This window comes from Lynx rufus, unplaced genomic scaffold, assembly GCF_022079265.1.
Source record: "Lynx rufus isolate CCGP_SWC_20201006 ecotype Redwood Valley unplaced genomic scaffold, mLynRuf1.p SCAF_5, whole genome shotgun sequence".
Lineage (NCBI taxonomy): Eukaryota > Metazoa > Chordata > Mammalia > Carnivora > Felidae > Lynx > Lynx rufus.
The window spans coordinates 44,062,340-44,305,947 of record NW_025814867.1 but is presented as its reverse complement, the minus strand read 5'-3'; the positions used below and the strand labels follow the sequence as shown (position 1 = coordinate 44,305,947).

The 243,608-nt window shown below is 41.8% G+C and overlaps 2 protein-coding genes and 1 pseudogene across 2 annotated transcripts; 1 reads left to right on the top strand and 2 right to left on the bottom strand.

Moving 5' to 3' along the window:
• The first annotated feature begins 56,132 nt into the window (after positions 1–56,132).
• Positions 56,133–192,911, top strand: WWTR1 (WW domain containing transcription regulator 1). The gene is made up of 7 exons (XM_047099983.1): positions 56,133–56,389; positions 56,816–57,249; positions 137,125–137,261; positions 166,938–167,140; positions 181,667–181,800; positions 182,974–183,086; positions 189,482–192,911. The coding sequence occupies exons 2-7, from the start codon at positions 56,819–56,821 to the stop codon at positions 189,664–189,666; spliced, it is 1,203 nt and encodes a 400-aa protein (XP_046955939.1). The 5' UTR covers positions 56,133–56,389; positions 56,816–56,818; the 3' UTR covers positions 189,667–192,911.
• An 18,716-nt stretch (positions 192,912–211,627) lies between these two features.
• Positions 211,628–238,521, bottom strand: TM4SF4 (transmembrane 4 L six family member 4). Its single transcript, XM_047099817.1, has 5 exons — positions 238,348–238,521; positions 236,805–236,894; positions 225,234–225,370; positions 215,708–215,897; positions 211,628–211,645 (listed from the first exon to the last, which is right to left on the bottom strand). Exons 1-5 carry the CDS (start codon positions 238,519–238,521, stop codon positions 211,628–211,630), a joined length of 609 nt encoding a protein of 202 aa, XP_046955773.1.
• Positions 238,522–240,379: 1,858 nt separating this feature from the next.
• On the bottom strand, positions 240,380–240,648 carry LOC124526691 (60S ribosomal protein L37a-like; annotated as a pseudogene).
• Positions 240,649–243,608: the final 2,960 nt, after the last annotated feature.

The window sequence follows — 243,608 nt, the reverse complement described above, 5'->3', positions numbered from 1 at the left end:
GTCTGATTAGTGAGACCAGATTCAAAAGAGTCTTTACTAGCGTTTTCCTTTTAACATTCTGTTATTCCTTTTATTTGCTTTCTGTATCTTCTTTATTGTGTCTATAACCCGTTTCCTTAGAATTTAGAAAATCCGGTGGTTTCACTGTAATCTTTTAGTTAGTATATCACAGTTTGTATAAATAAGATGAAAACATAAAATAGTAATTATCAAATGGAACAATGCCTAGACTAGCTCCTGGCACATAATAAAGAAATTAATGAGCAAATCAATGAGTAAATAAGAGTGATGAATGAACAGTATATACAGTATACCCTGTGGAACTTCAGCATAGAGAAAAAGCACTTCAGCTTGGAGTGGTCAGAAAAGTGTTTCTGAGTTGAGAGAAGGGCAGAAGTTGAGCAGATAGACGAGCAAGGTGAGCATTCTATGCCGATGAACAAGAACAAAGGCACGCAAGTGGAAAACCAGAAGCTGCACTTTTGTAAGCCAGAGCTGTGGTGTGCGTGGTGGCTGCTGCTTTTGTGGGCCCCTGTGCAGGATGAACTGTCACTGCAACCTTAGATCAGGTCCTCCCCTCACGATCCCATTTCCCTTTCAGCATGTTTTTGTTTTGTTTTGAGAAAGAGGGAGAGGGCACAAGTGAGTGAGGGGCAGGGAGAGAGAGAGAGAATCCCACGAGGGACAGAGAGAGAAGGTGAGAGAGAAAGAGAAACCCATGAGGAGGGGCACCTGGGTGGCTCAGTCAGTTAAGTGTCTGACTTTGGCTCAGGTCATGATCAAACGGTTTGTGAGTTCAAGCCCTGCATCAGGCTCCTTGCTGACAGAGCCTGGAGACTGCTTCAGATTCTGTGTCTCCCTCTCTCTCTCTGCCCCTCCCCTGCTCATGCTCTGTCTCTCTCTCAAAAATAAACAAACACTAAAAAATAACCTTTTTTTAAAAAAAGAGAAACTCACAAGAGGCAGAGAGGGAGAGAGAGAAGTGGGGCTCAAGCACACCCAAAGTAGAACTCGAACTCACAAACAGTAAGATCATGACCTGAGCTGAAATCAGATGCTTACCTGACTATAGCCACCCAGACGTAATCTCTTTTGCTTTTTCTAGTGGAGGTTGGTATTCTCTGGAGCCTTGGATATTTTAGGAAATGGGAGGAGTGTCTGTCATTTATTCACTGTGTCTTTATTATTTTTTAATTTTTTTAATGTTTATTTATTATTGAGAGAGAGAGACAGAGCATGAGCATGGGAGGGGCCAAGAAACGGGGAGACACAGAACCTGAAGCAGGCTCCAGGCTCTGAGCTGTCAGCACAGAGCCTGACACAGGACTTGAACTCACAAACCAAGAGATTATGACCTGAGCCAAAGTCAGACACCCAACCAACTGAGCCACCCAGGTGCCCCAATTCACTGTGTCTTTAAAACCTTCCCCATTCCTCCTTGTTTCAAAGCCCTAGCTCATTAGCATTTATGCTGTTCAGCTCTGTTCCATTTACCATTAATAGCTGCCTTTCATGCATTTCCTGGATTCTTCCTCTTTTCTACCCATTCATCCATCTGTCCATCCATCTAACAAGTATTTATTGAGCACCTACTATGTTCCTGCTCTGTTTTAGGTGCTTGGAATACAGTGGGGACAAGGGAGTATGACTGTTCTCATTGAGCTTACATCCTAGTAGGATGATTGATTGAAAAAAAAAAGTGAACCATAATTTCAGGTTGTGCTAATTGCTCTAAAAAAAAAATAAAAATAGGAGCACCTGAGTGGCTCAGTCGGTTAAGTGTCTGACTCTTGGTTTTGCCCAGGTCATAATCTCACAGCTTCATGGGTTGGAGCTCCATATTGGGCTCTGTGCTGGCAGTGCAGAGCCTGCTTGGGATTCTCTCTCTCTCTCCCTCTCTCTCTCTCTCTGCCCCTCTCCCATTTGTACTGCCTCTCTCAAAATAAGCCTTAAAAAAATAAAAATAAAAAAGCAGATTGAGGGTCAGAGCGAGGAGTTGAGAACTGCTATTTTAGGTAGACTGGTCGGAAAAAGCTCTGAAGAGGTCACATTGGAGCAGAAACCTGAATGAAGTGAAGAAGCGAGCAATGGAAGGTTTGGAAGAAGAGCATTCGAGGCAGCAGGTAAAGTATATGTAAACACCCCAGGGTGAGTATGATGTTAGTATGCTTAAGGGAGTGCACAGAGGTTGTCATGGCTGGAGGTAAGTGAGGACAGAAGTGACCAGAGGAGTGGGCAGCAGCAGCAACACATGGGGCCTTTAGCTCCCAAGTTTTCTTCTCCCCCAAGTCCTTCCATCAAACTGGGTGTGTGGATGATCCATCTAATATCTCGGCTTCTCCTTTCTTTGATCTCATTTCCCAAGGCCTCCCCTGTTTCTTTCAGCCACTTGGCTTCCCCTGCTCCACTCTGGACCTCATCCTCTACACTCCAGACCTTGTCCCTACCTGAACTGTTCTGTTTCTGAAATCACAGTTTCGGACATTCTGTCCTCTGAAATTGATCCCACTCATTGGGCAATAACTTCCAGCATCCAAGTTCTTCAGTTCTCTTGCCCTGCCTTCTCACTGGTTAAACCCCTCTGCTTGGGCCACCTCGGTGGTTCAGTCGGTTGAGCGTCTGACTTTGGCTCAGGTCATGGTCTCACAGTTCGTGAGTTTAAGCCCCACATCGGGTTCGCTCCTGTCAGCCTATCCACGCAGAGCCTGCTTCAGATCCGCTGTCCCCCTCTCTCTGCCCCTCCCCTGCTGCGCTCTCCCAAAAAATAAATATTTTTTTAAAAAGCCTCTTCCTTTCTATATTTCCCTCCTTATCCAGGTCGGATTCACAACCCATCACTTCACACAACCCATCACTGCCAATATTCTAAATCCTCTCTGTCGTACTTTGCACTGCACCTGTCTTGTCTACCATATATGAATCCAACTGTCCCTCTTTTTTCTTGCCAGTTCAAGGGCTGCTGAGACCTACAGGAGAAAATATGCAGAAACCACTCAGATGATCGAGCTTTTATATTAATGGTCATGACTCTCAAGTCTTTAACACTGCCTGACTAGCCCACAGTTTCCCTAGTCAGCTCTCTCTCATTTTCAACAACCATTTCAAACTTTCTCTGCTCCCCTTAAGCCTCTGATCCACTCACCACTGCTTCTCATTCTCCATCAATAACTGCCTCCTTCTTCACAGAACAAATAGAAATGATCAGATAGGAATTTTCTCCACTTCTGACCAACAAACTTTTAAAACCCTCACTGTTTTCTGCACTGATACTCCTCCTTCTCTCCTATTCCAGTAGAAGAGGCATCCCTTATGTTTCTTGATCCTGTTCTTCTCAGCATCTTGACACTTTTGTATTTTCTACTTATCCATCTTCCTGATTTCTTCACATAAAAAAAAATCCCTATCTTAATATCCCTTGACCCACATCCCTCTCCAGTTACCACACACTCTCTTCTCCATTTCAGTACTTCTGAAAAAGTTCACCTTCCCTTCCCGAGCCACCCTTGGTAACATTTCCAGGACCCTCCATGTTGCTAAACCCAATGGACATTTTCCAGTCCTCATCTTACTAGATGTTACAGCAGCATTTGACATGGTCAGTTACTCTCTCTTTCTAAAAAATATACTTTTTGGGCTGTGCCTGGGTGGCTCAGTGGTTGAGTGTCCAACTTCAGCTCCGGTCATGATCTCACAGCTCATGGGTTCAATCCCCGCATTGGGCTCTGTGCTGGCAGCTCAGAGCCTGGAGTCTGCTTCGGATTCTGTGTCTCTTTCTCTGCCGCGCCCCTGCTTGCACTTTGTCTGTCTCTCTCAAAAATAAACATTAAGAAAAAATTTTTTTAAATATCCTTTTTTTGAGAGGAGAGTATCAAACACTCTTCTATTTGGCCCTCTACATCTCTAACAATGTGTCCTCAATCTTTGCAAGACTGTTCATTTTCCCCAGAGCTTTGTACATTTTCCCCAGAGCTTTGTCCTTCGCCATTCCTCTCTACAGACATATGCCAGGTAATTTGGCTCATTTCTTTGGCTTTAATTACCACCAGTTTGCTGATGGCTGTCCATTTTGGATCTCCAGCTCTTATTGCCCTCCTGAATTTGAGACACATGTAACTACTACCATCTGTGTGTGCTTAGACGTCTAACAGGTACTTCAAACTCAAGATGAACAAAATTGAACTTTCACAAACTTGCTCTTCTTCCAGTGTTCTTTATTCAAGAAATAACATTGCTGTCCACCCAGTTGCTCAAATTGGAGACATGTGTGTCACTCTTGGCTTTTTTTTCCTCTCCCTTTCACTCACCACAAATGGTCCCTTACCAAATACTACCAATTCCACCTTCGTAATATCACTCAGATTAGTCTACTTCTCTCCATCCCCATGGCCTCCCTGTTCTTGCCTAGGCTGTGATATCTGCCTTCAGTTAACTCCCTGACTCCCTCTTATTATGCTCCCCATTCTCATTCCCACGCATTCCCTACACAGCAGGCAGAATTGTCTTCCAAAATGGAAATCACAACCTTTGATTGTTTAAACCCCCTCAGTTGGTTTGCATTGCCTTTGGGATAAAGCCTTGGCTCCTGCCTTTATTCCAGTCTCATTTCTCTCACATTCTTCTCTTCCCATACTATGTTCTTTCATTTCCTTCACATTCACTGTCTGGATCCTCTTCTGTCATCTACCAAGGTAACTCATACGCATTCCTCTGGTTTTAGCTTAACATCATTTCCTCCAAGAGGTTAGGAGAGCTGTTCTGTTTACACACTACCCTGTGCTGCCCTTATCACAGATTTAACAAATTTTAGTGTAATTACTAGGTAATTACCCCTTTTTTTCTGGATTGTAAGAACTGTGTTTTTCTTGTTTTTCTCTATATCCCTGGTGTCTGCCACTATGACTCATACATGGTAAGCTCCTATTAAATGTTGAAGGGGGGGGGAGGGAGGGAGAGACAGAGAGAGAGAGAGGAAGGAGAGGGAAAGAAATGTAAAAGGGAGTACAGAGCAAAATCTACATACATTTTAAAGGTACAACAGGCTCCAAACAAATTTTGCTTTTCTGTCACACAAATATGGTTTGCATTAACCTCACAATACAAGTTATATATCAGCCTTTCTTTTTTTCCTTTAGTGGGAAGACATATTTAGAACATTTAGTTGGCAGATTCTATTGAATGGACAAAACTAGGTTTTTACTTAGACCAGTGGTTTTCAGCCTAGGCTGCCCTTTGGAATCACTTGGGGAGTTTGAAAACTCTGCTCCCTGAGTTCCAGCCTCATAGATTATCATTTAACTAGTCTGAGATTTGTAAAAACTCTCCACATGATTCTGATCTACAACAGGAGTTAAGATCATGACATGACAGGTACTAGACTTTTTTTCTTTGTGACATGCTTCACTGACTGACATTGGAGTTTGCTGGAAAAAAAGAAATTCAAACTATCCAGATTCAGCAGTGCCCTGATCCACCCACTAGTGCCCTCAAGTGCAGTTAAAAATGGCTGAAACAGTCAAAAGAATTTGTTGGGACGAGTAACTGTCAAGTGCACAGAAAGTGTTTGTTTCAGGCAAACTTGATCCAGTGGCCCAGTGATGGCCCCAGGGACTCACATGTCTTTCTGTTTTTCTTACTTTCTGTTTTTCAAAGTGTTGGCTTTCTCCTAACTTAGTCCCTCCTCATGGCTAAAGATGGCTGCTAAAGGCACCTGGAAAGTAAGCCCATCTTTGACCCGGCATCATTATTGGAAAAAGGTTTTAGGTTCACTCTGATTGGATTAGGTTACAAACCAATTGCTGTGTTTACTGGGTTGGAATATGCTAGAACAAGAGTGGAGTTTTCTTCCCAGGAATCATAACAATCCCCCAAATGAATACAAGGTCTTTTGAGAAGGAGGAGAGAGAAAAATCAATGCTGAGACCACCAAATAAATGCCTAACTACACAGTGGTTTGGCCTAGCAGCAGAATTTGGTCACAAAACTGTAGTTGTATTTAATAGTATTATACTGTATACTATAAAGTATATAGTATAAGTAACATAGATACATTTCCACAGCTAGTGACTATTAATAAACCAAATATGATTATATTCAATACAAAGCCATTTAGTGAGAAAGAACTTAAGGACAGAAAGTTTTATTTGGATCCAGCAAATATAAGTTGCCTCATGTATGGTTTTTGCTTAATGCCTCAGTGAACAATGTCTTCTCGTCTCATTTTAAAAAACAAAAAAAATCTTAGACCCTCCAGAGTGTCTGATTTGTGGATTCCCACCCTCTAAGCTGAGTGTTACCAGCCAAAAAGGTTCTGTTGAGCTTTGCTTTTTATAATTTTCATTATGAAAGCATTAGGGTTTAAATTTCTCCCCAAAATATATTATTGAATTATAATATTGGGCTTGCCATTCCTAATGACATATGTGAAAAAGGAAAATAACACCACACACACACAAACTCCCTTAAAAGCCCCCCTCCCTCTGCCTATCCCCCAGGGCATGCTAACTCTCCCTAGTTGGAAACTCACTGTTCTAAAGTACTCTCACCAAATATCCTTCTAATTATAATGTGGCTTTGCATAAAAAGTTTCCCATAGACAGAAAATGTGCTAACCAGCAAACATGGATTTGGGGTCTGCTTATAGTTATGTTTCCCATCGCAAGTTAATTCACTGGTGCTCAGCAAGCCTTAGAGTCCCACTGTGTCTACGTGTGCTAACATTTCAGTTTCTGAGTTTATAAAACTGAGGACCACAATTCCAGAACAAAGCCCGTGCCAAAAATGTTACCAGGAGCAGAGATGTTATCCTGTCCTGGGAGCCAGACAGTCATTGTTCAAGCCACCCTCACCAGACACCTTTCTATCCGAATTGTACCAGTAAAATCCTTTTAAAAGAGAGGCATAAAACAGCACAAGTAGAGTTTCTTTTACCATTTAGAAATGCAGTGCCTGCATTCTGTCCATATACCTAGCAAGATAATGCACATTCCTAGATACGGTGAAAGAACAAGACCCTCAGGATCATCATGAGTCTAGAAATTCCCTTGAAGAGAGCTTATGGGGAAGAAGTCGGTAGCTAGAATGTGAGCATTGAGTAAATATTGGCCATAAAATCTTTGGAATCATCACCTTTGCAGGGAGAGAAGAAGCTTATTTGCAAGAGATGGAGACCAAATTCATCTGCAGGGCTTCAAGTTGTGCTATTCTTTAAAACCCAAAGAGGGTTTTCCAGTGATGAAGCATCATGGGCAAACCCCCTGCAGAGATGCAGTTATTGTTTTTAACTATAGAAGATTTCATACATACACAAAAGTAGATGGAATAGTATAATGAACCTGCATATACCTATCACTTAGTGGCAATGAACTCCTGGCCAATTTTGTTTCATCAAAACCCCACCCACTTTGCTCTGTGTCACCCACTCCCACTCCCATGTGGTTTTGAATCAAATCTCAGACTGAGATTGAGGTTTTTAGTTGAAGAGCTAACTTGTTTTGGATGACAGTGTGAACATGGTCACCACAGCTGGAAGACTTTCATTTCTTCAGATTATGATTCCCTTATGGTAACATATCCTTGCTAAGTATGAGATTAGGCTGCATTATCCCAGTGAGATTTCACTTGTACCAGATGTGCTGTAATTTAAGGGGTCGTCCACAGGAAATCAGGAGCAAGTCTGAGGACTGTAGGAAAGGTGTGGAGGCCAGATCCTCACCCTGAGTCTTAGAGAACTGGTCTGGGTTTGGCTCAGCATGACCATAGTGGGCCACGGGAGACTCCTGCTGCCACACATGGTGTTGTTCTAACACTGAAGATTCCAGACTCTGGGGAAAATGTCTTGAGTTCTGACTACCTTTTGGGTCAAAATCACACTTTCCTGAGTGAAAAGCTAAAGGCATTCTCTGAAGGAGTATACATTCCCATCGTCACTTGGAGGTGGACAGCCACAGTGGGCTTTGAAGTTAATGCACATGCCTTTCTCTCATGGGCTGAGGGAATCTGAGGGCTTGGATTCCAGTTAGAGAAACAGGCTAGAGGGCCACCTATAAGGGGCCGCAGACTTGGCTTTTGCCTTTTTAGGTAGAGAAAGTCTAGGACCTGGCGCTAAACATTCTGATTGAGGCCACATCTGGTAAAAAGTATAGGTTGTCTTCCTGTGTTGTATTTTCCTTCTATTATCTCTGAACCTTCAACAGAGTCATATTAAAAGTTGTGTTCTGGTTTCACCAGTCTGGTGTGAACTTAAGTAAAGAGGTTGGGTACACACAAGACAAATCAGTACAAGAGACAACAGTAAAAGCAAGCTGCCATGAGAGACCAGTCCTGACTTTGCAGGAGGGCATTTGCACAGAGGTCCACCCCCCTCTACCCCTCAAAGCCAAATGCAATGACCATGATGGTCCTATGGGACAGCAGAATATTCCTAAGATTCTTAGGGTTATTTGGAAGGGGAACCTGGTGAAGACTGGGCTTCCTATTACCCCATGGGTAGGATGGAGGTACAGAAAACATGACCTGTGAGTCCTGAGCCTACCAGAGATAAAGAAATGTTAACATATGTCATACATGATTGATGTGGATATCAAATATGTAAATTTGTAGGTCACATTAAGAAAGTGTTAACAGGATTTCCTTTGGGATTTCACTTTGTATTCTTCTATACACTAAAAAAAAGTTTACAAAATATATTTATTACTTTTATAATATAAATTAACTAAAATAAGATAGAAAGGTATGTTTAAAAATATATATTACCTAGGGGTGTCTGGGTGGCTCATCAGTTAAGTGTCCAACTCTTGGCTTTGGCTATAGTCATGATCTCACGGATCGTGGGTTCGAGCCCCACATCAGGCTCTGCACTGACAGTGCAGGGCCTGCTTAAGATTCTCTCCTCTTTCTGCCCCTCCCCTGCTCTTGCTTTCTCTCAAAATAAATAAACTTTAAAAATATACATATATAGGGACGCCTGGGCGGCTCAGTGAGTTGGGTGTCCGACTTCGGCTCAGGTCAGGATCTCACGGTTTGGTTCGTGGGTTTGAGCCCCGCATCAGGCTCTGTGGGGCTCTGTGCTGACAGCTCAGAGCCTGGAGCCTGCTTCGGATTCTGTGTCTCCCTCTCTCTCTGCCCCTCCCCTGCTCGCACTCTGTTTCTCTCTCTCTCTCTCTCTCTCTCTCTCAAATAAACGTTAAAAAAAATGTTTTTTAAATACACATCTATGTAACCTAAAAACATTCCCCAGCTGAGCCAAGAAATGTATGCTACATTAGGAATTAAATAATGGAGGAAAATAGCATATTATAAATATTACCCCAGGATAGTTTACATTTGCCAGGTTCCTTCTAAATTTTCCTTCTGAGATTTTGTCCCTTTTTTTTAAGCAGAAGAAGACAAAATATATCTCTTATTGAACTACAAGCTGTGGAACAATTATAGCATTCCTTCAGGCTTACATTAGAAATGACGTTAATCCCTTGCCATAGCCTTAGATCAGGGTTCTCATCTCTGAATACACACATACAGCCTGGCCCCAAGTTGAGTAAACCTGGAGTAAGCTCATGTGAGCCCACCTCTTTTCTTAATTTTCAAAATTCTACAGGTGATTCTGATGTACGGCTACGGTTGAAGTCCTGCATTAGAACTGGGGAGAATGTTACAGGGAATACACCCAGGGGACTCAACCCAAACTTCTAGGCAATGTGACTAGGCAGTAGTTGACTGGTCCATCCTGAAGATTCCCCACAGATGAGAAAATAGCAGAGCCAAACATAAATTGAACCTTAACAAAGAAGCATGGACACCCTTGTAATTAAAATATATTTGTTAAAAAGTTATTTTGAATTGATTTTTCAATTAATCTGTTCTGGCTTTTGAATCTGTTAGTAGTTTTTTTCCTTGTATTTCATGAAAATGCAATATAGGTGAATAAAGAGAAAGGAGAAGAGAGAATAACGCTGTGCTAAAAAAGATAGTTTTAGAGTGGACTTTAGGACTATTTTGGAGTTGTTATTCACTTCAAAGGGGCAGAAAAATATTCAAACAGAGGTAGCATAAGGTTAGTGTGAAAAATGTTGGTGGAGCCTCTAGTTTGGTTGCTCACTCTCCAGGATTTGGAGCCAATATATTAGTTCCATATATCTAGTTGCCTCAGTAGCACATTCAAAAAGAGGTGGAACTGAATGTTTCCCAGCCTTATAGTTCTGTGTGTCTGTGAAAGAGAAGCGCGAAAGAAGGGGCAGGTAAGGCCTAGGAAGGGGGATATACCTTAGAGAGTAAACTAAGCTGGGATTCTTAACCTGCGATCTTTGGAGAGCTTCAAGGTATCCATGAACCTCCTGAAATTACATACAAAATTATGTATGTGCCCTTTGTTTCTGGAGTAATGGCCCATGACTTTTATCAGATTCTCAAACCATTGGAAAGGATTAAATACTGCTTTCTTTTTCCAATTTATTGATTTGTTTGTTTATTTTAAAAAGAGTCTGGGGCGCAGGGACGGAAGGTATAAATACTATTCAAGTTAGGATAGAAAAGAGGACTTATTGATTTAGTCAGCTATCTGGAGGGGTCCCATTGGTTCTTGAAGCTGGAGCAGAATGCTGGTAATCACTTTGTTTGAAGCCTGTCATGGGGAGAAAGACAGAGACGTGGATAGGAAACCATAGATGGAAATTCAAGGTCAGAGAACAGGTAGATAGCAATGGTTAAAACTGCATGAGGGTACGTACATAGGGATTCATGTATCATTCTCTTTACTTTAGATTAGGTTTGACATTTTCCACAATAAAACATTAAAAAAAAAAAAAAAAAAAAAAAAAAAAAGCTCCCCAGAGAGTATTCTGGGAAGATGCCAGAGTAGGAAGCACCAGAAATCTATCTTCCTATCTAGACAACAACTGCACTAACAGAATCTGTCTGAGGTAAGTACTTTAGAACTCTCAAGTCTATGGAAGGCTTGCAAATTCCAGGAGAAGGGTTGGATGGTAAATTGAGGTTAATTTTGGTCAATTTCAGCTCTAAGGAGAGTAGCAGCTACTCACCTACTACCCCTCAGGCCTTTGGCAGGCTGCCCAGCTTGTATTTCTGGAGCATCTGCACACAGTCTCTAGAAGCTGGGGTGAGAATAAAGGACCCTGTCCTCCCACTATCAGGATCCGTGCTCTGACTGTAGAGTGCTGTTTCTGATCACAGAGGTGTAGACAAAGAGGCAGGCAGCTATTGTTGTACCGACCCCCGTTGTCACAAGCCCCTACCCCTCTGGCTGAAGGGACTTTCAGGGGATATAGAGGGCTAGCACCTTCCCCCTACCCTTCAGTTTTTTCTTTTCTTCCTTTTGGGAGCCAGACATTGAAAGCTAGGACATTCAAAAGCAACTGCACATAAGGGAAATTAGAAAGTCATGGCACATGCTCAGGGGAAGGCACAGGCTCATAAAAGACCTGAGAAGTCCTTAAGCTTATACCTCAGGTGACCCTTGGCAGCGACAGCCTACAACAACAACAACAAAAAAATAACAAACAAACAAACAAAACACAAAATAGCAAATCTTGGAGATAGAGGAGAATCTGATTTTCAGAGGTAGCATATTATCAGATTCAAAGGTCCAGTTTTTTTTTTTTATTTTTTTTTCAACGTTTATTTATTTTTGGGACAGAGAGAGACAGAGCATGAACGGGGGAGGGGCAGAGAGAGAGAGGGAGACACAGAATCGGAAACAGGCTCCAGGCTCTGAGCCATCAGCCCAGAGCCTGATGCGGGGCTCGAACTCCCGGACCACGAGATCGTGACCTGGCTGAAGTCGGACGCTTAACCGACTGCGCCACTCAGGCGCCCCTCAAATGTCCAGTTTTCAACAACCACAACCACAAGGCATATAAAGAAGCAAGAAAGTATGGCCCATTCAAAGGAAAGGAAAAGAAAAAAGAAAAAAGAAAAAAGAAAAGAAAAGAAAAGAAAAGAAAAGAAAAGAAAAGAAAAGAGAAAAGAAAGCAGTAACTGTCCCCGATGGTGAATTTACTAGACAAAGACTTTGAAACAACTGTCTAAAGATGCTCAAACTAAAAGAAGATGTGGAGAAAATCAAGAAAATGATACACGAACAAAATGGAAATACAAATAAAGAGACACTTTAAAAGAAAAAAGAATGTGTAGCTGAAAAGTACAGTACCTGAAATTGAAAATTCACTAGATGGATTCAAAGGCAGATTTGCACAGGTAGAAGAGTCAGTGAACTTGAAGTGAAGACAATTGAAATTATAGCTTCTGAAGAACAAAAAGAAAAAATATAGAAACAAAACCTGTGGGACACCATCAATGGAGCAAAGTACATGTTGTAGAAGTCCCAGAAACAGAAGAGAAAAGGGGGCAGAGAGAGTATTTGAAGAAATAACGGCTGAAACTCTGTAAGAATTTTGGAAAATTCACACATTTGTGGAAACTAAAGAAGTCACACAAGAAATTAGAAAACACCAGGGGATGAATGAAAACAAAAGCACAACATACCAAAACTTATGGGACACAGTGAAAACAGTGCTGAGGGGGAAATTTTAGAGCTGTAAGTGCTTACATTAAAAAACAAGAAATATCTCAGGGCGCCTGGGTGGCACAGTCAGCTAAGCATCCGACTTCGGCTCAGGTCAGGGTCTTGCGGGTTCGCGAATTTGAGCCCCGCGTTGGGCTCTGTGCTGACAGCTCAGAGCCTGGAGCCTGCTTCGGAGTCTGTATCTCCCTCTCTCCTCTGCACTCCCCTGCTCACACTCTGTCTCTCTCTCCTTCAAAAAAAAAAGACATACACACACAGGAAATGTCTCAAGTCAACAACCTAACTTTACAACTTAAGGAACTAGAAAAAGAAGAACAAACTAAACCCAAAGCTGGGAGAAGGAAGGAAATAATAAAGATTAGAGCAGAAATAAAACAGAATAAAAAAACAATGGAAAGTAGAATGGTGGTTGCCATGGGATAGGGGCAGGGAAGAATGGGGAGCTGATTTTTAAGGGGTACAGAATTTTGGTTTTACAACATGAAAAGAGTTCAGGAGGGGGCACCTGGGTGACTCAGTCAGTTAAACTTCCAACTCTTGATTTCGGCTCAGGTCATGATCTCATGGCTTCGGGAGTTTGAGCCCCACATGGTCTCTGTGCTGATAATATAGAGCCTGCTTGAGATTCTCCCTCTTTCTCTGCCCGTCACCCTCTCAAAATAAATAAATAAAAAAAAAAAGAGTTCAGGAGAATGGGTGGTGATGATGGTTGCACAACAATATGAATGCACTTAATACCACTCAAAAATGGTTAAGATAGGGGCTCCTGGGTGGGTCAGTTGGTTAAGTGTCTGATTCCGCTCAGGTCATGAACTCACAGTTGATGGGTTCAAGCCCCACATTGGGCTCTGTGCCGACAGCTCAGAGCCTGGAGCCTGTTTCAGATTCTGTGTCTCCCTCTCTCTGCTCCTCCGTAGTTTGCACTCTGTCTCTGTCTCTCAAAAATAAGTAAAAATGTTAAAAAAATATTTAAAGAAATGGTTAAGATAATACGTTTTGTTATATTTATTTTATCACAATAAAATAAATCAGAAGAAAAATTTAAATAAAGAGTCCCAGATGAGATAGCAAGAAGACCCTGAGAAAAAGTCCTTGAGAGCCATTGAACTTGTCGTGAGAGCAGAGGTTAGTGGCCCATGTCACCCTCTTTCCCTAAAGGGAAAGCCCTTTAATTTTCTGATAATCACATAGACTTAAAAAAAAAAATCTCTGGGGTCTGGTAACTTAGTCACATTGATACAGGGGTATTGAGTAAAAGAGTAAACAATTTTATGTTTTTTTTTTCTGAATAAGCATTTTAGGGATAGAATTTTGTGTAATTCTCCCTGTTGTTCACTTACTTTTTAGTATAAATCCAGCCTTCATGATATGACAATTTCTGTTCTTTCCAAAATGAGGGTAAAAATGTTACTTGTTTTGTTAACAGTGATATAAAATTTTTGACAGGAACATAAATGCTTAGAAGATATCTGAATACTCATAAGTTACTGTAGTCTTTTTCTAAACCTCTACTTAAATCAGACCCTCCAAATGTATGAATTTTTATGTCTTTATTTTCAATTGTGAATATTTTCTTCCACTACCTCTTCCCCACACCTAATCAGGGAATTAAATAAAGTCTTTCAACTAGTTTCCCCTTTACATATTGGTTATGTGAAAACTGTCACTCTGTCCTTCACCTCTTGGGCACCAGGGGGCAGACATCTTAAATTTCACTTACCTGGGACACATCCTTTTTCCCTCCACAGCAAAGTTTTCTCTGGATTTGCTCCAGCGCCTTGAAGAAGCTTAAAGGAACCATTCAGTTTCAGGCTCTTCCGGATAATTAACGTCTTTCCCATGGCTCCTTGGTTCAACACACCCAGCAGAGACCGAAAGTAAGGATTACTCAGGAGGCAGCCCCACCACCCTTTGTCAATCGGCGCAATCAAAAGAATTGTCCTTGTAAATTGTCTTTGTGAACAATCAGTTCATAATCTTTTTCGTTGTTGTTATTCCTGTTAACTTTTAATTGTTTCTAGGCTAAAGACAATCTAAAATTCTATTCATTACTCTAGCCTTCAAAGATTATGAAGTAAGATAATGGAAGTGAAACCGCTTTCGAAGGGAAAGAGGCACCATAAAATTGCAAAGTGCAGTTACCTTTGGGAGATATGTTAACTAGACGAGGACACTTGCCTAATAAGTAATCAATAAATGGGCAACAATGATTGCCAGGGATACATTTTCAAAACAGTAAAGTTAACTTTTGGTCCTCGTAAGTACAGATCTTATAGTTTGTTTTTTCTTATGATTGTGTTGTTGCGCTTCCTTTTTTAAAAATTTTCATTTTCCAAACCTGTTAACTCTTGTGGACATATCCTAAACTTCACATTCAGAACCACGCAAATAGCCATTTGCTCACCTACAGAATATTGTGGATATCAAGAAATCTAGAAATGAATTTAAAAAATAAAGTAGGACTTTCTGTTTGTTTACTGTGAGAAACCAGGTCTCAGCCATCAATAAGCAAATAGTTCCAAGAGAAAATGTAAAAGTACAAATATGTAAAATATCTTTTTTTTTCCCCTAATGCCAAATAAGAATATTTTTATTTTCCTTTGGGCCATCCCTCAATCACAGTACATTTAGAGTAGTTTCAAATTTCTTTTTTTTTTTTTTTATTTTTATTTATTTATTTATTTATTTTTCAACGTTTATTTATTTTTGGGACAGAGAGAGACAGAGCATGAACGGGGGAGGGGCAGAGAGAGAAGGAGACACAGAATTGGAAACAGGCTCCAGGCTCTGAGCCATCAGCCCAGAGCCTGACGCGGGGCTCGAACTCACAGACCGCGAGATCGTGACCTGGCTGAAGTCGGACGCTTAACCGACTGCGCCACCCAGGCGCCCCTTTTTTTTATTTTTTTAATGTTTACTTATATTTGGGAGAGAGACAGAGTGCACAAGCAGGGGAGGGACAGAGAGAGAGAGATGAAGACAGAATCTAAAGCAGGCTCCAGGCTCTGAGCTGTAAGCACAGAGCCCGACGTGGGGCTCAAACCTGAGAGCCGTGAGTTCAGGAACTGAGCCGAAGCTGGACGCTTAACCAACTGAGCCATCCAGGCGCCCAGAGAGTAGTTTCAAATTTCTTAGGGTTGTTTTTAATCTGTCTTTTTGTTCCTTTAACCACTATGATCAGATTTATCTGAAGGGATCAAAGACTTCAGAGCACCACAATAGCAGTATCTGAATTCAACACAAATAACCCTGGCTGGATAAAAAGATTTTTTGCTCAAAGTTTTTTCAGCCATTTTCTTTGTAAGCAAACTTGGGACCATTATTCGTAGGAAGACAATGTTATAAATGTTGGTGAAGCTCCCTGCCTCACCTCCACCCAAAACAAAATAGGACATTTCTGGTTAAATATGTTGCAGTTCCCTCTGGGATCGCCACTCTTTGTTATTGTTACTTTAACTGTTTTTGTGATTACCGGGAAGAGAAATTTGTATTTGTACAGCCCTTTATTCATACATATTCGCGTTTACCCGGCTCCCAACTCTCATGTGAAAGACATCTCCACCTTATGGAGTGGACAACTGCCTTAGAGAACTTAAATAGGTTGATAGATTTAAAAATTTAAAGTACAGGGGCGCTTGGACGGCTCAGTTGGTTAAGCCTCTGACTCTTGATTTTAGCTCAGGTCATGATTTCATACATAGTTCATGAGTTGGAGCCCCCCTGTCAGGCTCTGTGCTGATACGTGGAGCCTGCTTGGGATTCTCTGTCTCCCTCTTTCTCTGCCTTGCCCCCCACCCACCCACCCACACACACACAGTGCTCTCTCTTGCTCTCTCTCAAAATATACGAATAAACATTTAAAAAATGTTCAAGATACAGAGGCGCCTGGCTGTTTCAGTCAGTAGCGAATGTAACTCTTGATCTTGGAGTTCTCCCATGTTGGGTGGGAAGACTACTTAAAAAAAAAAAATTAAAAATTCAAGATATAACATCGTTACAGGAAAATTGGTTTTTTGTTTTCTATTTTTTTAGAATAGACCATAATCCTGTATTTCTAATGGGTTAAGTGTGATAAGCTTTTTTTTTAAGTCAAATATTTGAACTTGAAATACTGAGTACCTGGGAAAATATATTCTGAACTTCAATTCTCTCAACCCAAACCTGACCCCAGATTGTGAGCTTCAGACCCCTTCTCATGCTGCAGGACAATAGCGGTGTCACCCCTCACCCCCACCAGTTTTGTTTTCTGTGGTTTCAGTTACCTGCAGTCAGCCACCATCCAGAACCAGAGGATCCTCCTTCAGAGGAATCGTCAGAATGTCAATAGCAACCTAACTCATTCACCTCTCCTCAGCTTATCCTAGGCATTTGGTCATCTCACACCATCACAAGAAGGGTGAGTACTACAACACAATAAGATGTTTTGAGAGAGAAGAGATACCATGTTCATATAACTCTTATTACAGTATATTGTCATAAGTGTTCCATTTTATTACTAGTTGTTGTCCTTAATCTCTTACTGTGCCTACGTTATAAGTTACACTTTATCATAGGTATGCGTGTGGAGGAAAAGGCATAGTATAGGTAGGGTCCGACACAGTCTGTGGTTTCAGGCATCCATTACGGTTATTGGAACAGATCCCCTGCGAATAAAGGGGGGACTATTGTATTACCTTTCCTCTCCACCCACATACCCTGCTCACCGGGTAGTCATTCACATTCACAGGATATGTCAAATCTGGATGTTTACTTGGGAGGCAGTGTGGGTGGAGGGAAAAATGTAGCCCTGGGCATCAGGCACCTCCCCTCCCTACTTATTTATAGCGTGACCTTGAGCAAATGTTGTGATTTGATTAGCCTCAGTTTCCACCTCAGCAATGACACGGTAATAATACATACCTCTTCGTTAATGAAACATCATTTGTGTCATCCTGGAGTGTAATTGGTTCTAAAATACTTCCCATCCTCTTTACTAGTAAATTCTAGTTATTGCTAGTTGTTACTATCAGAAAATTATTTTGCCATTTTAGTTATGGTTTAGAGTAGTGAGTATAGTCAGGAAACCTACGGCTGGGCTGTTACTATGTCATAGGAATTAGCTTTGGATTGACCTCACACTAATGTTTAATTTTTAAAAATTTATTTGTCATGTTTCAAGAATATAAAGGTGGAGTACACAATCCTAATTGTGTAAGGGACAGTTACTTTCCTTTTTTTTATTTTTAAAGATTTAAAAAAATTTAAGTAATCTCTACACTCAATATGGGGCTCAAACTCACAACCCTGAGATCAAGGGTCACATACTCTACCAAATGAGCCAGCCAGGCGCCCTTGCTTTTCCTCCTGATACAAGCTTTTATCAGCAACTAAAACACCCTGAATAGTCAAGAAGTGGGGTCATATCATATCATAACAGGAATTGTTGTGAATTCAGGAACAAGGGAATGTTGATTAAATGGCAGTTTGAGGATTGAACATGAAGAAAGCCATGGCTAGGAAAAAACTCTGACTTGGGGAATTGATAATTATTTGTGGTTTTGCTCACTTCTTCTCTTTCCCCTATCAAGGTTCCCAATAATTTAAAATTTAAAAGTATAAAATAAAATTCTGCCTTCCTCCCCTTCCCTTTTCTTGCCTTGCCTTCCCTTTCCTTTCTTTCCATTACTTCAGCCTCGCTGAGCATTTATTCATACTGAGACATATAAACTGAGCACCTAATAACAGACACTGTGCCAAGCACTGAGAATGTAATAAGGAACAAAACAGCCATAGTCTCTGATCTTATGAAACTCATATTGGTTAGAAAGGCAGACAATAAGTAAACAACAATAAATAAATAAATAAATAAGCAAACATAAATAATATGATGATTTGAAAGAGTGCTAAATGTTATGTGGAAAATAAAACAAACAAATATAACAGAGTAACTGGGGAGCCTCTTTAGATTGGGTGGTCAGAGAAGGCCTCTCTGTGGAATGACCTTGAACTGAGACCTGGCTAATGCATTCTGAGCCATTTGAAAATCTGAGAGAAGAGCTTTACAGGTTTCAAAGATAGCAAAGGTTGAGGCTTTGTGGTGGGAATGAACTTAGTTTGTTTTAAGGAACAGAACTGGAGGAGTGATGGGAAGAATGGTAGGAGAGGAGGCCCGAGAGGTAGGCCGAGGGGAGGGACATTTTGTGAAAGACTGTATAGACCGTGGTGGTTAGATGTTAGATTTTATTCTGGAGCTTTTTAAACAAGGAATCTGTCTAAATGATCTGCTTAATGTCTTAAAGAATTGCTCTGTACTGCTGGTGGTAATGATTAGAAGCAAGGACACCAGTTAGGTTAAGCACTCAACCATGACTCCTAAGTTTGGGACCAGAGCAACTTGGAGCATGGCAGTGCCATACTGACCTGTTGAAGAGTAAATTTGGGTTAAGGATGTATCCCAAGAGTTTGTTTTTAGCCATGTTAATTTTGAGATTCCTTCTAATACCCAAATGCAGATGAGCACAAGCCCTGCTTTGGGTGAGCCCCACTTCTCTCTCCCCTCACCTCTCTCTCTACACCTCTCTGTCTCCTTCCTAGGATTCTCTCCTTCTCTCTCTGCACCTCACTCACCTGTGCCCTCTCCTCTCTAAAAACAAAAAACACATATACTTCTGACACTCATGAGAGAGAGTAGACTTGGAGATATAATGTGACAGTTGTTAGGGTGAAGACTGAGTCATTTATTTAAAATGTATATACTGAGTACCTATTATGTATTAGTGGACATATTATATAATCACTAGAGCAGTAAGTTATATAATTACCTTAGAAGATGACAAGGGTTATAAAAAAGAACAAGTTGTGGAGGATTAGGATTGTGAGAGTAGAGCTGGTTTATGATTTTAAATAGGGAAGACAAGGAGGCCTCATTGACAAGGTGAGGAGTTATCAGTGAGGACACCTGCCTGGACACCCAGGCAGAGCCAGTACAAACTCCCTAGGATGAACACATACTTGGTATGTAAATGGTAAGAGGGCCTGGAGAGCTGTGAGCTAAGTCCTGGATGAAATCCTTGTGGGCCCCGGGGCCCATCCTCTTTAAGAGGTCAGATGGATGAAAGGGAAACAGTCAAAGAAAACTGAGAAACAGCAGCCTAAGCAGTAGTTATAAAACCAGGAAAATGTGGTACCCTAGAAGCCAAGAGAGGAAAATGTTTCAAGAGAAAGAGACAGGTCAGCCAGTGCTGCAGAGATGATAGGTGAGATGAAAGCCAGAAGTGACTGTTAGAGATGGTTTTTGGTGACCTGGGCAAAAGCAGTCAGTGGAATGATCTGGATGGAAGGACAGCTGGTGAAGGTTGAGGGGGAAAGTCGACAAAGGACAGAACTAGTGGTCAGGTTGTGTCTGCCCAGGATCTGAGGTAGATTTTCTGTATAAGATAAAATAACAAGTTCCAGTGCCCTTTCTCACAAAAAAAATGCATCTTGTAGCTCTTTTGGGTGTAACTGCGTAGCCTTTTGTGGTACTCAGTGAAACATCTGGCTGAGCTGAACCACTTCCATTCAGAATGACCACACCACCAAATTTATCCATGAGCTCATCTTCATGAAAGCCTAGAGTGTATTGCTAAGTCTCTCTGAACAAGTCACTTAATCATTTTGTGTAATTTCTCCATGCAATAAGCCGGGTTTCCAGAAAACTTATTAGCTACGTCTATGGCTTTTAGAAGCATTGCTACAAAGAAACATAAGTACAGAGCTTAAAGCTGTGATTTAGTTGTAAAATATTATTATTACACATCGTTGTCCCTTCATTTTAGGTATTTTATTTCTTATGAAAATGGTCTTCATATAAACCCCTAAGAAGAGACGGGAAAGAGAAATAACTTCATAGTGAATGTCGAATAGCTAGTGAGATGAGTGGAGTTTGGACACAATAGTGCCCCCCACTTCCCAGCACACATACACACTCATACCCTCACTCCTACTTACGCACAGGCACACAGTCTAGAAGTTGCTGATACTTGGCATCTCAAAAATAAACAGGAGGGAATCTACTTGGTTCATATCACTTCTAACAAGTCATGCTAATGATAATAGAATTATGTTATGATTTTACTACTGATCTCATACACTTTTGGCAGTATGTCAGCATTTTGGTTGTTCTTTTTTTTTTTTTTTTTTTTTTTTTTTTCTGGTATGTAGGGCTCCCTCCTCTATGCTCCCTTATTTTCCTCCCAAACTGTACCCATATAGGTGAATCAATGCATAAGCAACTTGGGTGGAGTTCATCAGTAAAAGTATCCTAGAACTGGGGAGTGAAACGACTTTGGCACAGTGGTTAAGAGAACAGACTTGGGCTGGGACCTGGGTTAATATCCTGGCTCTGCTCCTTACAAGATCTGAGAACTTGGGCGAGTTTCTTAACTTCTTTATGCCTCAAATTCTTCCTTTGTTACAAAGGGATAATTACAATGCAGGTATTAATACAATTCAGGTATTAATGCATCTAATCTTAACAAAAACCCTACAAATTAGGTGCTATAATTAAATCTATTTTACAGATGAGGAAAACAAAACATAGATGTTACATAACCAATCCTAGGTTCCAATCTATTAAAAATAGATTTACATGTAATCCGGCAATTCCACCTCTGGGTATATATCCATAAGAATTGAAAGCGGGATCTCAAAGAGATACTTGTACACCCATATTCATAGTAGCATTATTCACAGTAGCCAAAGGTAGAAGCAACCCAAGTGTCCATCGAAGATAGATGTATAAACATAAGGGGGTGTATATATATAATAGAGTATTATTTCACCTTAAAAAGGAAGGAAATCTGACACATGTTATGATATAGATTAACCTTGAAGACATTATGCTATGTAAAATAAGCTAGTCACAAAAAGACAAATACTGAATGAGGTACATAATACTATATGAGGTATTCTGAGCAGTCAAATTCATAGAGAAAGCAGAATGGTGATTGGAGGAAATAGTAGGGGCTGGAGGGAGAGCAAAACGGGGAGTTTAATGAGTACAGAGTTTCAGTTTTGCAACGTGAAAAGAGTTTTGGAGATTGGTTGTACAACAATATGAAATATACTTAATACCACTGAATTATACACTTAACAATGGCTAAGATGGTAAATTTTGTTACGTGCATTTTACCACAATTAAAACCAAAACAAACAAATAAAAATGAACCAACCAATAAAACAAAAAAATGAAAACAGATTAGGGGGAAAAAAACCCACCATAGGAGGGCTGAGAACACAATGATTCTCTGTCATTCAGAGTGACAGAGAATTTAAAAGGCTGCCGGCCTGTTGGATAAGGAAGATATGAACTCTATCATTGACAAGCTCGGGTACAGTGTTCCCAAGTGAACCCAATAGAAATGTCCCATCATCAGCTAAGGATGCAGGTCTGAAGTTGGTGATCTGTACTAATGGAGGTGCTAGGAAGATAAAGCAGTAGCCCTTTACTGCAGGGTGGATTAGATGGGGGGAGGGTGAAGATGAGGACAAAGGAGACATGGAGGATGATTGCCATAATTCTAGTTTAGGAGGATGGCGATGGTACTGGCACAACCCAGGAAGGGGAAGCTGGAACCTGAGCAGCTGGGAGAGGCGATTGTGAGCTCAGTAACTGGTATGTTAAGATCAGGATATGCAAAGCTATTCAGTTGGCAGTGAGTTTGGCATCTGAGAAGGTGATTGGGGCTGAGAAGCCATATTGCTTCTTGTCCACCATTTTCTCAGGTGGACTCAGTTCTCTGAAAAAATGGTTCCCTCTCATATTCCCGGTGCCCATGAGCATATTGGAGACCCCAACAGTGCTTTAGGAAAGAGAATTGTTTAACTTTGTTTAATCTAGTCTTTTCTAAACTCATTTGACTCCCCTTTTTTTTCTAAACTTATTTGCCCTCCCCCTTTTTTTTTTCATGAGACATCTATTAATTTACTGAGGACTACACATTGGGGAATTGTTCTCTGATCTATGCAGATATTTTTCTCTTGACAAAGTAAAGCAAAGGAGAAACTGGTTAGAGGGTATTTAGTGTATCTCTATTAAGTCACCAAAGCAGAGTGAGGAAACTTCCAGAAAATCCAGGCCTGACCTGGGAACTGAGGACACTGACCTTTGTGCGTGGGCAGTAGTGGGTGAAAGCTGCTGGGGGTTTTGATCAAAGGCAGCTTGCTGTCTTGGCTTTCTACCTACATTACATGTGCCAGTAAAGCCCTGGTCCAAACCTCCCATGGTTCTTTTTTATCCTCTACATTGGCTTCTTGTCCTTGCTTTTCCATTTGCATAACTAATGCACACAACACAGAGTTCCTGCAATTTTAAAGACAGCTGGCCAGCACATCTTGGATGCTGATGTCAGGAAACATCTGGAAGAGGGCTAAAGTTACTGCAGGCCCAACAGAGAACAATGGAAGCACATAAATGTGGAAAATTCAGTATGGGGGGGCTTGTGTACATAAAAATGGCTGCCAGGCCAACTTATAAAAGCCTTATGCAAAATGCTTTTGTAGTTTGGGCATTAATACCACTAAGCAATTGAGTGGTAGGCCAACTAAAACTGAAATATTGCTACTCTGTTTTGAACCCTTATCTTTGAGGCTTTCCTGTCCTTTTTCTTTCCTTTTTTTTTTTAATGTTTATTTATTTAATTTGAAAGAGAAAGAGAGAAAAAACATGAGTGTGGGAGGGGTAGAGAGAGAGGGAAAGACAGAATCCCAAACAGATCTGTGCTGTCTGTGCAGGGGCTCGATCTCACATGAGAGCATGACCTGAGCTGAAATCAAGAGTTCGATGCTTAACCAACTGAGCCACCCAGGAGCCCCAACACTTGCCTTTTCTTAAAAGGTTTCCTAGAGGGGCACCTGGGTGGCTCAGTCAGTTAAGTGTCCGACTTCAGCTCAGGTCATGATCTCAGGGTTTGTGAGTTCAAGCCTCGCTTCAGGCTCTTTGTTGATGGCTCAGAGCCTGGGGCCTGCTTCAGATTCTGTGTCTCCTTCTCTCTCTGCCCCTCCCTGACTTGTGTTCCTTCTCTCTCTGTCTCTCAAAAATAAATAAATGTAAAAAAAAAAAAATTAAAAAAAAAAAGTTTCCTAGAAGTCCTGCCAGCTAACCAAGATACTCCTTTGTGAAGAATCATAAACTAGCGTTTTATTTCATAATAATTTTAAGCTAATCTCCCTCTTTCCTCTTTGTTCTCTCTCAAAATATAAAGATTTAAAATACAGTTCTGGTACACATATTTTCACTATCTCTAAGAAGTCAATGTTGGCAGAAATAAATTTATAAAAATTGTGATTGAAATATTTATTTAAAAAAAATTTTTTTAATGTTTATTTTTGAGAGAGAGAGAGAGAGAGTGTGAGTGAGAGCAGGGGTGGGGCAGAGAGAGAAGGAAACAGAATCTGAAGCAGGCTTCAGACTCTTAGCTGTCAGCACAGAGCCCAACTCGAGGCTCGAACTCACAAACCATGAGATCATAGCCTGAGACAAAATCCGACGCTGAAACCAACTGAGCCACCCAGACACCCCTGAAATATTTAAATATGAACATTATTTCCCAAGGCTACATGGCATAGCGATTGATAGACTGAGTTTTAGAGTTTGGATTCTAGCTCCTCCTCTTAACCAACTATGTGTGACCTAGGGTAAGTTACTTAATTAGCATAACTTAATCTGTAAAATCGTTGTAATTATTCTGCCTATTTAGATTGTCATAAGGAGTATGTAGGCTAATGTGTGTTATAAGTGCTTAGTGACGATGAATCATGGGAATCTACTCCCAAAGCCAAGAGCGCACTGTATACACACACTGTATATTAGCTAACTTGACAATAAATAATATTTTTCAAAAAAATAATTAAAAAAAAAAGTGCTTAGTGAGATACCTGGCCCAGGTTAGCTATTAAAATTGTGATTTTGCTGATATCCAAGGATTAAGAAGAAATCCTAGCTATAATCTATTTCTCAATCCAACTCCAAACATTGAGCATTTGCTTTCAGTTTTCTGGCTTACAAACGTACATTTTCAAATCCTAATTTGAGAACAAATCCTAATTTCTCCCCCAAATGTCCCTAGAGTTATACCTACTGTTTTACTTTATTCTGCAGAAGCTAAAGTGGTATTCTATTTCTCATATGAATTAGTGATTACCATCCCATATTGTCTTCCAATATTCAGACTCCTTATTCTTTGTATGACAACTGCTTTTTCCCTTTGAAAGCGTGTGGATTTTCTTCTATCTCCTGGGTTCTGAAATTTTACAGTGACGTGCTTTGTTGATGTCTGTTTTAACCCATTGTAGCAGGTACTCGTTGGGCCCTGTCAATCTGGCAGTTTGTGTCTCTTGGTTTTGAAAAATTTCTTGAATTGTTATTTATTATGAGTTCCTCCGCAGTATTATTTTTATTCTCTCTTTCTGGAACTCCTTTTTATTAAAATATTGGGCCTTGTAGACTAATTCTTTCCTATTATCCCTTTTTTTTTTTTTTGTCTTTTGTTTTTTTTTTTTTTTCTGAGAGGTCCTCAACTTTATCACCTTAAACCTTCTGTTAAGTTTTAAATTCTTTTACAACATTTTAAATTTCCAAGAGTTCTTTTTTCTCTTTCTATAGTATTCTAGTATCTCTCTCTCTCTCTCTTTTTTTTTTAAGTTTATTTATTTATTTTTGAGAGAAAGAGAGCACAAGCAGGGGAGGGGCAAAGAGATAGGGAGACACAGAATTCAAAGCAGGCTCCAGGCTCTGAGCTGTCAGCACAGAGCCCAACGCAGGGCTTGAACCCACGAACCGTGAGATCATGACCTGAGCCGAAATCAGAAGCTTAACCAATTGAGCCACCCAGGCACTCCTGTAGTATTTTATTCCTATAATCTCTATTCTACTTCTCTGAAGATATTAATATTAGCTTTTTTTTTTTTTTGAAGATTTTATTTTGCTCCATAGCCTCTGTTTCTTCTCTAGTTTTGTCTTCTTTGTTTTTTTTTTTTTGTCTCTATATTTCCTGGTGGAGGCTTTCTTCACATGTCTGGTAATCCTTACCTTTTATCATTATTTTAGATCTGGTGAGAAGTTCTGTGCCATGGACAAAACTTGTTAAGTTTAGGGTGATCTGCTTGGGCAATTTATATGCGGTGGGGTGGCGGGAGAATGTCATTATCTTTAGGTCTTTTTTCTTGGTCTGTTTAAGTTTTCCAGGGAAGAAATGTTTATTTTCTGTCTGCAGGGGGCAGTTATACCAAGCTGCCAGTGTTCTGGAAGTGGACTGAGGATTACAACATTTCATTATATAAACTTTTATTCACATCTCTCTGCTTTCAGTATAGTATTCCCAGTCTTAATCATGCCTAGTGCCCCTAATTCTGGCTTTGAGATCTTTATTATACCCTCCACAGAAGAAAACCTCATCTTCTCGTGGGACTGGGAAGAGGCAGTCAACTAAGCTACATTTGAGAGGGGGACTTTTGGCGTGGCCTATCCTGGGAATTGGGTTGCTTCCTGGTTTCTTCTCTGCTGGTTTAGGACTTAGCTTTCTCAATTTGCTAAATCAGATAACAACTGCCCTACTTTTCAGTTTCTAAAATCATGTTGCTATCATTATTTCTTCCTCCTTTTAATTTAAAAAGAAAAGTCCCTTTTTTTAAACAATGTTTATTTATTTTGAGAGAGAGAGCAAGTACACGAGTGGGGGAGGGGTAGAGAGAGGGGAAAAGAGAGAATCCCAAGCAGGCTCCTAGCTGTCAGCACCGAGCCTGACACAGGGCTCGATGTCATGAACTGTGGGATCACGACCTGAGCCAAAATCAGGAGTTGGGGGCGCCTGGGTGGCTCAGTCGGTTAAGCGGCCGACTTCAGCTCAGGTCATGATCTCACGGTCCGTGAGTTCGAGCCCCGCGTCGGGCTCTGTGCTGACAGCTCAGAGCCTGGAGCCTGTTTCAGATTCTGTGTCTCCCCCTCTCTGACCCTCCCCGGTTCATGTTCTGTCTCTCTCTGTCTCAAAAATAAGTAAATGTTAAAAAAAAAAAATTTCAAAATCAGGAGTTGGACACTTAACTGACTGAGCCACCCAGGCAACCCCCAAATCCCTTTATTTCTATTTTCAGGGGTATTTGGGAGGAGAGAGTAAAGACATTTGTTCAATCATCCATATTTAATCACTATTTTTCATAGAAGATATTCTTAGTCTAATGATTTATTTGAAAAATTAGATTTTCTTTGCCAGAATCCCAAATCAAAGAATTTTGATGAACTCAACCAATCTATGTGAATAGTTTTGTAAATGTATTTATTAATTTCTAACCAGTTTTTAATATTTTGGCCATTATAAGTGCTGTGTGGTAAATGTTTCTCTTTGTTGGCAAAACCTTCTTGGGTTGTTCATCACCTTTTATGTGGTTATAGATGTAAACAACATGTGTGCCCCAGATGGGCTCTGAAATCCAGGCTCCCACTTTGTGACACACTCCTTAACAACACCCGAGGCTTCCAAACACAAGTCCCTAAATCTACTCATTTCAGCTTGTGTCCTGGCAACTCTCAAGGGAGAAATCTGGGATGACTAAAATCTCTATAATGAGAAAACGCCTACATTTCAATATCCGCTTTGGTGGGAAACTTTATATTCCACCTTCTTTCGACAGAGTGAGGTGTGGGTAGATTTGGACTTAAGGCATGAAGGGTGGGGAGTCACCATGTGAGTAGCAAGATGAGCGAGGATTTAGGTCCCTGGTAAACGTGAACACCTTCCACATTTTAAACCTTGATTTTATTTGCTGAAGTGAGAATTCCTACAATTGATACTCTCCTGCCAGAGCTGATTTCAGGGGTAGGGGGCAAGTCAGGCAGTAAAACAGAGTGAACAGCCCCTGCAGTCTCAGAGAGGCGATGGCCAGCCTGGTAAGTGAGAGTCAAAACTGAAGCCCTTTAAACTGGTTTTTGGCCTCCACAGTCAAAAGAAGACTGATCTTGCTTATTATTTCATTAGTCAATCAGAATGTGTCTAGTAGTTTTGTTTTGTTTTTTCGGTTTATAAGAGCAAAGTCAAGAAAATGCTGCCTTTGAAAATCAAGGAATCATAGTAATTGTTATTACTTCGTACCTGCTATTTGGTGGGTACTTTATATACGTGGTCTCATTTAGTCTTCCCAAACAATTTTGCAGTGTTATTATTACATCTATTTTGCATATGAAAAAATATGAGTCTCTGAAAAGTTGAGTAACTTACCTAAAATCACAACGTTATTGAAAATTGAAGAGCATATAAAAGGAAGACTTTTAGAATTTTTCTCAAAAGCCCAGGTTCTTTGTATTGAGCAAGCCACCAGGCTCAGACAGACAATGCATGTAAGAGTTTTAAATTGTTTGTGCAATGCTCATTTCTGAAGGTAGGGCACTTTTCAGATGTGCCAATAGGAAATGTGTTTATTATTGCTGATATATAACAAAATCAAAGATAAATTTGTCCATTTTATAATCCAAGTATACACAATTACATGACAGAGATCATCAGCCTAGCAAATCACCTTCCAATACAGGTACACAAATGACAAACACAGGACACAAAAGGGTCAGCTGAGGGTGCCACTTGCCGGAGCTGCCATTTTGTCTAGAGTTATCCCTGCCTACTAGAGAAATTGCAAAGACTTGGAGTCCTGTGTTCTAGTCCTGGCTTAATTTTTAATGGATTATCTCCATGGTTGATTGTAATTCTGCCTTGTCTGATAATTCCACCTCTCACTGCATCCACGTAGTGACAGTCAAAGCAACCTTGTTTATATAGTTAAGAGTTTTTAGCAACAGTCAATTTGTCCTGCCGTTTGCAACAACCTGGATGAAGCTGGAGGGCATTATGATAATAAGCCAGAGAAAGGTAAATACTGCATGGTATCACTTATATGTGGAATCTGAAAAACAAAATGAAAAGTTTTAATTCCTAGAGAGTAGAATGGTGGCTGCCAAGAGCTGGAGGGTGAGGGAAATAGGGACAGGTTAGTAAAATGGTACAAAATTTCATTCCTAAGATCCTCAGATCTAAAGTATATCATGATGACTATAGTTAATAATACTATTTTGTATAATTAAAATTTGCTAAGAGAGTAGAACTGAAATGTTCTCAATAACTACCACCACAAAGTACACATGTGAGGTGATGGATGTGAACTTGATGGTGGAATCCTTTTGTGATATATACAGATAACAAATCCTCACATTGTACACTTTAAATATATTATAATTTTATTTGTTAATTATACCTCAATAAAGCTGAAAAAAATGTTCAGTCACTTGGACAAGGAATTAGTTCTTGATCCAAGCTGTACCAATGAGACCTTTCATCTATGACCTTGGAATTGATCTTAAGAAACTTCTAGTTCACTCAAAGGATGGGATCACCTTCTGCCAAGTGAATAGGAAAACTGAGAGAGCTGGCCTTCAAGAGGATAATAAAACACAAAAGAAGAAAGATGAGAAAGAAAGGGGCTTTAGGGTTCCCTCCAGCACTTCAGACCCCAGATCCAGAGGGTTACCGAGGCCTAAATGCATCATTGCTCTTGCTTTTATGAATTAACCATAAACCTATGTGTTCATTCCCTGGTTTTTAAAAACTAAACTAAAAATAAATTATTTCAGTCAGAGCAGGCCAAAATTTCACAAATTTAACTTGTGTGCCATGACACAAAAGAAGGTTTGGAAGCTTAAGACTAGAGAGATGTTTAGACAGTAGCATTGCACTGGAACAGAGGGACGGTAACTGGGAGGAGGATGCACAGATTTCAGTTTTCAACCACCAGTTGGCTGTGATGGCACTTCCCAAGAGAAGGAACGTGGGGTGAAAAACAGACTGAGGGGTGAGAGTGAGATGGTTAGCTCTACTTTAGCCACATAGTGCCTGAGGTGCCTGTGGGAGCACCATGAGGAGATGTGGTATCTAGAGCTGGAAAGTGTACTATAGGACTTGTCAGCATAGGGAAGGTAGTAAAAGCCATGAACGTGGATGAGTTTGAGAAGACACCATGTAGTGAGAAGACAAGAGGGCAGGGCCAGAACTTGGACCACTAATCTCTCCAGTCCTAGGGCTGTTTGCATTACAGTGATCTCTTTTGTCAATGGTATTTGGGGGGAAAGACATTTTTAGCAAATGTAAAGTGGCTCCTGAAGTGGAGTATCCCATTGCCTTGAGACTGCGCCCTCTACATTTTAGAGTCTCAAAATCATTCCAGGTATTTGGAGACTGGATGGTGGTGAGATACGTTAGGGTTTGACGCTCTTTTGGGCTGCTCCTTTTCTGACTTTTTCATAGACTTCTTCCATTAAAAAATGTGCATACTCCAAGGCCCATTGCGCTCATGCTCTATATGCTCTGCCTTAAAAAAGTCAGTGGTGTGTGGCAAAATGGGCATGTCCTTGGCAGCAGGCAGACTTGGTTTAGAATTCTAGCTGACTGTGGCCTCGGACAAGTTAATCTCTCTGCTTTTGTGTTTTCCTCATTTGTCAATCTGACTAACGATATATTCCTGGCAGAGCTGGACTGGAAACAATATGTAAAGGCATCCTACACAAAACCTGACATACTAAAGTTGGGGCAATTATCATCAAATAGGGCATCTACTCTAATGGACTTTTGTTTTTCTTGTTTCTCTTTTCTGTGAAAATCACAAAGAGTCTAATTAAAGAATATGCTCTGATTCGATATGAATAAGACCGAATTTTCATATTGCTAAAGTGATGATAGATGATTGGAACTCCGCTTTAAAGCCAGAGGTGCTATGGGGTGCCTGGGTGGCTCATCAGTTAAGTGTCTGACTTCGGCTCAGGTCATGATCTCACAGTTTGTGCAAGCCCCACATTGGGCTCTGTGCTGACAGTTCAGAGCCTGGAACCTGCTTCCGATTCTGTCTCTCCCTCTATGTCTGCCCTCCCCCACTTGCAGTCTGCCTCTCTTTCTCAAAAATAAATATTAAAAAAAATTTTTTAAAAGAACAACCAGAGTTGCTAAAGTCCTTAAACTATCTAGAAACAGTCCCATTAAATTTTGCTGATGAACAAGCAATGCTGAAAATGTTTTTCCTTTCTTTCTTTTCTCTATGGAGAAAGAGGATTCCTGTTCTAGAATATGAAGGATAGGTTGGCAAGGGGGACACAGGGATGACTCAGTTGGTTAAGTGTCTGACTTTGGCTCAGGTCATGATTTCACAGTTCATGAGTTCAAGCCCCATTTCAGGTTCTGTGCTGACAGCTCAGATCCTGGAGTCTGCTTTGGATTGTGTCTCCCTCTTTCTCTGCCCCTTCCCCGCTCATGCTTTGTCTCTCTTAAAAAAATAAAACATTAAAAAAAAGTATAGGTTGGTAGGGGTATCTCTCTCCTTTTTCTTTAAGCAGATGGTAATTTATTATTTTTCCTCTGTTGTTAGATTCCCCTCAGAAGAATTAGGTGTGGGATATTATGTCCAATGCTCCTCCTTGCCTCTCTTCCCTTTACAGATACCAGTTTCTGCAAATAACTCCACATTGACATTTGGGACTCTGATTCACCCCTGAGCTCTATTTTCATGCCTCTGGTTAGATGCTGGTCATTTCCATCTAGAAACACCACCTCTCCTCATGTCCAATTTTTTAAAAAATGTATTTATTTATTTTTAGAGAGAAAGAACAAGCAGTGAGGGGCAGAGAGAGAGAGAGAGAGAGAGAGAGAGAGAGACAGAGACAGAGAGAGAGAGAGAGAGAATCACAAGCAGGCTTCATGCTATCAGTGCAGAGCCCAACACGGGGCTCGAGATCATGACCTGAGCTGAAATCAAGAGCCACATGCTTACCTGACTGAGCCACCCAGGTGCCCCCAACATTTACAACTCAGAGTATCATCGTCTTCCTCCAAATCCTTCGTTAGCTCTGACCTTCCTCATTTCTCTCGTCAGTGCCTTTATTTTCCTGATAATACAAGCTCAAAAATTGGGAGACTGGGTGGCTGAACAACATGACCAGGGACCTCAAATGTTCCTGTCTTTTGGTTCACTCATTTTCAGGCCTTCTGGTTACAAGACAGAAGCTAGAGATGTAGGCATCACCACCAGACATGCAATGTGCAGATGAAGAGAGAGCATCATCTCCTATATGCCTAGTAAGAATGAAGAAATCTGTCCTAGAAATCATTAGCAGACCTCTCACATCTCATTGACCAAAACTGGGCCACATGCTCATTTCTAAATCACTGGCAAGGAGTGTAGGGTTCTAATGGTTGGCTTAGGCTAATCAGAATGTACCTCTGAGCCAGGGATAGGATCATCTTCCCTGAGGTGTGGATACACAAATGAAAGTTCTACTAAAAAGAAAGGAGGAAGGAATAAAAAGAGGAAGATAACGTCATTCTGGTTTCCTCCTACCATCTTAGTCCAAGCTCTTGTGAGCTCCCTCAGGGACAAGTGTCATAGCTTCCTAACTAGTCTCCCAACATTCTTTCCCTCACAGCCCACCTTACACAATATTGTCAGATTAATCTTCCAAAAACACTGCTTTGCCACAAAGTCCTTTTGTTGAAAAAAATGTCATCAGTTTTCTCTGACCTTTAGAGAAACACAATCTTACCGTAGAGTTTTGAAGACATAGAACATAAGAGTTGGAAGACCCAGGGAGATTGGAATGTCAAAGGCTGGCACCAGGAATATTGGCTTTATTATTATTTTTTAATGTTTATTGATTTTGAGAGAGATGGAGAGCACGCAGGGGAAGAGCAGAGAGAGAGAATCCCAAGCAGTCTCCGTGCTGTCAGCGCATAGCTGGAATGGGGGCTTGATCTCATGAACCGTGAGACCATGACCTGAGCAGAAATCAGGAGTCAGATGTTTAACCGACTGAGCCACCCAGGCACCCCAGGAATATTGTCTTAAACTAGGCTAGAAAAACAGATGTGTGTGGTCTCACCTATACATTTATTTTTGTCTAACCAAAGGCTCGATCTACAGAAATCTCCCTAAAAGAGCAATTTTCAAACTGAGTTAAGCAACTTTCCAAGGTGTATGCATGTGGATTTATTATTTTTTTTATGAGAATTAGTTTCCAGATTTTCAACTTGTTCTTTCTGAAAACTAGGTAATTCTTCATTTTCAGTTTGCATTTCAAAAAACCTCCCTTCTCCTTATTCATCCTGAATCTTACCTTGGAATACTACCTCTAGGGTCTTGAGAATCTCTGGGAAATAGGGGAAAAGGAAAACAAAGGGGTGATTTGAAGTATTGATTTTGGGAAAGCCTTCTTTGATGATTAGGCAAAATCACCAGGTAGATCTTTCCGTTAAGGATGAGTTGTGGCTTTAGACGTGGAGCATTTGGGCCTGTGTTGGGAGGCTCTGGATTCAGATATGTTGTAAGAGTGTAGACGTGGAGTGACTCCATATCTCTTGTTCCCTGATTATTGTTAGAGAATGTATAGCTCTTCAAAGAGACACATGATGGCAAAGACCACTTCAAGCGCTGAAAATGGTGTCTGCTATTTGTTCTCAGTTATTCTCAAAATTCAGCCCTAGAAGGGACCATTAGTTGGAAAGAATCTGTCTATGCATAGGAGAAGCTGTGCAGGTTTCTGATGCTTATGCAGGGCTGAGTGACTTAGCTAAATGGGGCACACATCGGATTTTCATAGCGTTCCTAAGCGTCCCTCTCTTTTACCAGAATACAGTGTGTGTGCTCTCTAAACCTGTGCAACTTGGGGGGTGATATGCAATTTTTAAAAATTTAATTGAAATGTTTTCTGAGACGACTACATTCTCTACTACCCTAGATAAAAATTTCTTGTGCTTTCTTTATATTATATGGACATCACTTGAATAGAGTAATTAAAACTTACATATATGAAATGACATCGTGGAATGTCTTTCCAGTGGTAGTCAATTATCATTTATTCTTTTATTTATTTATTTTTAATTATTTATTTTGAGAGAGAGAGAGAGCGAGCACCCATGTGCAGGCGCCAGACTGTGAGCTGTCAGCACAGAGACCAAAGCAGGGACGCGGGGCTTGAACTTGCAGACTGCAAGATCATGACCCGAACTGAAGTCGGACCCTTAACTGACTCAGCCACCCAAGTGCCCCTCTCATTTATTCTTTTAAAACAGTGTATTTTGGGGGTGTCTGGGTGGCTCAGTTGGTTTTGCATGTGCCTTTGGCTCAGGTCATGATCTCGCGGTTCCTGAGTTCGAGCCCTGTGTCAGGTTCTGTGCTGACAGCTCAGGACCTGGAGCCTGCTTTGAATTCTGTTTCTCACTCTCTCCCTGCCCCTCCCCTGTTTGCGCTCTGTCTCTCTGTCTCTGTCTCTGTCTCAAAAAATAAACATTTAAAAAAAAACTTTAAAAAGCCAGTGTATTTTCTCACTCTTATTAACACAAAATAACATAGTATGCTAACTGCCAGACTACTTCTTAGCAGTTCATACTTTTTCCCTTTCATTAAACAAATAGGAAAGTAATAAGTTTTAAAACCTTAGTGGATTATTTTCTGATTTTTTGTGTGTGATTGGTATTTAATCCACCCCGCTTCTGTGCCCCCCTCCATGCCCAGGTCCATTACCTGCAGACCATGCACATTTGCCAAAGGAATATACCAAGACGTTTAACATTCTTTTTTTTTTTTTTAATGTTTATTTATTTTTGAGAGAGAGAGAGAGAGAGAGAGAGAGCGCGCGAGCATGAGCGGGGGAGGGCAGAGAGAGAGAGGGAGACACAGAATCCGAAGCAGGCTCCAGGCTCTGAGCTGTCAGCACAGAGCATGACGCGGGGCTTGAACTCAGACCGTGAGATCATGACCTGAGCTGAAATCGGACGCTCAACTAACCGAGCCACCCAGGTGCCCCAGACTTTTAACATTCTTGCTTCCTTAAAATTTCAGCTACATTTTATTGTAATTATTACAATTAAGTAATGAAAAATAATATTTTAAACTGTTTTATACATTTTTAATTTTTGTTTTAATTTTTTTAAATTAAGTAGGCTCCATGCCCAAGGTGGGGCTTGAACTCATGACCCTGACCCTACTCTACTGAGCCGACCAGGTGCCCCTAAATTGTTTTATACATTTTTAAATGGCTACATTAATTACATTAGCTCTATATCCTGATGTATGGCTTATAGTAATTTATCTTAGAAGGTGTGTTCCATCAGTTCTCAGGGGTTTCATACTATTCCTCAAATTGCGTTTTAACTTATTTGAATTGATAAATGAATGCAGATTTTTTTTCCAGCAGAATATAAATCTGATTTAGCTGATTTATACAAAAGCACTAAATAAATAATGTATTGTTGAAAGTATATTAAAATGAATATTTTTATTTTCAGAGTAAGCAAGACACCTTTAACTGAAAGAGAAAAGAGGTAGTTTTTCGATACATCTTAGTAGAAATTTTTAGCAGCCCCCCGGAAATTGCGGGCTTTTGTAACTGGGTAGTAAATCATTTTGGTCTGACCAAATCACTTGACTGCAAGTCAAGTTGTTTCTAATAAAAAACTTCCCATAAAATTAAAAGGAGTCCTTAGTTGAGTTGTTTCCTGATGATTCAAATAAGTTCAAGTAATTTAGTTAAAACTGCCTTTAAAAAAAGCTTCCATTCCTATTTTCTTATTTCAGTGCAATTTTCTTGGCAGTAACATTTATAAAAATGAAAAATAGAAATAAAATTGATGCTCTAGCTTGGGACACATGAACGAATTGAAAACAGTCTCATCCATCTAATTAAGAACTGCACCTTTAATAAAATTTTATTTTTTGTGTTTAATGTTTCTCTTAATTTGTTATATATGTGGGTTGTTTTGATAAATTGTACACTACTGGTAAGTGTAATGCTAACATTCTTTTTGATATTTTAGAGCCTGACAATGGTAGATTCTATTAGCTGCTTCCTAAAATTTGTTTTCCCCTTCTTTGGGGGCACAGCTAGCCTACATTTCCCCATCTTCCTTGCTGGAGAGTGTGGCCATGTAATTGTTCTGGCAACAGAATACGAGTGGAGGTGGTGTGGGTCACTTGCAGGACCGTCCCCGTAAAATCTCTTTCTTGCACTCTTTGCTCCTTCTACCAGCTAGATACAGCCAAGAATGAGGCTCTAGGAAAGGGATTGGCAAACTTTGATAAAAGGCCAGACAATAGCTATTTTAGGCTTTGCAAGGCCATATAAGGCCTCTGTCTCATATTCTGCTTTTTTTTTTTTTTTCATTAAATAGCCCTTTAAAAATGTAAATCTATTCTTAGCTCACCAAGCACAAAAAATAGGCCAGCAAGCTAGATCCTTGTTCAGGGGAATGGCAGAACCATGTGATAGAAGGAGATTGGGTCCCTTAATCACTGTGTGGAGGAGAGCACCTTGTTTATTTGGGCATCTCACCAGGAGTAGTATGTAAGAAAGAAATAAACTTTGTGTTGAGCCATTACATGCTTCAGTCTGCTTGTTGCTATAGCCTAGGCTAACAAAAATACAGAAAATTTAAAAACTTAATTTACAAACGTTTTTATTGCTTTAAAGTGTAATAATGAATAGGAAGACCTTTGGACACAATAATATAGATAAAAGTACATAGGAGAAGTGGTATAAGAATATAAGCTGGCTTTGTGCTGACAGCTCAGAGCCTGGAGCCTGTTTCGGATTCTGTGTCTCCCTTTCTTTCTGCCCCTCCCCCCTCACCCCACGCTCTGTCTCTCTCTCCTTAAAAAATAAATAAACATTAAAAAAAATAAAAATAAAAAAAGAATATAAGCTTAAGGACAAAAGGGAATGATGTAAAATTTCTGACTGTTAAAGAACCTGTTTATATATATATATTTTTTAAATGGATGATGATGGGCATAAAATTGCTTGGATTTTAGATTCAATTGGAGATTTTAAAAAGAGTATTACTATGGTTTCTTTTAAAATACCTCTATTGGGGCGCCTGGGTGGCGCAGTCGGTTAAGCGTCCGGCTTCAGCCAGGTCACGATCTCGCGGTCCGTGAGTTCGAGCCCCGCATCGGGCTCTGGGCTGATGGCTCAGAGCCTGGAGCCTGTTTCCGATTCTGTGTCTCCCTCTCTCTCTGCCCCTCCCCCGTTCATGCTCTGTCTCTCTCTGTCCCAAAAATAAATAAACATTGAAAAAAAAAATTAAAAAAAAAATAAAATACCTCTATTAATAATATGCTGGAAATTACAGACTTTGCAATTATTTAAACATATGAAATATTTTAGATGTCAACTAAAAATTTTGTGAAGGGATTCATGGTTTTAAAAAATTCTTTTAGGAGACATGCCAAAAATCTTTGAAGAGAATTTCAAGCACTAACTTTAAAGACTCAGAACCAAACCTCTTTTGAAAGCTTCATAGATTCACGGGCTGGAAGAATGAGCAGGGGCTTTTTTGGTCCACCTCTGCCCTTTTTGAAAGCCTTTGTCCAGGTCACCTTAGAAAGTGTTCAGAGAAATGTCTCTGCATGTCAGGAGCCCTGCCAGTGGTGCCGTTCAGCTAGGTGTAGACTCATGTCTTCTGACCTTAGATTCCTCACTGAATCATGAGGATGAGAGCTGTTTGCTTCCTTCCTTTCAAAAGTCTTCCTTTCTTGGTTGTTCTGAGGATTCCTGAGTTAAACATTTGTAGAGTACTTTGCAGTATTTGGCTGAAACTACAAAGTCGCATTTGTTATTGTTGGAGGGATAAAAAGTATTATGCAAGTGCAAAGTATAATTTTCTTTCCAGGCCATACAGCATTACCATGCTGATCCCCCAAGAAATTCTTGACCCCGTCGTCTTGCAAGGCCTCTTCATTTACATAACTGGCCACAGATTGAGCTAACAAAGGTCTCCTGGGAGAGGATTTGCACTTTCTCCTTTTCTTCAGAGAGTTTGTCCATCTAAGAGGTGTGTGATAACTTTGTCCTCAGGCGGAACTGATAGTCTTTACTTGGTCCTGCTACTCCAGGAATGTGTAATAGAGGAAGACCCTGGACAGGGAGTAACTCAAGAAGTCAGTTCTTCTTTTGATCTGTTCTTGTCCACTCACATGACCCTGGATAAGTCACTTCCTCTTTCCTTATCTATGAGTCCTTCACACTTACAATTTCCTCTTAGCATGTCAACATGCTGAAAAACACTGAAAGTTTCAGCATATTGGTATGTATCAATTGGCAACATGCAATATATACCAAGAGAAGTACAACTGAATTATACGAATGAGAGATATTATTGTCCAAATAACTTTAGGATAAAGTTCGTTATTTAATTCCAGTTTTCATAATAAATGTGTTTTGTGCTGTTAGATCTGCGTGGCTGTTGCTGGTGGTGGTAGAGGTGATGATGAGGGTGGTAATGGTAGTGGTGGGGGTAGAGGTGATGATGATGGGAGAGGTGATGGTGGTGGTGGTGAAAGTGACAAGGGTGGTCGTGGTGGTGGTGATAGAGGTGATGGTGGCGATGGTGGTGGTGGTGGTGGTGGTGAGGATGGTCGTGGTAGTGGTGGAGGTGATCCTGGTGATGGTGGTGGTGGTGAGGGTGGCAGTGGAGGTGATGAGGTGGGGGTCATGGTGGTGGTGGTGGTAGTGGAGGTGAAGGGGGCTAGTGGTAGAGACAGTGGTGTAAACTTCACAGTGACCTTGCATGAAAATACATATATTAATGCTTTCATCATGGAGTCAGTTCATCTTTATAATTCCCGTAGCACTTCAGCACACTGTCTGCACAAAGCAGGTACTCAATAAAAATTTGACGAAAGAGTGTCTGTCAGATAACTACAGATTCATCTTGCCCTAATATCTGAGGCAAAAACGAATACTCTTGTAAAGATCTCAGGTTTAATATCACTGAATATAATAGGCTTTCTAAGAAAGCTATGAAAATACTATCGCTGGAGTGCTTTTAATTGATGTTGCTCATACTAACTCTCCAGAGAAGGATGAAACCTTGTGCAGATTATAGGAGCGCTATTTCTTAATAATAGAAAACAGGCCACTGAAGTAAATCTACTCAGGAGGGATAAAAATTTCACAGAAAGAAGTCTGACTTGGACTGTATCTGGTTATTAGAACTAAAAATTGTAAAAATAATTTATCTTATAACCAAATTTGCATTATTGTAGAAACTATGGGCTAGTCCTTGAAAAACTAGACCAAGTATTGCATTTTTTTTTTTTTTTTTTTTATGAGGGCACATAATTTTTCTAACTAAAGTTAATACACTGGAGTACCTAGGTAGCTCAGTCGGTTGAGCATCTGACTTTGGCTCAGGTCATGATTTTGTGGTTTGTGAGTTCAAGCCCCGCATTGGGCTGGCTGCTGTCAGCACAGCTTCAGATCCTTTGTCCTCCTCTCTTGCTGCCCCTCCCCCACTTGCGCGCACGCGCCTGCTCGCTCGCGCGCGCGCGCGCGCGCGCGCGCTCTCTCTCTCTCTCTCTCTCTCTCTCAAAAATAAACAAACGTTTTTCACAAAAAATTAAGAACACACATAATACCCTTCACTTTAACATGTAGAAATCATCAAAGGGTTTCATTAATTTTCCCTGATGTCTTTCTTAACCTTTGGATTTTCAGATAATTCTGCTAACATATAATCATCATTGTTGATTTTTTCCCCCAGTTGTTAACTGATCTACCCATTACACAAGATTACAAATCCAGTAGTCCCTCCTTATTTGCTGTAGTGCTTTCTGAGGTTTCGCTTACCCATGGTCAACTGCAGACCAGAAGGAAATGATCCTTCTTCTGATGTATCATCAGAAGGTCAATAGTAGTCTATTGCTACGTACTATACCTACATCATTCATCTCACTTGATCCCATCACTAGGTACTTTTTTGTCATAAAAGAAGGGTAAGTATAGTATAATAATGTATTTTGAGAGAGAAGGAGACCATATTCATTTAACTTTTATTAAAGTATATTGTTACAACCGTTCTTTTATTATTAGTGTTGTTGGTAATCTCCTACTGTACCTAATTTATAAATTAAATTTTATCCTAGGTAGGTATGTATAGGAAAGGCATAGTATATATAGGATTTAGTAATATCTGTGGTTTCAGGCATCAAAGGGGGTCTTGGAACAAGGTGGGGACTACTGTATAATCTAAAAATAATTGATTTAATGAAATCTTTTATTTTTTGCAAGATTTACCTTTTCATTTTGCATTGTGTGGGTGGATATATACCACTTCCAATAATCAAAGACTCTCTCAGTGTTAAATGGAGAGAAATGAGATGCTTGAGTGTATATTAATGAATATTTTTATTATGGTGACATTTGCTATCCTATACCACAGTGTTTCAGTGGAGCTCCTGATAATTAATAGTCAGATAACAAAGAACCTTGTATTCACTCAGCATCTGTTCAACATTACTGAAAGACACTTACTGTGTCAGGTAACATTTTCCAAAGATGGCTGTACCAATATTTCTCATCCTACCTGCTCATCTTATCATGTGACCTTGTTCCTTTCTGATCAAGAGGTGGCATCTATATCCCGCCCATTAAAACCCGGATGGACTTTTGTGATCTTTCTGCCAACAGAATGTAGTGAAGTGACTCTGGGTGATTTCAGAGGCTAGATCATATGATGTTTGTAGTTGTGGTTTGTTCATGCTACATTCTACTGCTACATGGTCCCTCATTATTTATGTATTCAACATATTCTTGAAGAGTATTTGGATATTTCAAATTTGGAGTTTTCAGTGCTATGAACTATAAATATTCTAATACATACCTTTGGGTGAACATATGTAAAATTTTCTGTTTGGTTTGTACCTAGAGGTGAAAGTTCATGGCTTGAAATATTTTGGACTATTAAGATTGCTTTTTTATTTTTTTTTTTTTTTAATTTTTTTTTCAACATTTTTATTTATTTTTGGGACAGAGAGAGACAGAGCATGAACGGGGGAGGGGCAGAGAGACAGGGAGACACAGAATCGGAAACAGGCTCCAGGCTCCGAGCCATCCGCCCAGAGCCTGATGCGGGGCTCGAACTCCCGGACCGCGAGATCGTGACCTGGCTGAAGTCGGACGCTCAACCGACTGCGCCACCCAGGCGCCCCAAGATTGCTTTTTTAAATGAGCCATCTTTGACATTTAATGATAGCATTTAAAATATTACTTACCTTTCTTCACATTCTAGATATTGTCCATAACCTGAAGGGCACTGTTTTACATCTATAATCAGAATAAGGCAAGAATAAAGGAGCAGAAAGTTAAGACTGGTCACCCCAATAAAACATCACAAAACATTGCTCAGTTCCTGGATTGGAGCCAATTGTCAGTCAGGAGTCCAACTGACCAAAGAGGTGGGCCAGGTCCTCAGGAGTAGGGACCCTGGAACACCATTGCAAGTAATGCTTTAAGGATTCTCAGTCATTTCTGAAGGACTCTATGGCTATATTGACTGTATACTGGAGACAAGGAGATACTCACATTTCAAGGATTACTGGATAGAGGTTCTCAGTTGATACTGACATTTGGAGCTCTGAAGCATTGTCATGCCCCTTTGCCTACAGTTAGATATGGAGATATGGGGACCAGATAAGTAAATGGAATTCTGGCTGAAGTCTGACTTAGAGCAGATTCCCTGGGTACGCAGATCCATCTCTCTGAGTATATAATTGGGATTGACAAACTTGGCATTTGGACTGATCCCCATATTGGACCCTTGGCCTGTGGAGTGAGAACTATTGGGGGGGGGGGAGCAAGACCAAGTAGAAGCCTCTGAAATGGCACCCTGCCAAACTGCTCACTCCCAGCAAGATAGCAAATCAAAACCAATACTGCATTCTGGGGGCGGGGGAGGAAAGTGGTAGAGATTAGTGCCGCCACTAAAGTGTGCAGGGGAATGGGTGATCGCTATCTTATCTCTGTTTAATTTACCAATCTGAATGACAGGAAATGACTAGACTACTGCAAGCTCAACCAAATAGCCACGTTCTCCTTGCTAGAGCAAACTGGTAAAGTCTCAGGTACTTACTATGAGGTGGTTGATTTGGCAAATGAGTTGCTTTCTATTCCAATTAGAAAAGAGGGTCAGAAATAGCATTCATGTGGAAGGGACAACATTTATTTTTTATAATTTTTCCCCAGGGATAGGCTAACTCTCCTACCCTCTGTTATATATAGTTCATATATAGATCTGGACCATCTGAACATCCCAAAGAATATCACTCTGATGCATTGCATCAGTGACACTGTGCTGATCAGGTAGAATGAGCAAGACGTGGCTAGTATGCTGGAAGCCTTGGTAGGAGACATTCACACCAGAGGATGGGAGATAAACCTGATAAAGATTCACAAATCTGCCACTCCAGTAAAGTTTATAAGGATTCAGTACAATGGTCAGGGGTAATTTGGGACAACCTCTCCAAAGTAAAATACAGAGCACTCTATCTTGCATCTCCTACTATAAAAAAGGAAGCAAAATGCCTGGTGGGTCTCCTTATGTACTAGAGGCAACATATTCCATACCTAGGAATGTTATTGTGGCCCAAATGCTAGGATTCATGGAAGGCTCTGTCTTTGGAAGAGACCCAGAACAAGACTCTACAGCAGTACAGGTTGTGGCGCAAACAACTCTGTTACTTTACCATATTAACCTGGCAGAGCCGACAGTGTTGGAGGTAGGAAAAGATACAGTGTGGGATTTATAGTAAGCCCCGGTGGGAGAGTAACAACATAGGTCCTGGAACTTCTAGAGCAAGGCCACGTCATCTGTAGCAGAGCGTTATACATCTTTTGAGAAACAGCTCCCGGTATGTTACCAGGACCTGATGACAGAGGACTTGGACATGGGGCACTAAGTGAGAAGGCATATCCAATTGCCTATACTAAGCTGGGCTCTATTGGATCCATCAAGTCATACAATTGAACAGGTCTAAGAGTATTGGTACATCTGGGATTGAGCCTGAACAGGATCAGAGGGCGTAAGTAAACTGAATGAGCAGGTATCCCAGATCCCATGTCATTCACCATTGATGTACCAGCTGCCCTCATTCCCTGTAGGGTCCCAAGCAGGGGGAGGAAAAAGTCCAAGCTTGATTTATGGGTCATTCGGTTCAGTATGTGGATGCAAGACAAAAATGGACAGTGGCTCAGGAACTTCCCAGTGGGTAGAGCTTCGAGGATTTCAAGGTTATTTACTTTGTGTTAAAGGAGAGGTAATTGCTTGAGATGCAAATATAAACACTTTCCTGTGCAGTGACCCTGAAAGGGAAAGGACTGGAACACTGAAGACCAAGAGGTCAGAAGCAGAGGCATGTAGACGGATATATGAGAGTGGGTATGAAGTATGAAGATTTTGTGTTATGGATTAATGCTCATCAAAAGTATTCATCATTGAAGAGGCACTAAAAAACCAGGTAGAAAAAATGGATTTGGCCAGTTGATGTTAGCCAGTCTTTGCCATCAACCATCCCAGAACTGACACGATAGACAAATGAAAAGGAACAGAGACAGAAGTTATGCATGTGTCCAACAGCATGAGCTCCCACTTACCAAAGTTAATCTAGCTCCTGCTGCTTCTAAATGTTCAATGTACCAACAACAAAGACTGAGCCCCCAATATGGTACTATTCCTGGAAGAGTCCAATCAGCCAATTGGCAAGCTGACTATATAGTAGGCTCACTCCATTCAGTTTGTCTGCACAGGAATAGAGACCTATTCTGGGCATGGATTTACCCTTCCTGCTCACAGTGCCTCATTTAGCACTACTATCTGGAAACTTACAGAATGCCTGATCCATAGACATAAAATTCCACACAACATAGCATTTGATCAGGGAATTCAAAGGGGCAGAAATTACCCCTTGGCTATAGGATCCACTGAGTGTATTACATATTGCAATATTTAGAATGAGCTATACTGATAGCCAAGGCACAGCTGAAGTGCCAGCTTGTAGGCAATACTCTGCAGGGGCGAGGTGCCATCCTTCAGAATGCAGTGTTTACACCATATCAAAGTCCCTTATATATTATATCACTTAGAGGAAGAATGCATGTGTCTAAAAACAAAGAGGTGGAAGAAAAAAGTGGGCCCATTTTAACAACACTCCCAGTGGTCCATTGGGGAACTTGGTGCTTCCCATCTTCACAACTATGGAATCTATAGGGCTAGAGGTCCAGGTCCCCAAAGGGAGCACACTCTTGCTAGGGGGCATGACAATAGTACCGTTTAACTATAATCTGTGAATACCATGTATACACTTTAGACTCCTGTATCCAGGAGACAACAGCAAGAAGAGTCACCATCATTCTCTCTGGGATCAATGACCATGAGCAGCGGGAGGAATAAAGGCTGGTGTTACACAAAGCGTTAGATAGGGAGGAAATGTGCACAACTAGGTGATCCACTTGGTACATCTGGACGTTATTTTTCCCAATTATAACCATGCATGGGCATACTCAGCAGCCCCAGTGTGAGAAGGGTATGATTCCAAGGGCTTGGGTCCCCTAAAGACGAAAGTTTGAGTTGCACCACCAGGTAAGCAAGCCATCAGCACCTGTAGAGGAGACAGCATAGGCTGTGGAGACTTTAGAGTGGGTAATGGAGGAGAGAGAGAAGATAAATACCAGTTCTGGCCTCAAGACCAGCTACCACAACAGGGGCTGTGATTTGTCTCGTTAATCACCTAAGTTTCCCCTCAGGAGAGAGGTCCACGAGAATCGCTGAAGAACTGCTTCCTGAAATGGATGGGGGAGTCAGTCTTTTTGATACATCTGTAGTGAAAGTCATGTGGGTTCACTGCTTAGGGCTCCCTTCAGCAGGGAATCTGTGAGGAGAGCAGTCAGCTGACAGCACCAAGGGCCACACCTGTGGAATTACTGCACACTTCACATGGGGAAGGCTGTGCTGTCCTCAGTCTGTCAGTGATTGAGCCCAGCAGTGTGCTAAAGCTGAGTCATTCCCGTGCATTCTGGGACACCACTAATGGTCAGTCATCGACTTAGAGTTTCCCCTCAGCCTGGCTAGGACTTTCTTCAAGTTGCACTGCACTCTGAGGCACTTGTACCCAATCCTCCTTCCTTCTTTCCCCCTTTCACAGCTGTCAGACCTGCACTGCAATCCAAAGACTTTCCTGGCCTACCCTTCTTTCTCTCCTTTATTCTTCACGGCATATCCCCCAATACATCTCTTACTCATCTAATTCCATCTTGGTGTCTGCTTCCTGGTGGATCTGAATTGACCCACAAATCACTTTTGCTAGTTCTTTTCCAAGTAATCATCTCAATTAAAAAAAAATTTAATGTTGGGGCGCCTGGGTGGCTCAGTCGGTTAAGCGTCCGACTTCGGCTCAGGTCATGATCTCGTGGTTCGTGGGTTCGAGCCCCGCGTCGGGCTCTGTGCTGACAGCTCAGAGCCTGGAGCCTGCTTCAGATTCTGTGTCTCTCCCTCTGTCTCTGCCCCTCCCCTGTTCATGCTCTGTCTCTGTCTCAAAAATAAATAAACATTTAAAAAAATATTTTTAAATTTAATGTTTATTTTTGAGAGAGAGAGAGAGAGAGAGAGATAGCAGGGGAGGAGCAGAGAGTGAGAGAGAGACACAGAATCCGAAGCAGGCTCCAGGTTCTGAGCTGTCAGCAGAGAGCCCAATGCAGGGCTCAAATCCACAAGCTGTGAGACTGTGACCTGAGCCGAAGTTGGATGCTTAATCAACTGAGCCACCCAGGTGCCCCTCAATTTTTTTCTTGATGAACAGTTTGAGTACTGAAGATTAAACAGATACTTATCTTATAAATACAGGTATTTCTTCTGGCCAATATGCTCTAATTTTACTCTGCAGGGGAGTTACAGAACGTGTTAGTGTCTTCTAGAATTTAGAAGTCCATTTTTGTCTGTTTGCTGAAGGGCAGGTTCACTGTTAGTGTTTTCCTGGATTACTTTCATGGCTCCCTCCTTTCTCCTCACCCATTGGACTCCAGTGATAGGGACCTTGTTTGTCTCCTCTAGAAGATATTTGTAATTCCATAGAACTACAAATTCAAATGACATGACATTTTGAGAAGAATAGAAATTCCTGATTTAAGTGAGGTCCTTTTGACTTCAGATGGATTTATGATAAACGAAAGAAAGAGCAGTCTTGTTCCCAGGCCAGTTAGTCACTGCCACTCTAAGCTGTGGATTAATGGAACTGGCACAGGAATAAACTTGGTTGGGATTTTCTTTGGTATGATTTTGTGGCCACCAATAAGTTTCCTTTGTGAGCAAATAAGTCTGAGTGGGAAAATGCCTGTATGTGGGTTTTTTTCTTTCCTCTCCCAGAAAACCAAACCCCTTGGCAGTGGTGAAATAGAAAAGATTGACTAAGGGTAAAAATCTGGACTTGGCACAGAGGCCTTTGTGGTGATTTTAGGTAAAATAGGATGGTCTCTTTCATACCGACAGCTTGCTTTGGAGGCTGTAAAGTTTGGCCTCCAAATCTATTTGGCCAAGCCGTCCAGAAAGTCAAAGGCAGGATTCATTAGTAAGAATGAAATTTACTACCAGATCGTGTCTGTCTTTTCAGCCAAATGGACTGAAACTTGTTTCTTGGTAGTCTGTCTGTGGGATGTTGAAATGCTAACACAAAAAGTTTTGAAAGCCATGTGATGTTTTTGGTGAGTAGAGTGTCTAAGGGAGTTTATGTGGAGGAATGAATAGAGCTGTTGCTCCTGAGCTGTCAGAGAATTTATCAAAAGGGTTCCTCAGTTTTGGAGACTAGTTTTGTTCCAAGAATGGAACCCACCACTTCTAACCTAAGACCTTGTCCTGCGATGTGACATAATGAAGCACCAGTTCTTGGACACCTTAATATACCTGTCAGGGACAGAGAGAAGAGAGAGATTTCTCCCTTCAGAATATGTTTAAATCAACATCAGAACTTTGTCCTTCCTCATTGAAAAGTATGAGTTACCACATTTAAGTAGGTAAGGCAGTCTTTTAACAATTACAAGAGAAGCAGAAGACTAAAATTCTAGAGGCTTTTTTCCTTGAAAGCTATTAACCAGCTTTATTATTTTTTTTAATGTTTATTTAGAGAGAGAGAGGGAGAGAGAGAGCGAGCAAGCATGAGCCGGGGAGAGGGAGAGAGAGAATCCCAAGCAGACTCTGTGCTGTCAGCACACAGCCTGAAGTTGGGCTCGATCTTATGAGCCATGAGATTATGACCCAAGCTGAAATCGAGAGTCGGATGCTTACATAACTGAGCCACCCAGGCGCCCCAACCAGCTTTATCTTTATAGATGCAGTGCCGACTAGTCAGACTCTAAATTATTATGATCTCTAATGTTGTATTCCTGGCTGTGCAGTCTATACGAGGGAAGAGCCTTGATTGACATTTTCATAGACAGTAGTTATGGATTTTTTTAGTAAAATGGTGGCTAAATCTCAGGGGTCTTCTCATTCAGCTTTTCTTTGTCATTTTATCAAGGTGTTTTAAGTCTCTTCTCAAATTATCTTCAGATTATTTTCTCTTCTGTGAAACCCAAAATGGTGACAGGTGGGAGGAAATAAGTAGAATGAGTGTCTCTTGCCTGAAATCTTTGCTTAAAAAATGGGAGATGATGATTTAGTAGAATTACAATGTGCAGCTCTAGGTTAGTAGCCAGGTAACCTTGAAATTGTTTAGCTGTCAAGAGCATCATGCAGTTCCTCCAAGCATTTTGTCGTGATTTATTTCTAAAAGGCAAACAGCTAAAAGACTTGTGTTCATGCTAAGAAATACCAAGAATATGAACTCAGGCAGTTATTCCATCTCTGGGGGGTCTCTGCCTACACCTCTTTCTCTGGGAGCTTCCTGTCTTCCCATGAGGGAGGAGAGTTATGCTCATTGCACTTATTCTTGATCTTGCTCTTCCCCCCCCACCCCACCTTTAAAAGTGGCCCAAAGATGGACACCTGATTCAAAATAAACCAATCAGAGAACTTTCCCTGGGAATTTGGAACCGAGGCAAAAATCCATTTCTCTTTTAAGAGGAACTGCTTGTAATATGTGAAATCGTGAGGCATAGACAACCATGTGCCATGTAGATTGAAGAGCAGAAAAAGCTAGTCTGTCCAGAAACGATGAAGTAGTTATATAAAGAGAAGCAGAGAAAAGATACAGAGAGGGAGAGGGGAAAGAAGCGAGAGTGAGAGAGGTATGGACTTCCCTGGGTTCCATGCAGTATCCTTATAACTGCTTCCTTTTGCTTAAATGAACGTAACTTTTCACCTGCAGCCAAGAGGAGTCTTAGCTACTTTTCTTCTCACTTCTTGAGAATGTATGATATAGAAAATGTGAATTTGCCCAACCAGGTAGTCCTGAAGTCACAGGAAACACTTTGACCCTGCAAGAACCTTCTCTTGCTGCTACTTTATAAGGAATCTGCCCTGCTTTCTGTGCTCTCCGTCTCCCATATCAGTCCTCTAAGTGTCTAGAAAGACTCAGCCTGAGGATCAGGACACAGTAGATTTAGGACTCCCAAGGATGGCTGTGGTGCCTAGCCATCATTTGCGATGTATTTTTTTTTTCTATAACAAAACACATTCTGAATTTCGAATGACCAATTTATAAAATAACTCTAGAAATAAAACCCTTTAAAACAAGTAGGGACTGCCTGTTCATATTAATTAGTAGTGAGGATTCACATGACACAAGGTTTTCTAATACACGCAAGTACTCCATTAATCAAGGTGTGATTGCATTTTAAGTATCCTCTAACACATTTGAGTTCTCATGTATTTAATGAGAGGGAGGAGACAACTAAACTTCAATTTAAATTTTAGGAGCCTCTATACACTGAATGGCCATTAGATGACAAAGCATTTGTGAAGTGATACTGTAAGTCAGTGGAGGAAAAATAACTAAAAATATCCCCCTCTCTCTCGCTTTGAGGAATAGATAGGATTCTGTATTCTCACAAAGGAGGAAGCAATTAAGACTCTGATTTAGGTAAGAAGTTGTGAGAGAAATATAATATGAAAGCCTAGAGGCACTACAGGGTTTGAGTTTTGGCTCTCTTGTGATAAGTTGATGACCTCTGGGAAGGCACAACATTTTCTGAACCTTTGTTTTCTTCTGTATAATAGGAGGTCTAGTGAGGCTTCTCTGCCAATTCTCAGACTTACTGTGAAGTTCATGTGTGATTGTACAGGTGAAATTGTTTTGTAGCCTGTAAAATATATAAATATTATTTACTGTTACTGTGACAATTGAAATACTAGCAACTTTTAATTATTATGGCCAGGTAGAAGCGTCTATGATCAAATAGTCAAATTAGGGCAGACGCTACATGAGGATAAATTCACTCTTTAAGATTATCTGCAAATATATATTTTTAAAGAAAACTTTTGTCATTTTTAAGTATGATTTGAACTCATGTTCATCGGGTCAGCTCTCTCATGGAGCAGAATTTGAGTCCTGGGCCCTCTCTCCATTCCATGTTGGTTTGACTGCTTCTCTCCTCTTCTTGGCTCCAAAACGGATGGATCTTTTATGACCAGGCATGAAAGGTGGCCTCACTTGAGTCTGGACCATACTGAGACAGAGGGATAAGAGTAGAGCTTGTATATCCTGGGCTCCTGTCAACATGACAAATAAGACAGGAGAGGAGCAGTGGCTTGAACAGCTGGTGTAACCAGATCTGGGACTTCTTTGGGTAGAGGGAGGAGTTCAATGACATGGTCAACCAATGACTTTCCTATCAGGTGGCAGTCTCTTCCAAGTTTAGCTTGAAAGACCACTTCTGGTGTTGCACGCAGTAGGCACTCAAACAATATATATATTTCTTGAATGTATGGATAATGCTAAGAACATTGAAATTTATCCCCAAACACTGCTAATTAGTTCTTTCATCATACCCACAATGGTATTAATAATATGGTTTGGGTTTCTGAGAGTGATGATCTAAGTACATAGACAGAAACATTTATCTTTTTTATTTTAACATCTTATTTTTTAGCATTTAGGTATTTTTTAACATAGATACTGGGTTCTGATTTATTTCTTCGAAAGTAATAAAAAAAACATCTTTTTCACATTGGTATGTTGTCTTCAGAAGTACTATTTCAGATAGCTACCAAAAATTTCATTAGATATTAAGCTTTCACATATACTTAGCCAATCTCTTGTTAAATATTTAGGAAACTTCTAATTTAGATGATGCTGCAATTGGCAATATAGCTTTGCAATATATTTGTTTTAAATGTTTACTTATTTTTGAGAGAGAGAGACAGAGTGCAAGTGAGGGAGAGGCTGAGAGAGAGGGAGACACAGAATCTGAAGCAGGCTCCAGGTTCTGAGTGTCAGCATGCCCCACAGGGCTTGAACCCATGAACTGTGAAATCATGACCTGAGCCAAAGTCAGACACTTAACTGATTAAGCCACCCAGGCACCCTGCTTTGCAATATATCTTGATAGTTGATCTCTATTTTTCTTCTCTTAGAATATTGACTGATTGATTGGTCAATGTTATTTATTTATTTATTTATTTATTTATTTATTTATTTAGAGAGAGAGAGAGACAGAGCGAGTGGGGGAGGGGCAGAGAAGATGGGGTCAGAGGATCCAAAGCAGGTTCTGTGCTGACAGCAGAGAGCCCAATGAGGGGCTTGAACCCATGAACCATGAGATCATGACCTGAGCTGAAGTGGGATGCCTAACCGACTGAGCCACCCAGGCGCCCCTCGAAGAAAACATTTGTTAATTTATTTTTTTCTACTTAAAAATATCTTCCCCTGTAAAAATAAAATAGTGAAAATACTGGATGATAAACCACCTGCACACAGTACCCAAGTAAAGACTAAATCTCAGAAATTCCCCTTTCCTCTGGTCTAACTGCATTGCTGAAGCAATAGATAACATTCGGCAGAACAGAGTCCCATCCATCATCATCATTATCAAATTATCTTCCTTACGATCATGCCAGTGATGCATTTATTAGGAACACCAAAGTGAAGCCTGACAATGAGACCTGTACCTATAAAGGGTAAGTGCAAAAATGTGTAGCAGGGCTAACTCATTTTGATCTAAGTACTTGTAAACTTGCTGTATGCTGGACACTGTGCTTGACATTGGGATGCAATGAGTTATGAACACACAAGTGTCATATCTGATTTGTCAAGGAACTGGTCAACTCTTACTTATTCTCCTATTGAAATAAAGATTAATCTTAAGCAACAGTTTTCTGGACTCTTGATTATTCAAGTCCTTATCTATTCAAGGTCCTTGTCTGTTTGTTCCTTTTCAGTTGCTAATGGTGATCCTGCTCTGGGAATTTTCTATGTACTGGTTCAGCAAGCCCAGGCAGGTTCTGCCTCAAGGGCTTCTGGGCTGGAGTCCTCTAACAACTTACCCACCCCACCAAGTTTCTGACCATGCACCTTAACTGGAGTCAGTCACTCACACCAAGTCAGCAATTGAGAGGGGTAAGGCTACGAAAAGCAGTTTGTGGCTTTCCTGAGGCAAATATGGCAGATGACAAAGTCAGGACAACCATTGGGCTAGGTGACCACCTGTACAGAACACTGCTGTGTGGAGAATACCTTGTCAGGCATGGGTTAAAACAAAAAGAAAATGAAGCCCTCTTAAACTTGTTTTCTTTTTTTTTTTTTTTTTCAATGTTTATTTATTTTTGACAGAGAGAGACAGAGCATGAACGGGGGAGGGGCAGAGAGAGAGGGAGACACAGAATCGGAAACAGGCTCCAGGCTCTGAGCCATCAGCCCAGAGCCTGACGCGGGGCTCGAACTCCCGGACCGCGAGATCGTGACCTGGCTGAAGTCGGACGCTTAACTGACTGCGCCACCCAGGCGCCCCTTAAACTTGTTTTCAAACAAGTTTTCAAACAGTTCTCTGCAGGAGCTGAGTTCATATTAAGTGCCCAAACTGTAATGAATGGTAAGAGTCTACCTTATGAACTGTTTAGAGTTCACTAGCAGTGTTATATATGATTATGTGTGAAAGAAACAGACAAGGAAACAAAAAAACAATAATGCGAACTTAGGGGAGAGAGACTAATGGAGGCTTGACAATGGAGTATGGAGGGCGGTTTTGAGCAGGGTTCAGAGTGATATGTGTAGTGAAGGAACAGGCTAAATATACTTGGGTGAGAGCCTGGCTGGACTGGATGAAGATACATTTGTGTAAGAATCAAGGTCAGAAAGAAATGAAGATGGCAGTTTGTTGTGAGTCCTTGGGTGCTAGATTGACAGCTCTGACCTTTATTCTTGTGGGCAGTTGTTAAAAGCTGGTAGGCCAGGGAATGACATCATGACAACAGGAGGCCAAAAAGGAGAAACTGGAGGCAGAGAAACAGGTAGGAGGCCACCAAGCATTTTGAGATAAGGTCCTGTTGTGGGAGTAGGAAAGGAAGGACGGTTTTGAGGGACACCAGGATAAAGAATCACTTGCTATTGGTTGAATGTAGACAGGGAGCAGGGGTTGATGGGGAAGCTTTCTGTAGTAAAAGTGTTGAGGGGAAAATTAGGAAGCAGGAATCAACTTCTAGGGGAGAGTCTTTGCAAGTGGAGAAAAAAATTCCCCTACTCTCAATTGATTGATTATCTTATAAAACTGTGGAGTTTCTCTATGAAATAAGTAGGTGGGAAGAAGTACACTGATTTAAAATGACAATACCAGGGAGCAACTCCTGGCTCACACAGAATGGGAGAGTAGAAAAAGGATTGTGATCTAGAATAAGTACTGGGCTGAATATGAGCGATTTTTCATGAATTCACTGCATGTACTTGGACAACGTACTTTAAAATTCACTGGGCCAGATTCCTTATCTGTAAAATAGGGATATAAAACATGTTATCTATTCTCCAGATCTCCATGAGACTTAAATCACAGCCAGTGTTTGTTGAGTGCTTTAGTGTGTAACAGAATTTGTGTTAAAAATTTCATTTTGGGGGCGCCTGGGTGGCGCAGTCGGTTAAGCGTCCGATTTCAGCCAGGTCACGATCTCACGGTCCGTGAGTTCGAGCCCCGCGTCAGGCTCTGGGCTGATGGCTCAGAGCCTGGAGCCTGTTTCCGATTCTGTGTCTCCCTCTCTCTCTGCCCCTCCCCCGTTCATGCTCTGTCTCTCTCTGTCCCAAAAATAAATAAAGGTTGAAAAAAAAAATTAAAAAAAAAAATTTCATTTTGCATTTTCTTATTTAATCCTTTGTTCATTCTGCATTAAAAAAAAATCCAAAATTTAATGGCTTAAACCAAATATCCATTTTATTGACTCACAGATCTGCAGTCTGGGCCTGTCTGGGCTCTGTGGTTCTTTTACTCATTCTGATGGTGGTCACTAAGGTGTTTGCAGTCAGCCGGTGGGCCTGTGAGGGGCTGGGCTTAGCTCAGACTTCTCCCTCTTTCCACGTATCTCATGGTCTTTGCCTGTCCATGTGGTCCCTCCAGTGGGATAGTTGGATTTCTTACCTAATGACTTAGGTGTCCCAAAAGTACAAAAATAGAAACTTCGATACCTTCTTAGGGGTTAAGGCAGGGGATGGAGTGGGGTGCAGTGGGGGGAACTAGCACAGATTTAGTGCTGTATTATTTTGGTTAAGGCAAGTCACTGGCCTAGTCCAGATTTAAGCTGGAAGGGACTCCATAAGGGTGTGACTAACAGGACGGTGGTCCACTGAAAAGCAGCAATGTCATGGACTGCCATAATATTATCTCCAACTTGTATATGAATAATCTGTGACCTAGGAAAGCTAAATTACTTGCCCAATATTGACAGTAGAGCCAGGCACTTCAAAACTTGTGTTCCATCATGGGTCAATGGATAAAATTGGTAGTGTTTTAACCTAGAACCCTGTGAAGTGGGTTCTACTTAATTTACAAAGGAGGAAACCCAGGAATAGAAAGCTCAAGTATTTTGTTCAAGGCAACTCAGGTATTTTGCTCCAGAGATTATACACGTAGCCACTATACCATGCCCCCTCATATGGTAGTACCTGACACATACGAGGCACTTGTAAATGTTATGTCATCTGAAGCTGTGGTTTGAAGGACTGAAGCAAATGTCTTCAACTGTCCACTATACATGATATAGGATATTTGAAAACTGGGGGTTTTCCCTTTGACTTATCCTCTGGTCTGGGCAATTTCCATTTCAGGCATCTACTTCTCTGTCTTCCACTATTTCTTAAAGCTTGGCAAGGAATGGAGACCCATCCAATCTCAACTCTGATTCTCACTGGCTGATTCTCATGGCTCCCTTAGCATTTTCTTCTTCTCTGGTAGCTGCCAGGTACCCTTTACAAAGCAGGCCCTTCCTTCTTGGGTGAGAACCTTCCTGGAGTAAGGCTGGACTCAGTTTCCATCCTTAAATCATTAAGTCAGCCTTGTGGCTTCTGATTAGTAACCATTTGGTCCTAGTCACTTCCTCTAGTTCCATAATTCATTGCCCCAATTGTTATAACTGTGGTGGCTTCTGATGATGGCTTGCAAAGATACTGTTTCCCATAGAGTGACCTGTGGTAGCTTCCCCCTTCCTTCTGCTGGTCCTATGGGCAGAGAACTTAGCCACACAGGAAATCTGGGGTTCCCGAGTCTCTTGAAAGGAGCTATGCTCTGTCTGCTTATCTTTGAAGGTGACTCACATGGCTATCTTTCTCTAAGGCAGCCCTGATTTTTCCCACTCTGTGGGGAGTCTGGAATCGGAACATACCTTCAAGTGCAGATGATGGGGTAAGGGGTGCCTCATTTTGGTGGCTCTGCTCTACTGTGGGCAGTGACAGGGAGTAGCCATTCAGGGAATGCCCCCCCCCCAAATAGTATTCCCCTGTCTCCAAGGCAAAACTATGGGGTGGTCTTGTCTTTCCTGTAAACTTTTCTCCTTCAAGGCAACTCCAGATTTTGAGTTTATTTCACCCTTATAAAAATGTCGAGGTACAATACTTGCACTTAATACAATTCTATTTTATTTAACAAGCAGGTCTACAGATGGCTAGGTGCTCTTTAAAGTGTTTTACATATCTTCTTTGATTAAGGTAGGCTGAGGTCCTGATAAATCCATTGTAAATTGAAAATATCGTAAGTTGAAAATGCATTTAATAGGGAAACATCATAACTTAGCCTCACCTATCTTAAATGTGCTCAGAACACTTAACCTTAGCCTGCAGCAGGGCAAAATCATCTCACGCAAAGCCCATTGTATAATAAAGTGTGGAATGTCTCCAGTAACTTATTGACTACTGTGTGAAAGCGAATGACAGTTGTCACAGGGTTACGGAATAGCTGCAGATGTAAGTTGTTTACCCTTCTGCGGGCAGAGCGGAGCGGGAGCTGTGGCTGTTGCTGCCCAGCATCAGGAAAGGTTGGTACTGCGTATCGCTAGCCTGGGTGGGGAAAGATCAAAATTCAATATTCGAGGTAAAGTTTGAAGGTATATCCTTTTTGCACCATCCTAAAGTCTAGAAATCTTAAGTCCAACCACTGCGAAGTCCCGGTTGTATGTATATTGCCTCATTTGATTTATGTCATAAACTTCTGTTTGAATCAAATGGGGTGGGGTAGGGGCTTTGTCAAACGTGACTTACCTCGCAGCCGCTTCCTCCTCCCCCTTTCCCCACCCCGGAGAGGGGACTAGGGAACGAAGGAATTGAGCTGCTCCGAAGGCCAAGGCCGCCTCCTACTTCCCGCAGTTGTCTCGCCAGGCTAGATCTAGGGGCTGGGGGTCTCCACCCCTCTCCTAGATCCAGTCGGTAGGAGGGTGGGTGGTTTTTTCCGGGTCACTGGCGCACCCTCTCTACTCCCAGCCACCTGCTCGGGTTCCATCCCGGCTCCAGGCTCTCTGGAGGGCGTCAGGGACATTCCAATCCTCCCACAACCGCGCGGATGTCGCAGGGGAGGGGGGCGCGATTGCTCTCCCTTTCCAGCACCCAGCTTTGACCAGGTTTCTTCTTCAATTTCTAGTGACCTGAGTAACCCGTAGAGGAGACTTAGGATGGATGAATGGATTGAACGTTGTTTGTTTACAACGCACCCATTGACGAATCCGCATCTCTAGTGACAGAGGCACTTTCTGGGCACCGTCTGCGCTTTAGCAGACAACTGCAAGCCAAACAGCCAAGATGCCTCCTCGCCAGACCAAATATGGTCACAAGCGCTAAGCAGACTCCCGTGGAAAGGCTGGCCTTGTCTCCCCGCGCCAGGGCGCACCCGAGCCCGCCCTCAGGCAGAATCTCAGACCAGTGCGGCGCTCTGCGCGCTCCAGGCCTCTCCGCGGCGCAGGAAGGGAGGGCGCGGCACCCAGGACCGGCCCTTCCTCGGCCTGGGCCGCTCACTCGCGTGCCCTCCGCCGCCCCCAGCCTTAGTTTCGGTCCACAAGTCCTTGATTAAACAGGCGCAGGCCACTTTCCCTTTGATCCCGCCCTAAGTCCGTAGTAAACTCAAAGGAATGCAGGTCCAGGGCTCCGCGGGAGAGGTCCGCGCGCCCGGGAGGAGTGGGTGGGGGGCACCGGTCTCCTCTTACCCAGCAAAGTACCTAACACGCCCAGGGGTTTCTGGAGCCGGGTGGGGGAGGAGACGGTGGAGGAGAAGGAAGGGGAGGGACGAGAGGAGGCAGGCAGGCTCAGGACTTGAAGGTCATGCATAATTCAACAGCTCAACTTTCGGGCCCGCCTCTTTTCTGGGAGTGGGAGTTCGCTCCAAACTTTGTTTATGGGACAGTCCGGGAGCCGCGGCGGCCGCGCTGTCTGCTTCTCCTCCGCCTCCTTCTCGTGGGGCGCGAACGCCTGAGGCCAGTTCGGGGGATGTGAGAGCCGAAGCCCCTCGGCTGCCAGGCTCCGAGTCGGGATTTGCCAGCCGGGCCCCAGCTACATCCCTGCGAGCTCGGGACGCACCCGAGCGACTGAGGCCCGACGGCGAGTTCGGGCGGGACGGCGGCTGCCGCACGCCCAGACTCGGCTTCGCTGCGCGCCCAGGTAGAGCCCGCTGGAGCGCGCCCGCTCACCCCGCTCCACCCCGGGGTGCCTGGGCTCCTTGGGCTTCCGGCGTCGAGACATCGTGGAGCTGGTTTGGGTTTAAACTTTGGGGGGCTGCCTGCCGGGGAAAGTTGCGACCTGTCCTTTGCCACCAGCAGTGCAGCAACCTCCTGAGTGCGGTTACTCCCCCTCCCCCGCCTTTCCTTCTTCTCCTCCTCCCGGCAACTTATTTGCTTCAAGAAAGTTGCATAATTCTCCAGCCTTGGAGGGACCCCTCCCCCATCCGGCTGGCCTTACCGCTGAGTGTCTGGGATTTTGAGGCGGACACCTATCTGTTTCCACTTTTTCTTTTGTTTCTATTCTGCCCCCGAACCCCTTCCTCCGACTTTAAATGAAAGGCTGATCTGCCCTCCTTTCTCCTTGCAGAAGATGAATCCGGCCTCGGTGCCCCCTCCGCTCCCGCCACCCGGGCAGCAAGTGATCCACGTCACGCAGGACCTAGACACGGACCTCGAAGCTCTCTTCAACTCGGTCATGAACCCCAAGCCCAGCTCGTGGCGGAAGAAGATCCTGCCCGAGTCGTTCTTCAAGGAGCCTGACTCTGGCTCGCATTCGCGCCAATCGAGCACCGACTCGTCCGGCGGCCACCCTGGGCCCCGGCTAGCCAGCGGCGCCCAGCACGTCCGCTCGCACTCGTCGCCCGCGTCCCTGCAGCTGGGCACCGGCGCCGGGGCTGCAGGCAGTCCAGCGCAGCAACATGCGCACCTCCGCCAGCAGTCCTACGATGTGACCGACGAGCTGCCGCTGCCCCCGGGCTGGGAGATGACCTTCACGGCCACTGGCCAGAGGTACTTCCTCAAGTAAGTCAGCTTGAAGCCAGGGGGGCACAGAGTCTCGGTGCCCAGGGTGCGCATGCTTGTTGGTGTGCGTTGCGTTTGTGTGTGTGTGTGTGTGTGTGTGTGTGTGTGTTCTGTCTGTGTGCCCTTACACGTTTCTTTCCGAAAGATAAGGGAAACTGGAAATAGGGAGTGAGTCTCTGGGTGTTGGAATGGTAAAGGATCAGAAGTAGAGAGTCTGGAAAGGTTCTTCCGGGGTCCTGGAAGTCCCAAGAGATTGCCGACCTGGAAACTCATAGAGGTAAGAGGAGAAAAAAAAAAAAGTTTTGGAGTGATTCTCCTGAAACACATAGGTTTCCCTGAATCTGGAATATTGATATAGACTTCTGGGCACAAACCCTTACACCCTTACCTGTCCACTCCAAGTCAGATGCCCCCAAGCCTGGTCCATTGGGATGTGACACGGAAATAAATTCCAGAAAATTTCTGAGGCTTGGGAAAGAGGGGGACTCTTGGGAGTGTAGGTGGTCTGCAGTCTCTCCGTTCTTGGGAAAAGCAAGCTAAAGAAGCGAACACTGCCTGATAGGCCTTATTGCTCCCAGCTGAGTGATGTAATGACCACACAGCACAGTGATGTAATGAGCAACTCGGTGGTGAAGTAGTTGTGGGCTGGAAAATCAATTGTGTGGAAATTGGGTCAGGAGTTTTATTGTGTCGCACTTAGTAACCTAAAATACCATCGAATCAGGAGCCTGTTTTGTCATTCTTCTTTCCTTCCACATTGTTAGGGCTTTTTGATGTAATGACTTTTACATTAGATTCAAATTAGACTGTACAGGAAAATACATTCACAGACATGAAGAAGATTGTTTCAATTATGGTACCCTAAGATAATTCTATTACAGAAGAGAAATCAAGTTGGAACTTGAAATGTAACCAGTGAGGTCAAGGGTGGGGGGCGGGTCAGGCTATTGATGGTCTAGATGGAGGTTGTGCCAGCTGGTCCTCTTGATTCATGATTGCCTTGCACTGGTTGGCAGTTCTCTGCCGTGGAGGGAAACTCCTCGTCTTAGAACTTGCCTTAGCTTTTATTTATTTTATTTTATTTTATTTTATTTTATTTTAATTTTATTTTATTTTATTATTTTATTATTAATTTTTTTTAATGTTTATTCATTTTTGAGAGAGAGATTGAGCCCAGGCAGAGGAGGGACAGAGACCGCGAGGGAGACACAGACTCCAAAGCAGGCTCCAGGCTCTGAGCTGTTAGCACAGAGCTTGACGTGGGGTCTCGAACCCACAAACCGTGAGATCATGACCTGAGTCGAAGTTAGACGCTTAACCAACTGAGGCACTTAGGCACCCCCTTAGAGTTTATTTTAAAGCCCATATTTGATGGAGAAGCCTCAGTTTAAAAGTTATGCTAAGACATTATGTGCTATTTAAAAAATATATAATCAAGCCTTTCTTTGGTGTTCACATTTGATACTTTGATTGCTGTCAGTTGGCACTGATAACAAATATACAGTAGTGGATGCAGTTTAGTATAGCCGAGTCTTTGACTCATCCTGGTGACCAATTCTTCCCCATCCCAAACCTGTTGACATCTTGTGCAAGGAGGAGTTCTTAATTTTGTTTCTGGGGTTGGTGTGATGCTGAGAAGCACTTGTCCTGAAACAGACTTGATGGGCATTTTATTCCACATCTGGCCTCCTCCCAGTCTTTGAATATTAGTGTGGACCTGTACTCAATGCTTTGGCTTCTGAATGGCTGGTGGAATTCAAGCATGTGATGTAATAACATGACATTTTTCTAAATGTGATGGTATTGTTCTAAAGGATGACCTTAATTTCTATGGTACATAAAGCTCTAAAATAATATTATATTAAGTTTACTTAGGTAAATGCAGTTTTGCATATTTATTTTGACTTTTATAGAAATGGATTTAGTAATAAATACAAATAGAAAAAGGTGCGATAATTTACAGTAATTTTAGGGGGATCTTTTTTGGTCTCAAATGACTTTTAAGCTGTGTTTATAAATATGCACACCACAAATATATAATACATGATCAGTATAACTGTGGTTATTAAATATATGAAGTAAGAGCTAGGCTTGCCTAATATCTGAGGAAAGCCAGGTAAAAAAGAGCCTGCCAAAGAGCAAAAAAATTTATGCACACGTTTTGAATGATTGAAACTAGGGCAAAAATGGAAGTTAGCTTTGGGTTTAGAGAAAGTTGCCTCTGATTCATTTGTCCATCCCCCACAACTACAGCCACTTCACAGCCCAAAGCGGAACATATCTCCATTTCACTTTGGATAGTCAGTGAAGACCACAGCTGAAAAAATGTGGAGGGAATAGGTTAGCGTGATTTGATATGGCCCCTGGAAACTATTTGGCCAGGTAGCTAAGGGAATTTAAGAAATTAAGTCATCATGACTATTGTCTTTCAAGATAAGAAATCTGCCAGGAGTTCTCTGAATTTGGGGGGGGGGGGTGCTGTGTTTAACAATGGAGTACATTAAAATGTTGTATGTCATACTTTGTTATGTAGCCTCCAAAGGCAACGTATTTTGACGGATTAAATAGAAGCTTGAAAAACGGTGACAACTGACCCTGAATTTTCATAAAGTCTGTTTTGCTCCATCATCTATGAGATGGGGCTACCAATAACATCCTATTATTGATTATATCAGTTGAGAGAGAGAGCGCCTTTATAAATGAGAGATTAAAGTATTTAGATATAATAAGGGCCAGGTTTTTTTGTTTTGTTTTGTTTTTTGGCTAGAAAGTGACCATATGACTTTGGAAAAGTCATGTGGTTATTTAATGGCAGACTCTGGACTGGATCTGTTGACCTCTACTTATAGAGCAGTTTTCCATTTTCCTCACTCCCACCTTTATCCCCCATGTCACTTCCCCTGCTGAACAATGAGCTTTATGGGAAACAAAGCCTGGACTTTAAGAAGCTTTAAAAAGCTTTTTGTCATTTGCTTAGGTAAGATTGTTCCTAGGTATATGATGTAATGACTTTCTGTTATCTCTTAAAGGGGACCTTCCCTGAGCCGTCACACCTTTCCTGTGTTGTTTCTTTAGGGCCACATGTAAAAGTGGAGATGTTGATGTTAAAACACACAGCCTCTGAAAATTGCTGCACTGTTCCCACTGTCCTCTAAAGCTCATAAGTCAGGCCTGGGGAGTGTAGGTGTTGGGCTCTTAGCCACCAGGCACACTGACTTTGACCACTGATCACATTAAAAATTAAAAAAAGTTCTGGTTATAAATGGGATACATGTTTATTACACATAAACCGGAAAGTAGAGGATTACAAAGAAGAAAAAAATTTGGCTTCAGTTGAACCTTACCTTCTTACAGAAAAATTTTATTTGAATAACATTCTATAGGAAAAAATATTTTACCCTCGCTCTTAAATACAATTTCAATTATAACATTTGCCTGCCACTCCCAATTTTTAGTAATAATTTTAGTGTTTTGCCTTTTCTGAAACGTGTCATAGAAAATTATTTTTGTCAAAGTGATCTATGCACTTGGTAACAAATCCAATAGTACAGAAGGACTTTTGTTGAAAAACAATGGTTTCCTTCACCTCAAGGCTCACAGAAGGAGCCTTTTAGTTGTTTTTTTTTTAACTGTTTCTGTACTTAATTCTTAGATTGTTACCTCTTTAACCCTGATGTGCTTTTACCACAATTTTTTTGATTTATCATCAGCTTTTAACTTCGGATTGAAAATGAGAATTTAGTTTCTTAAACTATTTTTTTCCTCTCCTAAATTTGATATTTATATTGTTTTTAGTTTGTTAGATCACCTTTGTTATTTTTTGTCAATTTTTGACAGTGTTTTTTTTTTTTTAATTTTTTTTTCAACGTTTATTTATTTTTGGGACAGAGAGAGACAGAGCATGAACGGGGGAGGGGCAGAGAGAGAGGGAGATACAGAATCGGAAACAGGCTCCAGGCTCTGAGCCATCAGCCCAGAGCCTGACGCGGGGCTCGAGCTCACGGACCGTGAGATCGTGACCTGGCTGAAGTCGGACGCTTAACCGACTGCGCCACCCAGGCGCCCCTTGACAGTGTTTCTTGACTCCCCATTATGTAAGTCAAGAAGGTTTGGGGGGATACCTGTTCTACCATTCTCTTTTTGTGATCACACCTCAATAGCCCAAAACCCTGAACCCATAATCAATAAAAGTTTTGTGCTTTGCTCTTAAATTGACCTTTTTATTCGTAAATTATTATTAAAGTTGAAAATCTGGAGACATTTACATTAGTACATTTCTGTAAATATAATTAAAATGCCTTTTATATTAAGATTAAGTGTTAGACTTGTTACATTGGGTCTGGTGTCAGGATTCCTGGCCAGGAACAGGAGAACATGTGAAGCACCAAGGTCAAATGGATTCTTTTCATCAAACTCTTCATCACTTGTTTAAATTTGTATCACCTTTTAGTTTCTTCATAATTGGACCTTGACTTTCTTAAACATTTTTTCAAGTAGTTCTAATTGCCTTTTTATATATTTATATATTATTTGCCTCTCAAAATTTTTTAGGTTCTAAATCCCATCAGTTCTATCAAGTCTTGTTTCCCTAAGCTTTTATGCCCAGATTCTTTTACCTTTCTGTGCCATTCTGGATTCTGATTGTTCTCTAGGCTTACAACAGAGCTGTCATCTTGGGACTTCTCTTTTCTTCTCTCTGTGGCTGAAAGTAGTGTTTCCTTTTCTCATGTCCTCCTCTTTGTTGGTTTATGCCCTCATTTTGCTGGAGTACATGCTTGAGTAACTTACTAGGGGTGCCTGGGTGGCTCAGTCGGTTAAGCATCCAACTTGGGCTCAGGTCTGATCTCACCATTCCTGAATTCGAGCCCCGCATCAGGCACTGCGCTAACAGCTCAGAGCTTGGAGCCTGCTTCAGATTCTGTGTCTCGCTCACTTTCTGACCCTCTTCTGCTCACACTCTGAGTCTCTCTCTCTCAAAAAATTAAGTAAACATTAAAAAAAATATATATTTGTGGGAGGTAACATTTTCAAATCCTTTTTTTTTTTTTTTTTAAATATTTATTTATTTTTGAGAGAGACAGGGACAGACTGTGAGTGGGTTAGGGGCAGAGAGAGAGGGAGACACAGAATCCGAAGCAGGCTCCAGGCTCTGAGCCGTCAGCACAGAGTGTCATGCGGGGCTCGAACTCACGAGCTGTGAGATCATGACCTGAGCTGAAGTCGGAGGCTCAATCGACTGAGACCCAGGCTCCCCTCAAATCCTTTATAATCAAAAATATTTATTTAAAAATTTGTTTTAGGGGTGCCCGGGTTGCTTAGTCAGTTAAGCACCCGACTCTTGATTTTGGCTCAAGTGACCATCTCACATTTCGTGGGATCCAGTCCCGTGTCAGGCTCTGCGCTTACATTGTGATCCGTGTTTGTTATTCTCTCTCTCACCCCGCCCCCCAACATGAATAAGCAAACTTAAAAAAAACAACTTGTTTTAAATTTCTTTCTTTCTTTCTTTCTTTCTTTCTTTCTTTCTTTCTTTCTTTCTTTCTTTCTTTTAAAATTTAATTTAATTTAATTTTTGAAAGAGACAGAGCATGAGCAGGGAGGGACAGAAAGAGCGGGAGACACAGAGTCTAAAGCAGGCCCCAGGCTCTGAGCTGTCACCACAGAGCCTGATGTGGGACTCAAACTCACCAACTGTGTTTGTGCCCCTAAATTTATTTTTTTAAAGAAGAACTGACTCTGGGGGCACCTGGGTGTCTCAGTCGGTTAAGTGTCCGACTTTGGCTCAGGTCATGATCTCACAGTTTGTCTCCCTCTCTCTCTGCCCCTCGTGCTGTCTCTCTCTGTCTCTCAAAAATTGAATAAATGTTAAAAAAAAAAATTATAGGAAAAAAAAAGAACTGACTCTGGCTTGTTTTTTTCTGTTTACCTTTGGATGGCAATATAATGTAGTTGTTTTCATGAAGGGCCTTTTGTCCTTAAAAAAATATTGCCAGCTGCCTCAGTTACCTTGTGTGTTAAATACCTATTAGTAATAGTAATACCTATTTCGGGGTATTTTGAAAGACTAGATAAGATAACATATTTGAAGTGTCTGGCATCTAGCAGGCTTTCAGGACAAGTTTGTTCTTGCCTCCCATTTCCTCTCTCTCCACACACATGCACTCTCTACCTGGTCAAAATCAGATGCAGAAATTTTGGCAATAGGTTAAGCTGGTTGTGACTCTTGGTTATAGTTATGGCTGTGGACGACAACCTAGATCTGGAATTGCAAGTCAAGTTTGTAAATTTAAAATAAGACGGAGTCAGTTTTCCTGTTAAGAAACCTAAATGGGAGTGTCCACTGTGGGTACCCTTTTACTTTAGCATCTTGGGTGGAGGATACCCAGTCCCTTCTGAGGAGGGTCTACTTTTCATTTTTTTTGGAATCTGGCTCGTGGCTACCACTTGGGCCATTTTGTGTGTAAGGTGGGAGATGTGAGTGGCGGAGGGATCAAGAAGTGGAGAGAGAAGAGGAGGGGAGGTAAGTGGCATTTGATGGCCTGCTCTGTGTCAGACAAGGCAGGGAGCTGAGTCCGTGCTTTCCAGAGACACAACATCAGAATCCCCTGTGGAGCACACTCACGATGTGTGTGTAGAAACTTTTTTCTCATAATCCTAGGTGCTTTCACGTATATACTTTTTGTTAACCCTCACAGTGACCTTGTGAATAGGTACATATTACTACCTCATTTTGTTTTTGAGGAAACTGAGGCTCAGTGAAGTTGAATAAATGGCCCAGGGTCACAAATCAGGTGAGTGGTGGCAGGGATGGGATTAGAATTGTGTGATTCTAAAACCTGTATGCCCCTGCACCATGATGCCTCATGCCAATTAGGTGCCCATAATTAGACCCTATAATTAGGTGTCCTTGGTGACCAGATAACTAGAGTGGTGGATGGAGCATTAGAGTTTGTTTCTGAACTCAGTCTGGGTGGTCAAATTTGGAGTTCTTGGTACTGGAGAGAGAGGTGTTGAGAAAAACAAACCAGCAATGGATAATATAACTACAGTGCCTACTTATATTTTATTCTTATCAAGTTTTCCACCATTATTAAATGCATATCACTTTACAGGGAACAGAGATGTGACAGGGAGGGTGGGTGACCTAATTGATGTCTGGATCCAGGTACACTTGAAGGGCTTGTTAAAAGGGTTCATTAAATAATGTTAGTACAGTAGTTGCAAGGATAAAGAAAAAACCCAGGTTGCTTCTCATTGCCTTTATAATTGCAGAGATTGATGAGAGAGAAATTGCTGTAGAGGTTTGAGGCAGTACTGAGTCTTAGTTTTTGTTTGTTGACCTGTTGACTTAAGACTTGTAGGAATTACAGGGGTGCCTGGGTGGTTCAGTCGGTTAAGCGGCCAATATCTGTTCAGGTTGTGATCTCATGGTTGCTGAGTTCAAGCCCCCTGTCAGGCTCTGTGCTGACAGCTCAGAGCCTGGAGCCTGCTTCAGATTCTGCGTCTCCTCTCTTCACCTCCCCCCCCCCCCAAAACCTCCCTCCCACACTCTCTCTGTCTCTCAAAAATAAATAAACACAGGGGCGCCTGGGTGGCGCAGTCGGTTAAGCGTCCGACTTCAGCCAGGTCACGATCTCGCGGTCCGTGAGTTTGAGCCCCGCGTCGGGCTCTGGGCTGATGGCTCGGAGCCTGGAGCCTGTTTCCAATTCTGTGTCTCCCTCTCTCTCTGCCCCTCCCCCGTTCATGCTCTGTCTCTCTCTGTCCCAAAAATAAATAAAAAACGTTGAAAAAAAATAAATAAATAAACATTAAAAAAAAAAAAGACTTGTAGGAATTACAGCCTTATATATCATTTCCTCCTTTCCCTTCCTCCTTCAGTTATGTATCTAACCACAGGAAAGGGTGATAGAAGTAAAAGAATCAACCAAGCCAAGGGATGTATTTTTTTTTTTTTTTTTTGAAAGGTGGTTTGGAAGGCTGAGGACTGAAGTAATTGGCTTACTAAAGAAGGGCAGATTCTGAGAGGATAGCCCTTCCACTGGTCTGAGGGGGACTGTGCATGTTTTAGTGCATTGAAATATCAGTAGAGGAGTGTTTTCCAAAGTGTGTTCTTTGGAACCCTAGTCCATTCAGATGCTTTGTGAACATGAGATTTCCTGGACCAATAAGTTTGGGATATGTCGCATGCTCTATCCCTCTCTTGGAATTTTACAGTGTACATTAAGGACTCCAAAGTCACTTATCAGAAAAACCAGTTTGTTTTTGTTTAAGTCAGTATTTCACAAACTCATGTGATTTGAACATTTTTATTCCAAGTATCATCTACTGCCATCCACTCAGGAATGTTTTACAGACTATACTCTGGGAAACCTTTTTTGTGACTTTCATTATTTTCATAGTTGAGAGTTTCATATTTGAATCAAGTTACAGTGTTTTGTTTTCCAGTGTGCTTTGTGGACATGTATTATATTTTCATTTTTATGTCTTGATTTAATGGTTAATTATTAATGCTTGGAAATAAGTCCTAAATATCAGACAAGTGGGATATAACACAAGAAAACCAACAAATACAGTACATTGTGATAATATAATCCTGATTTTACTTTCAAAGGTATGTGTGTGTGTCCGCTAGGAGAATAGATACCAAAATGTTTATTTTACAGTGGTCCTTTCTGGAATGATGGATGATTTTTCTTGTTTACTTTCTACCTTTCTGTATGTTCTAAATGGCCTACATATTTCTTTTTAAATTGGGGAGGGGGAGTTATAAAAATGGTGGAGGAGAATGAAAGCAGAGAAGTGTGTAAAGCCAGGTGCCTGGCTAGCTTAGTGGAGCATGCAGCTCTTGATCTCAGGGTTGTGAGTTTGAGCCCCAAGTTGGATGTAGAGATTACTTAAAAATAAAATCTTTAAAGAAAAAAAAAAAAAAGATGGAGTCATAGATTTGGGTAGGTGTGGTAGGGTGTGGGGAAATCTCTTAGCCATAGCTCAGTAACTGAAGCCTGGAGCTTATGTTACTAAATGGATGCTCCTTTAGAACTGCTTGTTTTTCTTGTTTTGGGTTATATTCTTTCTTTTTGTTAAAAAATTTTTTTTTAAATGTTTATTCATTTTTGAGAGAGAGAGAGAGAGAGGGAGACAGAGCGTGAGCCAAGGGAGGGGCAGAGAGAGAGGGAGACACAGAATCCAAAGCAGGCTCCAGGCTCTGAGCTATCAGCACAGAACCCAATGTGGGGCTCGAACCCACAGACTGTGAGATAATGACCTGAGCTGAAGTTGGCCGCTTAACCCACTGAGCTGGCCAGGCGCCCCTGGGTTATTTTCTTTAGAGATGAACTGACACAGTAATTCCTAGAATCTTCACTGAGAATTCTCCATATCGCCTCAGGATAAGAAGTAGGATTATGGCAGATCCTTAGGTCACACGAAATTTCCTTCAGCTTATTCTTTATTTGCATGCACTCCTTCCTGAACTTCTAGCTTTTATTTAATGTTCCATCCTGGCACAGCAGATGATAAATACGAAAGGAAGAAATGATATTCACTTCTTGGCAGTATTGGATGAAGTGCAGTTGGGAAATATATGTAAAGTTCTTCATGCTGTGGCTGGCATAGTAAGCACGGCTGAAAGTTTATGACTGTTATTGTTCCCAGTAGAGAGGGCAGTGGGGGTGCCATCTCCAAAGACATTTCCTTCATGCCACTGAAAGGATCTTTGGCTGTTTTTCAGCATCGACAATGAAAAATCACTGAACTTCTGTTGTGTGTTAGCTCCTTGCGGTATGCTGTAAGGGGAGAAATATGTGGCACGTTTTCCGACCTCAGGCAGCTGACAGTCTAGCTGGGGAGACAAGGAGAACACAGACGAAACCAGCCTAAAGAGCTGCCTCCTGACCTATGTGGAGATAGAGCCTTGAGCAGCTGCTCTCCGTGTGGTGGAAGCTCTTGGGAGGTGTGTCATAATAGGGCAATCGTTTCTATTATGGTTACAGGTCTGAAACTTGCAGCCGTGCTGAACGTCTCCTAGTTCTCCCATTGGCTGTCCTCCCTTTGGCCGTAGGAACTTGGCATCATCTATTACCTGTGCCTGGAACATTATTTTCCTGCTTTTTGCCTGGTTGACTCCTATGCTACCTTCAGGCATCAGCTTCGATGCTACTCCTGCAGGAGGTTTTTCCCGGACTCACAGCCTTTCACGCTAGTTTATTTGTTTAAATGTTTATTTCTTTTTGACAGAGAGAGAGAGAGAGACAGAGAGAGAGAACACACACACACACACACACACACACACACACACACACACACACGTGTATGGGGATGGGGCAGAGAGAGGGAGATAGAGGTTCCAAAGTGGGCTCTGTGCTGACAGCAGAGAGCCCAATGCAGGGCTTGAACTCATGAACCGTGAGATCACGACCTAAGCCGAAGTCCAAGGCTTAACTGACTGAGCCACCCAGGTGTCCCTGCCTGCCCTCCCCAACACACTAGTTTAGATCCTCTGGCAATTGTTCTCCCATAGCCCTGTGTCTCTCTAGCCGTAAAACTACTGCCATGTTTCTATTTAATTGTTTCTCTTTCTCACTACACTGTAACCTCTGTGAGGGCAGGATTGATATTTGTCTTGCCTGTCATTGTATAACTTGAGCACAGTGCCCATCAAATAGGCGGGTGCTTGATAAGGAGGGGATCCTTTAATGCTTTCTTCTGACCATTTGCATTGCAAGCTTGTACATTAGCATTCCTCATGGGAATCTACCATGCTCAGGAGTGTAATTTCATCTTGTCCGTGCCCCTTGAACCGAAAGTTTAGAATCATAGTTCCTCGTACTATGATGCAGCGGAGAGGAAGATGAATGAAGAGAGCGTGTTCAGAGAAGGCTGTAAAGGTGGTTGGACATAAGTGGGCCTTGAAAAATGGGAAGAAAGTGGGTAGGTGAGCAAAGAGGCCTTCTAGGAAAGAGGAGGTAGGAAGAGAAGTTCAGGGGCAGAAATGCCAAGGGTGTGTTTTTAGACCAAGAAAAGTCTGGCCTGACTTGGATTAAAAGGTAAGTGATGGTTGGTGGATGACTGTACATCCCATTGAGACTTTGGAACCTCACTCAGCTAGATTGAGCACATTGACTTTTTGCTAGTAAATGTCAATTTTCTCATCCCCTAATTTTGAGATACTCGAATCCTAGCTTTATCTAAATGTAGCATAAGACCCCACCATTATCTCCTATGTTGAGATCTTCCCAGTTGTTTGAGGAACTAAGGATTTTATACTGATTTAAAAGAGTCAGTAGAGCCTTTCATTACAGTTCATCCGTTCATCTGACCATCCATAGACGTATCCATCAGGCATCTACTCAATTTAGCTTGTGCTGTGCCACAGTAGTGTGTGATCTTTGCTTTCCAAGTTAGTAGGCTATGAGGCTACCCTTGACTCAGGCCCACCCCCACTGAATCTGCCATTTCTGCTTATAATTGAATAGCTTGTGGGTCTGGCTGCTCCTGGAATACTCTCTTGTGGTTTTGGATAGTTTCTCACTTTCTCTGAGGCTGATCAAGTGGGCACAGGAAAATTGAGATTCTTGTAGCACAGTTATCCCACCGAGGCCCAGCTAGGCCCTGGTCCCCTGAGGATGTCTGGATGGAGCAGCTGGGGGCCTTCCTCTCAGGCACATCCTTCCTAAACTCTTAGTAAAGCCTACTGAGAGCCTTTTCATGCTGAGTCACTACACTGAATCATGTGTAAATGTTTTCAGATGACTTCTTTAAAACAAAAGTTTTGAAATAGGTAATAGATACATGTAAATGATAAAGAATTCAGTACCAAAAAAAAAAAAAAAAGCATTCAGTACCAAAACATATACTGTGAGAAGTCTCACTCTCCCCCAGTCCTCTGGTCCCTTCTCTAGAGCACCGGTTTCTTTTGTCTTTCCAGAGAAACTCTATGTGGGTATAAGCATGCGTGTGTGTATATATATATATATATATATATATATATATATGTCCACTTAGACTATTTTCAGTATGGTGCAAATAGTAATGTACTGTACACGCTCACCTGCACCTTTTTTCACTTGGTAGATCTTGGTATTTATTCTTCGGTACATAAATGGTTACTCTATTTTATTTCTTTAAGGACCACGTAGTATTCCATTGTACGGATGTAGTACAATTTGTTTTAACTGATACCTTATTGATGGACATTTAGATTGTTTCTGATTTTCTCTTTTTAATTTTAAAAATAATGTAGGCCCAAACACTACTGGAGGAATGAAAATGGAAAAATAAATTCTTCCGATCTTCCCCGGATCCCTGGTTTAGAGAGAACCATTGTTTATTTACACTTCATCCAGAGATACTCTTTATGCAAAGAGCGGCAGTCTGGCTCCTGTCTAATTTATGACCTACTTAGCTTGTCTGTTATCTAATTGATCTATCATCCACTATCCTAACTATTAATCATTATACCCACCTTTCTTATACAAGGAGGATACATGGTCTGGCAGATGCACTGGCCAGTTAGATGGATGCCCAACCAATCAGAATGAATGGCGTGGCAGCCTGAAGTGGCTGATCAAGTATCTGTGCTCCTCAAAGGGTGGTTGGGGAACTGACACTCGTGTGCAGATGTATGTAACTGGTCCAGGACAGGCTGGATACAGAAGTCCAGAGTGTTTAGAAACTTGTATAACAAAATGATACTGCTGTGACATCTGAGCACGTGATCAGTGGGATTGTCTAATGGAACAGCAGTAGTTTGGGTGTGCCAAGTTTGTGTGATGAGTCACGTGTGGCCCAAGCTATACACAAGGCGCTCACAATAGGACCACATACTAGTTAGTCTTGACAGATTGAAAATAGAAAAACACTGATCTTTTTCCACAGATTGTTTGAAAGGTGCTGATCCGCATCTTTTAATTTTTTCCTTTTTGTCTTCATCCATCCATCCATTTATGTACTTATCATTTTATTTTTCCATCCATCCTTAAAACGAACTACCTTTTATGTGTCAACCAAATAGTCAATTCATTATACCTCTCGTTAATTTAACAAAGATAATCAATCTACGATTGAATATCGAAGCTTTTTAAAAAAACATTTTTTTTAATGTTTATTTTTGAGAGAGAGAGACAGCACGAACGAGAGCAGAGAGAGACGGAGACACAGAATCTGAAGCAGGCTCCAGGCTCTGAGCTGTCAGCACAGAGCCTGTACCATGACATTATGACCCAATCCAAAGCCAGACACTCAATGGACTGAGCCACCCAGGTGCCCCTGAATATTGAGTCTTCATATGAAGACAAATTCTGTGGCAGAAAGGATGTATACCATCTATTTTCTAGTACATAATATATTTTATGTCTTTGTGGCCCCTATGCTCATTGTTTTAAAAATATGCTTTGGTATATACTTCAGTTCTGAACACTGTAGGTAAACCCAAATCCTGCTCTTTCTTGTGACTACTCTACCTGCAAGCGTTGTCAGCTACGGACCCAGTACAAAACGTGGTGATGAGAGGAATACATGTGCTGGATTATTTAGTAAGAATATGTATTGCTTTGTGGTGGCTTTTCTGCAAACAATAAGATACTGAATATTTGTCTTTCTCAACAGTTTGTCTATGAAAAGCATTTTGTGGCCTAGAGTTCAGGGTTTGAAGAAGCAATTGATAACCCATCAAAAAGTAGAAAATGCGAGCAAACGATAAACGTAATTAAAATGAACAGACATAATTCTTACTGACTTGATTTTTCTTTTAGGTTTATTTTTAAAAGCTGGCTTTTCCCCAAAGCAATAGTATTAAGCAGAACTGAAGGCTATAAAGTGAAAAGTAAAAGTACACCCACTGGTTTTACTCTTCAGCTATGACCACTATTCACAATTGCGTGTGCGTCTTCCGGGGATTTTATTACGCATGACACAACTTCATTTACAATGGCAGCGGTTGGTTGTTTTGGGGAAGCACAGCTTAGGTGCTTCTTGTTCCTTGTCGACCCTTATGTAACCTCGGGACTGAGTGTAGATATGGATTAAATTATGGAGAACTAGATGTAATGCCTGATGGAGAGATCTCAGGGTGAAAGGCTTGGGGTTGCTGTGGTTCAGAGCCTGAGATTTAGCTTTGTGTGGTTCTGGAAGTCGGTGTCCTTGGTGCTCCAAAACCGATCAGGTTTTCAAACGCTTTCTGCTGTGGGCCCTGCTGGGATGAAATGGGGGTAGACATTCTGACTGCAGTTTGAGAGTTCAGGAGCAGTGATATGAATAGTCTTCCACTCTAGAATGAAGGTACTCATACAAGTGATTTAGTCACTGGGAAGTTGCTCTGGTGGTTCTAGCAAAGGGAAGAAGTGGCCTCATTTGAGCCATAGTGAAATCGTGTAAGGGATATTAAGGAGGTAATTTGACAGGCTTTGGTGTTGGATTAAATAAGGGTAGTGAGGAAAAGAGGCAAGAAGGAAGATTTGCAGGTTGCTGGCTGTCCATGGCATGAACGGAGGTGCCCTTATTGTAACAAGCAGTCCGTAAGTTCGGAAGAGGCTGAGGAAAATGTTAAAATCTTGAGTTTGAGGTGAATTTAAGATATCCAAGGGAGATATATGTGTATTTTCAGACCTCTCTCTTTCTCTCTCTCTAATTATATTATGTATTATATACTTACAGTTTTTATATAATTATTCTAATCTAGGTGTGGATGAGATCCCTCCAAGAGAGGTTACAGATTGAACAGGTGAGAAGAAAAGTCCAGGTTGACTCGGTACAAAGACAGCCAGCCAGAGAGGTTGGCAGAAATGCAGAAAATAGTGCAGAAAATCCAGGGAAGAAATTATCTTTCAAGAAAAAGGAATGATTAATTCTGTGTCATGTTTCTTAGACATCTAGGAAGACGAGAACTGAAAGATGTTCAGTGAATGGTTTTTCCACCGAGGCTTCTTTCTTTCCCCAGGGTAGGGCAAGGGATGGGGCCTGGGGTACTAACTCTATAGTCTAGTTTTTGAAGAGGGAAAAATGAAGAAAACAAGCATCTCAATTAGGTAAGGGGCATCCCACAAATTCCCATAAACTCTACAGGACTCTTACAGTGTCCCTGCTAAGGAGCATGTTTCTCTCACTGTACAGATCCCGTGCTATATGGGAAGACCACACATTTGCTTATTCAAACAGCCTGTTAAAACAAGGTTAGAAATCAGTGTTACATAACTAACCGAGATAAGTTCAAAGACTTGGGTAAAAATATGACTCTAACTGATATGATAATCACTTGCCACGAGGAAAATTAGTCTTCGATCCTGACTGTGGTAAAAGCCTTTGTCGCAGTTTGTAGTGCATAGGACTGTTATTGCTGGGATGTGTCATACTTAATTGCAACCATAAAAATAGCAGATTATGTTTGGTGAGTATCAGTTAAAAATTTATGGTTCAGAATATTATGTAACTGTTGTTTCAGATAAACGTTTATCTTTCCTATCTTTATTTCTCCACTTGCGGGAATTGATTCTGATACGTGGCAAAGGGGATTCCAAATCTGATGCAGGTAAATGTCCGAGACCTGTCACAATATAAGGTAAATGGAACATGTTTGATTATATCAGACTGGTTTGAGTTGCAGTTTGGATTTGGTTATATTCTGCTGCATTTTGCTAATTTGGGAGCACCTGGTAGCCTTGTTACTGGTTTGGGATTTGTATAAACACGTAAAGTTAGTAGGTGGGATTAAGAATCATAAAAGAAGCAGTGAACTTCAGTGTTGCTTATAAAAGTACTTCTGTTTTCTGAGGACACATTCTCTAGTGCAACTGTTTCTACTTTTATGGGTCTTTATGTACTGTGTGAAATCTTAGCCTATGCAAATAGAACTCTTGGCAAATACGAATTCTTAAGTAATTATGTCATTCAACATGTACTTGTCTTTTTGTGCATTTCAACATAAAATCCAACTATAAATAGATATTGTAGAAAAACTTGAAGGAAGGAAACGCAGGAACGGAGAAAGGATGAGCTACTTAAAGGTTAAGCTGCACCCTAGTGTGTTTTACACATATAATTGCTTTTTTACTTTGGCTTTTAAAAAAGTTTAGGTATCTGTAGTATGAAAAAGTTAAACTTGAGTTTATTGATGTTGCATTTCTGTAAGTGTTAAGATAGCAAGGGCTGTGCTTTGGGCTTTGGAAAGCGGAGTTCTCGGTGAAGGTCCACAGGCCCTAACCCATATGGTAGACAGTGGATCCATTGTTCTCTGTATTTGTCTGTTGCTTACATTTTAATAACTATTGAGCAGTCAGTGATCATTAACAGATATTTAACAGTAGGATCAGATTAGTTGGTAGGGTCAATAATTATGGATAATTTGGAGTGTCAACATTCAAGAAACGATTTTAAAGGTTAGATCCAGAATTGCTGAAACGTTTGCCTGAAACTTTGTCAGGTGAGCAGCTCAGGGGATGGTCCAGCACAGCCTTTTTAAATTATTAGCCGTGGTGAAGTGAGTCATGTTTTGCCACAGTGCTTTTTTCATTTAACCTAATAGTTGGCCAGCCCTAGTTAATTATTTGAAAACCATTACAGGACACGCATTTCCCAGTTGCACATGCCTTGGAATGTCCAGCTCACCTTGTGTGTGGATAAGGGGGCCCCTGGTGTGGCTAACGAAAGTGTTTTGTCCTTATATACCGTCCTTAAAGCAAAGCATCAGTAACAAGTTTTTAATAAGCGTTCTGCAAGGTCCTTCCGGGCCCTGGTAAACATCCTGGTTGATTGGTATGTATCTCTTTGGAGTCTAGTTTCCAGAGCTGTTGAAAAAGAGTATTATAAACTTCCAAGTGAGCATGGAGGTGTAAACTGATGCCATGGGGTTGCTTCAGCTGAAGTGAAAGATCATACGTACTGACACGTATTACAAATGGGTTTTTAAAACAATGTCTGTTTTGTACAGTGAGAGTGAAGTCTGCCAAGTGTAGAACAAAAAAGTCATATTGTGGAACAAGATAAAAGGACATTGCATAATAAATATCTCATACCATTAAAATATAAGGTTTCCTTTCCAAAATGTAAGTATGCGCTTCTAAATGAATGTTTTAAAAATCTGATTTTTCTGTGATTTGTATAGTGACTTGATACATAAAGAGATTATGGGTCTGAATATGTCCAGAACTAGACTACTACAATAAATAATACACATGTGTAGCGTGCAAAAGATAAACGTCGAATGACATTGTGTTTTAGTGATAGAATCGATTTTTTTTTTTATTATAATAGGTCAAAACTAGTTCATTGGCAATAAGCAAAATGTTTTCATCTGTCGGTTTCTAAGGCTAGAATAACATATCCCACCCAAACTGTATTGGTTCTAACCTTTATTCATAGATAAAATCATTGGTCTGTGAAAATCAACAAGGAGGGGGCACCTGGGTGGCTCAGTTGAGTGATTTTTGGCTCAGGTCATGATCTCACGGTCTGTGAGTTCGAGTCCCGCGTCGGGCTCTGTGCTGACAGCTCGGAGCCTGGAGCCTGCTTTAGATTCTGTCTCCCTCTCTCTCTGCCCCTCCCCCCCGCTTGCTCTTGTTTCTTTCTCAAAAATAAACATTAAAAAAAATTTAAAAATAAAGAAAATCAACAAGGAAACATAGGCGAAGGGGTAAACTATAGAAACGTTTAATAAATCCTTTGATATGTGAGTGTGTGGATCTGATAAGTAATTCAGATTGTTTTGCTCTTGCTCTGAATGGATTTTGAACATGAGGAGAGATTGCATGGAATTAAAAATTGTTGTTTTTTAAAAACTTCTGATCCTGGTGGAGAGGCACTTATCTGAATACAAGTAGGACGACCAACAATGTTGCTTAAAGGGATTTTGTAAGAAAAGTAGGCACAATTCCTGTGCAAAGTGGGTTAGGTGAGTAAGGGAGATCCAAGGAGTCCTGTTAGTGCCTCTGTACAGTGATAAACTTTCAAAGGTGAACTTTGGGGAAATGTTTTGTTTAAGGAGGGGAAGATAATGGGATAGGTTGAACAAGTGTCCGGAAAGATAAGGGTTTATAAGAGATTTTGAGATGTTTGTAGGTGTCCTTTGCTATACTGCCTGACTCGTATATAGGGAGATGGAAGAGGTCATTTTAGTCTACTCGGAATAACAAAGAAGAATGATTTGTTCGTTTTAAAGATATTTGAAAGAGCAGCCTTTGGAGACCGCCAATGGAACTTTTTGGGATGGGCTGACTTGAAAGCAGAGAGAATGTAACCAGGTGTCCTTGGGTGGCATTGTGTGGTGGCTCTTGATAGCGGCCCAAAGATAAAGTATCTGACTTCATTTAGATACCGTGAACATGCAAGAGATGCCCAGATCTTTGTTTGAGCCAGTGCTCCGGGGTTTCTGCTCTCAAGCCTGATGGTGGAGTGGCTAGCTTTGATTTGTTTCCTGCCCGAAGCCTGCTTTGGGTGAATTTAAAAACCTGTTTGTTTCGCCCATCATCCGGCTGGGCCTTACCCATAATTCCCGCACTTTGATTATGGGGTTATTATAGGACAAGAGCTTCTTTGTACAAGAGCATGTTTAATACTCTGGGGTCTAGCGTGACTAGCGGATATAAATTGTATGGAAGCAATTAAACTCGAAGGAAATGTCATGTGGGCTGAATTTAAACGTACAGACTTGTGGCATTGATTTTTTCTTTTTTCTTTTTTTTCTTTTTAATTTACACAGAAAAGGGTGGAGAGAGAAAAATAAAGGAAGAGAAAAGAGAAATGAGCCAAGAGAGTGAGGGAAACACACACAGAGAAAAGAGAAACTCATTTTTGACATTTGTTAAAAAGCCAAAGTCCACAGCCAGTATTATGCTAATGCCATTGCCCTTCATCTGAACTCTTTAAAAATACAAATGTCAAGGAATTAGACTGCACTCTACTTGTGGCTTGTATCCCTTTCCAGGTGGTCACCTTCATCTCAGGCATATGTGTCTGTCATTGTGCAGTGATTTTTTTGGAATATGTTAATAGACGGGCCTGAAGGGAGCTTCTCTCTCCAGTTTTCTATTTTATGAAAATAGAAATAGTTTTTTATTTTAAAAATAAAATAGTTTTTTATTTTATTTCATGGCCTCTGCACATTTCATACAGAGTGGCTTGTCTTTGGACCTGCTGATGAAGAGTAGTGTGTCATTTTTCTCACCATCCTAGAATGCCTTCCCTCTCTTGCTCTGTTAACAGTCAGCCAACCCCATCTCCTCTCCAACACCCATTGGACCAAGGAGCTAGAAGGGATCACCTCCTACTCCAGATCCCCAGAGTAATTTGATCTGTATGGGTAATTTGGCAATTGATCTTTTCTACTGTCCATTAACATGTTGTGTAAGGCTTGTTGTTGAATACATGGATTTATTTGATTTCCCTAACATGTCAGCTCTTAGAACATGGACCTGGTGTTGTATTCTCCTTCATGCCCAGCACATGTTGGTACCAGGGAATGTTTGTTGAGATCAGTGCTGATGTTGAACGTGCTCTTGAAATAATCAGAATGTTACTGGGTGGTCAGAAACAGAAATGGATACTTTTGGATTAGATTTAATAGGACAAGTTTGATTTGAATTTGAGTGTTAGCAGTAATAGACAACTCTTGATCTTATGCCCCAATGGAAAGTGCTTATGCTTTATTTTCGTTCTTTATACTATAAACTCTTAAGGACAAAAACCAAATCTTACCTGGCCTGTAACTCTCCAATACCCAGGCCAATGCATGGCACACATAATATGAGTTCAGATAATATTTGTCGAAAGAAAAGAATGCTTTTTATTTCTCTATTATTTAAATCATCTAGCACTTCTTTCCAATGCAATAAACCAATTAATATTTATCGAGAACATACTGTGCTCACCATAGTGAGTACACATAAAGTATATTACACTTTGGGATGTATTTTATTCTCTGTATTTAATTGTCATTCTTACTCTAAGTTCTAAGAAATCACTTCCTCAGACTGAACAATGATGATCCAAGAGAGCAAAAGTTGCTGAGAATAATTCAGTATATTTATCTATTCCCAGATTATTTCCACATTCCACTCAATGCTGGAAGTACACCCCTCCCCCTTAAATAATGGTAAGATTGTAACCTTTCCAAACTGAGCTGGAGAGGTAGTAGATTGTTTAGTTTTCAAAGGACTTTTCAGGATGCAAAGTAAATAGGGGAATCTGAGATATCAACAAAACTGTAATTAAGCAGATTAACTGTGTCAATAGTGAATGCAGACATGTCAGAGGAGCTAGTTAGTTGCAATTATTTAAACACAGCCTCAAGTTCATTCCCAGTGGTATCGCCATCATCCACAAACAAACTTGAAAGGAAGTTTAGCCAGATAAACGCAGAAGAAATGATTCTCTTGGGAATGTCACATTCTAACTCATAGATCCATTATAAATATCTTTAAGTTTCAGCTTAGGATCTCTTATTCTTTGCATGCTCCTTAAGGTTACACAGAACCAGGATTTAATAGTATTGTCTTTTCAGATCTCTGAAGAGTGGAAAAAGAGCCCCCTTCTGACCATAATAAAGGGAAGAAGAATATAAAATTATAAACCAGGTTTACTGTATTCACAGATGATTGTATATTTACCTGCAAGAGTGTCTGTGGGTTTTTTTCCCCATTTCTTCTTTTAAAAAATCATCCAAATTATACATAAACACATTCTTGTTTTGAGAAATTCAGCCAAAGTGACAGTGTGTCTTACTCTCTACTTGCTGTCCTGCTTGATCCCCGCCCCCCCACCCCCACCCCCCAAGTGTGAGTCCCTTTCTCAGTTCATGGTCTGTCCTTCAGACATACATACCTGTGCATATACGAACCTGCAGTGCACATATTTTTTTTACTTTAACATTCATTTAAAGTACAACATTCAATGTTGTACTTTAACATTCATTTTTTTTTTCCTACTTAAAATGTTTTTCTATAACAGTGGCCACAGATCTATCCCATCATATGTGTATACTTTAGTTTATTTACCCATTCTGATAAGGGGACTCTGATGTTGTTTATACCTAATCTAAAAGATCTAGTATAAACTGAATTCTTACTTCATTTGAATTTTTTATCATTTGTGAAGGGAGATTTTTTTTTTAGTAATTCTCTAAAGATAGGAGACTCAGGTCCAGTTACTAAAAACACATCGCATTTGTATGATAGTTTAAACATCTTTCAGATATAGGCAACATATCCCCAGCTTGTGAGTGTGCACGACACGCCCACATTATCACAACCACCTGCCGTTGAGGGTGTTGCGGAGCCCTGTTCTGATTCTGAGCACCTCTTTAGTCAAGATCACAAAATGTGTTTCTCCCTCCCATGTAGAGAAGGCACGGACCCCTCCTGTCTGTAGTCTTTACGCTCTGCCCAGAGCTTTCTGGCCAGCATTGTCAATTCCAGCTATGGCCTTAGAGTCTTTCATTGAAATTGTGAGGAGACAAACATGGTGAGGAGATACTGGGGCCAGGCGCTCACCGTGGTCCACAGGGCGGGGAAGAGCCTCCTGGGTGGTTCATCAGTCTGAGGCAGCCTCGGGTGAAGGGTGAATGGCAGCCGAGCATTACCTCAGGGCACCGGCTGCTTTTTAACAGCAGAATCGCTGGCCTGCCTGCTGAACACTAGCCTGCCTGGTCCGGGGTCTTTCGCTTGCTTTTTTGGCTGCCCACCAAGTATGTTTGTTCAACCATTTATTAGGCATGCATTTTGGCAGAGGATGGTCATTGTTCTGTTTTCTGGCCTGTTTCTCCCTGGAGGCCCACCCTCAGGGGCAAGGAGCATGTTTTATTCTTCCTAGAACTTAGAACCTAGCGATGAATAAATGGGAGAAAGTGAGTGAAAATGGAAGCTTAATGGGAGATAATGAATGAGGTTTTTCCTCGTTGCTGTTGTCTTCAGAAGCTGGGTTATAGAATGCATTTACAGGTCTTTATTCACATGCATTTACATGTCTTTAATAAACCCAGACATAGCACTTACTCGGTCCCAGGCATTGCTCTAAGTACTTGTCCACATTTAATTCTCCCAACAACTGTTTGACAGAAGTAAACTATTTTTATTCCCACTTTACGCAGGAAACTGAGGCACAGAGCACTTAAGTAACTTGACCGGGCACAGCTAGAGAGGATAAACGCAGGCAGTCTGGGCCCAGAGTCAGCGTCCTGGCTGACCCTCTTTTCTCTTCCACAGGTCTTGACATGGTTGGGGTTTGTTGTTTTTCACCTTTTTGTCTCCCTTCCTTCCTCTCCGTTGCTATTACCCTTACCCTAGTGTGTGTCTTGATGCCTCATTTGCGGATTACAACACACTGGCCCTCTGACCTCAGTCCCTTGCACACCGTGGCCAGGCTTGTCTTCTGTAAAGACGGTGTTCATCCTATCACTTCAGAACGCTCCCTGCCGTCCTGTCCTGGCGAGGCTGATCTCCTGTTTATGTATCCATTTTCCTACTAGTGAGACTGTAATGTTACTCAAACCTCATCTGAAAGACTTGGTATAAGCTGAATGCTTGCTTGGCCTCTCCCGTCTCACTTTCTTGGAGTGCCTTCACATCTCTTCTCCAGCCCTCCATCCAGTTCATTCCACCCTGAAGGCTCATCTCAGGCCTTACCTCCTGCCTGACTACTCAGCGTCTGTGGTCTTCACCTCTTCTGAACGCAGTGCTGCCGATAAGCTGTTGGCTATAACTTCGTTGTTTCAGGCTTGTAAAGGCCCAACCACATTTGAGCTCTTAGGGGGCGGGGATGAAGGTCTCCCAACATCCCTGGCCTAGCACTGAACCCAGCACCTGGGGAACAGTGAATAACGGGACTGGGAAGCAGAGCACATTGGGACACTGATTTAGACCCTAATATTGTGCTCACTGCTAGGTTTCCTTGTAAAAGAGGAACTTGAAGGAGATAATAGCTAAAGACTCTCTTAATTTGCTTAACCAGTTACTCTCACTTTTCATAGCTTTGTTGAGATATGTTACATACTATACATTTCATCCATTTAGAATATACAAGTCAGTGGTTTTTAGAATATCCATGGGTTTGTGCAATCATAACCACAGTCAGTTTTAGAACATTCTCATCACCACAAAGAGAATCCCTTTATTAGCGAGATAGCTATTAGCTAACACCCCCCCACCCACACATACACACACACACGCATGTACACATGTGTGCCCTTATCCTCCCCAGCCTTAAGCAGCCGCTGATCTAGTTTATGTCTTTATAGGTTTGTCTCCTTGATATTTCATATAAATGGGATCATATATTATGTGGTCATTTGTGACTAATTTCTTTTACCTGACATAGTGTTTTCAAGGTTTATCCATGTTGTAGCATCTATCTGTACTCCATTCCTTTTTAAGGCTAATAGTTCATTGTATGTGTATACTGCATTTTGTTTATCTGTTCATCAGTTAATGAACATTTCGGTTGTTTCCACTCTGGCTGGTTACACTTATTTTTCAGGGGGAAAATGGCCTTCCCTGTAGTGGTTTCTACAGCTGCCAACTGCAGCCTTCCCCTTCTGCTTTAAAAGTAGAAATCTGGGTCTGATGGCTGTGTTTGCGCAGTACGGACGGACAGGTGGGTAGATACTTGGTCATCAGTGGCAGGGAGCTGTCATAGGAAGTACTCGTGAGCTTTGTAGTCAGACGTTCTGGCTTGAATCACTGCTCTGCCACTTAATGAGCTTGCATAATTTCAGCCAGCTCCAGTTTCCTCGTGTGTAAAATGGAAACTATCTTGCCTGCTTCCTTAGAGTCAAGGTCACGCTAGAAAGGGTGTGGAGCCTAGGGCAACTCAACCAGTACAGAGGGACATCATTATGACTATAAAAATAAGTAAGTAAATAGGTAAAAATAAAAGCTATAAAAAGTAAGTGCTTAAAGTTGCCAGTTTCAGTAAGGTGCAGTGCCTCGCGGTCTCCCTGCCAAGCACAGAGCCCAGGGCCATCACCCCAGTTGCAGTGGCCAGGATGGACCTGCTTAATCTTGTTGGAGCAATTAAGGGTCTCCCCTTGCATGTGTTAATGAGCTTTTTTGCTCCTGGGTCTAGATTTGTGCTCTGCTCACTATTTCATCAGGTCATTTGAGAAGAGTAACTAGGGGGTGAGACCTTTTTGAGAAGAAGATACAGAGGGAGTGAATTTCACTCTTGTGGGGTTAGGTAAAGAAGATGGAGTGCTTCCTTCATAGGCTTTACCTGAAGGTTGTTGTCTCAGGATGTAGCTGTGCTTATGGTTTTTAAACATCTATTGGCTCATATATTTGGAGTTTGTACGTGAAGACTGAAAACGCCTTTTTTGGTAACTGGGTGAAGAAGGGATAAAATGTTGATATGATCCAGACTTTACTTGGAGGGTGGTGTTCATAATAATATCACCGATTGGGCTAGTTGTGGTTATTAAGAATCAGGGAGTCCTATAATTCTGGATATTAGGCAAGGCCTGCCACCACACCCAGAATCACAAATATATTTTTTATTGTTTTAAATAAATAGGTTTTAGAAATACACAATTTTTAAAAAATTTTAAAAAATGTTTTTATTTTTAAGAGAGAGAGAGAGAGAGAGAGAGAGAGAGAACGAATGGGGGAGGGGCAGAAAGAGAGGGAGACAAAGAATCTGAAGCAGGCTCCAGGATCTGAGCTGTCAGCACAGAGCCTGATGCAGGGCTCGAACTCACAAACTGTGAGATCATGACCTGAGCTGAAGTCAGACACTTAACCGACTGAGCCACCCAGGCGCCCCTAGAAATATACAATTCTTACATTTGCAACAGCACGTCTCTTGAGGGAATTTGGAAAGTAAGTCCTTTTCCTCGTGCAAACTCAGCTTCTGCCCCTGTGAGTTTGGTGGGATGTAGAGAAAACTGACTGTAGGGATATCTGAATCTTCACTCCCCTCTTCTGTTCTGTCCCCAGGTGCGTGGGGACAGGTCTTGCCTGGCATCCTCTGCACTAGTCTGAACTGTGCGCAGCAACTGTGAACAGGTTGGCATTTCCAGGCTGACACGATGACCCCATTTTGTGTGGGAGATTTTGACAAAAGAATACTTGTTGCTGGGGGACTGACGCCCCTTTTTTCCATTAAGTCTGACCTTTCCATCATTAGATTGTGACTGTTTTTCGGAGTTGAGTAGAGCTTAGAAACAAGGAAGGAATGAGTAAAGAAAATTTAGAGCAAAAAGATACAAACTGTGTTATAAAAAAAAAAAAAAGAGAGAGAGAAAAAGGGACATTATTCCTGGGTGACTTCAGGGCCTGTGGACCTCGGAAAAGGAAACATCTGGGTTACTAGCTCTTTTCATTACCTGAAGCATCATGACTGTTCCCTATCCATCTTAGGGCTGCGATGCCCTGACTTACATGCAGATTCCTGCTGTTTACCAGGGTGAGGAGCTTGGGCACATGACTGGGACCTCACAGGAAGCCACAAGTCTTGGCCCTGCATTTCTGGCTCATGGCTGCCTGGACAATACAGTGAGTTGAGCTGGCTTGAGCTGGTCTAGAGGAGGTGCACGAAGAAATTCTCATCACCTGTCCCTAATCCTGTCTGTGAGATGGCCAGAAGTGAGTGTGAAGACAGTAAATGACCTCTGAAAATTTTAGATATTTGTGTTAGGTTGTGATTAGGCTATGGGTCTGAGAAAAGTTGCTGATTTTCTTTTGCCCTGTATAGAAAACCTGTTCTCTCTTTGTGTTCATTGCTAGAACTGAGGCAGAAGCAAAATTAAAGACTTGCATTTTACACAAGGTATTTTGGGACTACCTCTTACGAGTATGGCTCACTTAAGTGTTAGAATAATTACTTTTGCCAAAAGATAATGATAACTGGAAATTTTAATTTTTTAATTTTCTTATTTTTGAGAGAGAGGGTGCACGAGTTGGGGAGAGGGGCAGAGGGGGAGAGAGAAAGAGAATCTCAAAACAGGTTCTACACTCAGTGCAGAGCCTAACGCAGGGCTCGATCTCATGAATCGTGAGATCATGACCTTAGCCAAAATAAAGAGTTGGATGCTCAACTGATTAAGCCACCCAGGTGCCCCGGTAATTTTTTTAAACAAGAAAGAAAAACTTGTGGATAATCTCATCACTCTAACTTCTTGTATTTTCCTATGTGCTTGTGTATATACTTTTTGTGTTTTTATATATTCTCATAACCAAGTATTGCAGGGTAGATGAGTTAGCTGACTTGAAAAGTTTATTTTTTAAATTATTCTGATATGTGTTGTTGCCCTATTTAAAACTTATAGGAACTTTTAATGCATTATTTAAGATCAGTCTTTTGTCTAAAACAAAAGGTACCTCTCCAAGATTTTTGGGTAGGGAAAGATATCTTCTAGCTTTGTTTCAGACCTCACCAAGAGGCTGGACAACAAGTTACTGATATTTGGAAAACAGTAGAGAGACCCTATTTTCTTCAGATTCAGCAATGACCAAGCACAGAAGTGATGTTGGGGAAACCTCAGGGTGCATTGGGAAGAGGCTTTCGAGGCCATAGTCGAGTCTTGGTGGGGGTTAGCTTGGTTTTAGCAGGTTCCTAATCTAAGAAATATTAAACTTGATTTTAGATGATCTTTGAGGTCCTTCTCTGTAAGGATGTAAATGTCCTAAATACATAGGCGTGAAGTACAAATAAGTACTTTTGTGAGCCGGAGGAACTCTGCTGTACGATCAAGGACAAATATTTTAGTTTGGTTGAGAGAGGAGTGAAATCGTTTCTTATAAACAGCATGAGTTATTTAAATAGAGAGGCGAAGGCCTTCCTAAGATTTCAGACTTGAAAATGCTGTGGTAATTGGAAAGCTTTTTTTTTTTTTTTTTTTTTAAACCTTCTGCACAATTAAGGGAGAATGTTTTTCTTTTAATCTTTCCTTAAAATATTTGGTGGATATTACTGCTAGAAGAATGATCTGTGAGTATCATCAGATTAACAGTTTTCCTTGTGCTAATTGGTCTCGGTAATCATTTTTCCCAACTTCCAAAAGCTCATGTGTATTTCCTGTTGGTAGGGACACATACACTCCATCATATGGAAAAGAGACTCTCTGGTGGGGGGCGGGGTGCGGGGAGAATTAGCCTATCATACAAAGCAATGGGCAATACCAGGAATCAAAATTTGAATAAAGTGGGTGCTATTTGCTAAAATAGTGTTTCTTCATTTTAGCTTCCCTGTTACAAAGCAGAGTGTCCAAATTAGCTTAATAGTGGGAAGTTTTTGTGCCTTTAGGATTTTTTTTCAAAATAATACGTTCTTTAAAAAAAAAAAAATCCTCATGGCCTGCACTGTAGGAAGAAAGGGGAAAGACCCATCTTAGAGACTTTTGTAAATCTTTTAAAAAAAAAAATATTTATTTAGGGGTGCCTGGGTGGCTCAGTCGGTTAAGTGTCTGACTTTGGCTCGGATCCGATATCCTGGTTCATGGGTTTGAGCCCCACGCTGGGCTCTGTGCTGACAGCTCAGAGTCTGGAGCCTTCTTCAGATTCTGTTTCTCCCTCTGTCCCTGCCCTTCCCCCACTCACACTCGCTCTCTCTCTCAAAAGTACCGAGAGAGAGAGAGAGAGAGAGAGAGAGAGAGAGAGAGAGAGAAAACGTGAGTGGGGGAGGGGCAGAGACAGAATCCTACCCAGGCTCTGTGCTGTCAGTGCAAAGCCTGACCTGGGGCTCCTGGGGCTCGAACCCATGAACTGTGAGATCATGACCTGAACTGAAGTTGGACACTCAACCAACTGGGCCACCCAAGTGCCCCAAGAGCTTTGTAAATCTTATCAATGGATAACAAACTCTGTGTATGGGCCACATAGCATGGATATCTCTGGTTCATTTTGTGCAAATTTTGACCGGTTTGATTTTGGGGTCCCTGCTGTAACCATAGCTTACTCTCTTCCGCTACCCCTGTCACCACCTCTCCCTCCTTCCTCACTTCTCTGGCATTTCAAAGTGGGGGTAGGGAAGGGCTTGGTTTAAGGCAGCTGTCATGCTTTCCTTTGTTTCAAGCTTCCTCATCCCTAGGAGAATAAAGAATAGTTTTTGCCTCCAAAACTTGGCATTTCTTTGCTCATTGCATTTCATTGCTCAGCATAAATTCAGGGCTGACTACCCCACCTGACACCCTACAAGGCTGAAAATGAAGGAAGGTGTTTTCCAGGAAATTTGGATTATATTTGGAAATGAAATGGGAATAGATAATGGGTAGTCAACAACAGATGTCTCCCCTAAGTAGGATTGTCAGATGAAATACGGATATGCAGTTAAAGTTGAATTTCAGATAAACAATGGATAAGTTTTTAGTATAAGTATGTCCTAAATATTGCATGAAACATATTATACTAAACAAATTATTTGTTGTTTGTCTGAATTTCAGATTTAATTGGGCATTTTGCATTTTTATTTGCCAAATCTGGCGACCCTAAGTCCCTAAGATACTTCTCTTGTGTCATGTCATGTTTTTTGATAGCCTTTAGCTTATCTGGCCTAGATTTGCTTTGAAGAGGTACGGGGAGTGGCAAGCAGGCAGGATATTACACTAGTGTGAACTAAGAGAGGTCAGGGTAGGGCATAAATAAAGTATTGGCCAAGCAGCTGCTTGGTGGCCTCAGGACAGAGTAGGTGTTCAACTACCTGTTCACTATAGGACAAGGTTGGGCAACACCTTGTTTTTGATACTATTCTTGGATGCACCCATGTGTTCTATGTATTTCATCACCCCATCGGAACACCCATTTAGTTTGGGCAATTTTCCAACTGATGCTCTTAATGGGCAAATACCTTCAGTATCTTTTCTTGGAATTTGGAAAAAGAGTAGTAGAATTTTATCTCTAACCAATAATACTGAGTCTACTTTTGGGTTATTATTTTTTTATTTTTTAAATTTTATTGTATTTTAATTGATTTTTTTTAAAAAAATATTTTTTAAATGTTTATTTATTTTTGAGAGAGACAGAGACAGAATGCAAGTGGGTTAGGGGCAGAGAGAGAGGGAGACACAGAATCTGAGGCAGGCTCCAGGCTCTGAGCTGTCAGCACAGAGCCTGATGCAGGGCTTGAACTCATGAGCTGTGAGATCATGACCTGAGCCGAAGTCAGACGCTCAACCGACTGAGCCACCCAGGTGCCCCTATTTTTTATTTTTTTTAGAGAGAAAGCACGAGCTGGGGAGAGGGGCAGAGGGAGAAAGAGAAAATCTTAAGCAGGCTCTACGCTGTGAGCTTCATGGGCTCGATCCCACAACCCTGGGATTCTGACCTGAGCCAAAAATCAAGAATCACATGCTCAACTGACTGAGCCACCCAGGAACCCCTGCTTTGGGGTTTTTAATGTGAGTTATTTAAGTAAAATAAAAATTATTTTTATTTGTATGCTAAACATCACACTGGTTCTAGTCATTGTTTTTTTGTCTTTACACACCGTGCAAAAATGTATATTATTGTATACAAACATTCTCTTTAAACTCTGGCTCAACCAAGAAAAGTTATTAGCTTTGTTTCTTGAATAGTGACTGATTTCAACTGGAGGGATTTTAGGGGAGAAAAAAACCCATACAAAGTATGATCATGACTCATAAAGAATGCTCATCTGAGATGGTCTACCCCTGGATGTTGCACTGCTGACTGTGGGGTTTTTTGGCACCCTTTTTGGAAGCTCTGTTATTAGTTAGCAGGTTCTAGTAATGTATGTGGAGGATTGACAGGATGGGATTAATTTATTTACAATTGTTTGCCATTGAAAACCTCACATACAATTATTTCTCCAATTTAAGTCCTGTCCTTTATACCTTGGTTTGACTCGAAGCCATCTGTGATGTTTTTATTTCTTGGGCCCTACAGGAAAACTCATTTGTCATGAGTAACAATTACTTTACAGTCATCATTATGTGGTTGCAGCACATTTATTGCTAAGAATGGTTTATGAGTGTCACCTTAATCCATGAGCTCAACTGGGTGTCAGACATCTAGGGAGGGACTTGGTAGGTACTTCAATGGGCAACTAGGGTGCTGTATATATGGAGGTGTATTAGTGATTAAGGAGGTGACATTTGGTTTGAGTCAGGGCTTTTAGTGCCGTGCTTAGAACAATGTGTGTCTTCCTTATGAGAAAACACTCATTTGCATGTGGTCCTAATTTCTGCTTCATTAAAAACATAAACAGGGGCACCTGGATGGCTCAGTCAGTTAAGCGTCTGACTTCAGCTCAAGTCATGATCTCGTGGTGTGGGTTCCAGCCCTGTGTCGGGCTCTGTGCTGACAGCTCAGAGCCTGGAGCCCACTTTGAATTCAGTGTTTCCCTTTCTCTGCCCCTCCCCCACTCACACTCTGTCTCTCTGTCTCTCTCTCTCTCTCTCTCAAAAATAAACATTAAAAATAAATAAATAAACAAACCAAGTCATCATAACTCTGTCACAGGAGGCAGGGATAAAAAAGAGCAGGGTTGTCTGTTTCACCAACAACAATTTTTCCTGAGAAGAGACTTCCTATGAAAATTTGAGCGATTATGGTTTATTTTACTAATTTTCTTAAGAAACAGAATGAGCCAGTGCCTTCTCCTTAGCACAGGTGCTGGTATTTTAGAAGGATGCAGCAAACTGGATCTTGTGTGACCCACATTTCCAAGGTGATAACCCAGTTACCTGGAGGGCTTGGCAGGCACTGACTGGACCTTGTGGCCATGAACACAGCACAGAATGTAGAGCCCTGTCTGTGGCTGGTAGGAGTGCGTGTGGACCAGTCAGGATTGTCCCCGCTGAAAGCGACAAGTAGGCATCTCATACTAGCTTGTGTGCTTATCAAGTGAGACCACGGTTGACTCCAGATCCAGGGAGTATCATTTGGACTCCCAGCTGTTTCCTTAGCATCTCTCTTCCCCCTGACCACACCTCTTCTTCCGAGGTCAGGAGTGTGGTCTCAGGTAGATCTAAGCTTCCCATATCCCAGCTGGGCAACTCAAAGGGAAGAGAAGGCTGACTTCTACCCTCACTTCAGTACGCCAGTATCTGCTAATTTGCCATCCCCCAAACCCAGTGAATCAGGGCACTGGACTGGTCACTGAGAAACACATAGTTGGAATGGAAGAAGAGCGTCTTCTCAGTGGAGGTGGTCATGGTGGTTGTGGTGGTGGGGTGGGAGGTTCTAAGTCCAGAAGAGGGGAAGACAACCAGGCAGACAGTAACTATTTACATTCACTACAGTGCTCCTGAGATAAGGACCCTAGCTTTAAGCATGTAGGCTAACTGGGGAGATAACAAGCATACGTGGGCGAGAGCATGGTGTTGCCCAAATTACATAAAGGTAATGAAGAGATGCAGAGTTAAGTGTGATCTGCATGAACTGAGGTGATTCAGAGAGGGCTGAAATTTTAGCATTGTATCCCACTTCTGTCTGCCTTAAGTAGTAGCCCTCCAGGCCATCAGGGTTTTACGTCTTCTCTGTGGACTCTTAGAAGATGATTAGTCCAGAAAGCAATGATATCATTTCTATTTATACAGAACTACATCTACCTGTAGGAATTATTCTCTCCTGTTCAAGTAGGGTGTCAAAATGCAAGTTCATGAAAGTGATGTTATTCAGTGGATATAAGCTTTAATTCATAAAAAAGGAAGACAACATTTTGCAAACATAAATGCATTTGAGATGCATTTCACAACTAATGTTGTCACAGCATGACTTTTAGTGGCTGTCCAACATTCCATTTTATGCTTTTACCCTAATTTATTCACCCAGCTTCCATTGCTGATTATTCAGATTGTTTCCTGTTTTCATACTTTCAATAGCCATGTGAAAACTTACAGATTTTTAAGATGCATCTATGATTTCACCATTAGAATTAATTCTTAGAAATGCAATTATTGGGTCCAAAGCTATTATTGCTATGGATTTTAAGGGGATATTGGGGAAAGAATGATGATCAACTAAGAATCATTTTAGTTGGTTATTGAATCCAGTGCATTAATTCTTTTTTTTAATTTGAGAGAGAGAGAGCATGTGCATGAGCAGGGAAAGGGGCAGAGAGAGAGGGAGAGAATCTTAATCCCATGACCTCGGGATCATGACTCGAGCCTAAATCAACCCACTGAGCAACCCAGGAGCCCCTCAAGTGCATTAATTCTTTATTTGCTTTTGTTTTGTGGGAAAATGGAATATGGAAGTAAATACCAAAAGATTGTTATCATTACTTCCCTTATTATTCATATTTTATATTACATTATTGGTATACACTCATTATTTAATATCCCTAATAACTTTGACAATTGGTTGTATTTTCATGGTTTTTGAAAAATATCCGCCTTGATTAGAAAAGATACTAGCACTTGGGGGAACCTTAACAATAGCATCATCCCAAATTTGCTTTCATCAACCCAGCTGTAACTAATAGTTCATTGTCAGGGAAACATAAGACTGGGCTAAAATAAGCCCCTTGCTGCTTTTAAGATGAACAAGTTTATATTCATGAACAAGTAGTTGTTTCTAATCATGTCCTAAGATAGAGGGGGCACTGAGTAGTGGCAGATAGAGCAATTATTTTTACAGGCAGAGGGTGTGGGATATGGGTTCATGATTTCTCCCAAAATGTTTTTTTTAGATAAAGGTGAGTGAGTGAGAGTTGACAGAATAAAAATAAAGAAAGTTAAATGATGATGGTATTCTGACTCTTTGGGATCCAGAACAAACATCCTTAAAGCTCCAAAGAAGAATCACATACCAATTTGGAAACGGTGCCAACAACGTGTTGAAATGATAGTAGAGGAATTCAAAGAGTTGAACGTTAGGTCACTGGTCTGTCTTCCGTGTAAAACTTTTAGAGAACACCTGCAATGCGTACCATCAGACAAGAGGACAAAAGTCGTCCTTTAAAAATAGGTCTGCAATATAATTGAGCATAGGTCATACAGTGTGACTTCTGCCTTCTATTGAATTGAGGGTTTTATTGGAATGTCTTCCTCTCTTTAGTTTTTTTTCTTCTTCTTGTATTTTCTCTTTCTATCATCTTTGGCAAAAGATTGCCAGTGAAAGGAGTTGCACCTGGTTACTTTGGTCACCACATCCAGAGAGCTGGGAAACATGATCTCCAAATAGTCCTGGCCATGGTAGCATACAACAGGCTACTGTGGTCCGGCTGCCTCTTTCTCTGTGGGGCCTTATGTCTTACAGCACTTGCTACCAGCATTAGTCACTTCTGTTTGGGTACTGTGGTTTTCTGCTTCCTTCCAATAACATTACTTGAGTTAAAAAAAAAAATCACAGAAATATAGTTTCACAAAGACTTCTGTGATTAGAACTACTGTCTGGAATTTTAAAAAGTAGACAGTGAAGAAGCAAACTTAAGCTTGAGAAGTTTAAAAAACAAGGACCGCTTCTTCGTAGGAGAGGCCTAGAAGCTGTTAGTGTTTTTTGTCCTTATTAAAAATGCCATATTTAGTATACCTGAAAATAGTTCAAGCAAGGCGAAAGACAAGGTAGAAAAGCATGTCATTCTCTGACATTTTCAGGATCATAAAGTTAGAATGGCAGCACATTTGTTTTCAGGGATCTGTGGTTCATTCAGCAAAAATTCATCCCAGTTCCGGGGGTGCCTTGGATTCTTTTATGAGGCTCCAAATTTCTGGTACTTTGGACCCTCTCTACTTTGTCATTCCAAGCGAATAGAGTAGACTGAAGGCACCGCAGTCAAAAGCTTGAGATCTTTATGTAAGGGGTGATGTGTGTGGCCTCTGCAACCTGGAACTTTGGTTTGTTCCTGGATAATAACTTTTTGCAAGGGAAGTGCTGCTAGTGGAATTAGATGGGATTTGGACTGGATCGTGAGGTGTGGATAGATAGGCTGTAGATAAACATGATCTAGACATTCATTTCAGCTCCTATAGAAACCACCTCTGTTGTGTTGAGTACATAAGCTATTCTGTGTTGGAGGTGTCGGTGTGGTGCAGGAGACCATGATAAGCAGTTTCGTGAGACTCAGCTCCCCCAGAGGGTCTTCCATAAGGCACTTGGAACTGAATTTGAAGGCACTTGATCCCTGAATACTCTCTTTCATCCAGACTTGTCAATCTAGCTAAGCTCTGCATTAGACTGTCATCTCGGAAGGTGAATTCTGTTGCTTCAATGTGAGGGCTGACCAAACAGGTTCAAAGAAAATCCACTTACATCCTTGGGTTTCATACCCCTGAGGTTAGGATGTCCACGCATGACCTTGTGCCTTTATTTATATGCCACATGTTGTGCTGCCACTTGTGAGTACCTTACTTAAAACATAGAGAAACCGAGTCACCCTCAACTGCCTTTAGAGGAGTTGGTCTAGTGTAGTGGTTGACAATACACGTTCTAGAGTTAGAATGTTTGGGTTCAGTTCTTGACTCTGTGTTAGGAACAGTGTGACCCTGAGCACATCGCTTAATTTCTCTGTGTCTCAGTTTCTTCGTCTCCAAACAGAGATGGTAACAAAAGCACGTACCCAACAAGGCTGATTCCAGGATTGAGAAAAATAGTCTATGTAAAGTACTAGGTCAGTGCTCAAGAGTGCCATATGATGGAGCCCAAGACCAAAATAAATTAAAAAAAAAAAATCAAAGTGTAGGGGTGCCTGTGAGGCTCAGTTGGTTAAGCATCTGACTTCAGCTCAGGTTATGATCTTGCGGCTCGTGAGTTTGAGCCCCGAGACGGGCTCTGTGCTGACAGCTCAGAGCCTGGAGCCTGCTTCGGATTCTGTGTCTCTGCCTCTCTCTGCCCCTCCCCTGCTCACACTCTGTCTCTCTCTCTCAAAAATAAATAAATATTAAAAATAATTAAAAAAAAAAGTCAAAGTGTAGATGTTAAATGGAGCCAAGACCCTAAATGGACGCCTAAAAGGAGTTGCAATGATAGAATCCTAGATGCTTCCAAAGGACCGCCAATTGGGAAAACAAAAATTAGAAATTGAATCCCTGAGATATTGAACCAGACTATTGGTGTAACATGATCCCTGGGTTTAGCCTATTTTTAGTGTTAACCAGCAACCCAAGCAGGCCTTATTGCTAGGCCATCTCATCTTCGGGCATTAAAGGAAAATGTGGGATTCCCTTTGGCAGTCAGTTCAAGCCTAAAGTAATAAGCTTGAACGAAAGTACCTTTGAGTGCTGCAATAGAGAGTGGGAATTGAGGGAATATCTACCAGCGCTCTATATCTAATTTCTATTTTAATAATACTGCTGAAAACACTGCCTTATAGGAATTCCTGTCAATTGGTGTGAAGAGTTTGAGGGGAAGCAGTGCTTTTATTTTTCATTCTTTGAGAAATTGCAGGGGGCCCATAGGATTGCCTACAGGAGAGTCCCTGCTCTATACCACAGAGCACAACCTCAGAGAGGTGTGACTGACAGTGAATTTCATCTCTTCCTGAAAGGTGCCGTGAAAACATAGCAGGGCTATTCCTTTTGTCATTGTTTCTGTCTGTCTCTCAGCAGGATGAGGTCATGACAGAATGGCAGGTTTATCTTGGATTTCCTTGTTTGGCCAGCAGCCTAAACACCCCTGGGTTTAATATCTGTGGGTATCACACCGATATCAGTGGCTTGGGGGCCATGTTGGCTCCTCCGTTGCCCCTTTCTGGAGCCCGGTGGTACTCGGGAGGGGGAGGTGGAAAGGGGAAAGGTTTGTACTCCTCAGGTCACTGTCTTCTCACTTGGCACTTCCTCTGCCTTTGTAGGCTCCTGCTGCTTGGAGAGACAGCCTAATGCAGTGCAAAGCGCAAAGACTTTAGGTCCAGACAGAACTGGTTTCACGTCTTACCTCTGTCCTTTATAAGGTTTCTCTGCTCTACATTCCTGAATCCTCCTGTCCTTACCCTTCACTGATATTCCTCACATCTGACATGAAATACCCTTCGCTTTTTTTTTTTGGCCATTGGTCTGTGAGCTTCAGATGTGTGGGGACCACATCTTTGTATTCCATTGGCTCCGAGCACTTTCTGGAGCCTGAGTTACCTGGCTTCGAGCCCTGACTCTGCCATTTTCTGGCTATGTGACCTTGGGTAAGTTATCTAGCTTCTTGCCTGCCTTGGGTGAGGATTAGAGATAAACATGTATGGGGCCTCTGGCACCAACACTGGCACAGATGGATGCTCAGAGATGTTGGCCCACCCACTCTCAGCTTGGTTCTAGCGCCTGAGTGTCTGCTGACCCACCGGCACGCCCGGACGTATCTGTCGGCTGCATGACATTGTAGCCCCAGGCTCGTGGCCAACTTGGGCACGCAGCCTCCTGGCTCGAGGAGCCCCTCATGCCATTCTTCAGTGCCTGAAAGAACGTGTCTACAAAGGACACAGACTTCATCTTCTGAATCTCTTGTTTCAGTCCATCCCTAAGAACTTGACAGAAGCCTTTAAAAAGTAATTCTTAAAAATTATTTAAAAAATAATTTTATCGTTTTTTAAGGGGCACCAGGGTGGCTCGGTCAGTTAAGCATCTGACTTTGGCTCAGGTCATGATTTCACAGTTCGTGAGTTCAAGCCTGGCATTGGGCTCTGTGCTGACAGATCAGAGCCGGAAGCCTGCTTTGGATTCTGTGTCTCCCTCTCTCTCTGCCCCTCCCCCACTCATTCTGTGTGTCTCTCTCTCTCCCCCCCCCAAAATAAATAAACATTAAAAAAATAATTTTATAGTTCCTTATTAAATAAGAGGGAAAAATCTCCCATAGTCCACCATTTGAATATCCATTGCCCACTGGGGCATATATCCTTATAGGTTTTCTTTCTTCCTTCCTTCCTTCCTTCCTTCCTTCCTTCCTTCCTTCCTTCCTTCCTTTCTTTCTGTTTTTAAATTTATTTATTTTGAGAGAGCGAAAGAAAGAGAGTGCACACATGTGCACGTGAGCAGGGGAGGGGCAGAGGGAAAGGGAGAGAGAGAATCACAAGGGGTTCGATCTCACGACCCTGGGATCATGACCTGAGCTGAAATCAAGTGTCGGTTGCTTAACCAACTGAGCTACCCAGGGGCCCCAAACTCCTTACAGGTATTTCTATGTACATGTATTGTCATACTAGTTATTTTCTTTTATCCAATGGTGGAATATTCTACATATATTTTCGTATCCATAGGAGAGGTTTTTAGAGTTCGTGAATGATATTGATATGATTTATGGAATTTTAATGGGCTTCAGAAAAATCCTTTGTTAGATGGAGGCCAGCTGGAAATACGAAGCACCTAACCCATGGAAACCCATTCACCTCTAAGAGTTGCGAACTGGAGGAAGCACAGCGGAGTTGCATCGCGTGTGCATTGGATGTACCCGTGTGCAACCACGTGAGCCAGGGAGAGACGGGCACCAGGAGACAGTGAAGATGGCTTGCGTGGAGCTCCACTCCGACTCTAGGAGTGTGTGCCCTGGAGTGAGTGTGAAAGGAGATGTGAGTCTGCTTTTCCTTCTAGTCTTGGTTCCAAGGAGACCCTCAGAGTGTGACCGCATATGGTACCTAAGTGCAAGCCAGCTATCTTCCCCGCTGTCTGTACTAAAGCTGGAGGGAAAACTGGGTATGCTGGTTTTATTCAGAGATAGAATGTTTTTTTTTTTTTTTAATTTTTTTTTCAACGTTTTTTATTTTATTTTTGGGACAGAGAGAGACAGAGCATGAACGGGGGAGGGGCAGAGAGAGAGGGAGACACAGAATCGGAAACAGGCTCCAGGCTCTGAGCCATCAGCCCAGAGCCTGACGCGGGGCTCGAACCCATGGACCGCGAGATCGTGACCTGGCTGAAGTCGGAGGCTTAACCGACTGCGCCACCCAGGCGCCCCCAGAGATAGAATGTTTAAAAATGGCACAGCAAACCTAAATCTTGAGTTAGATTTTCAAAAGTAGTTTTTCTACATCAGTTTTGCTTGGTGACTTGAGAGCCTAACCCCCTTCTTTGACTCATTTCTGGCCTGTATATATAAAGCAACATTTCCTCCCTCCTTTTTCTTCTCTTTGCACACTGAGCTGCTGCTATATGCTGGGACTATGGAATGTAATAACAAATCAATACTTGGCTTTTGCCCTAAATAACTGACATTGAATTTTGGAGAGAAATATGAAAATGGCTTATCATGATACTTGGCAATTGAAGGAAATTTATTAAAGGAGACAACAGCCATTTTATTAGGAAAGTACAGAGGAGGAAACAGTTCCAGCCATGAAGTTACATGGGGCCACAGTGGAGGGTGCTTCTTGAGCTGTTTTTTTTTTTTTTTTAAGTTTATTAATTTATTTTTGAGAGAGAGAATCCCAAGCAGGCACCACACTGTCGGCAAGCAGCCCCACGTGGGGCTCAGACCCACAAACTGCCAGATCATGACCTGAGCCGAAGTCAGACGCTCAACCGACTGAGCCACCCAGTATCCCCCTCCCCAGCTTGGTTTTTAAGGATAGGATAGTTTTGATAAGCAGAAGAGAGAGGTGGGGGGAGGGCATTTCCATTGAAGGAAAAGTAAGAGACATTGTGTAGCAGCTTTAAAGAGCCATTTGAAGGACTAGAGTTCATGGAATGAATCTGAGATGAGATGGAAAAAGCAGTCAAACTTCCAGCTGGTGAGGGCAGGGCAGAGTAGCTTCCACTGAACGGTGTGGATGTTTATGCTTATTTGAACCCCGTTGGAATATTCCTGGTTTGTTTTATGAAGGGATGTCTCTCACTGAGGATATTGACTCAGGGACGTTTCCTTTTACAGTCAGGATGGCCTCCATCAGACCAATATTGTTCTCGGGCCTTTTTTGTTTTGTTTTGTTATCTTGGATAAACAGAGAGAGGCTGATTCATTTTTCTAGAAAAACAGGATGCACTAAAATACTGCAAGTGACAATGAAACAGACATGCTCACGTACAATAATATTTATAAAGGGAGCAAACAATATGTGTGACAGATACCTCCATGGTGTGGCTCATCTCCCTCCTCCATCTCGGTTGCCTTGAGTCCTTGGCCAAGTTGCTTGTTTCACTGGGTCTCCGTTTCTTAAGACACAAAACCAGGAGTGTACAGTGCTAGGAACAGTGTTGGGTGCATAGGGGCCACTCCAGTGAAGCTTAATAATTTTTATACCAAGTATAAAAGATGTATTCATGATAGGAGCAATATTTTTACAGTGATCTAACACAAACTTCGTGTTATGGAAATGTTCAGATGTACATCAGTTCCCACATACTGTCATCACCCTGCTTGAGCAGTAATCAGCACTCTGCTATTCTTGTTCATAGATCTGCTTTCTCTCTCTCTTTTTAAAATGTTTATTTATTTACTTATTTTGAGAGAGAGAGAGAGAGAGAATATTTCAAGCAGGCCCCACGCTGTCAGCGGGGCTCAGTCCCACGACCATGAGATCATGACCTGAGCCAGAATCGAGTCAGACGCTTGATGGACTGAGCCGCCCAGGTGCCCCTGCTTTCTCTCTTATAAATGTCTTAAGGTTTTTAATGATTAATTGCCAGCTAAATTATTTTAAAGCGATTTCCAAATAGGTTATAATTTTGTGCATAATTTTTAGGAGTCTGAGAAATCAGTGGGCCGAAGAAGAAACTTTTTAAAAATGGCAGGGGGCACCTGGGTGGCTCAGTCGGTTAAGCGTCCGACTTCGGCTCAGGTCATGATCTTGCGGTCTGTGAGTTCAAGCCCCGCGTCAGGCTCTGGGCTGACAGCTCAGAGCCTGGAGCTTGTTTCAGATTCTGTGTCTCCCTCTCTCTCTGACCCTCCCCCGTTCATGCTCTGTCTCTCCCTGTCTCAAAAATAAATAAACATTAAAAAAAAAAAAATTTAAAAATGGCAGACACCAGTATTTTGAGCCCAATGTGCACAGCTGAGTTTTAAGTGTTTCTGCATTAAATCAAAAGATGTTTGCAATTTTTTTAGGAAATATATTTTTCAGGTGGCTGGGTGGCTCAGTCAGTTAAGTGTCCGACTTCGGCTCAGGTCATGATCTCATGGTTTGTGAGTTCGAGCCCCATGTCGGGCTCTGTGCTAACAGCTCAGAGCCTGGAGCCTGCTTTGGATTCTGTGTCTCCCTCTCCCTCTGCCCCTTCTCTGCCACGTTCTGTCTCTCTCTCTCTCAAAAATAAACATTAAAAAAAAAGAAAATATATTCTTGCCTTCCATTTTTTAATGTATTCTAATAGCAAAAGAAATGATTAACCTAGAAGTCTAGAAACAAGCCAAGACTTTATGACGTCTTTGTTACTGAGGGTTTAGGTGGCTAATTATTCTGAGAAGAAAACAAGCATAGGCAGAGGAAATCAGTCATGGCAGAAAACCTGAATGGTCATAAATTTCATATCTTGGGGGCAGGTGAATCTTGGTGAGTTTGTTTGTTGTTTGTTTGTTTGTTGCTTATATGTTGAATGGTTCTGTAGGGTGTGCTGGTAATGGTAGGATTCCTAGAGTATATAAATAGAAATGGCAACAGTTGTTTTTCTTGATTCACTTTTACCCATTTTGCCACTGCCCCCTGCCCCCGTCACGCCTCCTCCCCTTTGACAACCACCAGTTTGTTCTCTTTTTTTATGAGTGTGCTTCTTTTTTGTTGTTGTTTTTAGATTCTTTGTGTAAGTGAAATCATATGGTATTTGTCTTTCTCTGTCTGACTTATTTCATTTAACACAATACCTTCTAGGTCCATCCATGTTGCCATGAATGGCAAGATCTCATTCTTTTTTGTGGCTGAGTAATATTCCACTGTATATACATACCGCATCTTTATCCATTCTTGTATTAATAGATACTTCGGTTGCTGGCAGATATTTTACTCAAGAGTTGCATTTTGAAAGTGAAAAGTTATATGTATTTCATTTAGTATATTTCACATTTGGGTGTACACATAAAACGGCATTTAAGTGCACGTGCAAAGCATTTTTTGTAATGGAAGATTTCAAACATAATGCACTACTATTAGAGTAGTATAATGAACCCCTCTGTGTCCATCACCTAAGCTGTCACTCCGATGTCTCTTTTTGAAAGATATTCATGTTGTTTGTAAAAGACTTCTAGGTCAAAATGACCTTATTAATTTGAAAAAAGGTATAGAACCAAACAGTTATACCAGATGGGAAGAAATTCTTAGTCATCAGTGCGTTGCCTTTGAGAAATATGTCAGTGATAGCTCTCAGAAGAATTGATTTTTTCCAGATGGAATGACAGTAAAATCTGATGTTTGAAAGCAGTTCAAGAAAGACCTCCCTAAAAAGACATGTAAGCAAGAACAAGTTTGGAAGACAATACTGAAACGTTAGCAGTAGGTTCTTTTGGTGGATTTTCTTATTCTTTTTTTCTTCTTTCCACCCATTCATCTTTCTCATTTCTGTTTATCTGTATTGTACAATTTTTTTCACCATGAGCCTAGATTACTTGATTGCTAAAAAGGTAAGACAAGCGTGTAAGTTAACCAAAATGAAAGGAGGCGTACAAAGAATACAGATTAGCTGTATTGAGGTGAATATGTTGGGCGAAGCCAGATACTTTTCTTAACTACTAAGTTTTTACCCTTAGCCTTACTGCCTGTACTTGGTTCCTGGCTCTTGCCTGTTTCCTTGTTACTGATGGCGGGGAGGGATGCGGGCCTTAATGACATCATCTGATTAGGCCAGGTGGGAGGACAGTTAACCATACTTCCCAGGCCAGTCCCCTAAACTGTGTTTAGGTTTCCTGCTTGATTCTGTTCTGTCCTCTGGCCTTATGCTTCCTGATTTGCCTTCTGAGGCTGGCCTCAGAGGGCATTGGGAAAGGCTAGGAGACAGTGGATGCTGGGAGACAGGACATTTAGCAGAATGACTGGGATAGGGATCTCATCAGGTATGTTCTTTATCTTATTCTGAAAGCATAAAAATGCATCTCTGCTCTGCCGCCAGCCTACCCACCTCGACTTTGAGAGAATTATTAAAATTTTCAGAATGATATCTTTTTTAAAGCTTATTTATTTTGGGGGGGGGGCAGGGAGGGGCAGAGAGAGAGAGGGAGAGAGAGAATCCCAAGCAGGCTCTGCACTGTCAGTGCAGAGCCCGATGTGCGGCTTAAACTAACGAACCATGAGATCATGACCTGAGCCAAAGTCAAGAGTCAGATGCTTAACCAACTGAGCCACCAGGTGCCCCCAAAATGATTTTCTTTATGCTTATCTATTCTGAAGTTAACCAGAAGAGAAAAATAATTAAGTTATAGAGGACCCTAGAACAGGCTTATGTAAGACAAGCAGTTAAAAAAATAAAACATCATGGAGGTGCCTGGGTGGTTCAGTCAGTTAAGCATCCGACTTCGGCTCAGGTCATGATCTCACAGTTCGTGAGTTCAAGCCCCACATCGGGCTCTGTGCTGACAGCTCAGAGCCTGGAGCCTGCTTCAGATTCTGTGTCTCCCGCTTTCTCTGCCCCTGCCCTGCTTGCATTGCACTCTGTCTCTCTCTCTCAAAAATAAAAAATAAAACATTAAAAAAAAATAAAAATAAATAAATAAAACATTAAAAATTGTCCAGGAAGAAATGTCCTAGAGGTCAGCAGAGGTGGGATGTGAGTGGAGAGACATGAGGAAGGGGTCAAGAGGAGCCATTTATGTATACAAACTCTGTGATTGTGGAACTATGACCTCTAGAATGACAAATGAGAGCAACTCCTGTTTTTCATGCTAATTTACTCATCACACTGAATATCCTGCTGGTGGAGAAATTCAGTGCTACAGCCCCATATCCTCTTCCATAGGAAATACTTAGCGACCTGAGGTATTAGAATCTGTTTTATGACACTTCCCTGAAAAGAAGATATTGCTCAATTGGCAGGCAACTAGGGTTTCTAAGGGACTTATTCAAACCCTGTTTATTGTGTACTTGCCTGTACAGAGTGACAGGGGAAATAATTATTAACACTGCTTTTCTCTTAACTAAGGTTTCCAGTGCAAGATTCAGTGATCCCACTGCCAAGGTATATATTGGTAGGTGTTTTATCTTTGTCTGTAATGGATTCAAGTTAATCTGTGTGAACATTTGCCTAGTGACTGTTGTAACAAAATAATGGGTATTGACCAGAGCTCATTGAAACACAGAATGAGTTTACTTCAAACTCTTGGTCTTTGATCTAGATTTTGAGTAGCACCAAGCTTCTAATCAGGTCCCAGTTCAGCTTTGGCAAGGATGGATCCCAGAAAAGCATTTCTCTTTGATTATTTGGTGTTTGGTTATTGAATTTCTAGTCTCGAATGTAGATTATGTGGCCACCCCTCCAATATTTCAGGTAGTATATACTAGCAGGTGATAACAGGTTTCAGCTTTGCACATTACGTGGTCTCTTTGCATCTACTCGACTCTACCATTGTAGCACGGAAGCATTTCCGGACAAAACGTAAGTGAGTGGATGTGGCCATATTCCACTAAAAGTTAATTTACAAAAACAAGCTGCCAGCTGGATTTGGCCTGTAGGCTGTAGTTAGCCACCCCTGGCACATGTCATTGTCCATTTCATAGCCTTTATTGGTCCTACACATATTTTACCTTAACCTGCGTTAGTGGTCTTCTTACGGGCAAAGTTCAGGGCTTTTTACTTTTTGTAACCCCCTGGATGTTGTATAGGTAGGATAGTGCTCAGTTGTTTTGGCAAATGAGTGAACAGTGACCGAATGGCTGCTGATTTCAGGCGTTGCCACTTTAGTTTCCTTCTGGATGGCTGAGCTCTTCCAGACTTCTGGCGTCCTCTCCCTGCCCTGCCGGAAAGGGCGAAGAGAGGCCCTTCAAGAGTTGTGTCCATCCCTTGTCTCTGTCTTTCTCAGCCAGCCTTCCACTACTTTGAGCAACTTCTATTTACAACTCAAAGAATTCTTTATTTATACAGTGTTGGAGACTGTTTACCCATGTTGAACTAACATTAGGTTTCTTTAAATGTACTGTTAAAACGAAGAGTAGCCGTTTGTAACTTTAGGAGCATAACAGCTGGGGTCATGATGTAAGAGAACATAGACACCCTTAAAGTTATTTCCAAAGGCCCTGGGATGGGATTTTCCTAGTTTATGCATTACAAGGCCGTGTTTTGTATATTAGTGGAGGAAAGTAATGTGAAACAAAATTGAACAAAAAATTCATTACATCTTAAATATAATTCGCAACACTGAACAGGTATGAATTTGGTACTTTGTTTTCATCTAGAAAACTGGTAAGTTGAAAATTTTAGTGTGTATATTGTAATTTTCACTTTTTAGGAGATGTGTAGTATATGAGGGCAGTTTTCACATTTTAATATTAGAAGAATAGCATCTCAAAGGAAGAGAAAAATGTTTTCAGTTCCAAGTGGTAAACATTCTTTTTTTTCCCTTAGTATAAATTGATTTTTGCTAACCTAGCTAGTTGTTGTTTTGTTTGTTTGTTTGTTTGTTTTTGTTTTTTGCTGCCCGAGCCCTTCCTTATAAAAAGTGAACCACTGGAGTCGAATTCAGTTGAGAAAAATGATGCAGACACACTTATGACTGAAGTATTGCTTTTAACTTCACTGGAAGTGAGGCAGATGAGGACCTTGGAAAAGGAAGGTTATTATTTCCTCTGTGGAAACTTTTATCTTTGTTTTCTGAGTAACTGGTAAAAACAATAGTTTGCTGTGGAGTTTCAGTAATCAAAGAAGAGGAAATAGCATGTGAGTGACTGCAGCTGGTTGGCGGGCTCATTTGGAAGGTGAAATTGACCAAAGTCACATGAACTATCTTCTAATGGAAGGGTCTGCAGACATTTTCTGTACAGGGCCAGATAATAAATGTATTATTCTCTGCGAGCCATATAGTCTCTATCACAACTAACCAGTTCTGCTGTTGTAGCACGAGAGCAGTCATAGACGATACACAAATGAGTGTGGCTGTGTGCTAATAAGACTTTATTTGTGGACACAGATATTTGCGTTTTTATGTGTCACTAAATAGTATTATACTTTAGTTTCTTTAAATTATTTAACAATGTAAAAACCATTCTTAGCTTGCTGACTGTACAGAAACAGATGTGGGTGGGATTGGGCTACAGGTCATGATTTGCTGACCCTTTTGCTGGTGAATTTGCATAATAATTTCTGGAAGGGGCTAGGAGGATGTAGTGGGGAATCCATTGCATAGTCATAATCTCTCAGGAGATAATCTGATTATGATTAGTTAACACAAACTTGTGAAGAAAATCCCTATTGGAGTATGGATGACTTTTTAGGAGTCTGTTCTTGTCCTTGTTCTACTAATACAAAGTCATGGGGCATTCTGGGCCTGATGCCCATCTGGTATATGATAAGGTTGGACCAGATGACTTAAAAGCCTTCACGTAAATCTTAACATTTTAGATCCAAATGATAACATTTGTACTTCAGTTATTTTTTCTGATGATAATTCTTAAATTTCCCTACCTATTTTTATTTTTGAGAGAGACAGAGTGCAAGCGGGGGAGGGACAGAGAGAGAGGGGACACAGAATCTGAAGCAGGTTCGAGGCTCTGAGCTGTCAGCACAGAGCCCAACGTGGGGCTTGAACCCACAAACCGTGAGATCATGACCTGAGTCGAAGTCAGACACTCAACCGACTGAGCCATCCAAGAGCCCCTTAATTTTTCTAATAAAATAAAGTTAAATCTGGCCTCAGACCTTTCACACATTTATTGGCCACTCCTTGGGATTCTGCTCACTCTAACCCTACCATTTACTTAATTCCATTTAGTTAGTCTCATCCTAAAAGATCCTTTCTACTGAAGCATTCCCTGACCTTCTTGGAGATAGAAGACTTCTCTTGTTTTTATGCCCTTTATCCTTCACTTCTTCAGAGCAACTGAAATCAATTATTTGCTATTATCTGACAGTAAGGTGTATGAAGGTGGAGTCTTACTGCCTGTCGCTCAGTACCCAGTAATTGTTATAAATGGACTTAGTTATGTATATCCATCGTCCCCTCTCATAGGGGGCTTTTGAGACACAGAAAGGTTAAGTAACTTGCCCAAGGTTCATCTGTATCCATGTTGGAGCTGGAATGCCAACCCAGGTTTCTATGAAACCACTACCCCTCCCCGCCCTCCCATCTTTCCTGGGTACTTCAGTTAGAGAATTATCAGTTTTAGCTACTAGTCATGTGATTTAGTGAGAAATCTTGGTATTTTCTCATCCTGTGGTTCTCTCTGTTTTTTTGTGGGTCTCAATCTTTTATGACATATGTTAAATTACAGTGTTTGCTGAGTAGATTTATTCAATTACCGTTTGAGGAGATGCCTTGGAAAAACCAGGATATATATCAGATACCTCTTTGCTTTAAAATTTTTTTTTTTTAACATTTATTTATTTTTGAGACAGAGAGAGACAGAGCATGAACGGGGGAGGGTCAGAGAGAGGGAGACACAGAATCTGAAACAGGCTCCAGGCTCTGAGCTGTCAGCACAGAGCCCGACGCGGGGCTCGAACTCACGGACCGTGAGATCATGACCTGAGCTGAAGTCGGCCGCTTAACCGACTGAGCCACCCAGGCGCCCCCCTCTTTGCTTTTAAACAAAGGTTTGGTGACACAGGAAACTACGTATGCATGAAATAATTAGTATATGACCAATGACAGTGTCCTTCTGTCTATACACTTGTCTGATCTTTCCCCCACCGGTACCTCAGGGAGTACAGTCTATTGAGTTGAAGAAAGGAGTCCACAATAGGAACTGGTAATAAGAAAGCAGCTTTATGGAGTGGCTGAGGCTTAATAGGGTCTCTAATTAAGGCGTGGCCACATGTCAGTTGAGAGAAGGTTTAGTAGCTGTATGCAGACAAGTCCCCAGTCTAAACCCCAGCTTACATCTCTCTTTTGAGCCTCAGGCCCTTCTATCCATTTGTCCATTAGACATATCCACTGGTGTGTGTGTCACAGTGACCTCAAAGGCAGCATGTCCAGAGTGAATACTCCCAAACATGCTTCTCTCCCATTGTTTTGGAGCTCATAAATGTTGCTCAAGCTGAAACCTCACCCAGCATTTCTTCCTCCCCCATCACATGCAGCCCTTCTCTAAGCCTCTTATTCCCACTGCATGAACTTTCCTGCTCATATTCCCTTGTCCAGGGCACCAATGTCTCTTGCTCAGGCTTCTGCGATACTTTTCTAACTGATCTCCCTCCTTGTGGACGGACTTAGTCTCTGATTTATTGCCATGTGATGGTCAGAGTCATTTTCTTAAAAGATAAATGTCAATATCATGCCATCTGTTTTAAAGTCCTCATTTGGCTTTAGGGGCACCTGGGTGGCTGAGTCGGTTAAGTGTCTGACTTTGGCTTAGGTCATGATCTCACGATTTGTGGGTTTGAGCCCCGCGTCGGGCCCTGTGCTGACAGCATGGAGCCTGAAGCCTGCTTCGAATTCTGTGTCTCCGTCTCTTTTGCTCCCCACCCCCCCACCCCCCCGGGCAAACCACCACTTGTGCTCTGTCTCTCTCTCACAAATAAATAAACATTGAAAAAATTTTTTTAAGGTCCTCATTTGGCTTTAGGATGAAGTCAAATGCCGTAAGTAAGCTGACGAGGCCCTCATGACCTAGCTCCGACCTCCTAGCCATATTGAACTTCTTACAATTCTTCTTACTATATTCTGTCTAGTCTCTGGATCTTTGCAGTGCTGTTCATCCCTTTAGTCAGTGATCCTTTCCTCCTCCACTGCATAGGTCTGAAAGCCCTTCTGTGAACCTGAATACCCTGAAATCTAGTGAATAAGGTGACCGTGAGCCTCAGCATCTCAAGCCTTCTTTGACTTTTCCTCATCTGTGCTTGGTGGGTGAGAATGCAGAATTTATGACCTCAGCTTCTGTGTGGGCCTTTCCCTGTGCCTGGTTTCTCCTGGCACCTGTCCTCACACCTGCCTTCTGGCCTGCCAGTGTGTCTGATCTAGGAAACCGGGGCGGGGGCGGGGGGGGGGGGCGTGGTGGTGGTGGGTGGGGGATGGGTGTGAGGGTGGGTCAGCAACCCTTCAGCAGGAAGGGCAGCACGTGGAGACCCAGGGCCTTCGGCTTGCCTGACATCTGCCCCCCAACACTCCCTACACAGAAGCACTGAGCAGCTGGTCAGCATGTGGGCTGGAAGGAATGGGGCTGGGCTAGGGACTGGGGATTAAGGCAGTCCTTGTAGCAGCAACTGTGACAGGGGGAGCACCTGGCCCTCCTGGAAGTCCCAGGGCCCTTGCTTTGACCTCCTTCCTTCACTTCCTACATTTTCTGAATTCCAGTGAAGAGATGAGGAGTTGGATCCCTAGGAGTAAACTAGGCCTCTAGCACTGATTTCCTGAGGTCAGCTTCTCTTTTTAGTGCAGGAGCTCCCTGGATGATGAGCAGAGAGCCTCGTCCACTCTGGGGCCTTTGCAAAGCCCTGTGGCAAACCCCTTCCAGGACTGCCCTGAAATTTGCACGCTGGGAGCCGAGTCGAGGGGCCTGTCCCAGGGAGCAGCCGATGACTAGCAGCAGCATGATTTTAGGAAAATTATGTAACGTCCAATCCAGTTTCTTCACCTCTAAGATGGGGATGATAATACTTCTTCCGGGTTAGAGCATGAAATGAATATTAGGAGAATCAAAAGCAAAAATGCTTTGCATGTTATGAAATGTGAAAACACCTTGTATGTGTTATTTATGGTATTGTTACTATTAGTAATGTTATTATTACTGCTTATAAAGCTTGAAAAAAATCTGCCCCTGAATATATTTCATGAACTACAGCCTCTCTAATTACCCCAGTATGTTATGGATGCAACATAAAACCCATGACTGTGGCAAAATACTATCACTGACCTTGGATGTGGGAAATGTGTTCCTTACTGAGATCTGCACTGCTTCACATGCTGTTTTTTTGTATGACATTTACGTAGCACCAGTGAAGCATTTCACCGTGACGGCATTTTTTTTTTTTTCATTGACATTATCTCATAATCCAATCATTATTAGGGGAAAATGTCAGTTGATTTTCTGCATTGCTAAGAGCATGAACAAAGAAAACTGTGTAACACAAAACTTTCTATGTGGAATAGAGAAATCGAATCACTCTCATGATTTCATCAGTGGAGCAGTTCACAGCTTTAGGGCAAGCTGATGAGCTATACCACTTCAGAGTTAACCAAAGAAAGACGAAAAGGCGGGCGTGGAGCATAATGGGGGGCGGGGAGTGTAATTAGAGGAGAGAACTTCTAGAAAGAAAAACCCTTCACCACTCAATTATTAGGATTATTATGAAGGAGCTGTCTTTTGAATTGTTTTTAAGCTAAGGAAATCATAAAACAGTATTTTTATGTGACCGTTTTTCATTGCGTTAGTGGTTTCCATGCCAAAAATTCTTCATAAATCTTCATTAAGATGTCAGAATTCCTTGTGAAGCCTGTCTTCATTTGCATTCCCTTGTACAGTTGTTAACAAAAGACCCTCTATGTCTCCACCCAGCTTGATTTCAGTCATGAACTCCATTTTCCTTTTATTATTTCATAGAATCTAGTTACTTGACTGAACTTAGTAAATCATTCTTGAGGACTTGGTGGGAAGCCAGCCAGTGGTAGTGATGAGGACAGTGTGTGAGCCCAGGGTGGGTGGGGACCTACTGGGACACTGGCTCCTCAAAGTAAGAAAAACCAAATTATTAACTCAGAGTCGCTTGTCGGATTTTAAAAATGCTTGCCCAAAGTTAATAGTTTTTTGCAGTTTGAGAATAGATCTCAACAGCTGAAGTCTGGAGTTGGATGAAGCTTGGCTGTTATTATTATTTAAAATTAGGCTTTTCTAATTTTCTAATTTATCAGCATGGTCAATTTAAGCAATAATAAAAATATGAAACTCCTATTTAAATTTTTTTTATGTTTATTTATTTGTGAGAGAGACAGAGACAGAATGTGAGTGGGTTGGGGCAGAGGGAGAGGGAGGCACAGAATTTGAAGCAGGCTCCAGGCTCTGAGCTGTCAGCACAGAGCCTGACGTGGGGCTCGAACTCACGAGCTGTGAGATCGTGACCTGAGCCGAAGTCAGATGCTCAACTAACTGAGCCACCCAGGCACCCCTGAAACTCCTATTTAAAGAGTTTAGTTATCATTGAAAAGTTGTGTCGTGGTAAATAAAGATCAACTGCTGGGGTTTAAGTTCCTGCTGAGATCTTGGGCTTTATACCTTTGAAGTCTGTGAGATTGAGTCCGGATGTCTCCATGCATTCAGGACACTGTGACTTCGGGGCTTTCAAAGTTGCTCGGGGCTCAGAGTGAAATGAGGGAAGGAAGGTTGTTGCTACCGAAAGCATCTTCCCACCTCCGGTTGCCTCAATTCATATCCTTTGCTTATTCTTTAAACCAAATCCTCAGCTCATTCCAAAATAGTTGTTAGCAAAAGCGTAAGAACAAATGCTCTTTCAAGAATATAAAAGACGGGGGCCTGGGTGGCTCAGATGGTTGAGCATCTGACTTAGGCTCAGGTCATGATCTCACAGTTTGTGAGTTTGAGCCCCACATAGGGCTCATTGCTCTCAGTGCAGAGCTCGCTTCAGATCCTCTGTCCCCATCTCTCTGCCCCTCCCTCCCCCTCTCTCTTACTTTCTCTCTCTCTCAAAAATAAATAAAACATTTAAGAAAAGAATATAAAAGATATATCCTTTTATGCTGTGACTTTGGAAATGAAAAATTCTAACTGGACTCTGCCCTGAGTTTTCCTAACATTCCTTCTGAACCTTACATAGATTTTTCTCCCATGGGAAAACTGTAAAATTTTTCCCTCATCCCCTCCTTTCTCCCCCCAGAACTATTTCAGTGCCTACGAAATGCATATTGATCGTGTTTCTAGTGGAGCCTGGTTTATGGTTGTTAGCGGTGAATGTGAAGATGAGATGTGGTCCAGGCTCAAAAGGCGTTTAAAATCTGACAGAAATAAAACCTGCCACAACCACTGGTGTAAATCTTTGTGGATAATGTAAGTGCAAGTGTAATGCACCCCATCTCTCACATTTTGCAGACACTGAGTGACCCCTGTACTGAGGCATCCACGCCGTACCATATGTTTACATGGCTGCTTACTTGCCATCCTACCTTTAGGACTGTTTGCTGGGTATTGTAAACATGCACATCTTATTTCTCAAGTCGTCTAGAGGATCCTTTAAAAGGTACACAAGGAGCAAGATCTTGTAAAAAATAAGCTTACAGAATTTTTTTTTTTTTGCATATCCTAGGTCATGCTGCTTTGTTTACGGTGACATTATAGAATGAAGAATCAGGGGCTGTATTGGTTTGGGGGTATTTGAGCTGGTTAACTAGAGAAGTATTAGGTATTAATTATGGGAAAGTTCTCAAGGAAGGATTGACTTTGCAGTTTCAAGAAAAGGAGAACCAGAGCATGGCTCTGTATTTTACTGAGATAATGTTTTTTGTTTTTTTTTTTTTTTCTTTTCTTAAAACATTAATTATTTATTTTGCTCTCAGCAGTTTGGACACAGCTTAGCAGAAACAGCTCATCTCTGCTCAGTGAGCTGACTGGGGACTAGGAGAATCATTTGCAAGGCAACTCACTCATGGCTAGTGTTGGCTGTCAGCTGGGTATGTCAGTTTCTTTCCTTTTGGTTCTGTGTTGACTGCCTGAGCTTCCTTATGGCATGGTGGCAGGGTTCTGAGAATGAGCATTATAAGAGACAGAAGGTGAAAGCTGTGAGTTTCTTAGGACGTAAGCCTAGCAACTGGCACCATATTCTATTGGTCACACAGTTTATAATGTAAATTTTAAATAGGCAGTTTCATGACTTACGGAAATACTTTATTTGAACTTCATTTAATGTATATCGAATGAGTCCTCCAGGGTGACTCCTGCCTTGAGGAAGGTGGCCTGATTCCTACCAAGGAATAAAGGAAGGAGTCAAGTCCATGAGGTATAGTTAATGCTTATTATGGGTGAGTAGAGGGCCAGGGACAGAGGATTGGGCTCCAGCTTGAGCTTCCTAGACGAGGAAGAGGGCACACTTGTATTTGGATTGAGGTAAGGAAGTTGGCAGGCTGGCTTCTCTTTTCCCTTTTAGCCCTATGACTTTATCAGCTTAGCTAATACACAGTGCTCCCATGTACCAGACATTTTATATATATTAACTCAATTATATTCCCATAGGAGACTATGTGGCAGGTTGAATCTTAATTGGAGTACTGCTGCTGATTCTTAAGAATGACATGGCTTCTGGAAGATACAATTATGAATAATCCCCTTTCCTTTTTTATTACTCTGTATAATATATACCTTGTTGCTATTTAAAGATATTCTAAAGATACTTGGGAAATTCTTGGAATTTTGATGTTTTGGAGCACATACCTAAATCCTTGCTTGTGTTATTATAGTTTCTCTTAACCCCAGAATAGATATTATCTTGGTGTATTTTACTTTTTAAGTTAAAAAAATCTGATTTGATGAGAATCCGAGTATTTTAGTTTGGGATATTACCAACATGTCAGAGTTGACAGGGTCTTCCCTTGATTAAGTCTTATTTCCACTCAACACCATTTAATAGTATTGAGATTGAGTATAATGAGCACCAGTGCGGGACTGTCCCCTCTTTTCAGCCAAGGTCAGCTGGCAGCCAGCATACACTGTTCTTTATTTTGGAAAGGTTTTGCTCGGGCAAAGACTCACTCTTTTAACCAAATCCTGCTTTTCATCTGTTTTTGATGGCAATGGACCATATTTCCCAGCCATTTGCAAACAGTGCCTGTCTGGCGGGATTTCCTGGACACAGAGCCTTGACGACCATTACTGGCCAACTTTTTTTTCCAACTTCAGTGATTAACCTGGTTATTTGTTCTGTATTTTCTGCCATGGGAACCAATAAGCTTATCCTTTTGAAACTAGCAAAAGGTCTAAGAATAATCCATTTGCTAATTAGGACCATTGTTTTTCCCACCCTATGAACTTTGTTGAATGAAATCTTCCTTCCAATATCCAGCTTTTAATATACAAGTCCATACTGTGTAGAGTGATGTTAATTTCTGAACAAGATTCCTATGGTAGACCTCAGTCATTACAGTTTTGGAATCGTTACCTTATAGAATGACATAAAGCAAACATGACAGGAACAGAACATGAGTGGAGTATGATTGAAAATTGTTTGGTCAGCTAAAGATAATTTTATAGGCAAATATCATTGAAATGCTCTTATACACAAATAATAATTCAAAAGTCTATATGTAATGAGTTATCCTCAATAATAGGGTGATCATTTTTTTCACCCTATGAAAATAAGCAAAAAATAAAACTCGTTTTCTGCCACTGGTCGACTGTTAATACTGCCAGTCCTCAAAAAAGGGGAGCAGAGCCCTCTGACAGTGGAAAACTGGAGAGATCCACTGGTCTGGCACCCAGAAAGCAAAGCTACTCATGCCTAAGTCACATTCTCTTTCTTCGGTGGGGTGGTTTGAGATGGTCTGTTACATGAATGTGATTCTGGTGCTTCTTGCTGTCTCTTGGGAATGTGGCACAATAAAGCAGATGGCAGATTAACAAGGAGGTTAGATTAGATGGTTTCTAAGGTTTTCCCATTTCTTTTTTCTTTTTAATTTTTTTTATGTTTATTTATTCATCTTGAGAGAGAGAAAGCACAGGCAGGGGAGGAGCACAGAGGAGAGACAGAATCCTAAGTAGGCCCCACACCATCAGAGCAGAGCCTGATGAAGGGCTCTAACTCACGAACTGTGAGATCATGACCTGAGCTGAGATTGAGTCTGACGTTTAACTGACTGCCACCCAGGTGCCCCAGGTTTTTCCATTTCTTTTTCTAAAGTTTTATTTAAAATTTTTTTACAAAAACATTTTCATTTATTTTTGAGAGAGAGAGAGAGCAGGGGAGAGGCAGAGAGAGAGGAGAAGAGAGAATCCCAAGCAGGCTCTGCACTGTGAGCACAGAGCCCAATGCAGGGCTTGAACTCATAAACCGCGAGATCACGATCTGAGCCGAAATCAAGAGTCAGCCGCTTAACCAACTGTGCCACCCAGGTTTTTCCATTTCTTAACATCCTAGATGTGCATGGAATGATGCATACATCTTTATCTCCTAGGATTAAGTTCTTTGATCATAATGCAAATGAAAGGAAACAAGGTACTTTGATTTTAAATGTTGTATTTGAGGGGCACCTGGATGGCTCAGTTAGTTAAGTATCCGACTCTTATTTCGGCTCAGGGCATGATCTTACTGTTGTGAGATTGAGCCCTGAGTCAGGCTCTGCTGAGTGTCAGGAATTGCGCTGTTCTCTCTGTCTCTCTCAAAAAAAATTAATTAATTAATTAGTTAATTAATTAAAAGTTGTATTTGAAAGTAGCTTTTGAGAAGCACAGCCTTTCTGATAAGTGATGAATTGCTGGATGCATATTGCTGGATACTAATGATAAAACCATTTATGTATGGAGTGAGCCTGCCCCAAAGATACCTGCAAATCTGGTCTGCTCTGTAGGCTCCCAGAGGGCTTTGGATAACACAGGCTGCTCGAGGAACAAGGGAGTTCTATTGGGAAAAAGTTACTTACAGATTGTAGTAGGCGCTCCATGATTTATGGTGGTTGTTCTAGTCAGTGACAAGACAGTTGCTGGAGATACCTGGGATGTATTTTGAGTGAATGTTAAAGAATCCCAATATTTTAATTATCAATATATTTATTCAAGTTACACAAAGCTGGATGGGAATGGGGCAGCCTGATCTGTGTTTGGAACATCTCTGCAAGACTTTTGGAAACGATAATACTGTGGTCTGCATTTGAAAGTATAACTTTGTCCTTACGTATAGGAAAGTCTGTTTAAATGTTTTTGTTTTTCCCCAAGGGCTCAAAAGTTAAATGTAAAAGTGCTAAGAGTCCTGCCTGGCTTTGATATTCATAAGTGTCACTAAAATGTGGAGAATTTATCAACGTTTTCTTCATTTTTGTGTACTTTAGTTAAAAAAGCCAAATTCTTGTATATATGAAACTATGGCGACAGTACAGGCAAAAGTGTCTTGAAGCCTTACCCCTCTCACCCCCTCACTGAGAGGGTGGACCCACCACTGCAGGTCTCAATGATTAAAAACACCATCTATATTTTCTTTTGCTAGAAAAAAAAAATTCTGAATCATTTTGCTCCCAGCAGCTTTCCTCATTCAGTTGAGTTTTCATCTTGGAGAGGTCTGGGAAGAAAGCCTGCCAATTGGGAGGTAAAAGAGAACAAAGGTGTGGAAAACATACATTTATCTAAATGCAAGCTTTAGAAATTCAGCTTTGTGGCAAAGGCAGTAGCTAAAAGTTTGGGTTACCCTTCTTGAACTGAAGCCCAACCTGAGATGCTGTGATGGCTGTCGACTGCTTTTCTCCCCGTCCCTGCTCAGCATTAGAATCACATTCCTTAGTGAGAGCGAGTGCTTCCCGCCTTTCTGTTTCGCCTCCCTCCCTCTCTCCCTCTGTGTCTTTCTCTGCCTTTCTTTTGATACCTTGTCAACCGCCCAGGTATTAGTGGCTTCAGGAGTGTTAATCTCCGAGTAATGAGTCAGCCCTGGACAGCCCGTAGGAGACCAGAGCCCGTGGTCACCACCGTGGATGACTGCTGCAAACCGACCAGGAGGCCACATGCACAGTCAGCCGAGCACAAGGGCCGGAACCCAGCCGCCTGCATTTGTTTAGAAAGTGATGTCTTGCCCTGTACAGAGCCCATGGGGGAATTCTTGGGCTCTCCTGGGCTTAATTCTTTAAAATATTTATTTTCTTTTAATTTTGGATTCAGATTCTTAAGATTCTGAGTATCTTCTTTTTTCTTCCAAGGGACACTAACAAGAAGATTAAAGAAAATTTCAGGAGTGCTTGGCTTTGGTGCCAGGCAGACCTGGGTCTAAATTCCTACCCTATTTATGAGCTCTGGGGCTTCAGGCAAGTCTCTCGTCAACTCTTTGAACCTCAGTGTCCTCATTCATAAAGTGGGGATAATAATTTCTCTTTGCAGGATTATTGTATTAAATGAGATAATGGTGCCAGTAAAATTCTTGAGATTCTATAGGAGACCAACAGCTGGGTGGTAGCTGGTACTAACTTCAAGAAGGTGCTCTTGGGTTGTATTCTTGACTTTGGCATTGTGCTGTGATTTTTGCACTGTTAGCTCCTCATCTGACATGCTACTGAGAAACAGGGATGATATGAAGCATCTGTGGGGAGAATTTGCTGTAATGGCTTTTCTGGTCCCCTGTAGATCAGGTACCAGCACCACCTGTGTTAGGCACTGTCACGTGTTCTGGGACCATCGTTCTACCCGAGATGGACCAACAGCACTCACCCGAAGGCATGTGCTCTCTTGAATACAAATGCTGATTCTTTTCAGTTACACAGGTACAGAAAAATCTGTATCTACAATAATATTGATAAGGGGGGGGTGCTTATTTCTTTAGGGAAAATAATCACTCTCCAAAAAGATTTGCGACAAGCTTGTTTTTCAGAGAGTGCTCTCTGGTGCATTTAAAATGTGATGAAAACAAATCAAGTGAAAAACGATTTCAGCATAAACTTTCTAATTTTTTTAAACATTTTTTTTAACATTTTATTTTCTGAGAGACAGAGGGACAGAGCACCAGCAGGGGAGGGGCAGAGATAGAGAGGGAGACACAGAAGCAGGCTCCAGGCTCTGAGCTGTCAGCACAGAGCCCAACCTGGGGCTTGAACCCACGAACGGTGAGATCATGACTTGAGCCAAAGTCGGACGCTCAACGGACTGAGCCACGCAGGCACCCCTCAGCATAAAGTGCATATACGCAGAGTAAAGTGCACCTGTGTCCATGTCTTCCAAGCATCTTTCTCAGGGCAGGGCTACGGTTACTCCCAGCACTTACTATTTTATAATTTCAGCTTAGCTTCAGGATAGTTAGGCTGTCGTTCATGAGTACATCTGCAAATGCTATTTTAGTTTTTCTCTGTCCTTCATGGTGGACCCTTGGGGCATGGAGAATTTTAGGAAGCAGAATGGAGTAGTAGTCATTGCTCTGAGCATGCAACAGAAGGAAAGTCATTGAGTCTTTTTTCGATCCTATTTCCCCATCAGTAAAATACGAACATTGGCATTGCTGACCTAATGGAGTTATTGGGAAACCTAATTATAATAGCAAATATTTATAAACCATTACGATGTGCAGGCACTATGCTAAGAGCCTTACCTGCCTTAATAACTTTAATTTCAAGATAACTGTGGGGCAGATGCTCTTGTCCTCATAATGATGATGGTAGCTAATGCTTACTGATGCTTTCTCCCTGCCAGGCTTTAAGGTCTTTGTATGTCATGGGTATAGGTGGGAAACTGAGCCACAAGTATTAAGTATAGGAGCTAGGACTAGAGTGCAGTCTGGCTCCAGACCTCTTTTTATTTCTAACATTAAATTTTTTTAATTAAAAATTGTTTCCGGGGCACCTGGGTGGCTCGGTTGAGTGTCTGACTTTTGATTCCGGCTCAGTTTGTGATCCCAGGGTTTTGGGATGGAGCCCTGTGTCGGGCTCCACACTTAGGATTCATTCTCTCTCTCTCTCTCTCTCTCTCTCTCTCTCTTTCTCTCTCTCTCTCCCTCTCTGTCTCTCTCCATCTCCCTTTCCCTCTCTCCCTTTTTCCCTCCTTCCCCCTCACTCTGCCCCTCTCCCCTGCTTGCACTCTCTTAGGGGGAAAAAATGTTTCCAGTTTTATCAAGCTATAATTGACATATACCACTGTAGAAGTTTAAGGAGTGCAGCATAATGATTTGATATATGTATAGCAAAATGATTCCCACACTAAGCTTGGTTAATATCTGTCACCTCACTTAGTTACACATTTCTTGTTCTGAGAACTTTTAACATCTACTCTCTTAGCAGCTTTCAAATACACAATACAGTAGTGTTAACTATAGTCACCATGCTGCATATTACATCCCCATGACTTATTTAATTTACAACCAAAAAATTTATATTTTTTGACCACCTTCACCCATTTCCCCAATCCCCTTCCAAACCTATTAGCCAGTATTGGGTATCTCCATTTTAAGATAAAGAGACCAAGAAATAGAGGCTGAGTAACTTGACCATGGCCAGCTAGTAAGTGGCAGAGCTGGCCTTAAAACCAGGTTCTGTCTGGCCTGCTGCCCACGCTGTTGCCTGCTGTGTAGTAGAGCCCAGAGTCTGAGGCTATGGGAGTAGGTACTGCCCTGAGGGCTTTTTGCCCTCTGTTGTCCTAACTGCAGAGACAATGCATAAGAGGGACAAGTCCCCCTCGACAGCCTATTTGCACTAGTTGTTGCCTTATGTATTAAGTTTTTTTTAATGTTTATGTAGTTTTGAGAGAGAGACGGAGAGGGAGAGAGAGTGGGGGAGGGGTAGAGAGAAGAGGGAGACACAGAATCCGAAGCGGGCTCCAGGCTCTGAGCTGTCAGCACAGAGCCCGATGTGGGGCTCGAATCCACAAACCGTGAGATCATGACCCTAGCCGAAGTCAGAAGCTTAACCAACTGAGCCACCCGGACGCCCCTGCCTTGCGTATGAAAATCTGTAATTGCTTGGTTCTGGGGTTGGAGAGTCACAGAGACATAGGCTCTCCTTTTGAAGGTAATCTGTGCGCTGTCCTGACAGCAGGTGACAGAGTGATTTTCCTGGGAGTTCTGTGGTTCTAGGTTCTGAGGGTTTCAGCAAAGGCATTAGAAGTACTGGAGAGAATTCCCCAATGGAGAATGATCCAGAAGGAAAAAATGAATTCCTGAAGACTGCTGTGTTATGAATGGCGGCATCTGAGACAGCAGGGAATGTGATGGCTTGTCTTTGGAAAACGTCCAAAGAACTTTCAGGTTCAGAACAGACGTGACTATTTCCTTTAGGACACTAACCATCACTTCCCCTAATTAACTGCCATAACTGGAGTTGAGAGGGAAGTGTGCTATTTGACTTTGTTTACAAAGAATGAGAATTCTAGGTCCACTGAACTAATGGTGTTTCCCCAGTCTCTACCAATTTATGGAAACCTTTGAAAACTAATTGGGGAAGAAGTCTATTGAAATTTATTATGATAACTTGAGACCAAAAGGATTTAATTATTTTTAAAGAGAGAAGAAATATCACAAAACTTGCTATTTTTGACATTTGAGTATACAAAATTTCAAACATGCAAGCAGAAAAAACAGTATTAAAGACTCATATATATATATATATATCTAGAATTATCTAGATATATATCTAGAATTAAGAATTATCTAGAATTAAGAATGATTAACATTTGCCATATTTGTTTCATATATTTTTAGTGAAAGTATTTTCAAGCAAATAACAGATATGTTTTAATCTTGGATACTTCAATAAGTATCTCTAAAATATAAAGACATTTTCCTACATAACAGAATTAGCATTTTATACCTAACAAAGTTAACCATGATTTTTTCCTTTCTTTTCATTTTGAACATTTTTAAACCTGAACTAATGTTTAAAAGGTAATTCTTCCTTCATCTAGATTCAGTAATTCTTTCTTTCTTTCTTTCTTTCTTTCTTTCTTTCTTTCTTTCTTTCTTTCTTTCGATCCATTTAAAAGCAGGTTACAGGTAACATGAGATTTCACCCTAAGTGATTCAGCATTCATCTCCTAAGAATAAGGACATCCTTTTAGACAACAACAAATAGCATGTTTACACTCAAGAAAATTAACCTTAGTTAAATATTATAGCCTAATATGCAGCCCTTATTCAAATTCTACTTGCATGTGCACATGCTGGGGCCCAGTCCAGGATCCATTCGGGGTTCACATACTGCTTTTAGTTGTTATATCCCTCTTTTTTTTTCTTTAATTTTTTTTAATGTTTATTTTTGAGAGATGCAGAGAGACCGAGCATGAGTGGGGGAAAGGCAGAAAGGGAGACACAGAATCTGAAGCAGGCTCCAGGCTCTGAGCTCTTAGCACAGAGCCTGACGTGGGGTTTGAACTCATGAACCGTGAGATTATGACCTGAGCCAAAGTCGGATGCTTAACTGACTGAGCCACCCAGGTGCCCCATCCTCTTTTTTTAATGTTTCTTTATTTTTGAGAGAGAGTGTGCAAGCCAGGAGGGGCAGAGAGAGAGAGAGAGGGAGACAGAGGATCTGAAGTGGGGTTTGCACCAACAACAGAGGACCCACTGTGGGGCTTGAACCCACAAACTGCCAGATCATGACCTGAGCCGAAGTCAGATGCTCAACCAACTGAGCCACCCAGGTGCCCTGTTATATCCCTCTTTTGATTTAGAACACTGCCCTTCTCCCCCTTACCATTTTGTTTCTTTTTCAACAGCATTAACTTTTTATTTTAAGACTTTAGACCAGTAACGCGTATGCGCGGGCGCACACACACACACACACACACACACACAGAAAAGACTAGACCAATAACCCACATGGGTTCCTTATGATTAAATTAGGTTAAAAATTTTGACAGTACTATAACATAAACAATTTTGTGAATTTCTTATTGCATCACATCAAGATACATATAGTAATTTCTTCATATCATCTAATACCCAGTACATACTCAAACTTTTTCAATTTTCCCAGGTGTGTTTTTTTTTAAACATTGGTTTGTTCAAACCAAATATTGTGCACTATTTTTATTTTTTTTTAAGTTTTTAAAATTTATTTCGAGGGAGACAGAGAACATGGGAGGGGCAGAAAGAGAGAGAATCCCAAGCAGGCTCCGTGCAAGGCTCGAGCTCACCAACCGTGAGATTGTGACCTGAGCCGAAATCCAGAGTCAGACGCTTGACCAACTGAGCCACTCAGGTGCCCTCGGTGTACTACTTAAAAAACAAAGCAAAAAATGGAGCTACGCTCTTAATTCTATGCCTTATAAACACCTTCAGTTAACTCTTAATGCTTCTGCTAGGTGGCAACTATATCCCCCCCCCTTTTTTAAAAATAGAAGTTACTTTTAAAATCAAGTAATTTCTCTTAGTTACTTTTAAAAATGAAGTGTAATTTTTGTAGAAAAGTATACAAATCGTAAATGTACTGCTTGATGAATTTTCACAAATTGAACATGCACCAGCAGCTTTCAAGAAGCAGGACATTTCCAGACCCTTGTTCTCTTGCAGACCCTTGTGCCACCTCCAAAGGTGCCACTGTCCTGACGCCAAGTGTCATGGTTTGTCTTTGTTTGCCTGTTGAAAATCACCGCTATTTCCCTGAAAAATGGAGCATGAGTTAGAGAAGCCATAAAAGATAGTATATTTTAGTTAGGAATTGTGAAAGCCCACCTGCCATCAAAGACATTTTAAATGATAATACTGTATATATTTTCACACAAAATAATTCCCACAACAATGTTTTACATAATGGTTTCATTCAGTGGCTCCCTCTGCTTCCCGAGAAATGGGATTTCATCCAAAACCCTAAAGGTTAAGTTATCAATAGAACTCAAAGGGCATTTTGTTTCCATTTGTATAAGTGGTTTAATGTTTTTTAAGTCCACGCATATGTTAACAATGGAGGCAGTCAATTACAGGGGAGCTTAGCAAGGCATTCTTAGAGTTCTCCTCCGTGGTGAGCAGCGTCAAGGCAAATTCAGGAAAAGAGCAACTCTCTTCACTGAAGGAAATTATTTTAATTAGTAACTCTCAAAGGATAATAAACAGTCAGATAATTCTGAAATCTGGCTTTGGGATAAGTAATCACAATGAGCACGCAGTTAAAAAAAAAGAAAGAAAACTAGAACGAGGGCATGTATAATCAATTAAATGCAAGTAATTACATTATGAGGGCTTCATGACAATTTTATGCTACATTAACAGGGTGGAAAAGTATGCATCCTGCATTCTAGTAAGAAAGCCAACAGATGGTACAGTGTGTGTGCCAGTCTCCTGACCGGAGGTTGGTTTTCATGGTCTTCCAGACTCTAGGCTGTTGGGCCCTGCAGCCGCTAATAGGTAACTTTCCAGTGGGTTGGAACTGGGGGGAGACGGAGGTCTGCTGGTTTGTGGTGTCTAGTGATGTTTTCTTAGATCACTGGCCTGCCCCATGTAAATCAGGTCGTGTGGGTCCTGCATTCTGCATCTGGGCGAGATACTGCTGTAAGCATCTGAGTGTGACTTTGCTCTGTGTGCCTGGAGTTTTTTTTGGGGGGGGGTGGGAATGTACCTTCACTGGTGTGATTTTCAGTGTGGCATGCCCTAGTGACATGAGTGGGGAAGTGACTTGCTAAAGTTAGAAAGTGAAATTGAACAGCTGGGTTGATGGCCCAGCGCTGGGTTCCCACCAGTTGTTTCAAGGGGATTGGTGGGAGCCACCCTGAGGGCTTTGCTGCAGCTGTGACCCTGAACCAAGGGAAGCTGCATTTTGAAAGCACACTAAGAATAGACACCCACAGGCTCCCGATTTTAAAGTAAGGAGGAAGGTTAAAAGCTTCTGGGTGCAAACAGCTGAGTTCACTTTTTAAAAACAAGTTTAGTTTTAAGCTTTCACGTATGGGAATGCATATATACGTGTATATATGTATATATTTCCATGTATGAAAAGCTTGGAATCAAACTTGTGTTCAGCGCGCGCGCGTACACACACACACACACACACACACACACACACACAGTCTGTATATGTGCCAATAAATGCCTCTATCTCTAATCTCTGTAACTCTCATATGGATAAACTCTGTCATTAGGATGCTTCGGAATCAGGGCTTCATAGCAACCAACATACTAACATTTGCCCAGTGACTCTCTTTAGGAACTGCCTGTAGTTTCTCACTTTTGTCCAGTTGGGTATAAAAATATTGCTGTAACGTCTGAAGCATATTGTATGTTCAGACTGTGCTGCTGAACTAAATCTGAAGCTATGCCTGCCATAGATACCACAGATGGTATATTCCAAATCCTAAAACGGATTCTACAGCATATTAATAAAGTGAAAAAAAAAAAAAAAGATTGCAGCTAGAAATAAATTAGAGAAATACTGGGTTAAGCTGATTTAAATCCAGGGCCTTTTGTAATGCTACATATATATTTTATGAATTTTAAGAGGGAAATATAACATCCAATGTTTCCCAAACTGATTTGATAACAAAACTCTTTTGAGTGTGGGTATGAGTGACGAAGATCTTCTAGGACTAAACTTCTGTAGAACACACTTGAGGATACCCTGCCCATAACCCTATTTCCTCGCAGCCAGTGTTACTGAGCCTGAAAGCTTTTGCTCCCTGAGAAGTAGATTTTAGGTAGAAATTCCAGATGAGGTCCTTCCATGTAGTGATGATACTGGCAGATTAAGGAGGGTCTCCCCCTAATTACCTCATAGTGACTTAGTATCAACTACCCCCTGCCATGTCCCCAATTTAGCACACACTTTCATCTTTTAGTCAAAGTAATTGTTATATTATGTTCGTATTATCAGAATTCATATTAAAAGAAACATTTCATTTGGAGTTAGGATTTACATTCATTTGAAATGACTTTTTAAATGAACTAACTGTATTTTCTTAGTTTGCTCCAGAATGTTCCTTGAACGTTAGGTTTTTTTTCAACATTAGTTTTTTTTTTCCCCCAACTTTTCTACAAAAGGAGGCTAAGATAAGCCAGGCAATTGAGCTTTAGTCTGAAAAATTCCGATAAGATTACTGTACGTGTTGAATTCTAGTTATAGTCAATTGTAAAGGCTAGTGACATAACATTAGAGAATGAACACAGTTATTTTATGGAACATCAGCCCTACTCAAATATTTTTCATAGTAATCAACGTTAATAAAAATTAAGGCCAAGTCAGGCTGAAGCTGTTATTGTCAGAGGCTGGTTTCTGAAGGGACAGACTTTCCAGGAGGCAGGACCTTTAAAATCAGACCCCCAGCTCTGGCTCAGCTTTCCAACATTGCTCATGGCAGGTGCATTCAGTTGCTACCTTTGCATCTCCAAGTCCATCTTCAGAGTCCATTTACCTCTTCCTTGTAAGTCCTAGCAGAGAGTTTGGCTTCTGCTTTGTGTTTGGTTCATATTTATGAAGTAGTATTTGTATTTCTTCCTCGCCTTTCTCCCTAGCATCAACTACAGGATCACATAAAGCTAATTTGTTTTACTGTTACTAGAGTCCCTTTTCTTGACAGGATGGGCCTGATTAAAAGCAGGCAGTTAAAAGGTCAACTTGGCAGGCAAGTTTGCACGTGACAGTACGTGACTTAAGGGCTGCAGGAGGGATGAGGAGGATGGTGGTGCGTTCTTGAAGCAAGAGGGGGATGAATCTATCTTGTGGGGCCTTTTCCTCTGAAGGACCGAGTCTACAAGAGATGTTGTTCCAAGACAGAGTCAGGCTCGCAGCAGCACTGACTGTCCTTACTCTCTTTTCCTTGTTTCTTAATGGTCTGAGTTATTCACGTCAGCCTCTTGGGGTTCACAGGGCATGTTGTGGAAGAAGCCCCAGACCCAACTATGAGAATAAGATTGGACTCTGATGTGCCTTATAGAACCTTGAGGAATCTGTTAAATCATTTAACTTCTCCCAACTCAGTTTCTAGATCTTAAAAATGGAGATTAAGGGGCGCCTGGGTGGCTCGGTCGGTTAAGCATCCGACTTCGGCTCAGGTCATGATCTCATGGTCTGTGAGTTCGAGCCCCGCGTCGGGCTCTGTGCTGACCTCTCAGAGCCTGGAGCCTGTTTCAGATTCTGTGTCTCCCTCTCTCTGCCCCTCCCCTGTTCATGCTCTGTCTCTCTCTGTCTCAAAAATAAATAAACTTAAAATTAAAAAAAAAAAAAGGAGATTAATAGATCTGTTATGGGAGGATGAAATTAAGACAATTTTTCAAGACAGTAAATGCTATATAAATGTCAGTTGTTAACTCTCAGACATTATTATTACCATCATTGTTGTGAACATTAGGATGTATGACTAAGATGAATTATTATCATGACTATCATTATTAATGGATATTAATACCAGTTTGTTCATTCATTCATTCCACACACATTTTTTGAGTGTCTTCTGTATGCCAGAGGTGGGGTCCTTTAGGACCATCTTTTCTAGAAGATGTTGCAGCATTCTCTGTCCTTTTGGGAGCAAGTAAAGAACAAATTATCCTGGATGAGCTTTTTTTTTTTTAATTTGAGAGAGAGAGAGAGAGAGAGAGAGAGAATGTGAGCAGGCAAGAGGGGCAGAGGGAGAGAGAGAAAGAGAGAGAATCTCTCTTAGCTTGGAGCCTGACACGGGGCTCGATCCCACAACCCTGGGATCCTGACCTGAGCTGAAATCAAGAGCCAGGACGCTCAACTGACTGTGCCAACCAGGCACCCCCTGGATGAGCTTTTTGAGTATTTTGTAGATAAAGATATGTAAGAGATGCCTAAGATTCATTTGATACAGACACTGAGAAGTAAAACGATTTGCTAAAGGAAACCCATTAAATATATTCCTTCATTACTTTCTTTTTTTAAGTCATTTATTCCATAAGTAGTTTTTGAACTACCTGCTGTGTTGTCAGACCTTCTACACTCGTCCATAAGGGGAACTACTGAGAAGTTGAAAGCATATTTAAAGTGTCCATCAACTTCAACACCACTTTAAAAAGGCTCATGGAAAGGAAAAATCTAAATGCATCCTGTAAAGAAAATTCCATTTCCTCTGACAATACTGTGATCTGTATCCTGCTTCATTCCTTGTGGAGTTCCTCTCCAAGTCAATGGCAATTGCGTAAACGGTCTGAAGGCAGGAAGTACCTTGCAATGGGATGAGAAAGAGGCTTGTGGTTGGTCATCAAACTAAATTTAAACCATTATTTGGAGCGAGTGTATAATTAACATGGGGCTTAAAGATGAAAAATACAGCTGCAAGGGTAGGTTTCTTCCTTTAAAAGAAAAAAATTCAGGAGCGACAAGAAGAAAACAGTTTCATGGGTTATGCATTCTCTTTCGTAAGAATAATCAAAGATCGTTTCATCCTAACCTTTCTAGGTACAATAAATGCCTCTCTCCTCTGGATTAGGTAGATGACAGCAATAACAGCACCGCAGCCGGGAGTCTCCAGAACTGACAGGTGCTGGATATAAGATGCCTCAGATTGTCCTGTGAAGTGTAGACAGCGTTCAGGATGATAGGCCCCGCTTGATCTGCCCACAGAGAGAGCTGCTCCTGTCTGTTGTCACCTCGTTCAACTTCTCCCCCTCACTCGAACACCTGCCAGAGGCAGCCCTAAAATATTGCTTAATTATAGAATGTCCGTTGATCCTCTTTATCCTTTCCTTCAACCGCTTTCCCCGCCTTTCGTGCCCGTCCCTGGTTCAGAGCTCCCTTAGGCTAAGCACTCACGGGAGCATTATGATGGCGCCTTTTCCAACTCACAGTTAAGGGACTGACAAGAGTTTCTACCCTGTGCTCTAGCTGTGGAATTATTCTCTGAAGCTGTAATTAGCAGTTATAGGTTCAAATGTGGAATGCAACATTAGTCTTTTAAATAGGAGGTGAGTTCATTTGGGCAGGGTGGGGGAGGAGGATAGCTTTTCTCAATCTCTTTTCTTTTCTTCTGATTGAAAAAAATGATGCTTATTGTATAAAACGTTTTGAAAATACAGAGAAATCTAAAGATATGAATAAAGCCTACTTTCCCCTCGTTCATATGTATATATTTTAACTGAAATGGGATTATGTTCACTTAGCAATATATTGCTAAGATATGTGAACATCTTTCCATTTAAACAAATACAGATAGATCTATGTCATTTTGTAATGTCTGTTCAGTCTTCTATTATCTGACTGAACCATAATTTATTCAACCACTCAACACATTTAAGATATAAACAGAACTACAATTGGACATCTCTACTCATACATTTTGCATACTTTTTGTATTGATTTGGAGTTATGTTTGTGATTAACAGGGACACGAAATTAGATTGCTTATTTATCCCTAACATTAAAGAAACCTGAAGGAAGTCAGTCAAGTGCTGATTTGATGGTGCACATGCATTTATCATTTTTCTACTTTTTTGTTCTTACTCAGTGGCTTTTTCATTCACATGATTCAAGAGGGCTGCTACAGCTCTAGCCATCATGTTCACATTCCAGGCTGAAGCAAAGAACGAGGTGTAAAGCAGAAAAGTCTGTATCTCTTCCATTTAAAAAACTTCCCCAGAATCCCACATAGTACTTCTGTTTATTGTCTAGAACTTAGTCTCATGGCCATACCTAGCACCAAGAAGAAGGGGGAAGCAGATATTCAGAAACAGCCAGCCATCTCTGCCACATCTATCACATTGTTTCCTTGGCGTGCGCCTTGTGGAAGTGGAGTTGCTGGATCAAAGCTCTTCCCAGGATTTTGTTAAGTGCTGACAAACTGCCTTCCAGAAAGATGGTACCAGTTTAAGTCCAGTGATGTGCACGGGTGACCTTTAGTGAGGTTGTGGTTCTTTTGTGAACATTTTATGGGTATTGTAAAAGATATTTTCCTGGGGCGCCTGGGTGGCTCCATCAATTAAGGAGCCAGCTTTGGCTCAGGTCATGATCTCGCAGTCCATGAGTTCGAGCCCCGCATGGGGCTCTGTGCTGACAGCCTGGAGCCTGCTTCAGATTCTGCATGCCCTCTCTCTCTGCCCCTTCCCCACTCACTCTCTCTCTCTGTCTCTCTCTCAAAAATAAACGCTAAAAAAAAAAAAGATATTTTCCTGAAGCTGTATTTTTTCTTTTGTTTAAATCACACATTCTGCAGAGGGTGATATGCGGATTTTTGATATATTTACGATTTTTTTCTTCAAAACTTCTATCTGTATAAGTAGAACATCTATTCCAAATATTGGAAGGACATTTGCCTGAGAATTTAAATGTTTTTCACATGTATTTTCTCAACTTTTAAGAAAACTTACTTGTCGGTTGACTTAATAAACTGGCTCTCTCCTGGTTTGAAAACTCTCCTGGCCAATTTAAGTAAAAAGCACAGTGGAAAAGCTAGCTGCTCTTCCCAAGTCAGTGTTTAAACATAAATGTTTGATCTCTAACTCTACTATACTATACTGTGGTGTGGCCATCAGCAGCTCCGAAAATAAAGGAATCCTCTGCCTGTGGTTTTCTCCTCTCACATGGGGTCTATTTTCTCCTCCAATGAAAGGATATTAAGGGTCACCATTATTGCCACATTTTTAATGCTTTTGTTCAGATGCTATTAAGTCTGGTGTTACTTTGTTTCTTGACTTGGTTATTCAGATTGGCTATCTTAGCCTTTTTTCTGTCTTTATTTATCTTGCATACGTTACAGAATAAAATTCACTTCAGAGTTTGAAAAATGATCTGCCAAAATTACTGTCACTACGGGATCGTATAAAAACAGTTGATTATTCTAGTGCTACTTTCCAGTCAGAACTTTCAACAAAAAATGACAGTTGGTGAATCAGTAGGTGGAAATACCTTACACATTCTTGCATGTTTCCTGTAAGTTTAAGATCGTATCCAAATTAAAGACTGCACACACATAAATAGACATTTATTTTATGTGAGAATTAATGCCGGCTACTTTAGCAAAGAATGGGGTTTGGATAGGGAAATAAATCATAAAAAATGGGAACAGATACATATTTCTGTCCTTTGTTAAGTAAAGATTAAAGCAATAGTGTATTTTTTTTTTATTATTAAACCTGCATCTGTAGGCACCCAGTTAACTCTATTTGGAGTTTGTACAAATGTGTTTTTTTGTATAAAACTTTAGTACTTTTTAGCCTAAATGTGTTTCTCTATTTGTGGACTTTCAGAAGCTTCAGGTCTTCCTGCATTTCTGTAACTGGTCTGTACCTACATTTTAGGCTGCACTGTGGGGGTGAACAATTGTCACCTTGTAAATGATTGCAAAACTAAATTATTCTAAAATTTCCTGAGCATTCCTAACAGAAATCTGTTAGGAAAAATGGAAAGCCATTAGATACTCTTTTTCTAGTGTTCAATCTTATCTTCAAACTAAAATCCCTTTCTACTTTCCCTGTGGGCAGAAGGTCTCATGCTGACAGGGGATGTTCCTCACCACCAGAAGCTCCTCCCTGACAACACAAAGCAGCTTCGGCCTTTTCTTACCCTGGATCTGAGAGTTGATATTATTACAATGCAAAACAGACAGACAAACAAAAAAACCCAAGGCAAAACAAAAGGAGGTGCAGGAACCACCTGAGGGGCTGGTGGTCACCTAGTTCATTTGTGGTTTGAGAATGTTTCTTCTCTAAATTAGTTGTTACTAAGCCGACTCTGTGGGAAATCAAGTATATCTGCAGTTTTTGCAGTGGATTGATACCCACCATTACTGCCGTCATTTTCTTGGGTTCATTGTACCATCGTGTGTTTGCTGGGTTTGAATTTGAATTCCTCAGATCCCTTTAAACCATTGGGATAGATTGACACAGGGATAAAGGAGGAATTAACATTCACAGTGTCACATGTATGTCTGGCACTGTACAGGTACTTTGCTTTTGTTATTTGGTGACATACTCAAAACAACCTCATGAAAAGGATGTTTTTATGCCCATTTTACAGTGGAGGACACTGAGGCCTGGACATGCTAGGTGAAGTTACAGTGTTCTCTTAAATGGTTCATAGCAGAGGCAAAGTTCAAAAACACACCGGGGGAACACCCTTGCTCACTTGGGTGATATTTTCAACCAAAGATGCCAAAAAATACATGTAAAAAGATATGTGGGCTGGGTTTAAAACACGAAACATAAGCAGTGTTGCCTGGTGATTATCTAGGTCCCCAGTAGTCCTCTCCCCTCCCCGCCTCCAGTGTTTCACTCAATCCCTGTTAATGCCTCAGTTTTTTTTTTTCAGTTTTTTTTTAACGTTTATTTATTTTTTACAGAGAGAGAGCATGAGTGGGGGAGGGGTAGAGAGAGAGAGAGACACACAGAATCTAAAGCAGGCTCCAGGCTCTGAGCTGTCAGCACAGAGCCCGGCACAGGGCTTGAACTCACAAACCATGAGATCATGACCTGAGCTGAAGTCGGACGCTCAACCGACGGAGCCACCCAGGCTCCCTAATGCCTCCGTTTTTGTCTTCGATCGTCCAGATCATTTCTTGCAAAATGGGACGCTGGCTCTGAAAAACACCTGTAGTCATTCTCCAGACGAGTGTTGGGGTTCTTGTCAGTCTCATTGCTAGTGCCAGCTGGGTCATGTCTTTCAATCATGTGCAGAAAGTGGCTCCGGTGACCAGAGCCCCGTGTGGCTCGTCCTCTTCTCATAATTGGGGAAAACAAAGCCAATGAAAAGGAATGGAATCTCTTCACATGAATGGAAGTGAAGCCAGAAGAATCCAGAAGAATTTTTGGTTTTTAGGGAGGCTTTGCCCTCTTCTTTGGGGCAAGTGACATTTAATTCAGTTGGCCCCCTTGGAAGGCAGAGAAAGGAGGGCATATCCTGAGTTTAGTTGGGCTGGTTTATGTTCGGAGAGGGTTCAGAGCGGGTAAGCTGTGTGTCAATGAAGAAGACACACCGGAAGAACAACTGGAAAAACAACATGTTGAAACGTGTTGGGCACAGAGAGTCTGGAAAAACAATTTTCAAAAGTATTTTAGAATTTAAAGTAGTTCCATGGCTTAAAAACAAACTTCTTTTAAAAAATGATGGTGAGGGTAAAAGCTGCTTCCCAGATGTCAGACACAGTTGATAAGGGGAGCAGACCTAACACATAGCTACCAAGCTAGAGTGTCGGGCTCTGGACCATTTAGAATTACAACAAAAATAAGACTTGTGCTCTGTTAGCCTCCACGCCATTCATTATTTCTTTGCCGCTACCTCCCCGCCATTTTGATTGCCAGCTCCGAAGGCTCACTCTGGGTCATCTTCTGATACGTCCTTCTTGGAGCAAAAGACAACACAGGTACTTAGGACTGTATGCCTGTTCAGGTGGCATGAATTCAACACTACACACCTAGCACATCCCAGCATAAGTATTTGGGGACAGCATCACTTCATCTAGAGCTTGGCGGTAGAAACAGTAACTAATCTGTCTTAACACTAGAAGGGACTGGCTGCCTTGGGCTTACTGATCGACAGTCTAACGTACAGAACGCCTAGTAGACTGTACGTTATAGGCCCTTAAAGCATTTGCAGTTGTAATTTTCACTACACCCCACATTTCCCAAAACTGATTTTGGGACTGAGTCCTCATGGAAGATACAGCCCCTTTGTAAATGATCGTCAAACGGATAAATGGGTGAATGCATTCCTCACGGCCTGTTGATAATTCTAGAATTCACCATTCATAAAGAACCTCATCTTTTCTCCACTTCTCCTCATTCCCATCCCGTGTTTTTGTTTGTGAAGAAGGAGAAAGTGGGAAAATATGTACAAGTACATATTTTATACTTGATATCTGGAAATTATAAAACAGTGAAATAAACTCTTACGTTGTTGTTTGGTTTCAACGGAAGAAATTTAATGTGATTTATGAATCTCTTAATAGCACTATCGATCCTGCATGAGAAGAGGAAAAAATGCTAAGTGTTAATAATAAAATTGCATTACAGCCAAAAGTTCTTTAGTAGCGATCTTGGCCTACAGAAAACAAACAAACAAAAACCCAGTCCTTCTGTTCCTTCTGCTTTTTTAGGGAATAGGGAAAATAAGGCTAAGCAAGAGTTTGGCTCAGTTTGCAGGGGGGGGGGGGAGTTAGGTCTGCCCATGTTGGGTGATGTTGGGGACCTCAGTGGCGATGTCGGGTGCCTGTAACACAATGGCTCACTGTCTGAAGTGAGGTGGTCAGTGAATCACACCTTGGGGTTGTGTTGGTGAGTCACTGGCTTCCCGAAGTGGTTTCCTCCACATTCACAGTGTCCCCTCCTTTCCCACCCCAGCAACAACACACTGGGTAAGTAGAGCCCTGTAGGAACCACGGGTATTACAGCCTCGGGTGGGCTCACACTGTGCCTCGGGGCTGGCAGCAGCTGGCCTCGACTCAGCCTCTGCCCTGACGGAGCAGGTTCGGGAATGAGTCTGCGGAAAAGTCTGTGGTGCTCGGGGAAAAGGATTTGAGTAGATAGATCACCACAGCTGGCTGTGGCGGAAGTGCCAGGAGACCTTCCACGCTGCTGCGGCTACTACTGCTGCTAATTTAAACAAGGGGAGGCTTCTTGGCATGGCTGTGATGGAAGTCGAGGATTAGAGCCTGGTAGTTAAAAATACAATCGCTGCCATTCATTCAGAATTCCAGGGGACTCTGAAATGTTTGGCAAGTGAATGGTAGAGACCGGAAACAGGCACCAAAATAATGCTGCTGGTCTTGTATCATCTTTTATTAGAGGATCCTAAAAAATCCCCCATTTATGTATGAATTATCATTCCTATGTCATAGACTATACAGCTATGTTTGATGAGCTGCCTAAGTGGAAATCTGACCAGAACCTTTCAAGTATAAATTCCTTGTGGTTTCAAAGAAGGATGAGCTTTCTCATTAAGCACACTTCTATTATGTGAACAGTCACTTTTATTGTATGACATGAGGCAGTTTTCATGGCTTTGGGATTTAATCTGTGAATGGTACGAATGCTTTGCTAATGGATGTGTCAGCCATGTACCTTTGCAGCCTGACTTTCACCTCTTTGTATCTTTTATTCTAATGTAATGCATCAGACTAGCGAGAGGGTACCGCTTAGGATTCGGGCAGAACAGAAAAAGAATTGTAGCCAAGTATAGTGTTGTGAAAGCTGCTTTGGGACAAAGAATCATCGGTTAGGGTGACGATAGGAAGGATGAAAATGTGGGAAGGAGGTTGATGGCTTTGGAAATAAAGGAAAACATCTATTCAACCAGGTAAAGAGCCAACACTTTATTTCTGATTGTCCATGTATTGTAGTTCAAAAGCCTACTCTCCATTATCCAGCTGGACTGATAGGGTTAAGCAGATGGGAACAGTTTACTGAATGGCTATTAATCAGGTTGGGTTGCCGATTTAGACGTGGGCTGTGAGCACAACTATGGGAGCTCCCCTTGCTGTGGGGCTACCCCTGCTATGAGGCTCCCCCCCCCCACTTTGGGGTTCATACTGTGATCAGTTTCCTCTATGTTCTGGTTTTAGGGGACAGCAGAGGAAGTACTGGGGAGAGTGTACGTCTGGGCCTGGGAGAATTAGGGTGTGTGTATGCCAGCTGTCTTTGTTCTTGTGGTTAAGACCCACCTCTGATGTCAGTTGGAAGAACTAAGTACCACTGGCAAAAAACAAAACAAAACAAAAGGCGCCACTCAAAGAAATGCAAGATATGAGTAAGATATGATGTGTCATTTCCTAGGTCTGGAAATTTAAATAAGAACACACTGCCAGCATGTTTAATGTAATTGAAACGCAGGCAGCATTTATCCCTGAAATACAACAAAAAAAGTAAACCGCTTTTGCATATTTGTATTTTAATTCTAACTGGGGAACATTTCAGAACTTTAATGTGAGTCTCGGACAAGTCTTGCCATCTGGTACAGGATTAAGCATTGGCATAGCATTTGTTGTCTGCTGACAATGGGTCAAACTTACTTGCCAAGCTCTGTCTGGGAAATTATCAACCTCACGCAAATCTGTTTCAATTTTCATTTTTAACAAGGGTGGGTTTAATTGAACTGGTTCACAACAAGCAAGTTGCAAAGTTCATTTAGCACTTTTTAAGCACTTAATCTTCAGTGTATGTACATTTGCTATAACGTTAACAGGGTGGTAAACTGATCTCTTAAATTAAAAAAATATATATATATAGTGTCTGATTTAAAAATATAAGACAATTTACTTATGCCCTAAATTGGGCTTGTGAATATTATGGGGGTTGCAAGGGAATTGTTTTGCAGATGCTTACTATGTGCAGAGAGAGTACTTTGCTATGCCCCATAGGGTCATTTCTGTCATCAAAAGAGCTTATGTTCCATTGGAAAAGAAATATTGGCACCCCCCAAGAAGAGAGAGTCAAGAGAGAAGTTGAAGAGAGCCTGGGATTGTCAGGGGACTGGATCCAAGTGGCACTGAGTGTGAACTGAGTTTTGAACCAGTCAGCCTTGGTTTAATGACCCCAGGCTGCCTTTAAATTCGCATTTCATTGGTGTGGTTCCCTTTAACTGCCTAGCTAGTTTGTGGTGGAAAAGAAGAGGCAGGTTGGAGGCTACTTCTAAGTCCTGTCCTAACAGGTCTGTTGATTGCAGGGAGCCCTGAGTAATGTGTGACACTAATGTGAAACTCTAACATATTAAAGCCTTGACGGTGGAGACGAGGGGGAGTAAAACGGCAAAGCACTTAGATTTAAAGATGAAAACTTTGCCCATAGAAATAGGCAAGCGGCTTATGTTGCGAAGAACTCTAAATTCTTTCAAAATCAAGCACTCAGGATCCTTTCTATTTTTATATCTTTGTATGCTTCCAGCAATACAAAATGTATTACATAGACCTTCTCTATTTCAGAAAGTCTTTGTTGTGTGGCTTCCTTCCATAAAGTTAATGTAATAGGTCATGGACTGGAGGATAAATTCATCTAAAAGCACCAGGCCTTGTCCTGGGCTGTAAGAAGCCGGTGGGTTCTATTTTTACAGATAAGATTTTATCATTGCCTTTAATGGTTCTGCTGCTAGTCAGGGTTTTATATTTACAAAATGCCTTTTATTTTTATACCTTCCTAGTGCATAGTTAGTGCACAATAGGTGTACGATCTAAGCTTGTTGAGTAAACTTGAACCTATGTTGTGAGCTTTGTGCTTGAGGCCAGAGCTACTACCTTCCGTGCATTCACTGCTAAGGAGGTGAGCTTGGAAAGCCCAGTGAACTGGCCGTGGAATCTGCAGGTGACTTTGGCTGTCATTAGTTTCCCTGAACAGACCTATTTCACCCTGCAACAAGGAACCGGTGTGTTTGTTAACTTCTTTTACTCCCGTCTCCTGGCTCTGGGTGCTGAGACCAGGATGAGTGAAGTGGCTTGTCCAACTAGATCACACAGATCAGAGTAGCCTTAAAACTCAGATATGTGAAGGGCGCCTGGGGGGTTCATTCGGTTGAGCATCCGACTTCGCCTCAGGTCATGATCTTGCGGTTTATGGATTCGAGTCCCGCATCTGGCTCTCTTCTATCAGGGCAGACCGCCTTCGGATCCTCTGTCCCTCCTCCCCTCCACCCCCCTCCGCCCCAAGTCTCCCCCCAAAATAAATATTAAAAAAAACCCCAACAAACTCAGATATGTGTGATGCCAAGACTTTGATCTTTCCAGAACAGTGTCACACCAGTAGGTCTTCTTTCTGGAAGATGCCTACACGAGTAGTACTTTTATTTCACAGGCAGTGAGACTAAGAAGTGACTTGGATCCCAGCTGTCCTGGAGATAGGAGTCTAGAGGTGGGATGGAGAGTGGATTATCTGATTGAGAGGGTGGGGGAAGGGATGAAGGGCAGAGGAAAACCAGAAAGACGAGGAAGGGAAGCCTGGAGGCCCTTGTGCTCATCAAGGTGAAAGGTCATGCAGGAGCCTGGAAGGAGGAAATAGGAGCTAAGTTAAAAGATCCCCTGCAGGCCGATGGGAGGGACCAGGCGGTGAGTGGAGGGACATTGGGAGGTGAAGCTGCCTCTTCTGCTCATTTCAGTGACATTTCAACCTCAAACACAGAATTTCCGTAATAAATAAAATGGCTTTCTGAACTTGCATCTCTGTTGAGCAACATATTAATTCAAGAAGGAAAAATTATTTCACAAAACATAGCTTTCCATAAACTACTGTTTCCAGCCAAACGTCTTCTCAGAGAAGCGCTGACCTTCTTGCCCCTGAACACAAACTGCAGTCCCCAACACCGAAGCTCTTTTTGGACCTGGATGCTTCTCTAAGGAGAGACTCCTGATGTGGTTGGAGGTGAGAAGTTGGTTTGGTCTTCCCGAGACTGTGAAAGACTGGGAAGTGAAGGCCACTCCTCTTATCTTTGTTATAGCCCCGCCCCCGGGGGCCAGGGTCTTTTGTGAATTACAGGGTTTTTTGTTTTTTAGTGTTTTTTTTTTTTTTTTTTTTTTTTGCCCAGGAAAAAGACCTTATGGTGTCGGGAAAAGTTTTCCTTATCCTTAGGAACTGGCATTTTTTTTCTTGATAAACAACATGGGGCCAGGTGATTAATTCCATTTCCCTCATTCTTCCTTTGGCCACCCAACAATTACGAGCCAAATCTACAGTTTATCTTTAATAACATTTTAGTACCCTGTGACCTGCATGCCCATGCGTCATTTTCCTTTTTGTCATGTTGTGCCTTCATGATTATTTTTGTTTTTGCTGCTTACGAAAACAATGCATGGCCACTGTTAAAAACCTGGAAAGTACAGGAGAGTTTGGTAAGGAAAAAAAGCACCCGTGGGCCTATAACTTGTATGTATACCCGTAAATAGTTTGATACCTTTTTTCCTTTTTTGTTCCATTTTTTAAAATATGAGAACTGTACAGAATATGTATTCATTGGACACACATATATAAGCAGATTGAATATATATGTAAATTTTCAGGAGAAATTGGGCTTTTAAAAACAGCAGAGACATTTGGTTGAATAGGACTGGGCAGCAAGGGAGGAATGAAATCAGGAAAGAGGTGGGAGTAGCAGGGAAGTCGGGATTAATCCTAAACTGTGGGTCCTGGCAGACAGTAAGGTTACACTGAGAAATTCGAGAAAGGAAATGAGTCAGTAACTCAGAGGGAGCGGAGATGAGACAGCAGTGTGAAAGAGCCAGTGGCTTAGCCTGCGTTCGGGAACGGGGTGACAGGAGCTAAACGTTTCGAACAATAGCAGAATTTAGCTTTCAAATCAAATCATCAGCAATGTATTAAGTTCTTGTGAGCAATGCTCTTGCTTTTGGCATTCAGACTGGGAGCCACCCTGGACTTCATAGAAGCCGAGCCTTAAAGCAAAGCTGACGTCGGGTCGACTGGTGGGTCTGCAGAGGCTGGGAATTCGAGTGGCTTTCTTCTCAGAGTGGTTTCTGAGCAATGAGAACTGCTCACTTAAGAAAGACTCCCTCTTGTACTCTAGTCTTTGGGGAATACTGTGAGTGACACTTTTAATTAACAAATCTGCTGGGAACAAAACTCCTTTAAAAGCGTTGGCTGGGTATGGGGTTGGAAGGGTGGGCTGAGGAGGCTCCCACGGCCCTGGGGGAGTTCTCGGACTTGAAGCCACGTTTGAGTTGTGCCTCATTGGCGTCAGACCTCTCTGGGATGGGGCCAGAGTGCCCTCCCAGAAAGCCCCAGCCCTCTGCCTGTTGTGGTGGCAGTCCTTCGGCAAGCTGGGCTCGTTTTTACCACTTAGCTGTGGGCCTTTCTGCTCTCCCCAGTTTTGGGGGCCACAGCCCACTGGTTCAGGATGGGGAAGGAGAGTGGGGACCAGCCTTTGGGAATGCATCGTTCCGGCTCCTGTGTCATTCCTACCACTATCCCCAGCAGTGTCCTTAAGTGTCTTCCACTGCGTCACTCTGTCTCACCGTGGCCGTGCTCATGCTGCTTCTGGCACAGCACCAGGACCCATGGTCTCAGGGGATCTGAGAAGGGCTCATGAGAGAGAGAAGAATTCCTTTCCTTCTGGTGCCATTGTGGAAAGTATGCAGGGCATACCTACCTTGGAAAACATGTTTTAATAGTGTGGGTCCTGAAGGGATGGTTAGTCAAAGGGTTTCTTCGCTCTAATTACTTGGCTAAAGGGAGTTTACTCAACTCTGACATCCTCATCAATTGGTTCCTCACTCTGAAACGACTATGACAAATCCCCTGAGGCTGGTTATGAGTTTCCACTTGACCAAAAGTTGACAAAAGGATTTTATGAAAGCTTTCACAGAATTACAATTCTTAAACTGAAGGTATAAATGAGACCATTGTTTCTTTCCTTTATCGTCTCTTTGCGCTGGAGTAAGTGATTCTCATTTCTTTATTTAGGTCCTACCCCTCCCCCCCCACTTGTGTTCTTCTTAACAAGACAGTCTTGGTTTTAAAATTTTTATTCCTCCTAGCTCATTTAAAAACAATTTTTTTTTAAACGTTTATTTATTTTTGAGACAGAGAGAGACAGAGCATGAACAGGGGAGGGTCGGAGAGAGGGAGACACAGAATCTGAAACAGACTCCGGGCTCCGAGCTGTCAGCACAGAGCCTGTCACGGGGCTCGAACTCACGGACCGTGAGATCATGACCTGGGCTGAAGTTGGACGCTCAACCGACTGAGCCACCCAGGCGCCCCACATTTTTTATTATATTTTTGAAAACTGTCGATGGCTTTTACAGTATGGAAACTCAACAGTTAAACTTAATTTTGCTTCCTTTATATCAAGCCTGACTTTTATTTTTTTTTAAATCACACTCACTTAAAGGCCTTCTTGGGAAAACATCCAAGCTTTCACTCAGGCAGTGGATGAGTTCCCCATGGCAATAACTTGCTGTCTAGGATAAAGAAGTCTGAAGAGGAATTTTAGCAGCATTCATTTAGCAGCATTCAGATGTGAGGAAACACGCCAGAGAAGAGACAAATAAAACTCCAGGGCCAGGAATTACAGTGATTTGGGATTAAATTGAATGATAGTAATAGTGGTTTGCGTTGCTAAAGATTCAAAGGAGGCCATTGTCATTCAAAATTAAGGTGTGTTTAATGAAAGGACAATCATGCTTCTTTTCAGGTGGATCTGGGAAGGTCCCTAGTGTGTGGGGGTTGGCCTAGACAAATAGTTTGGGAGAGGTAAACCTAGTTGCAAGGCATAGAACAAAAGGCTGACGTTTGGTTTTTGCGGTCAGCTTTTGTGGTCTTTGATCAATATATAAAAAGCACTCTGATACAATTCATAAAACAAAGTTACAGCGCGAGATGAGTATGCTCATCTTTAAAAGAAAAATATAATGAAATCTCAGAAAAGTTTTTGGGGGCACCAGGGTGGCTTAGTTGGTTCAGCATCTGACTCTTGATTTTGGCTTAGGTTATATTCTTATAATTCCGTGAGTTCGAGCCCCGCATCAGGCTCTGCACTGACAATGTGGAGCCTGCTTGGGATTCTCTCTCTCCCTCGCCCCCTCCCCTGCTTATGTGTGCATTCTCTCTCTCTCTCTCTCTCTCTCTCTCAAAATAAATAAACTTCAGGGGAAAAAAAAGAGATGATGGTGATGGTGTGCGGTAGGGCACATAAGTTACCAAGAATGACTTACGTTGTGGTTTGGGAGGAGGCAGACAAAGCTGGAGGTCTTGTCCCTCTTTCTAAGAACATATGGAAACTTTAGGCAGCAGCTTATGTTGTACCAGTTTCTCTGAGATTAAATCACAATATAAATACTGGAAGTTGTGTATGACCAGAAGTCTAATCGTGTCTTTTCCCTCAGAAACCTTCATGCTTTGACATTTGGGCTTCTCCATAATCTGGCACTTGCTGGTCTTCCTACATTTAATTCCTGCTACCCTGTCCTCCAGCTAAACAGTTGTTAACCTTGCTTAGTAGAACATAAGCTTCTTGGGGGTTTTATGTATCACCTGCTTAGACCTCACAGTGCTTTCCTTGCTCTTAATAAGAGCTCAGTAGTGTCATATTTACGAGGTTGGTTTCAAGAGTTCTGTCTTTGGCTGGTACTGACAGAGGTGTCCTCATTATGTCAATTACATGAGCCGGGGAACGTGGGAGGCTTGGCGGGGCGGGAGGGCCCGGTCTTGCTTTGGGAGAGGAGTTCACACCATGGCATCCCCGTGATTGAATGGCGGGGAAGCACCTGAGGAGCTGAGGACCGAAGGATCCTTGGCTGGGACAGGATACACTGGTGAGGCAGAAAGCCTTTACAAGGGTTTTTGCATGTAGGGGCAGCTAGGACAGCTAAGTCACGGGCTCGTATTCAGAGAGTTCCCTGCAAGATCCCCAATGGGGCCCTTGGATGGAGGGGTATGTGGGCACGCGTGACCTTGGATGAAAACAAACACAATGTGTCAGCCATCTGTAAGCAGATCCTAAGGGAAGAAGAGCCGGCGTCATTTAACTCTTGTGCTGTTGTTGGTGATGGTGATAATGATGATCGTGCTGACAATTAAAAACATCATTGTTTTCCTTCTTTTAGTCACATAGAAAAAATCACCACGTGGCAAGACCCCAGGAAGGCGATGAATCAGTCCCTGAATCCGATGAACCTCCACCCTGCTGCCACTCCCACCCCAGCACCCCAGAGGTCCATGGCCGTGTCTCAGCCAAATCTCGGTAAGCCTAAAGCTTTCACCTGGAGGTGAATGAACAAGTGTTTAACCAAGGGGCTCTGGAGCTCAGAAGCAGCTCTGGTTGTCTCAGTGCCTCCTCATGCACCCCAGATAGCTCTTGGGTGCATTACACTGCCACCACCTTTGACTGCCTTCCTGGCCCCTTTTCTACCACCTCGCACTCATGCTACCTAGGTTTATGCTAAGGTTACGGCATCTCTTTCAATTGTCTTTACTGGAGTTTTTTGAAGAATTACTTAGGCCTCCTCTCATTCATCCAAGTCGGGTACATACCCCCATTCTGTGAATTTGGTCCCTGAAGACTGCCAAAGGTACAATTCTGGCCTCCAATCCCTTTCCTTCCTTCTTTTATTATAATTATTTTGCATAACATGTGATTGACACCAGGCTTGGTGCTTTCATGCCTTATCACGTTAAACTCACAACAACCCTACAAGGAGTGGTGACATTCCCATTTTATGGATAAGGAAACTTTCCCAAGGTCATACAGCTCGTGGATGGCAGGGTCTGGAGTTTCAACTGAGGCTGCTCTGACTTTAGAGTGCATTTAGCCTTTATGTGATTTGCAGGTGGCTTCTCAAGACACCTGCCCCAGGACAATGCAGCTCACCCTTGACTTCATTTAGAATGCTTAAATGTAGTGGCGCCTGGGTGGCTCACTTGAGTGTCTGACTCTTTGATTTCAGCTCAAGTCTTGATCCCAGGGTCGTGCATTGGGCCCTGTGCTGAGCGTGGAGCCTGCTTAAGATTCATTCCCTTTCTCTCTTTCTCTCTCTCTGTCTGTCTCTCTTGGCACCTGGGTGGCTCAGTTAAGCATCTGACTTCAGCCCAAGTCATGATCTCACAGTTCGTGGGTTTGAGCCCTGCATTGGGCTCTCTGCTGCTAGCACAGATCCACTGTTCCCCTTCCCTGCCCCTCCCCTCCCTCTCAAAAATAAAATAAACATTAAACAAAATAATAATGCATTAAAAAAGCTTCTCTCTCCAGGCACCTGGGTGGCTCAGGTCAGTTGAACGTCCGACTTTGGCTCAGGTCATGATCTCGCGGTTTGTGGGTTCGAGCCCCACGTCAGGCTCTGTGCTGACCGCTTGGAGCCTAGAGCCTGCTTCAGATTCTGTGTCTCCCTCTCTCTTTTCCCTGCCCCTGCTCTCTCTCTCTCTCTCTCTCAAAAATAAACTTTAAAAAAAATTAAAAAAAAAAAAAAAGATTCCCTCTCTCTCTCAAAATAAATAAATAAACGTTAAAAAAAAGTCTCTCTTTCTCTCCCTCTCTGTCCCTTCCCTGCTTGTGTGAGAGCTCTGTCTCTCTCTCTTTAAAAAAAAAATGCTTAAGTATGATTTTAGAATTGAGAAAAGATTATTTTCTGCTAATTGCCTTTACCTTAGAACTAAAATTCTTCCCACTAGAGATAATCAGATGTGAATGAATACACAGCAGCAACATAACTAATTAGCTTCTGTGGTAGGCATTTTTCCTGCTTCCAAAGGCTAAAAATAAGAGGATACTTTTAAAGTCTTATAAAAGATGATGCCATTTTCAGATAACTTTTCCATTTAAGATCAGATATCCAGATACTGCTTTGTACACAGGATAGTTAATTTTAGCGTGAAAAGAGTCTCTTGTTGGATTTTTTAGGAATGAACAGGATAAAAAAGGGAGCATTATTCCCCGACACCTTCCTTCGTACTGTGACTTAGCCAAAGTGAGTATGAACTCAAGTAAACCCGAGTTAGCTTCAAGTAAATATATTGTGTGTTCTGCCAGGAAGTCTGGATCTACCATTTTAAAGCTTGCAGATGTAAAATATATCCAAAAAGCAAATGACTTGGAATAACTTCTGTTGTGTCCCGTATCTAAAGGGCAGATCAAGGAAAATGGTACAAATGCTTCTACCAACAGTGGTAAACCAAAACTTCCCATGAGTCATTTGTCCCCAATATATAAGAGCTCAAATAGAAAGCAGTTGCAAGTATAGTAAAGAAACCACAAATTAGGTAGCATTAGACTAGTTTCAGTCTTTCTTTTAGCCATCTAGCTTTCATGAAAAATTCTAAAGACTGATTATTAAAGTATTAACTTTAATTTTGTAATGTATTATAATTGGAAAAAGTCTTTCATGGACTTGGTTAAAAAAATTCAAACACTTTTTCAAAGCACTGTTCACAAAGTAAACTTTTCTCAGGTCCCCATTCCTTTTTTTTTTTTTTTAAGTTTATTTATTTTGAGAGAGAGTGCACGTGCGTGAGCAGGGGAGGGGCAGAGAGATGGTGGGAGAGAGAGAATCCAAAGCAGACCCTGCACTGTCACCACAAAGCCCGATGCGGGGCTTGAACTCATGAACCATGAGATCATGACCTGAGTCGAAATCCAGAGCCAGATGTTTAACTGACTGAGTCACTCCGATGCCCCCTGAATCCCCATTCCTTAGTCCTGGAGTCTTCTAGTGCTTCCAGTCATGGGTATGTGTTTCTTCACACGAATGCTAGTGTATTATACCTACTGTTCTTCACCTTGCCTTTTCTGCTTCTATATCTGTACATACAGAGTTGCCTTCTTTTAAAAGATTTCCTAGGGGCGCCTGGGTGGCGCAGTCGGTTAAGCGTCCGACTTCAGCCAGGTCACGATCTCGCGGTCCATGAGTTCGAGCCCCGCGTCAGGCTCTGGGCTGATGGCTCAGAGCCTGGAGCCTGTTTCTGATTCTGTGTCTCCCTCTCTCTCTGCCCCTCCCCCGTTCATGCTCTGTCTCTCTCTGTCCCCAAAATAAATAAACGTTGGAAAAAAAAATTTTTTTTTAAAAATAAAAGATTTCCTAGTAGTCCCACATATTGATACACCTGGCACCCCCATCTGATGGATATTTAGGTTGTCACTATTGTGTGTTGCACAATACTGGAATGAATATCCCTGTTTATGTGGTACTTGTCTTCATTTTTAAAAATTGTGCAACACGTAGAAAGTGGACTAATTAAAAGGAACTTGAATGCTTGAAACTGTTTAACAACGAAGGCACATGTGGGTCAACCTGTGCACCTGAGCCACCCCTTTCCTCACAGAAGCACAATTGACTAGTAAAGTATATCTAAACAAATTGTAATCTGAATGTCGGAAACATGTTTACCTATTCCTGAGTTAAAATACCTTAGTTTCCAGATTTCTAAAAAATCGAAGCAGTAAATTTCTCAAGACACACATTCTGGGTTTTTTTCCTAATAATATTTAAATATTTGTCCATTACACAGTGTGTTGCTAGCCCACACCGAATCACAGACACGTCCTAAGGATAGAAATATAACAGGGGGGCGCCTGGGTGGTTCAGTCGGTTAAGCATCCGACTTCGGCTCAGGTCATGATCTCACAGTTCGTGGGTTCGAGCCCCTTGTCGGGCTCTGTGCTGACAGCTCGGAGCCTGGAGCCTGCTTCAGATTCTGTGTGTGTCTCTCTCTCTGCCCCTCCCGTGCTCACTCTCTGTCTCTCTCTGTCTCTCAAAAATAAATAAATGTAAAAAAAAAAAAAAAAAAAAGAAATATAACAGGGAATGCCAAGTGAGCACCAAAGACTGGGGATAATTTACAGAGTCATAATGTGGTCTTAATAATAAGTGATTTACTCAGAATATGTTATTTCAAGCTATAGCTCTATCCGTAGTTCATACTCTTCATTATCAGTGCTTAAAAAATATAAAGAGCAAATCCTTCTACTTTTTGAATCTAGAATTTTAGTCTTTTCAATATAATGTAACTAACAGCTAAGTGAACTTAATGGGTGTGTCTCCTTTATAGGGAGGTATTTATGTATGTATGAAAATGTGAAAATATAATTAATATTATTATGAGATGATAAAATTAGTACCTTTTATAAGATAATTTTATGCATTTCTAGAACTGTGATATAATCTTTGATATTGCTTAATACATTAAGAAATAAATCTCCTTTTTTTTAAAATTTTTTTAACGTTTATTTATTTATTTATTTTTATTTTTTTTTTAATTTTTTTTTTCAACGTTTTTTTATTTATTTTTGGGACAGAGTGAGACAGAGCATGAACGGGGGAGGGGCAGAGAGAGAGGGAGACACAGAATCGGAAACAGGCTCCAGGCTCTGGGCCATCAGCCCAGAGCCCGACGCGGGGCTCGAACCCACGGACCGTGAGATCATGACCTGGCTGAAGTCGGACGCTTAACCGACTGCGCCACCCAGGCGCCCCACGTTTATTTATTTTTGAGACAGAGAGAGACAGAGAGAGACAGAGCATGAACAGGGGAGGGGCAGAGAGAGAGGGAGACACAGAATCTGAAACAGGCTCCAGGCTCTGAGCTGTCAGCACAGAGCCCAACGCGGGGCTCGAACCCTCGGACTGTGAGATCATGACCTGAGCCGAAGTCGGACGCTTAACCGACCGAGCCACCCAGGCGCCCCAATAAATCTCCTTTTATTGGGATTCTATTTTACTGTAGTTTAGGTATATGGATTTGGGAATCAGACTGTTAGAATTTGATACATGGCTCCGCCCATTACTAGCTTCATGACCCTATGAAATTACTTAATTTTGCCTCAGTTTCCTTATATGTAAAATGAGGATTATTATCACAGTATGAAGAGATTATATGAGTTTATGTGTGTAAAGTGCTTAGATGTGGTGCCTGGGACATAACAAGCTCTAATTATTTTATTCTTATTACTAACATTATTCTTTGTGGAAGGAAAACTTTTATTTTCTACTTTATTCAATTTTAGGATGTTAGATTTGAAGATAATTTCATTGTTCATCATAAAAGCTCACGAGAAACAAAAGATTTATTTTGGGCGAGTTAGAGTATAAAGTGCTTTAAATTAGGAACACTGTTTGTTCATTACTTTCAGTGAGGATAGCACCCTCTAGTGGAAATATTTTAGCACCCCGCCCCCCCCCCCCAAGCTTATCCATGGATATCTTATTTTTTTAGTACATCTATTCCTGAAATGTAATTTGCAAGTCCAATCATATTTTAATTGGTAGAGAAGAAACCTGCCACTTAAAGGCATTGAGTGACTTTGTAAAAATGGAGCAAACTTTTGTCAGGCTGCATCAGTATCCAGTGAAAAAGCATCTATGGAGGATGGCAGATTTGTTACGTATCTAAACTCACTGACTTTTCAAATGCCTAAGTAAAATGAAATTGACTCTGCAGGAGAGAAATGAAAAAGACAATTTTCTTTTTCTTTTTCTTTTTCTTTTTCTTTTTCTTTTTCTTTTTCTTTTTCTTTTTCTTTTTCTTCTTTTGCATTTTATTTCAAATAGCCATCTCTGGCTTGGTCTAGTTTTTAACTCAGATTTTTGTTTTTGTATCTGCCAAATCAGGTTTCCTGTCAGGTTTTGTCCTATTTCATTCTGTCTGAGCACCTTGGTGACCTTTGCATCTCAGTCCCCAGAGATGCCTACTGAATGGAAGAAGAAAGGAAGACCTTGGAGAACTTCAAAGAGTAAAGAGGAGAGATTACCTCTGGGTGGAAGCCATATCGTTTGGGGGCCCACAACTTGTTTAGAATCACAGCTTTTATGTAACAGTGAAGGCAGAAAATGATTATACATATGAGAGTTGATTATATTTTTTTTTCATAACACAAACCAGGCAGGACCTTGCATCTTTTAAATGGGTTGTTCTTCTCATTAATCACTATTAAAACCTACTAAATTTTTTGGAAGGGGGGGAAAAATGAAACAGGAAAAAAAGGACTCTCCCTTTCTATTCTAACATATAGGACAATGGGCTTGGGGGAAAATGGGGCCTGCTAAGGAAATCTGGTTAGGGTGTTAGGGTGGTGGTAGGGGTAGAGTGGAGGCAGGAGACCTTTCTGTATAGTGGTTGATGGGAGGAACGTGGAGTCCCAACTGAGTCTCTCTTGGGTTAGACATTTACTAGTTTCGTTTATCAGCCTCTCTGAGTCTGAGTTTTCCTTATCTGTGAAGTGGTGATAATGAGAGCAGACATCCCTAGCTACTGTGATCCCTACCTCATCCAAGTCGTCTTGAGTACCTCAGTACTCAACGTACAGAAAGGCCCCAAAGAAGTATGTTGTTGTAACTGTTATTGGTAGCCGGTAGCCTGATTTTCCCTCACTTTTCTGGCCCGTGTGCACTCTGAGGAAGAGGCTGTGGTGTGCATTGTTACAAAGCCATCCTGTTCCTCCCTCAGGAAAACCCAACCACGATTCCCACAACTTGGATCGTTTGGGCACTTTTGCTCACATGTTGCAAAGATAGTTTTGTTGACCCCAGACAGCAGTTGGGGGAACATGAGGAGGCGTATGTGCTCGTGACCTGTCCCTTTCTCCGTCATATTGTTAACAGGGAGTTTGTGAAGAGCAGGCACACTCAAGTTCCGTGCAAAGGACATTTCCCCCTCGACAAGTGTGCCAGCATCAAGGTTTTCCCGTTTCTCAGCACACAAATAGTTGAATCATGAGGCAACTTAAAATATCCCCGTATTTTAAAATATTACTGCCAAGAGAAAGTGAATTTTGCCCTTTTGGTGATAATCCTAGCGATCATAAACCATGGTGCGCTGGGCTCCTGTCACACATTAACAGACCTCTTTGTTGGAGTGAGGCCCCGACCTGGGGTGCCAGTATCCTCCCAGACAGAACAGGAAAAATAAAGACTGTATAACAACTTCACCAGACTGCCAGCCCTAGCCGGTTCAGAAACTTTTGGTAAAGTGCAGCCAGAGGGTATTTTTAATGCTATAGGAATTTTTAAAATCACACACACACACACACACACACACACACACACACACACACACTCACACACTCACTCACTCACTCTCTCACTCACTCACTCACTCACTCACTCACTCACTCTCTCTTTGAAGATGTGCTGTTCACCAGGCCAGAGTCTAAGTCCTCCCGGTCTGTCTTGATTTGTACTTCAAATTATAAACACATGTGTGTGTTTTTCTTTTTTGCAGGGCATGCTTTTCAAGACAAGATGGAAAATCTTGTCTGTGCTCAGTTTGGTAAATTGGCTTATTCTTCCCTCTAGGAAGTGTATAAAAGCACTTAAAAACATTTTATCAGCAAATAAAATAGCTAAGGGACACTGAAGTCTAGTGTTGTTTAAACCACATAGAAAGGTATGCTAAGGTTTGCTCAAAGTGAGATTTATATGTAGGCTATCTTTTTTTTTTGTTCTTTTTCCAATTTGTTTTTCTTCTTTTCTAGTCTAATTTATGTGGTAAGTTCGTGGCAGACACATCTGGCTACTGTGATTTTTCCAGCTCTGATATTCCCTCTACTTTTTGAACTTTGTGGTCTCTGCAGCATAAATTAGCCCAGTGTGCACAAGCACATACACACAAACCCAAAGACAAACTGAAAAACCTTCACACTTTATGGGAGGGGGTAGAGTGATAAGGCATTGGTAGGAATGTGGTGATAGAAAGTGGGCACGTATGGCGGAGAAGGAAGATTGGTGGGCACGGGGAAAAAGGGAAGGGGTTCTGGTTAAAAAGGCTTTTTTTCTTGATTAGAAAAAAGAAGGAGCGGTTTTTTAAATATCTAAATACCGTAGAAATCATTATTTTTGTCTTAGATTTGGAGGAAGCCATCAATTGTCAAAATTCACTCTGTCTAATCAGCCTTATTGAAGACTTCTCTTCTTTGGAGTTTCCAAAAAGAGATTCATTACAGTTTTTTTTTTTTTTTTCTTTTAGGCTTTTTAAAGATATGTGAAATGAGGGCTAAAACATTACTATTTTTTTTTTTAATTTTTAAAAAATGTTTATTTTTGAGACAGAGAGAGGGAGACAGAGAGTGAGTGGGGGAGGGGCAGGGAGAGAGAGGGAGACACAGAATCCAAAGCAGGCTCCAGGCTCTGAGCTGTCAGCAAGAGCCCAATGCGAGCTCGAAGTCACAAACTGCGAGATCATGACCTGAGCCGAAGTTGGATGCTTAACCACCTGAGCCACCCAGGCACCCTTAAAAACATTATTAAATTGACTAATTCAGTTCCTCTTATGCAATAAAGTGAGATGTAATAGTGTATAAGGAAATGTGTTTCCTTATGTAAATGTGTTTCCATATGTATATTCCATTTATCTTAATACGGATGAATCTCTTTTTTAGATCAGTATGGTTGACCCTTGAACAACGTGGGGTGGGAGACCCAAATTCCACATGTAACTTTGGTTCCCCCAAAACTTAACTACTAATAGCTTACTATTGACCCAAAGCCTTAACTGCTAATGTAAACAGTCAACTAACACATATTTTGTATGTTATATGTATTATATACTGTATTCTTACAGTAAAGTAAGCTAGAGAAAAGGAAATGTTAGGAAAATCACAAGAGAAAATACATTTATAGTACTTTATTGTAAAAAAATCAGCATGTAAGTGGACCTATGTAGTTCAAACCCGTATTGTTCATGGATGAATAAATATTAGGTGATAAACACTTGTAGATTTTATTATGTGAAATTTAGAAATTTAGATAGAAAATCTCCTCTTTGATAAGAAGTGTCAAGAGCCATGAAAAATGTTTGATGCTACACTTTTCCTAAGAAAATATTCTCTAAGATAAAATTCCTATGTAGTATGCTTAGATGAACACTTTGGAAAATTGTGTACACAAAGAAGGGTTATTTATAATAGCGCCACCCCCAAGTACTTGCCTGTAATACAAAAATAAATGTATTTGTAACCATTAAAATAATAGTTATAAGGATTCTGTGGCACATGGAGAACTTTATTATCTTACTCTAATTTTATAAAGCAGAAAAAATTGTTTATTGTGAACTATAATTTTGTTTTTTAAAAAAAAAAAGACTGTTTAGTTTCTCCTTTCCTACAGACTTTGCTCTCCATCTGTGTATTTCTAGCCCCTAGCCAAGTGCATTATGCATCACAGGTGCACCACTTTGTAGAGTTAATGTATTAGGTAAATCAATTATGTATTTTTGAATGTTAGTAGTGATTATAGTAAGCCTTTTTGATTGGGGGTGATTCCTTTATTTTCTCTGTAATGTGTTTATATTACCTTTATAATAGCCTAAAGGAAACAACAAAAAAAGAGAGAACCATTTGATGCCTTGAGCTTTTTTTATAGAGGGAGAGGAGGATGGGGTTTTGGGAAGAAGGCTCTAGGACCCATGTACAATCCAGACAAAACCATGAATCCTCAAGGTTCTACAATTGACAGAGTCAGTCATTAGCAAACGAGTAATTCCCTAGTCTCTAAGATCAGTGTTTCTCCCAGTGGGGATCCAGATCTAGCACTAGGAAGATCCCTTGGGGGCATTTGTTAAACAGGAGTCTTCAGAATCCAGTCATCTGATTGCTCCTTAAAAAGCAGTCATGGGCTGCTGCTGGAATAATGCCTGCCCCCCCCCCCACCTCTGGGAAATCCTGTTTCAGATGATGTAGATTGGGGTCTGGGAATGGGTGCTGTTTTCAGGTGCCCAGATGACCCTGGTCATAAGCCAGGTATGGGTATGGGGCATACCTGGTCATCAGCCAGGTATGGGTATGGGGAGCTACAAGAGAATTGTGTGTTTTAGCATAGTGATCGGAGAATGCCATAATAATAAATGGCAGAAACCCACTCCAGTGATCCATTCTTTACCTTGAGTTATCTGAAACAAATGCTGAATATGCTCACCAACTTTTTGACTGGGTTCTTTGTCCAAAATAGACATTTATTATGGCATTGGCATCTGTCATTTTGGCACTTGTTGGTGTCAGCATATACATGAGCATTGGATACGGGAATGCTGAAGCCACCTTCCAGAGAGTTTTGACCCCAATCACACCAAGTAAACTTTAAAAACAAGGGAATACATTGTACTTTGGGATCCAGTTTATTGAACTGTATTGTCTAAATTCACTCAGTAAGTGTGTAAGCTCCCCTCAAACTTTGCTTGCTGAGAGTTGACCAGAAAATCAGACCTCTGTAGGGCTAAACTGAAAAATTCCAGACAGGCAGGCACTTCCTACCCCAAAGGAACGTAGAACCTCTTAGGAAGGGGGTAAAGGCCAGGGAAAACTTTTTTGAGGTCTCTTCTTTGTGTGTACTACCTCCATTATTTACTTATTTTTAGTGAGTCTAATTTTTTCACCAAGATGTGGGTCTTTGTTGAGAGTTTAAAAAATAATTTTGACAGTTTTTGTAGTATATGCTGGCTGGCTTCCAGTCTTTTGCCCTCAGGAACTTCCTTGTTGTGGGGAATTTCACCCAGTTAAAGTTTGAGGCGAAGGGATTCCGGGATGGTTTGTCCTTTGGCCACTTGTTCCAAATTAATAAGTGCTGAGTGACATTTGGGCATTCTTTGATCTCCTCTTTGGGGTGCCTGGTGATGTCCCTGCCTGTGTGTGATCATCACCTCCCCCACCCCACATCAACTGGAAGATTGATTTCTTCTTCCTTTCTGGAAGTCTAAATTTATTCCTTGGGTGTTTTGCAGTTGCTGGTGGTCAGGGACAGCTGTTCCACCATGCTTGACTCCGAATAATTCTCTGTGATGAAGTCAGCAAAATACTGTAAGAAGCCAAGAAAACAAAAGTCCTTCATGGTCTTTTCTCATTAAGTGCTGAAGAGAGGAAGATCACCCCCCTCTCCCTTGTTTAAAAAAAAAAAAAAAAACAGGAAAAGATGAGATCCTAAACATATTTGAGGCAACAAGATTCAACAGTGTTCTTTCCCCCATATTATATAATTACTCTTTGGTCATTGTAGAACAGCTGATCAGCAAAAACTGAAAGAATAAAAAAACATTGTAATCTGACCATTCAAAATCACACAATGTTTTCTCATGTAGCATTCTTTTTTTTTTTTTTTCAATATAAGTGTGAACAAAAAAGGTTGGAAAGTCTTTTATATTCTTTTTGTAGCCCAGTTTTCATTGAACATATCATGAACATCTTTCCATTTCAATTAATATTTTTCTACAGTATTTTTTGATTAGCTGTTTTAATTAGAAAAGTAACACGAAAAATTCAAACAGTTCCAAAGAGTATTCATGAGAAGTAAGTCTCCTTCACACCAGGACCCCCAGTCCTTCTCTCTTCATCGAAAACATTGCTACCAGCCTCCTGTGTGTTCTACAAATACTCTACATACATATGTATGCTTGGGTGTATATGTCTTTTTTAAACTTAACGTATCCTAGAGAGCTTTCTAAATTCATATGTATAGATGTAGTCCTTCTTTGCCAGGAATATATAATATTCTACTATTGATGTACCTAATTTATTTAAACAGTCCCCTATGCTGGATATTTAGATTCTTTTCTAATTGTTCACTGTTACTAAACAGTGCTTCAGTGCTGAACATAATTAACATAATTCCTTTATAATTATGCTGTTTATGAATACGATAATTTTGCAGAGGTGGGCTTCCTAAATCAAAAATTATGTGCATTTGAAGTTTTAATAGGTGTTCTACTTCCCTCCAAAAAGGTTACACCCATTTACACCCTACCAACAGAGTATCAAAATGCTCCTTTCCCTCTATTCTGGCCAATAATGTCCATTATCAGACTTTTTAGTCTTTATAATTCTGATAGGTACAAACTGGATTCTCATTGTTTAATTCATATATATAGTAAAACCTTGGTTTGTGAGTATAATTCATTCCAGAAACATGCTTGTAATCCAAAACACTGGTATATCAAGGTGAATTTCAAGAACCATTGACTCAGTTGTGATCCTGTGACATTTGGTATCACATTACTACTTGTATTGCAAGACATTGCTCATTTATCAAGTTAAAAATCATTAGAAATGTTTGCTCATCTTATGGAATACTGACAGAACAAGTACTCACAAGCCAAGGTTTTACCATATATATATGAATGGACCTGGGCATATTTCTGTTTATAAACCATTACATCATGTTAATGTCTATACAATATTCTATAAGATGACTATGCTATATTTAACCAGTTCTTCTGCTGAAAGACATACAGGTTGATTCTATTTTTTTTTTTTACCATTATAAATGATGTTGCAGTAAATACTCCTGTATATAAATTTTTGTGCCTCCCTTTAATTTTCTCATTTTTTCCAGTTTCTTTGGGATGTTTGTTAGTAAAGTATAGGAATTCCTTAAAAAATACAATGTTGAAATGGTTTGCTTTTATCAAACTAAATAAGTAAATGGCTGCAGATTCACCTTGTGTGTTGAGGTGACGGTGAGGGGTTTGATTGGGGCGCTACTTTCTTGTGCAATAAATGATTTAAGGTTGTCAGTTCCCAAAAAGCGTATTTTTCACCAGGCACTTATCCTCCCACAAGCTCTGTTTTTCAGCTTGCATATCCATATGTTTTTGACTAAGCCATAAATGGAAGCTATATTTGAAGTTATTTTGCTTCCCAGTACATGTCATACATTTCATTCCATATTATTTTAGTCCTTTTCCTTTCCAGTATTCTACTTCTCAGACACCAGTGAAGAGTGAGTTGTGAGTTTTCCGTTTTGCCAAGAGTTACATATTTGCAGAGCTGGAAGAAAGTAAAGTAAAAAATATTTTTTAATGTGGGTGATTTAGTCCTGGCTCACAAGACTTTGATTTAGCTACTTCAAAGCGTCCACTTTAAATATCAAGAAAAATATTCCATTTCCATCCCCTATCAACTGCTATAATGCCTGAATGAATTAGAATGGAACTCTAATCTCTCCCCAAGTGGAACTGGATCATCCCATCTTAATAAAATGAGCACTCCGCGCAGCTGCAAATGGGAAGGCTCCTGGCCTCCTGGCCTCCTGGCCTCCATCACTGATGTTTTTCTACTGCTACTGCCTGAGACCCTGCAATTGAGGGATGTTCTGTTGGAGACCCCACTTCTCTAATCTACAACACATCTCAGTCATTTGTTTGTGTATCATCTTCTCTGTCTCTGCCCTGGTTTTAAATACAGAACTTTTTCCCCTGTAATTTGAGGGAGTCCCAGCGCCCAAACCATATTACAATTGAAGGCTTTGGCCTGACAGGTTTCTGCCTGAAACATACTTCCATGTGTTTACATTCTCTGGTGCCTTTCCCCAGACCCAACTCTGGCCTTCCAGCTTGTCCATTCTTTCTTCTGTCAAGAAGGCCAACGTGGAACGGTTTCTTCAGCTCTGACTCTGGGAAGGGGGGGGGGGGCGCCTTTCACTGAAAGACCTTGAGCTTTACAGTCAATTAACTCTTGGAGCTCAGATTCTGCCTAAGAAAACTTGTAATTCTTTAGTCCAGTGTCTTGTTGTCAGGCAGTTATCCAGAACTGTTTCTTCTAAAAGACTGCTCCAGGGGGCGCCTGGGTGGCTCAGTTGGTTAAGCGTCCGACTTCAACTCAGGTCACAATCTCGATCTCGCGGTCCGATGGTTTGAGCCCCGCGTCGGGCTCTGGGCTGATGGCTCAGAGCCTGGAGCCTGCTTTGGATTCTGTGTCTCCCTCTCTCTCTGCCCCTCCCCCATTCATGCTCTGTCTCTCTCTGTCTCCAACCAGTCCCATAGGGCAATTCCTTCCTGTCTTCCTGGCTCTCTATTTTTTTGAATATGAGATTGTCTTCCTTTTTAAAAAAATGGAGATATATTTGACATAACGTTGTAATAGTTTGTTGTACAACATAATGATTTGATATATGTACATATTGCAGTGTGTACGTATTGTAACATATGTACATATGTTACGGAAATGATCACCACAATAAATCTAGTTAACATCTATCACCACACATAGTTACAAAGTTCTCTTTCTTGTGATGGGAATGTTCAAGATCTACTCTTAGCAACATTCAATTATACAATACAGTATTGCTAACTATAGTCACCGTGCTTTATATTACATCCCATGACTAATTTATTTTATAACCGGAAGTCAGTACCTTCTGACAAACTTCACCCAGAATTATTTCCAAATAACAGTTGGGGTTGGGTGTGGAGGCGGGGAGGGTGGGAGGAACAGTGAGTATGAGGTATCAGAATCCTTAGCACATATTGCAACTGGGGTTCTTTCCCCTTCAAACCCTGGTCAGTTCTCAAAACCATTGTTTAGTGGGGGTTTCCTCAAAGATAAAAATGTTACAATACAATGGCGCGTATATGACGCAGTTTCTCTGGGCCCTGCCAGACTGAGAATTTTCAGGCTCCAGGGAGTTTTGGGTGTGTATTGAGAAGTTTTTCTTTCTTGGTATTATTTTTTTTTAATATGTCACCTTTTATTTTGAAACAATCTTAAACTTACAGAAGAGTTTCTAGTATAAGGAACTCCCAGATTTGCCTTTGTTAATTGTTTATGTTTTGCTACATTTGCTTATCTTACTTTCTCTGTATGTATATATACATTTTTTTTCCTTTTTTTCCTGAACCTTTTGAGATTAAGTTGGAGACCTCATGCTCGTTTACCCCTAAATACTTCAGGTTGTATTTTCTAAAAGAATATGTTCTTACATAAGCACAGTATAGGGATCCAAGTCAGGAAATTTATTTTTTTATTTTTTTATTTTTTTTTTCAACGTTTATTTATTTTTGGGACAGAGAGAGACAGAGCATGAACGGGGGAGGGGCAGAGAGAGAGGGAGACACAGAATCGGAAACAGGCTCCAGGCTCTGAGCCATCAGCCCAGAGCCCGACGCGGGGCTCGAACTCACGGACCGCGAGATCGTGACCTGGCTGAAGTCGGACGCTTAACCGACTGCGCCAGCCAGGCGCCCCCCAAGTCAGGAAATTTAACATTGGTATAGAATATTGCTTTCTAATCCATATCCGTGTATGAAATTTCTTCATTTGCCACAACAATGTCCTTTCTGGCTATTTTGGTTTCTGGTCCAGGATCTGTTAAGGTTCATGTACTGCGTTTAGTTGTCCTGTCTATGTAATCTCTTTTTACCTGGAATGATTCCTGGGCCCTTGTGTTTTTGGATCATGATATCTTTAAAGAGTATAGGCCAGTTATTTTGTAGATTGTTTTTTAATTTGGATTTGTCTGGTGTTTCCTCAAAGTTTAGATTTCGGTTACACATTTTTGGCAGGAATGCCACATCATCACGAGTGATGATGTGTTCTTCTCATCACGTCCTATCAAGAGGCACGTGATGTCAGTTCATCATAGTATGTGTGATGTTGGCTTTGATCCCTTGGCTAAGGTAGTGTCTGTGGAAGAACGGGGGGAGGAGCTTCGTTTGCTTGGGTCAGCTGGCTCCTCTAATGAGTATATTCCATAAAGACAGTGCAGTATGATGGGCTGCTTTTTGGTCCACCACAGGTATGGCCTTAGGTCTGTGAACTCGTTTCCTTGGGATGATGAGCAAACACCATTTCCAGCATGCTAGGTTAAACTTCTCAGAACATTATGTAATTAACCATTAACATATCTGTGTACATATACACACAGAGATAGAGTTTTAAACTGAAACTGATGCTTCCATTCATTTATTCCCTATTCTTGCTTCTTACAAAATACACAATCAGAAAGGGCATATATAAATAATTGAGTCAAGTTGTGGTAAAGGGAGACTAAGGCTGAGGAAATAGTAAAGCCAGGGAGAAAAATGTATACCACAGGCCCTAAGCTAGAGATGTATGCACATTTAGCTTTGAGACTTGGGGGCTCTTGCAAAGAGGAAGGTATGTTCAGTTACAGGAGTCAAAGAGTTTATGAGGTAAAGGCTCGCCTGGTGTTGAGGAGAGACGCAGTTTTTTTAATATATATATATAGATGCCAAAGAGGGAGTTCTCCCTTCAGTTTCTCATAAATGATCTAGACATTGCTCTAGGTGACAATCCTCAAAAAAATCTCACAACAGTGAGAACACCAAGAGTTTTAGAAGGAAGTTTTCTGTGACCTTCCTAAACACTGGGCTATGGCCGGATCTCAGAGCACCAGCCAGGAATGTCTGAAGACCAAAACAAGACCACATACTCTGTTTGATTCAAGGATAAACTTTGGAAAATCCAGAGTTGGAGCTTTATTTGTTGTGTGTATTTTACTTACTTTTGGTTTTAAGAACAAAACCCCCTTGGCACAGCCTCCCAAATAAAACTTAGAGGTATAGGTTTTTGTTTTGTTTTCCTTGGGACCAGAATCTCCTCTGGTAAGTTTTTAAAAGTGGAGCTGCTCTGGTTTCTAGCTCCCCTTATCTCCACTCCAAAGCTTACTTATTCCTTTCTTCTCAAAGATGGCCCGGAACACTTCACAGGGCTGAGAGACAATAGCCCAGAGACGCTAATCCCGAGGTGTGTACTCCCAGAACTTTTCCATCCTGGATTTCTTCAGAATTTTTAACTTACATAATGTATGAAACACTCTGGTGGTTTCCCATGTGGTCTGAGCAGTGAGCGGAAAGGAGATTTCTATCACTCTGGAGTAGAGGTCAACTGCAGTGCTGGCCACAGCCGTGAGGCCCCAGGGGCCCTGCTCCTTGCCCCTCCCACTCCGCTCTTCGGCCACGTGGGCCTCCCTGTTTTGCACAAGTACTCCAAACTGACAGGTTCGCACCTTCCAACCCTAGGACCTCGCACTTACAGTGCCTCAGCCTAGTATGGCCCCCACCCTGATTTTGTGCACTTTATTCACATTTCTTAGATCACACATCACCTCCTCACAGAGGCCTTCCTTAACTTCTGTGCCTAATATGCTTCCACATTTATTTGTATAAAGCCCTTTGCTCAAGAATGACATTATATATTTGCTGTTGTCTGTCTCCCTACTAGACTATAATCTCTCAAAGGGCCAGGACTCCTGTTCATTGGTCTCTCTAGCACCTGGAAGCAGTGCCTTGTACTTGGCTGGGGTTCAGCAGATAATTGGTGAATGGATAATTAAATGAACTGTAGAACGCTGGAAAGAAAAAGTCAACTATAGTCCTAACATCCAAACACCACCATTATTAATACTTGGATATTTTTTCATTTCAGAGGTAAATGACTTTTTGGGATCACTAGAAATCCTATAAGAACTAGAGATACATGCACACGTTCCCAAAACTTGAATATAGTTTTACCGGATTTCCTAATCCTGCTACCCCTGGTAAAATTCTTTTTTTTTTTTTTTTTGTCCCCTGAGCAGTGCTATCCTGATGCAAAGCACCCACCTGCATCATGTCATTATCTTTGCTAATCTGATTGCCAAACAGTGGCTCGCTCTTACTTCACATTTTTGTGATTCTTGGTGAGGCTGATAATTTTTCTGTGTTTGAATACTAATAGCTTGTTCTATTTCATAAGTTGTTCAAGTTCTTTGACTATTTCTTGGATGTCTGTTGTACGAGCTCTTTAAATAATCAAGATGTTTACTAAAATGATACCTTGTGGAAAGAAAACAGATTAAACATTAGCATTCCACGCTGACAACTTTTTCTCCTCCCCTCTCGTGGGACACAGCTATAGATTCATTTTCTGTTACTTTGCTTGGGTTGCCATGCTTTCCACCTGGAGTAGTTTTAGAATCATTCAGGAAAGCGAACCAATAAAAAGCTGCAATAAACTCTCTCCTGACTAATGAAAATAAATGCATGAATCAGAGTTTCCATTTCCTGCTGGGATAAAAGTGTACCTATTGTCTGAAGATAATAAAATAGTGTTGGTTTTACTATTGCCAGGCCATCGAATTAAATTCAAAGACACAAAGATAACTTTGTGGAGCAGCACGGCAAAGCGCCCAATTTCCTCTTTTTCCAACTTAGGTCATTATTTGCCTAAGTTCGCCAGCTTCATAGATGTGCTTCCTGTCACGGGCCACTTTTGATAAATCTTGTGAGGTCCCATAAATCAGATGGAATCTGAGTAGCACATGCTGGTACTGCTTTAGGTGGAAGAAATATGATTTCTTTACAGCAAAAGGATCCAGAAGAAACCAGCACGCCAACTTGTTCTGGATACATTACATCTAGCTTGTTCTGGATATGTTACAATGATGAAAACTGATGGCTGAATCTTTTAAATGCCGAAATATATGCATTTTAGGTCATGCACTTGCTAGGAACACATAAAAACCAGTGTTACAGGCATTTCGATCATGTACACCTCCGAGAGCACAGTTACCTGGATACTTGCACACTGGTCTGTCAACTATACTGCTGTGTAGACAGGTAGACAGGATAGCAAGTGGGAGAGTCATCTTCTGGTACCAATAATTCAGAGTCTCCTGTGAAGCATCGGCCGCTCACAAGTCTGAAACTAGAAGAGCTGGGGGTATCTGGAAGACCTAAGGTCCACCTGTCCAATTTGGGGCACCTGGAAGTGGTTTTAAGTCTTGAAACAGTGAGGCCAGGAACGTAGGCATCTGGAGCTCTGTGCCTTATCAACCAAGCCGGCTGAGAAATTGCCTTGTGGTTATTCTCACCCAGAATCAGAATAAAGGGCTCAGTGTGAAGTTGGGATAGTACAGCTTCTTGGTTTAATACTTTACAGATTTTTGGAACCAAATGGACCCTGAAGTGAAAAGTTGCCTTTTTTTTTTTTTTTTTTTTTTTTTTTTTTTGCTGACCTTGTTGGACGGCTAATACTGTTTCTGGGAAATAAGAGAAACAAACGGCTCATTGTTGGCAGGAGCTGAGAGAGACACAAGAAGGGCGCGAGACGTGTCTGCAGCCCTTTTTTCCTCTTCATTGTATCGTGACTGAGTCAAGGCTGGACTGTGGCTGGATTTGTCTTTCTACCTCTATAGACATGTGTTTTCCATCAGACAGGGCTGCGTGACACCTGACATTGGCCAGTTCACATGAGTTAAGCCATGTACGGCCCATAAACAGGGAGGAAAAGACCCACAGCTGCACTCAGACACCCTTGACGCTGAAATATTTTTGAAGCTTGATGTGGCTGGGGCTGCACATATGTCAGAAACGATTTACACCTGTATGTTTTGGCTTCTTCCTGTTGCATATCATTACTTTCCAAAATCTGCTGTGGCCAGAAGGTCTAGTGTTACCTGATGGCAGCACCTTTTCTTGTTTAAACCTTCCCGAATTATGAAATGTAACTTTTCAAAGTTATCTGGTTTGTAATTTTTTTTTTTAAATACTGAAGAAGCGGGGCTCCTGGGTGGCTCAGTCGGTTAAGCGTCTGACTTCAGCTCAGGTCATTATCTCGTGGTCTGTGGGTTGGAGTCCCGTGTTGGGCTCTGTGCTGACAGTTCGGAGCCTGGAGCCTGCCTCGGATTATGTGTCTCCCTCTCTCTCTGCTCCTCCCCTTCTCATGCTCTTTTTCTTTTTCTCAAAGATAAATAAATATTAAAAAAAAAAAAAAAAGACTGAGGAAGAAAGCCCTATATCACTTTCTGTAAAACCAGATCATGCAAACATGTGATTCATATTGATTTCATCATTTTGTAGTAGTAAATAAATTACATTAGTCTACATTAGGCTTTTTCATGAAATCGGGAAAAGATAGGAAAAAGGAAACACATCCTTGTCACTGAATTTATTTTTGTTTTAATGTTCTATTTATTTTTGAGAGAGAGAGAGAGAGAGAGAGAGAGAGACAGAGTGTGAGTAGGGGAGGGGCAGAGAGATAGAGGGAGACGCAGAATCCGAGGCAGGCTCCAGGCTCTGAGCTGTCAGCACAGAGCCCGACGTTGGGCTCGAACTCACAAACCTTGAGATCATGACCTGAGCCGAAGTTGGAAGCTTACCCGACAGAGCCCCCCAGGCACCCCTCCTTGTCACTGAATTTAAATCGGTACGTACTTTTTGATTATTGAAGGTGAGCAGCACAGGCCGGCGAATGGTGATCAGTGCAACTGATGCCAGCCATGGCATTCTAGCATATTCTGTGGGCTGCTTAGGTTTGTCACAGTCTATGCCTATGATTTGTGCGGAGTCATTTATCCTTCCAAGGATCATCTCTAAAATGAGTGAATTGGCCTACGCCAATGGTTTTAAATTGTGTCCCAAGGTCCCATGCCAGGATTTTAGGGGGATGTGAGTGAGCAGAAGTTAAGCTTTGTTAGTATCTGGACTCCAAAAGCTGTGTCTGTTCAACAGATTTTTAAAATTGGTTTGATATTGTCGTACGAGAGCTGAGAAGTGCCTGTAGGAAAAGCAGAGTGAAAGCAAGATCAAGATGATTTAGAGAAGATAGTCAAAAGCGCTGCCATTTAAGTGCTCCTTTACCCACTGGTACCAGCTCAGGATCTAGGCTTGCTTTGAATTGAACCCCTGCACATGAGGGTTGCCTCTGCTTCATGTCATACATTGGCTCTGGGGAAGGATCTTATTGCTAAAGAAACATTTGAGAACCTGGTCTACATGAACTCAGGTCCCTTCAGCTTGAACTTCTTTAAAAAAAAATTTTTTTTTTTAATGCTTATTCATTTTTGAGAGACAGAGAGAGACAGAGTGCAAGCAGGAGAGGAGCAGAGAGAGAGGGAGACACAGAATCTGAAACAGGCTCCAGGCTCTGAGCTGTCAGCACAGAGCCTGATGCAGGGCTCAAACCCACAAACCACGAGATCATGACCTGAGCCAAAGTCAGTTGCTTAACCGACTGAGCCACCCAGGCACCCCCCTTCATCTTGAACTTCTATGGTGATGGTACAAAATAGGGTGAATACATGGCCCCACCAGTAATGAGCATTGTGGAAAAAGTGAGTTTGTAAACCACTAATGATAAAACAGAGCAAAATGAAATGGACGCTGAGCAGAGAACTATGCTCTGGAAGTAAAGAGAAAACAGTGACAAAAATCAAGCACTTGTTAAATATTCACTTGTAAAATTATGGGAGTAATGGTTACTACCAATTTCTGACCCATAAACCCTGAAACTTAGTATAGTATTTAATGTCTGTGCAACAGTAAGGCGTATCTGAAGTACACTAAATTATTTTTGTTCTGTTTCTATAAAGAAAGTCCATATCATTGGTGTTGGTTCCAAGGGGTAAGTGGAGACTTGGCTCCTTCTTCATTCAGGTCTTACTTATAAAGAGCACAAATCCAGCTGTCAGGAAGATGAGAATTGGTTCAAATCACAGAAGAGAATAGCTCAGTGTTTCTTAAAGGAGCTTTTCTTCAGCATGTATGGCCCAACCAAGAATCCAACAGGCAAGATTTCCTGACTTTCAGACTTAATCAAGTGCATGCTTGTGAGTGATGCAATGCAGTGTCATAAATAGTGCTTGATTTCCTTAAAAAGTTACAGACTAAGTGGAGGAGTGATATTTCCTCTCTGATTATCAGATAGATAATGTGGATGCAAAAGGACAGTCAGCTAGTTGTAATCCATGGAGGGCACAGTGAGAGCTAGTCTGGATGGACTGCCTGGCTGTGGTTCTAAATATCAAATGGTTACTTCATACTGGCCTTAGTTCCTTTGTAAGGAAACACATTAGAGTGGAAACTGGAAACTTTGGAGGTTCTACTACCATGAGTTAGCTCTGGGGCCATGACACTCACAGCCTAGGGTGACCAATGACCCCATCTGCCTGGGCTCTCCCAGATGTAGCCCTGATATCCTGTGTTGCAGGAAACCCCTCAGTCTCTTGTAAGATCAGGACAGTTGGTTGCCCTTTGTGACAGACCTCAGTTCCAGCATTTGCAGAGTAGGGACAGAAAATGAAGTGATGATAGAGCTTTCTATTCGAAGGGTCACGATTCAGGAGCCCTTGTGATACCCTCTTGTAGGGTAGTTATGTGTTTGGAAGGTACTTCTCATGCAATTTATATAAACTTACTAGCCCAGACATCAAACTGAGGAGGTTTCCTGGATCCCAGATCAAGTGTGTATTTGAGTATTTCCTATTCACCTGCTTTGAGGAAACTGCCCCCAGGTATTCAAAGCTCTAAGTCAGCCTCTTTGAAGCTCTCCCTTCTCTCAAGGGAAGATGTTTGAAGGATTCTTTGGAACATTTAATGTTATTTTATCACAGAAGCAAGTAAAAAAAAAAAAAACCTCTAAAAAAATAGGTTACTTTTGAATATATGGAAGTAAAGTTAATGCAGTAAGGTTTTGCTCACCACCTGTGAAAACTGATACACAAGTTAAACCATCTTTGCAATTTTCCTGTTAAATCAGCCTTTGCTTATGGAGAACTTAAGCAGATATTCTGGCAGTCTTTTCTAACCCTTGTTTTCCCTGTGTTTTGCTTTTCTTTGTTTTTTACATTACTTTGTATCATGAACAGTAGTAGGTGACCCTAGGCAAGTAACACCACTTTGTTCAACACTCACCAGGCTGCTGTGTTCCTATCTCTGGCTCCACGTCCTACACATCTGCTTAGTTGACTGTAAAGGGCTTAGCACATAGTAAGAACTTAATGAATATTAATTCATCTTCGGTTCAAATTCAACACACTGCCAAGACATCTGCTAAGTTGCAGTGGACCAGCATTTCCCAGTATTCCTGCTCTGGAGAACGCTAGACTTCCAAGTTTGAGAAGTGCTGCATTTTATATCTTCTTCTTGGAAAGTCTCACTGTCTGTTAGAACCTTAAAGGCTCTGAGGAATCCTGCAATAAAATGAACTCTTTTAACTTTATGTATCCCAACATTTCCCAATCTTATTTGACCATGGAACACCTCTGGAAGCAACTATTATTATTATTATTATTATTATTATTATTTTTATTTTTATTTTTATTCTAGCCTAATATCTATTTGCTCCCATAGAACACACTATAGACCATGTTTTTTTTTTTTTTTTGGAGTATTTATCCATTTTTTTATATACCCTATAAAAATTGTCCATTTTTATATACTCTATAAAAATGAATTAATAGTATTGAAGAGACAATGTCCTGCACAGTCCCTGGTATTTACTAAAGACGTGCTTACTACACACACACACACACACACACACACACACACACAGAGGTTTTTTTTTTAGAATAGTTTCAGGTTTACAGAAAAATTGAAAAGATGGAGTTCCCATATACACTCTCATTCAGTTTCCCATATTATTAACATCTTCTATTAGTATGCTACATTTGTTGTAATTGATGAACTGGTGTTGATACATTATCATTAACTAAAATCCATACTTCTTCAGATTTCCTTAGTTTTTTACATAATATCTTTTTCTGTTCCAGGGTCCTGTACAGAATGCCACATTACCTTTACTTGTCATGTCTCCTTACATTGTTCTTGGCCATGATAGTTTCTTGGACTCTCCTTTTTTTGATTACCTTGATAGCTTTGAGGAGTACTGCTTAGGAATTTTGAGGATTCCCCTCTGTTGGAATTTGATATTTTTCTCTGATTAGACTTGAGATGATGGGCTTTGGGGAGGAAGTGCTGTTTTTGTCACATCTTATTGGGGCTCCTGCTATCACTATGTCTTATCATTGTTGAGGTGACCTTGATCATCTGGCTGATAGGTAAGAGTTCTCCACTGTAAAGTTACTATCCCCCTCTGCCCATTCAATACTGTACTCTTTGGGAGGGGGTCACTATACACAAACCGCTGCTAGGGAGCAGTTTTGCTTCCCCTCCTTGAGGACAGTGTATTTACATTAAATCAGGAGATTTTTCTTTTCTCCCTCCATGTATTTATGTATTCAGCCTTGTGTTTATGAGTGTGAACTCATGGGTATTACATTTTTATGGAACTAATGAACCACAGTCATCAACATGTGACACTTTCTCCATTATTGATAGAACACAGTTCTATCACAGATCAAACATAGTTGTGGAGTAGGTGCTGGGGTGCTCCCCAAATCGTAGAGTGCTTGGGGAGGCCTTCTCCCTCACTTAAATGGAATTGTGCCTCTGACATGTTGACAGAACCATGTGTTTTAAAGGTTCAACTTAAGGGATGCCTGGGTGGTTCAGTCTGTTGAGCATCCTACTTCGGCTCAGGTCATGATCTCGCGGTTTGTGAGTTTGAGCCCTGCATCAGGCTCTGTGCTGACAACTTGGAGCCTGGAGCCAGCTTCAGATTTTGTGTCTCCCTCTCTCTCTGCCCCTTCTTTGCTCACACTCTGTTTCTCTCACTCTCAAAAATAAATACACGTTAAAAATAAACATAAAACATAAATAAAAATAAAAAAATAAATAAACATTAAAAAATATAATAAAGGTTTCCAAGTGCCAGGTATGGTGACCCCTCAGCTGCGAAGTTTGTCAGAAGGAAAAAGAAGGCTGAGAATGAGGTGAGAAATGTATACGTAGCTACAGACTTTCCTCTTTTCCCTCCCCAGACGCACAAGTGAATTGGGGAGGAAGACTTGAAGGGAATAAAGTAATTTCTGTGTCTTTCTAGGTCTTTGGCTTTCAGCACACTGTTGTCCTTTCCATAATCTACTCAGAGCCAGCTCCATCCAGGCCTGTGATGAATTTTGTAGTTGAACCTAACCCCTTAACATTTTGTTTTCTTCACTTGGCATTGTGTGTGTATGTGTGTGTGTATGTGTGTGTGTGACCAAAGCCTATTTTTAAAATGAGGGAAGCAAGCCCAGGACACAGAATGGCAAGTCACTGAACCTCTTCGAGGCCAAAAAGACGTTTGTCAAACATTCCAGGAGGCGCACTGGGCAGCCTCTGATTCACTGGCCTCCCTCGTAGTCTGCAGCTCCTGGCTTGGAGAAGCCGCCAAAGCACTTTCTGGGCTATTGCTTTCTATTCCCTTGTGCTGTAAAAGGCAAAAGTTCAGGGGTGAAGCCTTTGCCTTTTTTTTTTTTTTTTTTTTTTTTTTTTTACATATTTGTTTCTTAGGTAGCAAATGATATGTGGGCTTAGAACTGAGTTCAGGAACCTTCCTCCTTGAGCCTACTCTTGGGTCTTTGTAGAAGTGACCAAATGTTTTTGCTGGAATAGTCCAGAGGGCTCACCAGTGTACAATGCCCTCAGCAGCATTAACCAAAGGGTTATATCCAACGTAGATACTCAACCCCTGCCACACCCCATTCCCATGTTGACTGTTTATTTCACCAAGGACACAGTCATTGAATTAAAAGGGTGTTTGGATCTCAGATGCTGTGGAGTTTGTTTTACTCTGTGTTTTCTTTTATACTAAATGATAGCAGTGAAATGTTTCTGGCCACATAGCTACAGAGCATGGTTATATTGATTTCCAAAAACAGAAGAGAAAGCCAATTATTGAAGGAGGGAGAAAAAAAGAAGAGATGAAAACAATGAAAAAGATAAATGTGGGTTTAAAATTAAATTCTGACGCTTGGAAGGAAAAAAAATAGATGTCTCTGCTTTAGTTTTCATGCATTCCTACTTCGATGGAGAAATCTTCTGTTTGGGTTATTCCTTTCTGTGGGGACTGGCAAAAGTCTAGAGCTGATGAGGTCTTGAGCTTTTTTGAGGCATTTAATGGCAGTTTGCCCTTAACTGGTTTGGCCTCAGAAACTGTATTTTGGATACTCTGCCCCCCTCCTTTTTTTTTTTTAACTGAACTATTGTTCTCTCCCTAAAATGTTCTGGAATATTATCCCAAGATGTGTTCTATTCATTGCAGATTTACATGTTTTGCCTTCTCGTGCTCTCCTGAGGTCCTCCCCTCTGCTTATCTTTGTCTTCTTCTGCCCCCGTTTTCTCGGAATAGCTAGCAAAAGCAGTGGTTTTAAAGAACCTCAACCATCAGTAACATTCATGAGCTGCAAGCTCAGAGAAGGTTAATAGTTCGAAATCAATTGACTAGATGGAGCAGAGTGGCAGGCTGAATCATGGGCACCTCGGTGGACCCAGGATACCTGGCTTCTAGGCCCCTGACCATTTTATGACCTTGACCAAGTCCACTCTTCCTTTGGGTGCTGGTTTCTGTCTTCTGTACAAGGAGGAGCTGTACCAGGTGATCTCTCAGCTTTGATGATCTTGATAATATTCTTAAGCCTTATTTGTTGCTTATCAGATAATTTGGGGGTTATCTCCTTGAGCTCCATCAAGAAAATACTGAGTTTGATGCATACGTGACCACGTTTTTATTTTATGGTTTTACTTTTATATTTTTTTGTTTTATATAAGTAATAAGTGCACATAGGAAAACTACAAAATGGTACAGAGGAAGAAAAGGAAGATCTCCTCCCATCTCTGACCCTTGTTTTCCTCTCCAGAGGCACCCACCAGTCTCTTGTGTATCCTCCTAGAGAGATTTGCTGTGTATGTATAATATGCTCTCTAGGGGTGGCTCAGTCGGTTAAGCGTCCGACTTTGGCTCAGGTCATGATCTTGCGGTTCACAAGTTTGAGCCCCGTGCCGGACTCTGTGCTGACAGCTCAGAGCCTGCAGCCTGCTTCGGATTCTTTGTTCCCTCTCTCTCTGCCTCTCCCCCATGTGCACCCTGTCTCTCTCTCTCTCTCAAAAATAAATAAACATTTTAAAAAACAGGCTCTCCCTTTCTAACTGCAAGCAATAGCACGCTCATGCATATAGTTCTATCCCTTCAATTTTTTCCCCCCTCGGAACAGTGTTTCCTTTATGTTGTTCATTTAAGTACCCACAGAACTCCCTCATTCTCTGGAATAGTTCTGTAGAATTCCTCTGAATAGATGGATCATCATCTCCCTTTGGTGGATAGAATTTGTAGTCTTTTGCTATGATAGACAGTACTGTGGTGAATCTTCTCATACACAATCCTGTTGGTGTGTGTGCTTGACCTTGAAAACAAACTCTTGTCTAAGTTCCCCTCTTGTCCCGTCACTATAGTTAATAACTGGAGATGTGTAGTCTGCATAATCAAATCTAAATTAAGTGGAAGAAAGCAACATCTCCCCCGTTCCTCCCTATTGATGTCTCTGTGAGGTCTGGTGTTTGGAAGACGAGCCAGGGTGTGGTTCTCGAAGAGCTCTCCCAAGTCTTCACCTCCCCCAGATAAGGAGGCAGACGCTAATAAAATCTGCCGAGCAGCCTTTGGTTCTGTGTGGAGTTGAGAAACAGTCCATTGTGAATGAACTTGGGGCAGTCTTTGAACACTGACAGGGCAGTTTTCCCGAATCACTGAAGATGGCCTCGCTCCAATGTCCTATCATTAACTTACCGGACCCCAGTCACTTTTAAAAATTAATAACCTCTGTACTGCCAACCAACAACCTAGCTTTTTTAACCTTCTTTCTCCTAGTCTGGGGATTTCTGATTGGAAATACTCAATTCACAGATTTCTCTTTTTTGTCTATAGCAGTTATGGCAGAAAAAAATAGGAACATACTTTCTCAGAAGTTCAGAAATGACTGTCCCTGGAAATAATCACTGTTCTTCCATCTAAGCTTCCTTCTGGCCTGAAAGAAGTCTTATGGATTAAGCCTTTCCGGATATCTGGACTTTGTCTCACTTTAATCTGTATTTTAAGAGCACTTTCCCCCTGTGATGCACAATCCCTGACCCCTTACCCAGGCCTTCTAGTAGAGTTTGTAAAATGCTCTAACAGTTTCTAGAATTTCATTCGAGAAATGAAACACTCATTCCCATTATTTTGCATCCATTGTGGCTGTGCTTCTTTTCTCTTCTCCAACTGAGAACATAAGAAATTGCCAGCTGGTTCCATTCATTCATCCCACGGTTTTACTGCGTTTCCCTGTGTGCCAGGAATGGTGCCAGAAGGTGAGATTTCTTTATGGTGAGCTCAGTTTAGAAAGGGAAGCCTGCACCTGATTAGGCAGAGTACTCCACAAGCATCCTTACCTCCCCTTCAGGAGCTCGTTAGCTCCTGTCCTCATCAGCAGACAGTTGTCCATCTTTCCAGACCTTCCTCGAACGCTTCCCGTTTGTAACGCAGACAGCTCTGGGCCCAGGGCCCTGTGTTGATGACCCTGCTGTTTCAGTGGGAACTTGCTTGCCATTGAAGGCAAACCGTGGTTAGCAGGCTGTCCTCAGTTTCAAGCAGCTGTTACTGTTCTTCACTGTAAGGTGTGGCAGAGGGTGGCCAAGGATGGTTGGAAGATCAGGTAAGACAGGACATCAGGAGGCCTCCACGTTGACTCTGGTTCTACCTGCTGCTAACCCGAGCACAGCCCTTTACCTCTCCTAGGTTTCAATCTCTTCTACAAACTAAAGCGATGGACTAGATAATTTCTAAGAATCCTGACAAAGTCGAACACTAGCATTCCACAGCTCCACATATAAATTCACCTCATTTCTTCACACATTCCTTCCAACAGCCTGTTAATTCCTTTGAGGGCAGGAGCTATTTATCCAACGACAAGCCCAGTGCCTGGCACACAGGAAATGCAATAAAGATTTGAGTGGGTTATAAATATATTTTTAAAAAAAGAATGTTTTTACCCTACCTCTACCCCCATCCGGAGGAAGTTCCTGCGGTGGAATTAATTGTTGCATGAGGAAACCAATTTGTCTCCAGAAAATCTGTGTTGGTATCTTTCAAGTGTGTGTGTGTGGGGGGGGGGGGGGTCTGCATATACATTTAATATATGGTTGATTAGGCTACTTTAAAATTCATTTAAGGAAAGTTAGTTATAAAACATGTTTCTATGTGATGTCCATATAGCAAACCAAAGACCTAAAATATTTAGCCTTTAGAGTTTAAACAAAATATGTCTAGGCACCTGGGTGGCCCAGCTGGTTAAGCATCCGACTCTTGATCTCAGATCAGGTCATGATCTCAACGGCTCATGAGTTTGAGCCCTGCATCAGGCTCTGCACTGACAACATGGAGCTTGCTTGGAATTTCTCTCTCTCTCTCTCTCTCTCTCTCTCTCTCTCTCTCCCCCCCCGCCCCTCCCCTGCTCACTCACACTCTCTCTCTCAAAATACATGAATAAACTTAAAGATACCAATAATTTTCTTTTTTAAAGATAGTGATCCCAAATGTAGCAAAAATCAGGAGTTTTTCCTCAGAAATGAAGTATATAAAACTCTATGTTGTTTTGGTTTCTAATCCAAGAGCAAATAGAAACCAAAAGCATGGTTTTCTTTATTATAGGATATTGCCTAGGCAGAAGTTAAGCACATTTAACTGGTAAATTGTTTTAAGAAAAACTAGCACTTTTTAAAAATAATTTTTTTGTATGTGGGAATGCCAATTATAGAATTTATTGAAGGATTTTAAAATTATTTTTTTAATTTTTTTAATGTTTCTTTATTTTTGGGAGAGAGAGTGAGACACAGGGTAGGAGAGGGGGACACAGAATCCAAAGTGGGCTCCAGGCTCTGAGCTGTCTGGACAGAGCCTGATGCAGGGCTCGAACTCACAAATCATGAGATCATAATCTGAGCCAAAGTTGGACGCTCAACCAGCTGAGCCACCCAGGTGCCCCCGGGGCGTACCCTTTGCGAACAAAGCATCAGTGGTGTCCTGCTTCTGTGTAGGTCCCTCGTCTAGGCGCTTTGTTTTACGTCTTTGCTTGTGAATAACTCATCCATCCTAGATATTATTGTCCACCATTGTGTATCTGTAATCTCATGTCCTTCCTAGCTCTGCTGTAAGCATGGAGGTTGTCTGAGAAAGTGCACACACACCCAGATGTCCTACTGAAAATTAAATCATACGTTGTGGTAACCTTTTGTGGAATTTACTTTTGACCACTATGTTCTTAAAGGCTTAAAATATGCTCTGGACCCGGGGAAGGTGTGAAATAATTTTTAACAGGGCACAAATGCTGAGTTAATTGAGTCAGGAGTAGGGCCAGTATCTGAGCCTCCATGAATTGAATTAAGGTAGTAATTACTTAAACATTAATGATTAACAAGAAAGTACTTTGGAAGGAATCTCAGGAATCTATACTTCAAAGCACAGAGCATTCTGATGGGCTCTTTTTGATAAGGTATTATAGGCCCTGTTCATTAATCTCTTGCACGTTCTCTCTTATAGTGATGAATCACCAGCACCAACAGCAAATGGCATCCACTACCCTGAGCCAGCAGAACCACCCTACTCAGAATCCACCAGCAGGGCTCATGAGCATGCCCAATGCATTGACCACTCAACAGCAGCAGCAGCAGAAGCTTCGGCTTCAGAGGATCCAGATGGAGAGAGAGAGGATTAGAATGCGCCAAGAGGAGCTCATGAGGCAGGTATGGCCTTCTGTGGTGCCTGCTGGAGGCTCCGTGATCTTTGGTGCCAAGGCTGGAGGGTAGGTGGCTGCTAGCCTTCAGGGTAAATCTTTCTCTAGAAGCATTAAAGGCCCAAAGCCTACTCCAAACCGTATGAGTAGAACCCAGTTTTTTCTCCCAGCATCTACCTGCATTGTCTTTGTAGCCAAACATATGAGTACAAGGACTAGAGGTGTTAGCATACTGCCTTTGAGTTCTACTGCTAATCGTTAGAAGGAAAGGAAGACTGTGTTCCAATTATCTATTGCTGTGTAACATATTATCCCAAAACACAGTGGCTTAACAATAGCCATGTTGTTATATCCACAATTTTGTAGGTCAGGAATCTGAGCAGATCTCAGCATATAGAATTCTGCTGTACATAGTGTTGACAAAGGCCGCCTAGTGCTATTCAACTGGTGGGGGGGTTGGTCTGGAGGGTCCAAGATGGCTTTACTCAAGTGCATGGCATCATGATGAAGATAGCTGGAAGACTGGGCTTGGTTGGGACTAAAACCTGGAGCATCTAAATATGGCATCTCTAGCTAGCAAGCCAGTCTGACTAGTAGGACATATTGCATAGCAGCGTGGGTCTCCCAAAGAGAATGTTCCAAGAAACAAGAAGTAAAGCTGCCAACGTCTTACGGTCTGGTTCTGAAAACTGTCACCAAGTCACTTCTGCCATATGCTCTTGGTCAGAGAAATCACAGATTTGACCTAGATTAAAGCAGATAGTAGAAGGGGATGTTCCATGGACAAAATGACAAAGAATTTGCAACCGTCTTTGGTTTACCATGGAGCATAAAAAAGAATTAGGGAAAATTGAGGGAGAATGAGAAGGAAAATGTTTGCATATGGGCTCTGATAGAGTGGGTATTGATCAGGCACCTTTGTGCCATACTCCATTCATTCATTCTTCATTCAGTCAGTCAGTCACTCAGTCAGCGGATAGAATGTTGCTGTGTGTTCTCTACGGGTCAGGGTCAATGCAGCATTTCAGAAAATGAATAAAAGACAATCTCTGAAGGAACCCACAGTTTTCTGTCTCCTTGGTTGCTTGGTCTGTGCAAGAACAGAATTATTTCTTCTGTGTTGTAAACTAATGTGGCCTATGTTTTTAGGTCTCACAAATCTTGCTGGCTCCATTTTAGGGAAGAAAGCTTCCGTTTATTGTTCTAATTCTTCAGACTTTCCTTTTTGACTCACATGAAGCAAGATACATGGGTGGCTTCCTTTCACTCGTTTAAGGAAATGAGTAGTTTTAAGTGTTCCAGAGAGCTTTCTTGCAAGTGTTATGGGGATATCATGGTAAACACAACTTTTTCTTTTAGTTACATCTCAGACTTTAAAAAATATACATTGACATCTATAAATGAATAATGTATTTCTCATGAAATAAATTCGAGGATGAAAGTATGTATACTGTGTGAAGTTTTAAAAACATGGTGAATTAAAATAATTCTTTGGACATGGCCTTTGAAAATGAGGGAAATGAATATAAATTATGTTTTGTTCTTCAGTAGAACTATCCTCTGAATTTGAGGAATACAACTTCATAATATAACTACAGTTGTGCCTCTTTCCCTGAGGATTTACATCTGAATTTTCATGGTTATTTCAGGGTAACAGTTGTTTATACTGTTTTTAGATATACAGTATCATGTTTCTTAGCAGGAAGTAATTGTATTATTTTTTTGTCTTAGGATAATAATTCCATTTGGAATATTTTTTCTATTTTATCATATAGACCAAATTAAACAGTATTATAGTAGCATTTATAAGCTTTCTCTTAGTTTTACATTTAAATAAGCTTTAGTGAGTTTTTTCTTCTTACACAAAGCTATCACCATTCTGCAAAGAACTGCTTGTTTCTCAGTTTCTGCTGCTTTCTGTGTTTCTCTTTCTCTTGCCCCACCTCTTTCTTTCCCACAGAAAGTATTTCTGCAAAGGGGTGGGGAAGAGTGCCCCAAATTGTTTCCTTTATTCCAACCATAGGTGCCTTTGAACCAGAACGTAGTATTGATGGTTCGTATTACAGAAATGCCAACCAAGTTCATTAAATACTGATCCCTTGAGGCTGTGGGACTAGGAGCATTTTGCTGCATCATATTGTGCAATTCTGTACAGCACAGTGGGGAGAAACGTCCAGATTTGCTCATGGAGGCTCACATAGTTCACACTGTGTGTGTGTGTGTGTGTGTGTGTGTGTGTGTGTGTGTGTGTGTTGTAGTTAGGAGGAGGAAAGGAGATGGAATGGATGGTTCTGATGTCTTTTTATTTTTATTATGGAATACAGGAAAAAAGGCCTAATGAAACTTTTTAATTGTGGAAGGTCTCCCCACTCCCATCCAGAGGCAGCCTGCCACTCAGTGTCAAAGATACTATTTAAGCCCATACAATAAAGTGCTGGAGTGTTCTCTGATAGTTTTCTGGGGCACTTGCCAAGATGCCTCATTGTTCAGGTGTGGATTATGTCTATCATTTTGGGTTTTCTTTACTCCTTCTCCTCCTCTTACTTCTTTTTTTTTTCTTTCTTTTTTTTTTTGGTGATTTTTCTGCCTCACTATTTGCACTTAGGCCAGGGCAAGGACAGGGAAATGGACTGTCAATAGAGGTGATACTTGGCTCACCTGTTTAGCTGCCTTTTAGAATTTGGTAGAAAACAGGAATAAGGATAGAGGAAATGGTGGTCCTGATGAGGGCTGAAGATTATCTGTAGACTTCCAGTTGTTCATCCTGTTCCGCTGCCATGCCCTTGGTAGTCAACAACTGTCTGAATAGTCTTTGCTCCCTGGGCAGTTTGTAATGAGCGTGGCTCTCCTCTTGCCTCCCCAAGGGCACGAGCTGTACAGGCTGACTTCTTGGGGGCCTTGCGTTGCAGGCAGCCTTGACCTACCTGCATTCATCACGAGAGAATTTCCAAGAGAGAGGCCCCTTTCCTCTTTCTTCTTTCCTTTTTCTTTCTTTTACATTTTTTTTTTAACATTTATTTAATTTTGAGCGACGAAGTGTGAGCGTGCATGAGTGGGGGAGGGGCAGGCACAGAGACGGAGACACAGAATCTGAAGCAGGCTCCAGGCTCTGAGCTGTCAGCACAGAGCCTAACATGGGACTTGAACCCATGAACTGTGAGTTCATGACTTGAGCCGAAGACATATGTTCAACCGACGGAACCACCCCAGCGCCCCAGGAATCTTCTAAAGTAGGAGAGTTTCATTAAAAATGGCCCCTACAGTTTGCCTTGGCTGCTATAGCAACAGTTGAACTTCTTGTATCCGATAACTGATGAGTTATCTTGGAATGTTGGCAGGTGCTCCAAGCTAAGGGGTGCCCCAAACAAGCACAGGGGAATCCCAGCCAGGTCTGTGGCACACAGTCATAGTAGGAAAGTGAATGTTACCCTGCTTTCAACGGGCATGTATCACACACATTGTGGAGAGTGAATTTTTGTGACAGACATTCTCTCTTGTCCATGATCGTGAGAGTTTTATTTTGCGAAGTTTCCCGAACACGAAGAGGCAGCTTCAAGTTGATGAGCAAAATGGCAACTCTAGAAAAGAAAGCAATCTCAGTTGAAGGTGTGCTTCCCAATATCTTCCTATTGTTAAAAAATAAATTTGAATTCAGTTTGTGACATTTTTTTTCTTTTTAATGAGAAAAATATGTTTTTAATTTATTAAAGATATAATTGACTAGGGTTTTTTTTCTGATTGAGATGAAAGAAAGCATGCACTAAGTGAAAGAGGCGGGTCCAAAAAAGGAACATACACTGTATGACTCCATTTATATGACATTCTGGACAAAGGCAAAACTATAGGAACAGAGAATGGAAGTGGTTGCCAGGGTTGGGGGTTGGGGGGCTGCCTGCAAAGGGGCAACACCAGGGAATTTTGGAGCTGGTGGCACAGTTCTGTAGCTTGATTGGGGTAGCTATTTCACAACCCCATGGATTTGTCAAAACTCAGAAATGTACACCGCAGGGCCCCTGGGTGGATCAATTGTTAAGCATCTGACTGCAGCTCGGGTCATGATCTCACAGTTCGTGAGTTTGAGTCCCACATCCGGTGATCTCGAGCCCAGCTTTGGGTGAGTTTGTGCCCCGCTTCGGGTGAGCATGAGCTCCGCTTCGGGTAAAACACGAACCCCACTTCTGGTGAGCCCCGCTTCTCTCTCTCTCTCTCTCTCTCTCTCTCTCTTTCTCTCTTTCTCTGTCCCTTGCTTACTTGCACCCTCCTCTCTCTCTCAAAAATAAATAAATAAAATAAATAAAAAATAAAAAAAAGAAGTGCCTACCACAGGTGAATTTTATTATATATAATTAAAATAATAATAAAGTAAAATCATCATACAAGAAAGACAAAACACATTCATTGTAAAACAATGTTTAAAATACTCAACAACAAGAACATAAGAATCACTCATACTCTTACTTTGAGAGGGTGGCTGTGAAGATGCTGGTGATTTCTCTCCAGTCTTTGTATGTATCTGTGTGTATGCTGTGTTTTTTAAAACAAAATTGGTAGCATGTCATACTCCCATTTTGTTATCTCTTCTTCTTAATATATCAGGAAGTCATTTATTTATTGTGTATCAGCCATGGAAGTTGTGCCGTGACTTTGGTTGTATGTATTGTAAGCTGCCTGGGATCCTTTCCACAACGGGGCTGGACATAATTTTCAAAATACCGTGAACCACACATGCCCTCAATAACTGTAGAATATTCTGTTACAGCTTAAAAATCACAGTAGTTGCTCAGTATCATAAAGGGCATGTTTGCAACTTTACCCGATGAAATGGAAAATTTTGGTAACTGGTAAGAAATTGAGAAACAGGCCTCTCAGTCACTATTTACTCATCGAGAAGAACAATCCCTTGACATGAAAACAGAGTCATGACTTTATCTAAGCAGAGTATTTCTTTTCATGTGTATTATTCTTTTAAATATGAAGCTGGGGGGGGGGCCTTCTGCCTTGAAGATTTTAACCTCAAGGGCTTCCTGTCAGCCCCCTGGAAGATTCTTAAGTGGAGAAGCCTTCGCTTCCCCTTGTCCCTTCTCAGGGCCTGTCTTGTTGAGAAGCCATTATTATTCCTAGACGAATTCAGCTGTGCTTTTACCCTTGTCTCTCTCATAATTGGAGCTCCGTGGACGGGAGAATGTAGCTTGTCGAACAAAACTGCTGACTAAGCCTGGCCTCTCGTTGCCAGGGCAACGGGGATGGGGACAGAGGGTTTGGGCGGGAGGCCTCTTTTGGAATTCTTCTGGCAGGTCTCACAGATTTCTGTTAGGCCTGACAGCCACTACGGGGTCTGGCTGGCCAGCTGGCCAGCTGGCCGGCCTCGGGCAGCCATTCCTGACTGTGGGCCCAGGAGGGACACACCCGGCCCTGAGCAGCGTTGCTCTGAGAGAAGGATCTGAAGTCTGGTTTTTGTCATGTGAAGAATAGCTATGTAGAGAGGTTAAAAAGTGTCATATGATGGCAGGTCGTGAAGCGTAAATGGTGGCTGTTTCATAAAGAGTCTTTCCTTCAGAAGGTATAATTTAACTTTTCGAAAAGCATTTCATAGAATTAGGGTTCAGGGTCGACTGTTGTCCAACCAATATGTAAATCTACCCATGATAGCCGAGCTACTTAAGTTCATTCATTCATTTGTTCAACAAACGCTCCAGGTACTGTGCACGGCAGTGAGCACACAGACGTGGTCCCTCCTTTCTAGAGAGCTTCAATTCTAACTTCTGTCAGTGTTTTCGTTTGTCTACAAGTCCCAGCAAACACTCCGTTTTCTAAAATGTCTCGGTGCTCCTATGTTGTTGAGAAATAATATCAATTCTTTTTACAAGGACCCTTTTTAAAAAACGGTATAAACTGAACACATGTTTAAAATAGAGGGTCAGCAAGCTTGCACAAAGGAAAAACACAGCTTCATACTTCTGATCTTAATAAGATCACCAGGGTATGAAGAAATAGACCATTTCAAAATCCATTCAGCAGTTGTTGTTTTTTTGTTTTGTTTTGTTTTCTTAGTGAAGAGAGAATATCTAAATTGTAATGCTTTCCTTAATATGATTCTAAGGAGCAACAGAGATTATAGAATAACACAAGATAGTTGTATACATACTGAATGGAAAGATCAGCAAACAGGCCATGGTAATCATTACGGACTCAACAAATGTTTTCCCCAAAGTGTGAGAGTTTCGACTGTTCTTTCGTAGCAGCAGTCTGGCAGCTGAGAATGTATGATGAGGTATTTGAAAAAGGGAGGCTCCAGGAAATGTGACAATGAATTTCTAGAATCTCTTGGCATAGAGTTAAAAAGAAATTTACATTGGGAACATTTTTTTTTCCTCTAAAGAAGGTAAATAATTCAGCATTCTCCCTCAAGTCCCTTAGAGTTTTGGCAGAGACAGCAACTCTTCTGTACCAGAGTAACTATTTTAATGTTAGGATTTCAAAATATTGTCTTTATTTTATTTTATTTTTTCATTTGTTTCTACTCACCCCACCCTTTATAATTAAAACAAGCCAATCTTCCAGTTTTGTAGAATCCCTGGCCACACACGCTAGAATCAAACAGAGCGCCCTCAGAAGGGGTTATTGTCATTTGTTTCTCTTTGAAGTACATTCCAGTGAGGGCAGGAGCTGGCTGGCTGCAGGCATGCCCTCATCCAAGGATGGACAGGGCTGCAGGATGCTTTCAACTGCTGTTTACTTTCTCACCTCCTCTGTTGATTTATTCCACAGGCAAGCTGTAGGCCAGTGGGGAGCTGGAAGGGAAGGAGCTTTGAGGTTTGCTTCCCGGGACATCTTCAACTTACAAATCAGCATTTGTCTTTCACATCCCTCACTCTGTTTTACACCCACCCCCTTCCCCAGCTGCTAGGAAAGGAGTTTGTTGTTGTTGTTGTTGTTGTTGTTGTTGTTGTGTGTGTGCGTTTTTTTTTTTTTAAACCCACATATAATTATTCGTCTCAGGGACCTGGATGAACAACCACAAACTCTGAAAGAGATTCTCAGGCCCTTATTTTGCAACAGTCTTTTCCACCCTCAGCTTGGATAGAGAAAAATAAAGTTGTGGTAGAGAAGGGTAGGGGTGGGGTTACTAAGGGCAGCTTTCCAGATCTTTCTGAAACTGGCCTTTAAAATCTGAACTTACAACTTGATGTGTTGTGAATTCCCAGGACACTAGCTCCACCCATATACGTTGAAAAGGAGCATAAAATATGTCCAGTTCAGGGAGGGAAACTGTGTTCAGGACAGATAAACAAGCTGTTTCATCCAGTCCTCCTCTAAACTGCCTAAAGGAAGGGGGTTGGTATTTCCATTTTTTAGCTGGGAAAATAGGCTCAGAGAAATGAAATAACTTGCCTACGTCCCACAGCCAGTAGGTGAAAGAGCTAAAACGCGGAGGTCTCCTGACCTCAACCCTTGGTTCTTCTTTCTCTGCCACACACTGTCAGTGTGGTGGATACAAAAACAGACTCTGGAGATACATCTTGGGAAGGTTGCTTAACTTCTCCAAGCCTCAGTTTTCTCCTCTGTAAAATGGAGACAGTTGGGTTGTCATGAGGATGAAATGCTAAAGTGCCCAGAACAGAGCTCCGCACATAGTAAGTGATATGCAAGAGTTAGCCAACATCTCTGCCTCCTCAAACCTGTAACACTATCAGTAACTTATTCTGTTGACTGCCTCAGTGGGCGAGGTTCTTTATAAATGTGCTTTTAAATCTTTTTAACAGCCCTGCAAGATGACTCTTTTATAAGCAGTCTTTTTTCCCCCCAGATGAATAAACTGTCAAGAAAGATTAAGAATTTAGCCCAAGATGTTATAGGTAGGGAGTAGCCAAGCTGGGATTTGAACTGCAGTCTTTCCAATTCCAGGGACACTCTCTCTCTTGTGCCAAGCTCTGGACATGTCTGATAGCATTTAACCCTCATCAACTGCTTGAGAATTCCAGTGGCTAGTAGCCCAGAGAACTGAGAAGAGCCAATCCCACCACTCAACAAGACTATTAGCTGGAAAGCCCTTCATCAGATCTGCACCAAATCTGTGGTGGAAGGAATCTTCCTTCTTCCACGTGATAGTCCATGATAGTTTGAGAGCCTTGCTTCTTCGTAAGTCATGAGACCCAGACCCCTTCCAGCCTGAGTTTTCTCCTCCGGTCACTCTTTGCAAAGAGTAGAACAGAGACCTGGATGTAGCCTTGCATGTGGAGGTTGACTGGAGGTAGGAAGGTCTTTTGGAATATCTAGAGAAGCAGTGCTGATCTGCTACTTGAAATGGAAAGGAGGTTTGGAGTATGGAGATATCAAGGAGATAGAACCCACAAGGCTTGGCCCTTGTCCACCTCTTTCTCCCTCTCTAGAATCCTTTGCGAGGTAGGGCACTGGCCTGTGCTCATTGTTATATCCCTGCTGCCAAGAACAGTACCTGGGCACCTGGTAGCTTCTGTTGTATTTAAAAAAAAAAAAAATACAGGTACAAATGAATGAATTTCTATGGGGGCTGAGGGAGTTGGTGGACTTGGATTTTGAGCTGGGATAGGTGGTGTTAGCTTTAGGTGAAGGCTTCAAGTCAGCCAGGAAGTGCTGCTTTGGGGCCAGATGAGGAGTGCATTGTGAGATGTGGGGTTTCAGATCCCAGCTGGATACGTGTATTCAGAAGTCCAGGGCCAGGAGAGGGGAAGCTGGTGGCTTGCTGTGCTTCTGGTGGTCAGGGAAGGCATTCTGGAAAAGATGGAACAACAGAACCTCAAAGGGTGGGGGAGATAGAACTAAGTGAAGAGGGACCCGGAGTACGAGGAGTCTAGGAAACGGAAGACTTGTCCGAGAGGACAGGGTGGGGGTACCTGGAAAGGCATCTGTGCATATACCTACTGGACTGGAGTGGAAATGGGAGGTGAGAGTGAGACCAAGAAGCTCCGATGTGCCTCCAGCCCAGCCTTTGTTCTCCTGCCTGGACTAGGGGGAGCTGGGGCCTCAGCTCAGGCTAAAGCAGCTGCCACACCCACTCTCTGAGTTGGTGGCCTGAGTCTAGGCCTAGACCAACCTTGGCTGACTGAGCCTCTGTTTCCACATCCGTTTGCTTACTCCGCTGCCACCACTTCTGTCTGTGGTTTAGCTATTTTACCTTCGTCAGTCTTGACTGCTGCTTCTTGGTCAAACCAAAGTCAGGCATGTAGGACAGCAGATGTCATGTGGCAGCCAAAATCATACTGAGTCTGGGATTTAATTTTATACCTAATTTTTTTTTTTTAAATAAGTCCTCCCTTGTTTGGATGTGGACCTCTTAGTGATGTTAGTCCTTTTATTTCCAAACTTTGGGGTTTGTACTGCTCTTTTTTCCTCCTTTAATTCATGAGCAGAAATAGGAAAATATTTTCATTCAAAAAAAGGGTAGACTTTTAAAAATTCTAAATATGGAACTTACATAATTAAGTGAAGTGAAACTTCTCGCTATTCTCCGTGTATATTAAAAACTATTTATGTTATATAAAGAAGTTTACAGACCTCTCCTTATTTAAAAGAGGGAGGGAGGAAGGAAGGAAGGAAGGAAGGAAGGAAGGAAGGAAGGAAGGAAGGAAAGGAAGGAAAGGAAGGAAGGAAGGAAAGGAAGGAAGGAAGGAAGGAAAAGAAGGAAGGAAAGGAAGGAAGGAAGGAAGGAAAGGAAGGAAGGAAAAGAAGGAAGGGAAGGAAGGAAGGAAAGGAAGGAAGGAAGGAAGGAAAGGAAGGAAGGAAGGAAAGGAAGGAAGGAAAGGAGGGAAGGAAAGGAAGGAAGGAAAGGAAGGAAGGAAGGAAAGGAAGGAAGGAAAGGAAGGAAGGAAGGAAGGAAGGAAGGAAGGAAGGAAGGAAGGAAAGAAAATTGTTTTCTTAGCTTTGCTGACTCATCATGATGAATTTCACTCGGGTTTAATCCTTCCAAGGTGAAAGTTGACCAGGAAGAAATGTCAAACCACTCAGTGTGGATCAGTTCCACACAATACTGTGGTTTCTAAGATTGTTTTTATTTTTGCTTTTGTTTTCTGGGATTGGATACAGAACATGAGGTAATAATAATATTACTTAGTTAACATTTATTAAATGATCTTGTGTGGGTAGAAGCTGTCATTATCCTCTCTTTCCAAATGAGGAACAGAGAGGTTAACTGGCTGGGAGACGGCAGAGCCAAGGTTCACATCCAAGCACCTGGCCTCAGAATTCCTGCTTCTGACCACTCTGCCCTCCAGCTTATCTTCTGTCTTAGGAGCAGGAAAGAGAGCAGTGGGATCATCACACAAGGATGGAGTTTGTGCCTGGCTAGTTGAGAGATGTATACATAGGGCGTTATTTCACTCATATTTGTGATAGAAGATGAGAATTGAATGTTCTTAGTGTATTTTTTCTTTTATTACTAATCACAATTTAAAATATTCCCATTTGAAGTCTAGTAATATTTTTCATTTATTCATTGAACTTATTGAGTACCTTATTGAACTTATTGAGTATTCATTAAACACTTATTGAGTACCTACTATAGGCCTAGACTGTTCCAGGCAGTGAGGATATAGTTGTGAACATGACAAATTAGATACCTTCTCTCATGGAGTTTTCTAACATTCTAATGGGAAAGACAGAGAAATAGTTAAGTTGTGGGGCACCTGTGTGTCTTAGTCAGTTGAGCATCCGACTTTGGCTCAGGTCATAATCTCACGTTTCTTGAGTTCGAGCCTCGAGTTGGGCTCTGTGCTGACAGCTCAGAGCGTGGAGCCTGCTTCAGATTCTGTGTCTCCCTCACTCTCTGCCCCTCCCCTGCTCATGCTCTGTCTCTCAAATATAAATAAACGTAGAAAAAACATTTTAAAAAAAGAAATACTTAAGTTGCTATGAAGAAACTTTCATGCAGTCTCTGAAGAGGTAGCATTTGTAGGAGGCAGATAGTAGGTGACATATGAACTTTGGGAAGATCCGAGGAGCACGTTCCAAGTAGAGGGAACACTTGGTACAGATGATGGCAGTGGGAGGAGCACCGGGAAGGGAGTGAGTGAGGGGAGCATGTCAGAGACACAGGAGGAGAAGCAGACAGGGCTGGCACATTGGGCTTTGTGGGGCACCATCCAGAAGGGTGTAGAGCAGGGGCCCAACATGATCTTATTTGACTGCTGTGTGGAATGACTTGTAATCCAAGAATAATCTTGGAAAGAGTATTGCCCCCTATAATAACTTTCTAACTCAGTCAAGTATGATTGATGTCTCAAAGTTATTATTCAGGTACATTCAACACGCTTTCTGTATTCTTTCTCATTTGTCAGTCATTTGAAGGTGGAAAATGATAATGTGAGCCCCCTACAGACAGAACATAGCATTGCCTCTTTTGGTGACGTGGGGTCAAGCCTTCAAAATAGTTGGGGAAATGACGATGCTGAGGAATGGAACTTCAATTATCTTTAATTTAAAATAGGGGGAACAGATGTGAATTGGCAGATGGCACAGTGAAACGTTTCCCCCAATATAGTATAGGTTATTTCAACTTTGGTTATTATAGTCTTTTTGAATTTTATTTATGTATTTAATCACACACAAGCGGTCTTGTAAAAATTTATATTGTATCTATTTGAAATATGCCAGCAATCATTTAAATGAAGAGGAAAGTTTAATTTATATATTTTATAGCTAGTTTTTGATAGTTTTTCTTTTAATTTAAACATTTTACTTTCATGTCATTATAGAAGACAAATAGTTCATATGTATTACGTACATGTATATTTTTTATCCAGTAAAGTTCCACAAATAATTCTTATTGTATTTAAATTCAGACCACATTGGTATTGGAAATTCAACCAGTATTCTTTTTTTTTTTTTTTTTTTCAACGTTTATTTATTTTTGGGACAGAGAGAGACAGAGCATGAACGGGGGAGGGGCAGAGAGAGAGGGAGACACAGAATCGGAAACGGGCTCCAGGCTCTGAGCCATCAGCCCAGAGCCTGACGCGGGGCTCGAACTCCCGGACCGCGAGATCGTGACCTGGCTGAAGTCGGACGCTTAACCGACTGCGCCACCCAGGCGCCCCTCAACCAGTATTCTTAAGACACATGGTGAGAGGGGCGCCTGGGTGGCTCAGTCGGTTAAGCTTCCGACCCTTGATTTTGCCTCAGGTCGTGATCTCACGGTTTGTGAGTTCGAGCCCTGGGTTGGGCTCCGCACTGAGCGTGCCCAGCCTGCTTAGGATTCTCTCTTTCTCTCTCTCTCTCTGCCCCTCCCACGAACTATCTCTTCTCCCAAAATAAATAGATAAAATTAAACAAAAGATGTATGGTGAAAAAATTTTGTCAGATATAAGGAAATGCAGCAGTCTCTTCAACTTGTATGTTTAAAAGCATACCATTTAAGGGTAAACCCCACATTTATTTAGAATGGTTAGAAAATAGAATGTGCTAGTTAAAGTTGATTTTTTATGTCGTGAAGTTTATTGACCACGGGATCTCTGCATTCACAGTTTATAAAACACTAGAGGGGTGCCTGGGTAACTTAGTCAGTTAAACGTCTGACTTCGGCTCAGGTCATGATCTCACAGTTTGTGAGTTCAAGCCCTGAGTTGGGCTCTCTGCCGTCAGTGCAAAGCCAGCTTCAGATCTTCTGTCTCCCTCTCTCTCTGCACCTCCCCCATTTTCTCTCCCTCTCTCAAAAATAAACACACGTTAAAAAGAAAAGTTAAAAAAATTAAAAAATCAAAGAAGTAGAAATTTTATCATTGACTAGATGTTTTCAGACTGGTTTGTGTATTTGAGTATGCATGGTGGACTCTGGTCTTCTCACACCAGGTTCAGGTTCAGGTTCAGGTTCTCTATGAGGTCCTCGGTAAGCTTTGGTTGGAGAATAAGTTTTCTAATGCACATTTCCTACAATGTAAAAACAACTATCAGAAAACAACTTAATTTTTCTAGATTTATTCAGAAAGTACTTCCAAGATTGGAATTATGAACTAAAATCAACCTTTAAAAAAAAAGTCCATTTGGGGCACCTGGCTGGCTCAGTTGGTTAAGCGTCCAACTTCAGCTCAGGTGATGATCTTGCAGTTTGTGGGTTCAATCCCCACGTTGGGCTCAGTGCTAACAGCTCAGAGCCCGGAGCCTGCTTTGGATTCTGTGTCTCCCTCTACCTGCCTCTCCCCCGTTTGCGCTCTTGTGTTTCTCTCAAAAATAAATCAACATTAAAAAAAACTTTTTTTAACTTCCTTTTTTTTTTTTGGTTTGCTTTTTTTGGATTACTGGAGAAAATGTGTTAAGTATTCTGGTTATTTGCCACCTGAACAGAAGTGAGCCAGAGGCCCTTTCTAGCCAGGGTGTTTATTTCAATACAAATTAACAATGCAGTTTCTTATCAATCAGGTGTCTCATGTTTTATAAGAGTCACGCTACCATAACTCCCCGTAACAGTACAATGAACTCTAGTAACCGAAAGTTTTTATTGCCAATGACTTCACTAGACTTGTCTAGACAGCAGTTACTCTCTAAAATCATAGCATGTTAGGGCTGGAAGAGATCTAACAAAGATACCGTAATTTAGATGGCCTGAATATTCTGTTTGCCATTGTAGCCATGGTTTTGGGGTTTGAGGGATGGTAAGACCAATGACTTCAGGCTGGAAAGTGGGAAACTGATAGGCATAAATATAGGAAGGGCCGAACTTTGGTTTTGGATGCGAGTCTAAACATATAAAAGTATTCTTCTCTGGAAAGAGCAGCAAATTTGAAAAGAATTTGATGTCTGCTCATGGTTGTCAAAGTGAGAGAGACTCCCTGGAGGTTTTACCCGGAGAAAGTAATTGCAGTCAAATTCATAACCTTTTGGATTGACTTCTTTTGGCAAAGTAATGCCAGCTTAAGAAAAAAATAATTCTAGCATTCTAATTTTTGGTAATGAAATCCATATGCTGTCAGTTCGTTGTTAGTGAGATTGGGTTTGGCTCTGCATGGTTCCGCAACCTTCAGTCATTTTAATCAGGTCAACAGAATGATTAGTTAAATAGAAAAACTGACCGACTAACAAACTTTTTAACTGGGTTGTTTTGCTCTCCTGGTTGACGCAGATACGATTTGATGTAGAGCCTGACACTGTGGCAAAGACCAGAATGTACCTGCTAGATCAAAGGAGTTCAGTTGCTTTGACTGACTTAGATTTGGTCTGAGCATCTGGCATAAAAATAGCCTTGTCTCTGAGAAAGTGTCTCGACGCCTTTATATGATTTGAGTATTTAAATAATTGGATGGGTGGGACAGTTGTTACAGAAGTGTCCTGAGGTAGATAGTTGTGGACCTTCTCATTAACTTGGTAGATGTCAGAAAGTGACTTATGCCAGTAAGACTTTCTCCAGAGAAAGAACAGTAATGATTTCCTAATGATTTTGACTGATTGGGAGCAAACGTTAAGTGCTTTGTGTTTGGCGGAAGGTTTTCATGTGAAACATACTTTGCTCCAATTCTCGTGAAAATGAGTGAATAACTTGCCTCTCCCTCTGACTGTCCTATTTCTGTAGGAAGCCGCCCTCTGTAGACAGCTCCCCATGGAAGCCGAGACTCTAGTCACTGTTCAGCCTGCTGTCAACCCGCCAGCCATGACCCCAGACATGAGATCCATCACTAATAATAGCTCAGATCCTTTCCTCAATGGGTAAGTTAGCATTTTGGAGTAACTTCTTTTTGCTTTCTTTATTATGTGGTCTTAGAGTATAATGGGTCTTTGTTTATGTTGGGGAAAGGTGGGGAGCTTGAAGTGTGGAGTGGGGATAGAGGGAAGCTCTCCATTTCCTGATGTTGGTAATTGTACTATGGTTATGTAAGATGTCCTTGGGGAAGCTGGGTGAATGGTGCACAGGAACTCTGTACTCTTTTTACATCTTCTACGTGGGTCTAAAACTATTTTACAGTAAAAAAAATTTAATTAAAACAAAGAGATGATGTTTTTAAAATATGAAGCATGTGAGCAGAAAGAAAAGATAATTTGGCCAGAAACATGTTCATGAGTAGAAGTAGTCAAACCTTAATTGTAGCTTTTTCAACCCAAGTAAAGGGCAGTTCTCTATTTCCTGTGTCTTTTCTGCTCTTGCAGAGGCTTGTAGCAAACAAACAAATACAATTCTGAAAGTTTTTAAAAACAGAAAGAGAGGTGAAAACAAACAGTAAGTGAAATAATGAAGAAAAGGAATTTTTAAATTGTTTAAATTTTTAAATTGTTTAAATTGTTGACTTGAAATATTGCAAATGTGCAGAATAATATAAATAACAGGATTTACCCATGTATACAACACTCACATTTGCCATACTGCCATAGATCTTTTTTTTTTTAAGTATTATAGTTAATATTTAAACCCATCCCCACCGCCACTGAAATCTGTCTCTTTCTCTTCTTCCCTCCCTAGTGGTAGCCACTATTCAGAAATTGGTGTATCCATCACACATATTTTTATACTTCCTTTTGGTTGTTAATGTATGCATTCATAAGTAATATTGAACATTGTTTTCTTTTTTAAGAAATTTATATAAATGCCATCATACTCTATTTGCAGAACATGGTTCAACTTATTATTTTGAGATAGAAAGGAAATCAGTGTCAATTTACCATGAAAGGCCGCTTTTATTTGCCTACAGTCTTTTAATTTCACTGACATTGGCATGCATACTTTAAAATTAATGGGAGGTGCAAAGTCTGCCTCCCTTCATTACCTGGAAAGTGGGACAGAATGGCAGAACTGCACCAGTTTAGGGTTTTTGTGACCTGTGGTTTTATTTTGGAATTTCTTGGTGTGGGCTTGCATTGAAGTTTCTCCCATATTTTGCTCCCCAGGGGGCCCTATCATTCGAGGGAGCAGAGCACCGACAGTGGCCTTGGGTTAGGGTGCTACAGTGTCCCGACGACCCCAGAGGACTTCCTCAGCAACGTGGACGAGATGGACACAGGTGAGAGCAAAACCTGCGGGTACTTGCAGTGTGTTTGCACACTTGCATCGCCCCCTTGGTCCTCTCTGTTCTGCATCCCACCAGAAACACGTCATCTCAACAATAACATAAAGTGACAACTGAAAAGCCACCCAAACCTCAGGCACTATTAATAAATTCTAGTCCTTTCTTCCACAGTTTATACAAATGCAGTTTTATATATGGCACGGAATTTTAAATTCCTTTCTTCCTTCCCTTCCCGCCCTTCTTCCTTCTCTCCCTTCCCTCCTTTCTTTCCTTTCTTTTTTTAAAAATGTTTATTTAGTTTTGAGAGAGAGAACACAAGCTAACAGCAGCGAGCCAGATGAGGGGCTCTCAAACTCATAAACCATGAGATCATGACTTGATCTGAAGTTGGACGCTCAACCAACTGAGCCACCCAAGACCCTCTTTTCTTCCTTCCTTCCTTCCTTCCTTCCTTCCTTCCTTCCTTCCTTCCTCCCTCCCTCCCTCCCTCCCTCCCTCCCTCCCTCCCTCCTTCCTTTCTTTCTTCCTTCCTTCCCTCCCCTCCCCTCCCTTCCCTCCCTCTCATTCTTCCTCTCCTCCCCTCTTTCTTTCTTCCCTTCCTCCTTCCTCCCCCTTGCTTCCTTGCTTCCTTCATATAGCCTCCCCTCACAATTGCATTAATGCCACACTGTCTACTCTGCCATTCTTCCACAGTGGAATATTTATGCCCTTCTAGCTTGCAGTTGTAATATATGGGCCATTTTTTCTCTTGTGAAGTGGGACTTCATATCTTTTCATGTCATTTGCTGCATTTGGAGAGCAATTGGTAGTGGGCATTGGGAAAGTTAAGCAACTCAGAAGATTCTAAATTGTCAGCTCCAAGTCCCAACATGGTAACATCCCTCAGCAATTAAAAAGAAGAGTCAGGGGCTCATGGGTGGTTCAGTCGGTTAAGTGTCCGACTTCGGCTCAGGTCATGATCTCCCATCTAGTGAGTTCGAGCCCTGCATCAGGCTCTGTGCTGACAGCTCAGAGCCTGGAGCCTGCTTCAGATTCTGTCTCTTTCTGCTCCTACTCCACTCATGCTCTTTCCCTTTCTCTCTCTCTCAAAAATAAATACACATTAAAAAAAACAACAATAAAAAAAGAAGTCAGTCTCTCTCTAAAATTTTAAGAAAAAAATAAAGGGAGTGCTTGGGTGACTCAGTTGGTTGAGCATTTGATGATTTGATGTTCGACTCTTTTTTTGAGGGGGGGGCGCCTCCTACTCTTGATTTCAATGCAGGTCATGATCCCAAGGTCATGAGATTGAACCCCGTGTTGGACTCTATGCTAAGTGAAGGACCTGCTTAGGATATTCTCTCTCTCTCTCTCTCTCTCTCTCTCTCTCTCTTCCCCCACCCCATCCCTCTTCCCTGCTTGCGTCCTCTCTCTCTTTCTCTAAAATTAAAAAAAAAAAATTATATATATATATATATATATAAAAGAAGAGTCAGGGTAACTTTGACCTAGTGACCTAGTCCCCAACCTGCCCCACCTTTAGGCCAGGCCCCAGCTGGCTTCTGGTCATGTCTCCTCTTCTTCTCCAGGAGTGAGGCCTTCCAAAAGCCAAATTTGGTCTTATTAGCCAAATCTAGATTAAATCATAAAGTGCTCAACTCCCAGAAGATAGTCTAGAACCAAAAATAAATGACGGCTGAGGGGTCCACCGTTGGCAATTATTCATTCAAATTTCCCCTCCATCATCACTGAGGATAGTAAATGAATTGTCCGTGATGAAGAGAAGTCCTCTCCCCAGTGCCATCATCCACAGTGCCTGTATCTGTTACACTGTGCTCTTAGATGACTGCTCTCTGTGCTCTGAAGCTAAACTACTGGTCAGACAAGAGTCAGACTCAGCAGGGCACCTTACGAGTGAAGTGGGTTGGATGGACCAGCTGCTTTGGGGTCTCCCTGCAGCTCGTCATCGACGTGTTTGGACGATTGCACAGACCTTCTTGTGAGGAGTCATACAAGAATAGTTTGAAGTGTTTGTTTTGTTGTTCTTCGATTTATTACTTAGGTTTTCTCCCTCCCTCCTGCTTCCCTCCCTTACTTTCTTCATCTATTTTTCAGTGTGAGATTTATTGTGTCCCCTTTGGAACAGCCTTATGAAGTAGCTCCTTCCTACATTTAATAATTGTTTGCTTTCATCTTTTAAACACTGGGATGCCAGTAAAGATAAAAACCAAAAGTTAAATAAGAAAAGACTCAGGAGCTCTAAATCTAAACCTGACATTAAAAAAAAAAAAAAAAAAAAGAAAAGAAAAGAAAGAAAGATGGGTTCATTCTATGGCTTCTAAAAATGACCTCAAGTAGGTAAGTAGGGAATGTTTTGAAGCCAAAATATGGAATTATGTGATATAATGAAAAGAATATAGTCTTTGTAGATAGGCAACCCAAGGTGAATCTTTGTTTCTCTACTTCTCGGTAGTGACTTTGGGAAAGTGATAGAACCTGCCAGGGCTTTGGATTTCTCGCCTATAAGTGGGAGTAATGTGCTTACTTCATGGAATTGTGGGGAGTCATGAGATCACAGAGTTTGGCCCAAAGTTCTCTTCTCCCCTTCTGAGAGGCTGAAGTAAGGACAAATTGAACTTGATAAAGCTAGGCTTCCAAGTTATCCTGGTTAAGTGAGCGTCAGCCTGGGGAATTTAGGGTCATGTCTGTGAAGGCTTTCAAAGAAGTAGGCATAAACCCGGAGCACCAACTGGCGGTGGGCACAGCTCAAGTGTGGCTAGAAAATGTCTGTTAGATTCACTGACCACATGATGAATGGAAACAAGCCAGCTGAGCACTCCCTTTGCAAATCACACATGCAACCCATAACTGGATGCGGCGGGGAATAGAGTAAAGGGAACAACGAGAGCAAAAGCTGGGAAGTCATCCACTCTTCCAGAATATTCATACGTGTTTTTTTAAACACGTAGTCACGGTTCATACTTAATTCTGGAAAAATATTTGTTATGTTCATTAATAAATGTTCCAACTAATTTCACTAAAGAAAAATTCTTCTAGTAGTTTCTAATGCCACAAGCTTACTAGGAAATTACTTCTAAAAATTGATAATACAAATCATCGATGTTTTAACTACTTTAAAAAAGAGGGTATCTGTTTCTTTTACACTTAATAACCTGAAAATGAGTCTATGAAAATATTTTTAAAAAATACAGTAACACTGCTCAGTTTCGTTAGGTCCCTTGTTTTTTGTTTTTCTTAGAAAGAATGTACAACTCTTACTGCTCACAAAAGAGAAATAGAAATAGTGCTCCCTTCAATTTAGTAGCAACATAAACATCTACCCCCGTCTCTCTCAGAGCGCTTAGAGAGAGAAGGAACCGGAAGAACATATCTTTTTAAGAATTGCCTGTTTTTTTTGTCTCTCCCACTTTTTAAATGTATAAAACGGCAAGGGCCAAAAATATCCCTCCAAGATTGCAAAGTTGGTCCAAAGAGAGTGATTTTAAAATTGTTAACCTTAGTGAAGGTTCTTATAACTAGTCTCCTCATGCTTTCCATGTCTGAGAAGAAAGGATAACAGAAATTCTTTAAAATAGATTGTGTTTGGCTAAAAGTAAAATGTATTATGATGACAACATTTTCATGGGAAATCAATAGAGATGAATGGTTTTAACTGGAGATGAGGAAAAACGACACCCAGCATTTTAGATCAGATAGTTTTTCAGGGTAGATCATTTTTGTAAGCCTCGTTTCCATCTGTTACATTCCAGTGGGTAGTAAAAGTTATTTTGGGTTTTCTGCTCTATTTTGATACTGTTTTTCGATATCAGTAACACTATATTGAGGGCATGTCAAACGTGATTTAATTTTTCAAATTACTGCCTTTTGCAAAGAAAATCCTCCAAAATATTGCCAAGAGTCACTGATACTGTATGAGTTATAGAAGAGCCATTAAGCTTTACTATCACCAAAATGCAAGTTTGATTATGTTTCCCTCATCACTCAGAAAGATGTGATTTTTCTCCTTAGTAAATGCATATGGTTAGAATGAATTTTCTCTGGTTTTGCTCAGAATAATGAAATTTCTGTGAACCCTTTCCAGAAAGGCTAATGCACTTACAAGACACAAAAGCTAATCTAACAAGTTTCTTACAAATGCTTCTGGGGTGGAAGCTGGCCTTAGTTAGCGATGCCCCTCAGTCTCTGAGGTCTATTTTATCCCTTCAGAATTGATCAGGGCTATTTGAATTAATCAGTCGTTCTGATATTGTGTAAGCAACAGTGACGGAGTTCCCAGGTTTTTCTTTCTCAGCATAATCAGTAGTTATTGTATGTGGGTATTTGTATAAGTTTGTATATATGAGTGATTCCTGGAACCGGACATTATATGGTGCTTTATTCCATTGTGGGAAGAAGATACCTACAGCCCCAATTTCAGATGGATACACTGAGATTCAGACAAATTAAGTGTGTCTAAGGTCACACAGCTAAAAAGCTCAGTCCACTGCCACCAAGGTCAGTACATTTTCTCCTACAGTATTATTCATAAAGAACATGTGTCGTTCGTGTCATATCCCAGGCATCTCACTTTTCTAGAACAGCATTTTCTCAATTGTGTTCTGTGGACTCCAATTCCATTAGGATATAAATTCTGCCACAATAGGATTGGATGATTAAATGGGTTTATTAGGTAATAGTGGCCTAAACAAAATAAAACCAGTTTCTTTACAACAAGACTTCTCAGAACCTTAATATGCTCACGTGCAGTGTGACTCATACGCATTGTGAGAAAAGTAGATAGTTGTGGGGTGCCAGGTGTGTGTGTATGTGGAGGGTGGGTGATCCGCAGGACTTACTTTATTATTTTTTTATACAACATATTTTAGGAGACAATGGTAAGGTATGCAATAGACTGAAAAAAATACAAGTAATACATGCAGATCATGTCAACCAAACAAATTCCTCAAAATATTGTTATCAACCTTGTGCTCGTTTATATCATGGAACGTAGATCTTCTTGACAAACATTTTTTAAATATGCAAGCAAAGAGAATTGTAAGCTGCTACGTAACCGGCAGGAGACAGAGAAAAAGGGTAAGAGAGAATTTATGAAGACAAGAAAACTCAGGACATATAATAATACAAGACAAAATCTAAATGGATATTAGACAGTGATGAAAGATATTATTATTGGGGCACCTGGGTGGCTCAGCTGGTCAAGCATCTGAGTTCGGCTCAGGTCATGACCTGGTGGGTCATGAGTTCGAGCCCCACGTCAGGCTCCATGTTGACAGCTCAGAGCCCGGAGCCTGCTTTGGACTCTGTGTCTCCCTTTCTCTCTGCCCCTACCCAGTACCACCTATGCTCTGTCGCTTTCTCTCTCTCAAAAATAAATAAAACATTAAAAAAAAAAGATATTATTATTGAGGATAAACTTGTTTTTCCTGTTTTAGAAAAAAATAGGGGTGCCTGGGTGGCTCAGTGCGTGAAGTGTCCGATTCTTGGTTTTGGATCAAGTGTCATCTCACAGTTTGTGAGCTTGAGTGCCCTGTTGGGCTCTGCCCTGGCAGCACAGAGCCTGCTTGGGATCTTCCCTCTCCTTCTGTCTTGCAGAACTCACCTTATAAAATACTTTCAAAATGATCCCTAGAGCCATCAATGAAGACAGCTTTTTAATAACATGGTGAAAGGAAACTCCTCAGTACTGTCTTTGAGCATAAAGAGGGATGACGTGGGTAAATATGAGCTTACAATTAAATCCTTAGAATATAGCTCTGGAATAAGGTATTTATTACAGGGAGGGCCTCTCTAGCCTTTCACAAAACAGCTCTTCATGTAGCTGTCATGGGAAGGTGCAGATCACAGGTCGGATCCACAGTGCCTTGCTATCTGCTGGGCTTATCCATCCTGCACGTGTCTACCCAGGAGGGAAGGATTCACCCAGCACCTGCATCCCTCTCCCCTGCCCCTTTTTTAATGTGTTTGTTTGTTTGTTTGTTTGTTGAGAGAGAGAGAGACAGAGACAGAGAGAGAGACAGAGCACGAGCAGAGAAGGGACAGAGAGACAGAGGGAGACACAGAATCTGAAGCAGGCTCCAGGTTCTGAACCGTCAGCACAGAGCCCGACGTGGGGCTTGAGCCTACAAATCACGAGATCACGACCTGAGCCCAAGTCGGACACTCAGCCGGCTGAGCCACCCAGGCACTCTCCATCTGCATATCTTCTGAGCGAGCACCCACAAACTCAGTTTCAGTAACGTGGCAGCTGACAATTTTCAGAGATGAACTGTTTTAGACCGGTAGCAGTATAATCTTCTGTTTCAATGTAAGGACTGTGTTAATGATATGAGAGCTGTCAGCTCTTCAAGAACTTAAAGGAATTAAAATGGTCACCTTTTATTCTGTTATAGGAGAAAACGCAGGACAGACACCCATGAACATCAATCCTCAGCAGACCCGTTTCCCCGATTTTCTTGATTGTCTTCCGGGAACAAACGTTGACCTAGGAACTTTGGAATCTGAAGATCTGATCCCCCTCTTCAATGATGTAGAGTCTGCTCTCAACAAAAGCGAGCCCTTTCTAACCTGGCTGTAATCAGTACCATTGTAACTTGGATGCAGCCGTGACCCGACATTTCCTGGGCCTCTTGGAAAAAGCAATGGAGCAGAGTAAGTCTGCAGGTATACCACTTTCTGCCTCCATGACTCAATGCTCCCTCCCTCCTTTCCATGTGGCCAGTTTAATCATCGCCTGGATTTGACAGTAACTCAAGTGAAACATAAATAAATAAATACTCTATTTTCATTTTCTGCAGGCCCGAATTCCTGTGAATCCGGGGCTGTGCAGAATTGCTTCTGCAGAATTGATTACACAGAATTGCTTCTCTGTTTTTCTATCTGCTGCCCCATGACTAAGCTTTAGGGGTGTTAGTTGAAATTTATATGTCAATTGATTATAAGCCACAGAAAGCTGACCACAGGCAGTGACTTGTGACAGGCGGCTCGGTCCAGGAAATGTACATGAAATTAAACCCGATTTACAGTTTCAAAAACTGTACTGATGACAGTAGTACCAAATGCTTTAAAAAATTATTTAACTTGAGCTTTAAAAATCATTGTATTGATAGTAGATCTCTGCTGTATGGAATACAATGTAGTTTTGAATCCATGCTGGTCCTGATGGTTCTTTTACTCTGTATTTGCAAAGGCACACATGGTCTTTTGTACTTTGTCCTTTATCATTACTCTACTGCGTAGCGTCTAGACAACTTGTCCTTCTAGCAGGAGAGGAGCAGGAACGTGAGACCAGTTTGGTACTAATGATGAGCATTTATTAAACAAAACTTTTTTTAAATTACAGGTTGGATTTTTTTTAATTGCAGCTTAGAACTTGATGTTTCTTTTATACAGCACAATCATTTTGTAGCCGACGACAAAGGGCAGCCAAACGTTTTTGATAAATCAGTGGCAACTGTATTTTTGTCTTTTGAAAAGCTGTTCTGAAGACATCAGGACAACATACATAGCTTTCAAACTGATGGCACACACAGGAGACTGTTGCTTTTTAAATTCTGAAGGCTTATCAGTTTTGCTTTCAAGATTTCAAGTGTTTAAATAATCTTATCTATGAAACTGTTTGAAGGATGAAGCAGATCTCTGACTGACGTGTAAAAAAAAATGCCCTCTGAGGGTGTATGGTGGAGACTTACGTTTCTGAATTCAGTAAAATTGATTCCTAAGTATGTTATCCTAACCCTGTTTGCTACAGTTGGTATAAAAAGGCATGAAATATGTACTCAATACCTCTTATGTAACCAAAAACATTTTTTATTAGCTTTTAAGGACTGAGAGAGAGCATCAGGTTCAGCCGGCACATACCTCTGCCTGCATTGCTGATGAAGTCCTCGATTGTTTAATATTTTGAACTGACATTATTTATAATCTATGAATTTAATATCTTTTTTGAAAGACATTAATAATTCAGGTCTCTGAGAGGAACCTTCAATTCCCATGGGGGCTTATCTATTGGGGATCTTCCATAAGATCCTTTCCAATCTACCAGAATACAGACAGGCAGAATACATTTTATCTTGTTGGAAAGAAGGCAAGTGAAAAGGTCAGAGATGAAGTAGTAAAGTCACGGTATATAGTGGAAAGGACTAGATGTGAAATGGACATTGACAAGTGATGATACCCCAGAAGCAAGACAAGCAGGAGGTCAGAGAGGTGCCCCGAACGAACAAAGCAACAATTTTCTACTACAACTTTCCTACCAGTAGACTCTGTTGTAGGAGAAAAGGCTTTGGTGCACTTTATGTGGAAGAAGGAGGGGAAGGGCTGGTGTTGCCCTGTCCACGATGCTGAGCGTGTCTGTGGACAAGAGCATAACGCCCGCTGTTGCTTCCGACACAATGAAGTGATTTCTTTTTCCCGAAGGACCCATGGTTTATGTTCTTCTGATTCCTTCTCTCTCTAAGCGCTCTGAGAGAGACGGGGGTAGATGTTTATGTTGCTACTAAATTGAAGGGAGCACTATTTCTATTTCTCTTTTGTGAGCAGTAAGAGTTGTACATTCTTTCTAAGAAAAACAAAAAACAAGGGACCTAACGAAACTGAGCAGTGTTACTGTATTTTTTAAAAATATTTTTATAGACTCATTTTCAGGTTATTAAGTGTAAAAGAAACAGATACCCTCTTTTTTAAAGTAGTTAAAACATCGATGATTTGTATTATCAATTTTTAGAAGTAATTTCCTAGTAAGCTTGTGGCATTAGAAACTACTAGAAGAATTTTTCTTTAGTGAAATTAGTTGGAACATTTATTAATGAACATAACAAATATTTTTCCAGAATTAAATATGAACCGTGACTACGTGTTTACTTAATAGACAAAGCCAGATGTAATTTTTTGTTTTGTTTTTAAGGCCATAAAATATGGCCTTTGTTAAAGAACACTAAAGCTAGAAATCTAAACGTAAGAACAACTTTTTAAAGGGTATTTCCTATTATTGTAAGTGTTAAAATCCCTGCAGAATTCATGACAAGGTGCTATTTATATTTCTTATTATAAAAGAATGCCAGGATGTCTAGTCTTTTTAGTCCTAAATCAGCAAATTTCAACATTTCATCCAATACCTGTGCCACAGAAAAGGCATATTAACAATTGAAATGGAAAAATAATTTCAGAGATCTTTCTTCCCAGGTATTTTTTTTTTTTTTTCCTGATAAAACACGTTTTCTTGAGGTAAATACGTTGTCAAAACCTATTTGCAATTCTACTAAATCTAACTAATTGCTAGTGTTTCCCCATAGTATTCAGGATGTGAAAGGCCATTTCTTTCACTGATTGCCACATCAGGGAGGCAGGTTAAACAGAGTGGGACATTCAGCGTGTGGGGTGGGTGCTGTTGACCCCAGCGTGGTAGAAAAGCTCTCTGTAGAAGGTGAGAGAAGTGTTGCTGATTATAAGTTGTGTTCTCATGACATCGTTAGACAGTAACTTCTGAAAGTACAACTTTTCTGAAGAAAAAAAATAAGCTGTTAAAAAAGGAAATTGTGGATTAATTTCACTGGGAAAATAGGCGATTGACAGAGACCGTTTCCCTAAAACACTACATCATTTATGTGCTAGTACTTTTAACTTCTTTTTTTTTTAAGAAAATTTACTTCTACATTTTGTAATACGACATATGTGTGTTTATTTTTAATTTAGAATGCGGTGCGTACAGAAGGTATGCAGCCAAATCAATCATATCAAACCATTTTACCTGGAGTTTGGTACTGGTTTTTACTTCTCTGATTCTGTATAAGAAAAATAAATACAACTCAATTTCCACTTGGAGCCTTTGTCTTTTCATTATTTGTGTGCGTTCCTTTTACTCAAGGCTTTGAGTGGTACTGAAGAAAAGCTTATGTAACCCTCCTGGCAGACAATGAAAGAAAAGAAAATTTTGTGGGCCAACATTGTTTTGGCTCAGATGTCTGGTCTCCGAGATTCTAAATACCCACGGAATTCTGGTTCCCACTTTATGTGAAGCAATCCACTGAGATTTTTTAGTGTGTATGTAATTTATATGTTATATGTACAATTTATATATACATAAATACATAATTTTTAAAAAAGTACACTGCCCTTCTAACACCCTCACCGATTTGATTGAGATGTCAGAACTATAAGATGCTCAGGTAGCCTGGGTGGCTCAGTCAGTTAGGTGTCTGACCCTCGGTTTCGGCTCAGGTCGCGATCTCACAGTTTGGGAGACTGAGCCCCACCTCGGGCTCTGCCCTGGCAGCACAGAGCCTTCTTGGGATTCTTTCTCTCTCCTTTTCTCTCTCTGCCCCTCCCCTGCTTGCACACTTGGGTGTTCTCTCTTTCTCTCTCTCTCTCTCTCTCTCATAACGAATAAATAAACATAAAACAAAAAGTTGTCCTTGTGGAGCGAGTAGGGGTGGATATTTCAGGAAGAGGGAGAAAAAAAAAAAAGAACTATAAGATTCTCAGTCTTTCCTGTGTTGTTAACAATATAGTGTGGCTTCTTGTTTCAAAACTAAAAGCAGCTTATCTGAGTGTGGGCTTGTGACAGTGTATTTTCTCTCTCCATTGAGTCCCTTGATTCTCACTATTGTAATAACTTTGTCCACTCCACAGAAACATTACTGAGCCACCCAGGCGCCCCACGGTAAGTATACTGTTAATGCCCTTCACCCATTTCACCCATCCCCCCACCCACCTCCCCTCTGGTGACCATCAGTTTGTTCTCTAATAGTTAAGAGTCTGTTTTTTGGTTTGTCTCTCTTTTTTTGTGTATTAATTTCCACATATAAGTGAAATCATACTGTGTTTGTCTTTTTCTGCCTTATGTCACTTAAAATGGCAAGATTTCATTCTTTTTTATGGCTGAGTAATATTCCGATTTGTGTGTGTGTGTGTGTGTGTGTGTGTGTGTGTGTGTGTATCACCTTTTCTTCATCCATTCATCTATGGATGGACACTTGGGCTTCCATATCTTGGCTATTGTAAATAATGCTGCAATAAACATAGGGGTGCAAGTATCTTTTCACATTAGTGTTTTCATATTCTTTGGGTAAATACCCAGTAGTGGAACTACTGGATCGTAAGGTAGTTCTATTTTTAATTTTTTGAGGAACCTCCATAGTGTTTTCCACAGTGGCTGCACCAGTTTGCATTCCCACCAGCAATACACGAAGGTTCCTTTTCTCCACATCATCACCAACACGTACTGTGTTGTTTTCGCCATTCTAACAGGTGTGAGATGATACTTCATGTGGTTCTGATTTGCATTTCATTGACAACTATTGATGTTGAACATTTTTTCATATGTTTTTGGCCATCTGGATGTCTTCTTTGGAGAAATGTCTGTTCATGTGTTATGCTCATTTAAAAAAATTTTTTTTATAAACTTTTTTTTAAAGTTTATTTATTTTGAGAGAGAGAGAGAGAGAGAGAGAGAGAGAGAGAGAGAGAGAGAGAAAGCACAACCAGAGGAGGGGCAGAGAGAGAGAAGGAGAGAATCCCAAGCAGGCTCCACACTATCAGCACAGAGCTATAGATGGGGCTTGATCTCACAAAACTGCAAGATCACTACCAAGCTGAAACAAAGAGTTTGATGCTTAGCTGACTGAGCCACCCAGGTGCCCCATCTTCTGCTCATTTTAGTTGGATTGTTCATTTTTTTGGTGTGAGTTGTATAAGTTCTTTATTTTGGATACTAACCCTTTGTCAGATGTATCATCTGCCAGTATCTTCTCCCATCAGAAGGTTGTCTTGACTTTTGCTGGTTGTTTTCTTTACTGTGCAGGTCCTTTTTATTTTGATGTAGTTTCATGTATTCTTTTTAAAATTTTTTAAAGTTTATTTTTGAGAGAGAGAGAGAGAGAGAGAGAGACAGCATGAGTGGGGGAATGGCAGAGAGAGGGAGACACAGAATCTGAGGCAGGCTCCAGGCTCTGAGCTGTCAGCACAGAGCCCGATGTGGGGCTCGAACCCATGAACTGTGATATCATGACCTGAGCTGAAGTTGGATGCTTAACCAACTGAGCCACCCAGGTGCCCCTCATGTATTCTTTTCAAAAATGATATTTCAGGGGCGCCTGGGTGGGTCAGTCGGTTAAGCGGCTGACTGTGGCTCAGGTCATGATCTCACAGCCCGTGAGTTCGAGCCCCGTGTCGGGCTCTGTGCTGACAGTTCAGAGCTTGGAGCCTGTTTCGGATTCTGTGTCTCCCTCTCTGTGACCCTCCCCCGTTCATGCTCTCTCTCTGTCTCAAAAATAAATAAATGTTAAAAAAAAAACAAAACAAAACGATATTTCATCACTTCTAAGGCAATGTGCTCAATTTGAAAATGTTACAAGTACCAACACGTATAAAGTAAAAAAGTGAAATTTCTCTATCCCCCAAGTCTCACACTTTAAAAATTATGTAAGATCTTTTCCTATAATGTAGGTTGTATTTTTTTACCAAAAGAGAAACAATTATACATGCTGTTTTCAAGCTTTCATTTTTTTCTCTTAACAATAATAATGATATGACTAGTAGTTATTGAGCATTTACTATGCACCAAGCACTATGCAAAACATGTGATGTATATTACCTAATGTAATCCGCATGGTGACCCTATCATTTCATTAATATTATCCTCATTTTATGGATGAAGAAGTTGAGGTTTAGAGAGGTTAAGTCATTTGCATAGGGCTATACAGTAAGAACAAATACACCCAATGCTTCATGGGTATTTTTCCATACCAGTACACATAGTTGTATACGGGACTGTTTTTTTAAGTTTATTTATTTATTTTGAGGGGGGGGTGGTAAGAGAGAGGGAGAGAGAGAGAGAATCCCAAGCAGGCTCCATACTGTCAGCACAGAGCCCAATACAGGGCTAGATGCAGGGCTCCAACTGACGAACCATGAGATCATGGCCTAAGCAGAAATCAGTAGACGCGTAACCAACTGAACCACCCAGGCGCCTCAATATACTGGATTATTTTTAACAACAACTAATATTTTGTATGGGTGTCCCCTACTGCTAGCCAGTTGATTCTTTTTAGTTTTTGCGTTTACAAGATAGTGCTGCAGTAAACAGCCTGTTCTTGTGTGAGTATGGCTGAAGGATAAATTAATAGGAAAGGAATGATTACATCATGTGATCTTAAACTTTATAGGTTCTGTCAAATATTTTTGAAAAAAAGGACTGTACCAATTTATACTTCCAGTAACAACAGACACAAAGGCCTGTCCCACCATTGCCAATCTGGAGCTGAATATTGCCTTGTTTGTTTGTTTTCAAGATTGAGAAGTCTTCTTACAAACATGCAGTTTCAAAAATAAAAATTATCAGGGGTGCACGGGTGGCTCAGTTGGTTAAGCATCCAGCTCTTGATTTTGGCTCATGTCATGATCTCAAAGTTCATAGGATCAAGCCCCACATTGGGCTCTGCGCTGACAGCACAGACCTGCTTGGGATTCTCTCTCTCCCTCTTTCTCTGCCCCTCTCACTCATGCTGTCTCTGTCTCTCTCAAAATAAAGAATAAATTTTAAATAAATAAAATTTAAAAAATAAAAAATAATCAAATTTGATTAAAATATTAACATTTTCTGGTTTCTTTCCCATATTCCATAAAATATTTGGGAAGATATGTAGAATATATAGAGTTCAAACATTGAATGAAAAATGTATTTTCTATTTTTATCAATAAGTATAATACAAAGTAGTCTTTTTTCTGGTTTTCTTCCAACTTTACTGAGATATATTTGACATATTATGTAAGTTTAAGCTGGACAATGTAGTGATTTTATGTATGTATGTGTTGGAAAATGATTACCACAGTAAGGTTAGTTAATACATGTGTCATTTCGCGTACTTACAATTTCTCTTTTTGTGGTGAGAACTTTTTACTAACTCTTAAATCTGCAAATACGGTAGGTAGAAAACATCTTACTGTTACAATTTGTATCTCTCCGCCCCCCCCACCCGGAGTTTGTATTTCTTGAATTAATAGTGTAATTGCATGATATTTTCATATCATGTGATGTCAGCTCTCCACCCAGATCACCGTAGACTCCTTTTTACTGTTTTATGCCTCCTATCCTCACCCTGATGCGTTTTTGCTTCCAACAGCTAACATCTGTGGCTCTTTTTAAAAGGATTGCAGTCACTTTGCCCCCACACATGCAGCGAGCTAGATGCATACGGATTTATATTTTACAACAAGACCTTTAGCCAATGATAGGAGGCTATGTAACTTCTATTTCAAAGTGCCCTGTGGGATCAGGCAGAGACTGCCTTCTCTAGGACTTGGCCTGAGAGCACACTCTTGTTTGTCTCCTTCCCTTTCCTGTCCTGTTTCCCCACTCTCTTACCAGTTTCCCCTGTAAATACCCACTCCCTTGAAAAATTCTGTCTTGAGTAATGCTTCTTTAGTAAGTCACTTGTCCATGAGTCCTTGTATCAGGGTTTGCTTCAGAGAATGCGACCTAAGATACTATCTAGAATATACAACAAGCTCTTGCATGTCAAATGAGAAAAATAGTCTAATAGAAACATGGGCCAAAGATATGAATTGAAAGTGTATAGGATGGGAAACTGGGTGCTAAATAACTTGCCAACTTCATTACTAATCAGGAAAATGGAAATTAGATAGTAATGTTGTACCATTTCATTTCTAGCAAATTGCAAAATTGAAGACTGGTAACATGAAGCATCAGCTAGGATTTGGGGAAATGGGGACACTTAGTGCACTGTTGGTGGCAATGTAAATTGATAAAGGCATGAGGCTGGTCACTTGGTCTGTTTTACTGAACAACCACTATATCTCCAGTCCCTAGGGCGATGCCCACATCATAGTGGATGCCCAGTAAATTTGTTGAGTGAGTTAATTTTTTGGCACATTGTATTCCCCAAGTAAGTGAATAGTTTCAGAGGTGACACATGGGGAAGATGGGTTGCAAAATAGGAGGGAAGGGACTTTCTAGATGATTTAGTTGAGTAAACAAATCTGTCACCAATTGATGGGGTGACAGGCATTGCAGCCACACTAGCTCAGAACTGGGACTCATATGTTTATAGTGTATCCAAGTTTCCATTTTTTTTTCTTTTAGGATTGCAATGTTAAAAATTCATGTATTTGTATTTCCAATTAAAAAAATTGTAGCTGCCAAACTTAAGTTTTTTTCCCCTTTGGACACTGATTTTTAAAAATTATGATTAATATTGTGTGGATATCAAAGCTCCTAGGTATATAATTTACTTATCTTCCATTGAGAGCACATATGAAGGTATTGTACATGTAAGGTTAAAATCTAGAAAATTTATGATATCTGTCTTGCTGCCCAGAATAGTTAAATATATATAATGGATTAAAATGAATTTAGAATTAAGATCAGACACATTATGTCATGTTAGACTTTTTTGGATGAATATCTAGTCACTGGAGTGAGATGGGTCTGTGAATTCTGGCCCTAAAACAGAATAGATTCATTCCAGGCATGCCTCAGAAGGTACATTCAGGTCCTCACAGCAGAACTCCTTAGAACTTTCTCTGGAATGCTCCCAAATTTCAAGATTCACAAAAACAATTAGCCAATGCATTTTATTTTTTCCCTGTCTCTGAAGGCTTTGAGAAACTGATCAAAGCTTTAGGTGTTCACAGTAAGATGCTCACACACACATTTTGCACTTAGTTCCAGATGGCTCATAGACTCACTGAAACCCTTCCACTGACCTTAGATTTTGCAGTTCTTTCCTGTAGGCTGTCTGTTGAAATAGGTCCCTTGTAGTAACTTAAAAGTGAGATGATAAAGCCTTAACTGTGGTTCACAGAGATATATAAGTTGTGTTTGGAAGTAATAATTTGCAGGGGTCACAGAGTTTACCATAAAGTTTTGTAGGTCCTAAATGGACTCTCCTGCTTGCAAGTCATTAGGTCATATTAATAATTGAACAAAGTGACACATGCCTCATATGTTTGCAGTTTGAGGACCAGAAGTAGGGTGACCAAGTGCCCTGGTTGGCCTGGGAAGAAAGGGTTTCCCAAGACTCAGGACTCTCAGTATTAAAATTGGGAAAATCCCAGCAAATTGAGAGAGTTGGGAAGGATGCATCTTGTACTCATTGGCAGGACTGGCTACATAATTTGTGGGACTCAGTGCAGAATGAAAATATGGGGCCCTTGCTCAAATGTATTAAGAATTGACATTAGAGCATTAAACTGTAGAGCTCCTATGAGGGTGGGGCCCTCTGTAATTGAAGAGTAAACATCCTGAAGCCAGTCCTGTTCACTGTAATCCTGCAGATCAAAGGATTTCCTGTGCTAGTATATCTCTGTGTAAGAAAAAGAAAGAAGAGGCCGGCATAAAGAAGAAAAGAAAAGAACAGAAAGAAAGACATAATTACAAGAATTAAGGCGGGGAATTCTCAACATTTTCTTCTGAAATAACCTTTCACCAAATCTTCCGCATAGTCAGTTGTGTTTCCAGCAGTAGGAGAGAGTTAAGGTGGGTCTGAGGCCCTTGGTCCTAAGCCAGATTTGGTTTCTCCTAAGGATGCCAAAGAATGTAAGACTCTCAGGATCTTCTTTGATATCTCCCAATATTCTCAGGGCCACTAATATCAGATGACCAGCAAATATATATTGAACCCACTCTGTACTTGCTAAGCCCCTGCCATCCTGAAGGCACTAAATAAGCATCAGAAACATACGAAGATGAAGAAAACTTAACTCTCTCTCTAGATGAGCCATATATTTAGTCAGGGCCACATATTACAGGACAAAGAGTAATGGGAGCTCCGAATAGGGAAGGAAGAAAAGGAGTGAACAACCTGAAATAGGACATGGAGTGTGAACCTTAGCTTCTAGGAGATTCTCAGGCATTTCAGGAAAAGGAAACAGCATATATGAAAGCCCAGAATTTTGAAAGCACGATGGTGAGAAGGCCCATGGCCCTGAAGGGACAGTATAGGAAGGCAGTGAGGCAGGAGGTAAGTAAAGAAACAAAATAGATGGAGATAGTCCTTGAAGGGGCTCCAAAGCTTTGTTCCAGAGTTACAGTTTAGCCTGAACAATGGAAGCCATGGGCAGGTTTCCAATAGTAGAGTGATTTAAGGAAAACATGCAGAAAAGTGAAGATGAACTGGAATAGAGAGAAGTTGGTGGCCCTCTCCAAGGACAAGGGCCTATTTGGCACTGTAAGGATAGAAGGAAATTGAGATCATGGCCTCTGCCTCCAAGAAGATAATATACTGCCATGTATTTAGCACCAAGTGCATGCCAACATAGTTCAGGAGAGAGAGAGAGAGAGAGAGAGAGAGAGAGATCACTTGGGGCTTGCTGGTAGGATGAGGCAGAGCATTCTGGGGATATGGAGCTGGTAAACAGAGGCATGGAAGCACAAATGGAAGGAAAACAATGTATATTTTGACAACCTACTGTGTGCCAGGAACTAGACATCATTAGTTCCTCTGTGTGTGTATGTATGTGTTTACAGTAGTACCATTATACTTTTAGAGTCATTTAGGCTGAATTGACATCTTTTTAATATTAAGTCTTTCTATTCAATTCAATCTGTTTTCTTCACATCCTCAAAGAATGAGAGTTGAAGATGGGTAGACAAATCCAAAGAAATAAACTCCCCTAAAACCTCAGTCTTGGAAGTCAGGCATTAGGGCCCGCCTGCTCTATCAGAAATGACAGATATATGCAGTTGACCCTTGAACAACACATGGGATTAGGGGTGACCCGCAGTGCAGTTAAAAATCTGCATAAAACTTTTGACTCCTCAAAACTTGCCTACTGTTGACGAAGCCTTACTGATAGCAAAAACAGTCAAGTAACACATATTTTGTATGTTATATGTATTACGTGCTGCATTCTTACAATAAAGTAAGCTAGAGAAAAGAAAACATTATTAAGAAAATCATAAGGAGGAGAAAATACATTTGCAATACTGTACTGTATTTATCTAAGAAAACCCACATATAAGTGGACCCATGTAGTTTGAACTTGTACTGTTCTAGGATCAACTGTAATTATAATCTCTGGAAATCCACTTAACCTTTCTGCGTATCATTTCTTAGTCTCCTTATCCATAAAATGCTTGCTTCCTCATGGCACTAAACCCTCCCATTCTAGAATCTTCCTTAGTGTATGAACAGATATTCCACATTGAGAGGTAGATGGATTTGTCACATACACAAACACACACTCTTTTTCTTACAGCATTTTTTTTCTTGAGACTCCAATCGTTAGACTGGAGGTTGAGAAACTGATATTTTAACTATGACTCTAATACACAAAAGTGACATAATTTCAGCAAGCATGTTCATCACTGTCCAACTGAGGCCCTGACATTTCTACCACTGGGATTTAGGACTGTTTCAGAAAAAGGTCCCAACTCAACTCTCTCGCTTGGGTATTGATGACGTGACTAATTGGGCTGTAAGTGGAGAAAACGAATTTACAGGATTAGCAAATGATCAACAGTCAGTAATCTCTTACACTCTAGGAAGAGAATCCATTTATGGAATTAGCATGGAGTAAAATAAGAGTCTCAGAGAATGAGAAGAGGGAAACACTAATAGGGAAAATTGAGGTCTAGCACATTCCATGCAGCATTGCAAGTCCTGGAGAAGGTGGGTGTGTGAGCATTAAGAAAGGGCATGTGTGAGCAGTCCCTTTACAAATTTGCCATGGGCTTCATTCCTCCAACCAGTTAAGTTCAATGCCATGCAGCTATTAATTAACACCATAGCCTTAGCCAAGTCTCTTACAGTTTTGAAACTTCAGTTTCTTTACATGTAAAATTGGCTATTGTAATAAAAAGAGGGGGGTATGGTGAGAGAGAGGTGAAGATTAAGAAAAGTGACTTACATAGAACACCCATTCACGGGTGGTCATCAAATGTTCATTTCCTTCTTTTTTGTGAGCTTTTCCCTCTCTTCTTCCCAGGCCATATTTTTCTCCAGAGCACTTATCACCATATAACAGTAAGAGATAATTCACTTCCCCATGTTCCATGAGAACAGGGATTTTTGTTTGTTTTATGTCTGGCACCTTGAACAATGCCTGGTAGACGGTTCAAAACTATTTTCAAAATATTTGTTGAATGGATGAATTTGTGAGAATATTGTCTTTCACATTGCAACCCTTCCTTTGCACAGTGCCATCTTTGATTGGCTTTTCAGTTCACACGTCCAGGTCTTCAACTGATGAGGCTTTGGGAAAAGAATTCTTTACGGGGAGATATTTAGAAAGATGGCCAAACCTGTCTGCTGAGAAACTACCAGCTGAGTGAGCCAGTATGCTGAGCCGCCACTAGAGGGCAGCAGCTGGCTCTGCCAGGGTGTGGCGACCAGCCCCCTGGGCCCCTCACCTTGCAGACTGGGTAAGGGGTGGGGTCTCAGGGAGGGGGAAGTAGAAAGTTCCGGCGGGCGGCCGAGGCTGATGTTTTTGTTTCCCTCTTTGCACTCACCTATATATCCGTTTGCCAAGGTCTGTGGCTTTTGGGTGAGAAAAGTTGTGTGGGTTTTTTGTTTTGTTTTGTTTTGTTTTTTAAGAACAGAGCTAAAAAAAAAAAAAAGGGAAAAAAATTAAGGCATTCTCAGAACAAGATTTATAGTGGACTCAGTGGATCACCTGCCTCAGAATATCCTCAGATGTTAGTGTTAAATGTGAATTTCTCTGACTTCCTGAATCTGAAGGAGGGTGAGGGCTGGGAATCTGCACTTATTTAACAAGCTTCCAGGTGATTCTGGCTCACTCTCACGTTTGATGACCACCACACCTGGTGAGTAGTCTCTAGACTTTTTATCATGAAGCACCAGTATATGCATTTTACGTGTTCATTTCTTTACTTATAAGTTAGTAATGCATAGATGATGGTTCTAATGTGTTGTGTATATTATAAAGTGTTCACAAAAGTAGAAAATTTGCAAGGATGAGAAATCATGCACATTAAAGTTTATGTATGAGCTTCCCACGCCACGTTTTGGATGAGAGGGTGAGGGTAATTCATGCAGGTGAAATGTTATTTAACTGATCCTCAGGGTGATTGTTATGGCACAACACTCATTTTCTCAAGTTTATGACTCCAACGTCAATGGGCATGAGACAGCATGATTTTCTGTAGAGGTTTTATTTCTGTTTCAGTAGTACCACTGGGCATTCTCGCTCTGCTTCCCCACAAAATTCACACTTGGTGCTCAAGAAAGTTGTCATATTTACCCTCCTCCCCAACCTGATGTCCCGAGTGAAAATTCTAGGTGGGAAACCAAGTGTAGACTGGTCAGTGTGTTGGTATACAGCCCGGCAATGCCCAGGTAATACATAAACACACATACACACACATACACACACTCCTGAGGCTGCTTTCAGACTGGAAAGGCTGCAAAATTGTCTCCTAGGAAACCCTGCCTACAGAAAGTTTTAAAGTTAATGATTTGACTCTAAATCTGGCTCTTAACCTCTCTGGGGTCATGGGTCTCTTTGAGAATCTGATGACATCTATGAGCTTTCTCTCCAGGGCAGGGGAAAAAAATACTCATCCCACTACATGTACCATTTCAGAGGGCGTGAACACTTTGGGAGTTCTTGACGTGTGGAGTCTGAGCCAGCAACATCAACATTTCCTGGGAACTTACTTGAGCTGCCCCACGCCCAAACCTACTGAATCAGAAACTTTGGGGTGGGAATAAGCCCTCCAGGTATTTTTGATGAATACTCGAGTTTGGGAACACTCCAGAGCCGAAGTTCTCAAACTGGCCTCCTTATTAGAATCACCTGGTGCTTTTTTTTTTTTTTTTAAAGGACTGATGCCTGGGCTCCAATCTCCTTTAATTAAATCAGCATCTCTGGAGGTGGATCCTGAACATAGGGATTTTTAAAAGCTCTCCAAAGGAGCTAAGCTCTGTGGACCGAGGTATTAATAACCCAGGCTACTTCTGACGATCCCCCAACTAGAGCCTAAAAGCACTAGAGAAGAACTTCGCCACAGCCTGACTCATCACTTTCACTTACACACTGAGAAGCTTTTCCAAGGCTGCACGGTTACTGAACGTCTAGGCAGCCAGTTCTCCCTCTTCCCCCGTTCCAGGAAGTGCCACACACTGCAATAGTGAACCCCAAACACTTCTGAAGAAGCCTGGCCAGCAAAGACACACGTATTAAAAAGTAGCCTAGACCGGGGCATTTTCAGCTACAGATCATTGACGTCAGCTTCCAGTGGTTTTTCCTCTTTGGCTTAACTCTGCTGTTCATTGAACTCAGTTCAGTAAGCTTTCGTCAGAAGAAGGTTAACCTTGATCTGGCCGGTGGAAAGCAGCAGAGCTGAAGTGGGGCGGTGGGACAGCCTTTCCGATGAGACTGGGACCTATGAGAAGAGAGGTGGGAGATGGGGTAGGAGAGCCTGCTTGGGGGAGGGGGAAGCCCAGGCCCTGGAGCCAGGAGTCCTGGGTTTAATGCCAGCTCTGTTACTGACTCACTCTATGACCCTGGGCTTCTTGCTCAGGCTCTTCATGCTTCAGTTTCTTCACTTCTCAGTAAGGGCGATAATAATAGCACAACTACCCCCATGGGTTGTGACTGCTGAAGGGGTTTGACGCATGTCGGGACTGATTTCCACATCAGACGGCATGCTCTGCAAGTGTAAGCTCGCCATGGGCGGCAGCAAAGTGACCGGGTAAGCCTCCTTGCTGCTGCATGGGAGGCCGAGAGCTTAGGAGCCTGCCTCTTCTTTCCTCTCCATTTTGAAACCCGCCTCCGCATTCCCGATTCTTCTACACAGAGGGGATAACACCGTGGAGTAGAAAGAATTGGGACATAAAAAGCATAGGAGTGAGCAAGGGACAGGGGCAGGGGATGACTGTGTGTGGTTGCCTTTTATATAGGTGCTCTGAAAGTTTATATAAAAATGCTGATTTGGGGGCGCCTGGGTGGCGCAGTCGATTAAGCGTCCGACTTCAGCCAGGTCACGATCTCGCGGTCCGCGAGTTCGAGCCCCGCGTCAGGCTCTGGGCTGATGGCTCGGAGCCTGGAGCCTGTTTCCGATTCTGTGTCTCCCTCTCTCTCTGCCCCTCCCCCGTTCATGCTCTGTCTCTCTCTGTCCCAAAAATAAATAAAAACGTTGAAAAAAATTTAAAAAAAAAATGCTGATTTGGATTCTGATATTTTAATTGATTGCACTAATTCGGGTTAGCATGAATTGTATTTCATGCTATTTAATTGATTGCACTCTACAGGCTAGCATGAACAGTATAAGTGATGACATAAAAATGACAAAAGGCTAGTACTTTCAGTTCTATATAGGAATTTAATTTAGCAGAAGGAACCATCTCTCCCTGGATGCTGTGAGGAGAGTCAGGGAGGTTTGCAGCACAGTGCCTGAGAGTGGGACTCTTACCTTCCAGTAGTTAGACTCTCTGGGTTTAGATCCTGGACTTTTCATTCGCTGTTTACGGGGCCCTGGAAAAGTTTATTTTTTCTAAGCCTTATTTTCCTCTTATGCGCAATGAGCTAATCATAGTTTCTATATCACAGGGTTGTGTCAGATGGAAAAAAAAAACAGACTTAGATAAGGAAAAACTTTATTCCGAAGGACTATTGCAACACGAAAATCTCCAATCTCAGGAATCTGCGGGCATCTCAAAAACAAACAGAAAAGGCTTTTTTTTTTTTTTTTTTTTTTTTTTTTACACGGGTCGGGGTAAGCAGACCTTGGCAGCAATGGGAAGTTGGGCAAGCTCATGGCATGCTCACTGGGGTCTGACAGGAAATGTGTCTCCCTGTGGTCAGCCGATTCCCTGGATAAACTAATAAAGGGACACTTTCGTGCTTGCTCAGGCGTGGGGGCAAGCAGAGTTCAGGGGCCTTCAGGGAGGAGAGGAGCCTCTCTAAAGCTGGGGGAAGACAAAGCAGCATTCATGTGAGGCATGCACAGTTGTGAGTACTTGGTCAGTTGTTTTGTGGACTCAGTGAAATTATGCATGTATATTACTCTGGGTGTTACCAAGAAATGCTGGGGTTATTTTATTATTATTATTATTATTATTATTATTATTATTATTATTCCAGATGCTTGATTCTCAAATGGTTGGGGGGAGCTTTTTCTTTGCCCTGAGCAGAATAATTCAGTCACACCGTCACGACAATGATAGCATCCATCCAGTGCACATTTCCTAGGTTCCGGGCCCAGGGTTGGGGAGAGGTCCAAACATGGATGAGATGAAGTTTCTGAGCTCAAGGGGTTCTCAGTCCAGAGGGAAAGAAGGAAATGTTATGTGGGGAAGGGCAGCCATTCTGACGTATACAGGATGCTATGGGAGAGTGTGAGGGGGCTGTCGATGAACTGGGGGGACTATCAGGAATGAAGAACCTGGACAACATGAGCCCTGAATGGTGTCTGGAAGGAGAAGAAGCTTTTACCCTGATGAACAGGAGGGAAAGAACATTCCCATGCACATGGGACAGCATACTCAAAAACAGGGTTTGAAAGAGCGTGTGGGGCCAAGGACAAGGATTCCCAGATCCTGGGCACAGCGATACTGGGTCTGGTGAGGCCAGTGGGAGCTGTGTGATGAAAGCCACTGAAAGGGCAGGGGCGTAGTAGGGGCTGCAGTTAGGACAGTCCTCGAGCGTCCTTCCTGTAGTTCTGTGTCTGCTTGATGCAGACGATGGCACTCTCTGACACCAGGGTTTCAAGAGAGCCATGCATGGAGGACTGGAAGAGTTCAGCCCAGAATTGTTGCTTTGAGATGCCAATGAAATGCTCAAGGACAGATATTTAGCAGGCAGGGCAGGGGTCTGGGCTGGAGATAAAGATACCGGAGTCATGAACGTAGTCATTAAAACCACAGCAGTGAAGGGGCGCCTGGGTGGCTCAGTCGGTTAAGTGTCTGACTTTGGCTGAGGTCATGGTCTCGTGGTTCATGAGACCAAGCCCTGCGTCAGGCTCTGTGCTGACAGCTCGGAGCGTGGAGCCTGCTTCGGATTCTGTGTCTCCCTCTCTCTCTGCCCCTCCCCTGCTTGCACTCTGTCTCTCTGTCTCTCAAAAATAAATAAACATTAAAAAAAAAAAAACAACCCACAGCAGCGAAGATCATCTGGGAGAGTATTTAGACCAAGAAAAGCAGTGCTCTGAAGTCAGAACTCGAACATTTAAGGAGCTGAGCACCTTCTTTTAAATGTATGTGTGTCACTTTGGTGATAGGCAAATATTTCTTTATGCACACATGGGTGCCTTCAACTACTAATTACTGAGCACTTTCCGCGGGTAAAACACCGCATTGGTTTCCAGGAAAAAGAACTAATGGTTCTTCTCCTCAAGCAGCACATGATCTAGACCAGTGATTCTCAACTGTGGATGAGTGTGTCCCCCAAAGGGGTATCTGGTGATATCTGGAGATATTTTTGCTTGTCAAACTGAGGAGAAGAGGTTGCTATTAGATCCCCTAGGGAGGGGTCAAGGAAGCTGTTAACATTGTATAGTGCTCAGGACTGCTCTCCCCACCTTGATAATCATCTGGTGCCAAATGTCAATTGGGTAGAGCCTGAGAAACTTTGATCCACGCTAAGAGATAGTATATGTACACACACAAGAAAACGAAAGAACCATTCCTCTCTCTAAACTGGTGACGGTGGCTTTGTAACATGTCAACTTGGCTAAGCCAAACTCCATTCCCCAAACTGCCTTTGTCTATGCTTTCTGTTAGAGGACACCCCGAGAACAACTCGGGCAAGCTTTGGAGGGCAGAGGGGAGGCAGCACCGTCACCGTTTTGTAGCTCATCCACACCATTGCCAGTCCACTGCCCCCTCTCACTGACACAGAGCAGCAACTGGACCCTATGGCCGCCCTACAGGCTCCCCCAGGATCCCTTGCAGCTTCGCAGACCCCTGGGCCAGGTAGGGGGGGTATTTAGCTCTGTGACAAAGGGCCCTGGCTTCCGCAGGACGTCCTTACCACCAGAGCCAGAGGCAACGAGAACTGACATGGGTTTTGTCTGTCCTTCTCGGCTTTAGCTCATGTGGGTTTCAGCTCATTCTCACTGTCTCATGTTCTGCATTCATCTCTTCTTCCTGCCGGCCTGCCCTGTGGACCTGAGCTCCAGCCTCAGACGTGAAGGCAACATGTTTTCAGAGACTGCTAGCTAGCTCCCACAATTACCAAGGGCAAGTTCTTGTGTGTGTGTGTGTGTGTGTGTGTGTGTGTGTGTGTGTGTATGGCTGCATATATGTATATCGCTCCACTGACACAACAAATTTATTGATTGCGTACTAGGCACTGGAGGTGCAGACTTGAATCAGACACTGTCCTTGCCTCAAAGAATCTGTAGTCCAAAGAATAAAGAATTAAGTCATATATTTGTGAAATCAACACAAAGTTGGCAACTCGCTGAAGAGAAGCTTTTAGACAGTCTTATGACCAAATGTGTGTGTGTGTGTGTGTGTGTGTGTGTGTGTGTGTGTGTGTAGGAGGATCCACCAAGGAGGGGCCCATACATCTTTACCCTTTGTTTCCTGTCTCTTCCTATAAGCCCTCTAATCCATGGTAAGCTATTTTTTTTAACTTTATGGTAATTGGAGTCAAAGAATGGCCTTTTGTGTGAAAACTTGTCAAAGAATTGTTTTAGCTCTTCACCTATATAGTAATGAGATCAGATTTGATGATGACTACAATTTCTTCATTTTTAAAGTTGTGAATCAGTGAAAACCACTAAATAAGGAATCGATTGCTCTTATCTATATTTAAAAATTTGTTTTAATGTTTTATTTTTGAGAGAGAGAGAGAGAGAGAGAGAGAGAGAAAGAGAATCCAAAGCAGGCTCCAAGCTCTGAGCTGTCAGCACAGAACCTGACGCCGGGCTTGAACTCAAGACCTGTGAAATCATGACCTCAGCTGAAGTCGGACGCTTAACCCACTGAGCCACCCAGGTGCCCCTACATTTTTTTTTAAGTCTATTTATTCATTTTGAGAGAGAGTGAGCACGAGTGAGGGAGAGGCAGAGAGAGAGAGGGAGAGAGAATCCCAGGCAGGCTCTGCACTCTTAGTGCAGAGCCTGATTCAGGGCTCAAACTCACAAACCATGAGATCATGACCTGAGCTGAAGTTGGATGCTTAACCGACTGAGTCACCCAGGCGCCCCTACATTTTTTTTTGAGAGAGAGCGTGCACATGCATGCTCCCCCACAAGCAAGCTTGAGCAGGGGAGGGACAGAGGAAGAGGGAGAGAGAATCTCAGGCAGGCCCCCCACTCAGCACAGAGCCCAACAACACAAGAGAGGCTGGATCCCAGGACCATGATAATCATGATATGAGCCAAAATCAGGAGTCAGATGCTTAAGCAACTGAACCCCCTAAGGTGCCCCTTTACATTCTTATTTCCTCATCAAATAACTTGGGTAGGGGAATCAGTCCTAATGGCCTGATGTCTCTGAACCTCTGGACCATAATTACCTATGTCACCCTTTATAGGATTTAGTACGTACTACACTGTATTAACATTAATCATTAGAGGGTGAGTTCCTGGTGGGCTGTAATAGGGTCTGACTCATTTTCATCCTTGGTGCCTGTAAGTCTGTAGTCTGTCTAAGTCAACGGTTGCTCAAACTGGCTGGTTTTTAGCATCACCTGAAAGGCTTTTAACACTCAGTAATAGACAAAATATAGGCTTTTATGCTGTATGCCTAGATTTTCAGATGCAGTAGGTATAGGCTGGGGCTTAGGAATTGTAATTTCAGAACATTTTTTTAAGTGATTCTGACAATCAAATTGGAGAACCAGTGTTCTTTTTTTTTTTTTTTTTTTTTTCAACGTTTATTTATTTTTGGGACAGAGAGAGACAGAGCATGAACGGGGGAGGGGCAGAGAGAGAGGGAGACACAGAATTGGAAACAGGCTCCAGGCTCTGAGCCATCAGCCCAGAGCCCGACGCGGGGCTCGAACTCACGGACCGCGAGATCGTGACCTGGCTGAAGTCGGACGCTTAACCGACTGCGCCACCCAGGCGCCCCTGGAGAACCAGTGTTCTACGCTGACTTGAAACTGTGTGTGTGTGATCTTAAAGCTTATTTACTTTGAGAGAGAGAACGCATATGTTGGGGGCAAAGAGAGAGGGAGAGAGAGAGAAACCCAAGCAGACTCCACACTGTCAGCGCAGAGCCTGATGTGGGACTCGAACTCACAAACCGTGAGATCATGACCTGAGCTGAAATCAAGAGTCAGACGCTTACCCAGCTGAGCCACCCAGGCACCCTCGGTGTAGGATCTTAAGTGCCTATCTGCTCGCCTTTCTTCCTTCTGCCTATAAATAGTACAAGATGTGGTCTCTGATCTCAGAGTTCTCACTGTAGCGAGGGCAAAATCAGAGTGTGTAAACTCCATGTCTCCAGTGCCCTATGGCCAACGCTGAGTGGGCAATTGTTAATTGCTTTACTGATGACTGTGGCAAACCTAGGTTCAGTGTGCCTACCCTACATAGTGTAGCCTAAGAGCCTGGCAGGTACAGAAGTGAGACTCTGGCTTGTACCTCTTCCGAGACGCTTTTTACTGTACATCAGTCATGTTGACAATCCCACAGGCCTCCTTGTTTCACCCTGGGGGAGCTTCCAAATTTCTTGGATGGTTGGTTGCCTTTCAGCAGTGCTTTTGCAGCTGGGGAAACTGAGACTTAAGAAATAACTTTCCCAGGATTCCCAAGCTGGTGTGGTGGAGATCAAATCAACAGAATGGATTTGACTGATGATGCCTGATTCATAAAACCAAAGTTAATCTCGTAATATAACACATAGAATTAATAATACCTATTACCTTCATCCTGGTCATACGCTGACAAAATTATTACCCAAGTCAGCTTTTCTAAAACATTGTTTTTTGTTGGATCAAAAGAAGCCATTTGCAGAAAAGATGAAGAAAGTGTAGTATTCATTCAGTCTTTCCCCCTCCTTCCCAAACACACACAATCTTTATTATATTACCTCTGAATTATGATTTAATTTAATATACATAAGAAAAATCAAAGACTAGACACAGGTGATTCAAATATGTTAGCCAAAAAGACACTAAATAAAATTATGTAGAATACATCAGTCATTCTGTTTTCCTCATAAATCTTGAAAACAAAAACTGGTCTTAGTTTCTCATTTTTAATGGACTCCTCTCCTATGAATTATGTAAAACTTCCAGAGATATAAACAGCTCTATATACAAAGAAGCAGTGTGGCAGTACATGTGACTTTACATATCTTTCACTAGGAAAGAAAAATCATGAAAAATTTGCTTTGAACCTGTTCTTCAATTCTAAAAGGAAGCTAATTTGAAAGATTTGGAAACCTCACTGAAGTGGCCAAACTATTTTTTATTTGAAAATAGCATAAACATCTAAGTTGAGCTAAGCCGTGAGCTAAGCTGTCTTGGAAAGTGGAAAGGATACTTCCGCTGTCCCTAAACTTTGTCAGGGAAGCAGATGGGGGGTGCCAACCCCAGAAAGAAGAATGAGTTTAGTGTAACGTCCCAACTGCCGTCGAGTTAGAACAGCTCACCAAGGAGATTTAAACTGGTCCATCTCCCTAGAAGGTAGAAAAGTTAATTATGACATCATTCTTTTTGTTTTGTTTTTGCTTTCTTCTCTCCTCCCCTCCCCACCCCCCCCTTCGTCCTGATTATTCCTACCTGGTATTAGTTACCTATTGAATATTTTCAATACTTTTCTGTTTCAGAGCTTTAATCTGTCACTTACCTGTTTTTAGGTTATAAGAGGTGAGGCTTCAATTTATTTTGTACCATTTATTATTATTTTTGAAAATGTTTGTTTATTTTTGAGACACAGAGAGAGAGAGAGAGAGAGAGAGCGAGCATGAGCGGGGGAGGAGCAGAGAGAGAGGGAGACACAGAATCCGAAGCAGGCTCCAGGCTCCAAGCTGTCAGCACAAAGCCCGACGCGGGGCTCGAACCCATGAACCGTGAGATCATGACCTGAGCCAAAGTTGGACGCTCAACTGACTGAGCCACTCAGGCTCCCCTGCATTGTTTATTATTAAAAAATTTTTTTGATAAGAGGTGCAGAGAGCTTCAGTGAGTATCCAAAGCCACAACAAAGAAGTAGAGGAGCCTGGATTTGAACCCAGGCAGGTTGATCCCAGAGACTGTGCCCCTTTCCTTGAAGCTGCACTGCCTCACCAATTTTCATACCTTAGTAAAGAACAATCAGTACAATGGCCTGAGCCTTCTGGCCGTTGATGTCGATGCATATTTATCACCCTGTGTTAGACTCAGCAACCTTAGGAAATAGGTTTAAAACCCGCATTTTGCAGACAAAGAAACAGTTGCGTGCAGCTGACTTTGCCAAGACTGCACAGCTGGCACTCAACCCCGATCTCATAGCTTGTATTTAAGGCACGTTTCCATCTATTACCTCATTTAAGGACTGTGCCAGGCTCAGAAATCTCTCAGTAAATACTTTCTGCTTGAACGGATGGATCTGCACGCTTTCCGTAAAAGCTCGGCAAGAGGCAGTTGGGGTAACTAAGACTTGAGAAGTTAGGAAGCTTGCTGGGGTCACTCAGCTAGGAGGTTGTGGAACTAGGCCGTGAGCCCAAGTCCCCCCACAGCGGGACGCTGCGGGGGATGCTGACCAGCTGTACGAGAGGCAAGCTGCCAGCACGAAAGGAGTCCTCAGCAGACTGATCGTTAAAAAATGCAGCTCTCGTGTGCACTGAAATATCTGGTAGTGAAGGTTCTTGAAGCCTGCAAATGGCTTTCCAGTGGTTCAGAAAGAGAGAGCAAGCAAATATGAACAGTTTGTGGATCTAGGTGAAATTATACAGGTGTTCATTTTACTGTTCCTTTAAATTTTATGTACAGTTGAAGTTTTTCAAATAAAAAGTTGGAGAAGAAGGAAGGGAAAGGAAGGGAAGGGAGGAAGGAAGGGAAGGGAGGAAGGAAGGAAGGAAGGAAGGAAGGAAGGAAGGAAGGAAAGAAGGAAGGAAGAGAGAAAGAAGGAAGGAAGAAAAGAAGGAAGGGAGAAAGAAAGAAGGAAGGAAGGAAGGAAGAAGGAATAGAGGAAGGGAGGGAGGGATGAAGGAAGGAAGGAAGGAAGGAAGGAAGGAAGGAAGGAAAGAAGGAAGGAAGAGAGAAAGAAGGAAGGAAGTAAGGAAGGGAGAAAGAAAGAAGGAAGGAAGGAAGGAAGAAGGAATAGAGGAAGGGAGGGAGGGATGAAGGAAGGAAGGAAGGAAGGAAGGAAGGAAGGAAGAAGGAATAGAGGAAGGGAGGGAGGAAGGAAGGAAGGAAGGAAAGAAGGAAGGAAAGAAGGAAGGAAGAGAGAAAGAAGGAAGGAAGGGAGGAAGGGAGGGAGGGAGGGAGAAAGAAGGAAGGAAGGGAGGGAGGGGGTATTCAGGAGGTGTATATTCACCTTCTGATTCTCCGATTCACATGCACTGACAGCTATGGAGTCCATCTACTGTCTTTTGACTATCAAGTGATTTACTTGTTAAACTTGTTAAAATATAGTGTTTGTACAGATGACACTCACTGAAAAAAGTCAATGTACTGGCACCTATGGACATATTTTTTAAATTTATAGATAATCCTCAAATTTAATAAACTACTATTTTCTATTTAAAGGGCAGCTATATTTCTAATAAATCTTGCAATGAAAATTTGCTTCCTAATTAAATATATGATTCTCTTCTGTGTCAGAAAAGGAAATAATGAAAGTGTTTGAAATGAGATGATTTAGCAAGCAGGAATTCATTTTGGATGACCCATAAGATTTAGATGCTCAATAGTCTTCACTTCTATCATAAAAATCATTTTGATGGATTACTCACTGGTAGTTTTCTTTTCTTCTCATTTGTGTTTAAAGACCAAAAAATTTAAATACAACACGATAGAACTGAAAATTTACAGAACAAAAGACCCAATACTCAGTGAAATTTATTTGTAATACAAGCATTTTACAGTTAATTTGGGGGACCTTTTTATTTATATTTTGTATATTTTAAAATTTATGATTGTGAAACCTTTTTTTTGAATAATATAAGCTAGAAGGAAGGAAATAAGTCATTTCCTTCTTACCCATCATTTAATATTTGGGTTGGATTTCCTCTAGGTTTCTTTTCAATTCATAGTGTTTTTTTCTTATTTACATGGTTGTTTATTTGTATACTTTTTTTATCTAGCTTTTTTTATTTTTATTTTTTTTAAAGATTTTAGTTTTAAGTAATCTCTATACCCAGTGTGGGGCTTGAACCCACAATTCTTTAAGATCAAGAGTCACATGCCCTTCCGAATCAGCCAGGTGCCTCTGTATCTTGCTCTTTTTAAATAACACTATCTCATAAGCATTTTCAGTATTATTACAGTTTTAAGAATCTTTTTCAGGGAGGGTGAATAAAAACAATAACGAAGAAACTCTGAGACGATATAGAAGAAATCAGGTAGAGACCGAGAGGAACCGGGTAGGTAGAAGACAGGGCAGGCTTTCCAACTGAATACTGCTGTATGTTTCTGACACACAGACTTAATTTTTGACCTGTGTACATATAATGCTTGTTAGAAATTTAAAGAAAATTATTGGAAACATTTAAAATTTGGGCATAACTGGGGCGCCTGGCTGGCTTAGTCAGTTAAGCGTCTGACTCTTGTTTTCGGTTCAGGTCGTGATCTCACAGTCTGTGAGTTTGAGCCCCGCATGGGGCTCTGTGCTGACAGTGTGGAGCTGGCTTGGGATTCTCCCTCTCCTTCTCTCTTTGCCCCTCCCCCACATGCATGTTCTGTCTCTCTCTTGAAATAAATAAATTAAAAAAAAAGAATAAAATAAAATTTGGACATAATATTGTATTAAATAGATAGGTCACAGTATATATTTATTTACATAGTTCCTCAATTATGGGACTCTCAAGTTCTGTTTAATTTTTCCTCATATGTCAGTTTGTGTTTTTAAATAAGTCTGTGTGTGTCTGAACAATTGCCTGATCTGGTTTGGTCACTAGTTGAAATAATCACAGTCTTGCAGGCCATACGTTTATTTTTACTTTTTATATTGTTGATAATTTATAATCATACTTGGAGACTAAATCCTCAGTGATTTCCTTTTTTTCCCGCCCTGCGTGAGAACCACTTCTCTCTTCTATATCAGAAATCTCATCCAGTGTTAGGTTTTGCATTGGTATGTTCTGTTCTTTTCCGGGGAAAAGAAAATGCCCTGACATGTGTTCCATGTATTTCTTGGCAACTTCCATCCACTGTCTAGATCTATTTAGGGAATAGTGAGAACGTTTTGGGCCAGACCATGACATGTTATTGACAATGCATGTGTATGACAAATGCCCAATTCCTGGGGGTCTTCGTATAAATAATAATAAACATTATTGTAAACTTCTACATGTATTTAGAGTCCTCTGCCTCCAGGATTGTGGTCAACTGGGTCTGAGACTGAGAATTTTGGTCCACGTCAGCCTGGGTCAGCCACACAGTGTTACCATTCCCCTGAGCTGGTAGAGAGGGCTGCCTGGCCTTTCCATCCTGGTTTTCTGCAGCTACTGCTGTCTCCACCCTCTCCCCATTAGTGCTGGTGGCCTACCCTGGCCTCCTGAGCATGCCAAAGAGAAAGGACCAGGACCTCAACTCACCCCACAACAGCTGCAACACTGGCAGTCTCCGCACAGGGTCCCCAGGAGGCCGTTGACCACCTGGATGGCACAGAGAAGCATCTGGACTCCGCCTATGACCAGCAGGATGGAGAAGAGGGTCAGATGCCAGGGAACCACATCGGCAGGCTGCCGGCACTTGCTCCATAACGCCTCATCATTGAGGTAATCCCTGTCCAAAATATGGAGGAGAAAGGAGACATTTGTAAAACACATGCAATACGCTGGGCTACAAAGACACCATAATGATTTTTCTTTTGCAATACTTTCCATCCCAAACATAAGCTCCATAAGAGAAATGTCCCATAATGGAGCACCTGGGTGGCTCAGTTGGTTGAGCATCTGATTCTTGATTTGGCTCAGGTCATGATCCCAGGGTCATTGGATCAAGCCCCACTTGGGCTCTGAGCTGAGCATGGAGCCTGCTTATGATTCTCTCTCTCCCTCTGCCCCTCTCCCCCATTCACACACACACTCTATCTCTATTAAATTTAAAAAGAGAAAAAATAAAAAAAAAGGAAACCTATCCCATAATAATAATTTTAAAAACAACATCTAACATTTTTATTAAATATATACTATGTGCCAGACTCTGCTCTAAATGTTGTACACATATCAACTCATTTTTTTCCACATAGAAGCCTTATGAGACCCTTCTCATAGAAACCTAATGAGGAACCTTCCATTTCACAAATAAGGACATTGAGGCACAGAGAGGTTAAGTGGCTTACCCCTAGGTTGCATAGGTACTAAGTGACAGAGTGATTTTTGTGAGGGGACCAAAAGGATGGGTAAATCCAGTATCTATGAGGGGCCTGGAAAATGAAGATACCCTGGGAGTAGACTCTTACAAATGTTCATGGCCATTATCCTGCCAGTTGTTGTTAGGGACCATTTGGGCTTTTGACAAAATTATCTGTCAAGTCTAGTGGCCTTGTAAAGTACAGTCATGTCAAAGGGACACTTAAAGGGAAGAGCTTAATGTTTGAAGGCCTAATTCTAGCCAAATTGCGAATTTTGCTCAACTGTATTTTTGTTAACATGTAGGGATTCCGCATGCAAAAAGATTTAATTAATTAAAAGGAAGAAATAATCTGCTGCCTTAATACATAGTTTATAAAATTTTGAAACAGGAGAAACTGCAATATTTTATAAAAATATATATATATTAGGAGTTTACTACAATATAAAGGGCATTGTGTCTTGAAGGAGAAATGGGAAACCTATTGTCTTTCAGACAAAAACAAGAGTAGAAGTGGATAAATGCTGTGGATTACTGTAATTTTTTCTCACATTCTTAGAGCCACAAATTGGTCTCTACCTCTGCCTTTATGTATCCTCTATCCTTTCAAGGACTCCATGGGAAACTCCTTCTGGCTACTAAATTAACATCTACTTCTGTTTCTGACAAATTCCCCAGTGCATCAGTGCTCATTTTAAATACATTCCATATTAAGATTTTCAAAAATCTTTGGAATGATGGCAGATACCCTGGAGTTTAATAGAGCACAAGGAATAAAGGAAAGAAGGAGCATTTTGCTCTTGATTTAAAAGTAAAACACTGCATTGTTTGGAGCATTGATTCACTTTTCCATAGCTGCTCATTAACTGTGTGACTTGTGTACTTATCTGTAAAGTGGGAATAATATCATTAAATTGTAGGGTTGTGACAATTACCTGAACTAACACTAGTGACGTGCTTAGGACAGTGCCTAACATATAGTAAGTGCTCAGTAAATGCTAGTATTTTTATTATTTTACTTAACCTGAGCAGTGTGGTCTAAAGGCAAGAGATTGGTATTTTGGATTGAGTTGAACCTGGGTTTGAATCCAAGCATTCATCTTACTCTCTGTGTATTCCTCATACAAGTTACTTCCCCCCACCCTCATAGCATCAGTTCTTCATCTATAAAATGGGCTGAGAACAACCTCACAATTGTGAAGATTCACAAAGATCATGTACTGTATGTTATGTACCATTGTGGAAAACTTCCTTTTATTGTAATTACTTGTAAACACTCAACTTTCTGTTCCGCATTTTTCGATGTAGTCCTGTATATCTTTACAGTTTTCAAACTTGACTATAGAAAGTCGTGAAGACACAATATTTTCCAGGCACATTTTATAAAGAAAGGATTCTAAGATGAAGCAATTGGCGATCCTGAGTTTTTTTCCCTCTGCAAGAGTTTGTGCAGAGATGGGATGACAGCACCTCCTGGTGGCTAAATTGGTGAAATGCTCACGGGGGAGCCTTGGAAGTAAGGGTGGAGTTTGGGCACCTGGAGAAAGAAATCGTCTCAGTTCCACCCACCTCATCCCCCACAAACCACCATAAATACACATTCCAGACCCTTCTTCTCTCCTCCCAGATTCTCAGGGCCTGAGGCTCCCCGAGATGTTGGCAATGATTGTTGTGGCCAACTCCCCAACCCCACGAGACAGTGGGCCCTAATTTTTTGTGGAGAAAATCACGTTTCCACATTCTGTGAAGCAAGGAGAGCTGAGGCAGTTTAAATCCACTTGACTGGAGTTTTAAAGCATCCCATTATTGTGAAGGGTATTTCCATCTGAGCTGTAGTAATCCCGCCACATCCGTATAGAAAGCCATGGGTTTCACCTCTTGAAAGCAACAGAGGCAGCTGACGGAAAGAAGAGGGGCTCCCGAATGCTTTGCCTGGCCCACTCTGCCTGGCTTGTTCTGGGGTCACATCCCCTGGGACAAACTCCCCGATCCTCCTCCTGCCCTCAGCTGATGTGGGTAGCCCTTCTGTGCCTCCCAGCTTTCTGTGTTTCCTCTGGAAGAGCACCTAGGACCCTGTGCTATCACCGTCTGTCCATTTTCCTGTTCTTCTTTTCAGGGCTGTATGCCCATGTGGACAGAGACCGTGTCTCCTAACACGGTCCCCAGTTCCAGCACAGGGAGTGATCGATAAATAACGGCAACTGTCACGTACTGGTCCTGCCCACGTGCTTTACATCATCTTTCCGAATCCCACAAGGAGGTGTTCTTTTACTTGAACGAGGCCTTGCATAGAGTATAGCCTCCACAAAACACGGAACGAACGAACATATACACAGATTAAGAGGTTGAGGCGAGTGAACGCAAGTGCCTGGATTTGGTCTTCGGTCTGTCTGACTCCGCAGCTAATGTTTTTAATCATTACACGAACTCCCTATGTTGAGTGATTATATCCCTTCGGTATATTTGAAATATGACTTATTTATTACATTTGATTTATACAACATATTTATAATAGCTTGTCAATTAAGGTTTACCTGTACCATGATAAAGGGAATAGTCTCTTTGAGCCTTCATGTGACTGGATGAAAAGATAGGAATTAAATCACAAAATCATTATGAAAGCATAACGTTTCAGAAAGCTCTAATGCGTAATCTGTTCACGGTAATGAGTTATATTCACAAAAATGAATAATAAGGCTGAATGTTTAGCAAACAGCATGTGGCAGTAATTGTGCCAAAGGCTTTCTGTGCATCGCGTTCTTTCATTCTTGCCTGAATCTGTGACGTAGAGCATGCTGTTACCCCATCTGACAGAGGAAGAGCTGAGAGGTCAATGCACTGCCCACGATGACCCCACTGGTATGTGGCAGGGGTGTGACTGGTCCCTAAGTCCAGTCAGGCGAAGAGCGAAGCTGCTTGACATCCATGAGTGTTTCGTGCTTCCTGAAAGCTGGAAACCCCGGGGGGTAAGCCCACATCCCCCCGGTCAGTGTGGCTTTCAGCTCTAGGGAATGTGTTCAAGAGTAGCTTACGGGGTTCCTTGCTGATGAGCAATCTCTGAAGTACAAATGCAGATGGTCTAAACTGAAAGTCCAGGCAGAACATTTATTGTACTCACTTCTGTGTTTTGGTGTGAAAGAGCTCGCCACACCTCACCCTCCCCAGGGAGCAGGCAGGGTTACAGCCAGAGGAGGGAGTGCTGTGCTTGGCCATGTCCCTTGTCCCTCCCCCACTGCTATCGTCCTTGGCCTTTCCTCTGGTTCTCCCTTCTGTGGCTGTCCCCATGCCTTGTGCCAGCTGCTTCCCTTTCGGCAGCTCAGGGTCAAGGTAGAGGTAGCCAATTGTCTTAGAAAGGAAGACCTTGGATGGGAGGAGGTCCTACTTCAAAGGAAGGCAAGAGGGTGTATCTCAAAATGTCCTAGGTTTCTTTTTCCTTCTAGGAGGCCTCTTTAGTATGGTTCTCATGACAGAGAAAGTTAACTGTCTTTGCTCTTTTAACAAGATTGCCAACAAACATTTCTGAGGGAAAAACAAACAAACAAACAAACCCAACCCAGGCTATGTCCTATGGCATCGAGGAGCCCTGAATTTTGTGCCCCAAGCTGGAAATCTTGGAGTCCAACTCAATAACCTGCCCCCTATTTCCTCACACCTAATCCTGATGATTCCATCTCAGATCTCTGAAATCTGTGTCCTTTGGAGCCCAGTTCCACTGCCTCGCTGGTGATAACCTTATCAGGATTATTACTCCAATCTCCGACTTTTGTCTCTTCTTACTGAGCATGTCTTCATCCTCTACATCACTGACATCACAATCGTCCTAGAAATCCCAGGTGGCGGTGGCATGTCCTGCTTGAAGTCCTCTGCTGGTCCCTGAGGTCCCAAAGTTCTGGCCTACCTGTCAACCACGTCCCCAGGTGGTGTCCCCTTCTTTTCCTCTCCCCCACATTCACCCCGAGCTTCAGGCTTGCAGTGAACAGACATTCTCTGAGCATGTTGGGCCTTTTCATGGTTGTCTCAAGTCCTCCTCTTCTCTCTGCCTGAAATGTGCTTCTCCTCCCTATCTGGAAGGCACACCTTTGCTCATATCCCCAAACCAGCCCATGTCACCTCCTCAGAGAAGTTTCCCTTGCACTCCTCCATTTCGTCCCTTTCTGCATTGTGAGGGTGTGACCCGTGTTGTCGCTCTAACTAGCCCTGCGCTCGCTGGGGCAGGGGCCACATCCATCCTTGTCTGCTTCACATTTGGGACAGGCTTCAGCACAAAGTAGGGTACTGGCCAAGTGTGTGTTTGCTTTTTCAAATGCTCCTTCTGCTAATTACTAGCTGTGGAGCCCTGGGCAAATTAATCTTTCTGAATTTCATTTTTCTACTGCAGGGATAAGAATTCTCAGTTTTATTAAGAAGATTAAGTGAGATAATGTGTGCAAAAACATTTAGCCCCTAAACAGTGAGAAGGAGAAGGAGGAGGAGGACTAGTAGGAGGAAGAAAGGGAAAAGAAAGAGAAAGAGAGAGGCGGGGGGAGGGGGGAAAGAAGGGAAAGAAATAAAAAAGGAATGAGAAAGAAAGAAAGAAAGAGAGAAAGGAAGGGAGAAAGAAAAAAGAAAAGAAAAGAAAAAATAAAAGAAAAAGAAAAGAAAAGAAAAGAAAAGCAGTGGTAGTGGCTGCCACTGCCATTTGGTAATAAGGAAAGAGTGACAACTGTCCTAGGTCCTTATCTTCAGGCTCATACAAGTGATTAATACTTGTGCCTCACTAGTAACTGTGCATGTGTTAGATTTGTAGCTATAACAACCACGTCAGTGTTTATGCTCTGGGATCCCGTGGATAAGAAGAGTCCACGGAAGCAGAGACCCTGAGCTATGCTACACGGAATCTATAATCGACACAAAAAGTAGAGAGTGCAAATCAATATCACTTATGTTCTAGAAAAGCCATTGTGACTTAGACTCAGAAAAATTGGATCTGAGCTTCAGTCATTAGGAAACAGCATTTATGGGGTGCCTGGGTGGCTCAGTCAGTTGAGTGTCCATCTTTGGCCCAGGTCATGATCTCTCAGTTCATGAGTTTGAGCCCCGCAGTGGGTTCTCGGCTGTCAGCACAGAGCCCACTTTGGATCCTCTGTCCCCCTCTCTCTCTGCCCCTCCCCTGCTGGTTTTCTCTCTCTCAAAATAAATAAACAGAAGGAAGGAAGGAAGGAAGGAAGGAAGGAAGGAAGGAAGGAAGGAAGGAAAAGAAAGAAAAGAAAGAAAAAGGAAAGAAAGAGAAAGAAAGAAAGAAAGAAAGAAAGAAAGAAAGAAAGAAAGAAAGAAAAGCAAAGAAAGAAAGAAAGAAAGAATACGAAAGACCATTTCTTTGGGCAAGTCACTTGTCCTCTCTGGGCCTCAGCTATCTTCCCTCTGAAGGAGAGTTAATAATCCCACAAGTTTTCTGTCAGGATCAAATGAAACATGTGGGTGAAAGCACTTTGTTAACGGAAAAACACCAAGCAACCGAGGTTCGATTACTGTTATAAAAATTCAAGCTGAGCCCCTGCAGTCCGAGGGAAGGGTTGGAGCTGCTGTGGGAGATAAGGTCATAAAGGAATGTGAGTTCTTGCCTGAGAAGATAGGACACAGGATGTAGGAGACAATGGAATGCTGACAGGAGCCTGCCAGGTGGCAGAGAGGATGCCATGTGACACATTCCACCTAGATCCCCCCTCCTGAGAGCCTTATCCTGTGCCAATCTTGGCATATTTCACGCCTTGTACAGAGAGAGGACTTGCACCTTCTGTGGGATTAAATTCCGAAGTCAGGGCGTGAGGAGAAAAAAACAAAACCAAACCAGAAATAGTCAAAATCACTCTTAAATAGCCTATCGGTCACCTGGAAAGCGTAGGCTACATGGTTTTGTAATAAACCCCTACACAGCGATATTTGATCCCATGATAGTTTGAAGCCACTATGCAGACATGGTGGCACTCAAACCTCTCTCCTGTCAAAGAATTATCAAAGCCTTACCATGAACAGAGGAGGGTGGAGAATTCTGAAATGTGCCTGCTTGCCTGCAAAGTTTATTCTGTTCTGTTTGTACTATTAAACCTCTCTGATCTGATACAAGTCAATGAATGGGTTAGTTGTTGTGAGAAGACCCGATGCCATGTGTGAAAGCATCTATCACGGAGTAATGTGCAGTAAAGGGCTATGATGCGCATGAAAACTTGCTTCACCAGAAGGACAGAGGACTTTGAAAAGTTGTTTCCTGTCCTTCCCCCACGCTGGCATTTCCTGTAGTGGCCCACAGACCAGCTGTCACTCTCCTGACCTCGGGCATGGATCCCATTCCATCCCAAGCAGGGAGCGGGTGTGCCAGGGAGGGTGTTAGGGTCTAACGCTATTGTATTGCCTTCAGGCGTTACTGGGCAAGTGTTGTGTTTCCTTTCTCCGTCCTTTGTTTTGGACATAGGTTCATTCTAATTGATTTTGAGTTCATCAAGGGTAGTATCATTCAAATAACAGTAAATACAAAAGCATGTTTAATACTGTGCTTCTGTTGTTGATGGAAATAATAGGAGAAGGGTCCTTAGAAGGAGACATAATCTGTAGTTTCATAAACTCTCAGGGGAAGAACCTCAGGAAATGGATCTGGTGTCTGATTTCTATGCTCATGTAGGCTAACCCCACGGCAGCGGGGCCCCAGCAGTCCTCTGCAAGGTAAGGGGGCACAGTACAACCATTGCCTTTGGGAATCCCTGCATGTGATGGGGATACTAGAGGCCTGTACTCCTGTTTAACTTTATTTTTTTAAATTTTTTTTTAATGTTTATTTATTTTTGAGACAGAGAGAGACAGAGCATGAATGGGAGAGGGTCAGAGAGAGAGCGAGACACAGAATCTGAAGCAGGCTCCAGGCTCTGAGCTGTCAGCACAGAGCCCGACGCGGGGCTCGAACCCACGGACCGCGAGATCACGACCTGAGCCGAAGTCGGACGCTTAACCGACTGAGCTACCCAGGCGCCCCCTCCTCTTTAACTTTAGAAGTAGGGATGATACTTTACATGAAACTCTTGTGAGCTGTATCATAACAGAACCAGTACCCTCTGTCTCCTCATCTAAAGCCTGCTTTTGAAGTTCTTTAGACTCTCGTTGTAAATGAACATGTAGAGTTAATAATTGTTGTCCTACAGATTTCTTTAGGCACGGTCCCATCGTCCAGTGTAGGGGCACCTCACAACCACATTTCCTGACCACCTAGATGTGTCAGTCACTGTGCCAGGTGGTAATGAACAAAGCAGAAATGGTCCAAGCCCTCCTGGAGGTCAGAGGCTGGTGCAGCACTGTCTCACAGACTGTCTGTGACAGTGGTAATGTCCTTTATCGGTAAGGGTCAATGCAGTTGCAACTAGACACATGTGGCTGCTGATACTTGAAATACTGATAGTGTGATTGAGGAATTTTAACTTTATTTCGTTTGAATGAATTTAAGTTTGAACAGCTGCTGATACTTGAAATACTGATAGTGTGATTGAGGAATTTTACCTTTATTTCGTTTGGATGAATTTAAGTTTGAACAGACACATGCCCGTGTCTACTGTGGTGCACGGTATAGTCTATGGGCAGAAGGGTGTGTAGTCTAAAGACACTAGAACTCAAGGGCGCCTGGGTGGCTTAGCCGGTTAAGTGTCTGACTTCAGCTCAGGTCATGATCTCACGATTCGTGAGTTCGAGCCCACATTGGGCTCTGTGGAGCCTGGAACCAGCTTTAGATTCTGTGTTTGCCCCTCTCCAGATCACGTTCTGTCTCCCTCAAAAATAAACAAACTTTAAAGAATTTTTTTTTTTTTTAAAGATACTAGAACTCAAAAGTTGGAAGGTAGGAGTTTGAGCGCTGCCTCTGCCCTTAACCAGCTGTGCGACTTTGAGCAAGCCAAAATTATTAAGCCTGCCTTGGCAGGGTATAACTACTGCTTGCGGTTGTTGTGGGGATTAAATTATAAATTTGTTGGGGGGGGGGAGTTCTTTATCAGCTACAGAGTTCCATGACAACATGCAGTGTTGTTTTAACCAGTTCTATTAATATTAAGTCTCGTGAAGAATCTACAATATTCTCAATGTCATTTTCAATAAATTTGCACCTTAAAAGATAGTCTACTCATAGAAGATCTAGGGAGCCTTTGAGCCCTGTTAGTGAGTAATCATTCTCGTTTTCTATTATAAGATTTTCAATGGAAGCCACCACTTTCTGATAATTAATATTATTAGTTGCCTCATGTCGCTGCTCATAAATGTCGGGTGTCAGTAATGACACTGCAAATCTCCTTCTCTCAGGCCAGCTGAAGCACCCCCTCTTGGTTATTTCTCCTGGTGTCTGTCAAAAGAGCAATTAAAAGGGCCCCTGGGTGGCTCAACTGGTTAAGCGTCCAACTTTGGCTCAGGTCATGATCTCATGGTTCGTGGGTTCGAGCCCCGCATCGGGCTCTGTGCTAACAGCTCAGAGCCTAGAGCCTGCTTCTGATTCTGTGTCTCTCTCTTTGCCTCTTCCCTTCTCACACTCTGTCCCTCTCTGTCTCTCTCTTTCTCTCAAAAATAAATAAACATTAAAAAAAAAAAGAGCAATTAGAGTGAGATCTTGGGCAACTTCACTCTACCCCCTCTCCAGCTCTGCTTCAGAGGAGCAACATGCCTGACACTAGTCAAATGAAGGTGACAGGACCTATGCAGGGTCTCCCTTGGGCCATTTACCTGCCTTGTGGGGACACGTGGACATCACAGGGTGCACCTTACCCATCGTGGAAGGGGTAGCCCCACGTTCTATTGTCCATGAGACATTTAGGACCCCTGTTGATGGAGATGGCTGAGATGACAAATGAGTATCCAGCACCCAAGAATCCAATCACAGCAAATATTGTGGAGGTGAACATCTGAAAGAGAAGGAGAGAGACAGGTGGGTTCTTAAGGTGTTCCAGAGGTTACCCCCAGCACACCTAACCAACCAGTCTGTCGTTGAGCATAGTGTCTCCAGGGAAGTTATGGGGTAAGAGCCAGTCTTCACAGTAGGTGGGACCTGTGGTGTCTCCTAGAATGAATTTTGGTATCTTTTTTCCCCTTCTTCTCCCCCATTCCCATATCTTTCTTTACCTATTCATTGATGATTGAAGTGCTAGTTATGGTTGATACCTTTGAACCATGGTTTTTAACCTTGTTAAGAATAGAATCTCCTCCTGATCTCTCTCTTTCTCAGGACTAATATGAAAGGCTGTCTATTACAGAATCAAAGAATCTTAGAATTGGAAGTGGTCTTAAAAGTCTTCTGGTCTGGGGTGCCTAGTTGGCATGAAATGGGCATGATAAGGCCTGCCTACAAGGTCTGTTGTGAAAGGTAGACATGACAACTTAAGTTAAATGTCAGGGGCTCCCCTTCTCCCTTCCGTGTATTACTAACAATCTTATCGCAGAATATATTTGGGCAGGGGGCGGGGCAGGGATGGGTTTGGGGGTGGAGAGGACCTGATAGTGCCTGAACAATTGGAATCTATGTAATAATGGAGTTCCACTTTAGCTGGTATTTGTTTTCATATCATATGTGAACGTATTTTTGGTGCAACTTTCCAAGACTGACCTCTGCCCCATGTGCCTTATAAAGTCTTATCTGACTTCCTAAGTCAAACTAACCATCCTCTCTTTCATCTCTTACCCCAGTACCCTGGACTATATAAACTTCTGTCATGGCACAGTGCCCACAAGACATTTATGCATAGCTTTTTATGTCCGTCTTCCCCAACCGGAACATAAGCTCCTTGCCGTCATGGACGAGTTATTTGAAGATAGGTAGGACATTGCTTTACCCTGGCCATCATGTATTTGGTTTTTCTTCTTCCCACCTTTTCAAAGGCACCAAATAACTACTTGTTGGATGTTTTCAAAGACTATGGTTTCATGTTACTCATTATTTGAAATTTTCCCTTTGAGTTTTGTGTCTAGGGTAGCCAAAATCCATTCTCACCATTAGTAACATTACTGAACATAATCTAGGTAAGAAGTAAATGAAAATTTTGTTCAATTTATCAAGTTAGAACAGGCCATCTCTTTTCCAAAGGATATCTAGGTGAACAATTTTGGAGATTTCTGGATTATATGAAGTTAAATAGGCTTCACTCCTGTTTTACTTCTAAAAATCTTTGTGATACGCTGAAGTCAGTGAACCTCCAAGAAGGGGATATACTATGTATGCTGGAATATAAGCAAAATTATTAGCTCCCAAGTTATCACTGATAAGTGAGGAAATTGCCTCAGAGTTGAGTCCTTATTTTGTCTATCAGACAATAGGGCACTTTCTCAAATACTTTATTTTGAACAACCAAGTACCGCATGGGGGAAGACATTGGTCAGAAACAACCCAAGTAATGTTAGCTGAGAGAATTGTATAAAAATTTTTTTCTGGGGGAGAGAAAAAAAATTTTTTTTTCTGAACACTGATGTATTAATTATTCTAGGAAAGTTGGCCTCACAATTTCTAGTTCTGAATGTTACGGTTAACAAACCTTTTAAAGGGCATTCTAAATGAGCATACGTAGTGTTGACAGTTGTGGGGATGGTTAACATACACCTGAAAGAGAGGTGTTCAAATACTGTCTTTGTCTGACGTGAATTGCTATTTGTGACTGAGTGAAATTTCCCATGACAGCATCATACATGGCTACAAAAATGTTGTATCCGAACTTAAATGGAAGGGAAGATGTGCTGTGGGAAACTCTTGTTGGCTCAAAAGGTATCTTTAGTAGTAGCAAAGACCTGGTGTCAAAAAAGCAATAATACATTTAAAAATAAATGAGTGGGGGAAAGACTTATTTCAAAATCAATGTATTAAAATTTTATAGAATGTGATTAAAGTATGTGCCCATCATTCAAAGTTTGTATATTAATGTCAGTCAAAGAGCTTAAAATTTTTTTTTAATGTTTATTTACTTAGAGAGAGAGGGAGCAAGCGAGCGCCTGAGCGGGAGAGGAACAGAGAGAGAGGGGGACACAGAATCTGAAGCAGGCTCCAGGCTCTGAGCTGTCAGCAGGGCTTGAACCCACGAACTGTGTGATCATGATCTGAGCTGAAGTCAGATACTCAACCAACTGAGCCACCCAGGCGCCCCTCAAAGAGCTTTTTAAAAAACTTCTTTATGGAAAAATAAAAGATGGTTTGATATTCAGTTTAGCCTTATATTTGGGTGTATATGGTGATTTGCAGAGTTTCCTGGTCTCATTGGAACCTATAACTTTTTTTCCGTGAGTTCTTACAAGAACACCTTTTGGAAAATGCTGCTTCAATTCTTAGTGACAGTTTATCTGCCTAGTTCTCTGTCTCTGGGCCACCTCCATGTTCCAACAAAATTGCTGGTCAGTTAGACACAGCTGATGTAACTCTAGGAATGGCCAGAACATTCTAGTACAGCAATTAAAAACTTATGCTCAGGGCAGTTTCTTCTCATGTTACCTTTTTTCATTTCAGAGTGAGACTCTGAATGGTCTGAAAACATTTGTTGACAGTGCAGTTCTTTGTGATGGATTGGGTTGTCTCAATGAAAAGCAGATTCTGTGAAGAAAAGGTCTCTTAAAGGTATCTTAAAACTGGTTAAAAGTCTTCAAAAGCCAGGATTTCCACTAAATCAATGGTTAAATATGCTTATAATTAATTTTTGTACAAAAGTTCCCCAAAACCATTTAATGCAATCATCTCGCCTTTTAGCTAATAAAAATAGCTCCATTCAGTGAGAACCTTAGATGCCTTATCTCATTTAATCCAGGGTTGAACTAAAACAACCCAGGGTTTCAACATCTGCTGATGAGTAGTGAGAGGAGAAGTCTGACTCGCTATTCCTGCTGTGTGAGCTGAGTAAAGGATTTTAGATTAGCACTCCTGGAACATTTTAGCAGGCAAATATTTAAAGATGCAGAAAGTGAGTACAAATGCACACGTTCTTCATGTTAGGCAAGTCTGAGTAAATGAAAAACCAGGTTAGTAAAAAATATCAGTTAGATGGTATTTCTCTTTGCAAGCAGTCTCCATCGTAAGCACCTCTATACCAGTACTGTCCAGTGAATTGTAATGAGAGCCACGTATGTAATTTAACACTTTCCAGTAACTACCATTTAAAAACTAAAAACAAAAACAAACCAAGACAAACAAAAAAACCACCAGTGAGAATAATGTTAATAATATGTTCTCTTTAACTCAACATATTCAAAAACTATTATTTCAACATATAATCAATATGAAAATTACTAATGAGATACTTTACAGTTTTTGTAGTAATTCTGTGGAATCTGGTGTGTATTTTATACGTATGCTACACCTTAATTTAGATCAGCCACATTCCGCTGCTCAATAACCCCATGTGAACAATGGCTGTCCTATATTGGACAGTATAGTCTAGAATATTTGAAAAATTGATCTTTGGTAGCAAAAGTTTAAAAGACGTATGGATATAGTGTGCACTGAATTTATGATTATGGGTACTCTTAGGGAGGAGGGAAATATGATAGAAGAGAGGAGCACAGTGACTCCCAACTGAATCAATAATATTTTACTTCTTGATAAAACTATCTGAAGAAAATGCAGCATCAGGTTACAACCTCAGAAATCTACTGGTGGCATGGTCTGATTTTGTATCCAAATTTGAAACACTTCCCGTTAAAATAAAGAAACGACCCAAATTGATTTTTCATCACTTTTCCAAAATGGATGAACCATATGAAGCAAGGTATACTTTTTTTTTTAACTTTAAAAAAAATTAAAAAAATTTTAAAGTCTGTTTATTTTGAGGGAGAGGGAGAGACAGAGAGCGAGCATGAGTGGGGGAGGAGCAGAGAGGGAGAGAGAGAATTCCAAGCAGGCTCCTGCACCATCAACACGGAGTCCAATTCGAGGCTTGAACTCACGAACTGTGAGATCATGACCTGAGCTGAAATCAGGAGTCGGATGCTTAACTGACTTAGCCACCCAGGTGCCCCAAAGCAGGGTATACTTTATGTCCCTTTGCTTTAAATAATTTCGCATTCAGAAGTCTTTAAAAAATTATCAAACTCACTACTCAGACATATTATCAGTCTTAAAACCACTAACTTTTAGTTATGTTAAAGATAACTATATCATGGGTTTCATGGTAAAAAATTTTTCATATTAAAAGAAAAGTTATTGAGCTCAAGTTGAATACACGAGGGTAGACATTCTAAATGGTTGTTAAAGTAAACAGGCACGGTGGGGGTACTTGGGTGGCTCAGTTGGTTAAATGTTGGTTGGACTCTTGGTCTTTGATCTGAGTTCAGGTCATGATCTCATGGTCACAAGATCTAGCCCAGCCCTGTGTTTGGCTCTGTGCTAAGTGTGGAGCCTGCCTGGGATTCTCTCTCTCCCTCTCTTGCCCCCACCTGCTCACGCACGTGTGGTCTCTCTCTTTCACTCAAAATAAATAAATAAACATTTAAAAAAAATAGGCAAAAGGCCTGGAAAAATCTATGTAAGGAGACACAAAATTGGGAACAGAGGTAACCTCTAGAGAGAGGAGTTGCCAGACTTTTGAGTCAGGAATGTGAGGCTCCCTTTGTAGGTTTTGTACTATGGCAATGCTTTCCCTAGTCAAAATGAATAAATAGTAAAGAGAGGCACCACTGTGCAGTGGTCAAGGGCGTGGGTTACAGACATATTGATTTGGGTCTGAGTCTTGGTTCTCTCCTTTATGACCTTGGGAAGTTAGTCTTTCTAAGACCTCCATTTCCTCTTCCATAAGATAAGGCTCAAAAATAAGTACCTGCTCAGGGAGATCATTATGAAAGATAGGCTAATTGATAGTAAATAGGAAATCAAAAGTACACATCTCCACAGGATCAGATAACCTCCAAGTGGGGTAGGCTATTAGATAATGCCCAGTACTTCACTGATAGGATACCTAGAAATCTTTCTTGTCCTACTTTTCTTTTTTTAAAGTTTATTTATTTTTTGACGGGGGGGGGGGGAGAGCGAGAGAGCACGTGGGAGCATAAGTGTGGGAGGGGCACAGAGAGAGAGGGAGACACAGAATCCGAAGCAGGCTCCAGGCTCTGAGCTGTCAGCACATAGCCTGACACGGGCCTCGAATTCAAGAACCGTGAGATCATGACCTGAGCCGAAGTTGGATGGTCAATCGACTGAGCCACCCAGGCGCCCCTCTTTTGCCTACTTCTGAGTTTTGGATTATTTCCTATGACATTAATAAGCACTTGATAAATGTCATTATTATATTGTAATGTTTTTATTATCATATCCTGACACACTTTACTTTCCACAAATACCGAGAGCATCACGCTCGGCAGAAAAATAACAGGCCAACTCTCAGAACGCACGTTCTGTTCACATTGTTAAAGAAATGTGTTTAAGTATATGCTGTAAACACTTCCCTTGAAAAAGAAGATAAACATGCCCTATAGTGAAATGCCCTCGAATTCACCACCTGTCAGCTTTAAAACCTTCCTCTCCGGCAGGCTCTGGAGGCAGAGGACATGGGATTGGACCCCAGCTCTGCCGCTGCCCATGGTGTGTTCTTGGCCAGTTGTGTACCTAGGTTGGCTGAACCCGATGGAGGAACCACTGGGGCCTGGGAAGGGAAGAGGAAAATGGGTGGCTTGGGGACATAGCGTTTAGAGACTTGAGTAGTAGCAACGTGTTGCGGAAACATCTCTGATGGGCGTGAAGGTTCCTCCTTAACAATTATTCTGAGATATATAGAGATGACCTGATGCATTTTTTCCCCTTTAGGATGTTACCGTTCTGTGTTTTCTGCTTCGCCACACTTGGGAAGTGGGGGGGGGGGGCTGGCGGGGTGGAGTGTGGTGAGCAGAAACTTAACTTGAACGCACCTCTGTTTCCTTAGTTACAAAACGGGGGGTTTAATGCCTAACTCAAAGAGTTAGTGTGAGAATTGAGCCTGATAAAGTGTAGGAATCACCTGAAATCCCTCCTGAGCATTCATTTGCTTCACTCATTCAACCACCATTTGTGTCCTCACTACCCAGCCACCTGCTGCTCCTCTCCCCTCCTGGGCACACGGATGCTTGCAACATCTTCCCCCATCCTTGTAGTGTCCTTACGAAGGGACATGTGTGCATTATCCCTTTCACAGCAGAGGATTTTGAAGCATAAAAAACATTTAGTTTTTTATTTCTTCTTTCAAGATATTCTTCATATTTTATTTCTTCTTTCAAGATAATCTATTATTTCAAAAGAACTGTCTTTTTTTTTACAATTTTTTAAATGTTTATTTATTTTTGAGAGAGAGAGAGAGAGAGAGAGCGTGAGTGGGGAAGGGGCAGAGAGAGAGGGAGACACAGAATCAGAAGCAGGCTCCAGGCTCTGACCTGTCAGCACAGAGCCCGACGCGGGGTTCGATCCCATGAGCTGTGAAATCATGACCTGAGCCGAAGTTGGCCGCTCAACGGACTGAGCCACCCAGGCGCCCCAAAAGAACTGTCTTTCTTAAATTCCCCTCACACTGGCTGTCACACCAAAGAATGCAGAGGTAAAAGAGTCAGTGCTTTTGGCCTCAGCAAATGTTCCTTTCAGAAGTGCTCACACAGGAGGTGTCCCTAGGGGGCACTGGTGAGCCAGGCACTGCAGAAGTGCTGACTCCACATTGAATCGACTGATTTCAGAAGTGATCAAGATCCTCCCTGGAGACCCGTCAGTCAACCATCTGGCCTTGCCTGTGGGTGGAGTGGGGCTTTATCTACCTGATACGCGTTCAGGATGCTGAAATGTTGGCCTGCCCCTAATATCTCCTTTATCAATCTACCCTTCAGTCCCATTATTAGATACTCCTTTGAGTCAAGGCCAAAGTCTTCAAAAGGCTGTTGTTTTTTTTTTTTTTTTTTATGTTTATTTTATTTTTGAGACACGGAGAGACAGCATGAACAGGGGAGGGTCAGAGAGAGAGGGAGACACAGAATCTGAAACAGGCTCCAGGCTCTGAGCTGTCAGCACAGAGACTGACGTGGGGCTCAAACTCACAAACTGTGAGATCATGACCTGAGCCGAAGTCGGCTTAACCGACTGAGCCACCCAGGCATCCCCAAAAGGCTGTTATTAAAGCACAGACTTATCATCCCCAAAAGGCTGTTATTAAAGCACAGACTTAACATGAATGAGTGGATAAAATTAAAAGAGATCCTAGGGACTCTGAGAGATCTTTTTTTTTTTTTTTTTTTTTTTAAGGATTAGTGTGCCGGAGACCCTGACCAGTCACAGATAAAGTGCTGGGAGGCCACTGAGAACCTCTTGTAGGGGAGGAAGGGGGTGGAGACCCAAAAATAAATCCCCCATCTGGGTTTTCAGAGCCCACCTCAGAAGCCACCTTCCTCTCATAGTTTTTGCCCTAGGACTCACTTTTCTCAACTTAATTTATTAAAAAAAAATTTTTTTTAATATTTATTCGTGAAAGACAAAGATACAGAGTGCAAGTGGGGGGGGGGTAGAGAGAGAGGGAGACACAGAATCCGAAGTAGGCTCCAGGCTCTGAGCTGTCAGCACAGAGCCCAAAAAGGAGCTTGAACTCACGAACTATGAGATCATGACCCGAGCCAAAGTCAGAGGCTTAACCGATTGAATTAAGCCACAGCTTAATTTATTTAAAAGAGTGCAGCCCCCAAGTCTGGGCTTCAAGTTTGCTCGGCCTCAGAGGAGAGCTGGCCTCCATTTTCTAGTTTCACCATGAAATATTGGTTAGGTGATCTCAAGATTTTTTCCAGCTCATTGTCTTGCTTTATCTGTACAACCACCATATCCTGCTTCTACTATCTATTGATTATCCTGGTTTTACAGCCAGGGAAGGGGAAGAGAATGATGCAGTGACTTCTGAAAAGTATTCCAGAAAGACTTTAGCAAGGAAGAGAGGACAGAGAGGCCAGGAAACAAATGAGAGCAAGACTGTGGAAACAGCGACGGGATTTAGCCCCATAGCCCTTGGCCTAATTTGTTTCCATCTCATAGGACTTTGTACCTAGCTGGATTTCTTTTTTTTTTTTTTTTTAACATTTATTTATTTTTGAGACAGAGAGAGCATGAACAGGGGAGGGTCAGAGAAAGAGGGAGACACAGAATCTGAAACAGGCTCCAGGCTCTGAGCTGTCAGCACAGAGCCTGACGCGGGGCTTGAACCCACGGACCGTGAGATCATGACCTGAGCCGAAGTCAGATGCTTAACCGACTGAGCCACCCAGGCGCCCCTATACCTAGCTGGATTTCTTAAACAGTGTTCTGCAGAAGCCTAGTGTCCCTTAAACATCTGGAGGGGAGTGCTATGAGCCTTTGGAAAAATAATTTGAATCTTCAGCATTATAGTGCTAATCAAAGTATGCTGCAGCCTTTTCCTTTTTGTCTGACAAAATGTTTTAGATTCCTTTCTTTAAAAATGATTATTGCTTGGTGCTCCAGAGCCTGAGAACATGAAGGAAACAGAGCTCTGAAACAGAGGCATGAACTCAAGAACCCTTGGAGGACCCTATAGGAAACACTCCGCCACGCCCACTGTAGGCCATCATTGTGTCAAAATGCAGGCCCACAAGTATCAGGTTCATTCATCTTTTTATTTTTTGAAAAAGAAGTAGGATATCTAAATACTTCTGTAATATCTCTATTTTCAAAAGCTAGCAACTGATTAAGAACCAAAACAAAAAAAAAAAAAAAAAAGAAAAGGAAAGAAATTTTGCTGGCCACCTAGAGGGTGGCTGTCCCTGCATCCCTGGTCCAGGGTGGCCGTGGCTGGTTGTCTTGGCTGACAGTCTGGCAGAGCTGGTCCTTTGCTGGGCGCTGCCCTTGTGGACTATCGGCCAGTCATTTGGAGGAGTCATCCTCAACCCACACCAAGGGCAGATCCTTCGTGGGTGGGGGAGTCGGTTGGGGAGCTCAGACAGACAGCCTGAATTGGGCAGACCAAATGTTTCAGGTTTTATTAATGCAACTGTGCTTGTAAAAATATGACTTTTCTCCCTTTCTTTTGGACTTCGTTTAAGTCTATTTGAAAAACAAGTTTCGCACAATACTTTGAGTATTATTTCACTTTTCACTGTGGATGTATATAAACCTAAAAACAAAAAGTAAACAAACAAAACCCTTGTTTTGATACTGGGTAATCTTCAGCCTTCTACTCAATACCAGAGAATGAGCTGTTAGGTTTCTAAGCAATGACTCTTTTTTAATTTTCATCCAGTTTCTTAATTGCCAGTTCTTTTTCAAATTCTCATCTTCAGCTTATTCTCCAAAAATCCACAAGGTATAACAGGATTACATTCAAAGGGCAAATGAGTTACATAATTCTTCATTTCCCTTATAATTAATTATATAAAGATATACATGTGTAAAACACGTGTTATACAACTATATCAAATAAATCATGGTTAATGTTTACATCTCTTTGTAAATGATGATTTTAAATGTTATAATAATCAATGCCCAAAAAAATGATCCGTGCTTACTTGGGACTCACGATGGTGTTTAGAAGGTAAGAACATTCTCTTTGAATGATCTTTGCATGCAGAAAACCGTAACTGTATGCACAGTATACCAGCCTCAGCCCTTCATATGTGCTCAGTGAATATTTTTTGATTAAATAAAAGAGCAAATATAATGGGGAAGAAATGTTAGAAAAGATTCTATTTGGGAACAGATAGCTATACCTTTTCCTTTAAGAAGTTAAGTTAAGCTTGAGTAATTCATCATTTGGGGTTCATGAGCCTGTTAGAAGGACAGTTGAACTTCAGGGGGGCAACGAGGGCAGGAACCGTCCTGACTCATCAGCCAGCCAGTAATTCCAGTTTGACCTTCTTTGTTTTTGCCATATCAGTGTACCCGTGCTCTTGATATTTTTCTTTAAGACAACTCTCTGTTGCATTCATTTATATCACCACTAGGAGTGAAGAGCTAGAATCATTAGCAAAGACAGTGCAGTAGTTTCGAACTTTTAGTTCTTGTTGCTTGTGTTCCTGGAGCCTGAAACTTATTCCCCCTTTGTTTTTTGTTTTTTAAAGTTTATTTGTTTATCTTGAGAGAAAGAGGAAGTGTGCATGAGAGAGAGTGGGGGAGGGGCAGAGAGAGAGAATCTCAAGCAGGCTCTGCACTGTCAGCGCAGAGCCTGATGTGGGGCTAGATATCACAAACTGTGAGATCATGACCTGAGCCGAAGTCAAGAATCAGACGCTTAACTGACTGAGCCACCCAGGCGCCCGTTTGTTCTCCCTTTGTTAAAAAGGGGGGTTATGAGGGTTTGGGATGGCAAAGACCTCTTTCCAATCAAAGTTGAATATTCTCTTGATAAAATCAACAGGACTGAAGGAGAATTGACAAGGGAATAACTTTCTATGCTATTGAAAGATACAGCCCACCTGACTGCCAGCAGAGCCTGTCCCATACTTGGGAAACTCTGATCTGGTTCAACATCCTCATTGTACAGATGAGCAAAGGGAGGCAGAGGGCAGCACAGTGACTCGTCCAGGTGCAGGGATGGGACCCAACCCCATTTCCCAGGCTGGAGTGGTGATGCCTAATCTCTCTAGCTCACCTACTGAAAGATGCTTGACTGCACAAAACAAGAAAGGAAACAGAAGTCCTGAGTCAACAACGTCTGGGTGGAAGTGGGGAAGTACTGGGCACTGAGGCAGTGAAACTGGCAGCTGTGTAGATGGGGAATTTAGAGGGCTGTTGGGGAGGGGCTGTTATCAGCCCTTATGCTGCCCTAACTCCCTTTACAGATGAGACAATGCAGGCCAGAGAAGGGAAAAGACTCGCCCACGGTCTCAGGCCTCTCAGTGGCAGAGGGGAGACTTACAGCCCCCATTCCTGCCTTCCATGCCTGCCATTCTTTTTTTTTTTTTTATATAAGTCTATTCATTTATTCTGGGGGGGGGGTTCAGAGAGAGGGAGAGAAAGAATCCCAAGCACTCTCCACGTTGTCAGCATGGAGCCTGTCTCAGGGCTTGATCCCATGAACTGTGAGATCATGACCTGAGCCGAAACCAAGAGTCAGATACCTAACTGACTGAGCCACCCAGGCACCTGCATTCTTTATATGGCCCCACTCCAGTTATCTAGCTGTGACATCCCTGCCTCTTTACAAAATCTAAAATGATACTCATATCCTATAAGTATCGGGGCTTTTTAGTGTTTAAAATTGCATTATTATTGTTATTTTGCACCAGCAAGAAATCCATATTTAGGTATGTGCCAGCTGCCTCCAGAGTCCTGCCTGGGGCTGGTGATGCATCCCCATCCCCACCATGCCAAGCACAAGAAGACAGTGCACCCTGGACTCATTCTGGCAGCTGCCTTCTGGGTTAACTTACCGCGAAGCGCTTCCCACAGCTCTCGTTGCCGCAGCATCCACAGCAGTCATTGTTCTTCAGGCCCAGGAACACCAGCGCGGGGAAAATCATCTGTCAGCAAGAGAAGCACCTCAGACTGGGTCTGACATGAGAAATGGGAGCCTGTGCCTGCCTGGCTGTGAGCGGAGCTATGTCCGTGATGCGGGACTCAGGGGCTAAAAGGGTATGGCGAGAACTTACAGAGCATGGCTGGTGCAGTAGATGGAGTATTAACTGAGTATTACTGAGTGTCTAGTTTCCATGAGGCCTAATTGCAGCTTCAGTGAGGCAAGACTTCAGGACCTGACATCCTGAGTTTCCATTTACGTGGTAGGTTAGGATAGCGATAAGAAACTTGTCTGCAATCGTTTTGAAAAGTGAGTCTAGGGGCGCCTGGGTGGCGCAGTCGGTTAAGCGTCCGACTTCAGCCAGGTCACGATCTCGCGGTCCGTGAGTTCGAGCCCCGCGTCAGGCTCTGGGCTGATGGCTCAGAGCCTGGAGCCTGTTTCCGATTCTGTGTCTCCCTCTCTCTCTGTCCCTCCCCCGTTCATGCTCTGTCTCTCTCTGTCCCAAAAATAAATAAACGTTGAAAAAAAAAATTTAAAAAAAAAAAAAAAAAAAAGAAAAGTGAGTCTAGTCTCTCTCTCTCTCTCTAAATTGGAGGTTCCCATCCTCTCCTGGAAACAAGGGGTAAATGTATCATTAGTGAATGAGCGGAAGAGGAATCCACCAACACCTGCTTCTTTTGGTGGTTTTCAGTCAATCAGTTTGCCAGAAAGTGTGTGTCTACAACCCCCAGCACTATCTTGTTAGCATATAGAAATCAGGGGGCGCCTGGGCAGCTCAGGTCATGATCTCGCGGTTCGTGAGTTTGAGCCCTGAGCCTGGCTCTGTGCTGACAGCTCAGAGTCTGGAGCCTGCTTCGGATTCTGTGTCTCCCTCTCTCTCTGCCCCTCCCCCACTCGTGCTCTGTTTCTGTCTCTCAAAACTAAATAAACATTGAAAAAAACTTTTTTTTAAATACAGAAATTTGGCAGCCCTCAGTCTGGTTCGTGGAATTCGATTGACCCATGAGAACTGCCAGCCCAATCTTGGGAATTCATTACTTATTAAATTTAGTGGACACGCTCTCGTCAGGTCCTAATGGAGAAGGGAAATCATTAAGACACTGACTTTTCATCATGCAACGCTTGGGCTTTTGTTAGCAATGAAATATCTTCTTGTTCAAAAGTACCCAATTTTATTTTTTCAACTTTTTTTTTTATTTATTTTTGGGACAGAGAGAAACAGAGCATGAACGGGTGAGGGGCAGAGAGAGAGGGAGACACAGAATCGGAAACAGGCTCCAGGCTCCGAGCCATCAGCCCAGAGCCTGACGCGGGGCTCGAACTCACAGACCGCGAGATCGTGACCTGGCTGAAGTCGGACGCTTAACCGACTGCGCCACCCAGGCGCCCCAAAAGTACCCAATTTTAAAAGGATTCGACAGAACTCTCTGGGGGGATTTTAAGGCTTCCCTACTCACCAAGACCCCGCTTCCTAATATTCCTCCGAAAAACCAGACCTCTTCAGAAAGGTGGTCGTTATTGTCTATCACTTTTCCTCCAGGGAAGAATAACAGGATGTTAGCCAGGAAGCCAAACAAGGCGAGGGGGATGAGGGTGCCCCCCAGGCACTTGGCGCAGCCCCCCGTGCACATATTGGGGAAGCACAATACAGGTCTGCGATACAAGGCTCTTCAGCGCCTCCTTCACGGGGTCTCTTCAAAGTTATCAGCCAGAGCGTCCTTGTAAATGTCCCCAGTTCAATCCGTATTTTGGAGCTGAGAGCCAAATGAGCCTGTGAGCTGTGTCCTTGGAGTTGCTTCTGCTTCTCAGATGTAGCACACCCTTGATGACGATGGACATTTATACATTCTCCCTGACCTGAAGTCCTTTTTTTTTTCCTGCACTCCATAAATGAGATTATGCGCAGAGCAATAATTTTGCCATGGAGACCAATAACCTCTGTTAATAATCAACCAACACAGGCAAGACACTCACATTGTTGCAATCGAACACAGGGCTGGAACAAACAGCATTTAGAATTTGTGCACCTTTAATCTGTCAATGTCACTACCCAGATAAGGAAATATTTCCCCCAGGCTCTTCGTAATCACTGTATAATTGAGTTGCATCCTAAAATCATGTCTCAAAAGTACTTAATAGTCTACAGTGTGTGTCTTTTTGTTTCCACTGAAAGCCTGGAATGCAAAAGAATTATCCAAAAGAGCTTCTGTTTTCCTCAATACGAAAATAACAATTTGATGGCCTCATTGGGTATCACTGGGCCCGGACCTACAAAAATTTTTTAAAGGATAAAATCAGAATGATTATTATTTTTTTCAAGTTTGTTTATTTATTTATTTGTAGCACACAAGTGGGGGTAGAGGCAGAGAGGGAGGGAGAGAGACAATCCCAAGCAGGCTGCACACAGCACAGAGCCTGATACAGGGCTTAAACCCACAAACCGTGAGATCATGACCTGAGCCAAAGTCAGACGTTTAACCGACTGAGCCACCCAGGCGCCCTGCAAAGAGTACTTTAAATGCTCCTCATCTTCCGTGAAGAGGATATCATGCCCCTCTATAGGTGAAGACACTCGGGCTCAGACAAGTAAAGTACATTTTGCAAGGTCATTCCAGCGTAATAAGGCAAGGAGCTAAGATTATAAATCAAGATGCTATGTTGCCAAAACCTGGGCTATGGTCTCCCTAATAGATGTTCCTTTTCAGAAATTAAAAAAAAAAAAAAAGATTATCTTTTCAATATAAACAATAGAATGTCACTATGTGCAAAGTATATGGAAACAGTGGGACATACTTCCTTCTGAACAAATCCTATAAGTATTCATTTATTTACGTTAAAAAGTCAGATATACAGACAAACAGAAGGATGAAAAGGAGAACCAACTGTGCTCCCACCACCAACAGATAAGGACTATTATCACTTTTCTGGAAGTTGTTTTCCAACACTCCAAGCAGGTGCAGATGCGCTTTATTTATAACCCTCCAGTTTTTGACAGGGAGTCTTGAGAGTAATCCCACAGAAGAAGACAAGGTTCTAGAAATGTAAGGCTTGAATTAATCATCATTGATGCCACCTTGAAGCTAGGCAGCCCCCTCACCCCCCACCCCCTGGGTCCTGGAAACCTTCTTTCTTTTGCCAGGGCCTTTGGTCCCTACAATTTCCCATCATGGCATTTGAATAACACTAGTCAACACAACCTTGACATCCTAGACTTTTCAGACTAGCAACCGGAATTGCCGGTCTACACTATCTGAGAGAATAGATGCTAGTAAAGGGTGCTGTGCACCACACCTCAGTTTCCTTCCACAGTTTTCTTTCCAATAAAAATTAGAAGGATTTTTAATTTCCAAGTCTTTTGAGAAAGCAAGATTAATGCAACAAAAATTGGAACATCTAGTTAATAAATTTAACAACAAGCCAAAGTAATTTTGTTATGTGAATTTCCCGTTTATTATAGGCTAGCTAACAATGTTTCAAATGGTAGAATTTCTACTGGTCTTCCAACTTCTTCAGGTGTCTGATGGCTGACTTGACTGTGACCGCAGAAGTGGTTTTGTATGTCCAGGGACCACTGCCTATCGTTTTCATGCACAAACTGCAATGCCAGATCCCCACAGCTTGTCTTTTCGTCTTGGTTTTGCCACAGAAAGGGCAAGCATGCTTGGCCTGCTGGCTTACTTCAGTCTTCTTCACCATTTCCTGAGGGAGGCACCATAACGGATCCCATAATTACTGACCTTCTTGGTATGTTTAGCCATGTCGCCACAAACTAGGTCTGAGCCCAGACAGTCCTTTCACAATTTTTGAGAAGTTGTGGCACATGAGTAACTGTGAGGGAGAGGGCTGAGGTCGTTTATTTCCTGTGTGGAGATGAGGAAACGCTGATAGTCACTTTTCTGGAATGCTCTGGCCATTGAGACTTCAACACTTGGAGGGTGACTAACTCATTTATTGTTCAGCTATTAATTGTGCCTTCAGACCTGCAAGCAGGAAGTGGAACACCTAATCTGGAGAAAAGTGGGGGGAGGGAGGCAGAAATTTACCCCCAGGAAGGGATGGGGGTCACCAACAGACTGCTCTAGGCACTAGAAAAAAATGTTGTGAGATTCTGGCAGTTGTTCTTGTGACACCCAAGCTTGATGGTTTGTTGCTTGCTCTCTGTTGAGCAGTGAAGCCCTTAAGCCAAAAAGGCTCAAGACCTCTTTTTCAGAGATCATAAAGAGCGGGGGAGTTGAGACTGCGCCCCATTTTGGATCCAGTCCTGTAAAAAGACCTCAGAAGTGAAAGCAGATGGCAGCTCTGGGAGGGACATAAAGACAGTAGAGATCTTTGCAGAAAGAATACAAGGATGCAAACATCCTTCAGTGGCAGTCTTGGACTTCACCCTCTGGGAGGTTTGACTGCTGGAGATTAAGCAGCAGGAAGTCCAGGGGTTCCTCTCTGTGATGAGACAATGAGCACAGGAGTAGGAGATATTTTCCAGGTGACTGATCACCTGCTGGGGTGTGCACAATACTTAGGCGAAGCGTACTACTGTTTCTCAGCCTGCTAAACTTCTTTGCCTTGCAATGGATGAAGAATCATCAATTCAGTGGAATGCAACCAGTGTGTTTGAAGTGCCCACAATGTGTCCACCAATATGCCAAGTGCTGTCCTGATGAACAACAACAATAAAAATCTGACTTACTTTCTGTCCTCAATGGTATTACAACCTCTTACTTGAGACAAGAGACAATGGAAATCGTGCACAGAGAGTATAAGAATTAACTGCTCCTTAGCAGAAGAACTAGAATAGGCTCTTCTGCTTCTCGGAAAGGAGATCACTCTCATTTATTTATTCGTCTAGCACATCAGGGAGAATATGAGGGGCCGACACACTCATATTCAGGTGTTAACAGTTTAGCTCCCCATCTTTGCTTGCCTACATTAGTTGAAACAGCTCCTGAAATGTGATTTCCAAAAGGAGAAAGAAATGACGGAAAATATTAGTGGGCATTGCATGTAACAAGAATTACAGCCATTTTATGAAAGTTTTATAATGTGCGTGTAGATAATGGGTAATAATGCAACATGTTTAATTTACTTATAGATCTCCAAAAGGGATGCTTGGGTGGCTCAGTCAGTTGAGCATTTGACTTCAGGTCAGGTCATGATCTTACAGTTGGAGAATTTGAGCCCCACATCGTGCTTACTACTGTCAGCTCAGAGCCCGCTTTAGATCCTCTGTCTCCCTCTCTCTGCCCCTCCCCTGCTTGTGCTGTCTCAAAAATAAATAAACATTAAAAATAATAATAAGGGTCAAAAACATTTTAAGAGCCAATGCTAATCTGATCTAATATGCTCTTGCCTAAAACCCTCAGGAGCCTCCCATGACTCTCATACCTTAAACCCATCCCTCTCTAATTTGCCTTCCTGCCAAATCAAGTCAATCATCTTCTTGCTTTCTTCTCTGCTCCCTTCACCTGCTTCCCTCTTCCACATCTCTAGGACTTAGTTCAGTGGTCCCTCCTTCCAAGAAGTCTTGTTGTACCAGAAAAGTGTTTCACAGTCAAGGTATGTTTGTAAAAATCTAGATAATACAAAGTTAAATAGACTTCTGAATGGCATAACTTTTTAGGGCTTGTAATTGGCAAATGCACTTGTAATTATCGAAGGAAAGTTAAGAAATGTAGTGTCCAGTGTTTCCAAAACTTCACCATGCACAGCACTCTTCTGTTTTGGCATATCCTGAAGGACTAGGTTACCCAGAACATCCTTGGGAAACTTGGAGCTTGTTCATTTCCCAAGTGTTTGTGAAGGAATCTGTGTTAGCAGGGAGAAGGTGAGGGGTCATTTAAGGGAAAGAAAGGGTAACAAGTGAAAGTTGAAGATGGGATGAAGCGTGGTTTGGGGGAGCTGGATCATGCAGAGGGGCGTGAGTTGGGATCAGGACTGGGAACCAGTTCAGCCTCCACTGTCCTGAGGGAAGGGAGATAGCTGGCCTGCAGGAAGGCAGTAGCTAATCTTAGGTGGAATGGTAAACTCTAGTCCTTCATACTTGGGGTCATTTCAACATGTGTGCTCTAAAGGGGGCCTGTGTCCTGGTTGAGATGAGACTATAAAAGGTCCAGATGGCCTGGAGACTCGATGACATGGGGCCCACTCTCAGACTTCTCTGTCTCAGAAAGCTAATAAGAGTTGTCATCCAAGCTTAACAGGAGACAAATTTTACAGAGCAATTGCTATGTGTTGGGCACTAGTCTAAGGGCTTTGCGTTACTACTTGTTTAATCTTCAGAGCAACCTGCTAAGGTAGGTATTGTAATTACTGTCCCTACTTTAAAGGTGAGGAAACCAAAACAACTAGTAAGTGTTGTTCTAGTTATCTATCAAGGTATCATAAGGCACATTAGAGCTTTGTATTTGGAATAGCAACTGTTTTATTATACATATCATGATTTTGTAGGTGAGGAATCAACTGGGTGATTCTTCTGTCCCAGGTAGTGTTGACTGGGGTTATTTGCTCTTATTCAGCTGAAGACTGCATTGCATTGGTCTGTAGGGCCCATGAAGGCTTCACTCACCTGCCAGGTGCTTTGATGGGAAGGGCTGTAAGACTGGGCTCAATGGGGCCCTCACCTCCCCCTTTAGTTTTAGGGTTCTTCTTGTGGTCTCTGTAGCAGTGTAGTCAGATTTTTCATGGTGGCTTAAGGATCCAAGAGACAAGAAAGCGGAAGCTG

Excerpts from the sequence above, each read along its gene's own strand:
- WWTR1 (XM_047099983.1), top strand. The coding sequence starts at position 56,819 with ATGAATCCGGCCTCGGTGCCCCCTCCGCTCCCGCCACCCGGGCAGCAA. Across the intron at positions 137,262-166,937 it reads CGTGTCTCAGCCAAATCTCG|TGATGAATCACCAGCACCAA; the intron begins GTAAGCCTAAAG and ends TCTCTCTTATAG. Across the intron at positions 181,801-182,973 it reads TCAGATCCTTTCCTCAATGG|GGGGCCCTATCATTCGAGGG; the intron begins GTAAGTTAGCAT and ends TTTGCTCCCCAG.
- TM4SF4 (XM_047099817.1), bottom strand. The coding sequence starts at position 238,521 with ATGTGCACGGGGGGCTGCGCCAAGTGCCTGGGGGGCACCCTCATCCCC. Across the intron at positions 225,371-236,804 it reads GCTGTGGGAAGCGCTTCGCG|ATGTTCACCTCCACAATATT; the intron begins GTAAGTTAACCC and ends CTTCTCTTTCAG. Across the intron at positions 215,898-225,233 it reads GGCTACCCCTTCCACGATGG|GGATTACCTCAATGATGAGG; the intron begins GTAAGGTGCACC and ends TATTTTGGACAG.